The 288,358-nt window shown below is 37.3% G+C and overlaps 8 protein-coding genes across 17 annotated transcripts; 5 read left to right on the top strand and 3 right to left on the bottom strand.

The window, feature by feature from the left end:
• Positions 1-42: 42 nt before the first annotated feature.
• Positions 43-127,519, bottom strand: RASA3 (RAS p21 protein activator 3). 2 transcript variants are annotated; one of them, XM_087967225.1, is made up of 25 exons: positions 127,275-127,519; positions 91,682-91,747; positions 82,594-82,711; positions 76,733-76,836; positions 72,543-72,637; positions 58,661-58,737; positions 42,063-42,143; positions 41,281-41,353; positions 28,884-28,963; positions 26,824-26,928; positions 25,921-26,077; positions 24,197-24,345; positions 22,152-22,266; positions 21,145-21,219; positions 19,118-19,241; positions 17,185-17,291; positions 13,927-14,004; positions 12,635-12,712; positions 11,417-11,490; positions 10,317-10,423; positions 9,845-9,927; positions 9,208-9,416; positions 6,387-6,490; positions 4,234-4,417; positions 43-2,417 (listed from the first exon to the last, which is right to left on the bottom strand). In XM_087967225.1, the coding sequence occupies exons 3-25, from the start codon at positions 82,668-82,670 to the stop codon at positions 2,342-2,344; spliced, it is 2,412 nt and encodes an 803-aa protein (XP_087823351.1). In that variant the 5' UTR covers positions 82,671-82,711; positions 91,682-91,747; positions 127,275-127,519; the 3' UTR covers positions 43-2,341. The 2 variants fall into 2 exon arrangements, with proteins under 2 accessions (XP_087823351.1, XP_026522528.1); XM_026666743.2 differs by lacking the exon at positions 91,682-91,747 and having other exon boundaries at positions 127,275-127,488.
• Positions 127,520-137,029: 9,510 nt separating this feature from the next.
• On the top strand, positions 137,030-147,544 carry CFAP97D2 (CFAP97 domain containing 2). The gene is made up of 5 exons (XM_026666705.2): positions 137,030-137,325; positions 140,281-140,361; positions 141,091-141,209; positions 142,994-143,186; positions 146,021-147,544. The coding sequence occupies exons 1-5, from the start codon at positions 137,122-137,124 to the stop codon at positions 146,174-146,176; spliced, it is 753 nt and encodes a 250-aa protein (XP_026522490.2). The 5' UTR covers positions 137,030-137,121; the 3' UTR covers positions 146,177-147,544.
• A 13,473-nt stretch (positions 147,545-161,017) lies between these two features.
• Positions 161,018-180,845, top strand: CDC16 (cell division cycle 16). 2 transcript variants are annotated; one of them, XM_087967226.1, is made up of 19 exons: positions 161,154-161,277; positions 161,935-161,999; positions 162,522-162,576; positions 163,682-163,779; positions 164,467-164,505; positions 165,169-165,309; positions 165,716-165,875; positions 166,172-166,266; positions 168,031-168,164; positions 169,411-169,490; positions 171,245-171,294; positions 172,782-172,855; positions 173,028-173,153; positions 173,882-174,034; positions 175,230-175,293; positions 176,514-176,575; positions 178,934-179,069; positions 179,466-179,556; positions 180,105-180,845. In XM_087967226.1, the coding sequence occupies exons 6-19, from the start codon at positions 165,211-165,213 to the stop codon at positions 180,365-180,367; spliced, it is 1,587 nt and encodes a 528-aa protein (XP_087823352.1). In that variant the 5' UTR covers positions 161,154-161,277; positions 161,935-161,999; positions 162,522-162,576; positions 163,682-163,779; positions 164,467-164,505; positions 165,169-165,210; the 3' UTR covers positions 180,368-180,845. The 2 variants fall into 2 exon arrangements, with proteins under 2 accessions (XP_026522529.1, XP_087823352.1); XM_026666744.2 differs by lacking the exon at positions 161,935-161,999 and having other exon boundaries at positions 161,018-161,277.
• Positions 180,846-181,817: 972 nt separating this feature from the next.
• UPF3A (UPF3A regulator of nonsense mediated mRNA decay) lies at positions 181,818-198,686 on the top strand. 3 transcript variants are annotated; one of them, XM_087967224.1, is made up of 11 exons: positions 181,818-182,055; positions 184,688-184,794; positions 187,713-187,819; positions 188,862-188,960; positions 189,065-189,175; positions 191,821-191,876; positions 191,969-192,127; positions 193,356-193,513; positions 195,797-196,091; positions 197,410-197,523; positions 198,627-198,686. In XM_087967224.1, exons 1-11 carry the CDS (start codon positions 181,906-181,908, stop codon positions 198,684-198,686), a joined length of 1,416 nt encoding a protein of 471 aa, XP_087823350.1. In that variant the 5' UTR covers positions 181,818-181,905. The 3 variants fall into 3 exon arrangements, with proteins under 3 accessions (XP_087823350.1, XP_087823349.1, XP_026522491.2); XM_087967223.1 differs by lacking the exon at positions 198,627-198,686 and having other exon boundaries at positions 195,797-196,035; positions 197,410-197,760; XM_026666706.2 differs by lacking the exon at positions 198,627-198,686 and having other exon boundaries at positions 197,410-197,760.
• Positions 198,177-207,625, bottom strand: LOC113411572 (F-box only protein 36-like). The gene is made up of 4 exons (XM_026666707.2): positions 206,497-207,625; positions 206,001-206,109; positions 200,357-200,529; positions 198,177-200,076 (listed from the first exon to the last, which is right to left on the bottom strand). Exons 1-4 carry the CDS (start codon positions 206,590-206,592, stop codon positions 199,912-199,914), a joined length of 543 nt encoding a protein of 180 aa, XP_026522492.1. The 5' UTR covers positions 206,593-207,625; the 3' UTR covers positions 198,177-199,911.
• Positions 207,626-211,055: 3,430 nt separating this feature from the next.
• CHAMP1 (chromosome alignment maintaining phosphoprotein 1) lies at positions 211,056-219,395 on the top strand. Its single transcript, XM_026666745.2, has 2 exons — positions 211,056-211,218; positions 215,665-219,395. The coding sequence occupies exon 2, from the start codon at positions 215,691-215,693 to the stop codon at positions 218,772-218,774; it is 3,084 nt and encodes a 1,027-aa protein (XP_026522530.2). The 5' UTR covers positions 211,056-211,218; positions 215,665-215,690; the 3' UTR covers positions 218,775-219,395.
• Positions 219,396-244,038: 24,643 nt separating this feature from the next.
• On the bottom strand, positions 244,039-249,026 carry SOWAHC (sosondowah ankyrin repeat domain family member C). The gene is given in 2 exon segments (XM_026666747.2): positions 244,039-248,496; positions 248,498-249,026. Coding segments are annotated over 2 exon segments (1,707 nt in total). The 5' UTR covers positions 248,884-249,026; the 3' UTR covers positions 244,039-247,175.
• A 521-nt stretch (positions 249,027-249,547) lies between these two features.
• Positions 249,548-287,521, top strand: SEPTIN10 (septin 10). 6 transcript variants are annotated; one of them, XM_087967227.1, is made up of 11 exons: positions 249,548-249,587; positions 258,427-258,495; positions 261,601-261,712; positions 263,173-263,368; positions 265,077-265,263; positions 268,631-268,792; positions 270,739-270,835; positions 272,903-273,071; positions 281,874-282,006; positions 283,839-284,029; positions 286,212-287,521. In XM_087967227.1, exons 1-11 carry the CDS (start codon positions 249,558-249,560, stop codon positions 286,225-286,227), a joined length of 1,362 nt encoding a protein of 453 aa, XP_087823353.1. In that variant the 5' UTR covers positions 249,548-249,557; the 3' UTR covers positions 286,228-287,521. The 6 variants fall into 6 exon arrangements, with proteins under 6 accessions (XP_087823353.1, XP_087823355.1, XP_087823358.1 ...); XM_087967229.1 differs by having other exon boundaries at positions 249,548-249,690; XM_087967232.1 differs by lacking the exon at positions 286,212-287,521 and adding an exon at positions 284,209-284,387.
• The last annotated feature ends 837 nt before the right edge of the window (positions 287,522-288,358 follow it).

Here is a 288,358-nt window from a genome sequence, read left to right as displayed (position 1 = left end):
AAAGGTTTGCCAATATTGAGTTTGTAATGAATACACATACGCTTTTCAGAAATAAAACACTTTTTAATTGGCAAGTAGAACACACATTGCAGGTCATTAGTATTTTGTCAAAAGACTATTAAGTTACAAATACATTTCTTTTTTAAAAAACTGGCAGTTTCAAATGGCAGTTCAGAGCACATGGTGCCGGTTTCCCCTAGTACTTCTATTGGCAATTGATAGGACATAAATTTTCACCTTGTAGTTTCCTAATGTAGCCCAATGCGAACAACAAGACTCTTTAGAAATAGATGCTGCATACAAGATTGGTCATTCTCTTTTTTGTATGGATTTGACCATGTGGGGATGGTTTTGCAGACATCACTTTTCATATTAGAATCTAAAGAAGTTTTGCATCAAGTTGAATGTTCATTAATTGTGGTCCAAGAGTAGTCTCATTTGGCCTATAATTTACGTCGCATTACGTTGACTTTTGTCAAAGCCCAACATGCAGTGAATCAGACTCTTAGAAAAGCTATGACATAACCAATCAGCTATATTGGGTTGGATCCAGACAGTTAGGCATATCAAGGTTAACTGAAATATACAAGGGTTATGATGGTCATAACAAACGTTCTAGCTATCAGTGGGGCTTAAAAGTGCAACTAACTTGATCTGGGTCCAAACCATTTTATAATTTTATAGCGTACACACACACACACACACACACACACCAACCCCCCACAACAATATTTATTTGTATTCATGAGGTATGCTGCACATTCCATTTCATCTATTCAGGGGAATCTGTGGAGAAGCGATGTCAAAAGGTCAAGATTGTGATTGTGTGGTTGTCATTTTTTTTAATCTTATGCTCTGCACCTACTCATAACATATTAACAAAGTACAACTGTATGTTAATGTGATGAAAACAACCCAAACTAAACATATCTTTTATCCTTGAAGCTGTATTATCTGACAGCTCTTGAAATACTTGTTTAAATGCTTATACATAACAATCAGGTAGTGCGAGGAGAACAGGAATTTCGGCCTCATGCAACATTCAGTATAAAGCTTCCATAACTTTCTGTTAAGATCTCTTTACTGATATCTTGCTGCTAACACCTTATCTTGCAACTTTAAGGGAGCATAAAGAGTTAATATTACATTACAGCTCTGCCTTATCTGTTTCATATGGAATGTTGTTTTCCTACATCAATAATACTTCTGTGTAGGTTGTGCATACCATGTTGTAAAAAATCTTTGTTTCCATTTCTTGCTGAAATGTTTTAATATGTTTCAGTCAACCTCGCTAGAAAAGAAATAGCTTTTTGTATCAGAGTCTATAGCCATTCTTTGCTTTCAAATTCCCTGAGGAAGAACCTGGTGAGGTCACCTATAGTATAACTTATTAAGTCAACCTTTCACTGATTAATTTTATCTCTAATTTTATCTGTAAATGTCATCAAAAAAGAAGTGTGTGCTCACTTCACTCATTGAGAAATTGCTTATAGTTGATTTTATTTCTTACATGGAAATATTACAGATGTAAGAAATGTATTGCATTTGAAACGGCCCTTAAATAGTAGAAAATCATTAATTCTGATAATCAAACCATTGTTTTTGCAATTACTCTATGAGCATTCTTGTAGTATACATACTTAAGTTGTTTGAATATGTATTTATTCAGGTTTACAACATTTTACGTTTATAGGAAAAAAATAGAAATTGATTGCCTTAGTGCAAACAACTCTGTATCAAAAAATTACAGGGAGTACCGTTAAATGGTAGACTTTCTTTTTAGAAGCCAGTTCTCCTTAAACCAATAATATGTTGCTAATGCTAACAAAATACCCTGTTGTTCAGTCTTCTTAGGGTCAAGGCAAGCTCCAATGAGGGGAGATTACAACTATAACCAACTGGACTTTGCTTCATTAAAAAGCAAATGCTGCAAAGCTTTTCCTAATTGCTCTGTGGCATAATGCAAAATAGCCCCTAATCAGCCATCAAAAATTAGAAATCTGGAAAAAGTCTCTCAGCCATGTAAAAGGAGTGTGGAAGTTGTCAATATGAAGTCCACAGGCTTTGATCATTGAACTGATCGCTAGATTCCAAGAAACCAGAGCAACACTTTTAAAAATGCAGAACACATATGATGAAAACCACCTAGAAGGCAGAGTTCCGTCATCTGTTAACACCAGATGAATAAAGTGCATAGCAACAATTGTAATAGTTTTTGGAGAGAGAGAAAGCACTTAGCAAGCCTCAGCAAGCTTGACATTTGATATGTACATCTTGCTACAGGTGGCTTTTCTCTTTCTTCAGTCCTTCAGCTACACCATCTAATAACTTTCTTCAGACTTCAAATGGAATGAGCTGAGATTTCTGACTGTTGCCTTATGTAACTTTGGAAGCTCTTGTCACCAATGGGGTGTTCCCTAGAAAGTGAAAAAAAAAGAGGAAAAAGATGGAGATTAACATGTTTATTCTTAGTTTTCAGATTTAAAAAAAAATCGTCCACAAAAATTTATTGATTGAAAATTTTGGTATGAATGATATTATTGCGAGATAGACAAGCCTGTATAGTACATCATTTGATATGATGATTTTAAAAAAATTAAAAATGCATAATGGAAACCCATGAATATATATAGACATCTTTGTAAGCGACATAGATTGTACAGGTTGAAAACCCAGAGATTTAAGGAATAATCAAATTTGTCTGAATTAAGATTTGGCAAAATTAGGCTGTAAAGCAAGACACAGAATACGTGATTTGCCTGCCTAGGAGATGCCGTATTACATTAAAGAAATATGCTGATAGGAAGATTATGTTTCCTTTGTGATAGAAAATGACAATGGCTGTTCTTGTAGTGGATGAGTGAAACAAATAGCTTTGTGCTGAAACTACAATTTACCTTTCTTGGTTAATGTGGCAGAAGAAACAGGCCATTAATCCATCCAACTGAACATACTGTAAAATAAAACACCAGCTTCTTCTGGTATTTGGAAACCTTCTCCAGAAAATAGCCTGATATTTCACTGTTTGTCTAGTTTCCTCTGTAAACATCATAGAATATTGCAAGGGAAAAGGGGGATTGCTCAAGATTTTGTGATTTTTATTGCAGTATTGTTATGGATATTTTCTTTGACTGGGATGGTGGTGGTGAGGTGGCTATCACCATTTGAACTGCTGCTGGGCATACGAGTAATTTATAGCTTCTAACTTCCAAGGATTTCAGGTAAGAATCTTTTCCAGCCATGCCTGGAACTACCAAGGGAAGAGAATACCATGTTTCCTAGAAAATAAGACCTACCCCCAAAATAAGCCCTAGTTAAGAGCCTCCCCCCCCTCCATCCCACCGTCTGTTTTGCCCCTGGCCATGGCTGTGATGGGGCACGCGGCGGGTCCAGCAGGCCAGATCGCATGCATCCCTCCCAATGCCAGATTGCTTTATCTTTAGAAGGGGAAAGCCAGCATGGCCATGGCTGGAGAACTGGGGAAAGGCATGGGTGGCAAGGCAGGGGCCGGGGGTCAGGCTCCACCAGGCTCCACCAGGAGACAGAGGGAGGCAGACACTCAAAGGGCATCGGCCTGTGTGTCTCAGATCAGCTGTAGCGTACTGTGAACAGCATGGCTGATGCGGGGTGAGTGTGTGTGTGGGGGGTGTTACTCAATTGGTGACTTCATCAGTGTTAACTAGTTTATAATGAAATGTCTGCAAGAAAGCAACCAAGCTCAGAGAGCACCGAGGACTCCATGTACCTGGAACTTCAAACATTTTCCTGTAACGCATGGGCTATAGCCTTCCACAACGGATGTAAAATGCTTCTCTTTGTCCAAGACAAACTCGTTTTTGCATGCAATATTTTAGCAGCACAGATGCTTTAAGCACTGTTGTTCTGGAGATGTCCATGCAAAACTAGTGTACAATATAACTTCTTGCTCTCAATAAAATCATACCACTAATGGTTAATGGTTTGAAATTAGCCTGAAGTAAACTGCCATTCTATGAAATGAAAATCACTGGCAGATGGTATATGATGGTGGAGCAAAGTGACAGGCTCCATGACACTGCCATAAGGAACAGATGGTAGAAATATGCTACAAATATGAGCAAGTGCTTTATGACAACAAAGGGGACAAATCTATCCATTGCAGGCCATTAGCAAGCTGAAATTTAACCAACATTCCTTGTTTCAACAGGGAGCCAACTGGTGTTTCAATAGTGCTCGAGAGCATCCCACACTTACTGGCTTCCGTATTTTGTCTTGTTGAACTTATCCCTCTTGTACTGGGCATGTTCCTGTTCTAAAGTTTTAACATTTGTTATAATCTGTTTTAGTGTCTTATAGGTCTCTTGAGGATCATCAATGACAAAAGTTGAATATTCTTCTTGCTCTGGCCCATCATACACTGATTTGCTGCCACAAGCCTCTGTCAAAAGAGATTTCAAAAAAGATTTATAACTTGTGAGGCTAATAAGGAGTACATAGGATCAGGATTCAGCTGATGCTGTATTCTGGGAATGACAAGACAATCTTAAGAATAAAATTGAATAAGAGATAATACATCAGAGTAGTTTTGCCATGTAAAGAAATCCTGTAAGGTCAGCTTTTCATTTGAAAATTCAGTGGGAGTCAACTTTAGAAGCTTCCAAGCTGGGCACGGAGATAACAGTATTCATAAGGAGACTGCTAATGAGTTTTTATTGACAGTAATAAGTTACCTTCCATTACTGGTTTTAGCTAAAAATTTATTTTACAAGATATTTATGATATTGTTATAAGACATACACAATACATTATATATTTCTCTCCTTTTAAAGCTACCTAAGCTAATGGCCATTAATAGCAATATGAATTCCTGCAGCCTATATCAGCCTTCCTCAACCTCTTGTAGCTATTCTGGGAGTTCAAGTCCAACACATTTTGAGGCCATCACATAGGAGAAAACTGTTCTGCAGGTGGCTTAGATAGAAAGCTATGTGTTGCAAAAGCATCTATTAGTGTAAAATGTACAACATGCCTAAAAATCTAGAAAATTGTAGCATCCTATATGTATTTTTGCAAAGCTGAGTTATGGCTTACTCAGGGAAGGAAGGACTTTATCCCACTATTATACTAGACCAGGGCTGTCAAACTCCCAGCCCAAGGGGTCGGATGGGTCACGTGCTGTCCATGTTCACGCCCGGTTTAGCAAAGGAGGAAAAAGTCCCGATATGTCACATGACGCTGCCCTGACAACATGAGTTTGACAACCCTGTACTAGAGTTTCTGTTGTTCACCTTTACCCATACCTCCATTTGACCAAATTAAGATCTCATAAATGACATTTATACTCTCTTTACCAAATTATAGTCTCTTTACCAAATAAGGGATGTGAAGATTCCTTGTTTTAGAATAGAACTGCAAAATGAAAAGCAGAGAGGTTCCATTCTTGTGATAATGGTCCTGATCTGAAAGTCACCACTCTCAACAGCTGCTATCTGCACTGAGGGTAAAGCTTCCACCAATTGGAATGGGACAACTTGCCACAGCCAACTCACCATGGCTAATTCACCACAGGACAACTCACTGTGGATCAATTCAACAATTCAACAATTCAATTTAATTATTTTTAAAATTAAAAGTTTATTTAAATTTTTGTCATTCACATTTCGTTTCATCCCTCCTTTAATTATTCTGTTCCACCATTTCTTCAATATTAGTGTAATTCTTGTCCCACAGTGAGCTGGCATGGTGAGTAGTCCCACAATGAGTTGGCCATGGCAAGTTGGCTGCAGTGAGTTGTCATAGATCCTCCATCGATAATAGTAGAAGTTTTCTTCCCAGTACAAATGGTAGCCATTGTGAAAGGGATGTGTGCAGTAAGAGTGGGGGATCCTGGGCAATGCTTTAAAAATTCTCTCTTGAAGAACCCAATTAATAGCCCCACTCTCTCTGGAACTGTAATTTAAAAAAGGAAAACATTCAGGCAAAAGCTACTCAGGTGATTAACTTCCAATCTAATATTGCCATAAGGGAAAAAAATACAAGTCCCTAACACAAAGATCTAAAAGTGTCTTTTGAGGTGGCCCCAGGATCCAGTGCTTTCATTAAAATAATGTGGGGGGGAGGGGGAGGAAACCTTTGTGATATATATGTATGCAATGTCACAGTGCCTGTACAAAGCCAGTAGAGTTTGTGTTGCTTTGGTGCAAAACTATTTTCCTCATTTGCTCTCCTTGCCCTCCTTTCCCCATTTTGTAAAGAAAGTGACTCACTCAGAATGGGGGAATAAAGAGAAAGAGGGAAAATGCTCAAAAATGGAAGAAAAGTCTATTATTTTTCAAGAATTCCCTTAAAATTAGATTTTATATAAAATGAATTCTATAGACAAAAGAATAACTCATTTTCATACCCACCTTGCATTTTCTCCAGTTTGGTCATATACAGATTGAACAGGGAGTAGATGCGTTCTGTTTCTCTATCCCCATCGATGTCTAATTGTATATTTGCTGGTAGACCCCTACACAATCATTTAAATAGTGTCAAAAATTTTGAAACTCTGTATTTCATTTATGGGTTGAAATGGGTTTTGATGAAGAGAACAAGATTCCACAATCAAATCATTTTCATTACAGGTTGATACACATTTTTAATAAACTGATGTATGAGACACATTCTCAGGAACAAAATAATGAAAGGAGACATTCCAAACAACCATAATATTTGTATAAAGGAAGGAAAGCATTCTACTGCCTGGTGTATTTTAGCCAATCAGGCTGAGATTATTAAACGCATGAATAAAAAGCAAAAACTTTGCCTGGCAATGAAAACCAACATTAATTCTCTCTCCCCCCTCCCACTCTTCTCTCTCTCTCTCTCTTTCTCTCTCTCTCTCCATCCATCCATCATATCCATCCATCCATCATATCCATCCATCTATCATATCCATCCATCATATCCATCCATCCATATATTCATCCATCCATCCATCATATTCATCCATCCATCATATTCATCCATCCATCCATCCATCATATCCATCCATCTATCATCCATCCATCCATCCATCCATCCATCATATTCATCCATCCATCCGTCATATTCATCCATCCATCATATCCATCCATCCATCCATCATATCCATCCATCCATATATTCATCCATCCATCCATCCATCATATTCATCCATCCATACATCCATACATCATATCCATCCATCTATCATATCCATCCATCCATATATTCATCCATCCATCCATCTATCATATTCATCCATCCATCCATCTATTATATTCATCCATCCATCCATCATATCCATCATATCCATCCATCTATCATATCCATCCATCATATCCATCCATCCATATATTCATCCATCCATCCATCCATCCATCCATCCATCCATCCATCATATCCATCCATCCATCCATCATATCCATCCATCCATCCATCATATCCATCCATCCATCCATCATATCCATCCATCCATCAAATTTTGGAAACTGACCATCTCCCTCACAGAGGAATTCTGTGCAGTATACAAGTAAAAAAATATTAAAACATAAAAACCGCACGCGAAATTTACAATTTAAAAAGGGGAGAATGGATTAAAAACTAATATTAAAAGTTAATTACAGGTTAATTATATTTGCCCTAGTTCATCTTCCAGGAAAAAGGCATCCCAAAGCCAGAGTGCCCTAAAAGGAAGGACTTTTGTTTTCCAACCATGAGCACTGAGAACCCTTTCTTTCTTTCTTTCTTTCTTGCTGTCAGCTCCTCAAGGCAGGCCAGACTAGAAAAGCAAAGACATGCAGACTAATACTACTCTTATTATAAAGCTATTGTAACAGAATCTGAATGTGCTTCCCTCCTACCTCCCTTTATCATCCTGAGAGTTAAGAAGGGTTTTGTCTGTAACATCTTCTTGGTTCTGATTCTGGTCCACACCCAGATTTCTTTTATTTGACTGTTTTGTTGGTAGCGGTTCTTCTCTTGTTTTTCAAGGTTCTTCCTTACCTCCATTATCCTTGCAGATCTTAATACTTCAACCGGTTAAAACCGGGAAGGATGTTCTCTGACCATCAGACTCCTAACTCATTAAGGACCTTACATATTACTAAAATTTTGAAGTGTGTTATGTATCTGCCAATCTTGTTCCTTTTGGATCACTCTAACATGGGCAAGATGTTTCAGACAGAAACCTTGAAAGCTTTTCCAAATCTCATTCAGGAATGACTCCATATAAAATGCACTGCGCTAGCATGAAATAATCATAGCAATGAGTCATATGACCTGCCCATCCATGTCCAGGAAAAGAGCACTAATTATGGGATGACTTGAATCAACAAAAATATGCATCTGAATTAGCGCATACTAATAAAACTTGTTTTGCATTTGGATGATGCACAATTTTGTTGGGGATAGGATTGTTTTTATTTTATTTTTTCTTCTTTTCAAAGGCATCTCCTCTTATAAGGTAGAGCAGCGGCATCAAACTCAAGGCCCAGGGGCCAGATCCAGCCTGCAGGGTACTTAGATCTGGCCCACGGGGGCGCCCTGGAAACACCGAAGGACCAGCCTGCGGTGCTTCTGCCAGCAAAAACAGGCTCCTGAGCTCTGTTTTCAGCTGTCACAGCCTCCTGCAACCTTCTGCTGGAAATTCTGCAGCCCTCCCAAGCTCCGTTTTCACTGGCAGAGGGTTGCAGGAAGCCGTCCCAGTCGAAAACAGAACTTAGGAGCCCTTTTTTTGCTGGCAGAGCACTTGGGCCATCACAGGCACCCCTAACAGGAGTTACGTCGAGCTTGATGCAGCCCTCAATGAAATCAAGTTTGACACCCCTGCAATAGAGAAACTGGAATTCTTCTTTTAAAGATGGGGCCTGTTGCAAATGCTACATGCACTTTTGATAAGAACTGCAGTATACATAAAACATCCAAATCCCTTTCCTAGCTAGCTGAGGATATTAATAGTAAACAAAATGATCTAGCATAACCTACATGCTTAATAATTTCAGATATAATCCTAGTCTTGTAAGAATGCCTGTCCCATATTGAAAAAGTTACTAGGCTTCTAAAAGAAAAACCAGATAGAGAAGAAAAACTAGGTAGTGTTTAATGCATGTTGTCAGACCTGCCTGTTTATCCACAGCATCAGATCTCATTCTTTCATCATCCACAGGGATACGTCTTATCATCTAATACTTAAAGCAAAATTTAAAGCAGGAAGTGTTTCCTTACCCAGTGCAAGGAGTACAACCAGGAGCATTATCTGCTATAGATTTGCAGCACAGCCAGTGCCCATTAAGATATGCAGAAGGATGGTAGACAGTGAGACGTTTCTTGTTACACTGACTAACTTTGGTGAGGATATCAATCCAGTCCCTGGCCTCAACACAATTATTGGCCTGAATATACAGCACTCTTTCAGGCTGAATCACTTGGAACATCTTAAAGGGAGAGAGAGAAGAAAACAACCAATAATTAACAGGGAACAATGCTTAAAATGTAATGTTTTAGGGGGAAAAACTGTTAGGAATATGTGTTTTTATCATTGGATTGCTTAGTGGCTAACACTTGCTCAGACAATGGGCTCACATCCTGAATCCTTTGGCATGAATTGTACAGCAATTTGTAGACTATAAGGCATATTACAAGACTCTCTCTCTCTCTCTCTCCCTCCCTCTCTCTCCTCTCTCTCTCTCTGAGTTGAGCTGGTCTGAAAAAGAGTGACTGACCAAAGTCATTTATGACTAAGATTGGATTTGAACTCACTGTCTCCTGGTTTCTAGCATGGTGCCTTCACCAAACTGGCACCTCCAAGAAACAAGTGTATGGTAGGGGCTGTACTTAATAATTAAGAAGGAAACCTACTTACATTTTTCATTTTGAAGGATTCTTCCTCCAACTTTTCTACTGCCAGAATGTTTTCAATTGGAATGCTGCATAATGGATGGTCACCTATGGTGGATAATTGCAAGAAAAAACTTTCAAAACACCCTGTGTATATAAATATATGTCTATGTTCAGCAGTGGTGGGATTCAAACTTTTTTACTATTGGTTCTGTGGGCGTGGCTTGGTGGCTGTGGCAGGGGAAGGATACTGTAAAATCTCCAGTCAGGTGGTGTTTGCCGGTTCTCCAAACTACTCAAAATTTCCACTACCGGTTCTCCAGAACTGGTCAGAACTGCTGAATACCACCTCTGGGGTTCAGGTCAAAACTGTATTATCATTATATTCTGTACCACCTAAATTAATCACTATTTGAGATTTGGGAATTTTGATTAACTTTCTCCTGGAAAATAGTGTATTAATGTTTATATTAAAAGGAAAACGAAAACCTCAGTACCTTTGCTTTTCTGATAAGTAAATTCATGATTGCTGAGCCGAAACCATCTCTTCTTGAAGTTCTTCATGCCAAATTTTTTCCTGCCTTGTGCCCTTTTGATCATAAACCTATTGCAAAAAAGTCCACAGCAGTTTTACATAAATACATACTCAGCCTGGTCCGTGTCAGAAATTACACTCTTCTTATAAAGCAACCAGTCTTGGGAAATCTTTAAAGGCTGGGAAATTCTGCACTACAGAAAATCATGGTCAAACCACAATATAGCTGCATCCTCAAAAGAAACTACACATTTCAGTTAAGGAGGCACTACAGAGATAGCATCATGTTCATATTTCTTAAACTCAAATGTGCATTTTTCTGAATTGCACAGTCACCATCTAAACCCAGGAAAAGGCATGTGTTCTTTAAGGAGGCATCGACAAGTACAGCAAGTAGACCAGAGGCCTCCAAACTTGGCAACTTTAAGACTTGTGTTAAGGTACTTAATAAAAGAGCAAATATATTATATGACAGAAAGCTACAGCTCAGTATCTTATGTCTTTACTATCTTATCTTCATGAAATATTATTATTAACTTTCTACAGTTAATTAAGCATCTTTAACACCCCAGGCCAAGACCAAAATAAAAAATAAAAAAAAATCAGAGAGAACGAAAATACAGTTGCAGAAGTTCATTTTTTGTTAAAAAAGAAAAGTTAGAAAGTCAAATATTTCTGCTTTTTACAGAAAGTAGAAATAATTTTTAAAAGAAAGCAATAAAGTTTGAGATGGCAGGTACATGTCATGGATCTAAATTAAAATTAATTGCACTTAGAAGCATGTAACCTTTTTACCTTGTACCTAATTATATTTCATGTTTTTGGTATTTAGGAAATATTTCTGATGGGGGGAAAAGTTGGTGTTTTCAACAATAATCCAATCTTCTAAAATCATACAGTAATTATTTGCACTTCTTTTAATTCAATTTTTATTTCTTTTATTTCCGCACCTAAGCCTTTAACATATATTAGACAGCACAACACTTACATAGAACCCATTATGAACAGATGATGAAACATTTAATCTTACACATTTGGAAAAAACAACTGATGTAAGCTCACCCTTCTTTAAGTAGTATTGGTTGTTCTATAATTTTGTGATCTCTCCTTCCAGAGGATGAAATCAAATCTAAGAACTTGGAGAAAGAATGAATAGATATGAAATAAACTTTTAACATGGAAGTCATCCAATTCTTATTCCAACAATAAAAATTGTTGGAATAAGTAAGTTCAAGTTTTAAAACATTGATTTATTGGCCAATGAGAAACAGAAAAGAATTAATTAATTCCTCATGTATAAATAAAATATGTTAAATATCTTATGCTTAATCATATTATGAGTCATACATTATGTCTATTTCTTCTCCTTCTCCTGATTTTAATTTTGATATTTTATTGCAGTTGTGATTGATGCTGGTCTAATGCTTGCTTCCACATTGGAGGATACCTAAATCAGTCTATTTCAACCCTCAAATGTGGGAATCCAGCTATTATAAATTCCAGCCTACATAATAGTGTTTAATCTACATTGGTTTAGAATAAAAAAAACTGCAGTCCATCAGGTAATGAAGGGAAACAATTAAATTGAATGAAAGGCCCAAGCTTTTTGTCAATGAATGCAGACATTTCAATAAGAGTATTGTCAAATATATTGTTCACAAATGCCTTACTAATCCATATGGCAGATGGTTGATCAGCACAGGAATGACGTTAAGATTTAAAAAAATCTAGACAACCTTCCCATTCCAATATTCCCCAGAGGTACTGGGAGCATAATATTTAATATATTTCAATGTTGGATAAATGGTTGTTAATTCTGCATTTTATAGTCCCAGTAAATCTAGAAGTAACAGAAAATTGGTGCATAGTTTAAAGGTGTATTTTTTTTATAGCGAAGCTACTGAAAAATGAAAAAAACCTATCCTACCCTTCTTGAACTGAGAATGTTCAAAATGGTGACTCAATTATACTATTTCATATTGTTTATTGCAACTCTCAAGATATTTATTGAAGAAAACTTTAAATCAATATGCCAAAATCCAGTCAGTGGCCAAAAGATTTATTTCCAATATTTTCCCACCTTCTCCATTATTATTTTTACTTCTAATTAATTATTTAGAATATACATGCACGTAATTCAGTGTTCATAAAAAATTGTCATTCATAAATTCATGAAATCCATAAAACATTCAATTAAAAATGAATTAAATAATAAATAATAATTTATGGAACTGACTGGTATTCCCCCAAAGCACACAAAATATTGTTTTTAATACTTACATTTTTTACTGCATCTGCATATTTTTGCTCATTAAAGTAGTCATAAAATGTAGCCATATATGATTCCTTGAAACTGGCCTGAAATAAAATCACCATTTTGATCATGAAACTTGAGATCAAAATACAGGAAAAAAATCAGATTCATTAATTCATGGACAAATAATTTTCAATGGCAAAATAGGTTTAGAAAACTCTTCCTGATGGCCTAGGTTTTGACTCAAGGGTAGAAACAATTCAGGAGTATTAGTTCATAGGACATGTATCTCACAAACTTTAAGCTCTAAATGGATAATGTGAATAATCTCTCAGGGTTTTTTGCTGGTTTAGAGAAACTGCTGGATCACAATTCATATATTTCAAGACTATATTGTTTTTATGTCCTGCTTTTTCTTCCCTCCCCAAGCTGGCAAAAACATGGATTTATTCAGATTATACTACAAATAAAAAATGTTCCATATTAGCTTATTCTTATTACTATCTGTTCACAGTTGGCCTTTGTACATATCAGGTTTCTCCCAAGAACTTAGATGTCTTATTGTATCAGTGTAATATTAGGTGCAGACCCAAAACCTTTTGCAATTAATAGAGGGAAATTTTGTCAATACACCAATTTTTTTAGGTGCCATCCAAGGTTTTTTGCTATGTCACCCAGTATACTAATACCCTGGAACATTATGGCCAGTTTATGCCAGAATCTTTCAATTTTAATTTCAATTGTCAGATTTTGATATTTTGTGACCTTCTCTAATCCTTTGTCTTCTAATCTACCATCTCCTGGTACTGCCACATCAATTATTCACGCTTTCTTCTTTTCAACCACAGTTATATCTGGTGTATTATGAGCCAAGATTTTATCAGTCTGTTTTTGGAAATCTCACAATATTTTAACCTGCTAATTTATTACTTTTTTGTGTTCTATGTTCATTACAGGTACATGATCATTTTTACAGATGTTCCAGTTAACCATTTTGGCAACTGTATTATGTCATTGTTTATTAGCAGTTTGTGTGATATTTTTGCATGAACTGATCTACTTTGTATGATCTACTTTGCTTTTTGACACAATATGCACTTTCAATCATTTGATGAGTTTCAACGGATATTATTTTTTGCCCTTTTAAAAACATATATTTTGGTCAACTCAAAATGGTCAACATTTCTATTAGAAACATTTCTATTTTGTCTCATGCAGTGCTACTTTAGGGAAGGCCTTCATTACAGAAGTAAAAATATAATCACAATTCAGGATTCGGAAAAAAGTTTTGTAGTGGAAAAAAACATGAAATACTTACAGACTTAGATTTTGATAAACTGCCCAATGTTTGTATGGTTTTAGAGATCAGCGTCAAAGTTCTTGAAGTTTGTGGGTCCTTACAAAGGGAAAAAAAAACATCATATTATAATTTGTTGTGGGAAACCATAAAAGCTTCTGGTTTACATTTATTAAAATACATTTTCTTCCTCTGTAAATAAAGTTTAAGTGAGTAAGTGAAAATAAATTTTAAGGACTTTTGCATCAGGCAGTATTCTCCAGATACTCTGCTTAGTTTAGTGGTTAAGGACATTTTATTATTTTCCAGTTTGACCAATAAAATTTTATTTTTTGGGTATGCAGAAAAAAGTTGAAAGAACAGGATTCTCTTAGTGGCTGCCCCAAAATTCCTATTTAGTTTGCTTTGTAAGATCCAACATTGCAGAATTAAGTAAATATATTATTTATAGAACCAGGCTGAAAATAATTTTGTGTTGGAAAGAATTCAGCCTGGAGAAAAATGCTAATTGCTAATTTGAAAATAGAACTTTTTTTTTTACTAAGAATACAAAGGAATATGCACATTTATAACTGAATTATGTTTTTAACATTTTTTTCAGCAACAACTTGCTGCACATTAATAAGATATTTTTGAATTTTAAAACTAAATTGTTGCATATAAAGAAACAAAAATAATTCTTCACAGATGGAGATGAACAAGTTACCGTATATACTCGAGTATAAGTCGACCGGAATATAAGCCGAGGCACCTAATTTTACCACAAAAAACTGGGAAAACTTATTGACTCGAGTATAAGCCTAGGGTGGGAAATGCAGCAGCTACTGGTAAATTTCAAAAATAAAAATAGATACCAATAAAAACTTTCACTAGGACAGTTGAGAATAAGTTTGATGTTCACAATTTCCTCTTTGAAAGAGACCAGTAAATAGGGAACAAGAAGATGAAGAAAAAGAAGTGTGTTTTTTCACACTTTTCACACTGCAGTGAACAAAAATGGCATCATAGGAACAGGCTTATTCTCAGTCCAAAGGTTTGTTTCTGATTTCTTCCCTGATTTAAGGGAAATTTGGGAAATGATCTCACTATCATGAAAGGTTTAATTGATTCACTAACCCAAAAGAAGATGATGATGACAGTGGAGGCAGGAGTCACTCTCTCCCTTGCAAGAAAAAAGCAAGAGCCATTCTTATGATCTCTCTCTCTCTCTCTCCGGAATACAGTCAAGCCCTTTCCAGCACGCGCGATCCGCTGCCGCCGCTTTGCACCTTGCAAATGCAAAATCCCGGGGTTTTGCATTTGCAAGGTGCAAAGTAGCGGGGCGGATCGCGCGTGCTGGAAAGGGCTTGACTGTATTCCGGGGAGAGAGAGAGAGAGAGATCATAAGAATGGCTCTTGCTTTTTTCGCCAGCTCCGGGCACTGGGGGCTTGCAAGGGAGAGAGTGACTCCTGCCTCCCACTGTCATCATCATCATCTTCTTTTGGGTTAGTGAATCAATTAATTTGGGAAACGATCTCACTATCATGAAAGTCAGTGTTCTCTGCCCGTGAGGCGTTTGGAAGAAAATGCCCCGCAGCATATCCATGCGCGTGTAAGGGGAATCAGAAATCCCCGCGTTCAACGCCTAGCACAGCAGAAGAGAAAACGCAGCTGTGAGCAAATACTGGGAAAACCTGATTGATCAGAAGGAAGGAGGCAAAAGAGGGAGTGGTGGTGGTGGACGGAGGTCCCACTGGTATTTGTGAAACACTCGGTCGGCAGCGCTTAAAGTCAACGTCCTCACTCCCATCCACCCAACCCAAAGCCACGAAGTCCCCCAATCGCGCAGCCCAGAATCCCCTCAGGGGGCAGCGAAGACGCCCGGTGTTTCCCGAGACAAGAAGCTCTTGCAATGAAAGCGCTCTGGCTCTAGGCTCGCGGGCTCAGAAAACAACGCGAGCCGAGGTGGGTTCGGCTCCACTTGGCTTCATTTCCTCAGCCCCAGCTGCTTTCAGTCCGCTCGGGAGGGGGAGGAGGTGGAGGTGGAGGTGGCGGCTCGCGTTGTTTTCCGCGTTCTAGAGCCCGCGGGAGGAGGAGGAGGTGGAGCCTGAGAGCCTAGAGCTCAGAAAACAACGCGAGCCGCCACCACCACCACCTCCTCCTCCTCCCAAGCGGACTGAAAGCAGCTGGGGCTGAGGAAACGAAGCAGCGGAGCCGAAGGCACCTCGGCTCGCGTTGTTTTCTGAGCCCGTGAGCCTAGAGCCAGGGCGCTTTCATTGCACGGCAGAGCTTCTTGTCTCGGGAAACACCGGGCGTCGTTGCTGCCCCCTGAGGGGAGGGCGATTCTGGGCTGCACGATTGGAGGACTTCGTGGCTTTGGGTGGGAGCAAGGACGGACGGAGTCCGTGAAGTGGGGCTTGCCTGCCCTTGCTGGCTGCCTCTGCTTCCTTAGGGGCAGGGAAGGGGGCTCATCTGGACCAAGTGTGAGTCTCCCCCTCAGTTTCCCCTGAAGGATCTTCCGTCGCTTTTGCCTTCTCCCTACGTCTTCCCTCTGTTAAAATCCCACCCACACACACTTATTTTCGGGCGGATAGATTTCGTGTCTGAGCATTCTCACATGATGGTGAGTCTTTCCCCCCCCCTAAAAACAGTTAAAAAAAGAAAAAACAATATATCCTCATGCAAGAACTTTTCTGCTTCTGATTATCCCCATGCTTACAAGTTGCAAAGGAAACACGGAAGCAGGGAAGCGGCTGCCCAGCTCCGGAGCTCCACACCATTTTTTTTTTCAGAGGGGAATCTCACTCGAGTATAAGCCGAGGGGGGGTTTTCCAGCACAAAAAATGTGCTGAAAAACTCGGCTTATACTCGAGTATATACGGTAATTTTCCTCATGAGTCAGTTCTCCACCATTTATTTCATTCTTGATTTTTCCAAATTTTCGCCACTTACCTTTTTTATTTCTATTGCTGGAACAGTGCCTGCCCTTAAAAGTTGTCTATCTTATAGTAAACATTTCTTTTTCACATTTTAACACCCTTTAGGAATGGCCATTTATGATATTTGACATGAAGTTTAAACACTCATACTAATATCTTGTGTAAGATATTGTAAATATTTAAGTAGTGTCCATTTCAGCATTTGAATTATAAAAAAATGATACAAATTATAACTTGTTACTATCCAGAAAAAGTCTAAAATCCCCAAAATGAAAAAGAGCAACAGTAAATAAAACACAGGGCCTCAAAGGGGAGGACACAATGGGCTCATCATTGACCTCCTAAAGCTGAAGTACTTACTGGGTGATGCGGTGTAAGATGAAAAAGGTTTGGAGAAAGAATTGCAGGAGCAAAGAATCTCAGAAAAATAAAGCTGCTTACTGCTGTGTACCTCACATCTGGGTCATCTATAATTTTAAAACAGAATACAAATGATCATGTTGTGATTCTATTCTGAAAAATGGTTCAGACCAACCCAAAAAGGAGAGAGAGAGAGATGAAAACATCCCAATCAACCCAAAAATGTTAAGATGCACAATTGCGGGTAAAAAGACGGAGGACTATCTTCAACTTGCTATTCAAATTTCATTTTGTCAAAATAAGGGGAAAGGTCTGTGTATAAGAAATACTTTTGCCCATGGAAACAAAGAGTTGAGTATGCCAAGAGTAATCTAAAAATAAATTTAATACAGTGGAAATGGATAGTTAAGAATTTAGGTGGTAAAATAAGAAGTGTCAAGGTCAACAATATGCTTAATGACCATTATTTGAATATCTATTCTGACCACATCTGTGGAAGTAACTGCAATTCATAATCTTCCTCTGCAACCAAGGATATACAGCTATCATAAGTGAATGCATAATTTAATCTCCAAAATGAAGATATTTAACAGTCTGGATAAAAATAAGAATAATAACAAAATACAAAATATAAGGGAAAGAAGATAATCTTCCTTCCTCCTTCAACAGGAGCTTAAAGACATAAGGGATATATTTCAGTTTCAGTGTGATTATGAGATGATTTCTGAATTCCCCTTAATAATCTTGAAACAATTATAAAGCAATTATAGATGTATCTACTGACTTCCCACGATCATTCAGCTGAGATAATCTTTTCTCAGCTACATTTAGTTTAGAATTTACAATACTAGTATTTAGTATTTTAGGGCTTTTATATTATCTGAAGATTAGCCATCACTTCTTCCTCTTTCTGAATAGCTGCCAAATTGCCTAAGGGGAAGGCAATTGTTGTTAATGTTTATTTATTTGGGATATTGATTAGCATAATAAAACTATAAAATTTAATAAGCCTCCCATTTGAAGTGTTATCTTGACAACTATTGATCAAGCCTTCTTCTGTCATCAAAACATCCAGTAATAACATGGTTCAATACTAGCAATTAGTTAATGCCCAAACCTGTGGACAAATTTATTCCTCCTTGATTGGTTCCTAGTAAAACTCATTCCAGGGATATCTTTAATATTGTTTACTTACCTTATTTGTTCACTGACCTTTCTTTACTTCCCTAAGCACACAGTTATTAGGATGAAAATGAGAACACCAACAGTCACCTAACAATAGTGTCATATTTATTTGAAGTTCAATGTGCTCCCTGGATTTCTTTTTCCAGACCTTTTTTCACCTTTTCTCTTTTATGGAGTCCTGGTGGTGCAGTGGTTAGAATGCAGTATTGCAGGCCAATTCTGCGCACAGTCTGGAATTCTATCCTGATGGGACTCAAAAGTTCCCTCAGCCTTCCATCCTTCCAAGATTGCTAAAATGAGGACCCAGATTGTTGGGGGCAATATGCTGACATTGTGAACGGCCCAGAGTGTAAAACACTATGGAACGGTATATAAGTGCAAGAGGTATTGCTAATATTATGAATACTAATTCTAATATTAAATATGTAATAATATTGAGATTCTACTATATGATTATGAAAATTAATTTTGACCTTGATGGTACTGTTCTGCTAATTAATTTCTAAGCTTTCAAATATAATATAGACCACAAATCTCGTTAAATTTCTTACAAAATGTACTATCTAAATAAGGTTGTCCAAACACACTACTGTAGCTCACAAGCAAGATAGAGAAAAATACATGTATATATAAATGTACATATATATCAGAAACATATAGTAAAATGGATTTACAAGAATGTACAAATAGAAACTGTTCCAATTAAGTTAAATGGGAGAGGAAAAAAAGAGTTTTAGTTCTATATTACCTTGGAAACGTATAGCTGCTGATTCCCTCAATGAAAAAAAGATGTCACACATCACTGTAGGACATCTGACCCCAGATTTTGTAATAACTGTGAAAATTCGATCTACATACTGCCTAAGATTTTCCTAGAATGAAAATGAAGAACATAAAACATTAATTCCAAAATAATTTCAGACCTTTAAAACATTGAACATTTTAATTAAGTTTCATACTAATGGAACTTGTTTATTATAAGCAATGCCATTACATTAGTAATTACATTACATTAAACCATCTTATACTAATATAGGTAGTCCTCAATTAAGGAGCACTACTGAGCCCAAAATTTCTGTTAAGTGAGACATTTGTAAGGGAGTTGTGCCCCATTTTATGACCTTCTTTCCACAATTGTTAAGTGAGTCATTGTAGTTGATAAGTTAGTAACCCAGTTGTTAAATGAATCTAGATTTTCCATTTACTTTGCTCGCCAGAATGGTGCAAAAAGTGATCATATGACCCAGACAAAAGTCTGGGCCAAGAGCCAGTCTTTAAGGCCCTCTGAAACATCCATTAATTCAAATTACTTTCAAAAATTTATTTACAAATATTTTCAAAACCATATCCCAGGTATGATAGTAATGGTATTTGCCATACAATTTTTCTCTTTGCTCAAGTTATGTTACAATCCTCTAGTGTTCCTATATCTAACAAGAAATTTAATCAGATTATAATTTCTTAAATTTTTATTTTGAAATACTATATGATATTAATTATATTCATTCATCCATCCATATGACTCTAGGAGGTGCTCATAACTAAAATAATAAGCAATCAAAGCAATTAAAAACAAAATCATTGAAATACATTTAAAACGGTAACAAAACAGAACCATGAGAGTGTGCACTCCAAACTTCCAAAGAATATAATCATATTTCCATGAATTCTCCAAGCCAATGACAAAATCAGGTTTAATAGCCTTTCAGAAGGTCATATAAATTGTTTGTGAAGCATTATTTGGCTATGTTGTACTATTAGTTATTCTGTATTACACCTTCATACATTTTTATTTTTAAATCCAATTCTATGTCTTTACAATGTATCATGTGTCTTACTTATGGCACATAAAATATTCCCATTTAGCAGTGCTTCAACATAGATGAATGTATATCATCATCTTCTTTTAACGACTCCATAATCCCTTGCGGGGTGGAGTCTGGGCAATTGAATGGAGCTAGCAGAGTGTTTTAATGGCCGGATGCCCTTCCTGTCACAAATGGGGAGTTTTGTTCAGCAGATATATTCCCAGTGTGCCCAGAGAGAGAAATATCTGCCTCTACCTAGGATCGAACTCACAGCCTCCTGATTGTGAGCGAGAGCACCACCTCTAGACCACCGCACCACAGGTGGTATTCAGCAGGTTCTGACCAGTTCTGGAAAACCAGTAGCAGAAATTTTGAGTAGTTCGGAGAACTGGCAAATATCACCTCTGACGAGAGATATTATAGTATCCTTCCCCTGCTACGCCCACCAAGCCATGCCCACAGAACCGGTAGTAAAAAATTTGAATCCCACCACTGCACCGCACCACTCCAATATAGATGAATTTATATGAAGCTCCAAAGTAGATTATAGTACTGTCTTACAATATAAATATACAGCCACATGTATGGACGAATTTTGATATTTTGATTTGGTGTGAAAATATTAGATGCTCGCATTCTAGAAGCTGAACTAAATGGAGGCTTTGGTGGGATTCCATGCCAGAAAAAAATGTGTGCCTGACATAAAAAACTACTTTTTTCCTTTCTTTCCTTTTGTGTTGAAATCTGGTAATATATGAAACAATCTTTATGAAATATAATTTTCAACATCTGGATCAGTATCACCCTGTTGCAGAGAAGAGTAGGAAATTCAAATGGTAAATTACATTCATATTGAACACAATGGTCTAGTAGTCTCACCTAGTTTACACTTGGTAACACATTTCAAGGAGTAATCATTTTCATAGGTGAAAAACTGATTTTTTGCTCTATCACCTGAACTACCTACCCTATTATTTTCCAAATTTTCAGCATCTTTCAACTTTACAGGATCAATTTCACAAGGTTTATGGAGCTGGCAGATCTGTGAGAAATAAGAAAGAAAATACAGAATTGATATTAGTGTAGTGGATTACTTACCAATAGGATTTTACATGTCTCAATTTTCAGATGGAATTTGCCCTACTGCAGTTGTTTTATAGTAAAAATTAATCCAAAAACAATGTTCTTTCTTGGGTTCAATTTCTTATTTCCTTTTACTTTGGCAGTGACACTAACCATTTTTCCCCGAGTGAGAAGTTTATAAACCCATTGCAAATCTAATTTCCAATGCTGGCTAAAATGTAAATTCTAGTCTTAACTGTGTTTATTGACATTGCTAATGTGGTGCACATGATGATGAAGGAAAATAAAGAGACAAATATTCAGGCTTTAGAGAAAAAGAAATAAATGGTCTACAAAAAGAAATGCAGTTTTGAAACTTTCTCCAGTGCTTTGAAATAATATTTAGTTAGTTAGTTAATTATTCTATATATTTAAATTTATTAGCCACCTAATTCAAATGGACTCCAATGTTATCAATATCCTATCAAAAGAATATTTAAGGGGGGAAATCTCATTGTTTTGAATAAGACAAAATATGACTATGACATGGTGTTGCAAACTTTAATGTTTTTTAAAAATAGCATAGATTATTGGCTAGCCATGACATTACCAACTCAGGAAAACGCTGAATCAACTAAAGGAAATATGTGGTTTGCTTATTTCTGTCATTGGAAAAAAGACAACACAACTGCAATATGGAGATAACAAGTATTTCCATAAACTTAAGAAAAAAAACATTTGTTCTGGATCTAAAAATAGTTATTTACACCAATTGCTTCTTTTATATATAGATTGCATTACATTTTTGGAAACAAATGTTTACTTCTCTAACATACTGCTTATATGTTCTTGACTTGATACATTCAAACTCAACCATAAAAAGATATTGCACATTTTGCTAATAAAAGTTACCTCATCAATAATAGGCTTCAGTGTGACTTGAAGATAATGCTTCCCTGCTAGTTTCATGGTTTCATCAATGCACTTGGAGGTTAATGAGTTTCCTCTGAAAATGGTGTTTGGATCTCTGAAAGCAAACATTTTATTAATCATTTAGCCTTCTTATAATAAACTTGTAATAAAAGAATTGCAGGAGATATGGGTATATAAGGTGTATCTAGAAGCCCATTAAAAAGGACTAATCATAGTGTGAAAACAATAAAGGTTATCAGCCACAGACTGCTGCAAAGGAAGGAGGCCACTCCATAGAAAGTTTAATGTTTAAGGCATGTGAAAAACCTATCAGCAACAAACATTTCAGAGATTTCTGAAACATTCCATTTCTTCTCTACGCCATTTCTTCCTATCTTCCTGTACTAGTGGACTTGTTTGAACTAGTACCAGTGTGTGGTGTTCCAGATAAAATTGGAACCAAATCACATCTGGGGCATCACAAAACAGCCAACTGAAACAAACTCACTGCATCATTTCTGAAATAGCTGAATTGGCAAGGTCCTAAAAAATATGGAATGGTAGTTTGCACATGTCTCTAGCACTGATTTTTACAAGACCCATCAGAAAATCTTGTCATTCAAAACTCCTCTCCTTGCTGTCTTCTCTGGCATTAAAATCTGCAAGAGAGATCCTCTTGAAATGTCCCCATTGCTCAGTCTCCAGGTATGGAAGGTACCTTGCAATATGAGTTAAGGCCCTCAGTACGTCAGAAATCCATAAAGGAAAAGCTCCTTTGCCAGGTTTGTAATGCTTATATTATTTTAGTACAGGTAGGTAGCCGTCAACTTCAACCATTCATTCAGAGACTGTTACAATGGTACTGAAAAATTACAACCAGACCTCACACTTACAATCGCTGCAGCATTCCCACAGTCGCATGATCAGAATTTGAGGGCTTGGCAACCAGCATGTATTTAGAACAGTTGCAGTGTGCTGGGGGTCATGTGATTTGCAATCTTCCCCACTGGTTTCCAATAAGCAAAGTCATTGAGGGAAACTGGATTTGCTTAACAGCCACATGATTCATTTAATTGCAGTAATTCACTTAACAAACTTCACAAAAGTGTCATAAAATTCTGAACCCAATTATGGTAGCAAGTTGAGGATTATCTATATTCATTATGTTTCTAATCAGCTGTATCATGTTTTAAAATTAGCAATTGTAAGTGCTTATTTGAATAGAAAGGCAGGGCAAACATTAAATGAATAAATAAATAAACTAGAGCAACTGTTCTTCTGTTAAGCCTGGTCAGCAAAGCCCAGGCTTCTTCTAGAAAAGCAAGCAATTGAACACAATAATTATTTTAGTGCAATAGCTGTCTATAAGCTGATAAGTCTATAATTCACAACAATAAGAATGAATCTGTAGTGAAGTAAGTGTAGAAGATAAATGACCTATCCAGGCTTCAAATCTGGCTGCAGAACAAAGAAATGTGCAGTTCTGTAGCTTGTTCCAATCTTTCTCTACCAGATTTGCATTCTTTCCTTAATCCATGGATATTGTATTTGGTATCGGAATTTCTTCTTATAATAAACATGTGAGGCAAGTTACAAGGTATTTAATGAAATGGGATCTATCCTACTATTGTTCTGTGTGCTCTCTTAGCTAAGTTTTAGGAGAAAATAGTTCCCAGGATATCTTTGGACTACTACTCTCCTTGTAAAACTATTCTAGTGGTTGATAAAAATAGCATAAGGACTTTAGCTACGGAGCTTCAGGGCAAAATATTGACCTTGCTTCTTAAAAAAATCCTCCTGTTTAAACCATTCATCAGCCCAAATGTCCAGATGATGCAATTCTACTCCTGTCTTTATTGCCAGACTAACTTAAATCTGTTATTAAACACAATCACAACTTTTTGATGCTGAAAAGACTTGCTATGGAATCTTTATCAAAAATGAATGTGGAAAACCAAAGGCCCATTTGTCCTTATGCCTGCCCCTCCCCGCAAATCATTATTTGCTACTTGGTACCTCTTTTTACAAAGCACTATTGTACTCACTGAGTCCTTTTTATTTCTGCATTTGCAATTGCACTAATGAAAGGCACAATTTTGCCATAGTGAAGGAAGAGTCGAACCAGAGGTATGGCTGCCTCCTGTTTCTCTCGGCAGACTTCACCCAGTGTATGAGCAGTTGATGCTGAAACAGGCTAAACAGAGACAAGCAAAAAAAGTTCAAATGGAAGCATCCCTGAATTTTTTTTTTAAATGAACTGCCAAATTCTTAACAGCAGTGTCCATTTACATAGAAACCTATTTCACGATGTATTGAGGTCTAATTGAATGGGTATATATCTATCATATTTCGTTCATTGAATGTCAGCTTTTAGCTAAGTGGAATTACAAAAGAAAACTTGCATTTTGGGCACTACATTTCCTCCTTATTTTATCCCAGTTTGGGTTTGTGAGATGAAGACTTTGGCTTGGCTGACATGCTGTATTAAGCCATAATGCACAAATTAATGTTATGTGTAAATCAAACAACTATTGCTTTTTCAATAAACTGGTAAAATAAATGTTTACCAGACTCTTATATTTTTTGTCAAAGTTGCTACAATATGTCAATTGTGAGATTTACACTGCATTCTTCTGTGAGGAAAGGAAATTAATATTTTATGAAAGAAAGCTGAGAGCTAGAAGAGATTTTACAAAGGTTTAGAGGTCATGGGGAGAGGTCACTCAAAAGATTACAGGAGAAACCTGGCTCCTTAAGAAGAATACAAAGGAAGCATTGACACTTGACCTCCTGAAGAAATGACCAAATCACAAGTTCCGGAGAAACTATGCAGTGCATCTTCTCAAAGAATAGCAAGAATGCTAAGTAGACTAGAGAAAAGGCAACTTGAATGTTAGAATTAAAATCTAGTTTCTGATACAGAAATATAACTCTGCCCAGCAGGCCACATGTAGCTTGCATGCTATGCACGGCTGCACTAAGTCAATTTTTCTCAAAGTTTCTGCAATTGTCAGCCACTACATTAATGTTCATAAAAATATGGAGAACACCTTCTCCTAACGCTTTTTCTCAAATGTTATTTGTTTTTGACAAATAAGTTAATGACCATAGTTGTATTTAGATATGCTTTTCTATTTCCTCTTAATTTTTGAAAAGATATTTCAGCTAATTTTCCACAATTCAGTATTTATTTACCCCTTGAATTATTTTTGTGCCCATGCAATAATAACAAATCTTAACATGAATTTGATCAAAAATGTTTTTGGGTAAAAAAATTACTGCAGTGAAGTTCTCCATGCAGGACATCAGCAACCTACGGATGAGCCAATGGATCAGCTATTGGAGAAAGTTGGGAAGATTGTTTTCCCACAGTTTACAGGTGGAATACAGAATCGGGTGGAATACAGAAGGTGAAATACTAACAGGAAAGGGAAAATTGGAAGTTATCAAATGTTCCCTTCTAGGCCCTACTCAACGAACAATTGCAATGCAGAGATACAACCAATAGTTTCTCATTGCTAGTAAGTAGAGGAATCCAGAGATTAAAGTCGGCCCCCACTGAAGTCTTTTTTTCTTATCCCAATGTCTTGGCTTCCCACAGCCAAATTATTTTGGGGACACAGTCATCATAAACAGGAGTATTCCCTGGACATTTGCTCCAGGGCAGGCAGGAAATGCATGTCTCCTAATTTGTTAATTAGCAAGAGAGATTGAAGACACCAAACCATTTATTGTAAAATGATAAATATAAGAAGAATGGAAAAATTACCTCAACATCTGCAGATTTTAATAAGAGGTCTCTAAGAGGGTTGTAATGTTCTGGAAGAAAGACATGGTCTTCTGTATAAACCACATTTAACCGCAAAGAACCTAGGTCATCAGGTTTCAATGTTTTGTTGCCATTAACTCTGGGCTGCAGGAAATACCTAACAAAAGAAAGAAACATAAAACAGCTTCTAAAGCTATATATAGATTGCATTGCATATAGAAAGCCTTTCTTCCCAGTATTATGAAAGAGTCTATAAATCTTTCTTCATGTCTTTTTGTTTTTAAGTAGCTAAACACATTATGGTTGTGATAACATGTATTTCTACCTAAAACTGGATTGGGCAGGAAGGAGAAGAATTAAAATAAAACACTAGATAAGAAATCAATTAGCAAGAAGTAAAATTATTCTGAAACAACCTATAAAGAAATATACCGTATTTGCCGGCGTATAAGATGACTTTTTTGCCTCTTCACGGGATTCGTTTCCACGGTGCACAAAAGTGCCTCAAAAAAAAAAAAAGTGCAAAAGTGGAAGGCGTGAAGGAAGAGGGGCGAGTATATAACAAACTATATTTTGAGTGGAAATGTTGGGGGTCGCCTTATACTGGTCGCCTTTATACGCCGCATATACGATAAATAGCAATAGCCCTTATAGCACTTTATAAGTGCTTTACAGCCCTCTCTAAGCGGTTTACAGAATCAGCATATTGCCCCCAACAATTTGGGTCCTCATTTTACCCACCTTGGAAGGATGGAAGGCTGAGTCAACCTTGAGCCTGGTGAGATTCAATCTGCCAAATTGCAGGCAGCTGGCTGCAGCAGAAGTAGCCTGCAGTACTACACTCTAACCACTGTGCCACCAAGGATAAATAAAGGATAAAATAGTTTAATAAAATAAGAGTACCATGCTTCATAACAGCTAGACTGTCGAAGAAATTTGAGTGGCAGCCTCAACTCCCCCAGAAATTCATCTCCAAACTTCAAGTTGCTTGCATTCCAAAGATCAACTCTGTAACAGAGTAAAAGACAGAATGAGAGACAGAAGAACAAGCCCTTTCTCCTCCTCTTTAATACTTTCATTTCCATCCTCTCCAAAAATACAAATCAAAAGTCAACTAATTAACTAACCAACTTCAAGACAAAAGAGGATGTTTTTTTAAAGCCAAAGCTGAAGCAAACATAAGAGTACCTCTATGTTAACTGATAACTCATTTTGGGTTGACACAGTAAAAAGATTTGAAGCTGGTTTCTATCAACCAAGAAGATCATTAAAGAAATAATAATCTGATTTCAGCATGTGATAAACATACAGAAATGGATTCACCTAATCCATGTTCACAACACAATGTTTTTGCTGTATGTATTTGTTCCCATTACTTCCTGTTGTTTAAATCTAGAAGTTCAGGTTGTAAGATCATAATTCTTGTAGCAATGAGTTCATATTAAATTGATACGACACACTAGTGAGCTTTGAAAGGAGTGTCATCCTGTTTTCAAAGCATCCAAGTTTAGTATTGCTCAACTGATAATCTTGAAGCTGGTCTAATGTTACTTGCAGCAAGCCTATAGCAGGGTTAGGTTTAGAGTTAGGACCTTTTGAGCTACCACCATCTTTGCTGTAACAAAAATCTCACCAGTCCCATGCAAAAAGAAAATAAAGTGCCAGTGCTCTCTGTCCATATTTTTCTTGTTTGAATTTGTTTAGTTTGGGGAAAAAAACCTCAGAGATTCAAAGGAACTTTGATTTTAAAACACTGAAATCCTTCTGAAATTTCTTCTCAGCCTCTTGGGCATCACTTTTCTGTTGTATTTAAAAGTTTCTGTAAATTGCTACGGTGAAATTATACTGGCAGTAATCAGGCACCTTCCCCAATAGCTCTGATTGAGGTTAAATATTAAAAAGGGAATGGATTAAACGTGGTCAGTTCTAAATGCATGTGGGAAAAGGGAATAAATTACTGGCATCAGGAAATGAAGGTGATGTGCAAGAAGCAATCTTCAGAATTGCATGATTTGAAGAAAAATTCCAAAACTGAGATAATTTCAAATAAACTGGAATAGAGCCAGGAACAAACTCAACTTCCCTAACAGATAGTACTGTAAAAAAAGAGAGGGAACCAGTTTTAAAGTGGAACAAAATACTGGTGTAGAAATGCTCCAACTGTCCAAGGAGGAAAAGCAAAGGAAACAAATAGAAAGGCACTGCTACTTCCATTCATTGCTGATTTTATCAATAATGCAGGTCTCCAACCTTTGTGGCTTGGTGGACCTGCTGGGAAAGGAGAGAGGGGAACTGGGCCCAGGCATGATATTCCCCTCTGAAAAAAAAATCGGGCCGGCCAAAAGAGACCCCCCCCCGCCGCCAAGAAATCGCTGCCCAGCTCCCTTCGCACCGCCCGCCTGACCGCCGCCGCACCGCCCCGCCCGCCCGCCGCTCACACTGCGTTGCCTCGGGAAGGGAAAGGCAAAACCAGGAGCCGCTGCTGCCGTTGCAAAGCGCCGCCGGCTCTTCCTTTTGCCTTTCCCTTCCTGAGGCAACGCGGACTGGAGCCACGCAGAGCCGCGCCGGCGGTAGCAACTCCTGACTCGGCGCTCCGAGGGGAGGGGAAGGAGGAGAAGAAGGGGGGAAAGGGGGGGGCGATTCCCAAAAAAATCGGAATTCCGATTTTAATCGGAAGAATATCATGTCTGTGGGCCACACAAGTGGCGCGGGCTGGCGCATGCGCACATCCCTTGCATGAGTGGCAGGCCAGTGCACATGCATGCAGCTCAACTTGTGCAGGTGGTAGGCCAGTGTGCATATGTGCGAGTGTCTGCTGGCCTGCTGCTCGTGCAAGTTGAGCTGCGTGTATGTGCATTCTGGCCAGCCACTCATTCTGGCCAGCCACTCAATTCTGAATAGGCCACAGCCCAATAGTGGGCCACAGCCCAAGAGTTGGGGACTCCTGATATAAAGTATTTTACCTGATTTCCATCTTGTCAATTTCATCAGCGTCTTCAATTTCAAAGTGAGATTTCTTGCTATAGCTGCTTGGCCTAGTAATCTAGTAGAAATAAGATTTTTTTTTAAAAAAGGATATTAAGAAAAATCCACTGAACACTTTATATAAAGAATCTCAGTGCACATTATATTTGATTCAGTTTCATAAATTTAAGTGTATTAAACTCCATCTTCTTCAGATAATGCTTTTATAAGCATACATATATTATACTGTAAGTTATCTATAACAGTTTTAATAAAATTTATGCAAGTCACTGAAACAGCCTATATTTGTATGCCACTTGCTCATTTAAAATACTAAAAGGATCATTCCTACAAGCTGATTTGGCAAGTGAGTTTATTATACAGTAATTGGCATTATTCACTTACAAAAAGTGCATTATTTTTCAGATGTTTCAAATACTGCAGAAAAAAAAAATCTATTTCACTTAATGGAGAAAAACGAAGAGCCTATTTAGAAAATGAATCAAAAACAAATGTTAGTTATTGCAGAGCATTATGCAATATCCAGAAGATTAATTGCAATTTTCTTAGCTTTTATATGTCCATAATTCTAACATGTAATTGTATTTTACTCAGTTTGTGTGTGCAAAACATATTAATCACTCACACAATCATTCTGAGGCAAGAGTGACCAGAATTTACTTCTGATAAAGTAAACCAGAACACAGCAAGGTAAGATTTCTGTTCATGCCTGGTTGATCCATTCCATTTCTCTCTTGTTTGTAATAGGTAGTAAGCATTGCAGGCAGGTCTCAGCAGGATGATTTACAGAGGATATCTTAAATGGACTATTCCTTCCATCTCCAACCAATGGCTTGTTCAAAACTTGTTTTCTTAAGTCCAATGTGTGTGATATACCATTCTGTCTATCATACGACTATTATTTGAAGGCAGCAATTGTTATGATATGAGTATGGATGCCACCCATCCACACATTTATCAATTTTGCAGAATTCATTCATTCACCTTGACAAAACACCAAGGTAGGATTGATATACTGTAGCTCCATGCACATCTACTTGTATTACAAACTCTGCTCTTGTACATTAAAGCCTATACTCCAAATCCTTTTTTGTGTTAAATCAAGAATGACATATTTTCAAGTGGCCTGAGGTCAAAATTCAGAAGAACAATGGAAAGAGAAATGAGGAATCAAAGAAGTATGCAAGCAAAGCACCTAAGACATTTGAATGTAAAACAAATATTTCCTCTTATACCCTAGATAACATAATGACTGAGAATTAATTAAAAGCAATTCCCCATGCTTCCCGCCAGAAAAAAATTTATGATGCATGGCTACACAAAATCTGGACCTATAGGAGTATGATTCAGAGCATACATCAAATCAATTGATACTGTTTGTTAAAACAATGTGATCCTTTCATGTGATGTGACAAACAGTGGCCCTCATGGACTCGATCAATTACAAACACTTGAAGATTTTTCTTAGTTAAAAAACAGCAGGTAATCAATATCCAAACGAGAACAGGAGGAAACTAACAAAAATTAGTGATTAGAAAGAAATGCAGAAACAAAGTCTTCTAGTGAAGCCATTCCTCCAAATTTTAGTTTCATTTTTAAGGATAAAGCAAGCTTTCTTGGTTTTTCCCTCTTCCTCTCATATAGCTCTCTACAATTTTATAAGTTACAAAGGGAAAGAAGGAAAACAGTATTGGTATATATAGAACATTGTTTTCTACAACTAAGACTAAATGTTATTCTCCTTGACCTAGTGGCTAGGAGTTATATAACAAATAAATACACCCAGCATTCATACTGGCAATGCAAACATCAAGTGCATGGGGAAATTTTTGTGCAGAAAGCAAAAAAAAAAAAACTATCTATAAACAGATATTGTGGAGAACTGCTGCTTCACCTGCCAATGTCTTCTATATTCTAACATGATATGGGAATGTAGAACTTGCAAGAAAAGTATTTGCTGATAGTAGAGGAATGTCCTGGGACTGGATATTTCTCCATTTCCCAGAGCTCCCAGTAAAAACTTCTTTTTCTTTACTTTCTAGAAAGATTTGAAAAGACCCAGATCAGACCCTTTGGAATCCAAATAACTTGGCTTCATCTACTGCTAATTTATTATTATCCTCGCTATTCAGATAATAGGGCCATATATTATATTTCTATGTCCAAGGAAAAACCGCTATCGGTCTGCCAATGCTCCAGGCAAATTGTTGAGTTGAAGGCAGGAAAACCAACTGCCCTAAGCAACAACTGAAAGGCTTAGATAGAAGATGAAATGAAGGGAGGAAATAAAAAAGGGGGGGAAATTGTCAGACATTCTTCACCGCAAAATACCCTGAAGGCTCAGTTTCACAAGCTGTCTTTAAAAGGCCTGGCTTTATTGTTTTGGAGAAATAATGACAGGACTTTGGTCAGATGATGGGCCTTATGCTGATGCTTAATTAGGCCCCTGAGAAATCTGGCTCAGTCCTGCAGGGAGTCAAGGAGCAAAGGAGCTCCAGTTTGAGACTCATTCCTCCTTCTGCAATTCTTCTCCTGTATGGCAGATGGCAGTTTAAGAAGAAGAAAAAGAACTCGCATTATAATGACCACGACTTAGCTTAATCTGTAATTATGAGTCAGTTTGAACTCATCTTTTTACAGACAGATCTAAAATGTAATAACCTTTAGATGTGATTGCAGGAAGGCTAGAAACACTTTATTTATTTAGTACAGTTACAGACATGTGTCTGGGGATTGGGGCAAACACTTGATTTATTCGGTACAGTTATGGTAGTATAATACATAAATATAATAGCCTGCAGTGGAACAGAAGTACATAGTTTTTGAAACAAAATGGGGTAAACATGTCCCTGAGAGCTTTAAAATCTGAGGAAGGAGAAGCAAGTCCACCTCTGTATAAATTATTTAAATACTCATTTCCCCCTGAAAACTCGTGCTGAATAAATTTTACCAGACCAATCTGACCTTTCCCATCTGAATCCAGACATTATTTTTTCTTATTTATCCTTGCTGTAATATTTCAGTGCAAATAGTCCTTGACTTAAGGCTATTCTTTCAGTGACGGTTCAAAGTTATGACAGTGATAAGTGGTGTTACCACCCATGCCCAAAGTTACAGCTGTTACGATGCCTTCATGGTCATGTGATCAAAATTTGGGAGCTTGGCAGCCCACGCATACTAACAGCCGCAGGGATGTTGCAGCGACCGCAACCCACCTATCTCCTCCCATCTATGTTATTTTGACCCTGTATTCCTTGCCCCAGTTCGCCTTCACTGCCTTCTTGCTCCTTTTCCTGACAAGGTGTGTCTGTCCTGGTCGCTATATAGCAGTGATGGTTAACCCTTTTGGCGCACATGCACACAAAGCGGCGCGTGTGCGCACGAATGCATGTGTGTGTGCCCCAATCCCCAAAATGGAATGTGAGCGCCCCTGCGCATGCACTCCGCCCCCGTGCATGCATTCCCTGCACATGTGCCCCATGCATGTGCCCTCCCCCCACCCCGGGTTTGGCTTCCAGGTTGGTGCAAGAGGCTTTTCAGGCCCAAAATGGGGCACGGGGGACCTCGCAATCTCTGCAGTTTCTCCCCCTAGCGCTCCATAGCTTTCTCCTCCATTTCTGCCGCCTGTGCCTTCCCCAATCTCTGCAGTTTCTCCCTCCAGCATGTCGTAGCTTTCTCCTGCATTTCTGCCATGGAGAGGCAGCTGACGAGGGTGGAACCTGCGGAGATCGGGGAAGGCATGGGCAGCAGAAATGGAGGAGAAAGCTAGGGACCACTGGGGAAAGAAACTGCGGAGATCAGGGAAGGCACAGGCGGCAGAAATGCAGCAGAAAGCTATGGCACGCTGGGGGGAGAAACTGCGAAGGTTGGAGAAGGCGCCGCCTCCACGCATGTGCGGCAGAGACCCAAAGACCAGCTGGCCAGCAGGAGGCATGTGCGCATGTGCAGTAAAGTTGGACTGGCGATGACTGGCGTTCCTGCAGAGAGGGCTCTGACTGCCACCTATGGCATGTGTGCCATAGGTTCGCCATCACAGCTATATAGGGCTGGCTTTGTGCTGCGAAAAACAGGGGAAAGGGGCTGCTTTTAGCCTATTTCCCCCCTTTTTTGCAGCACAAACAGTGGTGGTATGCTACCAGTTCAGCCCAGTTCACCTGAACCAGAAGTAAAAATCACTACTGGTTACTGGTAGTAAAAAGAAGGCCTCCGATCAGCTGAGAGGAGGGGAAAAAAGCCTCCGACAATCAGCTGAGAGGATAAAAGACCGAAAAGTGCATGGGAGGGTGGGATGGCCGCTCCTAGCTTTTCATTTCTCCATCCTCTCAGCTGATTGGCTTGTTAGGTGCACGTGCTTTAGGTGCGCATGCACGCACACACGATCACCCACCAAACCGGTAGCAACTAAGATAGGATCACACTACTGAGCACAAAGCCAGCCCAGTAAGAACCAACCAAGAGTGTAGTGAAAAAAAAGGGGTGTTTTGGCACACACCATCCTCATTATGTTATTTTATGGGATTTTTTTTTCCTTTTTGCCATGCAAAGCCAGCTTCATATGGCCCAGAAGCCAGGCCTGGCACGCCTCATCATCAGCGGGAGCAAGAAGACAGTGGCAAAGATGAGCCGCAGTGGCAGTACACAGGGCAGCAGGGTGGAGAAGGCAACTGGGTCTGGGGAAGCTGGGGGGCTTGGCAAGCAGCCCCAGAGTCACACACTTGTTTGCCGTCCTGCAAGGCCGGGTACAGGGTGGTCAGAAGGGCAAAGATGGGGGGTGAGATAGTGGACAGGGTCCCTCCTGGCCCCTTATCTTGTTGAGACTCAGGGCCAGGAGGGACCAAGCTTGGAATGGCTTTGGATTTGGCTGGCTGTCGTTAATGACTGCTAAAATTCATTTAATGACAGCATGGAGACTGCCAGAATTGCAGTCATGTGATGGTCATAAAGAGAGAATGTGAATTCTCTCAGTCAGGTGAAATGTGGTCATAAAGAGAGACTCTCTTTATGACCACATTCTGGTCCTAAATTGAGGATTACCTGTACTTCAAGGACAGAAAAGCAAAAGGATAATAGAAAATAGTATTCAGACAGATTAAAAAGCAATCAAATATAACAGGTACATGTTAATATATTGCATATACCAACAGGTTTTAATGCTTCTGAATACTTGAAATTTATATATTCTTAATAATTCCTAACAATTTCCTATTTGCTAAATAAACAATACCATTTGGCTAAAGCCATGAAGGACAGTCTTTATGAAAAAATTAAGAACTGTAGATTATATTTATCCATTTGGTTTGCCTGTGGGTTTTTTTGTTTTTGTTTACATGCATGTTTTTATTTTGGAGATAAATTGAAAAATGTTTTGTTTTCTGAAAATCTCCACTTTGACTATATTCAGTACATGAAAGTTGGTTTTGATACCCAGAAATGTCACCTTCCTTCCTTCCTCCAGCCTTGAATATGCTTCAAGATGCTTTTCAAACACCCCAGAAGCAGCTGCATGTGTAAAGCATAGGAGGGGACCAATTTACCTTTACTGAAATTATCTATAAATCTTTCACCCAACCCAACAAAGACAACAAAACCGTTGAGGTTTCTTTATTTCTACTGAGGCTATGACACGGAATGAAAGTACTCCACCCAGCAATAACCACAATATAATCTCCTCCCATAAAAAATTCAGAAACTTCTTCCATAGTCAGGTAGCATTATTACAATATATTTTTAAAATATATTAGCAAACTGATTTAACTGCATTTTAAAACTGAGTCAGACAAAGAAAATTCAGTTCTGAACACAAAGCGAAATAAACAGACATCTGTGAGGAACATGCAGGTTCACACACAGTGCATGATAAACAATGGAATTAAAACACCAACACTAGAAACTTTAGTTATATATTTAATGTAAATGTATCTTGGAATAAGAGTAGTGACTCAGTGTGCATTACCATGTATGTTGCAATATTTTGTAAACTATCTCCACCACTTCTTATAGAATTAATTTCACTTTCCAATCTTATGAAGGATATGGAATACCATAAAATCAATTCAATTAGCACTTTAAAATTGATTATACCTTCTACATTTTGGTTACATTTTATCAGTTTGAGTCTTTGAAGTAGAAATATAATTACTGATATACCTTCAGATTGGGTGTCCCAGAGGACATAGGGGGCCTTAATAGATTTGATGTATATGTGCCAGAGGTGGCATTCAGCAGGTTCTGACCAGTTCTGGAGAACTGGTAGCGGAAATTTTGAGTAGTTTGGAGAACCAGCAAATACCACTTCTGACTGGCCCCACACCCATCTATTCTCTGCTTCCCAAGTCCCAGCTGATCAGCTGGGTCTTCTTTTGTTGCCCTGCACAGGAGAATGGAGCTGGAAAGCAGGTTAGTGGGGTGGGGAGGGAATGGGATTTTGCAGTATCCTTCCCCTGCCACATCCACAAAGCCACGCCCACAAAGCCACACCCATATAACTGGTAGTAAAAAAAAATTGAATCCCACCACTGTGCCACGCCCACCAAGCCACTCTCACCAAGCCACGCCCACAGAACCGGTAGTAAAAAAATTTGAATCCCACCACCGATATGTGCCCTTCAATGTTCACAATTCATACATGTGCATACAGTAGCTGATCAAAATGCAACTCAGACGATACCTATGCCTGCCACATCTTGTTCTCTGCAAGTCCCCTGTTACCCAACCATAGACATTTGTTTTCTCAGAGAGCTGCATGAAAATATACCATACAGCATCGGGATATTCCAAAATATATATTGACTTCTGTATTCCTCCATACAACACAAGTATTACACAGATTCATAGTATGCTGTGCAGGATGAAAACAAAACCCAAGGACTTCTGGCTTAACTACAGTTTTCACATCCTGGTATTTTCCAGATACATTTCAAGCATTTTCAAATCCCAGCCTTTTGCCATTCTGTACTCTATTAGTACTCTCTGCCAGTATTTTCATGACCTGTTCTACAAAATCTTCCTTTTTAATTGCTGTCCAGCATTTTCATGAAGTATTCCTGCGCAACTGCTTCCTATTTTTCTCATGTATGTGTTTCAATACAAGTAAGTATATCTTGCTTCTTCAAGAAGCGTAGATAACACTTTCTTAACACACACCTTAAAAAAACTAATTCTAACTTTACCAGGATAACTTTGCTCCTTTTGTCTCTTCTTAGCCATTTGGTGTTCCATAAGAAACTAAAAATATTGGTTTTATTTGTAGATTAATTTTATAGGGGAAGAGCCCAATGTCACTGTGGTGAAAAGTTTAATATGGTTCTTGGAAGGATATCTATTGTTCTTCCAGAAACTGGATAAAGTCATGTAAGGAGCATTTACTGCATTTTTTCTCTGTAACAGTAGACTCTTTTCAACAATATCAATAACAATAGCATTTAGACTGATATAACGCTTCACTGTGCTTTACAGCCCTCTTGAAGCGGTTTACAGAGTCAGCATATTGCCCCCAACAATCTGGGTCCTCATTTTACTGACCTCAGAAGGATGGAAGGGTGAGTCAACCTTGAGCTAGTGAGAATTGAACTGCTGAACTATAGTCAGCTGGCAGTCAGCAGAAGTAGCCTGCAGTACAGCATTCTAACCACTGCACCACCACAACTCATCAGCCATCTCATCAATGACTCCTTTTCCAGAAAGAGCATTTGCAAGATGGTTCCACTCTATGCAATGATGAAAGTGACTAGAATTGGCCTCGGGATATTTTAACTCGAAGTTTCTTCTGATCATAATTTACATCTCAATGGCAGAATCTGGAATTATTTCTAGCCACATCTCAAAAGTGGTAACAGAGAGAACAGAACAAACCAGACTCCTTGAGCTTCGTATTCTCACTATCAGGCACCCTTGAAGAAAACAGATGAAGGCAATAAAAAGTCTGGAGGAATCATTAGGAAAACTTGCAAGCTCCTGTGGAAACAACTAGGCCCCTTTGTAGTTTATCAATGTGCCCCAGGTGACTAAGTCATTAGAAATCATTTTGGGGTGATATATTAGAAAACAAGTATGGGGATCAGATTGTTTTACTTATATATTGTGTTTCTTTTCAGTTTGTACCATCAAACCTTTCATGCTCAAAATATTCTGCCGCATTCATACAGCAGGTTTCCTCTGTGATATTATCATTGCCATCTGCATCATCTCCAGCTGCTTCATTTGTTTCACCTTCTTTCAGTTCTCCTCACTGATACCCAACCACAATGATCCAGAGCCTGTTTCCTTTTTCACCCAGACCTCTTATTTTTGTCTCTCTCTCTTTTTTTTTTGCACCAAAAACAAATACGTTTTTAACCACCTTATGAAGGGCTTTTTTGCCTCTTTCCTTCTCTCCGAGAAAGCAAGTCAAAGGAAGCCATACCCTGAATTGCTTGTGTCAGGGATATTATTCACTGAAGCTTATGCAGCACCCCACACAAAGGTACCATAAAAGGGCCATAAGGCCAGATGCAGAGATGCTACATCTCTTGCTGTACATCTCAGCTCTTCTGCCTCTCCCTTCTATTATCTCCTGCCTCATTCAAGGAACCATCTCCACCCAAAACTGGACTTGTGCAACAGTTCTGACAACTGTCCTCACCCATGCTCAGATCTCCTCTACTTCAGGTCATTGCGTGACCTTCCAGATTTCCAAGCCTCCTATTCCCCACCAATTTACCAACCCCAATTTTCCAGATATATACAAAGTCAGGTGGAGTGGAGATCCTCGCTACTCAGCAGAGATGTACCCTGTTTCTCCAACAATACGGCCTCCCCCAATAGGAAGTCCCAGCATGTTTTATAGGCATGAAATAAAATTAAGCCCCTCCCCCCCAAATTAAGGCCTATATTAAAACATGCGAAATGGGGGGGAATGGTGGGGGGGCTTGCCGTTAGGAAGTACTTTTGTTGCACACCCGGATATGATGCTGCCTGTGTTGACCCCGATATGAAGTGCCCCAACAAAGCCGAGGTCAACATCCAAGCCGTCGCCGCCCGCCCAAAGATGCAAGGGGGGGCGGAATTAAGTCACTCCCAAAAAGACGGCCTAGCCATTTTTTCGGGGCTCAAAAAAAAAATAAGACCCGGCCTTATTATATGAGAAACACGGTAGTATAAGTTGTCCTGTATTCAGCCCGGGGCTCTGCCTCCAGATATAATTTCTTGAGTCCCTGGTTTGAGTATAAGTGATCTTATTTCTTCTAAAACCATTGTCCTCTCCCGATGTTCACAATAACAAAGCACTATTAAAATTAATGTATACATAAAATATATGCGTAAACCTTATTGCACTATGATCCCACAAAAAATCTGGACAATACCTGCATAAGCAAATGCAAGATTTTAGTCCAATGAGTAAGGTTCAGACAAGTTATGTTTGTGTGGTTCTATAAGGCTGAGAGGCATGTATCAGTATGCCCTTGAACTCTTTCCTCAAGGTTAAAAAAACTCTAAACTGGCCTTACTCAGAAGCTTTAATTTTGTTGTTGTTGTTGTTGTTGAAGGACTCATTCTCAAGGTCACACATTGTGGGCACAAGCAATTGTCAGCAAGAATAAGGCAAGTGATGAGTAAAACCTGAATCCAAGGTAGCATTCATTGTTTCTTTGGCATAAACCCTTTTCTCTCTCATTCTTTCATTTCCAACATATTTTTCCTCCTTTCTCTCTCAAAGAGCTGCCAGTTACAAAAAAGACTGACAGCTCTTAACAGAGAGTCAATCTTTTGTGGTATGGAAATCTTTGGAAATCAAACCAAAGCTTTAATCCCAGGTGGCCAACTATGATTTAAATTGTGTTTTCGATGGTCTAAGTAACTGTTTATCATTCAGTGAGGGGAATCTCATGCAGAAGTGGTTAGATAGAAATGCAATTAAACTCATGTTTCAGAATTGTGGCTGCATGAGATCTGGAAAAATCTCATTATAAAACATGTCACCTATAAGTCATACTCTGTTTAAAGTTTTTCAATTAAGTTTCATTTTCTACCATACTAAATTTAAAATTTTCACAAAGAAGAGTATTCAGGACACTAATTACACTAATTAATTACATTAAATAGTTAATTCTACAGTGAGTAGATACTTCTAGATTCCAAATCAGTAGAACTCCATTATTTGTTTGTTGTCTGGAGCAAGCAAAATATACAATTAGTTGTGTGATTCAATTTTCACAGTGAATACATCACTTTATCCATGAAATCACTGGATAATATTAAGTAGACAATCTATCTACAATATGGATATATTAGGGGCCTACACAGCAAGATAATGGTTAGGAAAGTTGAGATAAGTCATACATGGGAAATGTGTTAAAAGTACAGGTAGTTCTCAATTTATGACTGTAATGGAGCCTGCCCATTAGTCATAAACTGTGAGAGACATAAAATGGGTCATCATATGACCAACTCAATTTTACAAACTTTTTTGCAACAGTCATTAAGTGAATCACCATGGCTGTTACGTGAATCTGCAACCGTTAAGCAAACCTACTGATAATTATAGGGCATTTTTGCTGGAAACCAGAAGTAAATATCTGTTTTCAGCAAAAATATTGTAAGTTGTAGTTACGTCAGTGTGGGGCATTGCAAAGAGCTGAACTGGGTTGTAAGTACCCAAAGGGAGGCAGTCCACCAGCACTTTGAACCATCACTAAACAAGCAATTGTAAGTCATAGACTACCTTTACTTATTACCATGACCTAAAATTTAGGCCTTGTGCCTGCAATCCTACTGTAACTTGCATGTCAAACTGGAATTAATCACGTACACTATTTCCATGCATCCTATCATTTCCTAAATATATCCAATACTGGATAGGAACAGCTGAGCCCTTCAGAGGATCTGACGAGCTGTTGTAATTATTGGCATCCTATTCAATACTGCAGTAAAGTGGAGAAAGCAGCACAGTGTGAACTATCAGTGGACACACAGGCAAAGAAGATGACAAAGTACTGATACAGAACTTCATGTCATACACATCAAACTCTTTGCTTCACGACTGCACAGAATACAGCACCAACTGATGGTGCCACACAGAAAAAAGAAAAGCACTCAGAGCATTTTCTCCTTTTTTCCTCTAACAATCCGGGCAGGACTGTATCAAGGTGGAGGAGAAACAGTGTTTGCCTCAAACCTGGTAGCTGGCACTGATGTTTTGGAGAATGATGGCCTGTCAACATAGACAATAGTGATGTGGCTGAATCAGTGGTCTGCTCCAGTATGAAGAATCTCTATATTCAGCAATTTTACTTAGCTACTGCATGCTGGTCACTGTGAGGATGTCCTTGAGGAGCTAGTAAGTTATTTTAGTACGCAAAAATAATGAGATTAAAAAATCTAGAGCCGTGGTGGCGAACCTATGGCACGTGTGTCGGAAGTGGCATGCAGAGCCATTATTGCCGGCACACGAGCAGTCGCCCAGAAAAGGTTTATTGCGCATGTGTGCACATCCGACAGCTGATTGTCGGGTATCTGGCCTGCCTGTGCGGGGGCTTGCAGGAGAACTTGCACATGCGCAGAAGCGTGCAGTGTGTGTGTGGGGGGGTGCACGTGCATGCGCAAAAGCACACAGCGCAGGTCACACAGATTGCACGTGCATGCGCAGGAGGCATCGAAGGGGCCACACGGATTGCCTTCTGGGTGATGGCACACGAGAATGAGCAGGCAAGCATGTGCGCAATTATCGGTACGGGAGCCCCAAAAGGTTAGCCACCACTGATCTAGAGTGACCAGGAATCAGAAGTGAAATGAACTTCGGTTTGCATTTATCCCTATAGCAATCGCTATCAAGACAACAGAAAATAGTGGGGGAGGGGGAGGCACTTCTGAAGGATGCTAGGTTTTACCTCCGTTCATTTTTTGAAAAGTCCTGTTATACAACATCTTTGGCATTCTCAGTGGAAAGGAAGTTCTTTCTATCGAAGCAAAGAGACCTTTTGTGTGATAGCATGTTGGCAATCAACCAATGAACTCCAGTTTTGAATGGGTTGCCACTACTGTTTTTAAAGCTTTTTATATTTCCTCTGAGACAACCATCCCATTATTGATTTAAAAAAAAGATAGCAGAGGAGCCATAAAACTCCAGAGTCAAAAGGAATCACTTATCAGCACCAATTCAAAACTGGATGATTGGTTCAGAAGCTCCAAACGAGGAGTTCAGAATTTCCCTGCCGAAGAACAATCTTGCATTCGGCTGGAAAGTACATTTCTGCTCCACCAAATAGCTGGCTGGCTCCACGATACTTCAGGCTCTATCTTGAGCACTCTCTAAAATCCAGCAGCTGGCACAGCATGGAACTATGGCAATTGTCTACAGCAGAACATTCCCCCCCACCCCCCACTTTCCAAAATACTAACCTCAAAATAAAATACTTCATCAAACTGTGGGTTGTTTGTCTTCTTTTTAACTTTAGTCTTTTTGACTTCAGATCTGCAAGAAAAAAAAGGGCAAGGCAGAAATGTTACCCAAAATAGGGTAAGCTGAAAGGGTCAGGCCTGGTGTTAAAGTTACCTTAAAAGTATGTTTAACAGTGGATTTTTGGGTTATTTCATCTCCCTAAGCTTCTTGCAGGATGAGACAGGAAGCAGACTTTTAGCTTGTCCATATCTCTTAGTGCATTAAAAAAACAATTAATTGAAGACATAACATATGTACATTCTGCCCTTCCTGTAGAAGTTCAAAGAAATCCTATGAATTTCTGTTGCTGTGAGTAGGGTTGAATTTGCATCTATCTGGTTCTAGTCCAACACTTTCCAAGCTCACGTCAACAAAAAGAAAGCATTTTAATTATCTTGTGTTTAGTTTTTTGTCTCATTTTCTTAAAGCTATATAAAGTTTATAAAGAAGATACCCTATTCAATGTTCTTAAAAAGTGTTATAGGTCCTAATCAGTCCTTTGAACTATGCCCAGACCTTTGAACTTGCCCCAGATCATGGAATCAATGATCTGGGGCAACAGCAACAGTTTGATCAGTAGATGATACTGCAATAAAATCTGATTTTCCATAAAGCGAAGTAGGGATTTAATATTAACTCACAAATTCTTAAAGACGGTTTCAATTTTTATTTATTTCATAGGGGTCTTCACTTAATTTTAACCAGATTGGAAAAAAATGAATAAGCAATAAATGTTACTAACCTGTATGGTCCTGCTAGTGTAACTGTTGCGTAAGGATCACACTGGCCATTCACAATCGGGAGTCCTTGGCATTCTAGAACTCTAAACAAACAGACAACTATAGAATATCATCACAGGAAATGTAACAAAAAGTTGCTCTAATCACCCATTTTTTTGTTTTGCTTCAAAAATGCAGAATACCACAAATTGCCATGTAGATTGACCCGGATGTCTGCAGATCAAAAAAGGATCTCAAAATGGCAGTTTCAATGTGTTGATTGAAGCTCTGCCTTGTTTTATATAAGCTCCATGTTGACATATATTACAAACAAAAAGATAGTTGGAGGAATTTGATATGTCTAGTCTAGACTAGGGACGACATGATAGCAATGTTCTAATATTTAGTTTAATTTAGTTTAGTTTATTGTCATTGCATCTTGCACAACGAAATCAACACCATCTTCATTTGAGGGGCTGTTACAAAGAAGAGGGAGTCAACTTATGGTATTTTCCGAAGCACCAGCAGGGAAGACAAGAAACAAAGGATGGGAACTAAGTGACGAGAAACAACCTAGAACTCAGGAGAAACTTCCTGACAGTAAGAACAATTAATCTTTGGAACAGCTTGACTTCAGAAGCTGTGGATGCTGTAACACTGGAGGTTTTCAAGAAGAGACACTTATTCAATGGAATGGTATAGGATCTCCTGCTTGAATAGGGCTTGAATACTAGCTGCCCTCCAAGGTCCCTTCCAACTCTGTTATTCTGTAGTTGTGTAAGCACTGCCAAGACGGCCATTTTGACTATACCTAGCAGATGCCCAGAAGTGGTATTCAGCAGGTTTTGACCAGTTCTGGAGAACCAGTAGCAGAAATTTTGAGTAGTTCAAAGAACTGGCAAATACCACCTCTGACTGGCCCCGTCCCCATCTATTCGCTGCCTCCCGAGTCCAAGCTGATCGGCTGGATCTTCTTTTGTTGCCCTGCATAGGAGAATGGAGCTGGAAAGCAGGTTAGTGGGGTGCGGAGGGAATGGGGATTTTACTATATCTTTCCCCTGCCACACCCACCAAACCATGCTCACAGAACTGGTAATCCCACCACTGCAGATGCCCTGATTTTTCGCGGGGTTATCTAGTTGGATCACAAATGTAATAGAGGCAAAATAAAAATAAGATAAAATAAACTTTTATAACTGCACTTTTAAATAAAAAAAAATACAACGGGCTTAAGATCCTGTTCAAGATATATTGCAAACAAAAGACATTAGAGACTTTCTGCGCTGCAGTCTTCAGTCAAATGTCAGGAGAACAGAGAACCAAATTCAACATGCATCTGGATAGAAAGCCAAAAAGAATCACTCTGCACAGCCATACAATTATTCATTCATGTGGAAATCTATAAATGATCATGTAATTAATGTCAACTCTATGCCCCTTAAAAGGAGACAACAATCTATTGGTTTTGAGCTCAAGAAAGACAAGTTATGAGCTCATTCTTGCCTAACAATTATGAGGCCCTGGTATTTAATTAAGAAAAGGTTTGTTTCCCCCCCCTCTAATTTCTGTTTTCATTTTTACTAATCTCTGAAATGTAACTAACATGAAAATCTGATTAAATTCATTTCGTCATTTCTTCCTCTCATTAGAGGAACTTTAAAGCTGCAAATGGGATCTCATATTCTGCCAAAGGTTTAAAATACAATACATTCAGGCAACTATAATATGGATTTCTTTCTTAAATGTTTTACTTGTTCTGATGCACTTCCTGACTCACTGCATTCCAGGCTCACACTCTCTGAATAGAGTGGCATTTAAGAAAAACTATTAAGAGGAAGTAAGGGAGGGAGGAACAGAAGAGAGAGCGTGGGTATCATTCTGTCCTATTCATGGTGTGGAATTTTCTTTGCAACAGCACTCTGCTCCCATCTCACCTCCATGTGAAGCAGCAACACAGCTGTTGCATCCTTGCTGGTAGGGAAACAGAAGATGACTCATGTGCCTCATGGGCGCTACATCAAGGCAGAATGAAATCAATAGATTACAGGAATCCGAGGAATCAAATAATGGTCTCTCCAGAGACTATTTTGCCACTGTATAATAGGCTCTTCAGCACATCTCTAATGTTTCCTCACATTAGCAAAAAGAATTCCATCCAAGAAACCAATTCTGCTTCCTAATCAGACTCATTTACTATTAACCCCAAATCTGTTGCAGAACCATCAGGTTCTTATTTTATTTGCAAGTTTATTTGCAAATAAATAAGTAGAATTTGGTGGTCTTTCTTGACTAAACTCTGTTAAGTTACAACTACTATCTCCTAACCCGGATGCTGCCTAAGGTTGATGGCAGTTGAGATCATTCTCAAAGCCATGTTCTAATGTTCTATTTCTGTCCTTCATTCAGGAGGAAAGTATATTATTATCAATTTTACTGCCCTCACAGATTGCCTTTAATGTGGCGTGGTGATGTTGCTAAGCTCATACAATGTTGAGTAGTTTTAGATCAGCAATGGTGGACTTCCAGTCATTCTTCCAACCAGCGTTATAGATGAGTGAGAAAGCAAACACCAACCTCTCCACTGTATATATATCCGAGTGGAATTGGGAGTTGAAGCACTAATTTTTGGGAAGAAAGGGGATTGTTTGACAGGTACATCAACCTTCAATTTCTCTGACAATACTGCCAATTAAACTGCAAGTGTACTCCTGAACAAAATTTCCCCCAAGAAAATGAGGAAAATGTTTTTTTGTGAGGCAAAAAGTCTGCTTTTCAATTTCTCTCCCCCACCCTCTCTTGTGTTAGTATGTCTCGCATGCTTTCTCTTTTTTGTGATCTCCCAAATAGCAGGACTCCTGGGTGACAGAGCTATCAATCTCCTGGACTGCAATGTAAAAAGAAAAAGACTAGTTGTCCATTCTCTAGAAAAAGACTAGTTGTCCAGGGCCAACCGCACCAGCATATGGTCTCACAAGGGGTCTGAGGATCTCATCTCGGTACCTAATGGCAGTCAGGCTACCTCTGGCAAGCACATGGAGGGCTGTGCGGCCCCCTAAAGAAATGCCACCCCACACCATTATTGACCCACTGCCAAAACGGTCATGCTGGAGGATGTTGCAGGCAGCAGAACGTTCTCCACGGCATCTCCAGACCCTGTCACGTCTGTCACATGTGCTCAGTGTGAACCTGCTTTCATCTGTAAAGAGCACAGGGTGCCAGTGGCGAATTTGCCAATCTTGGTGTTCTCTGGCAAATGCCAAACGTCCTGCATGGTGTTGGGCTGTAAGCACAACCCCCACCTGTGGACGCCGAGCCCTTATACCACCCTCATGGAGTCTGTTTCTGACCGTTTGAGCAGCCACATGCACATTTGTGGCCCGCTGGAGGTTATTTTACAGGGCTCTGGCAGTGCTCCTCCTGTCCCTCCTTGCACAAAGGCGGAGGTAGTGGTCCTGATTCTGGGTTGTTGCCCTCCTACGGCTTCCTCCATGTTTCCTGAAGTATTGGCCTGTCTCCTGGTAGCGCCTCCATGCTCTGACAGTACGCTAACAGACACAGCAAACTTTCTTGCCACAGCTTGCATTGATGTGCCATCCTGGATGAGCTGCACTACCTGAGCCACTTATGTGGGTTGTAGACTCCGTCTCATGCTACCACTAGAGTGAAAGCACCGCCAGCATTCAAAAGTGACCAAACCATAAGCCAGAAAGCATAGGAACTCAGAAGTGGTCTGTGGTCACCACCTGCAGAACCACTCCTTTATTGGGGATGTCTTGCTAACTGCCTATGCTTTCCACCTGTTGTCTATTCCATTTGCACAACAGCATGTGAAATTCATTATCAGTCAGTGTTGCTACCTAAGTGGATAGTTTGATTTCACAGAAGTGTGATTGACTTGGAGTTACATTATGTTGTTTAAGTGTTCCCTTTATTTTTTTGAGCAGTGTAGATTGTAGGCAATTTGACAAATTTTCTGCTGGGAAAAGAACAAAATATAATTTCCAAACTAGAACAATAAAGGTTGGTTCTAAGCTGACACCATGAGGATATGTCCCTTGAAAACAGCTAGTCTTCATGCCAAGGGAAGCAAAATGTGAGAATAACAAACTGGAGGAAGCTGATTTAATGCCTGGCTTTGGCATTAGTCAACTGAGATCATGAAGGTAGTATTTGACTACTAGAAACTGAACAGCTGTAGGAAAAGGAAGTATTGCTTCACAAGAATTTTAGCTCTTGACAGAAATCACCATAGGCTGTCCCAAACAGATCCTACCTGGAGAGGGGAAGAAATCCATCATAAGTTCTGTAGTAATGCTTGTTTTATTCTCGTCTTTCCCACCTCCTCTGGAAGTACCAGTTTGGAAAACAATATTCTCAAATTTCTTGTGAATCAAGAAAGTCTAGTTCTCTCTCTCTCATCCAATTTCTCCAGCTCTCCTGACCAACTCAGCAATTAAACACAGGCATTCAGACTTTACATAGCTCAATTAATTTTCTAGGCTAGGACTTCCAAAAGTCTCATAGTCACAGTTTGGTTAGTTAAGAATCTTCATTGCCAACAAGCATGAAACTAAACAAAACAGGTAACTGTCCACTGCCAGTGTCAAGGTGCAAGTGGCTCTTATATCCACAATAGTTCAAACCCATAGCAATTTCTTTCTGCCCTTTCCAGAAATTATAGGTAGTGCTTGAGTTACGAATGTAATGGAGCCTGCCAATTACATTTGTAATCTGAGGATTCGTAGATGTGAATCACATAACTTGGACATGATCACTCCCTGCTTTTGTCCACGCATTTGCTAATCAAATGCATGGGTCGTTAAGTGCACATGAGATTTCTTAGGGCCATGGGGGCCTAGTGCAGGGACAAGACCACTGTGTCCAGCCACCAAAGGCCTCCACCCACCCAGAGATCCCATTCTCCTCTTTCCACCCATTTGGGTGTCAAGCTGCTTGGGCCTTTCCTCCCTACCTCATAATCAACTGCTAATTTATCTTTGGTACCACATTTGAGAGCCCTGCTCTTTCCAAGCTCACCTCTTATGCAGCCTTGGGTGCCAGAATCCTTATCCAACCAGATGGAGAAGCACTGAGCCAGTCTCTCCGCTTCTCTGCCAAGCATGGCCCTGCCCAGCCACTTGCAGGAGTGCTGGACCCACCCGGATTTCACAAATTGTGCCATTGAGGAGCTGGAGAACATAGAACACCACCACCTTCTCTGCTCACTTGCCAAAAGCATTCCTCCAAATTGTAAGAGGGGCTCCTAAACAATCCTACTCTTCAGCTTGGTCATGTTTCTCTGCCGCTGTGGAGCTGGAGAGCTTGGCACACCATCACCCAGATCCCTTTGCTGTCCAAAAGCATTCTTTTGCTAAATTGAAAGAGTGGCTCCTAAACAAACCTGCTTTCCAGCTCTGTTGTGTTTCTCCATCATCATGGAGCTGGAGAACTTGGCACTCCACCTCCCAGCTCCCCTCGCTTTGTAGCATTTGCACCTATTTGGACCTGAGTGGGAAGAAACCACCCAGAGGAAGCTGCCTGCCCCCATCTAGTTCTAGATTGGAAGGAATAAAGCTTGGCTGGCCCACTTCTGCCTCGCGTCTCCACAGCCTTGCTGAAAGATCTCCTGAACTGAGATTTTGCACAGGTGCAGAGCACAGCAATACCTTTGCAGCTTTACATAGCACAGGTTGGTGGAACTAGCTCACTCCTTGTTAGCATGACTCTGCTGGTCTGGAATCCCATTCCTGGCCTCCCCATTTAACCTGGAACCAGAGGCAGCCCGGGGAGGGGAGAAGCTGACCTAAAATGTCTGGATGAAGCTATTATTTGCGCTTCATTGCCTTGTGACTGTTAGGTAAGCAAATACCAGGTAATCCTGGTTCCCCTCCAAGCAAGAATGGAACAGGGAACACCTTCCTTTGCCTGACCACTACTCTTCACTATGCCACTTTAAAAATGGAGCTATCCCTCCTGACAATCAAGCAGGGGGTCCAGTTCCTGAAAAAAACCATTGTTATGCCTGGAAGCCTCATTGGATCATTGGAACAATTAATTGATTAATCCTACAGCATCAAATCAAAGTACTCATACCAGGCATTTTAATCAGGGACCGGAGCTTTTCTCTGGGAAACAGCGTTAGAGCCCATGACAAATTATATTAGCCCAAGCAGCTCTGTCCCGACTTTGGGATAGATTAAAAAGTTTTCCCACAAGATAAACCTTGGCTTTCTGAAAGTCTGCAGAAGCTAGCTCCTAAACAAACTTGCTTTCCAGCTCCATCACATTTTTCCCTGCAGCTTAAGACACTCTTCTTTTGCTGGAGGAATGGAAAAGCCATGTTGCAAATGGAAGAAACATGCAGAGAAACAAAAAAAAAAACATTTGTGGGACTAAATAAAAAGTTCAATCAGACTTTCCAACTTCTCACAAAAAAAAAAAAAAAAGGGTCTCGCAAATTTGGAAGATCTGATTGAACATTTTTTCAATCAGAGAAGAGGAGAGGCCAGCCTGGCACTTTTCCACTTGGCTGGGCAATGGCTCTGGCACCCAAGGCTGCGTATGAGGCGAGCATGGGCAGTTTGGGACTCTCAAGTGTGGCACCAAAATAGCATGTTGCAGTGTCTCTGTGGTTAGTTCGTAGGTGCAAACGATCACTGTAATGTTGCAGCATAGTAACTTTGGGACCAGGTCGTAAGCACTTTTGGTGGAGATGTCATAACTTTGAACATTTGCTAAGTGAATGTTCATAACTTGAGGACTACCTGTAATTGTCTTGTGCTAGGGATCTTGAAGATGAGTGGTAGTTGATTGTTTATATAAGTGAAAACTATGATCTGAGAATCACCGGATCTTAGCTTACAAGCCATAATTTATGCCTTTTTCTTCCAATTCAGGAAATAATAAACCTCTATTGTAGCTATTTGATTATCTGTAGCAATATTTGAAGGACATTTTCATTATGCTTGAAAAACATGAAGAAATTGTGTCCCTGAAATTTGCATTTGCTGGACAAGTGTTCCTTCACATATGCTTTGAGACAGATACAGGAATGCCTTTCAAATAATCACTGACAAGAAGCAATTCATCCCTAATGGCTTCACAGGAACCAATCTTGTGTTATAAATCATGAAGCGGTCTCTCAGAATGATGCTTTGAGTTTGTAAAACACCAGCTGGGATACTTAGTAGAGGAAGCAGAGGGGAAAAACCTGTCAGTTATAATGCTGTCTTAAGACAGAGAGTCAATTCATTAGCAGCTGAATTGTTTTATGAGTCGATTGTGAAAGTGCTCCAAGCTTTTCTTTTCTTTTCTTTAAAAAAAAAAGACCATTCAGAAAATCCTTCCATTCATATTTGTTACTATAAAAACCCAGATTCCATTTTCTCCAGAGAAAACATGACCAGAATTTTAATGAATGGTAATGTATAAAGAGATGTCAAAATACTGACTTTTATGCTTTTTAAAAAGCCACTGAAGATCCGGCATTTCTGTTTATATGTAAAATCTCACGTCATACTTAAAACTCTTTTTGCACAAGTTAATAATTCATGAACAAGAAAGTGATGTTTCCAAATATTAAGAATGAAAGGGCAAAAAAAGGCTACACAGCAGCTTTAGTCAACCAGCCTTGAAAACAAGGTAACTGTGTAAGTCTACAAAGTGAACGTGAGATATAAAATGTTAACAAATGAAAATACTAATTCCACAAGTTAGGTTAAAGATTTCTCATTAAATTAAAATAGTAACCTATTAAAATACAGGAAACAGAGGGAGATGTAAAACACTTGAATTTTTATTGTACAGTTAACAATAAAGAAATACAAAGGGGACAAAACAATGTTATAAGAAAATTAAACGATTTGACTTTAGTGTCATTTTATGAAAAACAATACATCTTCAACATCTGTATTTGTTTAGTTTTCAAGAATAGTAAGATTCATTTTAAAATGTATTTTATTCCAATTTCATTTTAATTGTATTTTATTCCAATTCCATTTTAAATTGTTTTTATCAGATTTTAGTAATAATTTGTGTTTGGAACTTTGCACTTTGATATGGTTCATGGGCTAATCAATAAAGTACGTAATCAATAAAGTAAAAATAGTAAGATATAAGAGCTCACTGAATATTAAAAAGAAGGAATTATTAGGGTCTACTTTCCTAATCCAATTAAGGCAACTATATAATTTTAAACATACAGTGATATTATAGATCAACCTTAGGGAAACTTACTAAATGTATGAAGAGGAAAGAGACAAGGAAAAGAGGAACACAATAGAGAAGCTATATGATCTGAGCTATATGATATTGCTAGATCTATGAAGGATAATAAGGCAATCTCCTAACAGAAATTATGTGAGGAATTTAAGGTAGCCAAATTCCAGAGAATGCACTCACTGAGCAAATGAACAGGGAAAGCAAACACCAGCACATAAACAATGGAGTTTCTAATAATTTTTCCTTCAAGTGAACTCAAGATATCTGGCTATTCTGGGAGCTTGAGAAGAGAATATGAAACACAATATTTCTGCTGTAAAATAAAAGAACAGGAGTTTGCAATTGAAATCTGCTATATTTGTAACAAGTTCCTATTTTAGAGCAATCTGGAAACTATAAGCTTGTAGAAAAGTCAAGGACTGGCATTTTGGTGGAAGTAATAATTATAAAATTTGCATCAAATTTGACAGCCAATACCTCGGGAAGGAAAAATAAAATGTATATATTAAAAAGTTAAGAGAAACTGGCTCAAAGATAATAAAATTTATCAAAGACAAGTGCAAAGTTCCTCACTTAAGAAACAAACTATAAACGTACACCTTTAGAATAGGAGATACCTGGATCATCAATAATACTTGTGAAGAATATTTATTGAATGGTTACTAGATATGCGAGTTAGCAATAGTTGTAAAAAAAGAAAAGTTTTGTTTTAGGCAACAGAATAGCTCTTTCCAAATCATGGGAAAGCTAAAAGAGGGCTTTGTCAGCAATTTTATATTACCAGAAAGATATCACATAGAAAGTTAAGTCTTGTTTTGCCTTGCTCAAGACTGCAAGACATGGAATAATGCAGGGGTCCCCAACCACCGGTCCACGGACCGGTCCCGGTCCGTGGAACAACTCCTACCGGTCCGCGGCTTGCTGGGTGCCGCCATCTTTTTTTCATGAAAAAGTGCTTCCGGTGAGCTTTTCCGGTAGAAAGCTCACCGGAAGCACATTTTCATCAAAAAGATGGCGGCGCCCCAGCTGATGCTGGTGAGGCATGGCGGCGCCCAGCTGATGCCGGTACCGGCCCGTGGCGTCAAAAAGGTTGGGGATCACTGGAATAATGGATTTAAATTACAGGAAGTGAAGGTCAAAAAGAATTCCCTAACATAAAAATAGTTTGGTAGTGGAATCAATTATCTGGAGGAGTGGCAGGTTCCCCTTTACTGAATGTATTCAAGTAGAAGCGAAACAGACCATCTGTCAGGGTTGCTTTAATCTGTAATTCAGTCCTGACAAAGACCTGGACTCAATGGCCTCTCTAATCCTGATTTCTCTATGCAAATCTGATAGCATTGCCACTATCTGTATGTAATGTATCTCTTTACTAGCATAATGGTATATTTGAGGAAAGACTAACCGTAATTTTTTATTTGACTGTTTATAAAATATAAAATGTACTTTTAAGTTCTCCGTCATAATTTAATGCGATACCTACTCATAGCAGAGAAAATAAATTTTGCCCCACACTGGAAGAAGGGTAGGATTCCAACAGCATCTGATTGGGAACTTAAACTTGGAGAATATACAGCAATGGTAAAATTAATAATATGTATTCACAACAGAAGTTTAATCAAATTTGAGCAAAAATGGTTCCCATATATACAGTACATCAGTTGGGGGCCCCAACTGTTTATAAATCTTGTAAATTAACAAAAGCACAAACAGGGAAAGGTAGAAACTGAGTAGCCTTTTTTTCTTTTTCTTTCATTTTACTTGTCTTTTAATTATTTTTCATTGTCAAATTTACAAATTCATCCTTTTTTGCAACATGAACAAATAATATTAAATAATAATATAGAAGAGACCTTAATACTAAATAATCAGCTTAAGATAGAATCCTATATTGTCATCACAAATATTTTGATATAATCTGCAGGGCTTTTTAATGTTATATTCAAATCTGAATAAACAAGCTAAATAATTTTATGCTCCTTAACATTGGCAAAATAAATTATAATTAATAATGATATAATAGTTCTATATTTTTATCTTTAATAGTCTTAAGTTATCCAAACATCAGAGTGTTAATTATCTTTAGCCAAAACTGTAAAAATACTCCTTTACTGAAATAATGTTATTTATTTTGTATATTTCTGAACAATAAAAATATAATAATTTTTAAAACTATGTGGAAACACCGCAGAAGGCTATGAAGACTTTTCAGCCATCAGTAAGATAGGCCTCAACATACAATCACAATTGAGTCCAAAATTTCTATGGCTAAGTGAGAAATTTTTTGAGTGAGTTTTGCCCAATTTTATGACTTTTCTTGCTACGTTTGTTAAGTGAATCACCTCAGTTGTTAAATTAGTAACAGGGTTGTTAAGTGAATCTGGTTTCCCCACTGACCTGGCTTGTCAGAAGGTTGCAAAACAACCCAACAATCCATGACTCTGGGACACTGCAAACTGTCATACATGTTATTCAGTTGTCAAGCATCAAAATGCAAATCACTTGACAATGGGGATGCTGCAATGGTCATACGTGTGAAAAATAGTCATATGTCATTTTTTTCGTTGTTTTTTTGCCGTTGTAACTTGGCTCACTAAATGAACTGTTGTAAGTTGAGGACAACCTGTAATTTCTAACTCCAAGGCAGCAATCGTTACTCTTCAATATTGCCTAATCTCAGTTAAGGGCTAGATGAGGACTAAGAAGCTGAAGTAAAATGTAGACAAAGCAGAGTGTTGTTGGTACGGTAAAAGCTAGAGCCTGGGACGAAATTTGTTCTAGGCAGAAGTGTGCTTGGCTGGAAAAATCGGGATTGCAATTTGGGAGTGTTCCTGGACCTTCAGCAGTCACTGCATTGCATTGTTGCAATGAGGAATGTGTTTGTGCAACCAGAGTACATGAATGAGTTACCTAGTTTGTTAATGAAACGTCTGCAAGAAAGCATCCAAGCTCAGAGAACACCTAAGACCCCACATTTCCCAAAAATGTATGTAGGTTTGTAAAGCTGAACAGGGATTTTAAAAAAAAAATAAAGTCGTAAGCACAGGACAAACATGAACATTACATGATAAGCGTACTAGTTTGGAGCCAGAGATAAGATATAAACAGAGAAGGGAAGCCTAGAGAGATAAAACTAGTACATCAGAATAAAGTGGAATCTTCTAAGTGAGGAAGTGAGGATTTAATAGACAAGCCAGTCACTCTTGCTCACCCCACCTCATCTCACAGGTTTGTTATTGAGGGGAAATAGAGGAGGAGGGAGTATTATCTGTGTTTACCACTTTACCACAGAAATAGTACAGTGGGATACAAATAAATAAAGAAAAAAACCCCACAACATTCATTATTCGCCTTTTCCACTGTATTGCCTTATACAACAGTGTTAATTTTGGAGTGCGTTCATTTTCTATTGCTTCCAGTTTGTTTCTTTGTCCTTCATAACGATTTCCATTTGGAAGCCATATTTCCTTTCCAATAAAATGTAGACAGACATACTTTATCTGGATTTTTAGATAAATCTTCAATCTCCACTAATGCGCTGTTTCATAATCACTGTTAAAGTGATAAATGCATGGGAACCTCCGGCACTGTTAGCTTGTTCAAGCAACAAGTTAATTATTTAGGCAAAAATGTATGATATTTTGAGGCAGAGAAAGGAAGAATATATAGACATACAAGATGAAACTCAGTATTTTGTTTCAACTCATTTCATTTTAATACTGAATAAAATATGTTTTGTCCCTGAAATTATTCAGTGCTAATGATCCATTTATGCTAAGGTTTTGTGAAAATTGCTTATATCCATCTCTACATAACACTGCATCCTAAAAAGGTAGCAGCAAATGCGCAAGAATTCAATTGCTTATAGCAGTTATATTTTGGGAGTGCAAGAAACTGCTTAATATGGATTGCTACCATTATTCTAACTTAATTCCATATTTTTTGTGGAAAAGGACACAGATTCTCCAGCAATTTCTCAGGGAATAGAACACATACCTAGGTTTTGGTAAGGCATAATTGAGCCACAAATGCATCTGTTAACTTGCCCAATACTTAATGTCATGAATAGATAGTCTAGCTTTTCTTTAACATAAAAATCTCTTTCCAATAATCCCATTTATACTATACCACAGGTGAATATTAAACTGTACATTTATCATTCCACTAACAGTCATTAGGAAGATGAATTTGTCCTCCAAATAATTTCTGATTTGCTTGATAGACTAAAGACATCCTAGGTAGATTTTTTTTTTAATTTGGCAAAGCAATAGTCTCCCCAAGCAGGCTAACTTTCAGTTATGCTTCAATTGCATTTTTTGTACTGAATTATGAATATATGCTGAATATTAAGAATATTAATAACTAATTAGGTTAACTGCATTGATTTTATTATAAATTCTAATTCTGTAAATGTTGTCTTATTTTTCCTACATCCCTAATTTCCTAAAAAAAAACACCTCCTTTTTATATGTAGAGATTTAACTTCATTGACTTAATATGGAATTTATTATTTATTAAACTTTCCCATATCCAAGACACCAAAGTTATTGTATTATTTATTTATTGTTTCTATTCTGTTGTGTTGTATTGACTCTCCATTATACAGCTATATGGTGAGTTTCAGGAATTTGTAAATTTCTGGGTGTTGGCTAGTGGATTCCAAACCATGTTCCTCTCTGTTTTTCCTAGGGCTGGGATGTAGGAGAATAACTTGATGTACAGGTTAGAAATTCATCTTACTGATACATATCCTTGGCCTTTTCTGAATGTACATGTGCAGAAAAACAGGATATCCTATTGCAGCATTGCTGAACTGCCATTATTTTGCAGAATAAAATTCTTAAGTTATTTTCTCTCTTTTCCTCATGAACTGCTGTACTTATAAAGACATTTCTAAGAAATATTTAATCTGATGAGATGAATGAATGGAGGAATGTTCACATGCATATGTAGACAAATCCATCACAAACCCATCTTTCAAGTATACATAGCACAAACCACAAACCCAACTTACAAGTACAAGTAAAGAACTACTGCACATCTACTATCAATTATCTAAGGAACATACATGTTGGACTTAAATGCATTAACATAATGTACTATAAGAATGGGAAGGAGAAACAGGAAAAGTGCAAGAAACAGTGGGAAACCCAAAGAACATTTAATTACTTCTGTATCACCATTATATCGATTATATCTCCTCGCCCCTAAAAAGATGTGTAAACCAATGCTTCAGTACTGAGACAATAGTTTTCTTCATAGGTTTGTTACTTCAGTGCAAATGATTACTATTTAGGGAGGATAGGAAATTTATTTATCACACCACTACCTTAATACTACTATGTTGGGCTTCAAAGATCAGGAATGATCATCTTCTATGGGAAGCAACTAGCTTCAGTCCAGGAGCCAGGATGGACAGGTTCCTATCACAATTGAGCTGGAAAAATTGACACACTTGTTGAATCCAGATAATGAGATGAGAATACAGAGGTATGTCTTTATGACTGAACTAGTACCAAAGCAGTGTGTGGAAATCTTAACCATGCTGGGGTTTGCATAACGATTAATGCTAGTTGGAGGAACCTGCTCCCACTGGAAAGGAAAATATGAATGCACGCAGCATTTCTTTACCTTGTACATTAAGTTAGGGGACTGAAAACATTACATCCATACTGGCCAACAACAATTTAGTCCAAATGCAAAACAGACCCGGAAAAGTACCATATAGAGATAGAGAAATAGATATATCAACAACTAGCGAGGCATTTGCTCCCCTCTCAAACTGATACATTTTTGGACAGAAAATGAAGCCATATTTGTTCTCAGCAGTGGTTGAGGCTTGTCTCAAAATATCTATGTTGATGAAAATAAAAGACTCTAGAAATCAACCATTGTGTGGCTATTCAACATGCTGCCTATGGTTTATTTTACATGTGTGCCCAGTTTAAGTAAAGTGTTACACTTTACACATTATACTTCTAGGCTTCCAAACTGCCCTACTGGGTTTGTTTCCCGGGCTTTTCTTTCTGTCTGTTATTTGAACTAAATTTTCACATCCATTCTAGATACTGAGCCACTTCATTCATAATAAAAAAAAAGTGCACAAATACAAAAATGGCAAAAGGAGGAGAAAAAGGAAGGGAGGGGGGCCTCAACAGCAACTGTGGTTTCTATTAGTTGGTATCTTTATAAAATGTCACTTGATCACTGTAACTTAGATTTCATGAATGTCAGGATTAAGTGACGTCTCCTGTACTTTTATGAAGAGAGGGAGAAAAGAGGCTCTTCCAGGCATCCAGTGGGTCTACCTGAAGAGGATTTTTCTTACTAGTCTTGATGAGATTAATTTGGAGATATAAGAATAAAACAAAGATATTGATAATAAAATTATACAATGGCACAGAATATAAAATATCTTACACAATATACTCCAATAAATACAACCTTGCCGATACCAGCCCTCCAGACTCCAAAGGCCATTTTTGGCATCTGATCCAACAATGAAGACAATTATTTTCACCTCAAGTTGGAGAACAGTAGATTGTACAAGGCAACTCTCAGATACAATTAACTTTTCCTTGGATTATCTTAAGTCAGAGCAACACTTAACAGAACACTTTGTAGTTCTTAAATCATAATGAGGGGAAACACTCCACTGCAATTCTGACCATACTTTAGAACAAACTGTGCCCTACCTCTTCTGAGCAGATGTTATAGCATGATTGAGAAATGTAATTCTTATCAGAATTACTACTGACATCACCAAAACTGCTACAATCTATGCCTTTTACTTAACAGAATAGTAACAGAAGGTTTAGCTCATGTAAGAAAAACTGCGAGTGTGGTTTATTTCCCCATCAGCATTTCCTGATTTTCCTAAGAGAGTCAAGTTATGAGTTTCCAGGAAAGATATTTATCTTCTGATGTTCCTGGGAAATTCAGAATGTTTATACAATGTAGATATCTCTAATAAAAATAACATTATCAGAGATCTCGTATAAGTTTAATTTCTAACCTATGCTTAAAAAATAGAAAAAAGAACATTCTTATTCCAAACTCATGTGCCCTTTTAAAAAAAACATCCCATCTTTTATTGACTGTACAGTTTGGTGTCTAGCATTCAAAAACATGAATAACATTAACAGCTTAAAAAAAAAAAATTCCAAACCCAGAAAAAAAGGAAAGATCATTCACAGATTTATCCTTGCTAAAATAAAAAAAGCTATTTGAATTAAAAGTTGTTAATTATTAGACTTGTTGATCACTTATTGGATAAACAATGCCTTTACCTAAACTAAGCAATGAGTTTGCTTTTTTGAACTTCCATTAAAGAATTACACCCATTTTGTCACTTAAGATAGTTGGTGATTACACTTCAAATCCATATTGTTCAAATTCAGTTTTCAGAATAAGGAAAGTGTTTTTTAAAAAGAGTATAGAGAAAGGAAACAAAAGTACTTTTATCCTCTCTTAGTTCTGCCTTCCTTCACTACCCAAATGGATTCCCCAACAGCCCTAAAAAAAGGCTGTGGTAAAAAATAATAATCTTCCTTTATATGTTTCCTAATGATGCAAAAATCTAAGTTGGTAACATATGACAATTATTATGCTATGCAATACCACTTTGCTGTTTCTACTATAGAATCAGGGGTGGGATTCTACCGGTTCAGCCTGGTTCTATAGAACCAGTAGCTCCGAAGAGCAGCTGACACTGAACCGATTCACTCCAAAGATCTTCTTTTCTTTGGTTGGGCCCACCTGCCCGCCCGGGCTCTAGGCTGTCCTTCATTCCCTGCTAAAGCAACCTCAGTCGCTTTGCGCGGCACAGTTGAGTGCCGTGCATCAGCAGGTTATTGCTTGCAGGAGAAGTTGATTTACAAGTACTGCGCACTCGTGCAGAGCACATGCTCATCGAACCGGTTGTTATGCCGGTAGGATCCCACCCCTGCAAAGAACAGATTATATGCTGGTTAACATGCCAATTAAAGGATGTAATTCTGCTGCAGTTTGTAAAATTTAGACTTCATCCACTGTTAAGTTTACTTTTTAAAAAATGTTACAAACGGAAAAGATACATCCCTATAATATACGTAACGTGATTTGCAAGGTTTATGTAGCCCTAAAGAGTGTCTGGGGTCCAAAAAAATTATTTCTGGCTACTCTTGGATATTTTCTACTCACTCCATCAGACTAATAGTTTTTGAACCATCCAAAAAGATGGTTTTTCATATTCATGAAAAAGCTTGTTGACAATCCTGCTTGAGCCTTGAAACTGTTTGTACTTTTGCCAAGCTATTTGAAAGGTGTGTTCCTGTTTATCTTTGATATATATTAGGATACATATTCACGGTTATTGAAACAACAGTGTTGGTAAATATTATCAAACATCAGGGATACTTACCGTGTAGCAAGTTTATGGCAAATCACACCAGTATCTGTTATGACTTCACTTAGCCTCATTTCTAGATGGACCTTTCCCTGAAATGTAGAATTGCAAAAAATAAGACTATACGTATACAAATATGATTGGTAAAAAAATACAAAAATATTGAGGTTATTGATGGATAACATGAAATCTTGTAATCAATCAGCCTATCAAATAAATAATGGAAGCAGGGAAATCAACAACAGATATAGTTTCAAGACAAATAATCATGCTATCTTAGTTCAATAGCTTAAATTAAAATGTGATTTTTATCTGCCTCTAAATTGCTGTAAATTAAATATAAGAATTAAATGCTGTAAATTAATTATAAATAATTAAACATATGCCTCTAAATTGCCTGTAAAAGATTAAGTATAAATGACACTTGTGTTGATGATCAGGAAAAATCCACCTTCCCTACTGAGCCAATTATTATCTCAAGCAAAAAATTAAAAATCCAGAAACAGAGCACAAAGAATAGATTTTTAAAAATTGGATTTTATATTTCCAAAAATGGAAAACAACTACAGGATATACATGCTTCTTCTTCCCAGCAAATTCCCACAGAGTCTCTTATGCAATGTAACATTATGTCTCTGCACAACCTAGACTAGAGCCTAATCTGCATGACTAAAAATTCTCCATCCAAGAACATTATCATCTACAGACAAATTGGGGAGTTTTATCTATTTTCTCTGATGAAAACTTCTTGGACATTTTCCCCAAGCATTAAGTACATAGTGTACATTGTGAGAGCAGTTCCTAAAGGTAGATTATCTCAGACAAATGGATAGCATATTTTCTCTGTTTTTCGGTCTGGAAAAAAGTCTATTTGGTTAACTATAAAAGAATTTATTTCACAACTTCCATCCCTATATGTGATGAAACAGTATCTCATATATGAGTTTACCGTTTATTTAGCAAAATCCTCTGTGAGACCTGACAGGAGTATACTGCAGCATGTAAATGTCAAGTACTAGAGAGAAACTATGAAACTAGCCATAGAAATTAATTTTCAAAAGCCTACTGACAGTCATCAGGCATGGGACATGATGGTACAGAATATTAAAAAGCACTTTTTTCAAAACACCTTCCTTTTCAAAACAAGAAAAGGGAAGTACTATTATTACTCAGATATAACAATTATAAATAGGGCTGCATTCAAGATTTTAAACAACTGGGCTAAACAGATTTCAGTTTTAGTAGATTTTAAATTCCCCCCTTTTTTTTTTTGTTAAAAAAGCCACAAGCAGCCACCAGCACCCTTGGCTGATCTTTAAAAAGCTAAACTGGGTCAAACATAATTAGGAGGTCGGTCAGAAATTAGTGTACTAGGAAATCCCAAGACACCTGAATTGAAAAACAAATATTTTGGAAGCAGAGAGTAATCAACAATTTGGAATGCAACATAGATACAACCATCTAGTCACTGGGACTCAAGTTTGAATCAAGTGTGACTTTACTTATTTTTTCAAAACAGGTAGTCTTTAAAAAAAAAATTAAAACTTCTCAAAATAATAAATACAGGCACAGACATATGTGAAAAGGGAGTGGGAGGTTTATTGGATTTTCTAATGGGATTATAGTCTTGTAAACTGCACGGAATCATTGTGAGTTGAGTCATATAAATGTTGTTAATAATAAAATAATATAAATAAGATATTGCTAATTAGAAAAAATATGTATTTCCCACCAAAATAACAACTAGATGCCAAGTCCCACATTTAGGAAACTCTGATGTCCATCATGCTGCAACCTCTCCATCTCCATCATCAATTGTTTTTTCAGTAACTTGGAAAGATGAAGAAATGCAGAACGTCAGGAATAAGAAAACTCTGTATTTGTTGGTTGTTATCTGTTAAGCATAAACTTTTCTCCTGCAGAGATGTCTGAAGGATTGACAAAAAAGTAAAGATACCATCTGCAATAGGACAATTGAACTTCCATCAAGTTTTTAGGTGCCCCACAGCTGCCATCTTGAGTTTGACAACCTCTTCTGGACATCCCTTGTATAAAAAGATGTAATTACAAGGAAGATGGAAGGATAAATGCAATGCTTTCTCATCTCTAGTCAGTCTCTATGGGGGTAAAAGGGCAACACTTTTCACCAGAGGCCTTTTTGTGAAGACTGTCTGCAGGTAGTCCTCATTTATGACCCTAATTGGGATCAGAATTTCCATCATTAAGCAAAGTGGTCTTTAGACAAGCATTTCATGATTGCACTGCTTAGAGATAGGCAGATGGATTAAGTTCAAGTTGTAGATATGGGTCGGCTGAAATTGTAGATGTGGGTGGCCTGCCAAGAGCCCAAATTTTGATCACATGATGATGGGAATGCTATAACTTTGAGGAACAACCTATACAACTATTCCCTTTCCTTCTTCCCTGTGTACACCTGCCATACAAGAATAATGCAAGAATAATATTTGGAGAGAGGATTAAAGTTTGACATAATTTCAATTGTGCTTCTCTCCACGTGGCGATGACAATTGCAAACAATTACTAAGGCATTTCAAGGGTTCAAAAACATCATTACACTTTTTAAAAGTAATCTGCGTTATAACCATCTGAGATGGACATTGTAGAGATAACCTCTTTCAAAAACATGCCATTTTCCCATGTGACCATTTCCAGAATGAAAGTAGAACAGGAAATGCAATTGGAGTCTTGCTTTTCATTGTGTACATCATTATTGCAGGGTGAAATACTTCAGAATTCCATTTTAATTCCAGAACATGTCACGTAAACTGGGTTTTGTGGTTTTCTGAGAATCAAGCTTCTAGAACAATTGTAATTTGTAATGCTCTGGAAGTGGCCAACCCTAAAACAGTCAAAGGTTCACCTTTAGTTAAAAATCATTTTCTTGAGGTGCTTCTGCAGTTTTGAGGGGTGCCATTGCCAAAATTGGCTCTATTTTATGGACTTTTATCAGCACATTAAGACAAGAAGGATAAATAGTAAACATCTGAACTTAGCTTCATAACAAACTTTGACTTGCCTCCAAATTATCAGATTTAGGTCTTTCTCTTTTTTAATTAGATTAGGGTTAATGTCTACATTCAACCTTCTATTTCAATGTTGGCAGTTAATTTTCCCAAAAGACCACATAAGAAGCTAGGACTGTTGTTGAAGGCCACATCAATAGCTCCAGGCTGCATTACACCCACTTGCCTGCAAGAAAGCACTTCATTGAGGCAGCAGTAGGTGGCCGAGCCTCGGTCCACTCATGCGAAAATCACCACCACTTCCTCTAGGCAAGAGACAAGTGCTGCACGGGTGCAGAGAAACACCTTCTTGCCAACTGAAGGAGCGCATGACAACTGTGCAGAACTGGACCTGACTCAGCTTCTTCTCCTGCCTCTTGTGGTGTGCTTATTTGCATTTGATTTCTAATTTCCAAGTGACCCCACACACGCTGGACAGGAACAGCCAAAGGGGCAGATGTGGCCCAGGAGCCCTAAAATGTACAAGTCTATTCTACATTCTCTGATCAGATATGTGGTACACCTGACTTGTGCAAACTCTGAAGGAAACAAAGTAACAGAATAACAGAGTTGGTAGAGACCTTGGAGGTCATCTAACCAAATCCCTTGCCCAAGCAGAAAGCCATATACCATTTCAGACAAATTGTTGTCCAATCTCTTCTTAAAAACCTCCAGTGTAGGCAGGTTGTTCCACTGATTAATTGTTCTAAGTGTTAGGAAATTTCTCCTTAGTGCTAAGATGGCTCTCTTCTTGATTAGCTTCTATCCATTGCCTCTTGTTCTGCCTTCAGGTGCTTTGGAGAATTGGTTGACCACCTCTTCTTTGTAGCAACCCCAGAGATATCTAACACTGCTATCATGTCATCCCTAGTCCTTCTTTTCATTAAAGTAGACATACCTAATTCCTGCAACCATTCTTTGTAGGTCCCCTAATAATCTTTATTGCTCTTCTCTGCGCTCTAAGAGTCTCAACATCTTTTTTATATTGTAGCGACCGAAGTCCATGGATCCTCTATGGATCAGGCACAGATTGTACATGGCCTACTAAGCAGCCTTGTACGGCCTGTTTTTTTTTTTTTAAAGTCAGTGAATTCACCATTACATTGGGTCACTTAGAAACAAGGACATAAACTCAAGACACAAACAATTAATGTTTATCATTCTTTTTTGTTTTTCTGATTTTATTGCAATTTATTTGATTATTGGGAACAGCCAGAGATGTTGAAAGTCAGGCAGCATCCAAGTAACGATGAATGATGATGAGGATGACACATTAAGCCAATGCTGCAAAAGCCGTCAATCAATAATTATTTCAAAATGGTTTATTAACTGAACTTACTTGTCCTTTGCAAAACAACATTATGGTTTTAGCAAACCAGTATATTCTGCCCCTAAATTTGACCTATCTGTTGATCTTTTGGAGCAATTTGCTGCCAACAAGGCAGCTGACAGTGGTGGTTAACTGGCTAGGCTTCTTTGAATTACTGTTAAAACCACTGTGTCAAATCTTGCTTAAGGCGATGTTTTATTGTAGCTTAGAGGCCTGAAACCAGACTAGTGAGTCATGACCATGACAATGTGAGGTTCTTGCAAGCACATGTTCTGTGCTGTCTGCAAAAAAAAAAAAAAAAAAAATCAAATGAACTGGAGGGAAAAAAAAGATTGAAAGTAAAAGGAACAACATTACGAGGTCAGATAAACTGTGCTGGAGGCCGGAAATTTTAGTTTTGATTTCATTGAGACAACACAGCAAGGGGAAATGAATGAGACGAGGGAAATTTAGTGATTACATGGTTAATTAAATGATCGCAAAGAGAATGTATTCCTTGGATTTTAAAAAAAGATGCCAACTTTTAACTTAACTTGCTTATCTACTTGCTAGTATATCCCACATTTTTTAAGGAGCTCAAGCAACATTCCCACCCCCGTAATACTGTGACACTTATACAGCTGAAAGAGTGTTGGCCTATGGTTACCCAGAAAGCTTCCATGGATCTCCCTTGTCTTGCTCCAATACCCTAATTTTGAACTAGAGTGTAATTGCTGCCATAAATCAGCAGCAAAAACATTCTCAAGATTTCTCATTCTGGAAGAATATAATAAGTCTGAATATACAAGGCAGTTTATTTCTGCAATACATTTCTTTTTCCTCCAAACTTTTAAGTTTGGTGCTTCTTTTATGGGGCAGGGGTGGGATTCAAATTTTTTAACAACCGGTTCTGTGGGTGTGGCTTAGTTGGTGGGAGTGGCTTGGTAGTCATGTTATTGGCTGGGCGTGGCCAACTCAATATCACTCACATTGAGGCATGCATCTCCTCGCCTGGCCTTTCATGACTGTGGGGATGCTGCAACAGTTGTAAGTGTGAAAAATGGTCATAAGTCACTTTTTTCAATGCCATTGTAACTTTGAATGGTCACTCCACATAAGCAATGTACCAGCAAAGGAGGGGGAAAAAACCCCAGAGACGTTCCTGAGACAGGATGTCTAGTCCTGCCAAGAATGTAATAAGGGCTAACGGAGAGGCAGTTTCTGTAAGCAACACCGGAATGTTTCCTTCCTGCCTTCCTTACAGGATTAGGCCAGTAATTTCTTCTAACAACTGGTTCTCCCAACTGCTTAGAATGTTAACAACCAGTTCTAGCGAACAGGTGCGAACTGGTAGAATCCCATCCCTGGGTGTATGTACACTTTGCATTGTGATGCTAATCTTGCTTCCCTGCCTTTAATTTTCTGATCTATTTATTAAAATAAGGCACCGATTAAATTAGTAACCTACCACTGACATACCTCACTGCCTCGCTCCTCTCTTGTAAATTTAAATAGATTTAATTTACTAGTCATTTATTCAATTTGCAATGCACAGTTTCATTCGAAGGCCATATAAGCAATTAAAGTGGGTGACTGGCTGCTTTATGCCCATCTCACACAGGAAAAATACTAATAAATGTGCACATTCGCACCCTAGAATGAATGTGAAGATTCCAATATTGATTTGCAAGGCAAACTATTCCAGTGCATTCAAATGAAGCTGCATGCGTTTGTGTTGTAAGTTCTGTCAAAATACATTTCTGGAACTTTACTGAACAACGAAAATATTTTCAGACTTCCTCACTCTCATCACATGATTGGCTACTAATATACATTTCTCCACGGTTGCTTGGATTGGATTGAATCCACTGTAAGTCCATAGGAATACGTTAACATACTGAACTTAATGTCTGAACTGGCAACCCAAACAGAGTAGGTTCAAAAACAGGAGCAGAGCATTCTAATTAATTTCAGTTAGTAGGTCTGAACACTGCAAAGGTTGAAGGGTTCCTGAGCACAACATGTTTATAATGTAACATTTCTTACAGTTGAACGGGCATGCAATAAAATTTTTATTTCTTTGGGAATAGAGAAAACAAGAGCTATTAAAAAAACCTATTGTTTATTAGAGGAAATGGTCACACCCTTTTGTTTCCTGGGTGGGGAGAGGCTTGCCTGGAAATAGTGTTTTTTCACTTTCACATGGTCTGTGTGGGTTACACTTCAGCAGCACCCTTTCTGAACTCTGTAAATGATTAATTCTGCTGCTTGCTACTCGATACATGCAAATGAGCTGAGCAAGCATTGTTAAAGCAGCTACTGAATTATAGCCACGCTATTTGTTAACCATTTATAGACTCCTAAATTAAACTTCTCAGCCTGTGATCTGAAACTCATCCCATGAAAATGGGCTATCTTATGCTCTACTCTTACCATAAAAATGAGAATATATATTATCCAATCAGAAATATAAAGCATAATCCAAACATGATAGCGCCCAGTTGATATCCAACTTCTAAAACTGCAGAGCATTTTGGGGGCATGGTTAATAGTTAAATAGTTAAAAAACCTAAAACCTAATCCAATAGTTAAAAAAAAATGGAAGTGGGTTCATTGGAAATTATAATTTTCTCCTTGATTACTGTGTTTCTATGAAAACATCAAGTTACCTTACAATTCTGACAATGGAAAGTAAATTATTTTAAGATTATTCATTCCTTGGAGAATATTCTTGAAATCAAATTAAATCCTAGGGTTTGAGAGTATGGGTTGTACCATTTGTATAAACAGATCTGATTCCAGAGGTGCCCAGATGATATAAAAGTGTATGCAGTGACTTCATAATCCTACTCCATGCAAGGTTACAGATTATTGTGGCCAGATTGTGACCAATTCCAAAAAAGACGTTTAAAAATTCTCTTCCAAACACCGAGAAGCATGTTCTCTTCCACATTTTAGTTCATGGATCTACACTAATTCTGGAATTAACCTCAACATTTAGGCCTGGAGACAAAAAGGATGAAGACTAGAAGGACAGACATATTTTGGAATCCACATATGTTGAGTCTCCAGGAACAGCTGATCAGGAGGGCAATGCCCCATATGTGCCTGCAACATCTCACCTAATAAAATGTGAGCACTGGAATTGTATACAATAACATTCAGTTTCACCCATTGTTTTTATCAGTGAAAAGTCTATTTTGTGCTCTACCCACATCCTCCCTGCCAGTAATTAAATATGCAGGTGGCTGTTATGAACTATCCACAGCAGGCAATTTCATTTTGTGGGAAAGAAGAAGCAGGGGTGTTAAACTCGATTTCATTGAGGGCCACATTAGGGTTGTGTTTGACCTTGGGGAGCCAGGGAGGCATGGCTGGGGGCAGGACGTGGCCAGCTCAACATCACACGTGTGATCAAATGCCACTTTTGCTACTAGCTGCCCTGGAAACAGCAAAGGACCAGCCTGCGGTGCCTCTGCCAGCAAAAACAGCCTGGTAGGGCTCCATTTTTGCTGGCAGAGGCACTACTGGCCGATCCTTCACTGTTTCCAGGGTGGCCCCACAGGCTAGATCCAAGCACCTTGTGGGCCGGATCCAGCTCGCGGGCCTTGACTTTGACACCCCTGACCTAAATCTTTCAAGATTCAAGTCTTTGGAATCTGCATTTTTCATTTTATCAATAAATCAATCTAGACTTCATCATATCATTAATTCATTTTTAAAAATTCTATTTATATATTATGACTTCAGTATTATACAGATAATGCATACTTAATATTTTATGAATCCAATATATATGATGAATATCCCATAGTAGAGGAAGAAGCATAGAGGTTTTCATATGGTTATATTCTACCCCAGGGCTGTCAAAATGGCAGCTCACGAGTCAGATGTGTTACGTGCAGGCCATGCCCACCTTGGCTTCGCAAAGGCAAAAAATGTCGTGATACATCACAATATGTCATGTAACGTGATTGAGTTTGACATCGTGCTCTAACCTGCTGAAAAACTTGGCATTTTCTTGAAATGTCTCCCATCTCTCAGGTCTTCCAATATCTGGTTAAGATTTGCATCAATTTAGAATGAGCTCTAAACTGAACTGAGAGTCCATGTTAATAAGAATGGCCATCAAAAGAATAGAACATTTGCAGACAAGTAATAATTTTACAATTGAGTGGAAGAATTCTCATTGTAAACTATTTAATATTAATCAAAATCTTTCTTATTCATCTCAGAAGTGCCAACAGTATAACACAAAAAGCATCCATTAAATCTAGTTCGACGGTGACCATATGGATACATCCATACAGTTTTCTTATCAACACTATGGAAATGATTGGTACTGCCCTCTTTCAAGATATTTTTCTTTATTTCCTACTCCAAAATATAGATCCAGGGATTCTAATGGTTTCCATCCAAATAATAACTAGGTCCATGCTTGATTTTTTTTTTAAGGTCAGTCAAGTAACTAAGCAATTTTTATCATTAATGAGTAAGAACAACCTCACTTTGAATAATTTAATGGTAGTCTCACCAATCCTATTCCCAGCTCTGAAATAGCTTCCTCAGTGACAGTAAATTGGGAGGTAATTTATCATGTTTTCAACACTAAAGACATTGTTATTCTTTCAGATCTTTTAATATTATAAAGCTAACTGTGACAGAATACAATGGAGACTTCAAATTCTTTTTAGCTATTTTAGACTACACTCTCTATAAATTATTGCAAATTGCACATTACTTTGTTTAAACCACTGCTTTTAGATAAAACATTTTAGAGATATTTTAAATGATTTAAAAGCTACCAATAGGGCAATCTATAACTTTTCAGACTAAATATACCTAAATGATAAATACATAGTTTATGTATTTATTAACATTTTTACATTGCACAGGGTCAAAATTGTCCTTTCAATTCACAACAGAGATAAAACCATAAAATACAAGAATATAACATAATGCAAAAACCACTTGAAGTAAATATTTATAATCAAGCTCCAAACATAAAGAGGCTGACTTTTACAAAGCAAAAATAGAGGAAGTGATAAACGGCATAAAAATACTCTAGCATTTATAATTAGCATTTAAAATCCATGTCCTAAATAAGTACTTTTTTTGGAAATGTGCTGCAAAAATAGGAGTCATGCTGTAAATAATCAGCAGTCTCCAAGAAAGCAAGTCCCTCATCTGCTTGTATATCAACAATATAGTGAGTATTGGCAACACATAAAGGCCATATAAATATTGACTCACTTCACAAGGCAAAGGAGGTTTCTCATGTCTCACAGGAAAAAAATACGATGAACATTGTGTTTGCTTTCAGCTCCTGCTGTTATATTAGCAAAGTACAAGTCCAATTTAACACATATTAATAGCTATTACCACATATGCTGCAAAAATAATAGCTGATGGGGCTATTGTGATGTATCAGAACATTCGCATTTTATAAAGCGATTTAAATAAAATTGTTCCAAGGATATTCTGATTTAAAATCTAACACTGCAATAGACAAAGAAGATGAGATAAAAATAGGAGGCTCGGAGAGAAAGGGAAAAACGCTTCCCCACCCCCCCCAACAAAAATCTGTTTTTCATTCATTCAAATTTATTTGATACTTAAACCTAAATATTTATTTTATTTATTTATTTATTTATTTGATTTGCCAATTGTTTACAAGATAATAAGTATAAATGTATACATAGTTGTGAATACATGAAATGGTTACATATAAGAAAAATAAAAGAATAAGAGAAACAATAGGACAGGGACGGTAGGCACGTTGGTGCGCTTATGCACGCCCCCTACATATATATATATTCTAAACATTATTCATTAATTGTCTATAAAAATTCAATGAATTTGGAATAAATCAAAATATATTTCAATGGTGAAAGTAATTCAGGAGTTTTAGAAGTTAATGCATCTAAATCATGGGTGTCCAAGCTTTTGGCTTTTGTGGGCTGTTACACTGAGTGAAGAGCAATTGCCTAGGCCAGTGATCCCCAACCTTTCTTATGCCGCGGCCCGGTATCCCCAACCTTTTTATGGCGCGGCCCGGTACCGGCATTAGCTGGGCACCGCCATCTTTTTGATGAAAAAGTGCTTCCGGTGAGCTTTTCCGGTAGAAAGCTCACCGGAAGCACTTTTCATCAAAAAGATGGCGGCACCGAAAAGCTCACCGAAGCGCTGCCGCCATTTTTGATGAAAAGTGCTTCCGGTGAGCTTTCTACCGGAAAAGCTCACCGGAAGCACTTTTTCATCAAAAAGATGGCGGCGCCCAGCAAACCAGCGGCCCGGTAGGACTTGTTCCACGGACCGGTACCGGTCTGCGGACCGGTGGTTGGGGACCCCTGCCTTAGGCCACATATTAAATATATAATATATTTAATATAAGGTAGTCCTAGACATAAATTTCATTTAGTGAGTATTTGAAATTATACAACGGCACTGAAAAAAACAACTTATGACCATTTTTCACACAACTTCTGCAGCATCCCCATGGTCACGTGATCAAAATTCAGATACATGGCAATGGATTGATATTCATGACAATTGCAGAGTCATGTAATCCATTCAACAATCATAATACTAAGATGACAACTGCAGTGATTCGCTTAACAACTGTAGCAACAAAGGTCATAAAATGGGGCAAAACTCACTTAACAAATGTCTCACTAAGCAACAGAAATTTTGGGCCAAATTGTGGTAGTACATCAAGGACTACCTGTCATATAATAATGTTCAAAATTTAGATCTTGTGGGGTCGGATTACTAGCTGTCCAGGGCCGCATGTCACAGGCTTGACATGCCTGATCTAAACCAAATTGTGAAATCAGAAATGAAATTTAAAAAATTCAGTTTCAGAAAATCCAAATTCCTCTTAAAATATGGCAAACAATTTGAAAAAAAAAACCCAATTATCAATAGTATCCTTACTAGCCATAAATGTAAAAAAAAAAGGTACCAGCAATTTTGAGACCTAGATTAACCTAAATTTTATATTATTCCATCACCTTATCATGTGGCTAAGATTCAACTTTTCGTATCCCAATCTCTTTCAAAAATACCTTGCAGCTGTTAATGCTGGAAATACAGTAGAAATTTCACCAAATAAGATTGGGAAGGTATGCAAAGCATGACTTCCACAATTATTTCAAGAGACTTAATTATAGCTCCACTCTATATCAAATGACCAGGAAGGAGAGAGACTTAGAATAGCAATTTTCTAAGAAAATTCTCCCTTTCATACAGATGCACTAGAGATTTTTTAAAAAACCTTGGCAGAACCCTTGACATGACCTAAGCCATTTTTAATTCAATCCTTCTTTAACAGAAGGATTTAACAGGATTAAACAGAAGGATTTAACTTTAACAGGTTCTCCTCCTAGATCAAATTCTGTTCGAGTTTAGAGAGTTACCATGCTGGTTGATAGAGAATCCTGAATCCATCTATATAATTTATCTCCACCATTCCATTAGCCTGAAAAGAATAAAGAAGACCAAGCCTCTTCCAAGATATTAAGGGTACGTAAAAGTTTGTTGGCTTGATCACTTGCATTTTAACATATAAAAGTCCTGGATACCTATATCAATATTGTAATTTTTTTAAAAAAAATTAATTTAAATCTTTTCCCAAGAACTCAAAATATCACAAGTTTAATTAAAAATAATAATTATCTATAAAGATGACAATTTTCTTGGGTAATTATTCTAGGATATTTCAAATATTAAAGTCCAATTTTAACACATTTCAATAAAACCTTCCACCCCAAGCCCACCCCTGGCCGCCCCCCCAAGCCCAAAAACGGGGGGGGCGCGGTGCGCCCGGGGGCGCCTGCTGGTGGGGCCTCGAGCCCGGCCCCTCCCCGCGCCCCTCCCGCGCCGTGGCGCTTGGCGGCCACGCCCGGTCAGCCCCCTCCCCGCACCGGGCCGGGGCCTTGGCCAGGCGCCCCGTCTTCCCTTTGCTTTTGAAGCTTGCCCCCGCCCGGGACGGGGGAGGCTACTTTCCGGCGCCCTCCGCCTCCCGACCTCCTCCCCCCCCACCCCCCCCCCCCCTCAATCCACCCAGCCGGGGGCGCGCAGCGCCCCGCACCCACCCCACGGGGGGGGAAAGAACGAGGCCGCCCCCCCCCCCCCCCCGGACGGGCGCCACCCGCGCCACTCCCCGCCCAGCCCGGCCCGCCCCGCGCGGCGCCCCCGCCCCCCCCCCCCCCCGCCAGGGCCGGGCCCCCAGGGCCGCAGGGCCGCGCCGCTGCCCGCTGCGCGGGGGGGCCGGGCCACGGCCCGCGCGCCACCCACCGAGGCGGGGGTATCCCCCAAAAGCCGCCCCCCTCCTTCCCCTGGTCCAGCCCTACATTAGAGTATGGAAGATGTATGTGAGCAACTAAGTAATTCACCAAACTGTTACATTAAATCAGAACATTTTTGTATACAACATAATCAATTAAACATAAAATATCATTAACATATAATAACTGTTCATCCACATAAAGCATTTTTTGGTCCAAATGTTCTTTGACTGCCTCTTTAGAAGGTCAAACAAACCCATATTAAATTAAAAAGACATCTTTGAATCATTTTGATGGATGAAGAATTATTTGTAGTAAGCTTGGAAAATGAATCAGAATTGCATATTTTTAACCCAGTTAGTTACTGCATCATATCAAAGGCATCCCTTAAGACCAGGATTAATTTTCCCAAGGGGCTACCTGAGAAACTGGGACTGTTGTGGAGGGCCGACCAATGTAACCTGAATTGATGTCCTCAAACTCTGTCACTTCTCTTCAGGCTGTTCCAGGCAAGCGGACAGCAGACACAAAAAGCGCTTTCTCTCCTCACCCTCCAGCAAGCCGCAGTGCACATGGTAACTGCACAGAGCTAGACCAACTCAGCTTCTCTTGCCCTCTGCCGCACGCTTATCTACATTTGATTTCTAATTTACAATTGACCTCATGCAGCCCAAAAAGGAATAGCCAAATAGATGGGTGTGGCTCAGGTTTCCTCAAAACTAGCATTGCTGTCCCCCCCCCCCCAAACTGATACCTAAAATATCTATTAGTAAACTAATAAGTAATTAATAAACTAATAATTCACAAACTGTAAGGGAGTGGTCTTATAGACTTTAGGTAAATAAATACATTTGAAGCTGAGCATCTACATGAATGTGTCTAAGTGATCATTAGGTGATCAATTGATAGCCTTATCAAGTAAACTCCCAACATTATTCTATATCACACAGAATATCAGTTATAGGCAGTAGCTCCTATTTAACAAAAGTGAAACAAATTATCTAATTTGAGATATTTCCTCTTTCCACTCGGAAGGAAATATAGTGGTTTCCACTGATACAAATGCCAAGTTAACATAGTCTGTTTATTACAAGACAGCAACTTTTTATAAAATTAACTTCTGGGATAAATGTACAAATGTGATCATCCAGGCACTGACTGAAACATCTTCCATGCAGTTACCCTATATATTTTCAAAAATAATGGGATCCAAGAACATTTCTTTTTTAACTGTTACAGCCACCATAATCATAAAGACTATGAAGAGACAATCTTACCTGCACTTCTGAATCAGCATCAACATGTTGCAGTTGAAACCAAGTGTCTCGATTATGATATTTCTGCAAATCTTCCTTCAATATTGCTACTTTTCCTGAAAATAGATCAAATTGAACACATCATGATGAATATAAATATTGTTATATAACAGCCTTCCTTATTTTGGGATATACAGTATTACAACTGCAATTCCCTTCATTCCAAGCAAAAGTCTATGTTGGCTGGAAATTTCAAGAATTAAAATTCCAACATACTCTCAAGGTTCCAAATTGGGGAACTTACAATATATATTTTAGGTAAAATAATCTGTAAAATGATTTTGTTTTAGATGCTTTAGATACTAACTGTTCAAGCAATGTTTAAAGAGCAATTATGAAATCAATGAAGTTTACTAATAATGTTATACATCAAGTTTTTCATCTTGAAGAAAAACTTATTAACATTAGCAGTTAGCTTTCTGAATCCAAATATTTATCTCTAACAAGGCTCTTCAGCTGGGATTAGAGACCACAACTTTTATCTAGAATAATTGCATCAAATTACACCTGAAAAACTTGCCATACAAAATGAAAGTTTCAAGCGTGTTGAAAATTATTTCAAACACTTGACCTAGTGTTACTTAATTATATAAAAATGAATTTCACTTTTTATAACTTTTCTACAGATTACTCATATGATCAGAAGACCCAAATCATCTAAAAATTTTTATCAGGACTTGAAAAAGGGTTTGTTTGACAAGTATGTCAGGAAAACATTGTTGCAGCTGCTTACAATGCTCTGGATTTTCTATCAGTCTGAAAGCTACTTCTGTCAATTAATAAACTCTCTGAAAACAGTATGGGAAGGGAAATTACAATAACAAAAGCAAACAGGAAGATTTGAGAGGCTGCCTTGTACAGCTTTCACACAACCTGATTATTAATACTATGACAAAAAGTAAATTGTAAATCCTAGCCAATAGCATATTTACCCTTGGGCAATATTCTTGCTATACATAGTAGCATCTTGTTGATAGAAGGACATAGCATCACTCTATGTAAACATTCTGCTTAAGAAATTCTCATGACTGAATTCTGAATTTATATTTGCTACATAAATGAAAGCTTTGGCTTCTCATCTGCCCTCCTAGTTTGTAAATTAGGCCAGAAATAATTGTGCATCTGTCACATGAAGGGCACCCGGATAAGACTCTTTTATTCTTTCAGATAAGGGCTAAACGATCAGATGATGTAGCATACTTCCTGTTTTTAACTGAAGGTCACAGAGGCTGAACTGTTCGTTGCATGGCTGCTAAGAATTCTGTTGTTAATCTATTCTCCCAGTTCCCAGCATTTGGCCTAAAGCATTTTCAAAGCCTCCTTTCAATGTGCCATAGTTAAATCAACCCCGTCTCCTAGAAGTTGGCTTCAACTCCTACATTCAGGGACAGGGTCACAGAGTTTATTGGCCACCATACAACATCCAAGATGTTTTTCATCTTCTCCATCTAGCCTACAATCTTGGTACTCTTTGGAAACTTCTCACCCAAATATCATCCAGGCTGAACCCCGTTTAGCTTCTGAGCACCAACCAGTTCAGACAGGCAATGTCTAAATAGTCAAGATTTCAGTCCTTCTCTAAACCCTTCCCAATGTTTCATGGGATTCCTCATCTTTCTAAGCAGGTGTAAATGAGTGAAACTGCCTCCCATTTCCTTGGCAAGAAAACAGCAAAGGTAGATATTGTGAAGGATTAGTCCCACAAGCAGAAGAAAATTGATTACCCACCTTCATTATTTATATACCACCTTTCCCAATCCAGTGAGCTGGATTATATCCAGCTATATTATCTTGAATATAGCTGATCAGAGAAGACTGATTTAAAACTTATGTACAAAATTTAGAATATGTAACGTATTATTATGGTTAGTTGCACACTCAGCCAGATGTTTCGACTAGATTTGGCATTTTTATCCATCTATCAAGTCCTTCCCAAAGGCCTGAGATGCGCAGATCTTGTTGTTTGATGGTATTAAAGGTATCACTGCAGGGTGTAAGTTGTTCCAAGTAAAGCTGCCTTTTGCAATTGACTGATGGGGAATTGGGAGGTGGCAGTTCTTGGTCTAACTTACTTTCTATGATAGTTATGTCTCTCCACTGAAAACAACTAATAGATTTTGATTTGGCTTAGTGTGAGCTATCTCTCCTATCTATATGTTCTTTGGATCCAAGTAAAGACCACCCCAAAGTACAAACGGACAGTTTTGGATCCAGATATACAAAAAGATAGCAGATATATTTATTTATTGCTATTGTGAATTCACATGTGCCTCTTTTGCTGCACTTGGATACTGTTATATTTTCCATGTTCTGCACAAAAGGGCATCTAATATAAATGGAGAACCTGCCTCTAATAGTTATAACACCGAGATACAATATGCCTTATCAAGATTGTTGTTCCAGGGGTTCAAACACTGAAGTTGGGTCTGTGGCATGTGTATGCCTAAGTTGCCCTCCATTTCATGCCTGCTATTTATTGAATCATTTGTCGGCAAATCCTGTCAATTAACTCAGTCTTGGTGAGATGAATTTGTTAAAACACAGAAAAAGGTCAAGAGATATTTAGATATATCAATGGACATAAGCAGCACTATAAAAGTTTGGGATTCCATTTATTATCATAAATCTTGACTTTGTTAAGTCACACAGAGTGGTGGTCTCAGGCTGGCAGACAATTTTCAATCCATCCATTTATCCTGGATGATAGTGCCTTATATGGAAGGAAAACAAATAGATATATGGGCAAAATGTTTCTCTTTTTGGATGTCACACATCCAGGAAATAGTAACAAGCACTATCTGGGATTGCCATGGTGACTGGCTTTACATTATGCAAGCCTGTTACATCAAAACAAAAATAGAGGAGAGGAAGTGGGCAGCTTAATGTCAATCAAGCAGCCCAGAACAGCTGTAGATCCTACAACAATTTCAACCCTTAATAAATATAAAGACAGAGAACACAGTCTTACATTTCACAGATAAAGAGAAAAACCCTTTGGAAAGTTTTTGTAAACAAAGTCCAGTAACACAACTTTGCAATACAAACATATAAAAATGAATGTGTGTGATAAAAATTATGACCCAGGAAGCAGCTTTTTGTTTCCTCTCCTTGTTTTTTTTTTCTTTTGGACACATACTGTTCTTTTCTTGTTATACTGTTTTGTTTGTGATGCACACTGCCCAGAATCTTATGGGATCTGGCAGTCTTATAAATTTGACAAATAAATACATTCTCCACTCAAGCGTTTCTTTGGTTTCTTTCTGAATCTCAGTATGTAAATATGTATATCCTGATGTTCCCATTTGTTATATTATCCCACACAACTAAACTTTTTAAGATTAAAAAGCACTTTGTTATTAAAACATCTACACTTAACCAGAGAAGAATAAAAGATAGCCAAATGTTATCTAACACAGGGTCCCAACCACCGGTCCACGGAAGAAATGAAAGTATAGTAGGACATCTGCAATAAAGTGACCTAATTTAACAGATTTAAATGATAATCAGAGTTGGAAGGGACCTTGTAGGTCATCTAGTCCAACCCCCATCAAAAAGATGGGGAGACCCTACACCAGTGATCCGGTGACCTTTTCCGGTAGAAAGCATCACCGGAAGCACGCTTTCATCAAAAGATCAGCGGCGCCATCTGATGCCGTGCACCGTGACTCACCGAAGCACTTAAAAAGGTTGGGGATCACTGATCTAACAGGTCTCTGGATTGTTTTCTAGATCCAGAAATGAAAGTATAGTGGCGACATCCTTTTGATGAAAGTGCTCCGTAACTTTCCAAAAGATCTAAATTATAATCAGAGCTTCCGTGAAGCGGCTACCGGAAGCAGGTCATCAAATGCGGTAAGCCAACGGCCCCCACCCAAGTGGGAGACCCTACACCATTTCTCACTTAGAAATACAACTTGTACAGATTTTTATTTTGAAGGAATTTATTGTTACTGTATATAGTTATTTAAGAACATAACCATAACTCAACCAGGATGAACAGTGTGTTGAAATGTTTATGCTACATTTAAAAGAAAACAATACATGATTTTTTTTATTCAGTGCTGCTGTTGACAGATGTGTGAACATACAGAGCTTCTCCAGCTAGAGAAAATAATTAAGATTGAAAATTGAACTAACATAGAAACACATACCAATGATTGAATCCCTGCGGAAAACATCTCTATCAAAAATGTAAAATGATAGATGTCGAAAACTCCGTGGAATTTCACAGTAAAAGTCTTCTCCATAAAAAGGGCTATGTAAAACAAAAACAAAACACTTTAGTACAATTGTTAGAAGCTGAAAATCATCTACTTCAACTTTTCCATTAAAGCTTTTACCTGGCACCTTCCATTTGCCTACTTCTGTCTCATCCATGCAACTTAACTTAACTTAACCCACTGCTTAAAGCTACCAAACTTATGTGGTTTCAAAACATAATATATCACATCTTCTAAACTGTTTTGGAAGTTGGATCTTTTCTTTATGTAGCTAGACTCTTGAAAATGGAAGTCCAAAACTGCCTTTTCAATGATGAATACAATTCAGCATACAACCTTATTTTTGCAGTGTTGCAAAACCTAATATAACATTATATTGCAGTATCATTTTATATATTCATAATTAAAGTATTATTCTGGACAACAGGTCTTGCATTTTTCTAGACAAAGAAAGAAAAAGCTTATATACAAATTAAGATAATTTAGCAATGCTCATATTTCAGACTAAGTATATATACTGACCAAGATACATCAAACTTCTTTTCCTTTCTTATGGAATACATTGCCATAAAATAATTATAAGTACCATTTTTATGCACACAGTCTTTTCAATATAATTGTTTAAAACTATCCCATTGTTCAATAAACAGTCTGAATGTCATTAAAAATAGGCAGTAGTGGGCAAGTTATATGCATTCCATGTACAAGCAATTGGGATGTTATTAGAAACATCTTAAAAATAATAGCTGCCTATTCCTTTATTTTTTTTCCACGCTCTCTTTTTTAATTCTCTAGTGAGGGTAGGACATGGCCTCCAGCTGCCAGGGTAATGCCTCTCCTACTTTCTTTGTATTTTGTCTTATTTCCTTTTCCATTCCTTCCATCACTGTGCTGCAAGCAACACCCTTTCTTCTATCCTGCTAAACACGTTAGGAGTCTGTCAATTAGTATGACAACCAGAGGCTCCACATTCAGAAGGCTGATATTTCTATTGCAACAGAATATTTATTCTGAGGTTACTTAAAGTGCACCTACAAATGGTATATTTCATCCCCTGATGATCATTTCAAGGTTGATATTTAAAATGAGCAAGAAAATATAGAATACAATGGAGAACACAGCTGGAGAATTATGATTAGAAATATCAGTTCTCAGTAGTAGGTTTAATGCTTGAACATATTCAGAATCCTGAACCAACTACAGTATTTCATTTGTATTTGCTGTCTGGTCTGACTAATTGGAACTACCGGTATGTCACTTATTTGGTGGATGTCTTTCCCCAACTAGGAATTAATGTTATTCAGCACAAGGCAAAAATAATAATAATTTTATAATTCAAAAGAGCTTTTGAATAATTTCTTCTCTTCCAGACTACTTAAAGTGCTATTCTCTCCTACAGAATGCAAGTTAATACTGTAGCAACTGTTGTGAGCCTAGACCTTTAATGGGCTTATCTGTAACTATGATTTTCCTAATTAGCAATGAAGCTCTAAATAAGGCAAAATGAATTTGAATCTATTTGTTCCATGTTGGAAGACAGCAAATCCAAAGGGAAAAAAACCATACACAATTGTTGGGAGTGCCTATTTTTAAAAAACAGTTTTATTTTTATAGAATTCTTGAAAGAGTACATATGGGAAGGTTGTGACATTTCCATCAGTACCAGAAGCACATGGGCAGCAAAGTCATGTTATCCAGTGGTTTCAGAACAACTTCTAGAAGCAGCACATCCTATTTCTACTTGTCTAAAGGATAATAATGCTAGAAGACTGCGGCCAAATGGACACTGGGAAGACTTTCAAGAACAATATATTCTTTGTAAGAGAAAGCTGACCCACAGTGCATCTTTCTGACTAAAACAAGTACCTCTTGAACTATCAAACTATTATAACATTATTTTTGAGCAGTACAGACCAGACTTTAAATATGAAAACAAACATCTACAGATGCAAACAGAAAATATTTAAAGCTAGTTTCAAAGAAAGAGAAATATTTAGATAAGGAATTGAATGAAAACATGCAAAAAATAAAACCAAAAGTTTAGAACCATACCCGGGCTTTGGAGCCTACTGAAAACTGAGCAAAGAGGGAATTGATCTGCTTTCTTTATGTAAGGAATTCAAAACAAGAAGTTTTACATAGAATAAATCCACCACCTTCACTTTTTCATGATAATAGAACCTATAGAAGAACCTTTGAATGTCTCAAATTACACATAGATGTGTGATAAATATAAGAAAATTCATGATTTGAGATTTACTACAAGTTTCAATGAATTCTTGAATACCTAATAAACATCTGTATTTAAAATTGGGTTAAAACTGATGACATATGTTTACATTTATTTATTTATTTACAGATATTTATTAAGTAAATATCTATAAATCAATTTCCCCAAATTCCTTCCTAACTTGAAAGTGTCAATTACTAGGCTCATTCACAAATGACTAAACTATGGCTGAGAAACAGTAAAATCAATGTATTTTAAGATCCAGGTTTATGGCCAATAGGATACATTAGTCCTCTGGACTCATTCTTAATTGCAAGATATTTCACGTGCATACTCTTACCCATATCCAAGGCTGTAATTCTTTTTAGTTTTTTCCTTATATTCTTTTACATTAAAATGAAGATTTGGGTAAGAGAAAGTAATAAACATATAGTTTTAACAATTGACATTCATATTTACATTTTTTCATAATTTAACCTTTTAGCTCTGCAAGATATTGATTTCATTATAATGTAAAACCTATAAGCAGTTAACTTCATATCCAACTCAATGAAATTCCTTTATTAGCTTGGAATGAAATTTGATAATTTTAATAATGCTTTGGAGGCTTTCTCCTCAATTATATTGTCTTACAACAGAGTCTCTCAAATAGCATTCGATAAATTTAAGAATTAAAAATACTGTTTCATTTGTCAAAATGAAAGAATTATGAATGCAGAATTACATTGCAATCTCTATAGTAACTAATAATAAGAGATCCCAAACTGAATGTTTCCCATGTGGCTTTTAAATGAATTTTTAAAAGAAAGTAATTAAAAATGCCACAGCAAATGTTATATTCCATGGCAGGAATTTACATCACAGAGTTAAAATAGAAAGAAACCAAATATACATATGAAAAGTATTACATGCAATGTACAAATAATTAGTAAAACATATGTAAAAGTTTAGGTTGCCTTAGTCAAATTGCATGTTTCAATGAATTCCAAAAAGAGTAGAAAGTGACACAGCTTCCATACGGTACAAGTTCAACACATTCTTTTTTTGCAAATGTAAATGCACTCTTGTTTTTTCTCTGCAATTTGTTTACAGATTCAAAATAAGAAATGTGACAGATGCAAATGTATTCTATTCCAAAATTCCTAATCTCTTGAGGCTTAGGAAATTCAGGCAGTACTTTGTAAGGCCTACTTTGATAGAAATAAATGTTTCTAAGCAGCTCCTGTATACCAACTTTAAAAACCTTTCTATTTAAGCTTTGGAATTCTCCCTCCCCACTACTCTTCTTTGCAGAAGTCTTCTAGTTCAGAAAGATTCTTAGGTCTACTTGCATGCAGAGCAATTTGGGGAGCCTTCCCCCATTGAAAGTTCTTTGTATGCATTTGATTCTACCAGGATTCCCAGCAAGTATAGTCAGTGGTTGGTCTCAGATAATGTACAGTAGAAGATAATAAAGATGTGATAACTACTTCTTTATGTATTATGCAATTAATTTAAAAATAACAATAACTCTGGAATAGTTCCATTCTTTTGTTCACATCAATTCTTTTTTGCAATTTTTTAAAAATCTGCCTGCCTGATATTGTGTCAACTGTGGTTCAGATGTAAAACCTGACAGAGAAAGGGAGGAACATAGTATGGACTAGTGGTCCATTCATGTGGAAATATATTCAAGAATTAAAACAAAACTTGTTCAAGCTGTTGCTGCTGCTACATTCAAATGCTTCTCTAAAGAGAAAGATGCTTGAGATGGGACTGCTGCCCAGTCAATACAATGCTGAAAGAACTTTGTTTTGTTGTATAGTTATTAGTGAACTGCTTCTATGCGTGGTGGTGGTGGTGATTTTTTTTCTTGTAGTGTACATAATCTGCCATACTTCTTCTAACTTTGCAAAGTGTGTGTCTGGCTTTTTCAACAACCCATGGGAGATGGAATATTCCCAGCCTCTGAACACATTCCATATGAATGTCATAATGATACTGTAAGAGAAAAAAACTTAAGCTAACATGATGCCAAAATGTTAGATGGAAGGTGTAGGGTATTATGCTTTATATGTATATAAAAAAATCCATCAATTCACTTTGATTCACAAGAATCCTTTAAAATTCATATTTTTAAACATCTATGTCAGAAAAGGATTAAAAAATAAAGAAAACGAATACATTCAGCCTTCAGTTAGGTACATTGTTTAAGATGATATGTCAACTGATGTGATTAAAACTTGCTTTCGTATTTTACGTTGTAATATTTCATCATGTATTGAATGTTCACTTTCACATCCTGTACTGAAGTACTTCTTTAAACTGCCCTGTTTTCCACCTCTATGCCTATCAGAACACAAAAGAACAAATTAAACATGCATCCCTAATAATGCTAATCATGGATGCTCTTTTCCCTGTTTTGTTCCCAATCAGTGTGCTTTTATAAACATTTGTAAAGTCTCACCAGATATTAGACCCTGAGACAAGGCAGCCTACGGTGCTTCAGTCCCCAATACCATAGAGCCCCCCTCCCATTTCAGGCATGACAGTTATGAATCTGCTTGTTAAAACTGAGTGCAAACCGATGTCTATGTGGATGATGAAGAAAAGGCAAAAAAAAAAAAAAGGATTTTTATAAACTAATTGGGCAGCAAACTGCAGACTTTAAAGATGCTGTTTGGCATGAAGTCCAATATTACTTGCAACCAGTTAAATAAAAAGTAAAGTAGAAACTTGTGCTGCCATTTGAACCTTTCATGTTCTTCTACAGTAAGACATGTGACAATTCTTTTAGAGTGGAAAACTGCATATTCATATAATTATTTCCTGAATATAATATACAGCAACGCAGGCAGATGTTACCAAATGTATATATTAAAGGTTCTGTCTTTCTGTCTAAAGCCTGCTTCCTAAAAGCAGGAAAGGGTCTTTTTCTGTATTCTGTTCACAAATCCCTACTCTCTTGAAGCTTAGGAAATCTGTAAAGGTGCAGCCCTTTCTGTTGGTATTAGACAATTTTAGAACATAATTATTGCTTGGCCATTTTCTATCCATACATTAATGGCCCTCTCCTGCCTCTATTTTCCTGGCAATATGCACCCTAATTTCAAGTATGGAAGAAGGCCGTTATACCTCCACAGACCCTAATCTCACCCCACAACCCTACAATCCCTTTGGACCCTCTTCCCCACAAGCAATCTTCAGCCACAGCAGAAGACTCTGGGCCAGTCACCTTCTATCTGCCTAGCCTACAACATAGAGATATAATTGTAGGGGAATTACTAGAACAAGGAATGGCATTTTGTATACTATCTTAAGCTCCGAGCAAAGGCAATGTACATACGTCAAATATATTAAAACAAGAACTAAGCATAACAGAGTAATTTTTGTTTTAATAGTTGAAGGAATAAAGTTGTTAGGGAACTGCTGATTTTATTGAGCATTGCTGTTTCTGCATTACGTCTGTGCTCTATTACATATTGCTTGATGACAGTTCTCACCTCACAAAACAGAGCATTGTGCCTAAATTAAATTAAGATACAAATGCTGAAATAATAATTTAAATTCAGTGAAATATTACCATAGTGATTTCTCCACTATTTTGGTCCTGAAAACTTCTTCCTGGTCCAAGTTTACTGTACAGTAACAATCCCGCATTTTGTTTGGCCCTGGATACGTAGGAAGATTCTTTGCTTCTCCTAAAGACAAAAAAGAAGACATTGAGTGATGATACAGGTGAGAGATATTCATCTCATAAACTGATATTTCAAATTACTATATTTTAACATGTGCAATATGCTTTGCTCAAGTAGGAGCATACATTTAAAAGGCCAAGTGCTTTTAAAACTAAGGTATCATCCTGCTGGCCACAGAGCGAACAAACTATTTGCTAACCATGTTTGATGGACATCATCACATGATGCTGCCTCTGTTTTATCCACAGTCCAGAGCCACCCTTAACTGTTCCAGTTGTCATGATTTCCTTCTCTCAATACAAAAATCCCCATGCAGACAATCTTGGGTGCCTCAAGGTGAACCATGTGAAAACAGCTATCAACTCAGCTCCAATTAGCCCATCAAAAGACACATGGAAGTGCCACCTTCCCATGCACTGCTGGGTCCTGTGTCTCTATAGCCGTTTCAGTTTGGCTGCAAATGAGACTGGACGTGGTCTTTTCCAAACTCCCAGAACCATCAGCCAGGAATTTGGTGGTGGTGGTAGATATAATATGTGTGAGGGTGAACACAGGGGTGGGATTCAGCCGGTTCGGACCGGTTCGGGTGAACCGAATGTTAAATTTACATCTGGTTTACTGAACCAGTAATTGAACTGACCGGCTAGCCTGCCCACCCTGCCCTGCCCCTCCCAGGAATCTCCACGTGGTCTGTTTTGGATGCAGGTAAGTGTAGGGTTCACACAGAGGTTCTGGGAGGGTGAAAAAGGGGCCTTCCAGAAGTCCAGAAATGGGCCTGTTTCCAGCTTCCAGAGGGCCTCCGGACCATGGGGAAGGCAGTTTTCATCCTCCCAGAGGCTCGATGGAAGCCTCCAGACCCTGGGGAAGGTGAAAAACGGCCCTCCTGGAAGTAGGCCATGCCCACCATGGCCAAACCCACCCAGCAAACTGACAGAGAACCAGTTGTTGGGATTTTTGAATCATACCCCTGGGTGTACATGGTTTGTACTAGGGAGAGGCTAAATTAGGAAAAGTATGTGAGTCACACATACTATACATGCAAAAGTGGGATGGGGATGGGAGACAGAGGGGGGAAATTGGCTAAATTGGTTTATAGTTTGTGCTTTGTATTTCAAATTAGCTCTTCCAATCACTTTGACTAACATTGGGAAGAGGGGTTGGTTCACATTCTATTTAGGACTTTTGTGGTTCTATGAAATGATTTTACAAATGCTGTAAAAATCAAAAAATTACAGATTACTGCAGATTTGTGATAGCATCATCTACTAAATCATTGAAACCCAAGAATAAATGGAACACTGGTCAAAAAAAATAATTGAGAGAATATCATCTTGAGTAATCTGCATAATGTTATACTTGATGCTAGTTTGAAACTGCAATAAGGAAGGTGACAAATTATGGAATGATCTACCATTTATATGAGTATAATCTAGAAAAATAGTACATCTGCCAAAAATGTGGTATTTGGACATAATATCGTAAGAAAAAATGTAATATAGGTTTCAAGTTTCTCAGAACTAAGCAAAACTATTCAGTGGACTCAAAAGTTCTTCCAATGCCATAGATTGAATCCCCAGAAAACAAAGGATTAATTTACACCTACATTCCCTTTATATCAAGAAAACAAAGATTTTGGATGAATATCATAAATAGAATACACATATCCAATATCTGAACTACTCTTGTCAATTATTTTAATAATCATTAATTTAAAGCTACCTTTTGGCAGAAATGACATAAAGACACAACTAACACGCTGGATGCAACTTTAATTTAATCAGCTTTCTCACACAACAGAAAAAGGTTGGCAGGCAAAGCGCAAATTATGAATAGGTCAGTTGACAATTGAGAGTTTCAGTTGTTAGATCACTGTGCAGATGGCTCTGCATGATAGGGTTTAAAAACATAGCAGAGATTTTGTTTACCTTTAATAGTGAGAGAGATGTGGCTATAACTGCACACATCTCTACACATTCATTTTGGATTTTTAGTATTTAGAAATAAAACAAGAGAAATAATCCAAAGGAAAGGAACGTTTAATCACCCTTCTTTAAAAACTGTAGCTTAGCTTTAACGTGCCAATTGATTATATTTTTTGGCATAGACCTATCTATTGGATTCCTCCTAACAGAAAACAGCTGGGGTTGAATATTATATTGAAAGGGATAAAATGCTATTATGATTTGAATTATGCGTTCAAGTACTTTAATTTGTCAGGCTTTTTTGATCATAGCCATTTTTGGATTTCAGTCTTTGCAGTCTTTGGGGATTATCTCATTTAAGACTGAGGCTATCCACAACAGCAGAATTTCAAAGTACACTGCTTCAAAAGATACTATTTCATACCTTGTTTCTGATCACCTTAACCATAATAATTTGCAAGCATGGATAGAAATTTATCTTCTGATCCTTTCTGATTACAGAAGAACTACCAAAGGCAGCATCCTGCCAAAAATCCATGAAATTCTCCTTCTTCCCTCCCATCCCCACCAATTTGACAATGGGGGAATGGTTTTTAATAAGTCTTGAAAACTTGAACAATATATGCCTCATAAATGTACAAAATGTTCCTTTTAATAGTCTTATCTAAGTAATTATCTCTATTGGAACACAAATTATACTGGTCATTCAAGCAATCTTTCTTCCACACTGTTTTATTTTAATCTGTCATCATCTTTGCCTTCAAAAAACTGACATAAGGCATAAAGGCCTACATTCTTCTTCTCTGTGCATTATAAAGTTGGGCCAAGAAACAGAATTCCAACTTCTTGTTTCCCTTATATGACATTTGGGGATTTGCACTCTCTTGCTCTCAACTGTAAAAGCTACAGAACTGCAATCTTCATTTTTACTTCAAATAGATGTTCTCGTTAGAAAATGGAACATCCTAATTAGATGTATGTCTGTAAAAGTCTTCCCAGTTCGTGTTCTCAGTTTATTTTCAGAAACATGCATGCTATTTTTACATAAATAAATAACACATTCTATTATCACGCATGATTCTGATTTCAGGTTTAAGTACTTTTACAGATAATCATTTTCTGTTATTTAAGCCTTTGTGCAATAGAATGAATAGCAACAATATTTTCTTCATATGTATCTGCCTAGATTTGATATGTCTCTCGTATTTTTTTACCATTTGATGGAAGCTGGGGAAAAAGATGACCGAGGCACAGAAGATTCAGAGACAACACACTTTAGCATGAATATAAATTCCCACTGAGTATCCAACAGATTTTAGCTGCAGAATGTTGCAGAAAGACTGGTCCACTGGCAGAGATGTCTACTCTTAAGTCTCTTGGGGCATTCCTGAAGAAAGCTCACTAGCTTTGTATTTATCACTGGCTTTGAAGTATTTACCACTGACAACAAGGAAGGAAGAGCATTTAGCTATCTACAAGGAACAAATGGTGGAGACCTTCAACCTATGCATTCCAGAACACTGTAATTCTCTTGACTTAGCAATTACATCTAACAGAAGCCGTTATTTTTCCTTCCACAAGTATCTTTAGAAGGGAAGCTTTTAAAAAAAAAAAGTGAATGTGGAAGGACTTTCTTACCTCCTCTCTTTCTGCCCTATTCAGTGTAAACTGGCAACATTAAGGAAGTCCTCAATTCTTCGTCTATGGCATCACTTACTTCAATAAGATTGTTATATTAATATTGGGTTTAACTATTTACTTTTATGCTTTTCTATTAGAACATAATAAAGAAAAAGGAGAAATGCAGTCCATCACTCTGTTCCCAGAGCAGTCAACCACTGGATACCCAAGCAGCGAATGAGCACAGCATCACTCTGCTATTTGTGCACAGCCACCAGTATTTGTGTCATATTATCCTAATATGGGGGGAATCTTACAGTAATTATTGTGACTAACAGTTGTTGATAGCATTATCCTTCATTTTTTTGAGTCCCATTGAAAGTCATCGAACTAGTTTGACATCACTTTATCTTATTATGGTAACAACCAGAGTAATCAATGTGCCATATGAAGAATCATTTCCTTTATCCATTCTGAATTTTCCACTGTTTTCAGGTTGCAGCATTATGAGTTGCAGAAAAAATGTTCCCATCCACTTTCTTAAGACTACGTGTGACTTTAGAAGGTTCTATATATGCCTATTTTTGAAGCCCCAAGTTCCAAATCTTACAAACTTTCACAACAGTAGAGTTGTTCCAACCTATTGATGGTTTGGAGTATTCTTCTCTGCCCCTTCTCTAACTTCATGATAACCTTTTATACATCCTTCACCATATCCAGCAGCTAGAAGGCCAGATCATTCTTATCAGAAAATTGAATTCATCATTTGTAGAGGCTTTCTTCTTTCTTTCTCTTCCCTTGTTTTTTCTCCTGCTTTTGTCAGTGATAGATTACAGATCTCTCTCCCATCCTTTTTTTCTTCTCTTTTAAACTCCCTTGGCATTCATCTGCAAAAATTACGCTGAGTGTTACAAGTTGCTCCACATTTATAAATGTTAACCTTTAAAGACAAAGGTATCAAATAACTTATTTCTGCTAGAAATCACAGAGATACTGTTTTTCTGTTATTTTGCTTAAATCATTTTAAGGCTTGTAGATCTTGGGATAGGGTATTCTGTTAAGTTAAATATACACTGCATTAAATCCTTTTGGAAGAAAGAAAAATCTATCTATCTACTTCCTCTACAATGAATCACTGGACATAATTTTTCTAACTGCTATTATATTCTACTAGTGTTCTCTTCCCCACTCTCCAAATGTAAAAAGCCTCACATACATAGCTTTTCCTTTAAAGAAATAGAATCCAAATCATAAATCATAGACACTCAGTTCACAGGTTTTACATCATCTTTCATGAAACCTGAAAATCACAACTTTTTCTAGATCTGATTCACACTCTAAATATAGTAACATGACAAAGTTGTTACAATACTGACTTTGTTTCCAATTTCATCCTAACCTCCTTTTATCTTCACTGTTTGTTTTGTACAGAGTAATATTTACTGTAATCGCAAAGACCATGCACCTTAAACTGTAAATAAGTTCAACCTTAACTGCTATTCATTAATTTTCAACTTTCCAACCATTATTTAGATTTTTATTGTATTGTTTAAATGTTAACATAGCAATATGCTTTTTAATATTTTTTGTTTTTCTTATGTCAATCTTATGTTTATTATGCCACAACTGTTTTTTTAATTTCTTCCTATGGGTCCGACTCCTCAATATGAATTTCCCTAGAGCTGCTTATGAATTATGTTGTTACCTTCTGCATTTGTCTATGCCTTTCCTAATCTAAAGCATGCATTTATTTACAGTTTTTATTACGGTGGATTGAGTCTTTATTTTTTCTTTCAATTTCTTTTTTTAGTACTTCAATCATTAAAAACATGAAAGGTTTTCTTTTAAAATGAAGTGCAATTATTAAGGAGTTAAAATTAATTTAGAAGCTTGATGGAATGCAAGTCAACTAATTTTTAAAAATGTCAATAAAACAAAGCAAAACAAAAACCTGAACCAAATTGTAGAGTTGAACTATTTCCCATTTGTAATCAGTTTTTAAAAATAATGTTAACTACCTTACTTAGATAAGAGGAACGAACCTTTCCTCTTACCTTATCACACATGATGTCCTCTCAAAAGCAAAGCTAGCAATTAATTAACAAAGCTAGCAATTAATTTTAGGAAAGAAATCAACAGAAGTCAGTCTAAAAAGATTTTTTGGAAAAAATGAATCTTGCACATTTCATGTTCAGCTGATTTTGTCATTTGATTTCGTGTTTCTGAATCCAACCATTCCAAATGGAATGAGACAACTAACTATCATCTAGTACAGGTAGTCCTCAACTTACCACCATTCATTTAGCAACTATCTGAAGTTACAACAGCATTGAAAAATGCTTATGACTACTCCTTGCACTCACAACCATCATCCCCATGGTCACGTGATTTGAGTGTTTGGCAACCAGCACGTGTTGGTTGCAGCATCCCAGGGTCATGTGATCACCATTGGCAACTTTCCCAGCCAGCTTCAAGCAAAGACAATGCGGGAACTGGATTCACATAATAACTGCATGATTCACTCCACAATTCCAGTGATTCACATAATAACTGTAGCAAAAAAGGTTCTCAAATTGTGTGAGACTCATTTAACAACCTACTTCCTTAGCAATATAATTTGTCATCATAAGTCAAGGACTACATGTATTATGTGTGTACTGCATCTGTTCTGACCAAGACTTCCCAAGACCGTAATTAAGCACATGCTTAGTTAATACAACTCTTGCTTTATTTCAATGCTGGGAATTATGTTCATTCCCAGCCTGTAATGAGTCCCGAACAGTCTCTCGAGATAAGCACCCACCTTTCTTTCCTTTGAATTGCTGCCAGCAACTAAAGTGCCAAATTAACTATAAAAAACCAACCGAAGTACAAAGTCCACACAGAGCTTCAAGAATTAATCCGAACAGAGTGAACGACTTTGCTTCCTACAAAGGTTTCTTTACCTTTGCCTGTCCTTTACCTTATGGGAGGGGCAATCACCACCAAGCCTTACTCCCAAGTCGCCCCTTTTGTCTCAGCTGCTCTTGCCTTCTAGCAGCTCTGCGCACATGCACACTAGGTACAGGCCCCGCTTGTTCCTCTGCCTCGCTGCTGCCAGACTCCGGAGGCTCCGGAGTCAGCACACCATTCCCAGATGGTCCTGGCCCCAGCTCTGTATCGGACGCAGGACCCTTGTCCGAGTCTTCTCCAGACTCCCTGACTGGTCCCGGTTCTTCCATACTGTCCGATTCCACTGCCGTCTGCACAGGCTTCCGGCGAACCACAATAGTATCTTAAATTTCTATTTTCCTTCAAAAATGTAACCCCAAATAGGTATTGCAACGCCAACAAAAACAGCTTTTCTTCTCTATTCTTAAATCTAGTCTAAGAGTCAATATGAGAATTCTGATTTTATGTGTTTATCAATTCAAATTTTACTTATCATCAGAAGCACAAAATAGCATACAGAACAGTAATATATTCATATATTATTGGAACATTAGTGCTCAATACCCTGTTTCTCCAACAATACGGCCTCCTCCAATAGGAAGTCCCAGCATGTTTTATAGGCATGAAATGAAATTAAGCCCCTCCCCCCAAATTAAGGCCTATATTAAAACATGCGAAATGGGGGGGAAATGGAGGGGGGGCTTGCTGTTAGAAAGTACTTTTGTTGCACACCCGGATATGGTGCTGCCTGCGTTGACCCTGATACAAAATGCCCCACCAACGCCGAGGTCAACATCCAAGCCATCGCCGCCCGCCTGCCCGAAGATGCAAGGGGGGGGGGGGAATTAAGTCACCCCTGAAAAGACGGCCTAGCCATTTTTTCGGGGCTCAAAAAAAAATAAGACCCGGCCTTATTATATGAGAAACACGGTATAAAATTGGGTATAGTACTGTAACACATCTCAGACATTCTTTAGAGCAATCTTTGCACTAAAGAATCAGTTTGCTATGCTAAAGAATAACTAAAAATATGGACGTAAGTCCACCAGACATGTAACTAATACTTCAACAGCTAAAGTTACTGAGAATTATCCACTAACATTTAAACATGTTTTGTTTAAAGAACTGATGGCCAAATGCAAAGCAGTATTTTAAATTATGAAAAACAATGCAAAATAACCTCTGAAATCTTGTAATTGTTTACTCAAAAAGTATACTTGACTAAATGGGATTTATTAACTTATTTTCAGCTATGCTAATTTATATTCAGCTTAAATAAGCTAACATTTCACTGTTCTGAAAGGAAGCTGTCAAAGAAGCAAAATGCAGGCTGCCAATTCTTTTCATTGTAGCAAGTTATCAGAAAAGGGATAGGCTGGTTTGTCAAAAGTCCAAATTGGTCATTGCAGACGGCCTCAAACGTAGGCTGTGGCTTACCATTGCTCCCCTCCGCATATAGACTTGTAGTTGATGTCACTTCTCCAAATCCACTGTTGTGTTCTTTCGCTTCCATATGAATACAGCCAGATGTCAAACTATCACTGTCCCTTTCAGGAATTATTGAGTCTTATTTATACTTTATCTTTTTAAAAACTTTGGAATAGGTTTGTCTGATCTGTGACTAAATGACTGACAATAATGATAGTAATTGTACAATCCAACACTATTTTGTTGCCTTTTGAGACTAAGGATTGAATTTTTTTTCTGTGATAATTTTAAGATACTCAAATTATAATCTGAGTTCAAGATTTTTTTTGTTCTATTTTCCCTGTTCGTGTCCTGAATTAAAGCACTGAAATAATGTACCTACAGTATCTAGCAAGTACAGTCCTCACTGAAGAAAGTTGTTTTGTTGTAAGGATAAAAAACATAACCCCCAAGAATCAAATGTGTTTTTATTATACTTTATTTCTTAGGGGTTGTCCATAGGATATAGTAAACGAAGCTTAACCTATTTCTTACATTCATCATGGCCATAATCTACTACTATTTTGATCATGTTCCTCTTATTTCGGCTTTTTAAAATTAAAGATGTTCCGAGAATCTTAAAAAAAATGCAGTTCTTAAGGCATTTAAAAAGCTGTAAGCAAGCTCATGTTAAGAAGTAAAGCGTATTAGTGGCAAAATACCAGGTTATTTAAAAGAGAATTCATCTTCTCCCATCTTCATCCAAAGACGCAAATGCCATTTCATACTGAAAAGTAAACTGGGATATTCAACAGTGTTCACTAATCAAGCTTCATTTGAGAGCCAGACAGGAATTTTTACAGGCTCTCTTTATTTACTTCTCTAGTAAGAGGTTGTATAGTCAAAGGCCTACTTTAATTACAGTGTTTCCTCAGATTACCAGCAGCCAATTGCTTTGTCAAACTACGGTATGTAATCAGGATAAAATCAGATTACGCTGACCCAGTAAAATATGTTATTTTAGGATAAAGAATAACAACAACAAAAAATAGGAAACATCCAAAAGTCTAAGTCATCATGTTTGATTTATGACCTGTCTTGGAGTTTGTGGAGAGCTCTCAGACATTTTATTCCTCTTCTTCTTGTTCAGAGATGGATGCTATGGAAGACAAAAATAATCACACAACAGCAATTTACCCTAATGTTCCTTAATCATCATAATCAAGCCCCTAGAACACACCCTGCTATCTTGCTTAACTTTAAGTCCTTTTTACAAGGTAAGCCGTCACACTAACAAACAATACTGGATTATATCTGTGCACATTTTTTTCAACATACCACTTAAATATAAAATCAGGTAAGGCAGGATACCAAAGGAGGTTTTTGTGGGAGACTGGATCAAGAAATTCTTTTGCCACAACCTTCTTTCAGAAAAAGCTTGCTAACAAGAGCAAATTACGGTATTTTTTTGGACTAAAAGATGCACTTTCCCCACCACTGCATAGTTTGTATTAAAACACAACGTTGCACATTCAAATTTTTTATTCTTACAAAGAAATTCTTCATATAGATATACACATGTGTGCATTGTACACAGGCTGAATAAGAATCACCAATATATATGTTAATTTGTATCAATAGGCAAACATACTTGATAAGAAAATGATAACAACACACTTTTTCAGGAGTAATTCTCTCTGATTAAAAAGAGAATTTCTTCCACATAAGCATGCATAAAATAAGAGATCCATTTTCTGTCAGGCACAAAACACCAAGACCACATGTTCCATTTAAACAGATGGATTGTTCATGCCTATGTACAGGAATATTTCCAACTAACGATTAGGCTACTAAAAGTAGATAGGGGTCAATGGAATTCACAATGAGTAGGACTTAGTACATTTATGGCTACATAGGGATTCTAGGCTGATCCCTCTTTTAAGCTCGCCCCCAAGCTCTGCCACTCCTTCGCCTACATTTTCCCCTCAATTTAAAAATATTAGAAATCAGTAATTAAAACTTGTGAACTGTAACATTTATAAAAAAAATATTTTATTAGAGTTTTAAAAGTTTATGTAGATATATAGTAAATATAAATACAAACTTTTTAAAAAGATTAAATTTGATATAAATATATATCATGTGGTTTGTTTCAGAAAAAATATGATCATGAAAAGAGACTGAAAAACATTATTCTCCAGTTCATTAAAAATGAGTAGTCTTTTTTGTTTTACGACAGTGGGCAGACAAAAATAAAGCACATACTGTAAATTAAGGACCAAACATTTGCTTTGTGATTTTTTTTGTACAAAATTTTAAAACAGTGACTAATTTGAACTTTTGAGAGGAAAAAAAATCACTGTATGAATCTAGATCTGAGAATCAAGTCAAAGCAAAACTGAGTCATTATCCAATACACTGAAGACAATAAAAGTCAGACTCTAGCTTATTTTGATTCACAAATGTTCTTCAAGAAGTTCTCCTTCAATGTCATAAAGTGAGGAAATAAATTTTGAGTTCTATGAATATAGGAATAGAGAATTTCAGTCCAGATGGTAGGTTAACTATCATTGATCTCATTATATCTTGTTAATTTTAATGAGGTAGCAAAAGAGATTGAAATGCATGAAACTGGATTAATTAACAAAAGATTAAAAAATCAATTTGAACTTGCATAAAATTTGAGGCCTAACGATTAAACCTTTTATCCAGGTCAGACACTGAGGTTTGTTTTCCCCCATCCAATCAATGCAGCTCTAACAATACATTATTCTAGCTTTGAAAAAGTACAAATACAAAACTATTGAGAAGCAAATGAGTAAACTAAGCCTCTTCAGATTTAAGTCGCTTGTCCCTTTTTTATTGATTCTTCTAATATTGTATTCTCCCTCCCCATGATCATCTTTACCATTTTTCCTTCTGAATAGAGGAAAAATCTTTGCAGTTACTGGGAATGAAATTTTTGGAAGATCTAGGTATTCTCTCCCAACCCCATCACATCTTGTGTGTGCACAAATGCTTTACCTGAACATGTGTGCAGGATTATCCACTCACTTTTACCAATCCCCATTCTAATGTAACTCAATATTGTTATTTCCCATATTACATATGAAAGAGAAAGCACTTAAGCCTAACTCATAAGATCAGATGCAAAAAATTCCCATTCAAGGCTTTCCATTTTCCAAGTTTGGTAACTTGGATAGCTGTGTAATAACATGATAATATTTAACTTTGTAGCCTAAAAGGCTGTTTTGCTGAACCAATCTAGGTTAGGTTAGGTTAGGTTAGGTTAAAGTTGTTACAAAGTGAGGTCAGTTCCATCTTTCCTTATTTTTCAGAAGTCCTTCAAGATTTAGCTTCAGCATCAGGCCTGTGGGGAATTTCAGCTGACTAGAGAACTCTTGAGGTAGATCCACTGTTAATCAAATCTCTTGTGTGTGTTTTTCAATTTTTTAAAACATGACTGTGTTTGGCATGCCTATTGTTTTAAACTTTTTTTGCTGAATGCCACTCAGAGTCACTTCTTGTAAGATGGGTAGCCCATATACATTTGATAAATAAAGTTGGAATATTGTCCTTGCCGGTTCATTTTAAGTGAAAGCTAAACAGTCACTTTTCTCCCTATTTTGCCCATCTATGACTCTGCATAAGGGCTAGTTGAATTTTGTCATTTTACTGGTTCTGTATTAGCCTTTCAAGATGGGCCAGATCAAGAAACAGAAAGACTAGAACTACACTTTATTGAAGTAGGCTGTAATAACAAAACCTTGCAAATCTGTCTGTGTTTTCCCTTCGCTCTCTTTTATACCCCAGGAAAGGGGGGGGGGGTTAGTCTGAATATGTTTCTAACACTCCTCCCCCACTTCCCTGGACTTAACACATGTTTCTTCTGCACCTGGTATTTCCTTAACGGCCACTGAATTCCTTCCCCAAGGTCATCTCCCTGACTCTCTACAAAATGTTATTTTAACTGATGTAATTTACCATTGCTTAATTATATTCATTGTTGTATTGCAAACAACTGCACTGCTTGCCAGGAACATGCAAAAATAAACTTGACCATAATAACCTCACAAATAAGTAGCTGACTCCAATAAACTAGCCTTTACATTGTCTTGGGTGATATTCTGATGAGGTGTTTTTAAGCTGTGGTTTTTATAATCGGTCTTGTGGCCATCTCAACAACATTTCAGGTAAATGTTTAAATATGAAGAAGTGGCTCTGTTGGCCAATCCATTCCTGCTTTGGGAAAAGTGCTTTGAAAAAGAAAAGAAACTGAAAGCATTTGAATCACACTTGAGATACCCACAAATATTTAAAACATACTGTTACAGCATTTTCCTAGTGGAAAGACAAAGTGGACACACACTTTGTATCAGGAAGGTGGTGGCTTCAGAGGGGGCAAGGGTACTAAGTTAGCTCTGGGCATTCAAATTACAATTCTGCTAAGATGCTTAGCAAATATAAAACCACACTCAACAATACAAGACAAATTGCAAACTGGAATAAAAAGTTTTTTAAAATGAATTATATGAAAATAATGTTACATAATTTGTTATCTTCCACCTTTAGCCTCTGAAGGACAGATGGTCTTTAACTCTAACAAGCAAGCAAGCAAAGTCAAGTTGCTGCCTTGAAGAACATTGTTATTTACATAATATAAGGCGGTACATAGCAAAAGGCATATTCTTGTCTTCCTTCTCTGCTCTGGGGCCATTCTTTTTTTATCCTATATATATAAATGTACATTAATCATGAGTACATAAAGTTGTTAATTACTTTATATACTAGTTAAGTCAATAAAATTATATGTATAACTTTTGTTAATATGGCCACTGTCAAGTAATACGTTATTTATTCTGCTTCTTTTTATTTTAATTGACAAATATAAATTTGTAGCCAGGAGTTGAAAAACAGATCAGCATGAAAAGCAGCTGTGTTTAAAAATAAGGTATGATTTAGACTTAATTGTATTCAGAGTATATCCTCTGAAACAAATTGGACTGAATTCCTACTGCTTTCAATAGATGTACTACATAACTACAGCTGGATCCAACCCATTATGCATAGCTTCTTCATGGTGTTTACAGCTATTTTAGTCAAAATATACAATGAAAGCAATGGGGTAGAGTTTGGCTTGCAAAATTAAAGCCAAGTGGGACACCACACAAGAAGTGGGCGAGGAGCTGTTACTTTCTTAGAAATATATCTGCAATAAGTGAAAGCTACTTGTTTAAAGTTCCAGAACACTAAACATCAAAAATATATTTTACCAACTTAAATACAAATTCATACTTTGGGATATAACTGTAACAAACACATGGTCTGCATAACAAGGAAAGCTGTAATTTAGTTTATTTTAAAAGGATTGCTAAATATAGACTACAGTAAGGCATAAACAGCTCTGTGTCACAAAGAAAAGATCAGCCATTAGCAAGCTAAGAATATGGTGGTTCTTATATTTTTTAAAAGGATCTGGAAAATTGAAGCCTAAACCTCATCATCCAATATCACTCAAACTCTCTTCTAGATGTGACAGCATGTGCCAAGGTACATCTATCAAATTACTTCTAATAAATACAATTTGTATTCAATTCAATATTGTACTGAATACCTATATTTTTCCAACTACATTACAGAGAGAGAGAGAGAGAGAGAGAGAGAGAGAGAGAGAATATTCCAATTAAACCACTTATGATGAAACCCTCATGGACTTTGTTTACTATTGTTACAGACTCATCCCCCAGAGAGGAAAGAAGGTACAATAACCAGAGCAAACTGAATGTAAGTGCTTTCCATCTCTTACAAAGCAACTCTAAATAATCCATCTTAAAAAGGGGCATCATGGTTTAGATAAATGACTTTCATAAACTAGACATATACTTGAACAGATTTAGAAGTGTTGAATTTCACTGTACCATTTTCACTTTACTGGGGAGAGAAGAGAGGGAGGGAGGGAGGGACAGAGAGATGACAAAGACTTGAAACAACATCAGATTCTATCATGTAGAATCATACTAGGGAAGAAGACTAAAATCTGGAGAGAGAGGATTACTAATAGGCAAACACTCCCATTATATTCTACCTGAAAACCAATGGACTACTACTTAATTTTTCCGCACTTTTTCATAACCACACCACCACCAAACAGCCAATTAACAAGATGTCATAAACACTAAATTAACACTGTAGGAAAATTTTGACTAGCCTGACTTCAGAAATCACGGCCAATATATTTATCTGTATTTGTTAATTCTGTGGATGGTTCCTTAAACTAGACCAGAAACTTACGTTTTGTATTATCTCATAAGGTTATATTTACATTTTTGAATTTGGTATAGTTTGCCGAGAGCATAATTCATCACTGAGAGTTGGAACGCTGTAAAAGTGTCACAAAACAGAGCCTACTCTTTTACAGTAGTCCTTGACCTATGTCCATAATTGAGCCCACAATTTCAGTCATAAGTCATGACAGTTTTAATTGGTTCACTATATGACTGTGCCAGTTTTATGTATGTGGCAAGGAACTGTAAATGTGGCTCAGTTGCTGAGTGCCCAAAATACAGCCACATAAGCTTGAGGGGGGCGGGTGTTAGCCATTGGAACTTGAAATCTGGTTTTAAGTCCTCTTTTCATGGGCTGTCATAACTTCAAACAGTTGCTAAGCAACCAGTCATAAGTCAAGGACTATTTGTACTTTGTCAGTTCATTCATTGATCAGGCTAATATTACTACTAGAAAGCAACCACTATCCAGCGTTTCTGCTTGAAGGCTTCTCAAGCCTTACTGGAGATGCCAGTTTGAACTTGATTCTTCTCTATACTAACCTCAGCTCTACCACCAATCTACTATAACTGCCCAATTTCAATATGGCTCTGTATTGTAGCTGGTGAAATTTTGAAAAAAAAAAAAACCAGGTAGAAAGTCTTCCTTGTAAGATAAGATTGCATTTCCTAGTCTATCTTAGCTTTCATCTTATGGTCTAATTCAGTGGTCGCCAACCGGTGGGCTGCGAGAAAATTTTGGTGGGCTGCAGAGAAATCTCACCCCTAGAGCACCCCCACAAAGCAATTAATCCAGGCTGCTTGGGAACACAAGGCTGTGCGGCCCACATGGCCCACGGGAACCCTCCCCGCCCACTCATTCCTTACCCGGTAAACTTGCCTGCTAAATTGCTATTTTTCCTTTTTCCAGCCATCATCTGTTCTGCTGTGCCGGGAGATTTAGATTAGCTAGGAAGCAGGAAATGGTTGGATTTCTTGCTTTCTAGCTAGTCTTTAGATCTTCAGCTCAGCACAGTCGAACCTCCCTTAGGACTGAAAGTTTGCTTGCAAGCAAATTACGGCAAGCAAATTTGAGAGACTGAGCTAGCCGATGGCAGATAGATCATTGAATGATTCTGTGAGCAACTCAATCTGCCTGCTTTGCCTGATTTTGGGTAAAAGTTGCTCTTTTTTTTATAAAAAATTCAATATTTACATGCATGGTGTGTTGTGAGTTAATTTTATGAGTTAGCTTGCAAGCAAATTTTATGTGACAGACTGAGCTAGCCAATGGCTGATAAATAGATCTCTGAATGAATCTTTTTATTTATTTATTTATTTTTGTCAATTGCTTACAAGATAAAAGGCATAAGTAAAAACATAGTTATGAATACATGGATACATATAAGAAAAAGAAACAATAGAACAGGGACGGTAGGCACGTTGTGCGCTTATGCACACCCCTTACAGACCTCTTAAGAAAGGGGTGAGGTCAATAGTAGACAGTCTAAGGTTAAAGTTTTTGGGGTTTGGGGAAGAAACCACAGAGTCAGGTAGAGTATTCCAGATATTGACCACTCTGTTGCTGAAGTCGTATTTCCTGCAATCTGTGATTGATTCAATCTGTGATTCAATCTGTGATTCTGTGAGCAACTCAATCTGCCTGCTTTACCTGATTTTGGGTAAAAGTTGCTCTGTTTTTATAAATATTCAATATTTATATAAATATTTATAATATTTACATACAAGCCATGCCCAGCCAGTCACATGACCACCAAGCCATGCCCACAAATTAGCCACATCCACAGAACCGGTTAGTAGTCCCTGGGATCTAAAATTATGAGTTTGGTGGTCCCTGAGATCCAAAAGGTTGGCGACCCCTGGTCTAATTAATCTTATTGGATAGATGGCTCAAATGGGTCAGATAATTATGGAAGATCAATGGCTGAAAGCAAATATGAAAGTATAAAAGTTGCAAAGAAGAATCAGATTAGCTAGCATTGTCACTTCTCCTGATGGATGAATACTTACCTACAACCCCAATAAAAAGCAAGGAAAAAAACAATTCCTGCATTTAGATCAATCCTTATTAAACACTGGTTTCCAGCAAATAATAATATATTCTGTCTTAATCCAACCTCATCTTACTGATAACAGAAAAGACAGAGGAGTTTTGACTAAGATGTTGCTGGTTAAATTACTTCAGATGCTACATTTTCTATTTAATTTTGATTCCTGTCTACTCTCAATTCATCAGCTAACTCCTCTTGAACTCATATAAAATCAGGCTTTTGAAAGATTGTAATTATAAGCTGTTTTATAAGAAGTGAGAATTCAATTATGGGGTGTGAAGGTAGAAAGTAATTAATTTTATTAGATTAAATACAGGTGTGTAAATATATAAAATAATACAAAAGAGAAATTCTAACATCTAGAAATTCAAAGAAAAATCATAGAAGATTGCCAGGATAATGTAAACAATTTATACCAATTAGATAATGTAAAACAATATATGCTGTTTGTAAGAGTATTTCCTCATTAGTCATTTTCTGAAGAAGAAGAAAAAGGAACTTCACTCCTTAAAAAGTTGAGGATTTGAGGAACTACAAAACCAGTTAGCCTGGTATCCTACTTCTAGGCAGCTCCAAGAACATCTCACTTATAGAAATGTGAATTGTAAAACAATGCACATGATTACAAGGTCCAGAAATCAATAATTCAATACTTCGTAAGTAAATGTATTTTATTTGTTTCTGTCCTCAGTAGATTTTTTCTTGTAAGTAGCACCTCTCTATCATTTCTTTATTCTTTGCTGTTTTGGTGATGATTGTTTCTACATCTGCTGAGTTTGATTAGCTGTATGCCTAAGGAAAAGTATAGGCAACTCCAGTGAGTATAGGACACACTGGAGAAGAGCCAAATGCTGGGAAAGATTAAGGGCAATGGAAGAAGGGGATGACAGAGAATGAGGAGGCTGGATGGAGTCACTGAAGCAGTTGGCATGAGCTTAAATGGACTCCAGAAAATGATAGAGGAAGGAAGGCCATGGGGTTGCAATGGGTCGGACATAACTTCGCAACTAACAACAACATAAATAACTTGACTTACAACCATTCTTTCAGTAATTGTTCGAAGTAACAGCACTGAAAAAAATGACTTAAAACCTGTCCTCACACTTACAGCCACTGCAGCAATCCCATGGTCACATAATAAAAAATCAAGCACTAGGCAACTACATGTTTTTATGATGGTTCCAGCATCCTTGGATCATGGGATCATCATATGTGACCTTCCCAGCTAGCTTTCAGTAGGCAAAGTCAATGGTGGAATCCCATTTTGTTTAATCACCATGTGATTCCCTTAACAATGGCAGTGTTTTGCTTACCCACCATTATGAAAAAAGATTGTAAAATTGGGCACAACTCACTTAACAGCCACTGTACTTAGCAACGGACATTCTGGTCCCGGCTATGATTGCAAGTCGAAGACTATCTGTAGCAAAAAGAAATTCCTTCTAGAATAGAGAGGTTGAAATAAGGCTGAAAACTAAGTAAAGGAAAGAAAGGAAGTGACACAAAAGTGTCTTATCCACAGAATAAAGAGAACTCTGTTTTACCTATCACATACTATAGTTTCAATGTTCTATTTCAGGGGTCCCCAACCGCCAGTCCCCGGACCGGTACCGGTCCGTGGATCATTTTGGACCGGGCCGCCTACTTTGCTTGGGCGGCATCATGTTTCGACGTGTTGGATCAAGTGCTGGTTTTGGCGCCGCCCCTCAGCCTTGACCAAAAACGTCAGCTCCACGCTGTGCGTGGCTGGAGAAAAAGGGGACGTTGAACAGGGTTGCCATCTGGCCGTTTTTCCGGCCAAATATGAGAAATCTGGCCATATTTCTATCTGTTTGGCTGTGAAAAAAATGATGTCTCCGGCCAAAGGGAAGTCTGCCCTCAGCAGCGCCAGTCGGCGGCCTGAGGGAGAAAGGAACACGGGGTGGGGAGAAAGCTCACCTCATTGGCTCCACCACAAAGCGCCTCTTTCCGCCTGGAGAAAGGGAGCGAGAGCGAAAGCGAGAGAGAGGCGTGTGAGCCGAAAGCTGGAGTGGGGTGGAATGAAGGGGCTCAGATCCCGATCCAGACCCCTCACGGGAGCCCCCGAAAGCAGCCCTGCGCTTGTCCGGGGTGCCGGAGGGGCGCCGGGGCCATGGCTCGGCGGCAGCGGCGGAGCTGTCAGCTGGGGGAGGACGAGGGCGCGCGACGAAAGGCGCCGGGCGGAGGCGAAGGCAGTCGCCACCCGAAACAACCGGGAGAGGAGAAGAGAAGAGAGCGAAAGAGACAAGAATCCCAAAACACAAAGGGCAGAATGTTGCTTTAGCCATGCTACACAGTGAATATCTACTAAAAGTTTGACTGGTTTAATATGGATTTATTCCCAGGTAATTGAAAGTCTTATTTCAGCTGGAAGAATTCTAGACAATCTCTGCTTGCCAAGGGGTTGCAGCGAAATGGGGCGAGAGAGATCCGGAAAGAAGTGGCCTCTCCAGGTATTTGGAATGAATCCCCGGAATTCCTTATATGCCTGAATTTCTGAACCTCAACAACTTTAAAATGTGTGGACTTGGACTCTCTGAATTCCCCACATTTATTGAGATTGTGGAAAGCTGAAGACCATATGGGAGATCAAACCCATCCTAAATGTAAAATCTGAATTGCGGATTATTACCTTACAAAACGCTTTTGGAGAAAACATATATTTTTGCCAAACATATATTTTTGTTTGATCAGGATCAACTGAATCATGATGACTTTATTGGAGTCTAGTCTTGCATTTATACACATTTTTAGTAATCCTCCAACATTGGTTAATTTTGGTGAGTTGATAGTGTAATAGTAAATAAAATAAAAATAAATAAAAATAAATAAAAATAAATAATAATAATAATAATAATAATAATAATAATAATAATAATAATAATAATAATAATAATAATAATAATAATAATAATAATAATAATAATAATAATAATAATAAACAACCCTAACCGGTCCTTGAAAAGGTGTTCCTGCGTGAAACTGGTCCCAAAAGGTTGGGGACCACTGTTCTATTTCACATTTAGCTTACTACTTCCAAATTTCCTTTCCAAAGATCATTTAAACTGGTCACTACAGAGTGTCACCCAAATAATTTTTTAGCCAAGTGTTGATTTCAGCCTGCAATTTCCCAACACAGTATCATATTTGCTCTTGACAATTTGCAGCTGAGTTCAGTTCAGACAAAGATCAGCAGGACTCTAGGCTGATTGCAGGCTGATAAATCAAGACTTTTGCTGCCTGCTTGCAACTAAAAAAGGGAGTGTAAAACACCTGGCAGGCCACCATACATAGTTGGTGTTCTATATTTGTCCTAAAGGGTTACAATTTGTTCACCAGCTCAACTCTCTTCCACTTCCATATTTATAACACTACTGTATTAAGAAAAAAAAGTTGTATTAATCTCCTGATAGGCTGATAATCTGCACTGACATGATGTTCTACATACCACACAGACCTGAACTGAAAGGGACCTACATTTTTAAATCTTAACTGTAAAAATTAAAAAAAAAAACCAAATTAAGAGAATGCCACCAACACCTGATTCTTAAACGTTTCAAATTTCTGACCTTCATTCTAGCTGCGAAATAGAATTGGATTTTGTGACTTGCCAGACAGATTGTGCAATAGACTCATGACCTCAAGTGAGCCTCATCAGGTTCCAGAGATACTAAGTTCTTCCATGGCTCCAGATCAAGAGCTAAACATGAATCACCACTTCCTCTATTTATGGCAGAAGAAACATTAACACAAGACAGGCAGTGGCATTTAGCACCTCTAAGTTTCATTTCCACATTACAGCACTCTCTCGATTTCTTGCTATGCACCATTCATTTTAGCAAATGATGAGATATGTTGCTTATGAAGTGAGCACATCACTTGTCAGGTTTTGCAGAGACTTTTGCCCAAAAAAACATTGTTCAAACACAGTGTCCCAAAAACAGGGAATTTAAGATAGCAAAATATTGTTATACTGGGAAACATGGGTTTTCTTGCAGGCCAGAAGCATGGGGCTGCATTTTAAGGTCCATTTTCAAAAAATATTTTATTAAAATTGCTTTTATTAAAAGTTATAAGCCTGTACAATATGGACATATACAGTATCTCACAGAAGTGAGTATACCCTCACATTTTGAAAATATTTAAATATATCTTTTCATGTGACAACACTGAAGAAATGACACTTGGCTACAATGTAAAGTAGTGAGTATACAGCTTGTATAACAGTGTAAATGTGCTGTCCCCTCAAAATAATGCAACACACAGCCATAAATGTCTAAACCCCTGGCAACAAAAGTGAGTACACCCCTAAGTAATAATGTCCAAATGGGGCCCAAGTAGCAGTTTTCCCTCCCTGGTGTCATGTTCTTAATGTTACAAGGTCTCAGGTGTGAAAGGGGAGCAGGTGTGTTAATTTTGGTGTCATCGCTCTCACTCTCTCATACTGGTCTCTGGAAGTTCAACATGGCACCTCATGGCAATGAACTCTCTGAGGATTTGAAAAAATGAATTGTTGCTCTACATAAAGATGGCCGAGGCTATAAGTAGATTGCCAAGACCCTGAAACTGAGCTGCAGCCCGGTGGCCAAGATCATACAGCGGTTTAACAGGACAGGTTCCATTCAGAACAGGCCTTGCCATGGTTGACCAAAGAAGTTGAGTGCCCATGCTCAGTGTCATATCCAGAGATTGGCTTTGGGAAATAAGACATATGAGTGCTGCCAGCATTGCTGCAGAGGTTGAAAGGGTGGTGGGTCAGCCCGTCAGGGCTGAGACCACACATTGCATGCTGCATCAAAGTAGTCTGCAGGGCTGTCGTCCCAGAAGGAAGCCTCTTCTAAAGATAATGCACAAGAAAGCCTGCAAATGGTTTGTTGCAGACAAGCAGACTAAGAATATGGATTTCTGGAACCATATCATGTGGTCTGATGAGACCAAGATAAACTTATTTGGTTCAGATAGTGTCAAGAGTGTGTGGCGGCAACCAGGTGAAGAGTACAAAAACAAGTGTGTCTTGCCTACAGTCAAGCATGGTGGTGGGAATGTCATGGTCTGGGGCTGCATGAATGCTGGTGGCACTGGGGAGCTACAGTTCATTGCGGAAACCATGAATGCCGACATATACTGTGACATACTGAAGCAGAGCATGATCCCCTCCCTTCAGAGACTGGGCCACAGGGCAGTATTCCAACATGATAACGACCCCAAACACACCTCCAAAACAACCACTGCCTTGCTAAAGAAGCTGAGGGTAAAGGTGATAGACTGGCCAAGCATGTCTCCAAACCCTATTGAGCATCTGTGGGGCATCCTGAAATGGAAGGTGGAGGTGCGCAAGGTCTCCAACATCCACTAGCTCTGTGACGTCGTCATGGAGGAGTGGAAGAGGATTCCTTTGAAGGTCTACTGAACTCTATGCCCAAGAGGGTTAAGGCAGTGCTGGAAAATAATGATGGCCACACAAAATATTGACACTTTGGGCCCAATTTGGACATTATCACTTAGGGGTGTAGTCACTTTTGTTGCCAGGAGTTTTGATATTAATGGCTGCGTTATTTTGAGGGAACAGCACATTTACACTGTCATACAAGCTGTACACTCACTACTTTACATTGTAGCCAAGTGTTATTTCTTCAGTGTTGTCACATGAAAAGATATACTTAAATATTTACAAAATGTGAGGGGGTATACTCACTTCTGTGAGATACTGTATATTTCTCATCTCATAAATATTACACTGCTATAAAATACATAAGCATTTTCAAGCCTACAGTTCTACATACTTATTAATGAATCAGCTCATTAAGCACAGCTAAACATATATTTAATAAACTTGGGTTGCCCTTGGGATTCCAAACATAATATCATGTGCCATTAACTTGTTAGATACTGGAATACTTGCTTGCCGTCTTCTCTGAATGTTTACATTGGTTGTTTTTTTTAAGGAAACTGACTTTTTGGAATGGAAAGCATCAGCCTCTAGTGACTTCTTCATTTTAAAAAATAATTCTAAACCCAAATGAGTACTTTTATTTTAGAAATAAAAAGATGAAAGGGGCAGTCCAATGGCTTGTTTAAAAAATATGCATGCATGCCCAGAAAAACAAAGCTGGGAATGAAGGAAGCGAATGAGTGAAAGGGGCACTGGTACATTATTAGCACCTTGTTAAGTCCACTAAACTCTAAATGTACCCATGGATCCCAACATGTGGAGGTATCTACTTTAGATCATAATTTGATATCCCTCTTCTACCATATGCATTCATAATATTCTCAGTTTAACTGGAAAGACATTCCCAAAATACTTACAGAAAGCAGCTTGCTGTTTGCAAGATCTTTACAGTTTATTTAACACAGTCATGCTAATAAAATTGCCTTTTAGATCCAACAATTGAAAATGCAGTGAGTATATGTTAGTGTTACTTGACTGCTGTTCTCACATCTTAATAACAGAATAATAAAGGGATCAAAGCAACAACTAAACATTTTAACGTGTTCTTTCTAAAAGGTTTAGACTTGCGACTGATGTAATAAATTTTCAGAGGGCACTTGATTGCACCACAGTTCCTATATTGTCACTGTAACATTATATATGTCAGAGTTTATATTTCATGAGAATGTAAATATTGTTCATTTTTATTTTTAAAAAATTATGTAAGTGGATTGTTCAGCGTTTGCACACTGTGCTTAAAAATGGCCTTTTCATGCAGTGCTGTAAAGACTGAGTTTCCTCTTTCCACCTAACTCCCCAATTTCTCTGAACGTTTGCCAGAGCCTCTAGTATCAGTTCACTTTGAACTGGATAACTAAAAGAAACACACTTATGAGGGACAGAAGTGCAGCAGAACACTCTTGGTTGTTCGCACAGATAAAACTATTTCTTCCTTAAGAAAATCAGTGGAAACTACAAGTAGCCTATAACAGCCTATGAAGTCAACTCCATTACACCCACCTACACTTGTTGAGAAAGGAAATGATGACCAACTAAAAGAATTTCATGGATTCAAAATGTACTCTAACACCAGCTCTGAAGCGCAAGCTGGAAATTTATTACAAAGGACACTGCTGTGCTATATTTATTTATTTATTATTTGTTTTATTTGTCAATCGCTTACAAGATAATAGGTGTAAGTATAAACATGAGTAAGAATACAGGAAATAGGTACAAATAAATGGGGACAATAGGACAGGGACAGGAGAGACGATGGTGCCCTTACGCACACCCCTTACAGACCTCTTAGGGGCGAGGTCAATAGTGGTTAGTTTGAGGTTAAAGGAGTGGGGGTTCGAGGATGTAACAACAGAGTCAGGTAGTACATTTCAAGCATTGACCACTCTGTTTCTGAAGTTGTACTTTCTGCAATCAAGTTTGGAGAGGTTAACATTGAGTTTTCTAGATTCATGTTAATCTGAGAATAGTTATTCAATACTCAGTTCTGGACAAACAAAACCTGACTATTTCAAGCAGCCACTACTTTTTTTCAGGCTTGCTCAGAAGCCTTAATAAAGAGAGGCTGCTTTAATTAACAGAGAGGGTTTCTGCTCATGTGAGGTCCAAACCATTTATTCAGTATCACTTGCAAAGTAATTGAGTCCTAACATGTTTAGGAGATCAAAGTCTGACATACAGAAAATGCAATAGCTACAGCAGAGGTATGCAATTCTGTAAGTTTCATAAGCAGGCAAACAAGGAATCCCTTAACTCTAAAGTAAACTATGCTGGATTGGTCTTGACAGATATAGATGGTAGGAATCTCTAGCAGGAAATTGTAGAAAACAAACTGACTTGATATTAATGAAATAAAAATGTAATTATACTAATGCACTAGTGAATGTGAAAAATGTAGGCATGTATGCTTCTAATTAGCCATGTAATTTATCTTCTCATCAGGGACTTACCAAGGATGTCCATTCAGCAATACCCTATTGATCAGAAAATACATAGATTTCTGCTCAAGATTCCTTTTGATGATCTACCCTGATTCAATTTCATTTTTGTAGTATTTTGTAAGTTAAATTTGTTAGCATTTTATATGACAGGTGCTTAAAATGCTGTTGATTTTAACTCAAAGTATTGATATTTTTATGTTAGCAGGTGGTGATACATATGGACTGTACGGTGGTTCAGTAGTTAAGAAGCTGGGTTTGCCAGCTGGAAAGTTGGCAGCCCAGGTTCGAGACCCGAGCTCTATGTGAGGGGTGAGCTCCTGTACTCACCCCAGCTCCTGCCAAACTAGCAGTTTGAAAGCATATAAATGCAAGTAGATAGATAGGTACCATTTCATTGGGAAGCTAACAGCGCTCCCTGACATCATGCTGGCCACATGACTGCAGAAATATCTTTGGACACTACTGACTCAATGGTGTTGAAATGGAGAGGAGCAATGCCCACCTATGGTTGGCAACGAGTAGTGGAGTAAAATCCACAGGGATTCCTTTACATTTATTATTGTGTGTGTGTGTGTGTGTGTGTGTGTGTGTGTGTGTGTGTGTGTAAAGGAATCCCTTTACATACATACATACATACATACATACATACATACATACAGAGAGACAACACCTAACATTGATTCTCACATGCAAAAGAACAAAAGTAAGCCTCTAACTTGCACATCTATTGCAATATATTATTAATACTTGTCCATCACAAAGATAATATTCTAGCATTATTAAATTAAGAGACATTTAATTAATTGCAGCTTCTTGTATTTTCCTCTAAAGGTTTTGTAATAAATATGCCAGCAGCTGACATTGTCAAATATAAGAAGGAAATATAAGAGAGAAAGTAGTTTTGAAAATCCAGTACTATTAATTTGGTGCTGAAGCTTTTTTCCTATGCACTTCCCCACACAGCTACATGCATTCTATTTACATAGTACTCTCGAGTTTTGAAAGCTCTCTTTCCAACAGGAATGTACACGCACAAAGCAGATATTTCAAGAACACACTTATATTATATTAAAAGCAAGTTATGAAATTAACTTGAAAATTTCAACATCAAGCAGCCTGGCTCCAGAGCAAACTGAATTAAACTTGAAGGCTTATGAGCCGCAAAGGTGGAGCAATAACAAGGGTACTTTCAATCAATTTACACCACAGAAACTACAATGGATTTTTGAGTAGTCATAACTTAAAATGACCAATTCCAGTGACTTGGGAATTGAACAGAATATAAACCAATGTAGCAAATCAATAAGTGTTCCAGCATGTTAATCAGAAGTGGATAATCTGGGCCTCTAGCAGTTCACACAATGTATGGACTTATTTTTTTTGCAGAGCTGGGAACTTTCTTCAACCACAATCACAGAAAACCTGCTGAAAGATTTCCTGCCTTTTTCAGATGGAAAGATAAGAAAGCTGAAACTTTAAGCCCTAGAACAGGGGTGTCCAACCTTGGCAACTTTAAGACTTGTGGACTTCAACTCCCAGAGTTCCTCAGCCAGCTGGCTGAGGAACTCTGGGAGTTGAAGTCCACAAGTCTTAAAGTTGCCAAGGTTGGACACCCCTGCCCGAGAACAACATTATTATAGTTAGAAAACAAAGAAAGAAAGATGATGTAAAATGTCAGAGGGGGGAGTATGTCTCACAAGGTTCCATCCACTTTCATCCTTCTTCTTCCTCTTCCAGTCCTTGCCCTCCAGAAGAGAAGGGTCTGTCCCTAGGCATTCTCCCCAGACTGCTCCCACTCCTCATGTAATCCATTAATGAGGTAATTTTTAAACAAAGTAGTCTTGTGATTAGATAAAGCCTCCAATTCATGACATGGTTCACAGGCTTTGGCTGTAATGTTGTATTCTTTGTGGTGATTCTCAAGCTGACCAGCTTAAGAGGATGGCCTACACTTTTTCAAAATTTTGCCTCAGGCATGGAAGGGATTTTTGAATATTAAAATCCTTGCAAATTGGTTTTCCCCATGCTTCCTATTCTTAGCAGGAGGCATTTGGGTTCTATGTACCACCACCAATATTTTATTCTTGCAGAATGTTGTTTTTAAATAAACATTTTAGCATTGAACTGTCTTGTTTCCTGCAATATAGAACATGATCCGTTCAAATCCACTGCTATGTCAAAAATGTTCAAGAAGCTTTTGGTACTTGGTTTCAGTAAAGTACTCTATGATGTATTTTGTGGACTAGGTTTGTAAGACAACTGAAATGGACATAAGGCTCATTTTTACAGAGAGTATCTGCAAACACCTATTGATCACGTGGGAAAAGTATTATTGGATATTGGCATTCCATTGGTCATAAATGCATGATTCAGAATTCATATACCTCTACCATCCGTCCTCCCATAATGTGTAGAAATAGTCCATCAACAATGGAATGACTATATATGTATATAGTATGGGGTTAGTGTTTTTATCCACTTTATTTTACAAAGTTGCAAGATTCCATCTTGGATATATAAATTAAACATTATATATAATTTCTGCCAGATTGAAAGACTTCGTTTTATTCGAAATAGGGGTTGCACGCATTCGTTTTATCATTTTAGGGACTCATGATACTATGATACTATGCCTTAATATAATGAATACAAGCCCCATTTAACTCAATGGAGTTGAGTTTACTTTATACATGGGGAGATTTGTGCTGATCTTCTAGTGCTAAATGGATCTTTCATTAAAAAATGAACCCATAAAGTAAGAATAAGAGAGAGGTACAATGTATTGAAGGCCAAGTATTTTCATCACTGTATGCCCAAAGCATCCCACTTTGGAATCTAATGCTTGCAACTACTGGCAAGAATGTCACAGCTATAGCTTTTCATACAGGCAATACATAATTCATAACGATGTTCCATTTTGGAAGATTATTCAAAGAGCAAAAAAAGATTAGGCAACAGAAATTAGCCAAAGGAATTACAAATAAAACAAAAAGAAACACAGCTAAAGCATGTTTACACTAACACATTTATTTATTACATGTATATATTGCTGCAAATCAACATATCTCAGCCGTTAATACAGTGTTGTATTATTAATTCTGTATTAATACAGTCAATACAGAAAAATAAAATAAATTCACCATAAAATCAAAATAATAAAACAGCATCTCCAGAACAAAACAATTAAAAACACAAAACAGAAATGGTCCAGTCTCATTGCAATGCTTTCCAAATCAGTTCTGTTTTTAGTATCTTCCTGAATGCAAGGAAGGAGGAGCCTGGTTCCCAGACGGAGGATGTTCCCCAAAAACATGACTGATACCAAAAAGCAACACCCCTCCTGCTCTTTGTTTCTGTGACCTTTCAAAAGTGAGGTAGTAGGAACAGTTTCTCTCTAAATGACCAAAAAGATCTGGTGGGAGCAAGCTTCCTTTTGGGAACCAGATGCCAAGCCCCATGCAAATCATCATTTCTTTCATTATGTCCATACCCCGGGCCATATATTGCCTTTTCTTTTAAAAATTCTTGCTTTTCTCTTTGAGGATCTCATCAACTTCATCCAACCAACATTTTACTAATTTTCCTCTTCCTCTTTATCCATCTTCATTTAATTATTTTGCAATTCAATCATTTTTCATTCTTTTCATGATCAAGTCCTCTCAACAAATTTTTGTACTGATCTCTCATTTTTGTATTCCATTCATCTACTCATTCTTGACCCTGTTTTCTTGTTTTACAACAAGTTCTTGAATAACTCATTGCCATTGCATTCAGTTCAATGTTACATTTCTTCTGATGTACATATATGAGTCGGTTTGGTGTAGTGATTAAGGCACCAGGCTAGAATGCAGGAGGCCATGAGTTCAAATCCCATCCTAAATCTCATCTTAGCCATGAAAGCCAGGCGGGTGACTGTGTCAGTCTCTCTCTCAGCCCCGCCCATTCCACAGAGTTGTTATTTATGGGAAAAATAGGAAAATGAATGTGTTGGATACGTTCGCTGCCTTATTTGTAAATATAATAAATAGAAAATAAAATACTCAGCTCACTTTTCAATTTAACAAATTGAGCAGGAGAATATTCATTTTTGTATCTTAAAATACCTCCATATACTGTATTTTCACCCTATTTAGTAAAACTGTACCATAAATAAATTAATCTACACGCTCTACATTACAACCCTTTAAGTGAAGCTTCTCGTCATTCATTCCATTCTCCCTATGAAATATAACAATTTTTCCCTACAAGGGAACAATAGATATTCCAATCATTAGGCACAGACATACAATTCACAAACACACATCACACACATTTGATTGCTGATTGTACCCTATGACTATCATTAAGTGTTGTACGTCATGATTCTTGATTCTTAACGAATGTATCTTTTCTTTTATGTATACTGAGAGTATTTACACCAAGACAAATTTCTTGTGTGTCCAATCACACTTGGCCAATCAAGTATTCTATTCTATCATATCAGTTGTATTGATACTTCATAAACATACAGCATCCTGACTTTAACATTTATTTATATTATCTAGGCTTACACTTTCATTATTTTTCAACATTTTCACAGCATTCGAGACTTCCTTTTCATCATTTTATTCTTGGAGACTAACATTTATAGCATTTATTTCAATTTCACTTTGGACATGTCACTATCACTGCCTTACAAATCTCTAAAATATACAGTATATTTCAGTACCTTTTTTCTTATTTCCAACTATCTATTCACCCACATAATAGAACAGTTTTTCTCAATGATCACATTCATTTATAATGTTGTGCAATTCTGTCATGTTACATACACTTGCATTTTTTAATGAATCAAAAGAGATATACTTGAAATAGAGGGCCAAGGACCGATTTATAAATGGCTTTGTTAATATGACATACCAAAAAGTATGAAGAATTCACTAAATATTTTGTCAGTTAATGCATCCTAATTTCGCTTTTTTCTAGCTTGCCTCTAATGAAGCAAGCAAGAAATGGCAGAGCTTCAACCTAAATTAATGAAAAGCAGCATCCTTTCCCAATGAACTACCTGGAACAATTCCCTGCCTACCCCTGAGATACTGTTTCCCTGAGATACTGAGATAGTTTCTAGTTAGCCTAACATGACTGGGAACAAGCTGTAGCTTTTGAGCAAAACTCTCCTTGTGTAACAGGAATTTAGCTTCTTCAGCTTGATCTCTAATATGCATGGCTCTCTTAATCTCAACTATTGTGTAATTGCTTGCATTCCTTTCCCAATTCTAATTTTGCACAAGTGTTTCACAAACCTCTTGGCACTATGCCTGTGTCTCGTTTACTCTTTCTTCCTAACTGAAAATCATGTTAATATGATTTCTCTTGAGTATAACGTTTTCATTACAAGAACCACCAGCGTGGCTTTCAGATTCCTCACATGCATCCCAACAATAGATACTCCAAAAACTAACCCCCTTCTTTCTTAATTAAATTTCTTTTCTACATTGGTCATTCCCGATCCAATAAAAGGATTACTTACTTTCAATTGCTGATGCAGCAGACACTTCTGGAATGAAAGAGATTGAAACTTTTCTAAAGGCCTTTCTCTATTGCTGAATTGAAATCTTCTACAACAGTCTTTTGAACTTGGTCACTGTGTGGTCTTCCAACAACCAGGAAGCTAGCTGGGAGTTGAAGTCCATACATCTTTAAAGTTGCCAAGTTTGAAAAGTACTGCTCTACAACCATCTGTGAATTTGCTAATTCCTATCCTACCTCTATTGCTTCTGATCCCCATCATGCAATCACGTGACTTTCCTCCAAAAAGTTCACAAAGCCTAACAAGTTACCCAATAAGGGTAAAAAAGTTTATTTTTACACCAGTACAGCGAAGGGTGATCTAAGCCTGACTCAGCCATGAGTTTCAGGCAAAATGAAGGCAGTAAGACAGAGAAGCAAAAAGAGGCTGCAAACATGTTTTTGTGCCATGGTGAGGTAAAAACAGGGAAAGGTCCTAAGGATCAATTGCAAATCTGTTAATCTGCAAAGGGACCTTAATGAAGGACGTCATTTGTTAGACATTCTTCCTCGCTTGATCTCTAGGCTATAAAAGTTCTTTATGTGGCCTACGATGCTACATGGGAATGACTTTGGGAGACAGGAGGAGGAGCTGCAGCATGATTCTGTTACTGTAACCTTACAATAAAAGTAGAATTAGTAATGGTTAGTGCTTCCTGTCTGTACTACCTCAGAGGGTCTTGCCAAGTCTCAAAATTATCTCTCCCTTCCCTTATTTTTAGTCTCCTGAAAACAAGGGAGAGTCCCTTCCTCCACCATCACCCCCTCTTTTGGATTCAGATTTTGTTCATCATACTTGTCTACACCTCTTTGGCTGCATGAACTCTTTCCTACAGATGCACACAGCATGCTGCCAGGCCTTAAGAAGCATTCACATTACAATGAGCACTGGGCCCTATCACCCAAATCATGCAAGTGATTAGCTACCAGCTTATTTTTGCCGAGAGAGCAAATCCCCAGTTATCACACAAATGCTTCCATCTAAAAAGTTGCTTGCAATGAATTTTTCCACTGAAATCAACGAGGTTGGACTAAATGACCTCTAATGCCTCCATGATCCTATTTCAGTGGGAGCATAGCCTCCAACTAAAGAAAAAAAAATTAAAAAGGAAAGATTTCCAAGTGGCAGTTTTCAGTGGCAGAAGGGAATTTTATTCTGACATACTTGGAGGGGGAGAGCAGACTAGATAAATACTTCCATAGACATCACTCCACCTCTGAAGTATTGGGAATAAATACATAAGCAAATTGTGTCATATGTTGCACACTACCACCAAGTAAGAGCTGCCATCATAAGCAATGGCTAAAAGCAACTCTGATTTGAATGTAAGCACATTGCATAGATTTGCAATAGCAGCAAAGGAGTTTTCTGGCAGTAGTCAGCCTCTGTCATAGCTGTGGCTGGGAAAACACAGTATCTTCATAATTCAAGGCCAATTCTGAACAAAAATAACCAATGGTAACCAGAAACGACAGTCATGTAAATGCATCTTCCAAGCCACAAAGCTAATTATAATTGGTAATACCAGTGTCCAGAGCAATCTTTCCCAGCCAGGTGTTCATAGGTTCTATTGAGACTGCAATAACCAGAATTTCCAGCAAGCAAATCCAAAATCCCACAAAATCTGACAGCTTGGGAAGGAAAGCACAGACAATACTAAACCTCACAGATCACCATTCTGTGGTCTCTTAGCAAGTTTTCTCTGTCGCTATGCCATAAATTAAACATACTGAAATGTATCCCCTTAGGAGCTTCTGATTAATTATAACAAAATATGTATTAAATTACCTACCTTTAAGAGCAGTTTAGAAACATCCAATGTGTCATATTGGTGGCATTCCTTCACAACTTGCTACTGAACGAAGGTTTCTGCCATGCCAACTTATCAAATACATTTTTCATACATCTAAGTTTGATTGTCACCGGAGATTTATTTGATTCAGGTCTCAAGTAAAAGATTTAGTTGCACATTCTATGAGAAAGTGTCAGCTTTGTAACAACTAATTTGGGATAAGTCCACTAGGTAAATTTAAAGGCCAGCAAACAATAATTATGCATTACAGACTTTACAGGTCACCTACCCCCACAAAACAAAATTATACTGCTGAGAAAACAAATTGAAAGTTAAGACATTTTGCAATACTATGCTAATTATACCTGTTTCTATGATTTCAAAAACTCTACATTGTCAGAGATGAGGAGAGAAGAAAAAAGAATGAGAAACGGGCTAGGTCTGTTTCTTGACAAAGTAGAATTCTATTATTTTGGGCAAAAATTTTTACTCAGGAGAAAGAACAGTTGAAAGTTCAGTTGAAAAGACCCTTTCACATCTAAGCAAATGCTTAACTCTTGTTGCAATGACACAAAATTTATGGTCTTTCCAACCACAGCCATCCTAAACAGACAGTTCCAACCAGAGATGCCTCCAAATTATATGTAAAGCAGCTCTTTCACTCTGCACTCTAGGAATGCCATCGACGTGCATTAAGTTAGAGCCCAAACTCCATAGCTATATTTATATATTCCAGCTACAATCAAAGCCCACAAATTATAGATGGGCTCACTTTGCAACAATTGTTTAACTATCAATTTATCCCTCAAGTCACTCCCTGATGATGTCCTTGGTTTTCTGACCTCCCTATTTTATCCTCTTAGAAAAAACTATGCGCTAAATTGGATTGGGTGAATTAAACACAGCTTTTTAAATTTCCACTCAAAAATCTTACAATTCCATTTGCTCACAGGTGGATGGGATTATTACTTCAGCTTAAGTGATACTTAAGGCATACCTTGAACTGGAAAAATAGGATAGAAAGAGTATTGACACTTTTAAATTTGGAGGAGAAAATTCTTGAGACTATCATGGATTGCCAAAAAAGAAAACAAACAAACCAATGCAAAGTTCTCACTTGAGATACAAAAGATCAGGCTCAAATCATTCTACTTTAGAAACATGTGAAGGCTCAGTTCTCTGGAGAGGTAGAAAGAAGTAAAGAGAAGAGGGTGGCAACAAGTTACAGTGGCAATGGGAATGCTCTTGGAAGAGCTGAAAGTTAGGGACAAGTCATCGTGGTTAGAAAGTCTATATCAGGGATTGGGGAACCATGGCCCTTTTATGACGTGTGGATTTCAACTCCCAGAATTCCTGAGCCACCCACCCACTTCGATCTATGTGGTCACTAAGAGTCAATACTGACTTGATGACACACGATCGAGGAGTACCTACAAAATCAGAAGGAAATATTATTACAGAAAAAAAAAAAAACCTCCTAGCTTTAGCATTATTTTTCAAGAATTCTTGTAGCAGAGAAGATAAGCAGCTGAAGTCTAGCATTTCATTCTGCAGCACTCCAGTCCTATAGAAGAAAGAAAACTGTGTGGTCGGAAATGGTATGGAGCATCCTGAGGGATTGAAAGGAGTGGGGAACCAGGATGGTGCTTTATCCATGTCCTCCCTTGTTGGTTTGTAGTCTGCGTTTTGTCTAGATGCATGCTTTGTGTGTCCAATCACACTTGGCCAATAAAGAATTCTATTCTATTCTATAAACATTCCTGTTTGGAGAGTAGGTTTCCTTCTCTGCCTTGGACTTTCAATTCCTGGCTTGGACATGTCACTTATCTCTGAGCTTCATTTGCTTACTTTTCTGGCCTACAGATTAAGAGGAACTATGGTTTCTCTCCTGTCTTGCACTTACTCCTGAGCAAATGAGTTCGCATTTGCCATGATAGTTATTTGTGAAAGTATGCAAACCCTTGCAATATTAATCTGAACAGACCTAGGTGACAATGTGCATCTTCTAAGTTGTCCTTCACGCTGCTCTCTTTCATGCTGCTTTTCTTATATACAAGCACCAGTTCAACAGGATTACACAACAGCATTGTTTCATGGCATAGAAAATTGAAGAAAAACCAAGTATTACTCCTAATCATCTCTGTATAGGAATACAGAGGATAATAACTAAGTACAACAATCTTATTTATTTAGGATATTGGGTAGGGTTTTTTTTTAAATACAATAATTGTACACAAATATGCATGTGTGTGTGTATGAATGCACACATACACACACACTCTCTCTCTTACATATGCACCAACAGTCCCTCTTCACATATAGACCATATTGTACATATTTGGGACAAAAATATAGGATGTAGGCATCCTCATTCCCTACCCTATACACATATCTTTCAGCAGTTGGAGAGAAGATCTTACTGGTGCAGGGGAAACAGTACAGCACCGGTCTCCTCAAAAACTATTTTACTATTAGTTTCACAAAGAGAACTATGGCAGTATAAATTGTGCACATATCACAGACGACGGGAGATTCTGTTCTTCACTGATACTCTTTCCACTACTACTAGAGGTTTGCAGTAGCTCTTGCCTCTCTCTATACTAGTGATGGCTAACCTTTTCCGGATCGCACACGCCTGAACCCCCAAAATGCAATGCGCCCCCCCACATATGCGCATCCCACCCTCCGCATGCACATACCCCCGCATGTGATCCGAAGGCCAGCTGGCCGGTGGGAGGCGCACACGCATGCACGTCAAAACTGAGCTGGGGCAACGGCTCACGTGCCATCAGAGAGGGTGTTGCATGCCACCTCTGACACACGTGCCATAGTTTCGCCATCACGGCTCTACACCAACCTGAACAGCTCTTCCATCTAAGGACTATGTCAGAAGTAGAGGAGAATTTAGGATGGATTAGCAAGCAGAAATGTAAAACAAACTGGAGAGGATATATACAGTAGATGAGCTGTCAGGCAGGGGGACTACCAACTGGTGGGATGCAGTGTGTTTTCTGGCTGCATAGATAGTTGAATGGTGTGGGCAGGAATTACATCAAGAAGGTTGACATGTAAAGCATAGGACCAAAGTACAAAGAACTATCTCACACTGTGGAAGAGCAGTTTTAGAAGTAGCCCAAATGCTGCAATCCTTGTTTCTGCCACATATTTTAGAACTAATATTTCTAAATATGGAGGCTCCTCAGTGAAAGCTATCTACTTGTAACCATTTTTAAAAATAGAAACACAAGTACACTCTTGATTTAACAAAGCCCTGTTTAACAGATTTGATATGCAACAAACACTGACAAGTCTGATTCATCACCATGGGTCAGTTAGACTACATTTGTTAAATTGTGTTATTTGCATAATTACATCATTCAGCAAATAAGGTAAATTGCCTGTTAATAACATTTTCAAAGGTAATGCCCATTAGTCTACCAAAAAGTACGAAGTAGTACTTGTATATTTATGTTTAATTCCAGGGTTACATTCATCATTCCCTAAAAACATATGTTTGGAGATCAAGCATTCAGATGAAATGGCCATTAAGAAATCACAATGTCCCCCTTTTCCAGCTTAGTACACTTTCAGCTTCTTGGAAACGCAGAAGTTAATTTCCCAAGACATCTCTAGGACACAAAGGTGCCCTATCTTGTACAGGAACCCACCTGCATCTAACACCCATTTGAGTAACAACATAATCACAACCAGGATGCCTTAATATATCTGTGAAAAATGTAATTTATAGTTCATAAAATAAAAACTGTAAAGATCTCTAGTGGTGCTTCTTAAACCTTTGAATAAGACATTGTTTTGAATGAAGAACATCAACACCAACAAAAATACATTGAAATAAACTTATTGAATCCTTCACATTTTAAACACTGGTTATAACCATTATTATATGGCATGCATATGAAGTGTAGCATGCAAAAATGCCATCAGGTTTGTCAAACAAAGTTCTAAACTCAGTGGAGCATTCATCCTATTTCAATATTTGATTTTGGCTGTAGCAAATACTGAAAAATCCACCTTCAGGAAGTAATGAAGGAATATTTATATATTCATGTATATTATGTTGTTGAGTAGAAGAATTCTTCCTGTGTTCCTCATAAGTAGTCATCTGATACATGGCATACATTGTGTCTTTACGGACTTTAGAATAAGCTACTCCTGGAATATCAGAACCACTTAATTATACAAGCTCCCAGTGTTGAATCAACTATTTGAATCAACCATAAAATCACAAGCACTGAGAAATGAGCAAAAATGTTTCTTTCAGCAGCAAATATTCAAAGGCAAACAGTGCCAACAAAAAGGTACCTTTTTAATCCAAAATACTTCTGAATAGTCCAGAATGCCCTTTGCTTTCAGCCGATTTTAAAATAGGCTTAATGCTTCTAAATAGAAATTAAGCAGATGGCAATGAATAAACCTGGTGTTATTCTACTAGAGATGCAGGGAGGGGAGGTGTCTGTGTATCTTCCAGTCCAGTATTACTTCTTGTGACTGCCAGGATTAGTCCCTGCAGTTCTCTTGGCAACATTTTGGAAGTGGTTTGTTCCTGCTTCCTTCTTTCTATAATTGAGAGAAAAACTGTTCCAAAGCCACGCAGCTCGCTTTGTGCCCAACGTGGGATTAGATCTCAATGGTCTCTCGGTTTCTTAGCTAGTGCCTTTACTAGTGCACCAAACTAGCTTTTATTCTACTATTTAAGCATATAATAGCAGCATCCTTTTTTTTTGTATTATTTTGTAATCTTCACTGAAGAATCAATTCCATATCCTTCCAAAATGATACAAAATAGTCTCCATTCTTCCTATAAAGTAGTATACTATTTTTAGCATATTGTTGTAGAAGACATGGGCTTTAGGGAGCTTCAGATATTACAAGGAAAGCTAGCGTTAATCTTCTGTTACATCTCCTGGTGCTAACAGCAAGAGGAAATTATGTAGCATGCACATTGCACAAGTTTTATATTATATATATATATTATATATATATATATATATATATATATATATATATATATATATATATATATATATATATAAACACTGGCAGATTCTATCAGCAAATTTTGTTTTAAAATGCTAGGATTCTGGCACACTCAGAGGCCTTGGAACTCCTAACTTTCCTCACAAAAATTAAAAAATATAGTATACTGACCTGGATACACATTTAAGGTGTAGCCTCAATGCATGGAAACAGTTCTTCCTTAAGCTATTTAATGATTGTAACAATCTGAGGGTAAATTAAAGGCAGCTGGTTCAATATTATAACAGAATAAAAGAGTTGGAAGCGACCTTGAAGGCCTTCTAGACCAACATTTATGTTCAAGCAGGAGAACCTATACCACTTCAGACAAATGGTTGTACAATCTCGTCTTAAAACCCCCAGTGACAGAGCACCTACAGTTTCTGAAGACCATTGATTAACTGCTCTAAATGTCAGGAAATTTCTTCTTATTTCTAGCTTGTCGGTAATATTTCAAAATGAAGTTGTGATTTCCGTATGGTGATGGTGGTGGCGGTGGTGGCGATGATGACGATGATATAAACTTGTATGCTGCCAGACATTCAATGACTGTGGATGGTACACAATAAAACAATAAAGAAGTTAGAATAAAATTGATAAGATAAAAGCTGCAATTTTCCCAAGTTACTATTATTTCTTTTGTTTATTTAATGTATTTATTTAAAACAAAGGTACAGTTTCAAAAGAGGCATTAGCAAATAGACAAAGGCAATTACTGAAGTTATACAATTGATAGATGATGTACCTACAAATTGCTGGAAGAATAGGGACATTAAGGGACATTAAGGGACATTAAGAAAAATGTCACAATTTGTAATATTCATACACAATCCAATTGTAAGGGAATATATATGAAGTCTTAGATATTATACAGCAACAGAATTAAATATGATAAATCATATTATATTGAATATGTTATATTGATATAATCTTTGTCACTTTCAAAACGATTTATGGTAAGTCACCTAAATCTCAACAATATGTCAGAGATTCTAGTACTGATTATTTAAAGAATAATTACCAATTTATAAAAGACCTTACTCTCCTATGCAAATACAAATCATACAAATATCTTTTAATCAATATCCAGATAAAATACATGTGCATGAATAAATATTGAGAAAATCAAAAGTCAACAATATCAAAATTATTCTTCAAAGAAGATTGATTTTAAGACAAATATAACATGTGTTGAGTACAACACATACAATGTGTTATGTGCCACCATCAAAAGCAACCATTTTATTTCTACTATATTACATATGTGGTGGTGCAGTGGTTAGGATGCAGTATTGCAGGCTAACTCTGCCCACAGCCAGGAATTTGATCCTGATCATCTCAAGATTGACTCAGCCTTCCATCCTCCCAAGGTTGGTAAATTGGGAAACCAGATTGTTGGGGGCAATATGTTAACTCTGTAAACTGCTCAGAGAGTGCTATAAACCACTATGGAGTGGTATATAAGTCTATATGCTATTGCTATTAGGAGTGGAGAGTCTGTGTATGTGCATTAGTACTCTGTTCAATGGAAAAGCATTTTATATATGCTTATTAGATGGTATCTGGGTTACCTTCTATGAGTCTTACAAACAAGAAGTGAGAAACCCGTTCTTCCAATTCTAAAATGTGTAAAGGTATGTGTAGGGAGAATAGCACCCAAAAGGCATATACATAAAGTTGTTAAAGTGTTAATTAAATTAAAAACTACTCAGGAATTTTACAGCATCCCTAGGACTAAGTAATGATTGTGCACGCTTTTAGTACATAAGGTCTTGATTTGAAATGCACAAAATGTGAGATGTTGGGTAATAAATGCATCAAATACATAATGTGACACATACAATCTTAAGCATTCTTAAGAGTACTGAATATTTAATATACTTAGATACCTTTATAAAAGCCTATCAGCTGCGTAATATACCAACACACTCCTGAGGACAAACCACACAGTGGACCTAAAATTGTCTGTTGGCAAATCATGATCAAAGTTTGTCTAAACTTGCATCAAAGTTTACATCCTATGGGAACTTTGAGGAACAATATATGTTGCCTTTTGTTCCTTCGAGAAAACTGAGAAACATAAAAGAAATATGGGCATTATGTTTTTCAATGTGCAACAATTCAAATAATGGGCTATAAAAATACTGCAGACCATGGAATTATGAAGATAACCTAATTATGTCAAATATGCCACACTATGGCTGGTGCAGGATAAATGATAAAAGAAGAAAGGAGGCAGTGAAAGAGTCAAAAAAGAGAGTGATGAATACCAAGTATTCATTTAGCCCAACTTACTAAGAACAACTATTCCTTTTTCAAGGGCACTCATGTTAGTTTTACACCCATCAATTAGTCCAAGGCCATTTCAGATGTTCCCTTTAAAAGGAATATATTTTCAAAAAAATGTCAGGCCAAATGAAAACTCATTTACAGATGCTTAGATTCCATCTGCCTCTTTTGTTTAGTACAGGCAACATATTGTCCTCAAGCCCCCCCCGCTTTGTTTTTTAATTTTTATCAAAGTTATCTTCAGTTTTATTGCCAAAATTCCCATCATCATACATTGGCCTCTGGGGTTTAAACATCAAAGTGTCTTTACAGTAAATCACCCCACATAATAAGAAAAACTAAAAAGCTGCATCCCCTATTAATTTCAGTGATATGGCTTGTCTAAAAAAGCAATAAAAATGCACACATACACACACCCCATCCCACTCCCAGGAAGGTCCCAGATTAACATTATGTGCAGATCAGATCAAGGCTACTTCAACAAACCAGAACTTTAAAAACCTAGGATTAGACTACATGTGACTGTTACACTCTATCATTTTTTAATAATCTGTTTCATTAACCAGAATTTATAGTGTAATATGCTGTAGAAATAAACACTGGCTTATTCACTTATGCACTATTTATTATGTAAACCACAGCTTAGCACAGGCTTATTATCCCCACAACAAAAGTTTAAGTGAGCTATTTCAACACTTGAGACCTTATCAGTTAGAAAGGGGAAAGATGCCCACTTCCCATGCCAACTATGATAAATGTTCCAATAAAGCCCCAAAACAGAATTAAGCCAACCTTCTCTTCCTACTTGATTTAATTGGGACAGAGAAAGAGGGAAATAATTATCTGTCAGTTACTGCATCATGTTTTCATGGTGCTTTTTCTACTGGTAATTCCTGCCCCCTTTTGCCCTTCTGCAGCTAGAAAATCTTCCCGTAATAATGCCCTACCATAGGGATGGGATACTGGTCCATCAATCATTTGTAAACTGACAGCGAAGGCAGACTAGAATTTATGAATGACTGCCAATGTAACTGCAAGCCCAAGTCCAGAGACAACACAGGGAGAACCAACTGATGTGCTTACAGTATGTGTTTATACCCAATGGACAGAATCTTGCCAAACTAAAGCCTTCTAACCTACTAGATATATATCTTGAGAGATTCTAAGGCAGGGGTCTTCAAACTTGACAGCTTTAAGACTTGTGGACTTCAACTCCCAGAATTCCTCCTCCAATTATGTTAGCTCAGGAATTCTGGGAGTTGAAGTCTTGTTCAAACTTGCCAAGGTTGTTCTCTAAGATGTAGCTACCCTGACCCTCTTCCCCCTCCAGTTGGGGACTGCACGGTCTCTGACCTTTTTCTGGGAAAGCTTTGTGTTGCCAAAAAGTCTTCCCCTTTGCTCCTTCAAGTGCACATTCCATCACATCAGCCAATTAATGATTATGAATGAATGATTGAAAATATAATATATATGATGTGATATAGAATACATGAACTATACTATACTACACCACACTACGCTATTATATTATACACAGACACATTTCTGAACTGATAATTTTTTTCAAAAACTCAATACTAAATTGAACTTTAAAAAAACCTTTTGTACATATTTTAATGTTAACACAGTATCTCTTAAATTCATTTACTTGCCAATTTTTAGAGAAAGAGATGCATAATTTCCATTTTAGGTCAACAGTGGAATAAGGGCAACATGGCAAAGGGAAGTTCCCATCCTTTTGTCTCAGCTGGAACTCCCTGAACACAAAATAAAAAGTCTGCCCTGAGAATTGCGGGAACCTCAGGAAAAACCCAGGATATGAGTCAGGAATGAGAAGGGGAAAACTGGAAATTGCCATTTACGTAGTACGAAGGAGTAACTGCTGAGTTAACTCGTTTATAGCGTATTTTTAAATAATAAAATTAAGACAGATTAAGCCTTTGTCTTTTTTTTTTTTCTATCTTGCTTCAGTCAAAAATAATTATAGTATATAAATGAAGCAAATTATGAAAGAGGTCTTTTTTTAAAAAGGAGCAAAGGAAAATGCATCTCAGAATAGAAAAAAATAGAGCAATCATACGAACCAGTCTTCTAGATTTTTTTTTAAAATCAGTCCTGGAATATAATGCACATTTTTCAAAAAGCTTCTTAATAAAGATCTTACTATTTAACAGCAAGCGTGGGTGGAAGGAAGCGTTTTTTGCCAGGATCATCACAAGGGTGAAAAGGATTACATTTCACTTATCCATGTGCTGTTGTCCTAACGAATATTATCTTCTCAGTGCTATTAATATTGGCATCCACTCCAGTTATGCATTTCAATCTGTCTAGTTTAGGCCCAAAGTGCTTTAAAACAGGAGAAGACAATCTTTTGATGCCTGGAGACCATATTTAATCATTGGGATGGGAAGGGAGAGCTAAGTTTTAAGAGTTAAGACTATTTTACATACAGATATCCTTTGGAACTCTTGTAAGTGGTTTGGATTTGTTTTAAAATTAAGTGGAGCCTATGTTAAGGTGTGCACTCCAGGGCTTGCCCTAGCTGCTTTCCATCACTAGAGAGCAAATAAGGTTTGGAGGCTAGTCAAAGTGAAATTTGGGGCTCTCCCTCCCCATTCTTCTTTTAAAATAAGAACTCCAGTGACAAATGAAGGAAGAGGGTTGGACATTCTGATGAGTAGCTAGAAGTGTAAGAAGACACATTATCTGTTTTGTATGCAGCTCTTTCTGTACTATTTGTCTATTAACTGCCCTAAGATTGCTGAAGCTGAGATAGGAAGACTCTAAACCAGGGGTGTCCAACCTTGGCAACTTTAAGACTTGTGGACTTCAACTCCCAGAATTCCTCAGCCAGCTTGGCTGAGGAATTCTGGGAGTTGAAGTCCACAAGTCTTAAAGTTGCCAAGGTTGGACACCCCTGCTCTAAACATTAAAGGAAAATGGCTACTGTTCAATTAATCTTCATTGGACTTGGCTTTCAAATTCTAGTAAGGCTGCATGCTTTTACTTCATTCATTTTCATTCATGTCCATTTGTACACTGCCAAATCAACTCCAGATTCACAGCGGTTTGCCATAAGGATCAACAATAAAAACATCCACAGTACGAGATCCAAATTTATTGTGAGGCTTGTGTTTTACTCCTCAGTAACGTTCTTTTGACACTTTGTTTAGCAGACCCATTCATAAAAAGTATTTTACACAATGAAATCTTCCTTTCTTTGAGGAATGTAAAAGCAAATCCTGAATTATTATACTGGATTATCCACATTCTGATGATATGCACTGAACATCCTAGCACATGCTTATATTCAATATATTTCAATTGAATTCTTATACTGTATCCCTTAAGCATTTCCTGAACAAAAATATAAAGGTTGTGGAAAGTATTTGAAATGGAGTGTGGTGGTAGATGCAAAGTATGTTAGCACCCTTCCTTAAATGCTAAAGCAACTGCATCAAGAAGGCTTGCACAATTACTATAAAGGCTGTGCCCCTTCTGGGCCTTTCTGTGTGCATACACAGCTGCTTTGCTTCCCTGGAAGTTCTGCTGGAAGGACTATGTGTTGCATGCAATATATCCATAGCACCATCAAACCAGCCACATGAATCCTTCAGAGGACACATTAGTTTAATGCCACTAATACAGGTGTTTGTTTCACTTATATTAGCACACTTTGTGAAATATCATTTTCAAATATTTTGCCCAGCCCTAGTAAAATAAATATCTTCTAACCGCAGGCGTTGTGGTTAGGTGAACCAAACAGATTTAGTCTGTTGTTGAGTATAGTATTTGCCCTCTAATGTACAGTCAGATCAATACCAGCAAATTTTTATCTATAACCATGACATCTGCTACTTACTTTTTAATGAAGTAGTCTAGAAGTGATTCACAACAGTCAAAATAATGATACATCCTTCAAACAAATTAAATTACTGTGTGTGACAGGCATGCAATTACATGGCGTGCTATGAAGAGTTAACAATAGACTGAAGGATTATCAATCTGGAATATGGGGAAAGTTGTTATACTAACACTGCTGATTTTAAATTCAATTTTTCAGAGTCTGTGTATACACTAAGCCAGTCTTAGGATCGTTTGTCTGAGTACATTCAAAACAATTCAATGATATTGATGGACGTTTTTCAGCAAATAACAGGCAGTAATTCAAAACCATCATTATCTAAAAGTATAGATTTTTTTAATCTTGCAAAATCATTTCGAAAAGTTTTAGAGGACTAGAGAAATTGGCAACAGCTTAAGCAAAAAGCATGTGTAGCATGGGATAAAAATGAGTGTTCTTGATATTACCCCATCATGTCCCAAAATATATGACACATAAGTCCATTATGTTAGCAATCAATTTAAAGAACAAAACACTTGAGGGCTCTTCTCAAAAGCATTAAAACAAAAGAATACCTGCTTTGCAAAATATCCTACTGTAGCTATATAAGTATTTACCGATTAATCAAATTTAGTTTGATTAAACTCAGTGTGATTTACAACTGGATTAGGCACACATAGGGCCAAGGTATAAAGTTCGAGCAGGTCTACATTTAAAAAAAGAAAGAAAGAAACCTCAAAAGAATAGCAATGGAAACAAAGAGGAACAAAAACTGGTATTTCATCATGAAAATACTGTGCCAACAGGAAATGGCAATGAGATTGGCAGACTCTGAAGAATTATGGGATGCAGGAATGCAAAAGGAACCCATAAACAGTGGTGTAGTTATAAGTTCATATTGGATACTAGACATACAGCCCCAGCAATCGAAAGAACAGGATAACCTGTCCCTTCTTTCCTTTATCAGATTCTCTTGGGAGAAAAATATGACAGAAGCAGAGTAGGTACACATGAGACATAACAAATGAAAGATAGTTGGTCCCCTGAACATCTTTCAAAATGTTGTGAATGAAATGGCATGATGATACAGTGAAAGACACCACACACACACACCACCGGTGGCAGAAAGCATGAAAGGGCTGCATTGAGGTGCCACGAAAAGAAAGCATTCACAGGTCAATAAGCCCCCCCAAAAAAGGGGGGTCATCAAGGAGTTGTGGAAATGATATTGCGTGGACCGCACATCAAGCTGTCAAAAATGAACCTCCGGACTCTTCGAGCAGAGCTTTGTCAAACTTGACCACCAGAAGCCGCAACTAACTACAGATTAATAATCAGCTAGAGATCTTAGCAGGAGAAACTCGTTTCGGAGCGCCTGGCTTCAGCCAAAGAGCCCAGGATTGGGAGCAGCAAGAGCTTGGGAGTCACTTCGCCCGGCAATCCCGGCAGGTTTCTGCTGGGCAAAAAGGGCGATTTTTTTCCCCCTTGCTCGCTGTTTCACTGGCAAGTCACCCCTCTCCTCCCGGATTTCTCTCCTGCTTCGCAGCATCCTCACTTCCCTTGGCCACCATCCTCCTCCTCCTCCTCCTCCTCCCGCAGCACGCCCTTCCCGCGCCGCCGTCCTTGGACCGAGGCTCAAAAGCAGCAAAGCCCGGGCGAAGCGACGCTTCGGGCCCGCCCCGCGCAGCCGAGGAAAGCGGCGGGTTCTTCACATTTCTCTCCCCTCTCCTCCCCCCCGCCAATTTCTCCGCCAAGTACTCCGGAGAAAAGGCAGCGGAGAGAGCGCGCGAGGCTAAGAAACCTTCCGCGGAGCTCCGCTTCTGCCTTCCCGGGGCTGGCAGAGCGTCCCCCGGGCGAACCTGGCAGGAAGGCTCGCCCCGCTCCCTTTGTTGCCCGTCCGCCGCCTCTCTTTTCCCCCCCGCACTGTTACCTATTTTGATCCGGACGCTCTGAAACACCCGGAGACCCTCTTCTTCCACCGCCATGCTTGCAGCCGCGACGGAGCCCGAGCCCGGCTTCTGCTGGGCTGGGAGCCTGGGGAAGGGGGAAGGGGGGGGGGAAGCAGAGCCGACGGGCAAGTGCAATGCGCCACGCGCCCCGAACTAGAGGGGGGAAAGACGCACGACCGCCCCCACTTCGCCCCCGCTGGGGAAGACGAGCGAGAACATCTCCAGCAACGGTCGGTTCCCCGCCCCCGCCCTCTTATTGGCTGACGGCAGGCCGGGTGGCGCTCCTCATTGGGCGAATCCGGGCGGCCCGCTCCCCCATTGGAGGAGAGGGGAAGAAACAGGGAGAGATTTGTCGCGCAAACCAAACAGCTGGAAGAGAAGCGCGGTTGAGGCGGCGAGGCCGACGGGGGCCGGCGAATTTGCGAACGGTGGACGCCCGAGGAAACGGCTTTGGCGGCAATGCCTTGACCGGCGGCCTGCCTTGCCATCTGGCGCGGCTGCAGCTTTCAAATCGCTGCCTCGTCTACGCCTCTCCTCTAATGTTGAGGGAGCATCCCGAATTAGAAGCGCGCTTTTATCCCGCGGGGTGGTGCGCGAATATCTTTCAGAGCCGCTTTGTTATTGTATTGCTTCAAGAAAAAAAAATAGACATATGCGTTAAGTGATGCAAGGAAACGATCTGCCCAGTCTTAAGAATTGTGCTCAAAACTTGACTCCTCTCCCACAAAAACCCACACTTGCCCTCTTCCTCCCTTTACAAGTTCCCGCTGAAAGCAGAATAGCCCAGCATCTCTGGGGTCCTCCTGGGTACCAGATATAAATGGGGAACCAAGCTGGTTGCCTTGTTTGAATATGACCTGGAACACCGGGAGCTGTTTTAACTGTTTAAATAGTTAAATACTACAGAGGGGCATAGTGGGCTGTGAGTGGTATGCTACAGATAACTTTTTCCTTTAAAAGGTTTGATTGATTGATTTTTAAATTATATTCGCAGTATGGCCTGTATGATGACCCTCTAGTCCAGAGGTGCCAAATTCACACCATCATAGTGTCATCATGTGACATATCACAACTTTTTTCCCCCTTCGCCAAACCGGGCCTGGGGATGGCCAGCATGCGAGACATCTGGCCGGTGGGACATGAATTTGATACCCCTGAACTAGAGCCCTTCTCTAGTCTTTGATTTGTTATATTGTCTTACACTCCACACTGTCATGATTTAACATCCAATCACATAATTTAGCATGATGCCTCAACCTTGCTTATTTTATGGTGTCCTCTGCTAAAAATCCTTGTACAAGGACTTACTGATAACCTAGAGCCTGGGTGTCAAACTCGTGGTGTCATGTTGCCATCACTTGATATTTTGCGATGTTTTTTTTCCCTTCGCAGAGCTGGGGTGGGTGTGGCCTGCGTGCGACACATCTGGCCAATGGGCCGCCAGTTTGACACCCCTGAACTAGAGTATGCTTACTCTAGCTTTATAAATTTCAGTATGATCTCACCATGAAAAATGCTATAATTAAAAACATCTACCTTAACTGAAGTTTTACATAACTCTTACAATGGCCACCAACATTTGTTACAATTAAGCAAAGACACAGGATTCATTGCATGAGTTATTTGCATAAAACATATTATGCATGCACTTATTCTGGTATCCATCCACCTCCGAAAAAATAAAATAACATTTTCTCAAAAAAAAAAAAAAAAGCCTTTGAAATGGTGTGTTGTGTTAAATTAGCATTAGCATTGGAAAATAAAGTGATGGAAATCTGATTTTTCTCTTCTTTTTCTGTACATTTTTCATTGTGGAAGTCTACCTAAGATTCAAGGTCATTTCCCTTTCTGGTAAAATAGAGCTTTTAAAATCATGTACCAATAGATAAAGCAGTTCAAGCAATCAGCAATTTAAAAACATGAATGATTCATATACCTGACATTGGCTGGCTCCTGCTAAGTGTATACTGGATGAAAATACAGGGTTGTTGTTACACAATGTCCTGGGAATTCTAACTCTTCCAGCTTCTCAATTCAAATAAGCCAGATTACCAAGCAAAATTGTTTGCCAGTGATTAAGCAAGAATTTGTAATAAAATTAATAACATACGCATCAGGTATCAGCTAGATTCTATCCTCTCTCCACAATTATAGGAGAGATCTTACCATCATCGTGGTGATATAGGTGGCAAACAAATTTAATTAATAAAATAAACTTTATATTGGGACTACCTCCAGGATATATTAGAAAATGACTGGTCCAAAGATGCTATTGTCTATGGATTGCCTATCCTGCTTAAAGTGGTGCATAACCAAAAAAAAAAAAAAGGATCTAGTGCCAGCAAATTTTAATTTAACTATATCATCAATCATTTTCTAAAATGCTATCCTGCTGGGGAAAATGATAGCTTTTTGTTTTACACTTGAGGTTATATTATGGTTTGTATAATCATTATTTATTGGATAAGCCACAATGTCTGCCTTCTCAAGAAGTAAACTTACAAATTATGGCTTATAAATCATGCATCTGTCAAACCCAAGGAGGTTAGTATAATGTGTGAATTTATCCAGGGTAAATATAGACAGAAAATGTTTAACATTTGTATTGCGGGGATATGGGGAGAGATTGTAATCTTGTTTGTTTATTAAAGCAAAGAAATGGGGGAAAATAACCAAATAACCTGGAGCTATAGCCACAAAATAAACTGTGGCACAATACAAGCTTAAAGCAGAAATTTTAAGATAGTCATAATCATTCAGCCAACATTTTTAAAGCAACCATTAATATACTTGCCTGGCCATTGTCCAGAATCTGGTAACAGAGCCTGAGACCACATTTTGCTAACCCAACAACTAATCGGTAACATCCCCAGAGATAGTATTAAAGAGGAACTCTAAAAATGAAGCAAAGCTTCCTGTAAAGCAGGAGGCAGTTTAATATAGGCCTGTGTTTCTATCTCATCTTCCTTCTATAGACCAGAGTGTGCTCCTGTTATTGGAATCATTTGAGATTTGTCCTCTAGGAGCACTGAAAATGTGCTCATCTGAAGGCTCTTCTACAATTATTTGATGTAACACTAGAGAATAGCTAATTTCCCTGGGTACACCCCAGTTTGTTTGCATCCCAATATCACCCACATGCTTCCTTAGTAAGAAATAAGAATTTGTTCTCACCCAGTCCGACAATCTAGGCATCTGCTCTAAGGTGCTGCAGTAATTGCCTTCTCCCACATCCATCTAGCTAATTAGTAATATCTTCCCAACAGCCAATATTGCTGTCTTCCTTGCATTCAAAGACACCAGAGTGAGGGTTCCGGAAACAACACATAAATCAGCTTACCTAACAGAATTTGACTGCATTTTAAGTAGAAGATTTTATACACTATCTGGTTGATTTATAACATTTTGCCTGCTGCTTCCATTCTCTAAGTTTTGTTGTTGCTTTTAGTGATTGTTAAGGTTTATTTAGCTTCCATGTAGATATATGACTGAAAAATGGACTACAAATACTACTTTTAAAATTAATATGGTGGAACATTTCAATACTAGTTTTAATGATAAGTCCTTTTACTGGGAAGTTGTGCAAACTGTACACTAAGTGACAATATCAGTTTTTGCGTCAAGATGTGATGTCCATAAAAAAAGATGTTGAGACTCTAGAAAAAGTACAGAGATGAGTAACCAGGATGATTAGGGGACTGGAGGCTAAAACATACAACGAACAGTTGCAGGAACTGGGCTTGGCTAGTCTAGTAAAGAGAAGGACCAGGAAAGATATGATAGTGGTCTTCCAATATTTGAAGGGCTGCCACAGGGAGGAAGGGGTCAAGCTATTTTCTAAAGCACCTGTAGGCCAGACAAGGAATAATGGATGGAAACTGAACAAGGAAAGATTTAACCTGGAAATAAGGAGAAACTTTCTGACAGTGAGAACAATCAACCAATGGAACAGCTTGCCCTCGGAAGTTGTGGGAGCGTCATCACTTGAGATTTTCAAGAAGAGATTGGACTGCCATTTGTCAGAAATGGTGTAAGGTCTCCCGCTTGGGTGGGGGGTTGGACTAGATGACCTACAAGGTCCCTTCCAACTCTGATTATCTGTAATCTGTCTACTAAAATCAAATGTAAAGATGTCTATTAAAATTATTCCATTATTCTGGATGAATCCGATTCAGAATATATTTCAAAAAGAAGTGATAAGCAATGGAGAGCCAGTATTGTCTAGTGGTTAATGCATCAGAGTAGAAACTAGGAGTTTGTGAGTACTAGTCCTGCCTTAGTCACAAAGCCAGCTTGGACCAATCACTCTTTTAGCCCACAATGTCAGGCTTGAGCCACAAGCCAGTTGGTAAATTTGTTACAGCCAATAGATCAACACTTGGTTGATCTGAAAGAAAGTGGACCTTCTATTTGTGGGAAAAGAAAAGAAAAAAAAAACAAAGCAAGAGCATTAGGACATGAGTTATATGAGGAGAGAAAAGCTATTTGTTCTAAGAAGGCATGATTGGGTATCATTTAAAAAAAGAAAGAAAAACATTTAAGAAAAACAAGAGATGAAATTTCTGTATGGACTCATTCAACAGATCAAGCACTGCCTAACATAAATTTACTTACTGGCCCATATTTAGGAGACAAGTAAGTAAGGGAGTTTGTTTATCTCTTCACCATTCTCTGTCTTAGAAACAATTAGATAATTAAGTCAAATAATTGAGATGGAACCCTAAAGGGATTGTTTCATTGTTATTTACAATCTAGAACTTCATGTGTTCAAATTATATGGGATTCTAAAGCCTAAATTAGACAACAATGAGAGTTCCATAAAGAACTGTTTTCTTCTGTGACTCATTCCTACCAGGCAGAAACCACTTCCTTTCAATGAACTACTGTACGCGAGAGGTTTCCCTTGAGAGGAAGTAAAGAGATTTTGTAATTACCTTAACATAATGGCAACAGCTAATAAAAACCAGTTCACACATGATTGAACTAGTCCACATTTCCAGGTATTAGACCTTTTTAACCAAACCACCAACATGTCCCAAAGGTGCTTTTTGCAAGAGGCAATTGGACTTTTTGGTTTTTCTTTGAAGACAGGAAAAAAAGAATGCAAATGACCATCTGTCTGTAAGGAGTAGAAATCCTTCCATTCTCCACAATCCAGTCAGAGCTGAAGAAGCTTCCTAGATGAGAAGCAAAACCAGAAAGTCCAGTTGCTTTTTGAAAAAAAGCACCTTTAGGACAACCATGGCCTGGATGACTGAGAATCTCCATAGACAACCAACCAACATAGAATGTAAGATTGCATGCAACTTTATTTCAATATAGATTGAAATAAAGCATGGGCAATTGGGCAATGATCGTTTTCTCTCACTATTGTTTCCAAGAGGATTCCCACATCCTCATATCACTTCAATCGACATTCTGTTACAGAAGCAATGCATTTCCTCCATCTGCTGGAAAACTGCAAATCTGTTTTTATTTGGAATATTCTTGTTTATGCCATTTTAGGAGATCTAAGTGAATGTGTATGATACAGAAAAGCAAACTAAAAAGGTGTACAACTTTTCCTGTATTTCCTGTTAGACTGTGTTCACATTATATGCTAAACTGTGGTTCACTTAACTCTTATTTGCTGATGCAACATACATATTATAAAACCATAAACTCAACAGTACTTGAGACTCCCTCTGCAGTCCAAAAACATCCCTAGAGTGAATGAAGCAATTTTAAAAATTAACTTCTGAATTTAGACCAACTTTTCCTATTCAAGTGGCAAAACGAATGCATTGAACCTTCCCCTCCTTAAATTTCCTCCAAAATAGACAACAGATCCCATCCAGTGTAGCACCATCAATGTTTAATTAATCACACAAGAATAATATTACAGCATAAAGTCAAGTCTACACTGACCTGTATTTCTTGAGCCAAACTGTGAAAAAATGGAAACTGTTTTGATCAGTCAGTGTTTATTAAACTCTCATTCCCCCCCATGAGGTACTTCTGAAAGCCCTACTCAGCCCTCAAGGTCATTTATCAAGCACCCTTCCAACTATTAGGGTGTCAGTCAAGACTGACCTGTGCACTGCTCCTATTTAGCTTCTTCATAAAGGCAATAATACCCAGACCATCTAGATTTTCACATAAGCATATACAGTTGTCAGAAAGCACATTGACAATTTGTTTTATACTAACAGTGAAGTAATTGTCTTGAAATTCCATATACACCTGTAAAGAGCATTGAAGCCTTTGCTCAATATTGTAAAGAAACTAATGTGTAAATAAAATACTATAAAATCAAGACCACTTTTTAGAGGTTTTGCTTTTGCTTTTTGGAGTATGAATATGAAGAAAACTCAGCAGTTCCCATGCTTCATATACCTGATGGCTATGTTCCAAGCAGAGGTGGTATTCAGCAGGTTCTGACCAGTTCTGGAGAACCGGTAGCGGAAATTTTGAGTAGTTCAGAGAACTGGCAAATAGCACCCCTGACTGCAGATTTTACAGTATCCTTCCCCTGCCATGCCCACCAAGCCACGCCCACAGAACTGGTAGTAAAAAAAAATTGAATCCCACCACTGGTTCCAAGCCTGTGACTTTAAAATGATCTGTGATTGCTAATATTAAGCCATGATTTGTTTAATAAATCAAGATTGGCCAGGTTCATCATATAAGCAAAGCACAAACAGAGGTACCATATTATGGACTGAGGTAATGTGCAAACCCACCCATAAAAAAAACCCCTCTTACACAATTACAATTACAAACATTTACAATCAGAAGTCAGAAAGTATGGTTCATATCCTGCTTACAGCTTGCCAACATGGGATTTCTGAAGGCTACCCAGAGGAGGTGAAGACAAAAACGTGAATCTTTTGTTCCTCTTCCCCACCCCAAGTTGAAAGATTAGGAGAGAAATTGAAAGTCAGTAAATTTATGAAAAATCCATTCTCTAGCAAAAATAGGGATGGTGCAACATATAAATATGTGCATTTCTGCATTACATGTAAATACAAAAATGGAGCAAACATGCAAGAAATTAATAGTTATTTTACATATCAGAACTTGAACATGAATGAAAGGGTAGCTCTGTTAAGAGAATACCACCAGGCTCAGAAACCAGCTCTGGCTCCTGAACTGCTGCTCACTTATATTCCCATTCCTTTGTTCAGGGAAGCTAATGGCTGCACATTACAGGTGCTAAGAATCCAAAGAGGGGAGATGAGGAGCGGTGGGAAGAGATAGTTGAGAGTAATAACTATCCTTTTGAAGATATACACTGTGAATCTGGTCTTTCAGTTGTGGAATGTTATTAGTTAGAATAGGAAAGCTTGAATGTAAGAAGCTGTTCTAAATATGCTGTAATGCACAGTATATATTTCTTGGCTATTCATCACAGCAAATTCAGCATTCATGTTCTGAGAAACAAGAGAGAAAGAGCAAGGAGTAAAAACAAAACATCAGCCTTAGCATTCTTGACGGGCATTTAATCTCTTCCTATAAAGCACTCTTATTCTGCCAGACAGATGCAGTAAATAAACTGAAGACACATGGCCAGGAATGCCATCCTGTGCTACAGGCCAGACCTAAAACAAAATAGATATATCCCCCCAGTGTGTGGGGAGAAGAGGAGGAGGAGGCAGAACTTTGCAAGTTAAGAAAATGATTGACCAGAGGCAAAACTGAAATGGAATCTGGTCCCAATCTAGAAACTTAGAATTTAATAATTAGGGTAATGATTGGAGTATCAAATTAGGCATGAAATAATAAAAATAACATCTACTTAACAGTAAAAATAATATCTATGACAACCTAGACTTCTGCTGTTTTACCAGTGAATCCATGCTAGTTCTATTAGCTGGGTTTTATATATTATTCATAGTTTAATGAGTAAATCTCAAAACAAAATTGGGGTCTACAGAACATATCCTGTTTTTAAACCAAATTGGCTTGTTATGTAAAGGTAAAGGTTCAGGTTCCCCTCACTCATATGTGCTAGACTCCAGGGGGTGGTGCTCATCTCCGTTTCAAAGCTGAAGAGCCACCACTATACGAAGACATATCCGTGGTCATATAGCTGGCATGACTAAACGCCAAAAACACATGGAACGCTGTTACCTTCCCACCAAAGGTGGTCCCTATTTTTCTATTTGCATTTTTATGTGCTTTTGAACATAAAAGATTGGAAGAAGCTGGAAAAGTAACGGGAGCTCAGCCCGTTACACGGCACTAGGGATTTGAGCCGCTGAACTGCTGACATTTTGATTGACAAGCTTAAGCATTTTAGCCACTGAGCCACTAGCATCCCCTGTGTTTGATATGTACAACATAGCTACTGTAAATTATATAATGACTTAATACAAAATGGGAACCCCGTTCTGTGTTTCTGCAGAGCTGACAAAATGGAAATCACTAATTCTCAGGCTAGAGAGAACTTTTCAATAAACATACTACACTGTTCATGCTCAAAGAAACCTCCAATTATTGATTAATTAAGAAAAGTGGGAGGAAAAAACTATGAGTTTATGTTCAGAGCAAAGATATATAGACACTCTGAAAACTTTGCTCTACACAGAACAACCATTGTGTTGTTGTTATGGCTTCTTTCTGACCTGCAATAAATATTTTAACCTACCTGAATCATGTCGAAGGACCTTCTCAGTAGTTGGATACTGAATAAATGGTTAAGGCTATGGAAAGTTATGATTTACCACAAGTCCTAGTGTGAAGTCTTGTGCTCTTAGCCTAAAATACCTCAAAGAGCTGCTGCAGATAAAGCAAGAGTAACAGAAAAATTATATACAACTTCTTGGAAAAGAGTATTCAATATACAATATTTTTAAAATATCAGATCCTTGCCTGTCCCAATATTGACAGATTTGTTTTTCAAAGATATGCACTTAGGTGAGTAGTTTTCCAGATATTATTATGGGAAGAAATACATATATGTTGTATTTCCAATGTTTCTTCTGAGTACTTAGTTTTCATAATTATTTGCAATAAGTCTGGATCAACACTCAACAGCTTCAAACTCTCTGGACCTTAATATAAATAAGACGTACTGTGATTTAAAGATAAATGTAAAGTAAAGACACACGTTTCTGGTTCTAACATCAATAGTTCCTGACACTGAGACCATTTTCATGCAGAACATGAGGAAATCTTATATAAATTGTTTTAGAAAATAAACTATACCTTTATAGAGCTATACCATTACATACATAGTTCACATTGCAATTGGTTTTTCTTCCGTTCAATTGTGTCCGATTCTCGATGACTGCCTAGACAAGTCCCTGCAGTTTTCTTGGCAAGGTTCATAAGTGGTTTGCCATTGCCTACTTCCTAGGGAAAAGAAACTGATCCAAGGTCATCTAGCTGGCTTTGTGCCTAAGGTGGAACTAGAAGTCAGTTCCACAGTTTCCAGACTGTCTTAACTACAACATCAACTTGGCTCTCACTTACGTTGCTATACAGTTAAGTTAATTTGCACAAATAAAGCTCTTAACTTCTTAGTCTTTATCATGAAATCAGATACAAATGCATATAATTGTCATCTGTTACTAAGAAGTTAAGAGCTTTATTTGTGCAAATTCATATTTGTCTACAATGTTATCAAATGTATTATTACCTGCTTTGCTCCTTTTCCTTAATTTTGGACTGCTAAATAAGATAACAGAAAAGTAATCATTCCACTGATCAACATAATCTAAGAGATTGTTTGGAATCTTTGTACTTAATTCTTAGCACTTTATTTATCACTTCCCCCAGTTAGTGTTTAAAAAGCTACTACCAGCTATTCAATTTTTGCTACAGTGATGCCATGACAACTCTCACATGACCTGCAAACACACCACTGTTGTTAGAGCTTTGCTCAAGAAGGTTCCAGCTGATGACTCACACTCCTTTAAGGACTCCAGATTTAGATATACTTTAGGTTGTTTTAAGATGCATCGTGCCTACCAGCCAATTCTGCCATGTGGCAGTAAATACCTTCAGCAGAAGTGGGACAAAGCTACTTATGAAGAGCATAAGCAAAAGGTAAGCATAACTTTTTGATAATTAAAGCCATATGCTCAAAGACAAACTTATTGGAAGGAATAACTTTGTGGTCTACCAAGAATAGAGTCTGTTAGCCACCTCTTCCCTTCCTGTTAATACCTAGGCACTGTATGCTGTTCTTCTCAACTTCACATTTTAAGCTAAATACAATTTTAGTACCAGAATTTAGGTAGAAAACACCTTCCAACTTTAGAATATTCAGGGTAATACTTTACCAAAAGTAAAAATGTAACATTTCCCAAAGTGTGGCTACTTATTGTATTAGTTTCTTGGACATAGTTATTAATTTCCATGATGAGTCAGCATAGTGATTATCAATGGCATTTATTAATGGTCCTTTCTCTGTCACAATACTCTTCAAGAAATACAGCATCATGTGTCCATATTGGGGAAAAATACATATGCCACATCACGTTTACTAATAAATTGTCTAAGGCAAAAATCACCAGTGCTGAAAAGATACAGAATTTTATTATAACTAAATTGATTTTACATTAGTAGTATTGTTATTACAATTAGTATAAACATATATATAGTGCTAATGTAATTCTATGTTTGTTTTAAAATTAAGATAATAGTAAATATATCCTTGATTTTCCATCCTTAAGATGAAAAACAATCCATTTCCAATCCAATATTGATTTCCTTTATTTTTGAAGTTTACAAGCACTAGTAATCATAGTGCTGAAGTAGAAGGATTGTAGAAAAGTTAACATTTGCAGAAATACTGTACAAATGAGCACATTCACTAATCAGTACTGGAGATCGATTACAGATAGTCCTCAACTTACAACCACAACTGAGCCCAAAATTTTATATTGACAAATATGACAAATTTGTTAAATATGACAAATTTGTTAAGTGAGTTTTGCCCCATTTTTATGACTTTTCTCACCATATTTGTTAAGTGAATCACTGCAGTTCTTCAATTAGTAACACAGTTGTTAATTAATCAAGCTTCCCCATCGACTTTACTTGTCAGAAATTCGCAAAAGGGGATCACACAACTCCGAGAAAAAATTGTTAAATGAATTTGCTCCACTTTACAATTTTTCTCGAGACATTTGTTAAGTGAATCACTGCCATTGTTAAGTTAGCAACATGGTCGTTACGTGAATCTGGTTTCCCCATTGACTTTGCTTGTCAGAAGGTCACAAAAGGAGACCACATGACTCTGGGATACGGCAACCATTGTACACGTGAGTCAGTTGTTAAGCATCTGAATGTAAATCATGTGACATGAGGATGCGGAAAAGGTCATAGGTGTGAAAAATGGTCCTAAGTCATTTTTTCAATGCCGTTGTTCCATTGAACGGTCAGTAAATGAACTGTTGTAAGTGGAGGACTACCTGTATTCCAGGTGCAACATTGGGGACCACAGGCTTAGAGAAAATTCATAATCAATGTGTTGATCTGTTACCTTCTGATAAATGTGCCGTTTCATGACACTACAGTATAATTCAGCTTGATTCTACAGTATTTAACTATTTATTTCTTAAGACTGATTACAGTTCTACTTTATTATTATTCTGTTCTTATTTAGACCTTAGGCCTTTTACAGTAAATGATAAATAGGCATCCTATAAATATACTGTTCTGGAATGTGTCTTGTAAGAACAAATGTAAAAAATAGCTCTATGTCCATAATGAGATACCAGTAGAGGACATAAAGGATCAAAGATGAATAAATAGGTGCTAGATAGAGGCATATAATAGAGAGTGACCATTCTAAATGGAAGAGACTGGGATATAGAGTGGGCCAGAAATGTGATGAATTATAAAGATGAAGATGATGCTGATGGAGAAATTTCATGTATCTGTATGTAACATACACCTCAGTTCAAACTCATTAAGTTGTAATCTTATGAGTAGAATCCTGGGATTAATAGCCACTAAATAAGTATGACTTACTTATAGAGTAAACCTATATAGAGCTGTGTTAGTCAGATGTCACAATTTTGAGACATTTTTCTGTAGGAAAATTTTCCAGAAATAATGAGTATACGTGTACAGGATTATGTTACTATGTTATGTTACTATATTATGCTCAAGGCCCTCGCAATGTTTCAATGCAAAGTACTCCTCACTTAACAACTGTTAATTGGAACTGGAATTTCTGTCCCTATGCAATCTGTTTTGTGACTGTATTGTTTGCCATCATCAAGCAAGGATTGCAGGTTGTTAAGTGAGGACCTTCTGATGACTTTCTGCCTGCCTCCAAAAATCACAATCAATAGGACAAAAAGGCAGCAAGTCACAAGACCTGGGTGACTTGCAAGCAAGCCATGGGCAGGTAAATGGCTGCAGTGGTGCAGTATGAGCATGGCCAGGTGGAAGCGACTACTGCCGGGTGTGGGAGATTGTGCCAGTGGCACAGCAGAAGCATGAATGGGAAGGGGGGCTATTATGTGGCAGTGCCAATGGCTGCAGCAGTACCACACAAGTGCAGCTAGTTGAGGGGTGGCTGCTGATAGGTGAAGACAGGGGGTGGGGCTACAGACAGATGCACACAATGGAATCCCAGAATCTTGCACTCCATAGTCAGGAGAAGAAGTTGCAGCAGGAACACCTTACAGGAGCAACTTGTGACTTTCCATGCCTCCTTCCCCATTGACTTTGCTTGTGGAAAGCTAGACGTGATGATGATGGGATAGTGCAACCTAGTTGATAAGTGCTTGGGTCATTATCACAAGACTACTGAGTGCTGGAATGGCCAGAAGTTTAACAACCCATCCTAAGCACCACTTATTCAGTGCTATTGTAACTCTGGTCACTAAATTAAGTGAGGGATATCTGTAATCCTGTCACCAGAGAAAAGCTGATAAATAATTATTGCTTACTAAGAGCCAATGGGTTCCACTTAAGTAAGAGCCTTATTGATTCATTATTTCAAGTGAAATTTAAACACCAAAAGAATGTTTTAACCTGCTGCAGATCCTGAGAGCCAAGCCTGTGGTAGACACATCTGCTCCTCCAACATATGGACATCTTCACTTGAAATTAAGAAAACTTAAGGTATGCTGCAATTTATACAAAAAACAGAGACAAGAGGGCTTAAAAGATCATGAGGTACACTATTATAATATAAATATTTATGAACTACAATCAAAATATTTTTTTATTCTGACTTTTTAAAATTTTTATATTTAAATGTCAGCCTTGCAATAGTTCAATCTGATAAGAAACACATCCAGGAGTACTAGCGCCATTTGATTTGTTTTTTTCTGTGAAATACACCAAGCAAAATATAGATATGTCATGCGTGAAAGAAATAGTATTGATATACATACTGAGTCAGAAAGGAACACAGGTAGTCCACAACTTACAACCACAATTGAGCCCCAAATTTATGTTGTTAAATGAGAAATTTGTTGTGAGTTTTGCCCCATTTTACAGCTTTTCTCATCATATTTGTTAAGTGAATCACTGCAGTTGTTAAGTTAGTAACATGGTTGTTACGTGAATCTGGTTTCCTCATTCACTGTGCTTGTCAGAAGTTCACAAAAGGGAATTATAAGACTCTGGGATATTGCAACCATCATAAATGTGAGTCAATTGCCAAGCATCTGAATGTAAATCACGTGATCATGGTGCTGCAATGGTCATAAGTGTGAAAAATGGCCATAAGTCACTTTTTTCAGTGCCATTGTATACGTAGCATTAATGGGGACGGGGTGGGGGGATGAAAATATTAATTGGATATAAACATGATCTATTAAACTATTCTTTTTTTAATGCCTGAAGCTTGATAAGGACCGTTTGTCTACAATAGAACGAGATAACCATTTGTTACTAAAGAAGATATCTTACATCATGAAGACTGAAGGAAGAGTAGATAATAAAAATGAATATATAACCAAAAGGTAAGATTTGGAGTAAAAATGATGAACAATTATGTAGCTGTAATAGTTGTAATATTATTCTACCTGGAGCAAACCTTACACTTTCCCAGATTTAACTTCCTAATTTCTGCTACATCAATTGTTATAATGGTGTGAGAATTGTGTTAGTGGATGTAACATTTAATGTAACATTTACTTGAGATGTAGAGGACTATTGGTTTGAAGCCCAGAAGCACCTTACAAGAATTAATATTTTATTTACCTAAGCTATAACTTGCATCATTTCATCATTTTTGCTGAAGAAGGGTTTCATCCCATCTTCCAAATAACTGACATAAATAAGTATTGCAGATGTTGAGAAACTGCCAGCCAGTCTGGTAGGAGGGGTCAAGATGGGAATTAGCCTTGAGTCCTTGTGCAGCTACAAGAAGCATAAGCCTGCTTCCCCTCTCCTCCCCCTGCCCGGATCCATGAAAGCTTATCTACTTATTCCTGTGGAAGGCAAAGAATCTTGGAGAGTCTTGTAATATAAGTAGACTTAAGCTATTCATGAGTGGCTTTGGTTGCTTGTGCTTCACAGCAGAAAACTTATTACTCCATTTATTTGGTGACAGGAAAAAAAAAAGAGAACTCCAGCTTTTATTGGTGGATCAATGGACTAATAAAAAAGCTCAGCAAAAAAAAAAAAAAACCCACAGGATAGTTCAGGGGAAAAAACCAAAAATATTTCTGCTAAGTTTCAAGCTGATAACTTTCTGTGTACTGTATTCTAACCCCTAAAGTACTGAGACTTGCTACTGCAAGTGTAACAATACTATAATTACAGATTAGGGATATTAGAGAGCTAAACAAAGGGAAAATCAAGAAATACATTTGTGCTGATCAAGAAAACATTCTACTGTTAAAGCTGGTTGCTATGGATTGTATAGGAATGCAATGGCTCAGCAGTTAAAGATTCTGAGCTTGTCACTGAAAAGCTGACAGCCCGGGTTTGAGACCTGAGCCTGCGTGACAGGATGAGCTCCTGTTACCTGCTCCAGTTCTCGTCCACTTAGCATTTCAAAAGCACGCAAATGCAAATCGATAAATAGGTATCACTTCAGTGGGAAGGCAACAGGGTTCCTTGTGCCTCAGTATATAGTCATGCTGGCCACATAACCATAGAAGTCTCTTCAAACAACGCTGGCTCCCACGATTAAGAAACGGGGATGAGCACCACCCCCTAGAGTCAGACACTAGTGGACAGAAGAAACCTTTACCTTAATGTACTGTACGCATGTATATGCATTTGATCTTGTAACTCTGCACACTTAAGTATTTGAAAAAGTAAAAATAGGTAGTAAAAATAAGAGCTATTTTGGTGATAACTACCAGCCTAATTAAGGGGACACTTTCATGCTATACACATAACTAGATCCATTAAAATTCATTATATTAGAACCTGGGAAGGTTCCTTCTGAGCAGCTTGTTCAATAGCCCAAGATAAAGATTTAATATTTAATATTGTGGGGATGCACCTTTCAGTCCTTGCCAATTTGCAGTATTTTAGATGTTTTACATTAGAACTTCCATCATCCACAGTCATAGTGGAAGATAAGCAGTAGCATGAGCTACAGCAATATGAGAGTAACAAAAGAGAGCCATGATTTCAGTTTTAAGTTCTTGACAATTAACTGAAGGGGCTTATTATAGAGCAGTAAGAACTTATTTTCATTTAGCATTTTGGAGATGGGACAGAATGCTTTTAACTTTTAATGCTTGAATGATTAATTTATTGCACAGAGCTCTTCCTCCCCCCCTTTTAGTTTAAACAGAGAAAAACAAGAGCGAGAATTGTTCAGAATAAACCAAGAAAATTGTGCCATTCTGGAAAGAATTGCAAAGTGTAAATCTCGGTACAGTATTCAGAAATGGAGTGAAGATTGGCGAAAGACTAAAAACTACATGAGCAGTATTACAAGATATCCTCCAAGCCTGCGTGAGTTGCAGATTCAAAAGGTAATTACTGCTGTTAATTATATACATACCACGCATTTCTGTTAGTCTGTATCTCTAGGTCTTCTGTTGCTAAGCTGTATCTCTTGCAGTTTTTAGGGCAGAACAAACTTGTGCTAATGAAAAGCTGGAAAATTCCATAGTTGTTCCAGTAAGCGTGGAAAACCGTGGGCTGTCAAAGCCAAAATAGAACTGAAGTATCCTATCTTATATATTATTTATTAAATTTCAATATCTGCTATTAACAACTTGAATAACATTTGCTAACCCGTGCTTAGTTCAGGTAGTTTAATGGATTGTAATGGCAACACACTTTGTTTATAAGAGATGGATTTAGAAGATGTTATGAAACATATATTAAATTATGAGTATGTGGGATATAGAAAGCTGCTAAGATGAAATAAAATTAATCTGTGACTCTACCGGTATTTTGGTTTAATTACTATTAAATATCAGTGTAATGGCATTGTGAAAAATTTAGCTAAGAGAATTCAATGTACAAGCATGCAACCAGAAATGGGTTTGGATTTGGAATGGATTTCTTGGGGAGGCCCTTAATCTCTGAATAATGGGATGTTTGGATCTGGGGGAAATCACCGATCATCTTTGTGCTGTGGGATCCAAGGAATACCTGGATTAATTTTTCCTGTCTGCAGCATTGATAGACCCACTGTGAAAGTGAATATTTCAACTACCTATTTTATTTTAATAAGAAAAAAAAATGTAACAGTTACCTAGCAGATGCTTACTTTCATATACACACACAGACACATACATATAATACATAGGCACAAATTTGTCTCATTTGTAGATTCTTATTTTTTAAGTTTGTATCTTCCTCCAAAGGTCAAGGCAACATGCATGTTCTTGATTCCGCCCCTTCAGATTAGAATCAGGCCTTCCTGGGGCCTCCCTTGCCCTTCAACTGGCAAATGGTTCTTCCACCTGCTTGATCTTTTGGGCTGCACATCTTCTCTGCCTTCTCCTTTCTACAATCTACAAAGGATCTTTTTATGTTTTCTCGTTAAATGCTGGCAAAGTGGAAACTTTGTGGGGAATGAAATGAAAATGAGACAGACATTCCTGCTAAAAGAGAAGATGGGGTGGATGATTTCTAAAGCAGGAATAAAAACACCATAGGAGAAAAGAAATAAAGCACCAAATGAGAAAAAAATAAAAGACATTTCAATTACATAGGACCAATGACCAAAGAAACCTTGTATTGGCCATATTTTGTATTGTATGCATATGAAAATAATTGTTGCTTCACAGTGTTTTGGTAATTCATAGGTAATGATTGATCCTTTTGAGCCTCTCATTAAGGAAACATTTCAAATCAGGTCAAACTGATGGGCATGATGTCAAGATTTGGAATGAACCCACTGACTGGTCACGTGAAGCTCCATACATAGAAATTTGCACACACATACGTTTCAATAAGCTTAAGAGTATGGGACCCAAGTTTTAGAATAGAAAACTATTTATTTATTTATTTTATTTATTTATTTGATTTGCCAATTGTTTACAAGATAATAAGTATAAGTGTATACATAGTTGTGAATACATGAAATGGGTACATATAAGAAAAATAAAAGAAGAATAAGAGAAACAATAGGACAGGGACGGTAGTTACGTTGGTGCGCTTATGCACGCCCCCTACAGACCTCTTAGGAAAGGGGTGAGGTCAATAGTAGACAGTCTAAGGTTAAAGTTTTTGGGGTTTGGGGAAGAAACTACAGAGTCGGGTAGAGTATTCCAGACATTGACCATTCTATTGCTGAAGTCGTATTTCCTGCAATCAAGTTTGGTGCGGTTAACTTTGAGTTTGTATCTATTGTGTGCTCTTGTGTTGTTATGGTTGAAGCTGAAGTATTCATTGACAGGTAGGACATTGCAATGTATGATTTTATATACCATGCTTAAATCAGACCGATCATTAATCCAAAATCTCAAAACATTTCTGAAGCACACATTCCTGAGTCAAGGAACTTTTGCAAGAAAGCAGAGACAATGTAAGTAATTTCCATACCTGTGAATACCAATACATTCAGTTGAATTGTAGTTCAACTAAAATAAATTAAAGAGCATTGGGACACTGTCTCAACAATCAGAAAGGCAACCAGAAAAGGACTAATCAATGTTTTTATATCAAATATTATTTGTCTTTTTTTCTTTCAAAATAACATACCACTAAAATTATCTAAAATAAAATACTACTAGCACTAAAATTATGCAATCTACTTGCTTTTCCCATCCCTCTAAGGTCAGATTTTATGTACCCAAGTAATTCCTAAAATCCTGGTCTGCTTTAAGATCAACAAAAGCAATTCTTAGATGTTGGAAGCATGGGAAGGCACTTTTTTTCAAAAGGATTTAAAGACTTTTATCTTCATGCAACAAATAGCTTGAAGGGAATAAATTTGAAGTTGCAATGCTTTCTCTGCTTTACATTAATCCAAAATCTCAAAACATTTCTGAAGCACACATTCCTGAGTCAAGGAACTTTTGCAAGAAAGCAGAGACAATGTAAGTAATTTCCATACCTGTGAATGCCAATACATTCAGTTGAATTGTAGTTCAACTAAAATAAATTAAAGAGCATTGGGACACTGTCTCAACAATCAGAAAGGCAACCAGAAAAGGACCAATATTGTCAAATCTTGCAGCTGTTATAGTTGTAATAGAATTTGTATTAAAATAATCAAGTCAATCGAATTAAAATAATCAAGTAGTTAACTTCTGTAAAATCTGCAAAAATAGTTGAAAATCCCATCTTTTTGTTTTAAGAAAATGAAGCTATTTTTAACTACAATCATTTATCATTTATAATCACACAGGGACAACATAAGAAAATGTATAAAAAAAGACTGAAAGATAACAAACTGAAAGTTGAACATCTGACAGATAAGCAAGAACAAGGAGTAGAACTAATCCACCAAGACAAAGAACTGAATGAGGATTGTCAAGGAGAAAATCCAATAGAAAAGGTTTAATTTCAATTCTTACATTGGCAGGTCAGACAATGGACATTACACGCTTGAATTCCTGATGTATGGCTATAATTACTGGGAAATTATTATAGTTATAAATATTAAATATGTCTCATAGCATAGGTGAATAATGTTCACACCAGTTATTAAGTATGAATGTATTAGCAAGCTATTAGGCTGGTCATCCTAAGATATTTTCATTAATGATAGTTAATTTAAAAGAGCACTACTTAAGGCTGAATATAATGTATGTGATAGCCAGAATCTTCTTTTCTAAAACAAATGTCACAGTATTAATGAAAATTACAACTGGATAAATGGATGGATAGATTGATGGATGGACAGACAAATATTTAAGGCCATGATAAAGTGTGTTAATAACAGAAATCTCTTATGTGAATTATACTCTCAGTATGCTAACATATTAATTAAGCAATAGCTCATTAATAAAACAATTTTGATGCTCTGTCATATTTTTTCACATATTCCAGTGGCTTTTCTTTAAAAGTACATTCTGAATTATACTGTCAGAGCTGTGGGATTCAGAAATGTGCTACTCACAATGCAATCCAATGCTTTACTTGTGTGAAATATGAATTTAAAAACTAAGCCCTTGGTGACTTCATAGATACAATACATCTATATAGTTTTCTTGATAACAATATAGAATTTTAACTTATAGACCAGGAATTCCCAGAGGTTTTCTTATTTAAATATTAATCTCACCTTTTCAATATCACCACTGCCATCTATCTGGGCTCAGAAGATTAAATACATATTGTATTGCAGCTAAACATACTGTATATGAAGTATTTATCCGGTTAATACAATGGATGCAGATTTAATTACAAATCAGAGAGTGATTTCAACTCTAAATAATTCTGAATCTGCCCCACAGAGTAATAGTAAAACCATCATGTTATAATATAAATATTTAAGCACTTGTGGTTTTTAGGATCTGCATCGACAATTAGCATTAACAGTGGATTCTTTTACCACATTCAAGTAGGTGTCAAAAATATACATCAATGTTATTGGTCCCATTCCTCTGAATACATTTCAGGAGTTTTAGCACATTCGTTGTCTAATTTGTGCAACATGCATAGTATACAATTGCAATAGTGTGTGTTCCTTTATTGCTCTTCTTCCTCTTTCCATTGTAAACATTTGGCAACATGAAATCTCATTACTTTTGTACGTAAATATATTTGATCATTGCCTAGGAAATGGAATCATATGCAGAAGCCTATTTATAATTCAACAAATAAAAGTGTTGATGTACCTTATATTAAGGAACAAAGAACAAGTAAATTACAAACACAGTTGGCAAATTGTAATCCTTCTTCCTGAATAAACATGCTTTGATCAGCAGTGTTGGGTACTTAAATGAGATTAAAGTGCATTGGATGGATCATGTGTCTTTTCCCTCACTTAAGGAAAACCACACACATGAATAGATTTGCAATGCTGACCGTAGGCTCCTGCTCTGAGAAGATCCAAAATATACAGAAGCAGAAATTCCAACAAAGGTTTTATGTCACACACACACACACAAAAATCAAAGTTGAAACATAATCCAGAAAGCTACATAAGTAAACTCTCCAGTACTCCAGTCATCATTAAAATAGACTTTCCATAATAAGCTAATAGTTTATTTTAAAAAAAGGAAATTTTACTTTCCAAACGCCTTCTGTGTGGGAGTAGATGGTTGCTTGCAGGGGTGGGATTCAAATTTTTTAAACAACCAGTTCTGTGGCCGTGGCTAGGTGGCCGTGGCCATTTGACTGGGTGGGCGTGGCTTCTTATTTTTTGCAGCAACCTCCCCCCCCCCCGTTTTTTTGGGCCTTCTGGGACTCAGGGAAGCCTCTGGGCGAGTGGCGTTTTTGCTCCCACAAGGCTTTCCTGGGGCCCAGGAAGGAAAAAAACGGAGCCTGGAGGAGCCGCACAGAACCCCGCTCCCACGCTCCATTTTGGGACCTTCTGGGCCTTAGGGAAGCCTCCTGGGGGGGGGATTTTTGCTCCCAGAAGGCTTCCCTGGGGCCCAGGAAGGCAAAAAAATGGAGCACGGTGTGTGTGTGCTACGCCCGCCTCCATTTCTTGCCTTCCTGGGCCTCAAGGAAGCCTCCTGGGTGAAGCAGTAAGACAGCTAGGGGAATCCCGGCACAGCTGATCGTTGGGAGGGGGAAAATACCTTAAGGAGTGACTGGGTGGGGAAGAACATAGTCAGCGATGTTGGGCATGCGCGTGATGTTGCGCATGCATGATAAGGACTGCCTGGGCAGGGAGGGGAGGGGTGGGCAGAGAGGGGCGGGGCCAGCCAGGGGCACGATTTGCCAGTTCTCTGAACAGCACAGAATCATAACAACCAGTTCTATAGAATTGGTCTGAACCAGTAGAATTCCACCCCTGGTTGTTTGTTTGCAGTCATAGATTTATCTTTAGATAAAAATTAGAATGGTGTACCTGAAATAAATTTAACATGGACAAATATCATTAAAGGCAAAGTTTATAAACTACCAAATTTCATTTTTGTCTGTGCATTGCTTAGACTCAATGCTTTCTCTTAGCAAATGGGATGGCACATTTTTTTTAAACCTTTTCCCAGAAATTTCATTAATTGAATTCTTTAATTAAAAAAACAACTTAAAATCTCTGATTAGGATCAGCCCAAGCATTTGCTAATATGGAGAGAAATTCATATGCACACCAGGCATGTTGTAAAAGACAACTCAGTAAACCATGTGCAACTGTCTATTTCTAAGCACACATATACATGCTCCTGGTAAGGGATATAATTAAAATTCCCTTCCATGACCATTGAGAGTAGGATAGAACATCTTTCTAGTGTGAAGGCCCTTCTACAAAGAGCAGGAAACCTACTACAAAAATATTTAAGAGATGGTATAAGATATACTGCCAAGTGGTGATGTACAGTTCAGATCTGGTTTTTGTAACTCTAAGTCAAGCACTTTCTCTCCTTACGGCTTTTTCTGCACTGAAGATGAATAAGGCGTGGATTAAGAGTCCATAGTACGCCAGGCCAGAGACTATGAACTGCTTGCTGGAGAAGGTGTGTTTATCAGAATGAGAGGGGCAGGGACTTACTCTTAAGTATTTGCTTCAATTTCCACTTCAAATGGCATTTCTGCACAACATCATTTGGGCTGTGTGAGGCATTAACCCATGCAAGGCCTTATAACACATAGATGAGCAACCTGAACTGGAATATTATTGATAACCAGAGAAGCTAGCTGCCAATACAGCAATTAAACTCTTTGATTTACAACCAGAACTGAGCCTCATATTTCCATTGCTAAGCAAGGTAGTTGTTAAGTGAGTTTTGCCCTATTTTACAACCTTTTTAAAAAATATTTTTTAAACTATTAAACGAATGGTTATAAACAGAAGACTACTTGTATTCATCACCCAAATCATCACATTATGGCTTAGCTGCATTTTTAAAACTACATTCAAGAGTTGATCCATGAAGAACACATTGTAGCAGTTTCAGTTTTGAGTTATCATCATATAAGTTACAAAAGCTACGTTTCTGCATAGAAACGCACCAGAGGTGGTATTCAGCAGGTTCTGACCAGATCTGGAGAACCGGTAGCGGAAATTTTGAGTATTATGGAGAACCGGCAAATACCACCCCTGACTGGAGATTTTACAGTATCCTTCGCCTGCCACACCCACCAAGCCACGCCCACAGAACCGGTAGTAAAAACATTTGAATCCCACCACTGAAACACACCTATGAAATTATTTCATTGATTTAAATAGCAGCCCATTTCAACTGTATAACTCTGGGTGTCTTACAACAATTTTAAAACTACAAAAAAAATCACAGTTAAACCATAGTTTAAAAATATATAAAACCAATATAATTAAATTAACAAAATCCAGCCAGGATCTAAAACCATATTCAGCATTACCACTGCACAATATACCTCTAGATCCCCATGTTCAGTGGCACAGCCAAGTTTTTAAAACCTTGAAGAAGGCAGGTAGAGTCTGGGCTAACCTGACCTCTGGAAGTATGATATTCCAGAGAGAGATGATCATCACAGGAAAGCAACAGATAACTCCACCAGTTCCAAATCATATTGCCATTGCTCTGACAGAAAAAAATAGACCTGGCATTAAATCATTGATGCTTGTTGGACCCTGGATGAACTGGAACAGGCCCATGCCTGTTATGGTAGTCATGAATTTCTGAACTGTCTCTTACCTAACTTCTATGGAAGTCAGATTGAAGTCTCCCAGAACCATACGCCTAAGAAACTCCAACACCAATTCGTTTATGGAGTCAAGGAGCACATGCAGGGAGGTTGCTACACAACAAGGCAACTACAATAGCAAGGGGGTGGGCTTCAAATAATTTAACAACCGGTTCTCTGCCTGGTTGCTGGGTGGGCGTGGCCATGGTGGGCATGGTTTACTTGGCCTCCTGCACCACCCTGGGAGCGAAAATGGGCCACAGGGACCCTGTTTTTTACCTTCCCCGGGCTCTGGAGGCTCTCTGAAGGCCAGAAATGGGTCCATTTCCAGCTTTCCAGAGCCACTGGGAGGCCAATTTTTCACCCTCCCAGAGCCTCCGCATGGGTCCTGCACCTACCTGCGATCCAAAATGGGTCATGTGGGGACTCCTGGGAGGGGTGGGGTGGGCGGGGCCAGCCAGTTGTCAGAACTACTGGTTTGCCGAACCAGATATAGAATTAACATCCGGTTCGGCCAAACTGGCGCAAACCGGCTGATGCCCACCCTGATCCCAACTGATCCCTGTTTCTGGCTTATTGAATATGCTACACAGCATGTTCAAATCATGAACCATAGTTTTGGTTCACATAAGACACTAATCCTAAACCAAACCATATTAAGAATTAACATGAAGTTTGAAACAACTTTTATAAATCAGGAATAGAGTGTCTTTGGTTTTCTTCTCCTATGGTCACCTCCATTTTCTAACTGTTCTTTCCTAAATTGTTGTTTAAGTAAAGAATTTCAAACTGACAGATCAGCAATATAACATCATTTATTAATGCTCGGTACCTAATATGTTACATTCATATATTTATTTTCTTCAGGCTAGAATATCAGAATTCACCAAAATCAATTAGGTAGCAATATAACTACTATCCTGAAATATGTAGGCAACAATTACACATGTAAATAAAGTGTTTAGTTCTTCATTCTCAAATATAGTTCCAAAGCATATGGTTCTATTACTAACTGACTTTTAGCCTTCAGCAAAATTTAAATAAATCAAATGCTTTATTTGTTTGTTTGTTTTTTTGTTAAAACAAATCATCAGGTTGCTTGCTAGTAAGTATTTTATCTCTCCATTACTTTGAGGTTACTTTGAGTGGAGTGGTGCGGACCTTGGCCTAGAGATGGAACTCTTGCCTCACAATCAGGAGGCTGGGAGTTCAATCCTAGGTAGCAGCAGATATTTCTCTCTCTGGGCATACTGAGAATATATCTGCTAATCAAAATTCCACATTGGTGACAGGAAAGGCATCTGGCCATTAAAACACTCCGCTAGTTCAATTCAATTGCCCAGACTCCACCCCACAAGGGATTATCGGGTCATTAAATGAAGATGATGATTAGGTTACTTTGAGCTTTTCTGGTGCAAAAAAATTGGAAGATAAATGTAAACATCAATAAGCCTAAACTACATGGAATGCTATTAGAATGATGGCTAATTGGTAAACATAAATGTTTAAATTGTCTTTTTGTAGTCTGTGGCAATAGTCCAATACTAGTCCTGTTGTATGCTCTATGTTCACCCAAAGCCCATATTCGGGGGAGGGTGCAGGGGTTCTTCGGACAGGTTCTATAGAACCGGTTGTTATGATTCTGCACAGTTTGGAGAACCAGCAAATTGTGTCCCTGGCTGGCCCGGCCCCTCTCTGCCCCCCCTTCCCTCCCAGTCAGTCCTTATCGCGCATGTGCAACATTGTGCGCATGCCCGACATCGCTGAATGCGTTCTTCCCCGCCCAGTCACTCCTTAAGGTATTTCTTTTTCTTTTTCCCTCTCAACAATCAGCTGTTCCTATGATAAGCTGTGCCAGGATTCCCCTCGCTTATTTACTGCTTTGCCCAGGAGGCTTCCCTGAGGCCCACAGCACCCCACTTTGCCCTGCTCCATTTTTTTCCTTCCTTTTTTTAAAAATATTTTTTTATTGGTTTTTAAAACAAACATAAACAAACAAAACATAAAAACATCAAATCATCTTCCATATATGTACATACAGCGTGCCGGCTGGTTTACAAATTGTTTTGTGCTTCCTTTCTTAGTCTACAATTATAATTACATTGTATATAATCTCGTATTTTCAATCAATATATTAAATACATTAATATCATTATTAATCAATCATTTGACTATACTTTTATTCATTCATGTTTTCCAAAATGATAATATTTTACTTAATTTGTTTTATGACAATTCAGATTATCATCCCAGATCTATCCTAGAATCATTTTGTAGATATAATAAGAAAAGAATACATCTTTATATATTTATTATTTTCTAAAAGTCTACATATTTCATTACTATATTTTGTTGTCTAACCATTGATAGAATAGATCCCAAATTTTATAAAATTGTTTATCATCTTGTTCTCTAATTTCAAATGTCAATCTACTCATTTCAGCACATTCTAATATTTTCTTAATGACTTCCTCCTGTGATGGTATTTTCTCATTTTTCCAGTTTTTAGCAAATACAATCCTAGCCGCTGTTAATACATTTACAATCAGGTATTTCTTTACTATATATTTCAGGTAAAATTCCCAATAAAAATATTTCTGGTTTCAAATCTATATGCTTTTTTGTCATTTTTTCCAACCACGTGTGGATTTTAGTCCAGTATTTTTTAGCATCCGCACAAGTCCACCACATATGGTAATATGAGCCAGGTATCTGATGACATTTCCAACATTTTTTGGATTTATTCTTGAACATTCTTGCTATTCTTGTCAGGGGAAAGTGCCACCTGTAAAACATCTTATACACATTTTCTTTATATGCTGTTGACATTGTCATTTTATAATTTTGAGACCACAATTTTTGCCATTTCTCTAGATCAATCACATATCCAAAATTCTTCCCCCAAGCAATCATAGTTTCTTTAATTTGTTCTTCTTCTAGTTTAATTTCTAATAAATATCCATACAATTTTTTAATCATCTTTTCATCAGTACCTGTCAAAATCTTATCTAAGTCAGTCAATTTATCATAGAAACCTTCTGTTTTAAAATCTTTATCATACCTTGAATGTATTTGCGCATATGAAAACCAATTCATCTTTATACCTTGTTCCTCTAGTTTTTGTATAGATTTAAGTTCACCCTTTTCATTCAATATTTCACCATATCTAACTGTTTGTTCCTTTTTGTATATTATAGGATAAGAAAATGCTTCAATAGTCGATAGCCAGACTGGAATTTTCAAATAACATTGTCTTTTAATCTTCTCCCAATTTAACCACAGAGACTCCCGTATATAATGTCTTCTAAAGTACCCCTGTGTTTTAGTTCCTTTATACCATAAAAAAGCATGCCACCCCAACAACAGGTCATGTCCTTCTAATATCAACAATCTAGTATTTCTTAATGCTATCCATTCCTTAACCCACATCAAATTTGTAGCTTGGTAATACAACTCCCAATGAGGCAAACCAAATCCTCCTCTTATTCTAGCATCTTGCAAAAGCTTTAACTTTATTCTCGCTTTCTTACCTTGCCATATATATTTCAACACAATTTTATTTAAATCTTCAAAGTAGTCTTTTCCAAGCCTAATTGGAATTGTTTGAAACAAATATAAAATTCTGGGTAATATATTCATCTTGATTGTTGATATTCTCCCTATTAATGACAGTTGTAAATTTTCCCATTTCGCCAAATCTAGTGCTATCTGCTGTTTAAGTTTGATATAATTATTCTCTTTTAGTGTACTACATCTTGCTGTCAAGTATATCCCAAAGTACTTGATCTTATTCGTGACCTGAATTTTCAATAGGTCTGCCAATTCTTCCTTTTGTCTTGATAGCATATTCTTTGTCAAGATCTTTGTCTTATCTTTATTTATTTTCAAACCAGCCACCTTTCCATATGTCTCTATCTTTTCTATCAATTTTGATGCTGTTTCTAGTGGGTCTTCTAAGATAAAAACCAGATCGTCTGCAAATGCTTGCAACTTAAATACTTCCTTTTTAATTTTCATCCCTTTTATATACTTTTCATCTCTAATATTTCTGTTTAGCACTTCCAAAGTTAACACAAACAACAAAGGTGATAGTGGGCACCCTTGTCTTGTTCCTTTTCTTATATCGATAGATTCTGTCAGTTCTCCCTCTATCATTACCTTTGCCGTCTGCTTATGATATGTAGCTTCTATTGCTTGAATAAATTTTCTAGCAAAGCCCATCTGTTCCAGCAGTAATAACATGAATCGCCAATTCACATTATCAAATGCCTTCTGTGCATCTAGAAATATCAAAGCCATTTGTTTTTCACGATGTGCCTCGTAGTATTCCAAAGTGTGCAAGGTTACTCTCATATTGTCTTTGATTTGTCTCTTTGACAGAAATCCATTTTGGCCAGGATGGATAAAATTATTTAAATATTTTTAAGTCTTTCTACCAATATTGAAGAAAAGATTTTATAATCTGCATTTAGTAGGGAGATAGGTCTATAATTCTTGATTTGTAATGGATCGGTCTCGTCTTTTGGAACAAGTGTGATATAAGCTTCTGACCATGATTAGGTATCCTCTTCTTTAACGTAACTTCATTCATAACTTCTAGCAGTGGAAAATTCAATGATTCTTGTAATGTTTTGTAAAATTCTGCTGGAAGTCCATCTGGGCCTGGTGCCTTTCCATTATTTTGTTTCTTAAGTGCTTCAGTTAACTCCATCATTGTTATATTGCTTTCTAACATTGTTTCAATCCCTTTAGGTATCTGGGGTAAATTAGCATTCTGTAAATACTGTTTAACTCTTTCCTCATCAATATTCTCTTGTGTGTATAGTTTCCCATAATAATCTCGAATAATTTCCTTCTTCTCTTTACTACCATAACAAACTTGGCCTTGGTCATCTATTAATTGCGGTATTTTCCTTGATTCTTTCTCCTTTCTCAATTTATATGCTAACCATCTACCTGGTTTATTTGCATCTTCAAAATAGTTCTGTTTGGCACCTCTAATTTTTTGTGCTTATTCTTCTTTTTCTATTAGACCCATTTTATGTTTGGTTATATCCATTTTTAACTTAATGTCCTTTCTCTGTGGCATTTTCTGTAGCTCTTTTTTGAGTCTTTTATACTCATCTTCTAATGCCTTAGAGTCTAATCTTTTCATGGTATTTCTTTTCCTTGTATAGTCTATTATCAAGCCTCTGGCATATGCCTTCATTGTATCCCATACATTCTGGATTGATGTATCTTCTTTTTTGTTTTCTTCAAAGAAAAAGGCCAATCTTTTCTCCATCCACTGTGTGAAGTCTTTTCCCTTTAAAATAGTATTATTTAATGTCCATCTAGATCTTCTTCTTTGTCCTTTCCATTTAATTGTCATTGGATTGTGATCTGTCCAAGTACTTGTTTCAATATTTATTTCTTGAATATTAGTTAACAATTCTGTTGACATCCATATCATATCTATTCTGGACCATGATAAGTGTCTATTTGAGTAGAAGGTGTATTGTTTAGTTTTAGCATTTCTTTCTCTCCATGTATCTTTTAATTTTATGTCATCTACCATTTTAAAAAAAGATGTAGGGAATGTCTTTCTATTTTGCTTTATTGTTTTCTGTGATATGTAGTCCAGTTTATTGTCTACAATTCCATTAAAATCTCCCATCATAACTATATTAACATAGTCCAGTTCAACTATTTTCATATGTAATTTTTTATAGAATTCTTCTTGTTTGTCGTTCGGGGCATAAATTGCAATCAGGAGTGTTTTCATATTATTGTCCATTATTTCCACCATTAATATTCTTCCGTCGTCATCAGTATAAATCAATTTCGCTGAGATGGTCTTTTTAATATATAAAACCACTCCTCTTTTCTTCCATTGTGTCAAGAAAGTGAATATTTTCCCTAATTTTGGCTGTATCAACAATTGTTCATATTGTTTTTTAATATGTACTTCTTGTAGGCAGATTATATCAAATTTTAATTTCTCTAATTTATGAAAGATTTTCCTTCTTTTAACGGCTGAGTTAAGTCCATTTATATTAATTGTAATCAATTTTTTCTCTTCCATGGTTATATTTTGTAATTAGGTTTAACAGCTCTCGTAGATCTTGGTTCACGTTGTTCTTTGGCTTCCTCCTTTCCACCTACTGCACCTTCTTCTTTTTCAGTCGTCATTTGGGAGTCCTCTTGGAATTCAATTAGTAAAATTTCTTCTTCTACCTCTTCCTCTCCTCTGAAAAATTCTGTGTAAAATGATTCAGCTTTCTCAATTGAGTCAATTCTATATCTCTGTTCTTGCCATGTAAACATTAAACCTTCTGGAATCAGCCATCTATAATTCACCTCCTTTTTAAGTAATAATTTGGTCAAGAATCGGTATTCCCTTCTCATCTCTCTCACTCTTCTGGGTACTTGTTTCAAGACCACAATCTCCTTATCTTTGTATTTCAATGTTTTCTCTCTTGCCACTTGTAATATTTGCGTTTTAATGGCTTTCTTTGTAAATCTGATGTGAACTTCTCTTGGTAAGCTATTTCTCATCGCATATCTTGTGAAGACTCGATAAACCTAATCTATTCCATCCATCATCCTCTTCAGTTATTTCCAAAGCTTCAGCCAATATTTCTATCATTATCTCAGCTAAATTTTGTCCTTTTTCTTCCTCTATGTTTTGAAATCTTAGATAAAATTCTGATCTGTCCATCTCCCATCTCAGCATACCACTTTTATCTTGTTCAACCACAGTTAATATGTTATCAATGTCTCCAATCTTCTTGTCTCTTTGTTTATCTTCTTCTTCAATTTTTTGGAGTCTCTCATCATACTTCATCATCATTTTTTGGATGTTCTCTACTTTTTCATTGGTTTTCCCTGTTCTTTGTTCAATGTTCTCTATTCTCTTTTCAATATTCTCTGATCTTGTTTGAATATTTTGAATTCCTTGCATAATCATCTGCAGGGTCACTTTTTCTTGTTCTTTTTCTTGTCTTAATATTGTCTGTATTGAACATTGTCCTCCAGATGGTGGAGAGGAAGAAGTGGAAGTTGAAGAACCAGGAGCTGTTAATTTCCTACTCATTTTGAGGAGTTCAAAATCTTCAGGTTCTTCTAGACCTTAATCCAGTTGTAAAATAACCAATTGCAGTTCCAAATAAAAATAGTAGGAAAAAAGTAGGAAAATAGTAAGAAAAGAGAAGCCAAATAGTAATAATAATAGAAAAAGAAGAAAAAAATGTCTTCAGGTTCTTGCATACCTTAATCCAATCGGTTGGTTAGATGACAGTAAAAATTCAAAAATGAAGGAAAAGACCATAAACACACCATGAACACACACAAAAGTTGTAAAATCCTAAAAAAGGCGAAAAAGTGAAGAAAAAGGCTAAAAAAGAAAGGAAAAATTCTTCAGGTTCTTCAACACCTTAATCCAATTAAGAGGTCTTAAATATAAAAGTATGCATAAAAATAAACCAAAAGAAAAAGAAAAAGAAAAAAAATATGGAAGGTAGATGGAAAGACAAAAATACCAGGAAGGGAAAGAAAAGAAAAAGGCTACTCCCTTAAAAAGAAAAGGAAGGGAAGCATTAATACTAAAGCTTTCCCTTTAAAATAAAAAGCAGACGTAGAAATGTAACTTCCAAATACAAGAAAAAAACAAAGACAAGTTCCAGAGAGCCAAAAATCCAAATAGCTATTGCAAAAAAAAAAGTAAACTGATGAGGAGGGGTAGCACAGCTCAAAAAGAATAAAAAGAGCACACTGCACTTTGTTTGATTATCCAAGGCTCTTGTTATAACTCTCTTCTCCAAAGACTTATCACCTTTTCTTTTCCTAAGCTTCAACACCAGACTCTAGCTGTTGATAGAAACCCAGAAGAGCACCTGTAATAATACTCTCCCATGCTCTTCCCTCTATCTTATCAAGCAGGCAATGTCCTTGAAACAAAGTCTCAGTTCTTTCTCAGCTTTGTCTGGTCAAAAGAAAAATAGAATATTTCCAAGCCTCTAGTTGGCAGTGTTACAAAGTTTCTTTAGCTTTCACTTTCCCCCTCCTTTTCCAAGCAAAATATAATAAGAATTAATTTAAAAAAAGAAAAATATATTTAAAGAATAACTAAAAGGGAGTCTCTGACTTAAAATATTATAAAATCAAAAAGGAGAGAAGAATATATATAAAAAAAACAAACCAGTCCAGTTTCAAAATATAAAATCATGTGTAGGAAATCCAGCAATGAGAAAAAAAAAAAATTACTTTGACATTCCTGTTTAAAATCACCGCTTAATCACTTCTGTCAAAACTTTTACAGATTCTTTCTTTCCCTTAGGGTGTCCTTTCAAGTCTTAAAATAAAGAAAAAGTTCTCACCAAAACGGCACACTCTCTCTTTCCGTTCTCTTTCATTTGGAGCTGTCCCAACTTCAGCAGCTTTAATGGCTGCCTCTTTGCCGCTGGCAAAAGAGCTTCTCCTGGATCTACCAAGGACTTTGCCATATCCCTGGGATCGACAGGATGCGCTCTTTACATTCACGGTCTCTTCAGGACGGTTTAGATCCACTTGGACCGTCCAAGAGCAAAGATATCCGCTGCGATCTCAGATCTCCAAGATCGCATGCCATATCGTCACGACGCCAGCCCCACGCTCAATCATTTTTTTCCTTCCTGAGCCCCAGGGAAGCCTTCTGGGAGCAAAAACGCCCACCAGGAGACTTCCCTGAGGCCCAGGAGGCCCCAAAATGGGGGCAGGTTTCCAAAAAAGAAAAAGAAGCCATGCCCACCCACTCACATGGCCACGCCCACAGAACCAGTTGTTACAAAATTTGAATCCCACCCCTGGGGGGGGGATGTTGTATCTTCAGCTAGTATAGATTTAGTTACAAACATATAAACTCTCTTCACCAACATGCACTTCAAAATATCTCATTCAGTTTTGAGGAGACAGAGTGAATTGTAGTGGAGAGAATGAGAAAATAAAGAAAGCAGGGGAAAAGGCATATATAGGAGGGTAGTGAAATCCATGAGGCTTTGGGAGACTAAACTGTGCTTGGGTTGGGGCAGAGGGGAAGTAGAACATACATATTAATCTACAGCCTCTGAGATGCATGTAGTTCTCCCAGCTAAAAATGTTACCCAGACATGATTTATGATTTCTTGCCATGTTATAGCACCATCATGTGGTTATGTGGCTCCTTTATGAAGGCTCACATTTTAGTACTACTCCTCTTATTAGAATTAATATAGAATTCCTCTATTACAGGGCTGTCCAACTTGCGGCCTGCAGGCCAGATTTATCACACCTGGCCACACCCATGCCTGGTATAGTGAAGGGGGAAAAGTCACAATATATCATGTGATGACGCCATGATGACACCAGTTTGATATCCCTGCTCTATTACATATATATTTTTAGGTTTGTTTTTTTTAATTCTAGCTATTTTAAGCCATGCTAATTGATCATATGTAAATTGTATCAACATTATATTTGCATGTACTGTACTTTTTCTTAAATCTATAAGAAAACTGGAAGGAAAAAACACTTCTCATCATTACTGAACATTGAACATGAAAGCACTACTTGATGGGAAATAGCATTTCAATTTCTGGTCATCCACAGCTAGAAATGACAATTCAATACCCAATAGATTAGATTATTGTTGTTTCAATTATTCAGTAATTTTGTGAATAAGAGACGTAGTGTATCAGTTAAGATTTTGGACTTGGTCTGGTGTGACCCAAATTCAAGTCCATCCTCAATTGCAGAAGTTTACCAAGTGGCTTTAGGCAGTCAAACTCAACCTTATAGGAATAAAACAGGGGAAGAGGTGCTGTGTCTTTCTATCTGAAAGCTGGGGTGTAAATTTAATATGTACTTAACTTGTGCTGTAATTGCTGAAATTCCTTTCTTGTTTGCTGATGGTTTACCTTTTTATTTAATTATTTATTTGATTTGTCAATCGCTTACAAGATAATAGATATAAGTATAAACATAAGTAAGAATACAGGAAATAGATACCAATAAATGGGGACAATATGACAGGGACGATAGGCACGATGGTGCAGTTGTGCATGCCCCCCCCTTTTTTTCTATATATTTTATTTATTTATTTTTACCTTCCTAGTGATGTCCACTTATTAAGAAGTAAGTTACACTGAATACAAACAGGAGTTATTTCTGTTTTTTGCATTACTCAATTACTTTTTCTATAAGAAAAAAAAACCCCAAATAGCATTAATGAATAAATCATTAACATATAAAAATAATAACTCTGGGACCCACCTATGTCGTTCAAATTAGGAATAAAAAGACTTCTGCCTCTTCTCTACAATTTCTTTCCCTTCTATAAATGATTAAATACGACAACAACTACTACTCTTAAAGAGTACCACATTCCTAAGTAAAGCCTAAGCGCACCAACGTGCTTACCGTCCCTGTCCTATTGTTTCTTTTATTTTTCTTATATGTGTCCATGTATTCATAACTATGTTTTTACTTATACCTATTATCTTGTAAGCAATTGGCAAACCAAATAAAACAAATAAAGTAAAAAAATAAATACTTCACCCTCTGTAGATCGGATATCCTCGGAACGCCAAGCGCAGAGGCCGCGTTTCCGGCGAACGGCACACAGGGTCGTACTGGGGAGGAACGTAATTGCTAACGGACTCGCGAAGCCATGGCGAGAGGAACGCGTTGAGGAGGGAGGCGGGGTGTTAAGTTTCGGAAGCGGCTCACTCGGGGTCAGGAAGACAGCGGCAGTTGCGAGGCGTCCAGTAGCGCCGTGGGGGGCTCCAGGGAACGGGGCAGCCTGGTCACCCGGTTCCTCCCGCGGGCGGGCACGGAAGGGGCATGAATCTGGAGCGCCTGAGGAAGCGGGTGCGGCAATACATCGACCAGGTGAGGGCTTCCGAAGCAGCATCCCTTTGCCTGCCGCCGCCTCCGCCTCTTGGGCGCCGGTCCACGCTTACGGCGTGGACGTGGTCTGGGAAGTGGGGCGAGTGGGACCGTTCCCGGGCGTGGGATGCGGGCCCCGCACGAGCTTTGGGGCTTAGGGCATCGCCAAAGCAAAGCGCCAGGGATCTGGGGGTGAGTTTTTGCCTTCCCCCGCTCTCTCTCTGACACTTGCCGCGTCCCAAAGCCGCTTCTTTGTCCCTGGTTAATTGGAAAGAGAAAGAAGAGCATCGATGGGCTGTTGAGGCAAGAGCTCCAGAAGGAATGAATGTGCTTTGAACTGCATAAAAATGCCATAGTTTCCCACTATCTGGCCTCGATTTTGATTGATTGATTGATTGATGCCTTCAGGTCAGTTTTTGAATCCTGGGCGGACGTGAAATGGTCTCTCCATCTGTTCTCCACTGGATTGGGTGGAAAAAAAAACATGCTTGCAAGTCTGAGGATCGCTATGCTGGTCTGTCTTTGTGGATCTAAAATACATTAAAGTATCATTATTTCAGGACAGGTTAATTGGAAAAAAATGTCTTATACATAGCTCTGTATACGGATTAACATGGTAAACAAAATACTAGAGAAGCTTATTTTCAAATTCCTTTGCAGGTAGTCCTCAACTTGCCACCAAAATTGAGCTCAAAATTTCCATTGCTGAGCAAGACGGTTGCTAAGTGAGTTTTGCCCCATTTTATGACCTTTCTTGCAGCAGTTGTTAAGTCTATTACTGCAGTTAAGTTACTAATTATAGTTATTAAGTGAATCTGGCTTCCTCCAGATTTGCCTGTCAGAAGGTTGCAAGACGTTGCACGTGACCCCAGAGCAATTGTCATAAACTGTTGCAATTGTCATAAATACAGGCCAGTTGCCAGCATCTGAATTTTGATCACATGGCCATGGGGATGTTGCAATGGTCATGTGAAAAATAGTCATAAATCACGTTTCAGTGCCATTTTTAATTTCTAACTGTCACTAAACAAATGCTTTTAGATTGAGGACTACCTGTATTTTCATGAAAATTACTTGATAATCTTTAGCCCTATCAAAATTTCTCAACCCAGGTTGCTGCAAAAATAAGATGCAAAAAGAGTGGTGAATTCTGTATAGAGCTCTTTGTTTAGAAGATATGAATACAATAAATATACATATATTTATTTTCTAGTAACAAATTTTAACTATTTATTTCCTAAAAACAGCAACAATATCAAAGTGCTCTATTTTGGGCAGATAAAGTAGCATCATTGTCTCATGGTAAGTTGCATATTTTATCTTATATGTGTATGTGTTTTTTAAAAAATACTTTGTACTTTCCTTTTAATTTTCCCTTACTATATACTATATTTTTGATGGGTTGGCTATTTTAACTGGGAAAATTAAGAATTAGTGAGCTATACAGATAGTCCTCACAAATAATTTGAAACTATGACAATATTAAAAAGTAATGTTATGGTCTATTCATAGCATCCCTCAGTCATGTGATCACCATTACAATCCATATATGTTGTCGTATTCCGGGCCTGTGGGGGTTTTTTTCCTTTATTTTTTTCTCTTGCAGAGTAGAGAAATTGGAGAGAAAAGAGATTGCAAGAAAATAAGCTGTTTACTCTTCTATGCATCAAAAGCAATGTGATTATATTTGCAGACTGGAGCACTAGGAGGTTTCAAGAGTGTAAGCTGTTGGTTCTTCTACACATTGAAAGCAATATGATTGTGCCGAAAAGGTCAGGCAAGGAGAGATTGCCTACAGAACTAGTTTGATTTTTTTTTAACCCCTCCCCCAAAGTGGAGAGATTGGAGAAAGAGAACTGTAAGCTATTTGTATAGTTTAGATGCAGCTCTCAGCCCTAGGCTGAGGCATCATTACATTGCTTTTGGTGTGTACAAGACAGTAAGCTGACCTTGAACAGTCCAAGGGAATGGTTAGGAGGCAAATTACAGTGTGAAATCTAGTCTTGTCTATTTCCAACTGGAAAGCTCAGTTGTGATCATGTGATTTCCCACTTAGGGAATACCTTACTTAGCTGTGCAATTGCTTATCACAAGTAGGGTTGTTAAGTGAGAACTACCTCATATAAAGTCAGTATAGTTGCTTTGTGAGGATGTCCTGGTTTTTGATACTCGGTTTATACTGAGTGGCTACTTTGCTTTCATATGGTTGCAGTGTTTATGCAGATGCATGTGAATTTCAATGCTAAGAATTTATAAATGAGCTCAATTTGTATGTGTTAGAAATGTTGTGAATAAAATAATCGGTGTGTATTGTATTGTGAATTAATAGTAACATGCAAATAATGTACAATTGATAAGCTATGTGTAACATTAATTTTTTTGACATGCCCGTATGATTATTTTTTAGAAGATCCACAAGACATTTATTGGTTGGCTCAATGTCTTTACCTTACATCACAGTATCACAGGGCAGCACATGCTCTTAGGTCAAGAAAATTAGATAAGGTAAGTGACCACAGACGTACTATAGTGCTTCATCTTTAAAAAAATTTACTTTATAGCATGTGTGAGAACCTTTTTTTCTTGGTTAGAATATATTTGCTAGGAGCAATGTGTTAAAAGCCTGATAGCAGTAGCAATAGCATTTAGACTTATATACCACTTTACAATCCTCTCTTAAGTGGTTTACAGAGTCAGCATATTGCCCCCAACAATCTGGGTCCTCATTTTACCCACCTTGGAAGGATGGAATGTTGAGTCAACCTTGAGCCTGGTGAGATTTGAACTGCCAAATTGTAGTCAGCCGGCAGTCAGCAGAAGTAAGCGGCAGTACTGCACTCTAATCATTGCGCCACCATGGAGCTGGAGATAAAAAATAGTTCAGCCACACCACCACTTACGCAAATGCTACCACTGTTAGTTTTTTTCCTCTCTTTCCCATGGACAGCTCTTTTCCACTGGGCTAGAATTTTGCATTTGGTAAAAAGCTTCTCATTTATAGAGTACATACAGGATTCCTTTGGTATTTTGCTTAAAGCCAGAAAATAGTCCTATAAGTGCAAAACAGGTAGTTCAGTTAAGTTATAGAAGAAATTATAAAATAGAATGAATGTAGAACTGGATAAAGCATCAAGTCCTCTTAATATGGTTCATCTTCAACTGATAACTAATTAGAATTTCTGTTTTGTTTAGTTACATGAAGCATGTCAATACCTTGCAGCTAGATGTCATGTAAGTATTTAGTGAGATACATCAAATTTCTACTAAATTGCCAGTAAGAATAAAAAAATTCACAAATCAAAATTTTAAAGGTTGATTTTGTCTTATCTTCTTATTTTAAATAAGCTACAGTTCAGGTGATACTTTAAGCATTATAATTTTCTTAATCTTTTTTCCTTTTGCAAGGATACAAAACTACAGTATTAACAACATTGAATAAACATAAATTCTTTATATGAACAATTTTGTTTATTTTGTTTATTTATTTATTACATTTGGTTGCCACCCGTCTTGCCACAAGGCAACTCAATTGTAACTATGTGAGATGGTGTAGAAGCATGAGAATAAATAGCTATCTTTGGTTTATTTCTGAAGAAATTAATTTTAGAGGAAAATAGAGAAATGGGGAATGGAATTAAAAAGCATGGATAAGATAATTAGAATTCAAAGAATGGAACAAGTGAATGGAAATTGAAGCATTGTACAGATTATGAAACTGAGAAGGTAAGACATAAATCTAATATAATGCAGGGTAGGTAGATATAGGAAGGTAGAGTCATCTTTAAACATAAAATTGTGATGTATATGATGTATGTGAATTGGTTAAGCAATACTTTATTTTCTACACACTGTTGCTTCAATCATAAATGTTCATACTTGAGTTTCTCTGTGTAGTATGCTGCAAAAGAATATCAGCAGGCTCTTGATATACTTGACATGGAAGAACCAATCAACAAAAGATTGTTTGAAAAATACTTGAAGGATGAAAGTGCAGTGAAAGACTGTTCTAGTGACTGGGAAATTTCACAAACATCAGTAAGTGTTGCTTGGGAGTAAGCTTTGGAGGGTAATTGTAAGATCTAACTTTAGCTAGATAAAAATAAAATAAAGTATTTTAGGAGTCTCCATTGTGTCTACATAGACCCATACTTTATTCATATCAACTTCAATCTGATGTCCTCTAAAAAGGCCTTTCCCAACAAAACTGGAGGGTCCTAAGAGGGGAAAAGCAATCTTACAGTAAAAGGATACAAGTGGGTATAATCTTTTTAACTTCCTAATTTAAATAGACAACAAACCAATTTATAGAGCTTTATATAAAAAAAATTGTTGAAAGGCACATATTATTTTAAAAAACGTATTTCTCAGATATAGTTTGAGCTCAGCTTCTAACTGAAAACCCGGATTTAGTCTTTGGATTCTAACCATTCTTTCTTATTAGATCAAGAGTTCAATTTGTCTTTTGAGAGGGAAGATCTATGATGCTCTTGATAACAGAACTCTAGCAACATTCAGTTACAAAGAGGCTTTGAAACTTGATGTTTACTGCTTTGAAGCATTTGACCTTTTAACTTCACACCATATGTTAACAGCAGAAGAAGGTTTGGATAATATTTTTTCTTCCCAAAATTTAAAAAAATCTTTAAACAGCATATTGTGTGTAGAGTCCATTGGTTAGCACATACAAACTAGCTTCACTAATCTTTTTACAAGATTTAGATTTTAGGACATTGCTGAGTACTAGGAGAAAGATTTGCCAATTGCTGCTTTTTTCTGTGTCCTTAAATAAATTGCTGAGATGCTAGTGAAATATAAAACTCTAATAAATGGAAAAAAAATAGGAACATTTGAATGTTATACAGTTTTTAAAACTTTATCTATTTCATTTTCCTTTCAGAAAAAGAACTACTTGAATCTCTACCTCTTAGAAAACAGTGTGTGGAAGAAGAACAAGTATTACTGCATTTTCTGTTTGAGAACAAGTTAAAAAAGGTATTTTTTAAAAATAAATATTACAGGTAATCCTTAACTCATGACTTGTTGTTTAATGACCTTTCAAAGTTACCAGGCCTTGGAAATAATGCTTTACGGCCCATAGCATGTGGGGGCTCAAATGGCGAAAGCTGACAAGAAAAATGAGGATTTACAATCTTTATTAATTTATTATATTTGTATCTAGCCACCATAGACTCTTAGTAGTTAACAAAGTATAAAGAAAGACAATTCAAAATATATGCAGTAAGCATAAAAAATAAATACTGATTCAGAATTATAACTCCTCAAAAATAAAAGTCTCATCCAGGGCTTGGCTCATCTTCTATTGCCAGTGGTTAGCATGTTTTAAGTAGAGGTGCCTGCTAGAGCAGTGATTCCCTAACCTTTCTGGCTTGGGGGCCCAGCAGGATGAGAGAGGGGATCGTTCTTTGTGAGTGGCAGGCAGGCACGCACAGACATGTGCAGCTCCATTTGTGTGAGTGGTGTGCGTGTGCAACCACCTCATGCAAGAATGGATTTTTGCGCATGAGCGCAAGCAGCCACCACTTGTGTGTAAGCACGAGTGGCCGCCATTCGCATGTAAGCACAAGTGACCGGCATTTGCATTAGGGGACCTTGCAAGTGCATGCGCTTACCTGCCACTTACACAGCCCAGTTCTGAACACACCGCAGCCTGGGGGTTGGGGACTCCTGTGCTAGAGCACTGGGGACTTCATCAGAAGCCTTCTAGAAACTATCCAGTTCCAGTGGATATCTGGGGCAGGCATCCAGAGGATTCTGTGCAAGTCACAGAGGTGGCTGTCATTACCATCTATTCTATAGGTATAATCAGAATGTGGAAAAAGGTGATCAAAATCCTTTCACATGCAGATCACATATCTCTGTAAAAATGAGGCACTTATATCAGATTACTTGAGACAAACTGATAGAGGCCTCACCAGATCCAGAAAATAAGACATGGACATGAAAGTCTCTCAGGGACATGAAGGTCCCCCAGAGGCATCCTACTGGGCAGTTGATACACCTCTAGATCTCTAGTGTATCCTTGTGGTTCAATTTCACACGTAGATGCTCGCATCCCAGATGGGCATCCCTGATCACAGACCACCAATGCCTCTCTCCCCTCCCCCCACCCAAATATAGCACTGAGGTTTCTGAAGGACCTGAAACTTGGAATAAATACGGCTTTCCTTTCTTCCTCTATTAAAAAGGACATTCTTAGCATCAGACTAAATTTTTTAAAAAGGATAGGAAAAGTATTCCCTTGGCCATAGCAAGGGTTTATTTAGACAGAGGCCAATATGGGTTGAAGTGCAAAAAAGTAAACAAAGCTGGGAATTCAAAGGCAGATTTAATTTCCTCTAATAGGTCGTCGTCCCCGTCCCCCCCCCCAGAACTATAGGTTTTAGGGTTTTTTTCTAGAATTATAATTCCTCGAAAATAAAAGCAGTCTTGAGCACAGCGGCTTAGAGAAACAAACATCTCAGTTTTTAGCAAACAATATGGTTGATTCTGGGTGGGCATGACTAAGGTCATCAGGCATTACTTGTGACAATGCCATTTGAGGGAGATACTAAATGATACCTTGAATATTTGAACTGTTGAAAAGATAAAAGGTGATGAGTAAGTCCATCTTAGTAAACATATCCGTTGGTTTTTGCAAATGTACTTTATCTTACTAAGCAAATATTTATAGAGGAAACAGGCTTTTTGAACTGAGGTGCTATTTGTTTCTCAACTGAAATTTCTTATGCCTTTCAGTACAATAAACCTAGTGAAACACTGATTCCTGAATCTGTAGATGGTCTTCAAGATAATCTCGATGTAGTAGTGTCTCTAGCAGAAAGGCATTATTATAACTGTGATTTTAAAATGTGCTACAAACTTACTTCTGTGTAAGTATTTGCATTTGTGATCTACTTGTGATCATTCTTACATATTTTAGCATCCTTGTGAAATAATTGTTTATCCTGTTTAAAATGGTTAAAAGCTTATCTATTTTAGCTTATAAATATAAAGCAATTAATTATATGCTTATATTCTTTGCTATGTTGGATTCAGTTAAGGATTTGTAATGCAGTACAGTAGGGGATTGTCATGCAAAGAATTAGAATAAGTGGAGATGTCCTTTTCTTAGCTTGTGGTCTTGGAAAGGAACTTCATCCATGGAGAGCTCTATGAGGATAAGGCCACTTTGGGGGATTTTGGCCTATGGCATTCTGGAATTGGAAAAGGAATATTGTCTTCTCTTTTAAGTAATAGCATTCATGAAATAGTTCTATAGGGGCACAGAATCATCTCTGTAATCCGTCTTTACTTTTTATTCTTTTGGGACAGTTGTTCTTAAACTGTTTGACCCACTTAACCCTTTTTCAGTCTTAAATACTACCATTATGCTAAAAAAGAAAAGCAGACTCTGTGTAAGCATCTTGGCAGCAGCAGTCCCAAACTGGAGCCTTAACTCACAAACAAGCAATTACTAATTGTTCCTTTATCAAGATATGTTGAAATCTCAGCCCTGTAAGGTAGACCAGATTAAGAAACCAATATCATATAGGCCAAGACTACTTTATTCTAATGGCCATACTAGCAGAATTTTGCATTTCCCCCTCCCTCACTTTTTCTCCATGTCAACTAAGGAGGGGTCTTTTCGAGGAGTTTAATGAAATTAGTTTCTTGGAATGCGCGGAAGTCCCACTCTCATGGTGATTGCCTTGGTGGTGGCTCTTCCTCCTGTCCTTCATGGCCATTCTCTATAGCCTCTACATAAATTTACCTCAGTTTAAGTACAACCGTTTTAGCAATCTATCCCTAAACTGGAATCCCAGTTCAAGAACTGTGGGTGTTCTAAGGATGATGCTCTTCCATTTCTCATTTATACTGCTGCAAATGAGCATACCAGTCACAGCTATTTTTCTTTAGATAAATGTCGGCCTGGCTTTACAAGGTTTCATAGCTATAGAAACTCTATTCCTGACTAAGGAATTAAGGGAATTTGAATGAAACTAATTATTTGGGTTTGTGTATTTTAAGAAACTGCAGTCCTTTAGGGGTTCCAATTTTAAGATCAATAACCATGTTTTGGTTGTACTTGAAATGACTTTCTAAAAAGTATAATATCTTATTTGGGCTTATTTGTAGAGTAATGGAAAAGGATCCGTTCCACGCCAGTTGTTTACCTGTGCATATTGGGACACTTGTGGAGCTGAACAAAGCAAATGGTGAGAAATTGTTTTATGTATGTTGAAAATGAGCGGATTACTTTTAAAGTTTCCAGGTATTTCCTTTATTTTTATTTTCCTAATGTTGCTTTTATTGTGACTCATGAACAGGAACTTTGTATCTAAAGATACAAATAATTTGTTATTGAGAATAATTGAGTGGGGGAAGAGGTTTTCTGAGGGGAAGGTGATGTAATTGAATGTAGCAGGAGGAAGGGGCTGCACTGCAGAGGAATAAGAGACAACTCAGTGCAGAGATTTTGTGTGAAAGAAAGAGACAGCACCTCCTTATTTGTTCTCAGAGTATATGGTAGAAGCAGATAGTGGAGGCCTGCCAGGTTTAATCTGGCAACATTCTGTTTATAGACGCAAAAACAATAAAGAACTCAGCTTTGAAAATACATCATCTGTTATTCTTAGTTTTGGAGCCTGACAGCTGGCAGACTGTAAGCATCTTGGCTTGACCCATGCCTGGAGCAAGGCTTGGGAGCTTAGCAACAATTACACATGCAAAGACTTTTGGAGAAAGACAGGGACTGTATGACACTTTACAATACTTTAATTGCTGAACCCCAAAAACATTTTATGTGGCTCAGCCAATCCTTAAGGATGTAATGAAGTTAAATCAGCTTCACTAGGACAACAGCCTCCAGTTAGTGTTCAGCTGATGACTACCAGCAACCAAAGTTATGATGGTATAAGGGGAACTTATATCTGGTCCTTGATGTTGCAACAGTTACAGCATTTCTGTGCTCATGTGATTGCAATTCAGATGCTTGGTAGCTGGCTTGCACTTAAAGATGTTCCGCCCAGCAGTCACATGATCACCCTTTGCAGACTTCTGGGTTCCCACAAGCAAAATCAATGGGAAACCAGCAGTATGCAAATTCCTCTGGTAAGTCAGTCCCATTTCTGCTCTTTTTTCTACTCAGGAGCCCCTGGGCAGTAAGGTGAGTGGGGCCTGGATGGGCAGGCAGTATGTGCTTCACCATCCACCCCTTCATTGTACTTCAGCCAATGGGCTGAGAGAGGCTCTGTTTCCTTTCTATATTTGATGGAATGGTTTCCATATTTAATGAATAATATTAACCCAAGAGTTTGCTTGTAAGATTTAATCTTTTTTTTCAAACATGGATAAATCATTGCACCATACTTTTGGATCTGCATTAAAAACTTAAAAAGATATTCCTTTTACAAGAAAAAATGATTTTGTGTTTTATAATTTATAATATGTAACTAAAATGAGTCAATATTACACTAATTTTACAGTATTTAATTCACCGTTTTCTAGGTAAGCATGTAGATTTCAGAGCAATCACCAAGACATTGTAACATTGATTCATTTGTATTGGGGGGAAAAACAAGATTTAAAAGTTGGTAGAGATGAGACTTGTTCAGACACTTGTTTCTAACAAAAATGTTGGCATCTTACAAAATGGAAATTGGAAGTCAATCCAGTAAATTTTTAAAAAGTTTACCTGTGCTACTTCTTAATTAATAAGCAGCTTACATATTATCCTGTTAATTAGTTAAAGTAACTGATGTCTGTATATTTTTGAAACTCAAAACGGAGATTTGGAAATTAGATTTCATAGTGTAACTTTCTACCACTTGTTCTGATCATTTTATTATTTTTAATCATGTAAAAATATTTTTAGTCTGGTTTCTTTTCAGTTTACATATGTTTTAAAATCATGATATAATTATCGTGTTTGATGTAAATGGTGCTGAACATATTCATTCTATTTTTCTAGAACTTTTCTATCTCTCTCATAAACTGGTGGATTTGTATCCAAATAATCCTGTAAGTTGTATATTCCTTATTTTTTAATAGTACTGCTATAAGTTAAACAAAAGACCAACATTATTATGTACATAGTGAAATACATGATATAATATGTCTAGGTGAGGATTTTAAAGCTGATTCATGCACAAACATTCAAGAAAGTGTCCAATATAAACACTTCAGTTCAGACAAAATTTATGTGAGAAGATTGAAATAAATCTAAATATTTGAATTTGATTAATTTGCCATGATCAGGGACAGCTGTTTTATAATTGTGGAAGTGTGCATTGGAATAATATTCTTTTTTGTAAAGTGGGAAGGCACACAGGCCTTGGACCCTTGCCATGTAAAGAATTTCTGAGGAAATGTAGACCTTGGCATTAGATTCTCTAGTGAGGTATTGGGGGATTTCCATTCTGGGGAATTAAACATTTGCATTCCATTGTCATATGAAAGTTTGTGGCTGCAGAAAGGTGAGGTTTTGATAGATTTTCATTAGTTAATCAGATGCTGCAGATTTTTTCCTAGAGGACATTGTTAATAAAAATGCAATATAATAATGCAGTGCTGAGAAGATCAGAAAAAGAAAAGTGAAAATTGTCCCCTTTATGTTTTGTTTTCTATTCAAGCATGTAAAAAAGCAATTATGTTTCCAAGGCCTCAGAAAAATTCTGAGGCAACACAAAATGGAATGGTAGCATAGCTAGGATTCTGGTAGGATATTCTTATTTAAACTAAAGTTACCAATATTACCATATTTAATATAGAATGCAGTCGAATGAAAGAGAAGGGGCTATGTTACTACCACGCTGTCTTAAAAGCACACAATACTTATAATGTTATTAGAATCCATTCTGCTTTCTGCATGCCAACTAAGAAAAGATTTTCTTGGCAACAAAATGCTGTGGATTCAGCACTAGAAAAATAAGGAATTGCCTCAAACAGGAGCAAATTTTCAAGAAAGTATACAGAAAAAAAATCACTAATATGTATTTATCAGAGCAAGGCTATTAAAACAGTTAAAAACATACAGTAATAACAATTTATTAAACGTATACCACCTGATGCTCAACAATTTTGGACAACTTATTACAAATAAATTACAATAACATATTAAAAGATTAAGAAAAACATGACAAGTGCAGCAGTGGTAGGATTCAATTTTGTTTACTACAGGTTCTGTGGGCGTGGCTTGGTGGGCATGGTAGGGGAAGGATATTGTAAAATGTCCAATCAGAGGTGGTATTTTCCGGTTCTCCAAACTACTCAAAATTTCCACTACCTGTTCTCCAGAACTGGTCAGAATCTGCTGAATACCACCTCTGAAATGCAGTGAAGGGAAGAGTACAGTATAAACATTTGCATATATGTCTTTTAAAGATACAGAACCACATGTGTCTCTGCGTTTATATACTGTAGTATTATTAGATTCATGAAATGTTACTTTTTCTAATTTATATTACTGTAATAATCTACTCTATGTTCAATTTAATTTTTGGTTTTAGGTCTCTTGGTTTGCTGTAGGATGCTACTATCTCATGGTTGGCCATAAAAATGAACATGCCAGAAGATACCTCAGGTAAGTTTTATTCTTGAGAATTTCAAGCGAAGAATTATGTTTGTCGTTTGTTTTAAAAGAATCTATGTTTTTAAGTATAGCATTTCTATTAAGAATTATTTACTAGATATTTATAATATTGCAAGTTTAATAAGCTGTTCTTTTGGAAAATTATTTTTTTCTTTTGTTTCAGTAAAGCCACTACACTAGAGAGAACATATGGGCCAGCATGGATAGCATATGGACACTCATTTGCAGTTGAAAGTGAGCACGATCAAGCCATGGCTGCGTATTTCACAGCAGCCCAGCTGATGAAGGGGTATATCAGAATTCCAATTCCCAGGGAATATGAATACAAGTTCTAATCTGGGTTGGTCACTGGGACCACAAATTTACTTTTCTGAGCTTTCAGACTCATGCTGGGGCACATCTTCAGGAAACTTCTCTCTATTGGAATATGTGCTATGGACTAATCTATGAGTCATATATATGTGGTACTTTCCTACTGGTTGATTAGCAGGTTGATGGCCGATAATTCGTTGTTGTTTCCTTGTGCTGCCAAGACCTTGCCTCCCAAGTACCTGATAAGCTGGTGGTAAATCAGCACTCCTGACAAGGGGCCCATTTTCCAGGCTTCAATCTTTTCCCTGGCTATTTTTGTACCTGCTCATCCAACAGTCTTAGTAGCTACAAAGTCAAATGTGTTGTCCTTGTTCATTGCAATGTGAGGCTACCAATGAGTTTGGGTCTTCTCGTCTGACCGCTCACTTGTATTCTTGCAGTCTGGTGGTTAGCTTCCTCCCCACCTGTCCTACATAATCACAGGGACAATCCATGCAGGGGATCCGGTAGATTACAATAGAAGTATCTCCTACCTCCAAGCAATCTATTCAATGCATGATTTGTCCTTGTAGTCCCTGGTGGTGTGTGATACTCACTTGCAGATCTTGGAAGATGCAAATTTATAGTATTTTGATAGTTTTGTGTTGCAGCTGAAAAGTAAATGCATTTTTCTCCCTTTTACCTTAAATATCTTTGTTTTTGCAGTTGCCATTTGCCAATGTTGTATATTGGACTAGAATATGGATTGACTAACAATTCAAAATTAGCCGAACGCTTTTTCAGCCAAGCTTTAAGTATTGCACCTGAGGATCCTTTTGTTATGCATGAAGTTGGAGTGGTAGCATTTCAGAATGGGGAGTAAGTATTTTTTTAAGGACAGTTTGTTCGCATGAAAGCATACTGCTGTATTACTGCATATTCTGCATACTAGATTAAATTACAGGGCTACAATAGCCGCATGTATTACTCCTATTATAATTATTAAACTTAATCATTGTTTTAACAACCCCAAAATCCCTTGCAGGGTGGAGTCTGGGCAACTGAACGGAGCTGAGTGTTTACTGGCCGGATGTCCTTCCTGCCACCAATGAGGAGTTTTGTTCAGCAGATATATTCTCAGTGTGCCCAGAGAGAGAAATACCTGCTTCTACCTAGGATTGAACTCACAGCCTCCTGATTATGAGGCCAGAACTCCACCTCTAGGCCACCGCACCACTCAATTATTAAACTTAATATAAGAAACATAATATGTGCTGACAGAGAGCAAGGACTTTTTTTTCTTTCTAGGACTATAACAATTATTTTTAAAACCTGAGAATTATTTATCTCAACTTTAAGTAGTCAATATATTCTTGTACTAAACCCCTCCCCAATAATTTTACAAATTGCTGACTTTAGAAAAAGCATGTAAATGTGTCGGCTTTTTAAAAAAGATATTTTAATGCTGCATTCTTAATTCATTTTTGCTCCAAAATGTTTAACATAATTAACATAATTAAAAACAAAAAAAGAAAAATCAAAGACATCTTTATTTCATATGCATTGAAGATATCACAGTGGATGGATTTTGTGCTTAAGACATCTTCATGTTTAATGTATCAATGGTTCATACACACTTGTTCTTTTGAGAAATAGAAACTGGTCTTTATCAGCCATAATCTTTTCAAATAAGAGAAACAAAGGAATAAGAACATCTATTAACATTTTGGATGAAGAGTAACCATATTGAAAAAGTTTGGTTTACTTTGTCGTATCCATATTTACAAATTATGTATTAATTTATCTGTTAAAGCAGTACTTACATGTATTTTTTATTCAAATGTGCCTGGAGGGATCTTACATTGACTTCAGCATCTTGGTCTCCTTTCACACTTATAATAAGAAAATAGCCTAATTAAGTCTGTGATTATTACATTTTCACCAGCACCTTGGAATATGAACAATGATAGAATGGATTAATACCTAATTATTTCTGATAAACGATTGAGGCATTGTATGATCTATCCACAAAATAAAATATCCTTTCATTTATTTATTTATTTTTTAATTTCAGCTGGAAAACTTCAGAAAAGTGGTTTCTTGATGCACTAGAAAAGATAAAAGCTATTGGAAGTGAGGTATTTATTTATATATATATTTCTTACTAATACTATTCACTACAAGTTGGTGCTGTTTTAAAATATAAGTGTAGAAGGTCTCTTGGCCCCCAGTATTCAGTTGATGAAGACTTCAGAATGCACATATATGGTCTTGTATTATTATGTCAGTCCATATAGGGCTTCGCAGGTGATAAGTCTATGAGTAACCAATGAAACTACCGAAGACCAGTATATTACCAAACTTATTTTTTCCTATTCTTAGCCATCTCTCTGTATTTAATATCAATTGCAGCTTCCAATTCATTTTCAAGGGTAGAGTATGTTGCATGAGATGACAATGGCATGAATCACATTCAAATGGGCTTTCTACACCAAAAATCTCTACAATTTTCATACCCATCAAGGCTGGGCAAAGGCCCTGGTCACTCCCTCAATCTGCTACTTAAACAGCAACCGTACATCCAGGAAGACCCCAAAATTAGGGGCTGGAATCCAGTCCAGAGCTGAACGAGGGAATCGTATCAAGAAAGATTCATCACCTACAATTATCCACTCCATTATCAGTATTAATCTGAGCTTGTTATGACTTATCTAGTTCTCATGGCATCTAGACACATATGCTAGAATCTCCACAACATGTCTGGCTTATTCAAAGGGTGGTGATGTACAACTGAGTATCAGCAACATACTGTTGATACCTTAACCAAAACCAACAAATGAATTCCTACAGCGGTTTTCCTCATCCATATTGCAATACAGGGCTGACATAGCTGCAGATCTCAATATTTGTACAAATGGGCACAATTGTGGTCAGTATAACGTTTATTGATTTGCTGTTTAAATTTTTATTAGCCAATATTGTCTTTGTCCAGATAATCATATGCTCAAAAGAACTGCCTAATGCTGCATAGTAAATCTCGCAATAAATCTAACCAGAACTTAAAATATAAGGAGTTTATTGCTATTCAATGGGAAAATATCCATCAAGAAACCCCAAATATTCTGGATCCTGTTATACATTACTGACAAAGAATTTACAGTGAATTCTTTATTCATTCATAATATAGTGTATAGTGTGTCATTTTAAAAGGGGTTAATGGCATTAAATCTAATTAATTCAAATATTTCCTTTTATGGACATGCACTCTCTCTGACATATAATAATATAAGTTATTTTATTTAAGTGGGGCCTTTCCCCACAGTGATATTTCTTTATATATGATGTTCTTTTGCTACAGGTGACTGTAGACAAATGGGAACCTTTACTGAATAACTTGGGCCATGTGTGCAGAAAACTAAAGTAAGTATGTGTATGTGGAGATTGAAAGGGGAGAAACTTTAACTAGTAGTTATTATTTTAAGTTTCTTTATTTACGTTATTCCCAGTTCTATTACTTATGAAAATCTGTATAAGTAGACTGGAAAAAACATCCCGGAAAGTGAAGGCAAATTATTCTTGTATTATAAGAGCTGGTGTGGTATAATGGTGTTGTTTTTTGTTGTTGTTTTGTTATTTTAATTATTTGTTTACTGTTGGATGAGATTAGGGAGATCTACCTACCTACCTACCTACCTACCTATCTTGTATATAAAAAGTCTATTCACTCCTGTTAAAATGCCAGTTTTTGAGATGTAAAACAATCACACCAAGATATATCAATTTGGAATTTTTTCCACCTTTAATCTTCTATATATATAAAAGCCAAGTACCATTCGCTCATCACGAAATCTACAAAACAGTAAAGCCTACAAACTTGAAATTTGGCACATATATTCCTCTTGGCTTCTAGATGTTTGCTAAGAAAGGATTTTTCAACATGACCATCAGATCATTAATATTTCTTATATTCAGTAATTAACATACTCTGATGCTAAGGAATTAGAAATTCCACTCCACCTCCCCACCGGAAAAGAACCCTGTTTCAGTTGCTTCACATTGAGTTCTGCTTCTGAACTCAAGGCGGCAGGAGAGATGTTAGCTCAAAAAAGGCCAGAAAAATTGTGTTTGGAGAGTTATTGATCCTCTCAACTTTGTCCTCAGTAAAATAATCCTGATCACATAGTATAATAGTGAAGCACGGGTATCCAGCTAATATAACATATAAGCTGTACAATACCATTGAAAAACAAAGTCAAATCTTTGGGGGTTGGGAAAAATAACAATAAAGAAACAATGAAATGGTTGCATAAGTGTGCCCACTCTTAAGCTAATACTTTGTTGAAGTACCTTTTGATTTTATGAGAGTATTCAGTCTTTTGAGGTAAGGGCCTATCATCATGGCACATCTTGTCTTGGGAATCTTTGCCATTCTTCCCTGCAAAAGAGCTCCAAATCTGATTGCAAGGGCATCTCCTGTGCACAGCCCTTTTCAGGTCACCCCATAAATTTTCAATTGGATTCAGGTCTGGGCTCTAGCTAGGCCATTCCAAAAATTCTGATCTTCTGGTAGAGGCATTTTTGTTGTTGTTGTTGATGATGATGATGATTTGGAGCCACATTTTGGGCCATTGTCATGTTGAAAAGTAAAATTTCTCTTCATCTTCAGCATTTTAGCAGAGACTTGAAGATTTGTTCCAAAACTGACTGTTATTTGGAATTGTTTATAATTCCCTCCACCTTGATTAAAGCCCCAGTTCCAGAGGAGGAAAAGCAGCCCCAAAGCATAATGTTGCCACCACGATGCTTCATTGTGGGTGTGGTGTACTTTTGGTGATACTCAGCGTTGTTTATGTTTCCAAAACATACCTTTTGGAATTATTGTCAAAAAATTCAGACCATAGCACATTTTCTCATATGCTTTTGTCAGATCTGATGTAGATTTTTACAAGATGAAGCTGGGCTTGGATATTTTTCTTTGTAAGAAAAAGCTTCTGTCTTGCCACCCTGCTTCAGACATGAAGAATATGGGAGATGGTTGTCACTATTTGCCAGAAATTCCTACAGCTTCTTTATAATGTTGTTGTAGGGCTCTTGGCAACTTCTTGTACCAGTTTTCTTCTTGTTTTTTCATCAGTTTTGGGCAGACATCCAGACATCCAGTACTTGGTAATGTCCCTGTTGTGCCATATTTTCTCTATTTGGTGATTGTCTTCACTGTGTTTCATGGTTTATCCAATGCCTTGGAAATTGTTTTATACCCTTCTCCTGGCTTATACCTTCCAACAATGAGATCCCGTTGATGCTTTCCAACCTCTTCGCAGACCATGCCTTTTGCTGTGAGGGCAACTGAGTAAATGTCAGAAAAATCCTACTAGAACAGCTAAACTTTATATGGGCTTGATCAGAGTCATTTTAATTGATTGCAAGAATCTACTGACTACTATTTAACATCAGTTTGAATATGATTGGTTCATTCTGAATATAGCAACATCCCTACCTATAAAAGGATGTGCATATTATCAAATTTATATGCTGTCTATCTCATTATCAAGTGACTTAGTAATATTTCTGTATCCCTCACCCATAAAAACTCACAGCCCATACAGCCCAACTTTTTATTGAGGGCGGAAAAAAATGTAGATGGAATGCCGTGTATTCTGCCTTAAGTTCCTGGAGGAATGCAGAATATATATCTGATGGAAATACTACAGGATCTTGCTAATTATATATGATATTGTATTTATTTGTCAAATGCATAATTTATCTTTATTTTAAAAGGAAATATGAAGAAGCTCTTGAATACCATCGTCAAGCTCTGGTCTTGATCCCTCAAAATGCCTCCACATATTCTGCAATTGGATACATACACAGTCTGATGGGAAACTTTGAAAGTGCAATTGATTATTTTCATACAGTATGTGTATATTTTATTCAATATATATTTATGTGTTGAAACAAAAATGTGCAGTAAAGAATCATACCTTCAAACCATAGGATATCAAAATGTTCAGGACTGTTGCCACTCCCTTACATGTTTCCCTTCCTCCATCAACATTATTTTAATATTTCATTTGTATTCAACACACTGCTTAGTTCACCTGAGTTGTTTGGTGGGAGAAATGAATTCTCACTGTAGAATATTTCTAAAAGACCCTGGTGTGTGGCAAATCGTGTGAATAATTCTTCCTAATATGCTGATATCTGTTATTGACACTATTTTGGCTACAAAGAACAATAATTTAAAGAATTTTAATCTGTTATAGATAGTTGAAAAGTTGGGTTTATTTGTTTGTTTATCCTTTTGAAACAGGCCCTTGGTCTTAGGAGGGATGATACATTTTCGGTTACTATGCTTGGACATTGCATAGAAATGTATATTGGAGATTCCGAAGCCTACATTGGTAAGTTATTTAGTACTATTCCTCATATTTTTTCATATCTTCCCACAGTCTGTGGTGGTTATCTCAAAGAAACATGTATGATACGTAGTTATTTGGCATAATGAATGGTTGACCAGGATTAATAATAATAATGATAAAATAAAGAGAAAATATATTTTAATATATATTATATTTATAATTGCTATGAAGAATATCATAAGCCCTTTTTTCTTGATCCTTTTTTCTTGATCCTTTTTTCTTTCCTATTTTTCTTTAACTTTTCTCATTTTTATGCACTTTTTGCTTTCTTTTATTTTTCCTTTCTTGCTGTCTAATTAGTGTTATTTTCTACCCTCTTGTTTGAAGTTTTAACAAACATTATACTTGCAAAAATATATTTTAATATGTACCAAGGTGAAATAAGGTTCCTTCACTACTGATAAACTATCAGTAGTTTAGTACAGTCTTCTCAAAGCCCATATGGAACAAAAAAATAATAATCAGACAGTGAAAAACACGTCAAGCAAGCCATAATTGTATAAAATATTAACCTAAGCAATTTCTTTTAGGGACTGCAATTAAGGATAAACTCAGGTGCTATGATTTTGATGTGCATACTATGAAGACATTGAAGAACATCATGTCCCCTGCATGGGGTGCATTGGAATTTGATATAGAAAGGCAAACTACAGAAGAAAGCAATATGGCATTAGAAGCACCTCATCAAAGAAAAACCACAGAAGAGCCTTCTCCATTAGATGAAACTTTTGAAATTGAAATGAATGAAAGTGACATGATGTTAGAAACATCCATGTCAGACCATAGTACATGACCTTAGAATATTGGTGCAGATTCATCACTGTGCAGAATCATTAAATAATTTGTCATTCATCCTTTTCTGAATTTGTTGTTTTATATAACTATGTATACCATGAGACCATCAGAGAACTGTCCAAGATGATGACAGTATTTTGTTTATATCAATTTTATTCAAAATAATGTATTTTTAACTTTCACTGCATCGTGGAACTGCTATTTAGACAGTGAATGTACAAACAAAAAATCAAATTGGATTACAATATATGTTTCTGTACCCATGAATTGCTGCTTTGCCTTTTTCCATCTTAATTATGTGTCAGAATGTCCTGAAAAAAATAGTTTTGATATTATATTTTATTCTTCATTTCATAATTAAATTTTTCATTTGATTTTTTTGATAATTGTTAAAAAATTATCAACGGAATTCATTTTTTTCACTGAATTGTAGGAAAATTGTTTTTACTGTGCTAGTAAATGTGTTGTCTGTCTAATATTTGTCACTTTCTTTGACGTTATGGTTTCTTCATTGTCTCCCTTACCCTGAAGAGATTAGTGGTTACATAATTCAGGTATATTGCAAGGATCTAAGCAATTACTAAAGTTCAAAGATGGAGAAGGGTTATAAGTACTGAGTATCAGTAACAGGACAGTTTGGCAAAATCATAGAAAAATTCAGAAGGTGGTTAAAATTTTAGAGAAGGGATAGAAGAGGAAGGAGTGTTCTTGGTTACCCCTTCATTTACACAGCAAGGTTCCTAGCAAGGCTTGTAAATATGAATCCCTTAATGACTGAGAAGTTATGGGTGGCAGTACGTATTCAATTATTCTATTGTTTCAGGGCCAATTCATATAAGTAAAGGTTCCACTGAAAGCTGTAATACAAATGCTAAGCCAGATCCAAACATTCTGAGTTCTGGCAACACAAAGAATTAAATTATAATTCTGAAATTTAATTTCAACTGTCGCACAACCATTATCCTGTTGTGTGCTGTATTTAATATCATTCATAAAAACAAGGGGGGAAAGCAAGGTCTGCACTCTGCAGATAGGCTGTTGCAAGAAAAAAAAAATGGGATGGGACAGGTGGGTTTGCATTACATTTATTTTGTGATTCTCTCCCAGACTCGTCCAACGTGCATACATCCCGAAAACTCAGGGAGGGAGGGAACCCCAAAGCACCATCAGCTCAGGTGTTTGCCTAATCCGTGGTACAAACGGAGAAGAGGCTATACCTAGAAATCGTGATCGTGCCATACATTATGAACACCTGATGGGTTATTATCGGGCCCTTAGAACAAATGGGGCCAGTTTCGCAGCTATGAAAGAGGACCCGGTGCAGCCCACCGGAGACGCCGGCTTTTCTGACTGACAGCCGGGCGCTGCGGGCCATCCCTTAGCAACCCCAACCCCGCTTGGCCGATTTCCCCCTAACTCTCGCGAGACCCTCTTGGGCACGGGGGGCTGCTCTCGCGATGTTTCCCGGCAAAAGGTTGGCCGTTGAAAGAAGAGCGAAAGGGAGCCCGGCTGAAGCTTTAACGCGGCGGAGTAGTCATGGAGGCTCCGTTCCAGCGAGAATCCCCGCGTCGTGTGTCTGAGACGCCCTCCCCGGGGCCGCCGCCGCCCCCGCCGCCCCCGCCTTCTAACCTGGGGCTGCCGCCGGGCAAGCAACAACGGGAGGAGAAAAGAGCGGCGCTGAGTAAAGTAAGAGGCCGGCGGGCAAAGGGAGGAGGGGCTGCCCTCCAGCACCAAGGACAGCGAGCTCGAGGAAGGAGCGGCGTCGGCGTCGTGGGGGGGGGGGGAGTGGGAGGAGCTACCCCACCTGGAGCGCTAAGGGGCCTTCGCGTGGGACAAAGCGGGGAAGGGGCGGTGAGGGCCCGGGATATGTGGAGGGGAGGGACGGAGCGATGTTGAAAGGCACAGTTGGGCTCCGGTTCTCTATCCTGGGTCCAGCCCGCTCCTGGCCAGGATACACGGTCTGCTTTATAAAGGGGAATATTTGTAGCTTGACATGAGGGGTCTTTGGTGCTCTCTGAGCCTTCTGGTTGTCTTCCAGACGTTTCATTAACTCAAACTCGGTGACATCATCAGTCCCACTGATAGTCCCAAAGGTGCTTTTTTCAAAAGGCAACTGGACTTTCTGATTTTTTTTTTCTTTGAAGACGTTTCGCTTGTCATCCAAGAAGCTTCTTCAGCTCTGGAGAGCTCAAGCTGGAGAGCTTAGAGAGCTGAAGAAGCTTCTTGGATGAGAAGCGAAACGTCTTCAAAGAAAACCCGGAAAGTCCTATTGCTTCTTGAAAAAAAGCACCTTTGGGACAACCATGACCTGGATGACTGACAATCTCCATAGACGTTTAGCACTGATAGTGTTACCTAGTTTGGGTAATTATTTGGTGCTATCTCCACTTCTCTTCTCCCTATATACCAATGACTGCATCTCAAACGATCCATCTGTTACAATAGTGAAGTTTGCTGATGACACATCAGTGATTGGTCTCATTCGAGACAATGATGAATCTGCATACAGACAGGAGGTTATACAACTTGCCTTGTGGTGTAACCGGAACAATGTGGAATTGAACATACTCAAAACCGCAGAAATGGTGGTAGGCTTTAGAAGAAACCCTCCTATACTACCACCTCTTACAATGCTAGACAACACAGTATCAACAGTAGAGACCTTCAAATTTCTAGATTCTACTATATCACATGACCTAAAATGGACAGCTAACATCAAAAACATCATCAAAAAAGCACAACAAAGAATGTTCTTTCTGTGCCAACTCAGAAAGCTCAAACTGCCCAAGGAGCTGCTGATACAGTTCTGCAGAGGAATTATTGAGTCTATCATCTGCACCTCTAACTGTCTGGTTTGGTTCTGCAACCCAAAAGGACAGACACAGACTTCAGAGGATAATTAGGGCTGCAGAAAAAACAATTACTACCCACCTGCCTTCAATTGAGGACCTGTATACTGCATGAGTCAAAAAGAGGGCTGTGAAAATATTTACAGACCCCTCACATCCCGGACATAAACTGTTTCAACTCCTTCCCTCAAAACGACGCTATAGAGCACTGTACACCAGAACAACTAGACACAAGAACAGTTTTTTCCCGAAAGCCATCACTCTGCTAAACAAATAATTCCCTCAACACTGTTCAACTATTTACAAAGTGTGCACTACTATTACTGTTAATCTTCTCACCACTCCTTCTCACCCATCCCCTCCCACTTGACTGTTTCCTAGTATGGTTTGATTGTTGATTGTACCCTATGACTATCATTAAGTGTTGTACGTTATGATTCTTGTTTCTTAACGAATGTACCTTTTCTTTATGTATACTGAGAGTATTTACACCAAGACAAATTCCTTGTGTGTCCAATCACACTTGGCCAAAAAAGTATTCTATTCTATTCTATTCTATTCTATTCTATTCTATTCTAATTACTTTATTGTCATTGCACCTCACATAACGAAATTAAATACCATCTTCAGTATACATTATGACTATGAACACAAACACACATCCTTCACATTCTGTACATTGAATTGAAAACCCCTGATATCCCATTAATATTGCACTATACAGTAGAATTCAGTATAGTTACTGCCCTGGGAGAGAAGCTGTTTTTCGGCCTATTTGTCCTTGTTATTATTATCCTGTACCCTCTGCCAGATGGTAATAGTTCAAAAAAAGGGTTCCCAGGATGAGATGGATCTTTGAGAATGTTTTGAACTTTCTTAAGGCAGCGGGAGCTATAAAGCTCTTCCAAAGAGGGGAGAGGGCAATCAATGATTTTCTGGGCAATGACATTAACCCTCTGGAGTGCTGTCCTATCTGTCATAATGAAACTGGAGTGCTGTCCTATCTGTCATAATGAAACGTCTGTAAGAAAACAAGCAAGCTCAGAGGGCACCACATCTGCTTTGTCTGCCTGGAGCAAATAGGATCCTTGTTTCAAATCCCCATGAGGACAGAAGCAAGCAGTGCAACCATGTCATCATGATCATCATCCTTGTTCTTTACATTATGTACCATCAGAATGCTAGGATGGAAAAACAGGTGGCCATCCGAGTGGGATTAATGCACCCACCCACTTCAGGACAGAATTGTCAGGAATGAGGGAGACTGAGAGACAACCCCAGGGCACAAATTTGTAGCTAAATAGCATGTGGACAGCATTGTGCTTCTCAAGAATATTAGGAATATTTCTAATGGGAAGTGTATTTTTTAAAAATGCAGATTAGCAACAGTAAGCTTGCTTTGAATGTACTGCAGGCACTGGCATGAGTAAAACTGTTGTATGCCCGGTTTTACCTGTATTGTTTTGCAGGTAGTTATTCGCCGGCTTCCTCCTAATTTTACTAAGGAGCAGCTAGAAGAACAACTCCATCCACTTCCAGCTCATGATTATTTTGAATTTTGTTCCTCTGATCCCAGGTGAGCATTTGTATAAACCAAGACAATTGTTTATTTCATGTTTGTTTGTTGCTATTAATATCAATAGGATGAATTTTAGTATAAAATGTTTCTAATACAAAGGATGTATAAAAGTACTCTATTGTTCATTAATGGCATATTTAATTATATTCATTCTGTACAGAATGCTGCTGTAATTATCATGGCACTAGAAGTCAAATAAATGAAATTGATTTGTGGGAGATTCACAGGGATCAGGAATCATGTAGGGTTTGGATGTGCTAGGAATATTCTCTCATGCATATTTGAGACATTAAAATTTACTTTTTCTAACTAAAAATAGTTTAAGAATGGACATTTGACCATCTAGCCAGATGGAGTGGATCTTCTGAGAGATTCATTCATTTATTATTTCACCTTTATTATAACCTTTATAATAACTCAAGTTGGCAAACATATCCTACACATCTTCCTTCACTTATTTTCCCCATAAACAACAACCCTGTGAGGTGAGGTGAGTTGGGCTGAGAGGGAGTGACTAGCCCAAGGTCATCTACCTGGCTTTCATGGCTAAGGTGGCACTACAACTCACAATCCCTTAATTTCTATGCTGTTTCTTTAGCCACCAGATCAAACTAATTCTTACATATAACTTCTTATGTAAAGAGGTGCAACTAAATAAAACTAAATCACATCATATATTACTACTGCCTTTCTAATGAGACTATCAGGCTGTTTATGGACATTTCAGAGATTGGAATGTAAATTTTTTAATCTGGATTGTTAATGGATGGATCATTGTTCTGTGATATGATGTTGTTTTCCTCAAAAAGCAATTGAAACATGGTTTAGATAAAACTTCAAAATATCAAATAGCACAGCTATTCTGCTTACAGAACTCTGGTTGTTTGATTCTGTCACCATGAGGACCATAGTGCAAAATAGATTGAATGTTGCCAATGTATAATTTTTTCCTATATTGCATATTAAAGTGTGCAAGATTGTGAAAGGTACCAAAAGGAAAGAGAAAAAGGGGGAAATACAGATTTTTTTTTATCCAGATACAAAATCTTAAGTTGCTTGTTTATTATGGCATTGTATAACATTATCGCTATCATATACCTGTGTTCACGGACTAGGGTGATATACTGCAGTAGGCCATAGTATGATTTCACTATTTTGGCATACAGTATTGTGGGTTTAGAGCAGGGGTGGGCAAACTACGGCCCGTGGGCCACATCCGGCCCGTTGGTCTGTCCAATCCGGCCCGCCCCTGAAAAAAAATCGCTGGCGTATTGCCCTGCGCTGCGTGGCCTCCAAAGCTGCAAAACAGTGCGGAGCGCTCTCGGGTCGGAAAGAAAAGAAGAACTTTGCAAAGGCCTCAGCTGGGAGTTCAAATCACCTTCGAGTGCGACCTCTCCGAAGGTGAGTCCCCCCGATCCCCCTTTTTCCTGGGCTTCCAGGCTTAAACTTTGCAAAGGCAAAGTTTGCAGGCGGGAGCGTCTTCCGGCCGAGGAGCGGGAAGGGTTCCGCCCATCGGGCGGGCGGGCTGCTTGGAGCAGGCTGCTTGCAGCCACCTAAAGCTAGGACGCTGCTGGTGCAGCCTTGCCCTGCCTTGGTGCCCGTTTCCCGGCTCGGCGGTCCTGCTCGGGCGGCACTTTAAAAGCCTGCTCCCAGCACCCGAGCAACTTCCCAGCAACTTGCGGCTTCCTTTTTCCTCACGGGCGCTCGCACCTGGCCCCGAGCCGCGCGGCGGGGAAACCCGAGCACCGCCGGGTCGCCTCCTCCAAGCAGCCCGCCCACCCGCCCACCGGGCGGAACCTTCCAGCTCCTCTGTGGGAAGACGCTCCCGCCTGCAAACTTTGCCTGTGCAAAGTTTAAGCCTGAAGCCCGGAAACCCGAGCAACTTCCCAGCAACTTTCGGCTTCCTTTTAACTTGCGGGCGCTCGTACCTGGCCCCGAGCTGCACGGCGGAGGGAAGCCCGGCGGGCAGGCGGGCTGCTTGGAGGAGGCGACCGGCGGTGCTCCGGCAGCAGCAACAGGCAGTTCCGTGCGGGCTCCGCTCAGGTGTCCGGCTGGGGCTGTCAGGAGTTGCTACTGCCGGCGCAGCTCGCGAGCTCAGTCAGCGTTGCCTTGGGAAGGAAAAGGCAAAACCAGGAGCCGCTGAGCCTGAGCCTCCGGTGCTGCTGCTGCCGTTGCAAAGCACGGCCGCGGCTCTTCCTTTTTGCCTTTCCTTCCCGAGGCAGCGGGACTGGAGCCACGTGAGCCGTGCTGGTGGTAGCAACTCCTGACTCAGGGGCCTCTGAGGGGAGGGGAAGGAGGAGAAGGGGGAAGGGTGGGGTGGGGGATTCCCAAAAATCTTGTGCTGACCCGGCCCGTCTGTCAAATTTTAAAAGTCAATGTGGCCCCGAGCCAAAAAGTTTGCCCACCCCTGGTTTAGAGCATAATTTATGATTTAATATGTTGTTCAAACTTAAGCAGTTGCAATCTATTAATAAACAAATGTTAAATCACACCATAGTATAAAATGTAACTAGGAAACTGGACTTCATTGGGAAAGAGTATCAAAAATAAGTTTTCGTTTTCATCACTTGCTCTGTTGCTCAGAATCTCTTCTATTTGAATGGAAGGCCTAACCTGATCTAACCTGCCTCCATTGTTTCCCAGGCCTTTTTTGCTCAATTTACTTGCAGCCAAAGTAGGAATGAAGTTATAGTGGCTTCCAAACCTTGAAGGTCTGTGAAAAATAGGTTGGTTGAATAATAGCACATTTGCATTGAGGTTAATGATTATTAAGAATTCATTAGTCATAGCATTTCTGATGGCCTGTCTTTTCATTAAATATATCAATATAATAGTTGCTTTCTTTGAGACATATATTTGTATAGTTTTCTTTTTAGAAGTTACATACGAGTAACTGAAATTCACTCTTGTTGCAGTCTTTATCCCCACCTCTACTCAAGAGCATATATTAATTTTAGAAATCCTGATGACATCCTTCTTTTTAGAGATCGCTTTGATGGCTATGTCTTCATTGATAATAAAGGTAACTCATAAATTACTCATAAAAGGATCCATAAAAATGTGTGGAACACAATAGAGCCCCAAATGTATGTTGTTAAGTGAGAAATTTGTTGAGAGTTTTGCCCCATTTTAAGACTTTTCTTGCCACATTTGTTATGTGCAATTGTTAAATTAGTAACATGGTTATCAAGTGAATCTGGCTTCCCCATTGACCTTTTTTATCAAAAGGTTGCAAAAAGGGATCACATGACCCTAAGATACTGCAACTGTTATGAATATGAATCAGTTGTCAAGCATCTGAATGTAAATTTGAATGATGATGGGGATATTGTAATGGTCATAAGTGTGAAAAATAACAGCACTTTTTTCAGTGCTGTTGTAAATCAAATGGTTACTAAATTAATTGTCGAAAGTCGAAGACTACCTGGATCCACAGTGCATCTCACTGATGACCATTCTCTGAATTCTCGAAAGCAAAATTCTATTTAAATGTGTTTGTTTTTTTGTTACATTATTTTCCAACACTTAAAGCTTTGGCTGTATGACTGAAAGTGAGCTCAAGCGAATAAAACACACACACACACACACACACATATTTTATTATATATATAATAAAAGTTAGTGCCTTTGTGGTAGACTGCTACAAAGATATTCATTGGCATCAAATGCTTTGTACTGTACTTTGAGGGGAGACTACTTGGACTACCAGAAGTGTAATCTAAATTCAACAATAGAAAAATCACTTCAGAAAAGGGTAACGACAAACCATTCCCATATGGTTGCTAAAAAAAAAAGGACCTTCCTGATGTGTCATTTGAGTAAAGCTTAACTTGAAAGAAACTTCTTTAGAGCAATATGAAGGAGATCCTGATTTGATCAGTTACTGTAGATCTGTTGGATTCATGGAAATTTGCTCTTGTGTACTGATTTCCTTTTCTGGTTTGATGCTATATGTAAAAAGCTTGGGTCAGATAAAATAGGATGAATAATTTTGATTCTCAAAAAAACTTCAGTTTTAAAATTAATTGTCCTTTATAATTCTGTTCCTTTGTGATTCTTTAAAGGTTTGGAATATCCTGCTGTTGTTGAATTTGCACCATTCCAAAAGATTTCTAAAAAGAAACTAAAGAAGAAAGATGCAAAATCTGGAAGCATAGAAGATGGTACACTTTTTTGTTGTTAGTAGAAACAGTTTCCCAACTTGCTTATTGTAATTTAAGATGAGCTTCTTTTGCAAGACTTTGCTTTCTATATTTTTCTTTCGCAGATCCAGAATATAGAAAATTTTTAGAAAGTTATTGCGCTGAAGAAGAAAAAATATGTGCCAACCCTGAAACACTTCTGGGAGAAATTGAAGCAAAAACAAGAGAACTCATTGGTTTGTTAAGCTAATTTTTTCCATTCCATTATTAAAAGTTTTTCTAATTAGGTGCTCATGTTTTACCTTGCTTATTGAACCTCTTAAGTCATATGAAAAATGATGATTATGGCAGTTTGTATTTGTTTTCTTTTGAATTAAAAAACTCGCACATGCTTTCTAAAGGACATTGCACTAAGTTCAGACAACGTATTGATGATTTTGGGGGATTATGCATAGAAATATTTTATGGCTAGTCTAGGAAATACATAAAATAGTATTTAAATCCTAAATGAATCTAATAGCAAGACACACACAAAAAAGTAAGAATACCCTTTGGACAATAATGTCCACATAACATTTAGAAATATATCTAAAAGGACACATAAAGAAAGAAAAATGTCTCCAAAATGAAATTTGACAATTCGTTAGATAGTGATTTATTTATATATTAATACCTTGCTGAGGCCACTAATGTTAGCATTTTATGACTTTTCATATTTGTAGGAAAAGCTAGCTAGATTATATGAAGGTTCCCAAACATTACTTACCATTACCCCTTAAAATGATAATTTAGTTTATCTGACATCCTTCCCCCATCCTTCCCCCATTCTTACAAAATGAATGATTTCATTTTGCCTAGGAGTGGACAAGAAATAAATATACCACTTTTAACAATTAAATTATAATCTATATATATCAAATAAAAACTTGTCAACCTTATAATACTTTTCATTACTACTATACAACAAAGCATTAACATATTTTTAAATGAAAAGGATGAGCTTGCTTCAATTTGCATAATTTCTCAAATCTGAGTTATATATATATATATATTTATAACCAGCCTCACTTCTTGTACCACTTTTATTTTTGTGGTAGTTATTTTTTATTGTGATTAGATCTCTTTATAGCATTTGCTGTAGAATAATCTGATTATTTTGTCAACTTGTCTGGACAGAATGGGGATCCAGCTTTGGTCGCACATGCTATGCAACTTTTGCACCTAAAGCTGGAAGCAAGTAAGATTATACTTTGCTTTTTTCTCTCCACATTGCTTTAACAAGCTAACAGTCCTTTCAGTTAGGCAGAGCATGTTCTGATCTAGAATCAGTAATCTAGCTATGGATGTGCAAGCCAAATGGATCCTCCATGCAAAACTGGAATCCAGTTTTAGATGAGCAAATTATGTGGGATTGTGTGTGCAAGCTATCATTGAAATCTCAGTAATGATTTTCTTCAAAGCTGGCTTCCTCCATACATTGAATGGAGGATATGAAGTACTTTTCACAAGGTATAGAACTGTCCCCCAATTATAGAGTATTAATTTTTCATTCCCCCAAACCAAAATGGCTGTAATTCCTTTTACCATCCTTGAGTCATCGGCTCTTTTAAAATTGTTCCCTACCCTCTTGTTGTTTACACTTCTGACCTGATATTTATCAAGTTGTCGGTACAGCCAACAAATGTTGATGGATGCATGTAGAGCACTCACTGTGGAGCCATTGGCCTTGAGCTAAGTCCTATTGAGAGTTTTGTCTATCACTATTTAGTAGTGAACTAAAATATGAAAATTCAATGCCATGTGTCGCTCTAACTTAACACTCACTTAAGGGAAAGACTGTGAATAGGATGTGGAGATGAGCAAACATTACCTGTTGGTGGCAGGGTAGAGGCAGGAAGCAAATTGGAGCCCCCAGTGTTTTAAATAAATGCCTGCCCAAACAAGGCAAAACCAGGTTCTGCATTGATTATATTTTGCATGGGCAGTCCAACCCTCCATACCATTTGCAACCTCTGTCAAATCTGCTTGTGACCCCAATCCACTTGGGTTATAATAAAAAACATTATTTGATTATTAATATTTTTTATGTTAAGATTTGAAGGTTTTTTTATGTTGAGGCTTTGAGTTTTTAGGAAAGAGTTATAAAATAATAGATTATTGTTTTAACCTGAAGTCTCTAAAAAGCAGTCATTTAGACACGAACATTGGTAGTATTAATAGCACTTATCTTTGTGATCTCTTATCTTTGAAATGGAACTTTGTCCTCACTTATATAAGATTATAATGAGCTGATATAGAAAGAATTTTCTCCATGGCTGCATTTGATCGTTATTATAAATCTACCAAAGAGTTCTTCCTTATTTTTCCCATTGAAGTAAAAAATAGTAGCATACACAAGTGAATTGTTTCTATATTGCACTCAGCAGTTAATTGTTATTAATGTTAATAAAAGCTATCAGTAGCTATGGCATACTGTAACAGAAATTTGAAGCATAATTTTGCACAAATGTGCCCTTCAATAATTTAAAAATAAATAAAAGGTATATGGTATAAAAATCTCATCCATCAGATCAAAGGTGAAATAAATGTTTTTTGTACTCTATTGAAAATAACAAGGAAAAGTATTCATTGTAAAAAAAATAAAACTTGTTATTAAGATTCTATATTGGTATTGCAACTGTGAGGCTTAATTTATTGCTTTTTAGACTCCTTAGCAATATGATAAATGGGAATATAGACAAATGTTTCTTTAATAGTCAATGGACCAAATAAAATATTACTAATTATATCTTATTAATTATCTTGTTAAAGTTTAAATGTTAACATATAAAACATGCTTATTTTAGGAATGGAACACTACATCACATTTTTTGTGTTTTAGCTAGAAGAACCACCCCACTTTTGGAATATATTAAAAACAGAAAATTAGAAAAACAGGTATGGTAGCATTTTGAACTACATTTTAAATATTGACTTCAGATTTTTGTAATAGTAATATAAATCAATGCTAACCTTTCCCAATATTTCAGAGAATTCGAGAAGAGAAAAGGGAAGAAAGGAGGAGAAGAGAATCAGAAAAAAAACGGCTAAGAGAAGATGAGAAACGGAAACGCCGAGAGGAAGAAAGACGCAAAAGAAAAGAAGTTGAGAAACAAAAGAAAATTGCTGAAAAAGAAATAAGGATTAAGGTAATGCAGAAAATGAAAATATATTTTTCAGTATGTTTTCAATGCTTTAATGTTACTAAGCTTTCAGTATATTTATTAATTCATGTTTGTGTGAAACATTTTTTAAAATGATACATTTATACAATATTTCCATCACAAAGAAAAATTTGATTTGTAAGTTTGTTGTGGAAGCCAGAAATAACATTTATCTTTAAAACCAGAGTTATTTCTCCCATATGCAAGATAATTGTGAAGGTAAACCATTTCCTTCACTGCACTGCCAGACGTAAAAATTACTCATAGGAAACTCAGCGCCTCTGATTCATTTGAAGGTCCTGTAGAGCATACTTGATTTATGTTATTTGTTATTATCTATGTCATTAATATATTGTTAACTTTCTACAAATCCTAATGGTGTGTTGAGAATTCAATAGGATCTGAATAGCAAGTATCACAGGGTTGGTTTTAGCTTGTAAGATGAGCTTATTTCAGTGTATTCTTACAACCTCTCTTATCCTTCCTCCTGTCTACTTCTCCTGGATGAGGATGAGGATGAGACATTGGAGTTTTATAGGAGAAGAGTCCGATTACTCAAGGCAGAGCTTCATTCTAAGATAAATTAATTTAAGAGAGGTCATGGAGAAAGTTTCCAACTTTGCTTTTCCTTCATCTCAAATGCTTCATTAGAGGCATTTCAGGTGACAGTGGTGTTAAAGTAGCAACTGAAACATTTCATTGACTTTTAAAAAGTCATTTACCCTAGCATTCAAGGTATTGTTAACACAAATAAAATGGATACTAGAGAACAAACTGTAGAGTATATATTAGATGAGTTTAGCAGTGAGATACAGATGAATCTTAATTTTTATCAATTTAAATCTATTGTTTCCAGAAATCCATGGAATTGACTGTCAAGGGATAAAATGAGGAACAATTGAATTAATAGTTACTTACATCTGGCCTACAGTAGAGCTGTTTTCCTTATAAGCATGGGGTACAGGAGACTATTTGGCAAATAATACTAAATAATGACAACATAACGAAGAACTAATTTCACTAAAAGCAATGGATAAAACTCAATTTTTTATGTGTTTATAAGATACACATGAAAAAGATCAGTAAAAACACTCAGATGGTATAAGAAAGTACCCTCAATGCTGTCCCCCACCCCTCATCTCAGTTATTGTTCACTGCCTTGGTACCTACTTGATAAATATAATAACTACATGTATATTAAAATATTCCTTAGCTTCTTAAGAAACCTGAAAAGGGAGATGAACAAACTACAGAAAAGCACAGAGAAAAAGAAAAAGGTGATATTGAAGACAACAAATGGGAGAAATCACCAGGACATGGGAGTTTAAAATCTAAGCCATTGGAAGTTCCTCTAAAGGAACTTAAGGAAAAGTGAGTATTTCTTTATTGGGTACTTTTGATCACTGCTTTGAGGTCTTGTTAATTTTTTTAATCCTGTGGAATTAAATTTTTAAAACTGTACAGCAATACATTAATTTAACTCCTACAGTAAATCATTTTGCTGGAGTTCTTGTATGATGAGTAGCATTGATGAAGCCGTCATATGCTAACTTTTATTTTCCTGGCCTAGATCATAGAAATGTAAAGCTACAATTCTCATTTCATGATTGCAGAATATTTGATAACTTATATGTCAGTTTGCAGACTGGTTACAATGAAAAAACATTATGGACATGGGGGGGAGGGGGGAGGGAGGGAAAGAGAGAGGGAAAGAGGGAGGGAGAGAGAGAGACTTGAAAGAGAGAGAGACTTTACACTTTAAAGCAGAAATATTTTTTTATTGATCCGTAAACTGTAGTGGGAATTTTTCAGCTAAAGCATGGGGTATAATTTTTTAAAATAAGCTTGGTTAACTGACTTCACAGTCATTGGCCTATTTCTGTAACACTTGTAGATATTAAAATTCACAATCTGCATTTAGTCTCTTGAAATTTTCTTTCTAGCACATTTCTTCTCTTTTTCAAATTTTTGCATAGGTATGAAGCAGAAGCTGTATTCCACTGTATTGAAGTACAGAAATATAGCATTCTTTCTATTTTGGCAATTTTGGGAAAGTGAGAAAGCAAAGTGTTGGGTTTTTTTTAGCAACTTTCCTGGAAATGAAAAGTACAGATAAGGCAGAGAATAAATATATGTATGATAAACAGTGGAGAAGGCTCTTTGTATTTGTGAGAAACCAAGCCTTGCCTATTGTTTACTCTTGCTATATCTTTTGTTAGAATATGGCTCCCATAGTTGTAACTATGTTACCCATAGTTGTATGCAGCTCTTGGTAGCAAAAAGTTCACCTCCTCCTTCTTTAACACATAGATGTGCAAGTGGATGTATAGAGTTTAGCGGCTGCATGTTCATTATTTCTGCCGCTTATTATGTCTGTTCTGTCTGTGCAAACCAGTCCTTAGCTCCTTTCTTTGAAAAACCTTCCAATCCTTTACAGCCACCTGGTGCATCTGGAATGTAAATTTTCTCCTATTTGTAACAAAACATGGCATTGTGAGAAGCTAACAGAAAGCATGGAGGAAATGACCAGTTTTATATACTATAATTAAGAATGTCATTTTATGTACATAGTTTAATTGGTGTTGAAAGAACTCGTTTTCACTGATATAGAATTACAGCTATTGAGGCATGTGTGGTTATTAGAATTCTGTAATGAAAATGCCAAATCTTAACCTCTTTCAAGCAAAAACACTCTTTAAGAAAAAGAAATAAATGTAGCAATCTATTATCTTTCATATCTCTATCTCAAAACTAACTAGCTCCTCCAGTTTAAAATATATTTGCACATTGTATTAGAAGAATATGATACCACTATATAGGTATATTTTATTTATTGATTTGCTTTTTAAAAAAATATATATATATATATATATAATTTACTTTTTTAAATTGCCAGTTATCTTTATATACTTTTCCTTACTATTTGAGTAAAGTGTCCCTTTCTCTGATAACTTATAGTGGAACATTATCGTAATTAGGTATACATGAAATTAGAGTGTAAGACTTTGGGTTCTTCAGAATCATCATTCAGCTTATTGATTCAAAAAGATGCTGACTATTTACTAAATGTTGGATGACTCTAGGAAAAATATTGCTTGATCATGGGAATTTTGGTGTATTATCCATTAGACTACCACCATTTCTTTTGATTTTTCTGACAGTTCCATAGCTTTTAATATCAGAGGATTAGAAAGAAAAATAAAAAAAGTATTACAAAAAAAGATTTAACCAAATGCTGAAATTCTGGAAGAAGCATTTACATTATACACCTTTATTTTTTTTATCATTTCCTTTTTTCAACTGAATGCAAAATACAAAATTAAATGTAGGTGAGCCTCCTTTTTATTATTATTTATTAAATTCATATGCTGCTCATCTTGGGGTCAAAGGGGGCTTTGAGCAGCCACGTAATAAAACATACGACTATAAAAATAATTATAAATATAAAAAGAATTTAAAATGACAAAAGATTACAACAAACTAAAAGTTAAAAATACAGGTTTGTTGTCCAAAGGTGATGATGATGCCTTCTCTGTTATTGCACCAGCCATCTCCAGCCAACAGCTTCTCCTTTTGTGGCATCGCTAATAATAATATAACCAAACTTACATTCACTTGATTAATTGTTCAAGTTTACTCACCTTTAAAACACAGATCACAAAATGACAGTGATAAAGAACAAAGAGATTCAGAAAGAAGATTTCGTGAAAAAGAACCTGAGAGACAAAGGTATCGGTTGGAAGATGGCCGAAAGCACAGAACTCACTATGAATTTGACAAATATGTGAGACGGAATGAAGATGAACCGAAGTGGGAGAAAGGGTACAACCAAGACCGAGGAAAGAAAGTGAACTACAACTACAGCTTCACTGTGGACACAGTAGACAAACTGGGTAAAGAGGACAAGTGTGATGACATGGCATCCAAAAAGGAGCGCATAAGAAATAAGGTTCTTTTATTCATTTAGGATAATCTTTCATTAGTAAAATTACATCAGGGGCACAGAGGATTTGCTTTTGACATCACAGCATGAAACTTTTAACAACTATGTTGAAATAATGTGGAAAAAAAATCCAAAACAGTTAAGATACCCTTGTCCCATTTAAAATAAAATTATTACAAAGCCTTTTTCTTATGAATTTTTTTCTTCCTAAAAGAAAAAAATATATTCACCTGCTTTGTACAACTGAGTGCCTGCTCTCTTAATGAGAACTTATCAGGACCTAATCCACTCCAAAAAATCCTGACCTTACATTCTCATCCGCTATTACTAAAAAGCCTATTAGCCACATTAGTAGTCTAATAATACGGGTGCTGATGAATAACAAAGAGCACAAAGCAATTTCATGTGAGTGCCAGGGCAAGTTATCCCTTAAAAAAAAAGGCAGAGATTTATTTTTCCAAAATGTTCCAAAAGAACACTTACTCCGTAAGAGCCTTATTGTTGATACTTCTGTTTTTAGAAGATTGGTATTTTCTGATATGGCACTTTATTCTTTGGCTGTATGCAGCTGCAGCAAAAAGAATGCCTTGTCCTGATGATGTAGCAGCAACGACAGTACTATCCATTGTGGATCACACAACCTTTGTCAGTTGCAACCTGATTATAATGAGTTAATTTATCAGGAATGTGAAGCTTTGCTTTAAACATGCTTTTTGAGAAGCATATCTAACTGATTCCGAGAAGTACATTCCCAACACAAGTAAGTGTCTTTTAAATTGTGGATTAATCTTACACCATTGGTTATAGGATTACATTGGAGTTCCATTATGAAGATTCTCCAGCACTCAACAAAAGGCTGCAAGATGATGCATTTTGGTAACACTCTAATATCACGATCTCCATGCTGATTAGCTTGGTAGGCCAATGTTAGATTAGCTTGCAAATATTACACTGTATGTGCCAGAAATTATTAAGTCTTTTTTGTTTGAATATTATTATATCCATATTTGTATGAATTTAACTAGCAATTGTTCTAATCAGCATGAGTGGGGACTCTAAAATTTTCCATGGGATAGTTTGGTGTTATTTGTCCTACCACATTTTTCTCAGGTTCTGTTTTCTCCAGAATCTTTTTAGTTTGCTTGAATACTTGCCTCTCAGTGAAAGGAAGAAGACACACACACAGAGAGAGTTCTTATTAAATATGAAGTAACAGCGGAAAAAGTTCTTTATATATTCATTCACTTAGGCTGCATTGAAATCCTCGGTGCAATTAAATAGTTTTCTCAGAGCTTTTATGTTCTTTATTTTTTTTTCTGCACAGGATCGCCCAGCCATGCAGCTGTATCAACCAGGAATTCGCATTCGAACACATATGGGACCTACAAGTAGGTTCTATGACTGTGCTGAAAAAACTTCTCAAGAAGTTTATGACAGAGGTTTTGAGGCAGACAACTCAGCTGGTGGTGGTTCTGAGAAGAGTGAAGATGTAGAATAAAATGGACATTCAGCTTTAAGATTTACTGCCCTACAGAGAACTGAATGTTTTTGGAACTTGGCCGGCATTGCCAAGAAAATTCTAGTAGGCAATTTCATTCCTTTTTAAAGTTTTCTGTAATGAGTCTGGTCCTCATGAAACATCACATAACGTAAATAAGAATGTGATTTATTTATTTTTTCAAAAAAAGGAAAGGACTTGTCAGCCTTGGAATCAAATTAAAGCTGGTTCTCTTCTTTCTCCACGTATGAGGACAGTATACTATCAGCATATGAGGAAAAATATGCTTTCAAAATTTCTATAGATACATATGTAGTTATTGTATGTATTTGTGCTAGGATTAATTTCATACACATCTCTATCTTCTAACACATTCAAATGTGCACATCTTTGCATAATGGAAATTGTTTTCCTACATACACAAAGGGTATTTTGATTTGAGATGTAGGGAAGTAATTTTGAGACAATATTGCTGAAAATTATGCTAGATTTTAGAATGTAGAGTTTGGAAGTTCTACTGATTCCAAACATATTTTAACTTGTTGTGTTTTGTGCAAAACTTTTTAGAAATTGCTACATCTGCTAAACAAAAGGAATATTTAAGATATTTATTTCCAGACATTTTCACTACAGCATATTTACTATCTTCTACAAATAACATTAATTATACATGTGCAGTCCCAAAGGTGCTTTTCAAATGTCTCCATAGACATTTTCACACTCCCAGGTTTTTATGTACATACAAAAAAAGTGTTGTACAAAATATAACTATATATCCGTGGGTGAGAAAAAGACAATTACAGTACCTTAGATTTGGTCCTGTCAGTAGTTTTGTCCCAATATGTAATTACAGCAACTGCAATTTTAATATGAATCATCAATAAGGTTATAATTAATGCAATGTTTGCATTATTGTTGTAGGACAGTGCTTAATCTGCTACATGGTTAAAGATACATTTACAGAAAGAGATTGATGAGGTTTCTGGTAGGTTGCAATGACATAATGACACAACATTCAGGGCTGCTTAAGGCTTGTTTCTTTCAGGACCTTCATCCCTGCCCTCCAAACTCATATATCCACCAAGAGAACAGCAACAACTTAAGCAAAATAACTTTCAGTGGGGAGTATGTGGACAAGCACTAGCTTCTGACCATTCTTTATAGGACTTTCTTTATAGGACCATTCTTTATAGGACCATTCTTTATAGGACAAAACAAAATTGTGACATATAGGCCTACCCTATCATACTTGGTCTCTTTTCAGTTTCATAAAATGCTGGGTAAGTGTCAATCTATTTTTAACTTTCTTAAACAGTATTTACCTTTCATTCTATTACCTGAAAAAAGGCTGACTCAAGTCTGAATATTTAATGCAACATAGGCCTTTCATTAAATTACATTTTAAAATCCTTTTGCCTTTTTCAATACAAGGATTTATTAGTTGTTTTTTGTATGTAAATATTTCATGAAATATATTTTTACATGGCATTGATGGAACTATTTGGGGTTATAAACAGATTATTCAGCAGAATGCACCGTACCTGCTAAAGGTTCCCTCTGTTCATTATGCTATTAGAATACATTGTGATATATCTTCTCATTTTTTGTGGAAAAAAATATGTCATAAGGGCAACTCATAAAATCAATAATGTTGATATGCTTTCTGTTTATAAGAAATGCAGGCCTTTTGTTAACTATTTTTTAACCTTGTGTTTTGATTTTTTTTATTACTGTATTATCAGCATTTTGTCTTAATGTAAATAAAAGACTTTTTGTTAATTTCAGTCATTGGAAGATTAAACTGAAATCTAATCATCTAAATATTGGCTTGTTTTGTTTTCTTAACTTCTGGTGCAGAAATACGTATGGAAAATAATTTATAGGATCAATGAACATATCCATTGGATGTTTATATAATTTCTTGTTTTCTGAAAAGCTGTTCTCTCTTCTAACTAGGGGAAGTGAACCATTTATGTTGAGTTGCCCTTTAGTGTATAATGTTTCTGTTTAAAGAATTGATCTTAAAAAAAAATTATAAGCTTTTGAAGAATCTTCCTCATTTAACTGGGAAAATCATTTCTCATTTAACTGGAAACTAAATACAATAGGTTATCATAATCTGGTACCCTTTAGATAGCATCAAACTGCATCTCCCAGAATTCCAAGCCAACACAGCCAAGGAATTGATGTATCTTGAGGAGTGTATAGAGTAGAAGAATGAAGAAGAAAGAGGCAGAAGCCACAGATGCTATGAAACATTTATGGTCCAGGAAAGTTATGCAGTCTGAATAGTAGTCTTCATTAAGAAGAAGATATAAATGCAACATTTTAGAAGAATGTGGTGTGCCTTCTCTGCATCTGTGTCAGATAGCCTTTTCTTTGATGAAAGTTCCTTTGCTTTTCATAAGCTAGAATTTTGGTTGACTGTAGATCAAGAGTAAAGTTATTTTGCAATTTTTTTATTTTTTCCCAAAATTCATCGGTGTTACACAGCTGAAAAATAAATATCCACAATGCTTATTATTAGTATATTTACACATATACTTATGAGTAAATCAAGTTACCATCTTAATCAAAATAGATGTTTATACCTCACCTCCATTGCATTAATTCTTAATTTTTTTATATATCTCAAAGCTAAGTATTTTCTCTTTACATGGTAGTATGTTAGTTGACTTATAACTTCTGTACCATACCATATAAATTATAGACTATATTATGACAATTATTTAAAACAGTAAATCTGTTTTCAAATAACAATGAAAATTGTTACCTGCTGAAACTTTTTGCAGGTTTTTGACAAATGTTCAATATCCTCCACATTAAGAAATGACATGATATAAATAATCAAATTTTCAGGCATTCGAACTAGGAAATCGTAGTGTCCTTGGCACAAGCTGAGAGTGTACTTCAGCATGCTTTCCCCAAAAATGCTTTGAACTTGCTCTGAAAGAAGTAAATAGAGGGGGGGGGGGTTTAGCATATGCGCTGCAACAATAATCCCTACTAAGGCTGTGTATTATGGTTATAGCAATATAATGCAGATTCATACTCCAATAATAAAGGTCATTGCAAAAACTGATCACCTCATAAATTGTGGAATGGTTGCTAGATAAGACTACAACTGTACTGCATTATTTGTTTCTTTCATACCTCAGCCTTCTTAATTAAATATCTACAACTGAGAAGAAATAATTTGGAAAAAGAAGCTACCCAGAATGAAGAGAAAAAAAACTCTGAAGAGACTAGGGTATAATACTTGATTTAAGACTGCTTTTAGAGAGTTAGATAGTAGAGCTGAATTTTATCAGTTTTATTTGATGTCTCAGTTGTGTCCTTTACAATTAACATGAAGAAATCTTGGGTGTCTCTTCAAACAGAAAGCAACTTAAATCATGTTGTAATTACATAATATCCAATAGAATTATAATTTTAAATGGAAGGAAAAAAGTTGAAGACCTGGCATATTATGTTTACAACTACAATTGTTTGTAAGAATTTTATTGTTACATAAAGTGTTAATTGTTTATATTCAAATGATCTTCTGAGTAGATGAGATAGTCTACCTTTTCTATGTCTTATCTGTGTTTTACTATACTTGGTAAAAAGTGGTATGAAAGATGACGCTTAGGTTCACCCTTTACTATAAATACTCTAATAAATTTATGACTTATCATGGCAAAGAAATCTAAAGTATATTTAGCGTACCTTTTGATAGGAAAGTTTGATTCCAAACACTAGAAAAGCCATTAATAAGCTAGAAAAGTATCTCCTGGAAACTACAAAACTCAAGCCATTTATATGCAGTGGTGGGTGAACTTTGCTTTTCAACAGCATTTGTAGTCAAGGTCTTATATTAATAACACCTTAAGATGAACTGCTAGATCAGGCTCATGAAGTTTTCTGTTGCCAGAGTGGCTATTCAAATTTTGGGGAGACTATAAAGGCATAATACTGGAGATACAATACGGATATACTGTAGATAGCAGCTACTGAAAGCCTTATTTTATATTAATTGTCTAATCCCATTTTAAAGCCACCCATATTGGTAGCCTTTACTACAATTAAAAAAAAATCATAGTAGAGGTAGTCCTGGACGTATGACCACAACTGAGCTCAAAATTTCAATTGCTAAATGAGACAGTTGCTAAATGAATTTTGCCCCATTTATGACCTTTCTTGCCACACTTATTAAATGAATCACTGCAGTTAAATTAGTAATACAGTTGTTAAGTGCATCTGGCTTCACTTTTCAGAAGTTCACAAAAGATTATCATATGACCCTGGGACACTGCAACCATCAGGAATATGAGTCAGATGCCAAGCATCTGAATTTTGATCATATGACCATGAGGATGCCTGCAGTAGTCGTTAAGTGAGAAAAATTGCCATCAGTTACTTTTTTCAGTGCTGTTGTAACTTTATTGAGCGCTGGTGGCGCAACAGTTAAAAGTGCAGTATTGCAGGCAAAACCATAACTTGCAGTTCAATTTTGATGGGGTCACGGTTGACTCACCCTTCCATCCTTCTGAGGTCAGTAAAATGAGGACCCAGATTGTTGAGGACAATACATAAATAATGCTTACATTGTAAAACACCCAGAAAGTGCTATAAAGCACTACGGGGTGGTATATAAGCTTAAATGCTATTGCTATTGAACAGTGACTAAATAAATTGTTACAAGTTGAGGACTACTTGTATTAGAAGAAAACTTCTAGTCCAATGGCTTGCCCAATATAGAAATCCTATTCTGGATAAATGTCTGTCCAGCCTTTTTGTCAATCTGATGCAATTTCCAAAGGTTAATTAGCCACCATATAGAAAACTTATTTGTCTTGAATCTCCTGCTATTCCATTCTTTGGAATAACTTATATCCTAGTATGTTGAGAGAATATTCATAGTACAGATGTGCAAAACATATCCTTTAAGGAACAGAACATTTTATTGAGCTCTAAAATGTTCCATTCTTCTTGAGGATGTTGCTGTACTCACATCCTCTTGTCACACTAACTAAGTAGCATTCCCAGGCTTCTAAAGAAGTTGCCATAGTTTATGTATACTTAGGTGTATTGGGAAATCGACTCTCACAAATTAATGACCTCTTGCATTAAAGTCCAGAGGAAACTTGAATGTGTATTAATCCCTTTGAAATAATATACACTGCTCAAAAAATAAAGGGAACACTTAAACAACACAATGTAACTCCAAGTCAATCACACTTCTGTGAAATCAAACTGTCCACTTAGGTAGCAACACTGATTGACAATCAATTTCACATGCTGTTGTGCAAATGGAATAGACAACAGGTGGAAAGCATAGGCAGTTAGCAAGACATCCCCAATAAAGGAGTGGTTCTGCAGGTGGTGACCACAGACCACTTCTCAGTTCCTATGCTTTCTGGCTGATGGTTTGGTCACTTTTGAATGCTGGTGGTGCTTTCACTCTAGTGGTAGCATGAGACGGAGTCTACAACCCACACAAGTGGCTCAGGTAGTGCAGCTCATCCAGGATGGCACATCAATGCGAGCTGTGGCAAGAAGGTTTGCTGTGTCTGTCAGCGTAGTGTCCAGAGCGTGGAGGCGCTACCAGGAGACAGGCCAGTACATCAGGAGACGTGGAGGAGGCCATAGGAGGGCAACAACCCAGCATCAGGACCACTACCTCCGCCTTTGTGCAAGGAGGGACAGGAGGAGCACTGCCAGAGCCCTGCAAAATGAGCTCCAGTGGGCCACAAATGTGCATGTGGCTGCTCAAACAGTCAGAAACAGACTCCATGAGGGTGATATGAGGGCCCAACATCCACAAGTGGGGGTTGTGTTTACAGCCCAACACTGTGCAGGACAACCATTTCATGTATTCACAACTATGTATACATTTATACTTATTATCTTGTAAACAATTGGCAAATCAAATAAATAAATAAATAAATAAATAAATAAATAAATTTGGCATTTGCCAGAGAACACCAAGATTGCCAAATTCGCCACTGGCGCCCTGTGCTCCTCACAGATGAAAGCAGGTTCACACTGAGCACATGTGACAGACGTGACAGGGTCTGGAGATGCCGTGGAGAACGTTCTGCTGCCTGCAACATCCTCCAGCATGACCGGTTTGGCAGTGGGTCAGTAATGGTGTGGGGTGGCATTTCTTTAGGGGGCTGCACAGCCCTCCATGTGCTCGCCAGAGGTAGCCTGACTGCCATTAGGTACCGAGATGAGATCCTCAGTCCCCTTGTGAGACCATATGCTGGTGCGGTTGGCCCTGGGTTCCTCCTAATGCACGACAATGCTAGACCTCATGTGGCTGGAGTGTGTCAGCAGTTCCTGCAAGACGAAGAAGGCATTGATGCTATGGACTGGCCCACCAATTCCCCAGACCTGAATCCAATTGAGCACATCTGGGACATCATGTCTCGCTCCATCCACTAACGCCACGTTGCACCACAGACTGTCCAGGAGTTGGGGGATGCTTTAGTCCAGGTGTTGGAGGAGATCCCTCAGGAGACCATCCTCCATCTCATCAGGAGCATGCCCAGGCGTTGTAGGGAGGTCATACAGGCACGTGGAGACCACACACGCTATTGAGCCACATTTTGACTTGTTTTAAGGACATTACATCAAAGTTGGATCAGCCTGTAGTGTTTTTTTCCACTTTAATTTTGAGTGTAACTCCAAATCCAGACCTCCATGGGTTACTAAATTTGATTTCCATTGATAATTTTTGTGTGATTTTGTTGTCAGCACATTCAACTATGTAATGAACAAAGTATTTAATAAGAATATTTCATTCATTCAGATCTAGGATGTCTTATTTTTGTGTTCCCTTTATTTTTTTGAGCAGTGTATATCTCCTGAAATAGTATGGGATAAATTTATGTAATAACATACTATGGAAAAGACATGTTTCCCCATGATTTCTCTATGGTTTATAATCAGTGGTCATCAGTGTACAAGTAACTGCTTCACCCCATTTGGCAGTTTTGCTATCTATCAGATGGTTTAATACAATGATTTGCTTGCAGAACACAAGTTGTTGTTGGAAATTATGTTCCTGTAAATCTGTCAGAACAAAAGCTATTTTTTATTCAAATATTATTTAGATATATAAATACCAAATCCAAATTTCTTAGTACCAAAACCACCCAAGATATATTAACATATACATAAAGAAAGCATATTAGCACTACACAAAAATCAAAGTGCCATGATCGTAATGAAAGAGAATGCTAACTCTAGATTGCCTGGGTACTTCATATGAAAGTTTTTTTTTCTTGTCCTTGGATAATTATGACTAAAGCATTTCTTGTACATAAGTGATATAGACATACATACAGGACTACTTTGCACTCTTGAGAGTTTTTAAAGTTTCAAATATAAATGAATTTGTCCTGAAGTATAGTTATAATATTTATCATGAAAGATTCAGGACTTTGCTTCCGTATATGTACTTAAGATATTTGGAATGATGAACAGTTTTCTCTATAGTAACCATCCCCATGCAGGAGTGGCACCAGTCATTAAGTACATAAGCAGAACAAACAGCTGATTCTATACAAGGAATGAATAAGTTCCCCAGAAACAAATAAATTAAAAGAAATTAAACAAACTCCATGGATAGAATCTACTAACTGCTTGGCATTGCACTTCATTAGTGTCAAGTAGTTCTCTGAAAGAAACAGGTAAAAACATCCCATCTATACACTACTAAAACTCCTTTAACTGGGCAAAACAGTGCATTGTAGGGCAACAATTTTTGAAGGTAGGTAGCTCAAATAGGCTAACTTACAAAATGTCTCCAAAATCCAGGATCTGTGACACCCAAGGGAATGAAATTTGGGAGACTTGTGGCTGCTTTAATGTTGCTGGGCCATTGCTGTTTCTTACATTACTAAACTAAAACACATGAGGCCCAGATTTGCAAATTACATAAAACAGCTTCAAAAGAAATGAGGGTGTTAGAAGAAGTGATAAGAATAAGAGATAAGTAGAAATAGTATGCAAAAAATAGATCTTCATCAGTTCAGATGCTATACTTTATAGAAAAGGTGAGTTATGCTGGTAAATGCCATTCACATTTATGTGTACTTTCACAGGTAAAATTTCTTTGAGTGATTTATATGGAACATGTGGGAAGTTTAACTTTGCCTCCTTTCAGCAATCCTAGTGCAACAAAGATCAAATCTCTGTGCTGCAAACAATAACATTAACAAACAATAAGAAAGAACCACTCTGGTCTTTAGAGTGTCAGACTAGAACCAAGAAACTGTAGTTCTAATTTCGTTTTAGGAATGAAGTTCTGCCGAGCTGGCTTTGAGTTTTAAAAGTGGAACCTTGAGTGTATGCAGTATGACCGTGTGTGCACGTGTGTGTAGAGAAATAAGGAGAGGTACACAATTATTTTCCCGCTTAATACTTGCTATGTAATTGTTCATCCAACAGAAAATCTCTGTGCGTCTTCTTCAATTCCTTTGGAAAAATCTTTTCTTGATTAGGTCGGTAAGTAATTTGCCATGATCTCCAGATAACCTACAGCATTGAGAATTTTAAAAAGAGTTCAGTAAGGTATTATCACTTTCCCATTTTGTCAAAAATCTAAACATAAAGCAAGAAATTGAGAATATCATTTGCAACCATTTGTGTAGGAAAAGAGTAGTATGACACACGAATGCTGTCATTTGTTTTTCACTCCATGACTACAACCACACCACCAGATTTATATATATAGACATAACTGGGCATATCTGTCAGAATGGCTGTTTGGAACTGCTATCTGTTTTATCTAAGATTTTGGTCTCTTAACTGACTTAGCAGATGCTTGACTATACAGAAGAACAAAAAGTGCAGCTTTCTCATATCTGCACTTTTTTCAATAAAGGTTCTCATTTCAGAATAATGAGATCTATGCCATTTTACCTCAGTTTTTGTGATGGTGAAGTAATGGAAGTCTTTCTGGGGAGCAGGAGCCTGAATCTGAATTTCACAAAGTTTCTCCTGCAGTAGTGAAGACATTCTGTGTCCCAAAGTTGCTTCTATACCTTCTGTAGAGCTTGAACTCAGCCTATTTATATGCTCAAGAAATAAATGGCTGGCTTGTGTTTACATTACTGAGACCAGTTTCTTTACCTAAGGAAGGCTCTGGTAAATAATGTCTTCAATCACCAGTTGAGCAATAGTAAAAACAAAAAAGAAAAGCTATGAATCTGATTAATGTTTGAATTTGGAGGGGGGGATTTAAATAAGACTATAAAATACAGTAATCCTTTCTCTTTCTTTTTCTTCTGTCTTCGAGTCAATCTTGATTCCTGGTGATCTGGACTTGTCAGTTTTCTTGGTATGCGGATTGCCATTGCCTGCTTTCTCGGCTGAAAAACAGTTTTGCTCCAAGTTAGCCAATTCTAGGGAAAATGTATGTATTTATCACATTTGTAGGCCAATCACTCAAAGTGACTGGGTATGTACCAATTCAAAATATAAGCCAGACAACAATCAAAATGGAAAGGGCCAAACAGAAGATAGCAAATACTGTAGCAAAAAATAAATAAATAAATTGAACCCCACCATGTCTTAGCCCAATAGCCAGTTCTTCAAAATTTTAAGGATCCATTTCATTGGACAAAAATGTACCAAATGTATGCTGAACACAGGTAAAGCAAGCAAGCAGAAAGAAATCAGGGAAAGTTTAAAACCAATCCCCTTCCCCCTACCCAAAACCACTTTCCTCTTCACTGGCCTCTTCCAGTGACAAAATGGGTAGCTTTAGTGGATATAACAGTCACAAGCTATTAAAACACTTTAGATGAGCAACTGTAGCTATTCCTAGAAGCTGTTGTTGACTGTCATTCCAAAATGGCATCAGAGTAATCCCAGGGAATTATTGTGCATATTAATAATGTCAAGAAGCATGTTTTAATTTGGCACTTTTAAAAATTGTATTTATTTGCTTTCTAATTTCATTTTCCATTATTAGCCATTTTAAGGACATTTTTGGCAGGAAAGATTGAATACAAAATTACTAATAACAATAATGGTTCTTTCCTCACCAGATATCATATACAGGTAGTCTTTGACTTATGACCACAATTGAGCCTGCAATTCTGGTCATGAGTTATGATGGTCATAAAGTAGATCACCATGTGACTGCACCCAATTTTATGAGATTTTTGTGGTGGTCGTTAAGCAAACTGCATTCATTAAGCAAACATTGTTATTTTCCAGAAACCAGAAACAAAAAGATAATGTGAGCACAAGTTGCTGCAAACAGTCATAAATGCAATTATGGGACCATGGGTGGGGTCTGGATGTCAAAACTTTAAACCTGGGTGGTAGGTAGTTTTGGGGAGGGGACTCGGTTTAAGCAACCAGTCATATGTTGAGGACTACCTGTATTCATACTTTTTCATCACAGCAGCCAGTTCTTACATAGATGCAGAAAATGAAATGATTAGTTAAGATCAGGTCTCAGAAGGAGGCAATGACAAACCATTTAAAGTTGAAATGGCAACTTTGCAGACCAAATTAGCATTTGCTAAACAAACTTACCTGGAGAAGTTGCTATTGAGTTCATGGGCTCCTTCTTCCAATTAAACTTGTGGCATAGTTAAATGCATGTAGTTGATGGATGCTATTGAAATCAATGAAAGTTTGAAATATTTAATCTTGGCTCAATGTCTTCTATGTTGCTGTAGTTAGGATTAGAAATATTTTCTAGAATGGTTTTGGATAAGCATCAGGGAAATCCACCTTCAGCTCCATCCCCAGCCATGGGAACTCACTGAGAGTGTGGGCTAGTCACTCTCAACCCAGCCATCCTCCCAGGGAGGTGTTTCAGAAAAAAAAATGGACAAGGAAAGCCTTTGAATATTATCTCGAACTCCAGAAAGAAAGGCAATAGAAAAATATTTTTTTTCTTCCATTCAATCATGTCTGATTCTTGGAGACTGCTGAGACAAGGCTTTTGGCAAAGTTTTTCAGAAGTGGGAGGAGAGAAAGTGATCAGTATAAGGTCATCTGACTGGTTTTATGTTCCAGGCAGGACTAGAACTCATGGTCTTCCAGTTACACTAATTTTTTCTCTTATATGGCATAATCACTTATGGGTTTTAATTAGAGAGCCTAGTCTAGTGATTAAAGCACCTGGCTAGAAAGCAAAGGCCCATAAGATCAAATCCTGCCTTGGCCATGAAAGGCATCTGGGTGACGTTGGGCCAGTCACACTCTCTCAGCCCAACTCACCTCAGAGTTGTTGTTGGGAAAATAGGAGAAAAGTGTGTTGGATAAGTTTGCAGCTTTGAGTTACTTTGTAAAAATAATAAAGGTGATATATAAATAAATAAATAAATAATAGCATATTTTTAAAAGGAACTTAGATAATTCTCAGGTGCAGACATATATGTGATTTACACATTTTGAATATTGTTTTGTTTATACTGACATACTTTTCTTTTAATGCTTTCTCTAAGTTAAAGAGAGAGAAAATCTCTCAGTAGGTTTATCTAATTTCTCAGACCAATCTATACAGTACTTCAGTTGTAATAGTTTACTATTGATTGTAAAGTTGTCAACCACTAGAGGTCAGCAGACAATGCTTTAGTCCACAAAGAAACCTGGATAACCCTCTTTACCTAAAGGAAAAGTAAAAATCAAATGAACCATAGTAATTGTGGCCATATCAGTTTTACAAGCCTTGGAAAATACAACTGGTTTTAAAAAATAATAATTAATGTGTAGGCTTTTACTTTAAGTGAACTTTTACAACTTGCAAAGGGGCTTTACATTTTGAGGCCTCAAGTTTCTTTCAAACACTAGGTAATACTGGACAATTTCATTCAAAACACACCGAGATGTGTTTTCAGAACATGAACTTTTTCTTTATTCCAGATTTGAAATGGAGTTTCTATGTAACAATTAGTCCATATTCAGAATTCTGGGATTATCTTTTAATTTCTCTTGAGTTTTATTTTATTTCTCCCCTGAATTTTTTCCTTACAATTCAGTCCTACATAGATTGGCTTCATACATTGTGCCAATCCATTGACTAAGGTTTAACCACCACCCCCCCTCAATTTGCTGGTCAAGGGTGATGAGCTTCTGGACTAATTAGGCATGGAACTCATTGCCATTGGATTGATGCTCACACCGTGAAAGTCAGCCTTGATACAGGTAATCTTCCATTTATGACCATTCATTGAGTGATCACTCAAAGTTATGACAGAGCTAAAAGTGACTTATGACCAGTCCTCATAATTATGAGCATCGCAGCACCCATGCCCACATGATCAAAATTTGGGTTCTTGGCAACCTGCACATTTAAATGGTTGCAGCCTCCTTCAGTCATGTGATTACCAATTGCAACTTTTAAAGTAGGTTTCTGACAAGCAAAGTCAATAGAAGAAGCCAGATTTACTTAATAACTAGAGCAAAAATGTTAATATAATCAGGCATGGTCACTTGAAGACTCACTTGATTCATCCAACCACTTGACAATTATGATTGTAAATCAGGGGCCACCTGTATACAATTTCCTGTATTTGCACAATATGCTAATTCATTTGCTAGAAGTCACAATTTTGGATTCATTTACCAAAATATGAACAAATTTTTCTAGAGCATGAGCCACACTTGCACTATGAATAGATTGCACTTGTGAAACCGCATGAGATTGCAGTTGAATAGGTAAGAGATGGAACAAAATCCTTAGCTTTGATTTTAAAATACTGTATATTTGAAATTAAATAGTCAATATTTTTTTCCATTTTTGTCAGTTTTTTTTAATGGCAGGTTCTAGAGGCACACTGGTGGTAAGTCAAAGTCAAATCTTTATTGTGTAAAATTGTTTTGTGTGAAGTTACCAAAGCATAGTGACATTTGAAACACTAAAATTTATTGTGGTATACACTTCAATGGGCTTTTAAGCATTAATTAGCACCTCATTCATACATATACAATTTGAGAATAGAGAGCCAATTAAACAGTGAATTCACCCGTTCAATGAAATGTTAAGTGTCTTGCCTTGGTGCATGGCAAGCCTTTTTTAAAATACTTGGATTCAAATGTATCCAGCTCATGAGGAGTTTCATCAATAATTATCCTCGAGAAAAGCTTATGTATTTTCTCTAAGCTTTTTAAAAGCTTTTAAGCCGATGGCCATTACTATGACGGCATTCGCATGAGGTGCTCAGTACGATTCCTAAACACCTCATGAACCCAATACTCAGGGTACCCAGAATACACTGACCCGCGAGCATAACCCACGGGCTGAACGGGCACGCTTCGAGACTCCGACACTGCCTCCCGTTCACCCGCCCACCCAAAAGTGCGCGAGCCGCGTCGCCCTGAGGGGGGCGCCGTCCTCTTTTGCCTAGCGCCTGCGCCAAGCTTAACGGCGGAGGAGGGGCTAGTTCCAAGCCGCCCTTGGGGGGGGGAAATCAAGTGGGCGCCGCTAGCCAATCAACAAGCGGTTCTTCGGTCGCGTCAGCCCTCTTTTTCTTTGTCCCATCCACCGCGGTCGCCCCCCGTTCCCCGCCCCCAACTCCCATCTCTGTAGTTTCTGTCGCCATTATCGAGGGGCTGTTCGGTCAGAGCGTCTTTTTTCTCTCTCTCTCTCTCCCCTCCTCCGCAAACTGTCGTTTTCTCCTGGTAGGTATATTTCCCTTCGCTTGCCTGGCAACGGGAGGGAGGGTCGGTTAATCTTCTGAGGGAAAGGGAATCGGGAAGGGCGCCTCTGCGAGGCTCGGGCTCAGTGTGGCTCTGAGTCTGCCTCCCCCCACCCCGTCCCGCCCTGCTCCGGTTTTCGCGTTCCCACCACGCCAAGTTTGTCCCTTTCGCTTTTCCGTCGCAACTGCCCAGATTCAGGCGTTTTTTTTCCCTCACGTTTTCTCTATGAGAGTCGCAGGAGCGCTGCCCGCCCCCAAAAAAAAAAAAAAACCCCAGGGTCTTATCGGATCCCTGCCAGAATTTAGTCTGAGCTTAAATTTAACCTGACGGCGCAATTGATAGGCTTCCGACAGTGGAGCTGAGGGGGTGGGGGGAAAGAATGGGGTGTCAGATGACAGCATGTTTTCTTGCATCCAGCGAGGAGAGACGTTTTCCGGGTTTGGGGGCTCGCCAGCTGCGCCAGACTAGAGCTCCCCTCGTTCTTCTTGGTGAGCCATGTTCAAGACCGACGTGGAAGCCTCTAGTCTGGCGTATCTGGAGGGGTCAAGGATGCAGGCAGCGTTTAAACCAGAGGTCTCCAAACTTGGCCACTTTAAAACTTGTGGACTTCAACTATGCTGGCTGGAGAATTCTGGGAGTTGAAGTCCACAAGTCTTAAAGTGGCCAAGTTTGGGGGGCTCTGGTTTAAACTATCATGCATATATATGTTATATATAATTATATGTTAAATTACTCTTATGCGAAGTTACAAATCATTTAGGATTCGTTGCCATTACATAGGGGAGGGAAAAACCTTCAAACCTGTGTCCATCAGCTATTTTTAACCACGCTTATCCATTGTTTAAAAAGAAATGTTACTTTCTGCCGAATTGCATATAAACACAGGTTTAAATTTCGTTGACATGAGTACTTTGCTTTTAAACATAGTGTAAACTTGCAGAAATGATGAAAGAAGCCAAAATCTAAGGTCAAATATCCAAACGATAGCACTTTTGATGAACTTCAGCTTTGTTTTGGCAGAACTGAACCTGGAATGCTTTATTTATTTTGGATTTGGATGAAGGAAATTTCAGGCGAGTGACCAGGTCACATCTATTCTTCTTCCACCTCATCAGTTTTCCATTTGCCATATCCCACCTAGCCCCCATCATTCCAATACTTTCTTTCCCTTTCTCTCCCAGGTTGCCATCAGTGTCAGCATGGCATATCCAACTCATCCAGCTCTGATCTTCCCATGACTTTTCCATGATCTTCCCATGATTTTTCCTCCCTTCCCTCATGCTTTGCCCATGTTCTAGCACAGCATATCCCACTAGGCTGCCAATCCCTGACTTTCCAAGCACTTACTTTCTACTCCCTCTTTTAGGCACCGGTATCCTTGTTCCCATCTCTACATTTGTTCAAATTAAAATAAACCCATGTTATTCCCTGCATGGATCCAGCCTCAAATATGTATATTTCAGTAGGGCTTGGACTATTCAAAACTGACTGTTCTGCCCTTGGAACAATTTGTACACAATATTTTGCACATCCCTAAAAACCAGAAAATCACTAATTCTAATCCTGTCTTAAGTGCAAAGCCAAGTGGGTAACTTTTTTCTCTTAGCCCTAAGAAGAAAGCATGGACAAACCACTTCTAAAAAAAGAAAAATGTAGGGAGTTTGATTCCAAGATGTGCACACATGTGCACAAAAATTACAACTTTATTTCTTTATAGTTGAATTTTGAAAACTTGATTAAAAGGTTCCTTAAATTATTCTTAGTGACTACAGGGATATGATTATTTTTCTTTTGTATAGTATCAAGGTTTGCCTTTGCTATCTGTTAAAGATGTTTTCATGATTTCCTAGTCTAGTTTATAGGCAAATTTCCTGGCAGTCTCCCAATGAAGCACTAACTAGGTATGATGTACAGCAAGGGTCTTCAAACCTGACAAGTTTAAGACTTGTGGACTTCAACTCCCAGAATTCGTGAGCTAACATGACTGGAGGAGGAATTCTGGGAGTTGAAGTCCACAAGTCTTAAAGCTGTCAAGTTTGAAGACCACTGATGTACAGTACCTAAGGGTTTTTTTTTAGATCAAGGTTGTCTAGATATTACCATTTGGAGATTTCAAAGCTTTTATTGCTTATGTGAAAAGTTTCTACTCTGTATAATTTGCTTTCATTTACTGCAGTGTTGCTGTTCAGATGCAGTGTTCTGTTTTGAAATGTCTATCTAAGCAGACAAAAAATGATATAGTTTAGCATCATACAGCAAATATTTAAAATATTTTAAAGTAAAATATTGCACACCTTTCTACTACCGTATTCATAGCATTTTGCCTCTCCCCAAAAACCCCTTAGGAAAAATAGATTTATCCCACTGTTTCAAAAAAAATTAATTATATTTTAAAAGCTAACCATAAGGCCTATGTGGTTAAAATATTGTCTTTACAGCTCATTTACAGCTCATAATCTGAGACAGTTTATCTGGTTTTCGAGAGGACTCTGAAATTGGAGCTGCAGATCAATTGACCAATCTGCAAGGAAGGAGAAATGTTTGAGGCACTGAACCTTGCCATTTCTAAACCTGTTGAGCCAATGTGTGAGAATTAATTTGATGGCACCAAAATAGCATAGATTTATTGGAAACATGTTCAGATATCAGGTATTTGAGTTGTCTACCACTACCAGCAATTCCTATCCAATTGTCCTTTGCGCATAATTCAGCCTCACATACTTAGATAATTTATATGCTGTTTCTCCAGATAGCTGCATTATTTTATTGCTTATGATAACATTCAAGATACTACAATTAAGCATTTTAAAATTTTAAGTCATAACAAAAAAGTAAACTAAAGGATAATTTCCAAAGACAGTCTGATTTAAAAAAAACTTTAAAAAGTTTAGATAGGCAGGTTTTTTTATTAAGATAGTCCTCAATTTATGACCATAGTTGAACTTGGCAATTATGGTATTAAGTCATTATGGTCATAAAATGGGTCATCACATGACTCCAAACCACCTTTTTGACTTTTTGGTGGTGGTGGTGGTGGTTAAGCAAATGTTGCAGTCATTAAGCAAAACTATATAGGCTATTTTTTGCTGGAAAGTATAAGTAAACACTAGTTTTCCACAAAACTTGTAAATAGCAGTCACTGAAAGTGGTCATTACAGTTCTATGTAAACCAAACTGTTAAATGCTTTAATATCTAAATGGTTGAACTGTGTAAAAAAAAACAGTATTTCTTTTGTAAAGCAGAACATAAAGAATTCAAAAGCTCTTGACCATTTTTTATTTCTTTTGAATCTGAAGCAAGGCAAAGATCATTTGGTTAACATGAATTGTTTATTAAATGCTGAAATAAGACAATTTATCAGTTAAGCAATGATTGTCCAGATCAGATATAGTGTCTGGTCTATATAGTGTATAGTGTTCATATAAAGTATCAAGTTCCACTTAACTTGAGTGTACATTAATAATGTGAAGTATACATTACTTATTTTCTGAAGAAGGTAAGTATACATTGTATAATATATATTGTATAATAAAATAATGCATTGTATATAATTGCAGAAAATATTGTATATTTTCTTTATACATTGTATAATTTAGGTATTTTGGATTGTTTTTAACATAGCATCAGTAGACTTCTATTTGTGCAACACTCTGTGTTTCCCTTCCATCTCCATTATGCCTCCTGAATCTGCTGTGTTGTGTTATTAGTACTATAGTATCCATTCTAATAGAGTTGGATAAGTTTGAAGTAATATACACATTAAAATAATCTTTTAGCTATAATTGCCAATTTTGAAATAAAGTGTCAACAAAATATGTTACACTATTTTAAATAGAATATAATACTTTCAAATATATTTGATATTGAGCACAAGTTGTAAACAAAATGAATAGTTATATGTTCCTCCATCTGGGATTTGTTTATGGAACATTCAATCAGGCTGCGTATATGACCCCCTCCAAAAATAGTATCAAGTGCATCAACAGCCAAATTGAGAACTATAAACCAAGTCTAATTCACAACCCATGTATTTAAATAAATGAATAAAGAGCAATATATTAATAATAGCTTCTTTTTCTTTCAGATACTAGAACTAGCTGGGTGTTCTTTATACAATGTTTGCTTTTTAGCCTTTGTAACAAAATGAGCCATGTGGAGCTGGTAAAAATAGCTTAAATTCATAAGTATGTTGATGCTTCTGTAAGACAGATTTATATTAAAACTTTTAATAAAGAATGAAGGATTGACAATATTAACATGTTCCTCTCTAGTTGGGTTGTGGAAGTATAACATTTAATTTTTTTTCTTTGTGTGACCTGCGTTCAAAAATCGATTATATTTTAACAATAATTGAGTAAACATTTAAGAGTCAAATTGTATTTTAACAATTTACGAACTAATTTTTTTCAAAAAACCTTTTATTTCAGGTATAGTGCAGTTTGCAGTTTGGAACATGTGTAGTGTTATGCAAGCTGACAGTAGAAAAATGGACATGTTGAAGATTTTGCATAAAACAACAGAACGCTTAGAATGCGATCACTGTAATTTCAGAGGCTCTGACTATGAAAACATACAAATTCATATGGGTACTATTCACCCTGAGTTCTGTGATGAAATGGATACTGCAGGATTGGGGAAACTTATATTTTACCAGAAAAGTGCAAAGTTATTCCACTGCCACAAATGCTTTTTTACCAGCAAAATGTACTGTAATGTCTATTATCATATCACGGCACAACATTCATTGTCAGACAAACAGAAGGAAAACCAGAAAGGGGTGTTGGAAACTGAATCCCTCAAAAAGCCTGTCTTTGTGGAACCTCAAAAGCCTTCTCTGTCTCCTGAAACACAAAAATGTACTGTGTCTCCCGATTCTCAAAAGCCTGCTCCCCCTGAACTGCTAAAGTCTGATATGGGGCTACATTCCAAGATACAGAAGCCTACTTCAGCAACAACCATAGAACATCAGAAGTTTGTTTCAGTTGCATGTTTGGAGGCACAAAAACCTGCTCCTGTTGTACCAGAACTTTCAAATCCAGTTCCACTTGTGTCCTCAGAAACACTGAAACCCCCTCTTTCTGTCACTCCAGAACCACTGAAGCCTGCTTCAGTAGAGACTGCAGAGATACCAAAATCTCTCCCTGCTTTGTTATTAGAGCAACAGAAACCTGTGACACCCACATACAGTGAAACACAAAAATCCCTCCCTGTTGTAGAATCGGAAAAACCCGCTTCCTTTATATCTTCCGAACCACAGAAACCCATCCCAACTGTATCGCCAGAGGCCCAAAAGTCTGCTCAGCCTTCATCTCCACCTGTGGTCATGTTTGAAACACAGAAATTTGCTCCAGCTGTATCTCCAGAGCCCCGCAGGCACTCTCCAACTGTGTCTCCAGAGCCCCGCAGGCACTCACCTGCTGTATCACCAGAGCCCCGCAGGCACTCACCTGCTGTATCACCAGAACCCCGCAGGCACTCACCTGCAGTGTCTCCAGAGCTTAAGAAACCTATTGCTGGTCTATCCACAGAATCTCGTAGGCATATTTCTCAAATCAGAAGGCCTGCTTCAGCACTTTCACCTGAACCACGTAAACCTGACCCTCCACTGTCTCCAGATCCCTGGAGGCCTGTTCCAGAAACCTGGCGATCTGCTGGTAGTATTTCACATGAGCAGCAGAAATCTATCACTATTTCACCTTGGTCCCCAAAACCACCTACATCAATGTCACTTGAGCCCAGAAAACCACCTTCAGAACCCCGAAGGCCTGGAAATATGATGTCCTCAGAATCTCAGAAGTTTATGCCGGATACTTGGAAATCTACCTCCATGCCCGAATCTCCAAAATCTAGTCTTGCTTCCTCAGAACCATGGAAACCCATTTCTTCTGTTTATCCTGAAGGTTGGAAACCTGTTTTGTCTCCTGACACTTGGAGGCCATCACCATCTGTAGCACCACCTGCTCCTCCTCCCATGCCTGCGGAGCTGAGGAAACCTGCCCCCTCTATGTCATCTGATATTTGGAAACAGCCCTTCTTTTCTGAGCAACGTAAGCCTGCTCCTCCTGTATCTCCTGATCCTTGGAAATTTTCTCCTGAGTCCAGAAAATCTCCTTTCTTTCCAGAGACTCAAAAGCCGACCACTTTTGTTTCTTCTGAATTGCAGAAACGTGCTTTGTTTTCTGAATCCCGAAAAAGGGCCCTATTTCCTGAATCCAAAAAATCTGTACCTCCTGTTTCCACAGACACACAGAAACGTTCGTTCTTCCATGAAGCTCACATACCTTTTCCTGAAACCCCAAAACAGGTTGTATTTTCAGAATCTCATAGACCAACTCCTGTCTCCCCAGATGCCCCAAAGCATTCCTTCTTCCCAGATTCTCAGAAACATGCTGTTCTTTCTGAAATCCAGGAGCATACTCCCTTCTCAGACTCTCAGAAGTCACCTAGTCTCTCACATGAATTGCTGAAGTCTCCTGCGGTTTCTCCTGAAATCCAGAAACATAGTACCTTTGCTGAACTGCAGAAACCATCTCCCGACTCCTTCGAGAAACAAAGTTTCTTTGCAGAACCTCCCAAACTTTCACTTTCACCTGAGTTCCAGAAATCAATTTCTTCAGATCAGAAGCCAGTACAGAATACAGATACCCACAAACCAGTTGAAGCAACAGGCATGGAAGTTCACAAAACTATCAACGATTTCAGTCAGCCTGCTGTACCTGTTTTTTCAGATTTGCAGACTGATAATGAATCCAGTAATAAAGATGGCTTCACTGAGCATCCAGAAGAAGAAAATCCATTCAGTAGTTTGTTAATTCCAAAGGAAGAGCCCATACAACCGAAGGAACCTACAAAAGAAATATATACCTGTCCAAAGAAGAAAGCCAAGAAAGAAAATCCGGAAATTTCTAATCCAGAGTTAAATAGTAGTGAAAGTGGAAATACCGAGATGGAAACATCAGACATAAAGGAACAGGAATCCAACAGTGATCAGGAACAATTTGATACAGAGTCTCCTGACCAAAATAAAGAAACTAAAATTGATGTTACTCCTACTCAGCCTCAGTGTGTATTGCAGTTTACAGAAGAGAAGGAAGCTTTCATCTCAGAAGAAGAGATAGCAAAATATATGAAGCGTGGCAAAGGGAAATACTATTGTAAAATCTGTTGCTGCCGGGCTATGAAAAAGGGAGCTGTTTTGCACCATTTGGTTAATAAACATAATGTGCATAGCCCATACAAATGTGATGTGTGTGGAAAGGCATTTCTTTTGGAATCTCACCTTAAGAATCATGTTGCTGCTCATAGTCAGAGTTTGCTTAAATGTCCACGTTGCAATTTTGAGTCAAATTTTCCTAGAGGGTTTAAGAAACATCTAACCCATTGCCAAAGCCGCCATAGTGAAGAAGTCAATAAAAAACAGTTTGATATTGCTTCTGAGCCACCTAATCAGAGCCGGCAGAGTGAGGAAGCTGGTAAGGGGCCAGAGGAGAATGCTGAACCATCAAAAGAATTCCTTAATGAACTGCAAACTGAATAAAATTGGTTTTGAAAATTCAGAAATCTCCAAATACATTGGATTGGCAATGTAGACACTGTTGTTTGTGTATAAAACTATGTCAGTATACAGTAAACTTGATGCATCGTTAAATGCATTTAAGCCACTAATTAATTAAACAGTTTTGTGTTTGGTTAACTGTGTTGCAATGTAACCTTTATAATTACTTTACCAAAATAGCACTACTGCCAAATTAATAAGCTTGTTCTGGATTGCACAGAATGTCACTTTTAAAACAGAAAGGAATAAAAATGAAAAATATACAGCTGGAAAAGTGAAATTCTAGCAATTTATTCAACCAAATCTAATTTTGTATTTTGAAAAGCCTGAAACAATAGGAGCAGCACCAAATGAGGTCACATTAAACCTTGCATGAAGTAATCTTGTTTGCCTGCATTTATATGTTATGATTTTTAATATGTACTTGAGTTCCCATTTGAGTGAATTGCTTGCTTAGGTTATTGAAATAATTAAAAAAATTCTCACTGTATTTGAAACACAATATGTGTGAAATAACTACAGTACTGTCATATATTGGAACATGTATTGTCTTGATTTTAAGGAATGTTTCCTATTAATAAAAATAATTTTGTGTATTTGGAATTATTCAGTTGTATGTGTAGCTGATGTTCCATCAACGTATTTCCAGCATTGTTTACAGTAAGGGCTTGATTCAAATTCAGATTCTATACCACACCCAGTTATATTACAGATGATCTTAATTTTCTAAATAAGTATACAATTTTAATGTACAGTACTTGGTGTCAGATGCAGCAGCAAGATACAATTCAAGTACTGTATATATTGTCCTATATGTTTTGTACAGAGCTGCTGGCTTCAATATGTTTGGAGGAGGGGGATTTGGAGTTTCTGGGCTGATGTACTGCTCTTGGATACATTGAGTTAAATCCAAACATAAATCCAAACATACCTTTTTACTAATAGAGGCAGTCGTAATTAATTTTTACATTATAGCTTTATAGACAAAAAATAAAACCAAAGATACTGTGCTAGTGCAAACGTATGAAAGTTCATTATGGCATAAGATAAACTCATAAGAATTTGCAAAATCGTGCTAGTGAGCAGCCTTTCATTAATTAGAGTATTTGTCACTTCAAATCCATGATGTTTTTTTTTATAGAAAGATAATGACATTCTGTATATGTTGACACAATCAAAGTATACAGCTAGAAGGTTAAAGCCTAAAGATATTAGAGCTGTACTTGTACCTAGAAATACTTAGGGTAACAGCATTACTAGGCTTTGAGCAACAATTGGATTTTTAAAAAATAATGCAGAAGTAATCTTAGCTTTCATAGCATTACCATATTTGTTCCCATGCTTTTTGCCTAGAACTTATGAATATTTTAAAGTTAAAAATCATTTCAGAAATCCGTGTCACGTCTCACTGAATTAAGATATGAAAGAAATTGGATTTAGGATATACATAATGAGAATAAATATGTACCAATTCTCAATGTAACAAGGCTTTTTAAAAAGCTATATTGATTGGCTTTTTAAAAAATTTCTGAAGGAGTTTGGCTTTTGATATTTCACCCCGCCGAGAACCACTACATCAGTTAGAATGGACAGCATAAAAAATTAATAAATTACAAATATAAAAAGTGATAATTTACTTGTAATGCTACAAATATCTTTAATTTATTCTGCTAGATATCCATGTTATATAGTTTCTGGCTTGCATCACACAGCTAATTAGTACAAAATAGAAAAATACTTAAAATGCCTAAATTTTAAAATATTTAAAAATACCTAGATGACACATTGACTAAAGTGATTTGTTTGGTTTTGATTTAGTGCGTTGTGAACTTTACCCCTGCAATTTGTAAACCACACGCAGTATATTAGCAGTTGTATGGAACTGATATGCTTTGACTCTTCCAATAACAATTATCATTTCTGTTTTGTATATAACAGTTGGCTGGATCCACAGTGTACTATTTTATATAAATAGTGTACAAATCACTATAGCTGGGTTAATATAATAAACAAGCCCAAACTAACTATGCTATGGCTTATTACCAATAAAACCAATTAATCATGACTTATTGCAATGAGTGAAATGTAACTACCAGAAAATAGAGCAAGGCAGCTACACAAAACAATGGCAGCACTGTGGTTATTTGATTGTTTTCTCAAGAACAAAAGGTTTTCCCTGTAATGTTTGCTGCTGTTGTAGTAATTCTGTAGTAACCATTTAGGAATACAGTGAGACATTCAGATATTTGAATCTTAACACGCATGCTAAAAACTTATTTAAAATATTAAGAATATTCAACCAGAGGGCATGACCAAGTATCTTTTTTCAACATACAAGACCAATCCTTTTTTAAATATTGGCTGAGGAGTCCAATGTCATCCCAAATTAGTTTCATCTTAAGATAATAAATGTTTTTAAAAGTCTGAGGCCATTGACTTAGGCGAATCTGATATCCTACGTATTCCAAATTTCATGTACATTATTAACATAAGAGCCTTCATTTGTTAAATTGTTAATTTAGCTTCTAAAAACATTTAACAATCAGGAATTTCTGTGACCACCAACAGAACATAAGTTGTGGGAAATTAACAAATATGTTGAATGTATTGCCATTCTATAACTTTAAACATATTCTTTTTGTAACTTTTCAAAAGTCTTTAAAATATGGTTTAAAGTAAGCTGATCTATTCAGGTAAAATTATTTCAATCCAGATTTTTTTTTTAAAAAAATGCCCTCTTGCCCTCCATTTTAAATGATTTGAGAGTCAGTTTCTTATCAGAAAAATCTCAAACTTCAGAACTTTAATTTCTCAAAAACTCCAACTGAAACTATATCAGGATTTCAAAGTTCCAAATCTCCAGAAAACTACAGCAATTATTTTCTCAGTTCAAAAAGGGCCTAACCATTTCATAAAAACTATCAATAGTTTGTTATCTTGTTAGTTTGTCTAAATATCTAAATTCAATTTACGTAAGACTGAAAAAATATACCAACTGTGAAGCTATATTTGTTTTCACATTTATTCTCCATCAGCCCATGAATATTTTCAGTCATCAGTTAATAGGCTTTATATGTGCTACAGTAGTTTAAAATGTATTACCAATTATTTTAGAAAATCTAAACAATTAGAATTTTTTATATTTATATACACGGTGCATAGGCACCAAGCATATATATTTTTTATACTGGAAATGCTGGAATCTGCTGGAATCTACAAAACCTTAACAGAAGTCTTTGGCATCTAACATACTGCTATAAAATTACCTTGGTTGAACAAATAAGATTTTTAGTGGTACAATTCTCTTATTTGGCATTTAAATAGTTTTATCTGTGAACAGAATCCAAAAGACTTATCAGAATGTCAAATTTTGTTGCAAAGGAATGCCAGAACACTGAAGAATGTTCACCAGTGGCCACTTCTGTTTGTAGAAGTATTCTCTTAAGCACTCAGCGATCCTTTTTTCTAAACAAGATTGGCTTCAATTTTATGGAACAGTAAGTGCCTTTAAACATGAATATAAATGGAATGTTTTAATATTTAGCTAGTGAGCAAGCTATGTAACTTTACTTTCAGCCCATATGTTGTTTGCAATGAAGCATTAATAATTCAGATGTAATGTTTCTTCCTATAACTGCCTGTATATAACACTACTACTCATTTTTTACTATGAGTATAAAGATGTGGCTTTAGGAAAAGATTGGAGTTACCTGAGTTGCCAAACAGGAGTGGGTGGCCTTAGTCTCTTGTATATCTCCTATTTTTATCGGTAGATAAAACCTGGCTTTCAGGACATTGTGGGGAAAGCAAAATGCTTCTTGATCCCAAATTACTCAAAAGCACCGATTGGCACCTGTGCAGACTTTTTTTTAATGAAAAAGTCTGCTACATTTCTGATAGCTATACAATAAAAATTCTCTGCCCACTACAGGTAGTTCTCGACTTACGATCACAGGTGAGACCAGAATATCTTTTGTTAAGCAAGATGGTTGATCAGTGAGTTGCACCCAATTTTGTGGCCTTTTTGCCATGGTTGTTAAGTGAATCACTGCAGTTGTTAAGTGCATCCTGCGGTCTTTAAACAAATCCCACCTTCACCATTAACTTTGCCAGGAGCTGACTGCAAAGGTTGTTAATGGCTGCATACCCGGGAGACAACAACCATTGTAAATACATGCTGGATCAGGTGGGATTCAACCAGTGTTACTACCGGTTCGGTGACTATATTTTGCATGCGTGTGTAAAACCACCATAGACTGCCGCCTGGACAGCTGAAAAGCATTTGAATTGGCATTTGAAAAGCCTCTGTTTCCTTGCTTTTTCAACCTCACCTGGGCCGCACAAAGCAGCTGAGGTTGGAAAAGCAGGAAAAGCAGGAAAAGGACAGGTAAGAGCCCAGGCGGGCGGGTGGGCCAAACAGCAGCAGACACAGAACTGGTTTGGTGTCTGCTGTTCTTCAGAGTTACCGGCTCTATAGAACCAGGCAGAACCAGTAGCATACCACCCCTGTGCTGGATGCCAAGCAAATGCTGTGGTAACATTGAATGGGCATTAAATGAATGGCTCTAATCAAGAACTACCTGTAATGTACCTCAGAAGGTATATTGATAACCATATATAAAAGATTGTTTTAGTTCTTTCATAGCTGTAGAATTATTTTAAGCCTGCTCACATATTAAAATCTAAACATTTAAAATAAAAAGATACAAGTTAATAGTAAAAACATCAACACTTGCTGAAAATTGGCAAGAAGATTGTAATCTTTTAATAGCCACAGCCAATCTCAATTAAATTAAAAGCTATTCTAAGCAACCAATTTTAAGAATCTAATTTAGAACAATCATAGACGTAGGCGTATTTCTAACAGATTTTCATATTACTGGGATCAACAAAGAAAAGGTCATATCTCTTGCTCTTGACAGTAGGACATAAGGCAATTTTTTTCAAGACTAGTAGATCATATAGTACATTCTGCAAATGAACCTGTTTCAGATATTATGTGTCTACAAATTGTAATATCTTTCATAGAACTGCATCACTGGGAGAAAGAGTTGATGATTCCCCTCTGCTATAAATTTCTTTCTTTCCATAAGCATGTACCGTATTTGCCGGCGTATAAGACGACTGGGCATATAAGACGACCCCCAACATTTCCACTCAAAATATAGAGTTTGTTATATACTCGCCGTATAAGACTACCCCCTCTTCCACACACCTTCCACTTTTGCACTTTTTTTTTTTTGACGCACTTTTCTGCTTTGGACAATTTTGAAATGAGCTAATCCAATTTTGAACCAAGAATATGCAAATAGCTATGGAGTTTAGAAATGAGTTTTAAAAATATTTTTCATTGCTTACCATTAAGCGTAAAATATGTTGTAAATAAAATGAGAACACAGGAAACGTTCTCTTCTCAATACAGCTGATCTCTCTCTCTCTCTCTCTCTCTCTCTCTCTCTCTCTCTCTCTCTCTCTCTTTCTCACACACACACACACACACACACACACACACACACACACACACAAAAACCCGGACACTGAAAAGGCTGCCAAGGAACATTATATTCAATGCCTTCTCTTTAATCAAGAAACAAGGAATTCCTTAGAATCTTTTTTTTTCCCCAAGTGGCCCTCTTTAAAAAAAAAAAATGGAGGTAACACTTTCATTCAAAAAGTCTTCCAGTATCTGGAGTCGCTCAGACATATTGAAGTGAGGCAGGAGAGTAAGTGAAATTTGAAATGATCCAGCTACCGTTTTCTTCCCTCCCGCCCGAAGGCCATTATCTCCACGTCAAAACGAACGAGGGGAGGCAAAGAAGCCAAACACGCTAAAAAGGATCTCTTTATTTTCCTACACAAGGTCACACCTACTTTTCCGCATTCAAAGGACAACCTCTCCTCACCACCACCACACACACACACACACCCCAATACCCGCAAACAATGTTCTGGGCATTAATCACCATTGCTACATTAACCTGGTAAATTTATACCCTGCCTCCCCAGTGTTGCTTTGACGGCAGGATTTCACACAGCGGGCGCTCGCTCGCTCTCTTCTCCGCTCTCCCACCGTTCGCACATGTTGGAAGCACAGTAAAACCTGATAACCCACCGGGGCTCCCCATCCTTAACCTACAGCCGCCCGCATGCAAAACCTGCGTACAAAAAGAAAAAAAGAAAAAGAAAAGTACGCCGCACGTGAGGATCTTCGAATCCTCTCCTCCCCACACCGCTAAGGAAGGAAGAGGGGAAAGGTTGCGCAGCGCGTGGCGAGTGACACCCGCCACACACACACACACACACACACACACACACACACCGCTCCCCCAGCCTCCTCCCGGCTGCAACTCAAGCTCGAAGTGGGAGTCGGAGTCCTCCCGGCGTATAAGACGACACCCCCACTTGGAGGCATGTTTTCAGGCAAAAAAGTCGTCTTATACGCTGGCAAATACGGTATATATTATGGCATATTCTTATGCCATAAGTGTGTATATTATGGAAAACTTGCAGACATTTAACAATATCTGGCTCCCTACGTAGGAACTGGGACTAATCAGTTTAAGGAAAGAAAGGCAAATTAAAAAGATATTTCATTCCATGCCCAGATACTTTTTTACTAATTTATCCCAAAAAATTTACCTCAAATATTTTACTGAAATTCTTTCTACCTTCTCACTTGAATTCTCAGACTGCTTTTACAAAGATAGAGTCCCTTTCTTCTTGCATTATCACAAAACATTATTCCACAGTTTCATTTGCACCTAGTGTTTAAAAGCATGCCCTATGAGAGAATCATACCTAAAGGACTGGTAGCAACTTATGAAGACCGTAATACAGCTATAATTATACTATGCTTTCTGGCTAGTTTATAGCTTATTGTAGCTGTTATTTTTTATTATTTCAATTTTAAAAAAAACAATAGCACTTAGACTTATATACCACTCAGGGATGGGCTGCTGGGGGTTCGCAGGGGTTCGGGAGAGCCCCTAGCTAAGATTCTGTGCAGTTTGGAGAACCCCCAAATCCCAATCCTGGCTGGCCCCGCCCACCCTGCCCCTCCCTGCCCCTCCCTGGAGTCCCCACGCAGCCTGTTTTGGATGCAGGTAAGTGCAGGGTGCGCACGGAGGCTCAGGGAGGGTGAAAAATGGGCCTCCCAGAAATTTGGGAAGGCTGGAAATGGGCCCGTTTCCAGCTTCCAGAGAGCCTCTGGAGCCCAGGAGGCCATTTTTGCCCTCCCAGAGGCTCAAGGAAAGCCTCTGGAGCCCGGGGAGGGCAAGAACACCCACCACCACCATGGTGCAGGAGGCCGACAAGGCCAAGCCCACCATGGCCACAACCAGGCAGAGAACCTTTTGCTAAACTTTTTGAAGCCCACCCCTGATACCACTTCATAGAGCTTTGCAGCCCTCTCTAAGTGGTTTACAGAGTCAGCATATTGCCCCCAACAATCTCTGTCCTCATTTTACTGACCTTGGAAGAATGGGAGGCTGAGTCAACCTTGAGCCAGTCAGGATTGAACTCCTGGCACTGAGCTGAATCAGCCTGCAATACCGCATTCTAATCATTGCACTACCATAGCTCCTTAGTGGTAAGACCATTGTTCCTGCCACATAAGTTCTCCCCACCTAGGTACACCCCAATATCTTACCAAAATCTTTGCCTCAGGATCCATCCATGTAGTTGATAAGAGTCCACACTGAGTTGATGTCACATAATGAAATAATATTACATTTTTTTCCTCTGGTTTACTTTCTGGTCTTTTCTTGGTAATAGCATATTAATAGTTTCCTCTGAAATAGCTGTAGAATAACTAAATGTTTTGCAGCTTGTAGCCTGCAAGATATTTACAATGTGATTTCCATTCTGAATCAATTACTGGAATCTAACTTTCCTGTTGGATGGATGTCAGGAGCAGCGTGTCCCATATTTTTGCTGAATTATTTTCTTCAGTACTTAAAATGATGTTCCATGGTTAATTTGTTTTTTCCTTTTTCTTCTTCTCTGTATTCTTTCTATTTAATCATACAGCATGTTGTATCAAAATGCTTGGCTTTGATGCTGTTTTGTTATTTGGTCTGTGGAGAAAGACCATCTTTTGTGGTTGTTGGTTGTTGTTTTTTTGTTAATTTGGCCATGTAATAAAGTTGAATCAATTAATTGCAGTCCTCTAACATTTTATCCCTTGACAGCAAAATTGGGGGGGGGGGGGGAGATCCCAACAACACACAAAAATGGCATTGACTGACATTTTTGTGATTTACTGATTAGTTGCCCTAATACATTGTTTCCTCTTCTTCCTCCATCACCTTAATATATATTTTTTGCAATATTTATTTATTTATAATTTTTATTGGCTGCCCATCTGACTCTGGGCGGCTTGTAGTTATAAAAATATATATCTACATTAAAATATTTTAATCTCCGAACTGTGCAAAATCTCAGCTAGAGGATCTCCCGAACCCCTGTGAACCCCCAACAGCCCATCCCTGGGCTTCAAGAAAAATGACAAATTGGCAAAAATGACCTTCTTCTGTCAGTGGAATCCCTCCAATGAATAGGAGGAACCGTATTTGCAATAAGTCCAAGTTCAGATTCACCCTATATTTTTATTTTTAGTTTTTTGTGTGTTTTAAAGTTATTTTTAACCTGTGAATTACCCCAGGAACTTTATTTTGATGGATAAACCAGAAACAAACAAAATGAAACAAATCAACGAAACAAATAAATAAAAATAGTAGCAAAATGGACTGGAAGGGGAATATAAGGCCTTATTCAAAATGTTGATGCACAGATTTATAATGTAGGTGTCACGTAGGTCTTTTCTCAGCGTCAGTGATGTGACAATTCCTTGTGTTGAAATGCTGGCTTGGAAGTTGCAATGAAAGAGGCAAAAGGATTTCAAAAGACGGATTGTATTTGATTCAGTGCAGGCTTTCTTCCATGGCAACTGAGCTAAGAATAATCAGTAATCTGTAAACAGGGCAGCTCTAATTTCTGGGCCGTAGAGCAGAGAATTCAGATTATTAACTGGCTCCAGATCAAAATGGAAATATTCAAGTTATTGAAAAAATGTAAAGGATGTTTAAGAGTAAACACCGAACTTTCAGGCAGATACAATTTAGAAACTGGTGCAAAGGCAATTAATTTGATTAGCAAGTCTTCACATTACTTTAGATTATTTTTCAGATTTATATCATATCTTTATGTATTGCTTTTTTCTTTTAGTTTGCTACAAATAAAAATAAAATGTGTATTATGTATATAAACACACATACACAAACCCTTTCTAATCTAGCAGAGCTGGGAGTGGCTAACAAAGTTAGCTGATTAGAATACTATGAATTCTTACCTAAAATGTATTTCAATTTTTATGTGTTTATAGACTGCCTGACTCCATCATGAAGCTGCAGGTATACAATTTGTACCAATTTAAATACAGAACCAACCATCAGGGAAAATAATACTAATGTAAAAGCAAAGATCCCACAGATGTGTATCACCCCTGCTAGCCTGAAATCTGATGGAGCAGCGAGAGTTGTAAGAGCTTGTGTATAGGTAAAAGTTGTGAATAGGTAGAGACCCTCTGAATCTCTGGGGGTGCATCATTCCAGAAGGCAGTAATGTGACAGAGAAGGCCTGCTGATGGGTCCCACAGGGGAACTTTAATTCTTTTATATTATTGCTGCTGTTGTTAATTCACCCTGATTCAAGATAAACAGCCCTCCTGGATGATGGCTGCCAGCTGCTTTTGCTCCAGATCAGAGTTGCAGTCTTAGAGATCTAAGCCATGAGAATGTCGTGTGTGTAGTGATGTTGCAACATAAATTATGCAATTTATGAAGTCACCGTTCCATGGACTCCCTTGATTAGTAAATTGCCTGTTGCAAGAGGATGGCATTGAAAAAAGTTTTGCCTTTTTATGATGAGCAAAGAGATAGAATATAAAATAACAAATCAAATGAATACAAGTAAATGGGCACTCTGCTTTTATTGGCATTTAGTGGACCATTATGAAGGATTATTATATTGCTTTTAATGAAAATAGATTTTCATAGATTTTAGTCCTATATGGACTCAGTTTTTATCCTGTCCTGACTACTTTTTAGAGAGTCCTCAAAAAATCATATCTTAGAGCCTGAATAAAGTTATACTCATTCCAGCATATTTAAAGGATCAAGTTATTGACTTCATTCCAATGTAAACAAGCTAAAATTATGTTTGCAGGAAAACAGGAATGAGGAGCAAAACAAGTAGTCTATTGTGTAAAGTAAACCAGTCCAGATGACCCCTTGTATGTACTGTATAGATCACTTTGGGCTAGATTATAACAATTATATTAGTTCATAAATTCCTGATAACTTTTTAGAGACAGAAAAATCTCATCTCTGCACTGTCCCTATAATATAGACCGGGGGTCATCAACATGTGGCTCCAGAGCCGCATGTGGCTCTTTGGGCCACTCCTGCAGCTCCCTGTTGGATGATCCCACTGCTGGCTGGCCCCCCCTTGTCCTCCCCTCGCAGTCACTCCTCACCTGAGAAGGTGGCGAATGAAGACTCGTTCTATATTCCAGAGCAGGAGCAAAGCACCCCTCTACTTGCCTGTTCTTTCGGCCCTTGGTGCTGCGTGCACCTTGGCCGCTAGGGGAGACATGCAACTTTCTTCCCTGAGACACTGGCTGGGCTGGCTACAGCTGATGCTCTGCATCAAAATGGGCTCCAGGAGGAGGTGGGGATGCCATATACCCCATTGTGAAGCATGCTAAATTTAAGTGTGCTGTGCAAGGCGCAGCAAGAGCAGCAAGCATGCCATGGAGGCAGTGAGAGCAGCGGCGTTAGCTGCAGCTGGCCCAGCCAATATCTCAGGGCAGAGAGAAAGACGCACATCTCCCCATATTCCTCTTGCAGCCTCCATGGCCTGCTCGCTGCTCTTGCAGCGCCTCATGCAGCACACTTAAATTTAGTGCACTTCACAGTGGAGTTGGCATCCCCTCTTCCTCTTGGACCTCATTAGGACATGCCAGTCAGTGTCTCAGGCAGAGAGAAAGTCATGCATCTCCCCAGTGCGTGCAGCACCAAGAAAGGTCGGAAGAAGAGGCAAATAGAGCGGCGCTTCGCTCTCGCTTTGGAATACGGAGTGAGTCTCCATCCGCCACCATCACCCCTTCTCAGAGCAGGCGAGGAGTGAGTGGGAGGAGAGGGCGAGGGGCAGGGCCAGCCAGTGGTGGGTTCAGTCGACAGGGAGCCATAGCAGGGGGACGAAAGAGCTTCCTTTATGTGGGAACCTGAAATGACTCCTGATTTAAATCATATGGTAAAAAGCACCCAAAGAAGAAGAAAGACCAACATCATCAGCAAAAAGCAAAAAAACTCAACCCTTGTCTGTTTTTGGAAATGGTTTAAGAGGGAACACACACACAAATGAGAGGAGGGGGGAAATGAGAGAGGGGGGAAGAAATGAAAGGAAGAGGGAGAAAGAGAGAGAGAGTGACAGAGAAAGAGAGAAAAGGAGAGAGAGAAAGAGAGAGAGAGAGAGAGAGAGAGAAAGAGACAGAAAGAGAGAGACAGATGTCTGTTTCCCAGAGAAAAGAAAATACCTGGAGCCATAAAACCTGGGTAGTGTGGCTGGGGGAGTCATGTGACTGGGTGAGAATGAGTGATGAACTGGCCACGCCCACCCAGGTTTTGTGGCTCCTGGTGTTTTCTGTGGGAAACGGGTCCAAATGGCTCTTTGAGTGTTTAAGGTTGCAGACCCGTGGTATTGACCTTGGTACAGTAGGGTGTTTCAAATCAGAAACCATTGACAATACATCAGTGGGGATCTCTTACAGAAGAATAAGCCAAAGAGGCAGACTTTGTAGTAGCCCAAGGAACTACCTAAAATGGGTCTTTAGATTAATTAAGTATTTAGTACAAATTCTTTGTGGGCCTTCAAAAGATGTCAGATTAAGAAAATGTTAAAAAGACAGCAGTTAAACCAAGTAGGGTTTAAAGGCTGAATTAATATTTGAACCTGTAACTGAGTGATATGAAATTATAACTAAAATATATTTTCTATTTTGAGAAAGATAACATTAAGCAGCACTTAATATTAAATCCCACTCACGTCACCAGTAGAATCTTTGAGTTGTCTATGAACTTTTCTATTTATGCATTTGGCCAATATATGGAGACAGCACCAAACTGAATGAGCAAATTCATCAATTAGAAATGCAATCTCTAGACGAGCAAGAACATTATTAACTATTATTGCACACTTCTTGCACTAAATAGGACAATCGTCAAGAAAGTACATAAATTCAAGATAATAATTTCAGTTCATAAATGTAACAACCAACTATGTTGGACATCTCTTGAGCGCTTTCCATAATTCTGTATAATACCATTCAACTGTTTTTATTCAGCTTCTTAAGAAGCAATCTGTAAAAGCAATCTGTAAATACACTTACCTAAGCTGCGTGGAATTTTTGACCTTATGTAAGGTTGAGTGGCAGAGTGAACCACCCCTTTGAACAATGCTAAGATTACAAAAAAAAAGCCTTTGGAAATAGGTACACAGAAAACTCATTGTATGACAGACCCTCTAATGAGAATTGGCTTCATTAACTGGTAGAGAGCTTTCAGTTTCAGATGGGAGGGAGGTCCCAGACCTGCTACGTATACCAGCTTGAACATGGGACATTTGGCATGCAGAATAAATCTTCTGTCTTCTTCTAGGTTGTATTTTTCCAATTTATCAGGTTTATTAATAGGGAATTATTCAACAAAAATAGCAGTTGAATTGTACTATGCACTTTCGTGCACCTGAGCAATAACACAACTTTACAACACATTATAATACCTGAATCAAAACAAGTCTCCTGTTTCAGTGAACTCGAATCCCTGAGCTTTCAATGAAGAAATATTAGCCAAGAATTAACAATGGACTATTTGTGGGAACCTTTTTTATTTCCCTCCACATAAATCATTACAGTATGCTTTCTTTGACTTGGGTTTATTGAGTTATACAAGGTTGGTTTTGTATACAAGGTTTTTTTTTTCTTAACAAGAGTCATAACAGGTGAAGTAACAAACAGAAGAACCTGGAAAACTGCTGCAGAAAAACTAAGGATACTTTCCCTTGCTTGTGAAAGTAAGAAATGCAAACATTGCAAACGTGCAAATATTGCAAACATCCCTGCCACAAGAACGAAAATTCAAAATCTATGCCTTTTTCATTGAAACAGGAGGTTGATGCAACCCAGAGTAATTGGGGAATTCTAAATTTTGTGTATAAGGGAATAAGTTGCTAAATTGAATAGAATTCAATCCATAGGAATTAATTCAATTTAAGAAATACATTAAAGATCAAAGAGAGTGAACTCATTTGCTCTTGCTTTTTAAAAATGCCATTCTTCACTTTATTTATAAATGAAGATAAATATTAATACTGTGTGTCATTTTATTTATTTGCTGGCATGGCAGCTGGTTATTATGTGTTTCATTTTCAATATATTCTCTCAGAATGGAATTTCTACCATGACAGCTTCCATCTGCTATGCAAAAACAAGCAGAGCCTTGCTTTCTTGGGTAGGGCTTCATGTTAGGCTGCAGGCAGGAAAATTGGGGCCAACTCTGGAAAAAAAAATCACATGAGTTTTTCTCTGTACAAATATAAAAACCAAGGGATGTTGTTTTCAAATATAATTCTCTTTACATTTTATAAAGAATTGAGGTTAATATATTTTTCATTTTACTCTGTAGCAAGACTTAGATGCCAATACAGTGTGGTAGAATGCTCACTAGCTTGTTTTATAAATTATTATCCTTACAAATTCAAATGTAGTTCTAAGTACAGTGACTTTGAATAAATTACCTAGAGTGCCCTGACATAATTTATATATGTATTTCATCTATTTATATAGTCATCAATCTTATATTTGCAACTCTTGGTAGGGCACAGCATGAGATTAAAGTCAAAAATCAGAATACAATAAAACGTTTTACTGATCAAAGTCCAAGAGTTATGATTTAATTGTTCCTCAATCATTGTAAAAGTACAGTTGGCAGTGGTTGAATGCCTGCATTCATTCACTGAAAAAATTACATTTTAGCAATTATGGAAAAGAGGTTCCTTAGTATTATAGCTACAACTGTTTATATATGCAAACTATTATTTATGCTGCATCTTTCAAGTTATTTTACTAGTAACAAAGAGATTAAATCAAACATTTGTCTTCAGACATGTTAGATCAACAATCTTCTCAATTCCCAATATACTATCTTCTGAGAAACAGGCTGGAAAAGACCAGAACAACTGAAAATCAGCAATATAGGAATCCAAATACTTTTAGGAAACTGTATTTCAGAGAGCCGAGCAATGACTCAGCAAAGCGAAATTAAGCTGAACAAATTTTCCTGAAAACTTGCTGTCTCCTCCTACAATTCCCTGCCTAAGCATTACAGGAAAGTGACATTGGATATGTTCTGGTTACCCTGAGAGTTAATGTCCTACCAGGCAATTCAGTATAACTTTGTAAACCAGCATATCTCAACCTGACATCTTTGGCACCGTAAGTACCAAAAATTCTGATCTGTTAACCAGAAATTGTCAGGATTGTAGTTCCAGCATATCAGAAGAAACCAGATTGGGCAAGGCTTAATGAAGATGAAAGATACCTCCACTGTTTCCATTCCCCAACCTATCAAAAGTAGTTTACTAATAACCTTTCCTAGAACAAGGAACAAAGAATCACCATGCTGAGGAAGCCAAATTCCGTCATTTCAATTCCATGAAAAAGAGAAGTAAAATATATTACTTGATCTCATCCATTAACCCCCACTCTATCCACAATCCTACACTTCGTGTTGTGCATATTTACCTGAGTATATGCAAACAAAACCAAGCAGTTCCTATATAGTGGAATAGCAGCTGCAAAGCCTTCAAGACATATTTTCTCTTGAAGGACCTATTGAAACCAGGGAGGCAAGGCCAGGCATTCTAGAAAACAGGGAAATGGATTATCTGCAGAGGCCCAGAGTGTTTCAATATTAAGTACCAAACTTTGGAAGGACACCTGTTCCTAAATATAGTATTAAACTACTTACTAGATTCTGCAGTGCTCAGTTCCATTCCCTCTTTCTAAATGGCATTTTTGACATCACACTTCAAGCCAATGAAACTATGATTCATTGCACTCTTTTGAGTTTCCCCTTCATTTCCACCCCCAAAGAGTTTCCCAAACTGCTAGGTATGTCTTCCTTGGGCAGGTACAGGTAGGGCCAGGGAAGAAGGGAAAGAACCTTACATTTTTACAATTAATCCATCTTTTCAAAGATTCATTGTATTATTTCTATTGTTCATTAGTGTTCATTCTGGTGTTTTTAAAGGAGGTGTTCTATATTAAAAGTATACTAAAGGATATGCAATGGCAAGAGTATTGGACTTGTCCTAAGCAGTAGGATAGCAAGTATGATACTCATTGCGCTCCACTAATGAGCTTGTTGCTATTACATTGCACTTCGATAATATTCACATACACAATATATTTAAGTATAATGAAATAGGGATCAAATAAAAAATGATCAAAGATACAAAGAGGAATATTTTTTTTTCATCATACAGGGTGCAGTGAAAGAACCTTCCACTCAGAGATGAATAATACACAAACTGGAAGAATACACAGCCTTTACAAAGCAGTGCAAGCTGCAAAAAGGGACTTTTCTTGCCCTTTAATCCAGGGTCCACCTTGGCACTTTAAGATTTGGACTTAACTCCCATTCCTGCCAGCAAAGCGGCTGAGATTGGGAGCCCTGAACCCTTCATTATGAACTAGTTCAGCTTCTGAAATTGCTTCATTGTTTGCACAGTTGAGAGTGATAAAAAAAAGCCATAAATTTTACTATGTAGCCTATATTTGCTTTAAATTATTGCAATACAAGGTGACAATACCCTGAAAACATCACTGCTGCATTAAATGAAGTTCTACATAAGATTGTAGCACATATATGTATAAAATATGTACTTCCAACTGTACACATGAGAAAAGTGCATTTTCGGCCCTTTCATGGGTAAACTCAAATATTTCGTTCATTTTTGAGTTTTAAGAGTGTCTTCCAAGTGGTGCTTGACCAGCTATTCCCTTCAAAGGTACATGAGCTTCAGGAATGCATTTCTAAAGCTAATTTATAATTTAGGCTGTCTCCTTAGATCAGTTATCTTTTCTTTGAAAAAGATTGTCTATAGTTTTAGCTTATCATTAAGCCCTAAGGCAAAACCCAGCAACCTTTCAGGGAACAGAATGTGTACTTTCCTTTTTTTATATAGTCCTTGTCCTCCAAGAAGCAGAAAAAGCAGAATTGAAACAAATACATGAAACCTAAGATCCCAATTCACTTCATTAATTGCTTGTGTCTTGGAAGAACAACAAGAGGAAGAAAAAAAAAAAGACCAGTAGTCATTGCCACGTTAATTTGTTGCTCCAATCTTTATTGCCTTTGATGAAGATGATCTCTGGCTTTGTCAGCCTTTCTTTACTGTATCAAAGGATACTGAGTATTTCAATCTAGATCTGGGCAACCCAGGGCCCATCAGTCTTGATACAAGCATGATTCACCAATCCCAGCCAAGCAAAAAGTTTATTAGATTATGGTGGATTATCATACATGGCTAATGGGATGCATTTGCCTCTGGGGATCACAACTTAATTCCTTCTGGCTTGATATAAACAGGATTTTTCCTGAATCAGGAGATGATGATGACAATTATATTGTTATGAGTGATTTAATTGATATACTGCTCTTCATTAGAAATTATCCAGAAGGCTGCAAATACATAACATCCTAAATTACAAGCCAGCTACCTTTAAAAGCAATAATAAAAGCCCAAGCATTCAGTATCAATGGCATTAAAATCCATCAAAGATATTCAGTGATTTCCTAATTCCTAAAATGAAAGATAGGAGTATGCTTTGGTTTGCCAAGCAGTCACATATGCTAACAAGGTTACAAATCCTTTCTCTCTTCTAGAAATAACATTCAGTACTAGTCAGTTTTCTTGGGACTGGAGATTTTAAAAACAAAATAGGATTCTTAAAAATCAACTCTAGCTCTACTTATCAGATCAACAGCTAATATCTACCATACTGTGTGAAACACTATGAGTCTGCATTAAAGATGGATTGTTTTCCTCAATAAATCAATATATAAAGTTTTTAAGATGTGTTTAATTGGGTTCTACTTATCTAGTTTTATGATTCAGGTGGCCAAAAATATTAAAAATCCAAAAGGGTTCACAAACTTTTGAGAACTACAGTAGAGACAACCCTGAAATGAATATAGCAGAGACAAATTTCTCACATCTATCTGAATGAAGCAGATAGTAGCCTAGCTTTTTAGATAAAACATAGGAAGAGCCCATGAATACAGTGGGTAAACATTGGGTTCTTAGCAGTTCTTTCTATCTTCAGCACCCATTTGTTAGCCCAGAAAATATGCTTGCTTGGGAAATAAAACAGAGAGAAAAGCAGAACTGATACAAAGAGAATCAGTTGAATTATTTTATTTTTATTTTTTATTTAATTTGATTTTCAATCGCTTACAAGATAATAGGTATAAGAATAAACATAGTTATTATGAAATTTTATTTATTTATTTATTTATTTTATTTAATTTGATTTGCCAATTGTTTACAAGAAGTATGTGTATACATAATTGTGAATACATGAAATGGGTACATATAAGAAAAATAAAGAAGAATAAGAGAAACAATAGGACAAGGCACGTTGGTGCGCTTATGCCGCCCTAATGGGTACATATAAGAAAAATGTAGGACAACCTATAAGTTGGGTTGTCCTATATATTTAGCTAATTGTTTTTAAAAGGTGAGGTGGTGGTGAGACCACATTAATGATTTTACAGAAAGAATGTACCTCTAAATATATTAACACATAGAATAAAAGGGCGTTGCTTGCTAAAGGATTAGCATTGAGCTCTTCGGAGCCTTGTTCTCTTGTTGCCAAAACACACCCCACTCCTTTCTATGCCCATAACCATCAAAATGTTTTCTTTATACAGATATATTCATATGTTCCTGAAAGTAGATAAGAATGACTGAATTTAATAAAGTTCTCTTTGTTTATAGTTTGTAGTGAGTCCTTCCTATAATGATTTCATACAATGGCACTTTCAGATACAAATTAGAACAAGCTATAGGAAGAAAGCATGTTTTTCAAACACTACTCTACAAGGGAATAACAAAAAAATCCCAATATTTTCTGAATTTTTCGTACAGTCAGAAGTTTGTTGTTTTCTTACTTTCAAATGTAGGAAGCCAAGTTTGCTTTTGAAAGACACATGTTCTAATGAGGTACAGATTTTTTCTGCTTTGAAAGTTCCCTATCAATGCAGTTTCCAAATTGATATAGGAATAGATCAGGAGTGTCAAACTTGCGTCATCACGGCAGTGTCATGTGACATATTGAGACTTACCCCCCTTCATTAAACTTGGCATGGCCATGGCCAGCAGGTGACACATCTGGCCCACGGGCTGTGAGTTTAACAGCCCTGAGATAGACCCTGCTGCTGTATTCTTTCATTTTAACTACACAATATTTTGAAACAGCAGTAATGACCTCACAATGGGAGAGAAAGGTATTCTAAGTGCATATTTAACCGCATGCATTTATCTTTGCAAGAGAGATGTTTTAATTATACTGGAAATTTGGAAAGACATGTGAATCACACAAATTGTCTAATTTGTCTTTCTTAACAAACAATCTATTCTGTTCTTTACTAAAGGCATGACAAGTAGAAACTGAGGAAAGTAGAAACTGAGGACATGAAAGATTTAATGTAAGATTTTTCTCTCTTTGTAAATATAAAAATAACAAGGTTATTCTAATATATTATTTAAATTACATATTCAAAATCACTATGTCATTTTAATATTTCCCCATGTATAAACTCTTCATATTCCAAGAATGATATTTCATATTTTGTGCATGTTTTGTTTTTTTAGAAAAAAAATCTGGTGTTAAATACAAGGAGCAGGATTTTATAAGTATTGAGCTTTCTTATGTGACAAATAGAATCACCTTTAATATACTGTATAAGTTAAATAATTTATCCCTGAAAAATTATCATGAGAATTTATTTAGCAAACATCTTTTCCATGGTTCAAATCATGTAATTCCTCTTTAGAAACTTTAACAAATGTTAAAAAAGTAATCGCAACCAGTTAATATACTGCAGTAAGTCTAGGAGTTGCAATGCAAAACATCCGCAACAACAAAAGGCTGTTTTTGGATACCCAATGAGCTTCATAATCTTTACTATGGTAATAAGCAAATGCATGTGTACTACTCTCAAATTTCTGCTGATCCTACAAAAACAAAGTGAAATGCTTAATTAATTAGTTACTATTATAAATCAGGAGTCAGTAGCTCCTTTCCTGACTAATACATTTTATTAAAAGGAGTATGTTTTCATAAGCTGAAGCTGACTTCCTAAGAAGCAAAGAATGGCATATAGTATATGATACTTTAGTATCTATGCAATCTCTGTTATATGCAAATATAAGGAAACACAATTTACAAGGCAGTGTGACCTGATGTAACAATCCGGTTATTGTGCATGTGTGGGAAAGCAGATATTGTGGGTGTGGTGTTTATTGGCAGAGGTGAGCATTAAGTGATAATCAGACTTTCTTGCCTAATTTAAAAGCTGTTGGGAGTAAATTAGAAGCCCTCGGGATGGTTTCTAGACACAGCAGCTTACTGTCCTTTTCAAGAGGGCTTTTTCCATGCTGACAATCATATTTTGAGTTTTCATAATTGGTATTGATGCTTGTGTGCATATGTTAACAACAGTTGAGCTGAACAAACATCGTAATCCTGGATAATGAACCTCACTTTTTCTAATTACTGAAATCTGATTGTTCAATGCTTCTATGTTTTAGGTGTTTTAAGTGTGGCTCCTTAAAATATTGGACTTGATAACTCTATTTTTAAAATAAAAGTTGATGTATAGCTATTTGATGTCATTTCCTAAGGCAAAACAAGGAGAGAATTATTTTAATTACAGGTACACACTTACTGAACCATTTATGTATGGAAGTGTGTGGCGAATTTGCAAAACCTATGAGTCACCTAGGAAACATTCATATAAATATCTCAAAGAATCTGAGAACCTCACCCTGGCCAGTCCCTCAGGTATGCATCACAAGAGTATCTGAGTTTTTATTTTCTATCATAAAAAATGGAGGGACAGCTGCATTTATCAACTTGAGCTCCTAGAGCAGGTAAATCATCCATCTTATCCCCCTTAATAGTCTGGGAATGATTGCAGGCATGCTAATTTTTTTATACCAACCTTCTTGAATATTGTCTATGATTCAGAGATGGACCACAATTACCAGTAATCAGCATCTCTGTTAAAAGAGATGCATGCATTTTTTTCAGATTTGAGATTGTCAAAAGTGTGAAGAGCAAAGAATTTTGAAAGGCAAATCTAACTGAGAACGAAATGTGTATTTTGTTCTGTCCTAGCGATATAAAGCAATCTATAGTCCTAGCATTGCAATCAACCAATGAAATGGCAAATATACTTCTAAGGGTAGTATTCTTTCTATGATGTAGTTGTGGTAAGCTCTTTAATTGCCATCTGCTTTTTTTAAAGAAATATTATGTCCTCAAGGAACAAGTTCTATGACCTTCTCTAAACAAACATATTATGTACTCTATATTATGGCAGCAACATGCAGATGACATTAGCAGAAGTAGTGATCAGGGGCTGGGATAACAACTGAGTGGAAGGATACATACCCTGTTAAAATGCCAGGTTTTGGAGATATGAAAAAAAGCAGACCCAGATAAATCACTTCAGAATTATTTCCACCTTTAATGCAACATATAAGCTATACAATTCAATTGAAAAACAGGCTTAAATCTTTTAGGAGGAAAATTGCACAAAAAACTTACAATAACATGGTTGCATAAGTGTTCACATCCTTAAACTAGTACTTTGTTAAAACACCTTTGGATTTTATAATAGCTTTCAGTCTTTTAGGATAGCAGCACATCCTGCCTTCAGAATCTTTGCCTAGTCTTCCTTGCAAAAATCCTCCAAATGTGTCAGATTGCAAAGATATCTCCTGTGCACAGCCCTTTGGAATTATGGCCAAAAAGCTCAACCTTGGTCTCATCATTTTCCCACATGCTTTTGTCAGACTTGATGTAGTCTTTTGCAAAATGTAGTCAAACTTGGATGTTTTTCTTTGTAAGGAAAGGCTTCAGTCTTGCCACCCTTCCCTACAGCCCAGACATGTGAAGAGTACAGGAGATTGTTGTCACCTGTAATACCCAACCACTATTTGCCAAAAATTTCTAGGGCTCCTTTAATGTTGCTGTAGGCCTCCTGGCAGCCTCTCAGACCAGTTTTCTTCTTGGTTTTTTTCATCAATTTTGGAGGAATATCCAGTTCTTGGCAATGTCACTGTTGTGCCATACAAGTAATCCTGGACTTAGGACCACAATTGAACCTGGAATTTCTGTGGTTGAGACATTTAAGTGAATTTTGCCCCATTTTATGACCTTTCTTGCCACAGTTAAGTGAATCACTGTGGTTGTTAAATTAGTGACACAGTTGTTAAGTGAATCTGTCTTCCCTATTGACTTTTGCTTGTCAGGTCTCAAAAGGTGATCACATGACCTTGGGACACAGCAACCGTCATAAGTATGAACTATTTGCCAACCATCCGAATTTTGATCACATGGTCATGGGGATGCTAGAAAGGCGATAAGCGTGAAAAATGGTTGCAAGTCACTTTTTTCAATGCCATTGTAACTTTGAACAGTCACTAAATAAACTGTTGTAAGTCAAGAACTGCCTGACATTTTCTCCACTTGTTGTTGACTGTCTTCACTGAGATCCATGATATCACCAATGCCTTGGAAATTTTTTGTATCCATTTTGTACCCTTCTCCTGACTAGTATCTTCCCACAATGAGACCCCTTTGATGCATTATAAGCTCTTTGCAGACCAGGCCTTTTGCTTTAAGAGGCAACTGAATAAATAGCAGGAAAACCTACTAGAACAGCTGGACTTTATATGGACTTGAACAATCATTTTAACTGATGGAACATCAGTTAAACATACTGTATGTACTGACTTCCATTTGCCATCAGTTTGAATGTGATTGGTTAATTCTGAACACAGATACATCCCTGCTTATGAGAGGGTGTGTGTATGCTTATGCAACCAAGTCATTGTGTGTTTTTTATTATTTTCTTCCCTAAAATATTTGTTTTTCAATTGAAGTCTAGACTTTTTATATTCACTGTAGATGAAAGAATGTGCCATACTCTGGCCATCTATGGACTCAGCTATTGAATCATTATGATTACAGTAATTTCACCAGATGCTTGACGTGCTATATGGGATAACACTTGATATCAGCATTATGTCTGCAGCTGTACATATGAATGTTGCACGTATCAATTATGTATGATTGATGGTACCCCTTTGGAGGCTAACCAAAAATGTGACCAATGCCACTTTGGTACTGTACTCAAGTACAGTCTGAATCTCGACTGAAGTGGTTCCAGACAATTTCATCCAGGGTTCTGTTGAAGTTGTAGCCTGACTACCTTCTACCTTTTGACATTTCCTTAAAAAAAAGTTGGTTGAAAACTGGACAAAAATTATCCAGTATTTTCAGATAAGACCTTGATATTAAGTTTAGTAGTCATTACAGGATAAAAATAGATTTTGGAGAATAGGGTTTGAGAAATAAGGAGTACAAAAAGAAATATCAAAATGACAGGTGTGCATTCAGGAAAACTCATAGAGATTGGAACATTGGGCAAAATTGCAAGATTAGAGAGAAAAACTGCCCATGCTTGTGATAAATTCAGATTAATTTTGACCCCTTTATGTTTGAGTTCTAATATTTCCAGAAACAGATTATATTCAAACATGGCTTCAGCGGGTAATTTATAGGTTTACATTGATGGGCACATTTAACACTCTCCCTTGGAACTGGAATTCTCCTTCTTTGTTCTTCTTAGACTGATAAGAAAACATCAACTTTATTATTCTAATCACTTGTGCCAGAAGGCGACAGTTGTTGATATCATCAGTTTATTTTTAAAAACAGGTTTGACTGAAGTAAAACTAGTGTTACAGGACAGGATAATGAGATACAATGTTGCAGAGACTGAATTAACTTGGAGTCTGTTTTGGAGTTGAGTTAAAACAATTCTGGATGCCTTGGCAGAAAAAGAGGATAATTGGATCTGCATTCCGAAGTTTTTCTAACTCTGATAATATGAGCTTGGTAATTGGATGTAGGAGAGGTTCGTGAATAATGCATGAACGAAGTTGAAGTATAATATAAAAGACATGCTGCAAGAAATGAGCAGTTCTAACATGCAACAACTTTGTGATTGATGTCCTGTTAGCATTCTGCTCTGGTTTATGGGGAAAAGGGGAACTCTTCAGAATTAAATGGACCCATTTGCACATGGGATAGTGAATTGTGTGTTAATCTGGGTATATTTTGATGAAATAATAGTTCTGTAAAGTAGCTCAATTTAAAATTTTCACTTTACATCAGTAAGTCTGTAGTATTGTTCTTAACAAGTAAAAACTGCAGCTCAATTACTGTTAAAACAACATGGATTTCAGTCTTGAAAGTATTTTGTAATGTAGTTTTTAGTTTTCAAAGTGCTCCATATGGTTTGTTTTGAAACAATCCTGTAAAATTTGCCACTATTTTGATACTGTAGATAAAATAGCAAATGTTAAGAAAGAAAAACTTGTGTAAGGTCACCTCATTAAGGAAAAAGGTCACAACGAACTAATGATTTTCTGGTGTCATTTGTTTAATCGAGATTTACTGCTTAAAAACAATTGACTCGATTCACATCTGTTAGCCTCAAAACTGAATCACAGTTTGCTTTCACTGTTATGGGTAAACACATGTTCTGACTCATTCTTTGGTTTGTATCACCAGTTCTTTATGAAGGAAGAATTTAATTTTGCCTGAAATTTGTTCTTAAAGAACTGTCAACCAATTAATAAATGTAGATTTAAGAAATGTTAACTTTAGCACTTTGGGAACTCTCATTTTTGGTTTAGTGCAAACTTCTCATAAAAAACTGATAAAATGTCAGGCATTGTTATTCTTACAATATACAATATGTATTAACATTAGAGCAGCAACACTAGGCTCACCTCCCATTCAGAAGGTTTAGAGTTCAATCCTAAACAGTGACTAGGATCGAACTTCTCTCAAGGCACAGGGAAAATATCTGCCGCAAACTCCGTGTAGGCATCAGGAAGGGCATCTGGCCAGTAAACACTCAGTTCCATTCAGTCACCCTGACTCTACCCTGAATTAAGGGATTACAGGGTTGCAAAAAGAAAAAAAATGTATGATGTTATTCCTGGATATTCAATGCAATAGTGATAGATGATAAGCAAATGTGTGAAGTTTTGTTATTTGAAGAATTTTAAATCAAATCTTCCAACATAGTGCAATAACAATCCCTTTTGGTTTTGGAATATTAAAATAATATACATGCTCTGGATGGGATATGTTCCATATCCAAAGATAGGAAACAAAGATAGGTTTATAGACCCAATGTCAAGATCCAGGCAGCTTCCATAGTAAACTATGCTAATGTCAGTTGGTATGAGTTATGTCTTTTCCTGGGCAGATAGTTTTGATTATTATGACACAAGTACCGTATAGTTAATTTCAAATTTGTAAAGTAAGACGGGTGGAATTTCCACTGAAATTAGTTCAACAAAGCCAATATTAAATGAGTACAAATTCCAAAATGAAAAGTACAATGACAATTAAGAGTTAGCTTTACTCAAGCATTCTTCACTCAAGCATTCATTCAGACATGTTTTATAATCACTTTTACAAGACACTCTTGCAAAATTCTACTCTGTTCAAGGATAAGGTAGCAAAAAAACCCCAACTTATTCCCATGTAGAGTTGCTAGGATTAAGCAACCTCAATAGGGGCAAAGCACTGATTTTGTATTTCCTCAGAAAGAAAGGCTCAAGATTCCCGCTTTCATTCTGTGTAAGTCAATGTTGGTGTGTCAGTTATGTCACAACAATTAAAACAAAACATTTCTATTAGTGGGAAGTAGACTTACATGTTTGGGCTTGATAAATATGAACTGTGGTTTGAACAAAAAACTGCTAGTGTTCTCCATGTTATGCAATATATATATATTAAGTCAAACTGAAATTTGTATTATCAAAATTTATTTTTCATATACTTCTACAATTTGCAGACCTTAATTTCTCATGTACATCTACCTGTAGTTGTGAAAATGCAACCTATACACAAGACACTGGTTTTTAGTATTTAGAATCAAAGTATTACACCTCCTGTAAGTTTTCAAAATTTTACATTGTGCTCCAATGTCAAATAATATTTACAAATTCTTGCATTTCTATTACTAGTTTGTGACACAGGAAATAGTGCCTAAAATTTCTGAAATTGCTGCAGTGATAACAAGTTTCAGTTGTTTGAGGAATACATTCAAAATATTTTTTGATTCTCAGATGGATTGTGTAGGCCTAAATTTCAGATGAACGTTTAAATACACATCTACAAAAATACAACCTCAGCTATAAATATGAGAGAACAATTTAAATATGTTACAGAGTAAACACTTTAGAAAGGATGGAGGGAGTAGAGTATCCTGGTCTTTGAAATATCATACAATGAAGCTGAAATTATTTCATATTCTTCTAGTAAGATTTGTAATAATATTGGACTTCAGACACTATTCTGTACCACAGAATTTTTAACTTTTACATAATCTTTGCTAAAGTTATAAAACCTTTAGTGCTATAATGCAGAATGACACTTTGGAATATTTATTTTGCTACAAGTAGTATGTTGGTAAGACACCAGTGGCCTTCAATCTACTGAAATAAGAAAAATCCTCAATAAACTATTTTCTTCATAGTTTGCAATGGTTAACAAAGGCACATGTAATTATAGCTTATAAACTAAAATTGAAAACACGTTTGCATTTGTTTTACTTGTGTGCATAAAAAAGTACCAAAGTAGTATAACAGTTGTACAGTAAGCAGTTCTTTGCAATTTAGTTTTTTTTCAGCAGTTTTTAGACCCTGTTATATATCTCAATAAGGATATCATTATAACTTTTGTCAAACTTCTCTCATATTTCTGACAAGAGTATAAAAAACATTAATAATTTTTTCCACTTTCTAGGTAGAAATTATGCTTTATACATTAGTTGGGTATAGATAGCTGCCTACAGTGCTGAAAAAATTAAAACAATTAAAGTTGAATTACCAATACATGATCATTAGATGACAATTAACATCCAAAAAGATAGTTGTAATGACAGAAGGGACATATATACTTTTATTTTTAATATCATTTTTTAATTTATGGTAATTGTGATATTACTGTAATATCTTTAAAAAAAACAGTGGTATAACTATTGTTTTAGAATTGCAATCTGCCTTTAAATCAGTATAAAACTATCATTTCCAAAATATTCAAAAACTAATTTGGAAACATGCGTTAGCTAGTTCTGAGTTTATTTGGCAGTATTGAATTGTTAGTTACATAAGCAGCATCTGAGGACCAGCCCAGATATTCTTTGAAGAAAAAGTGCTAGTACACAGTTAATAAAAATCACTACATTTGGAACAAATATTTTTAAAAATATTACTAACTTTCCAGACACTATTACTACTAAGGTAAAAAATGAGTTTACTTTTCACACTGTAAAGAATTCTGTGCTTTTTAAAAATCACAGGTTTGTTCACTTTTTAAAAAAATGAATTGTAAAGCAAAATGTAAGTAATGAGTCTCTAACATTGTGTAACATGCATCAGCAAATGAATCACGTGTTTTTTGATTTCTGTACCTTATATATCAGATTAGATAAGCATTCAATAAATCATTTACATTTCACTTCCAGTTATATAAATATGGATTCTTGTGGAGCTGCTCGAATTTATCTGTAGAAATATTTATGTGCATATTTATAAGCTAAGCACTATATTTATTGGCATTAAACTACACTAGACAGTCTTCCATTGTCTCCCTATCTCTGAATCAGCACTGTTCCAGAATGCTAAGAGATCTACTTAAGGTTTTAAGATTTTTCTTAAATTCTAAATTCCTATTTCATATTGAGCAAATTAATGGCTAAACACTAGAGCTAATAGTCAAGACAGCTTATCCAAATGACTATATTGTTTATAGAAATGACCACATAAAATGAAAGTTGTGCTACATGTTCATTACCATTGCTCTACTGTAACCATTCAAGTGGAATGTTTAAATTATTTTTCAAATTAAATAGTTTTCAGGCATAGGACAAAAGTTGATCAATGTTGTCTCACAACAAAACCAAGTTAACTTTATCTGTTAGTACCACATTCCCAAAGGCATTGCACTCAGTAAATAAACATAGTCAAAGGTCAGAGCTCAAAAGTACCATTAGAAAACTTTACAAATTAGGTTCAATGGGTATTCTATAAGTCAATGGCACAATTCCTGTCAAGTTTAGATTCTGGGTAATTAATACAGCCCATACCAGTTGTCACATAACATTTTATGTGGATTTCCCAATATATGCTTCTTAATTCATGTCTATTCCGGCAAAAAAGCATGGCAGCACAGGTTACCTTGCCATGCTAATATGCATGAGAGGTGACAGAGAACACTTGGAAAGGACAGTAAGAATGGTTAACTGTCCCCAAGTGCCATTTCTTCCTGCACATATACTCCCTAAGCAGTTCCCTAACCTGGTTCAATTGGAATCTGACTAGGGTATCCTGGAAATTGCCTTGCATGGCAATCAGCAAGACAATCACACTTGCCTGTTCACCAACTGCAAATCCTGAATGCCTTCTACTGCAAATGCGTAGAAAATATTTCATTTGGCTTTAAAAAAAATAAGTTATGTTGAATACTTCCGACAAAAATAAAAATCGTGAAGTTAATGTGTTATCTTCTCCCCAACATAGATTTCTGTGTCATGAATTTTAACAAGTACATGGACTGGTTTTCTATCTTGCAAACCTCTGTCATATGAGTTTAATTAGATGGAGCCCACACATTTACTGTTTCAATAGATATTGTCTACACTGGAGAAACAGATCTTACTACATAGCCAATATAAAACTTGATCACTGCTTTTAAAAAAAACCAAGTTTATTTTTTTTAAAGTTTTAAGCTTTGGTTCCAATAACCACTGAATTATGAAGCTCTAAAACCTAAAGGCTTCCAAACCAAAACACTTAATTCTATTTAAGCCTGCTTAGAAACTAAAGGTACCGCCTTAAGGGTTGGGTTTAAAACCAATCGTAACAAGGGACACGTCTGTCCTATTAACCAAATATGTTGGATTTAGGTCTGAGCTTGAAAGAGGCTTTCAGGGACTTTTCCTCCTCCTCCCCCTCCTCCTCGGCATCCCCCTTGAAAGAAGGGGTCGTATGGATGATTTGCGTATGGAACCGGATTTTGTTGAGGCGGGGTTTTATCCTACCACTGCCGGATATTTTCCTACTGAGCTCTTTGCTCTTGTTGGGTGCAGCAGCCCCGTCTGCCGATTCCCTTTCATCCCCATGATGATGGTGGTGGTGGTGGTGGGAAAGCTTGTAAGTAATGAGGTTAGAGGGGAGCACCCTGGAAAGCCTCCAGCGGCTGCTGCCGTTCGATGCCCCGCTGTCGACCTCATCCTGCAGAGCCCCGACGAGGCTGCGTACCTCTTCGGCGGTGCCCCGGCTCAGGTAGTGCGAGGCCTTGTGGCCGCTGTAATCCCGAATATCCACGTCGGCGTCGTAGGCGCCCACCAGCAGCTTCACCACTTCCAAGTGGCCGTGCATGGCGGCCAGGTGCAGCGCGGTGTAGCCGCCGCTGGTGCGCGCGTTAATGTTGATGGGCAGGCATTGCCGGTGGGCGAAATTGACCAGCCTTGCCAGCACTTCGGGATGGCCCAGCTTGGCCGCCCAGTGCAGGCACGTGAAGCCCGTGATGAAGTCGCGCTTGGGCAACAGCGCCGGCTCGCAGCTCAGTAAACTCTCCAGGCTTTCCCAGCGCCCGTCCGAAGCGCACAGCATCCACGCGTGCTCCAGCGGATCCAAGGCCCCCGAGCCCTCGCCGCTGCCACTCTCGTCCTCGGCCGACGAAGACGCCAGGGAGGCGCTGTCCGAATCCCCGCCGCCGCGGCTCCCTCCGCGGTGCAGGCCCCCGCCGCGCTTCTGCTGAGGGGAACTGCCCAGCATCCGCTCCCGGAAGATCTTGTGCCCACACCTGGGTGTGTTGGCGCCGGTAGAGGCTCCGCCCGCCGAGGCGCCCGCAGCCGGGCTCGTGGAGGGCGGCGAGTCTTCTTCGAGCTGGGCCTCAACGGCGTCCCCGCCGGGCTTCTCCTCAGGCTCAGCATCGCCCGAGGGCGTCGCCACCGCCTCCAGGGGCCGCGGGCTGCTCTGCTCTGCCTCCCGGCCGCCGCCGCCGCCGCCTCCTCCTTCTCCTGGGCTCTCTGGGCTCGCCAGAGGTGCCTGGGTGATTCGGGACGGAAGCGCCTCCGGCGGTGCTTCCGAGACGGCAGCGGCGTCGCCCTCCTCGGACGGCAGCTCTCCAGAAGCTGCAGAGGGATCCCCTCTCGCCGCCTTCTCTCCCTTCAGCGGTTCGGCGCCGGCTTCCTCTTCCAGGGCCTCCCTCTCCTCCATCCCGGCTGTCCCCTTCGCCGCCAGGAGCACCAGGGGGGCGCGGCGTGTCCTCGGGATGCCCGACAGTCCCGGAGCCGTTCTCGGCCGGAGGGGCCGCCGCCGCTTCGGATTTCCGACCGCCGGCGCTGCCGCGGTATTTCTTGCGCAGCTGCACATACTTGGTCCCCGAGCCGGGCTCCTGCCGCACCGTGGCCACGGCGTTGACCAGCTCCTTAAAGTGGTCGCGGGCCCGGGCGCGCCTCTCGGGGTCCGGCGAAGCGAGGAAGCCACGGAAATGGTCCAACAGGTCGGCGTTGCGAGCCCGGCCTCCGCGCTCTGCCAAAAACCGGAGCACCGTGTCCCGGTCCAGCTCCCCCGGCGCGGCCATAGGCGCCCACAGACCGTTGGCGGCGGCGGCGCCCGCGCCCCTCCTGTCGATCCCGACCGCTAGCCTTCAGCGCGGGATCCCCTCCCGACTCCTTCGCTTGGCCCGCCATGGCATCGTCGCTGCCACGAGACGCCCGACAGCATCGCCCGAGTCCGGCTTCTCCCTCTCCGCCCTCCCTCGGTTGCCGGACTCTATCAAGCGCGCGTCCCCTCCTTGTTCATGTGACGTCCGCGAGGGAAACAGGGAGGCGCCTTATTTGCCCGCTTTCAAACTGCCCTCCCCTCCCTTTGAATGAATCTCGGCGCTGAGGAGGCTCTAAAGAAGCTCGCCGCTGAGAAGGGAGGGTCGGGGCGCCCGTCCGAAACCACGCCCTCGCCATGCTCCTCCCATATTAAGAGAGTAGGTTTCCCACTCCTACCCGTAGGAGGCAGTGCCGCTCGTACCCCTTCCTCCCTGCCCCCCCCCCACCCACCCAACGTTCGTTTGCGGTTTGGGCAGCATCTTCTGCCGTCGGGACGGGATTGGCTGGGCCTTGGTCCCGCCCTCCTTTCCGCGCGGCCTCTCATCACCACCAGTTACATTCCAGCTGTTGGGATTGGAGTTGGAAGTTCGAGACGGGCTCCCACCCTCCCTCGCCATTGTCTTTGGCGCGCGGTGACCCCTCCCCTCATGTCATGGCTTCTTCCGATGTGGCTCGGCAGCTGGTAAGTCCGGAGCGCGCCCTGAGGTGTGGGCAGAGGGAGAGCCGGCCTGGACTGGGCGACAACGGTCCCGCTCGGGCTTGGCGGCCACACGCCTGCTTTGTGGGTAGGAAATCCCATTGGATTCCCGGGCTTCCTTTTGGTAAAGGGAAAGTTGCAATCCACGAGAGCCGTTTCGCCCCCTTGATTTCGATGGGCACAGGATCCGGCCTAAATGATCCAAAAAGGGCAGCTCTCTGGGACCCAGATTGCTTTCATTCATCCCATTACAAACACTTCCAGCTTCCCCCATCACTTATAGCTTTGTGTAAATCCGAAAGCACCAGCCTCTTGCCATGACTGCAGACAAACAAAAATAGGAAAGTTTGCTGCCCCCCAACCAGTGAGTGCTTGCCTAGAGAATTTTTTTTAACATTATAGACATTGTTATTAGTTAGAATTTTACTTCTTCTGGGAATTTGAGGTATTGTACCTTGTAAAGTAGGCTGACCTGAGGAATAGTGACTGGCACAGAGTGACTTCCTTAATTTTCCATGTCTGAGTATGGAGTTGAATTTGACTTCCCCTCATTCTAATCCAGCGTCTCTAATCTGAGATATCAGGAGGTTTACTTTCAAATATAGACAAAGTTCTCAATTGGTGATGGCTAGCTGTGCCCTGGTGAAACTAAGTAGGATTTGGGTTGGTTAGGACTTGGATGGGAGATTTTCTGAACTATAGTATAGAAAAGAATTCTGGAAGAAGCAGTAACAAATCACTGCCATGATCTATCTATCTATCTATCTATCTATCTATCTATCTATCTATCTATCTATCTATCTATCTATCTATCTATCTATCTATCTATCTATCTATCTACCTACCTACCTACCTACCTACCTACCTACCTACCTACCTACCTACCTATGCTTTTCTAAAGAACATACATGCATGTCAGCATTGCTGCAGCATTTCTCAAATGACTCAGGTAAGACATTAAAGGCTGCTAACAGGTTTATTGTGATACCAGTTTATTGGATTAAACCTGATGTACTTCACAAGGTCTTTGCCCTGTTAAATACTTCAAAGGTTCCTTCTATATTTTTACCTCATTATTTCCACCCAGTATATACCACTGCTACAAATTCCTAGGCACCCCATCTGTTATTAATGCTTCACCTTATTTTTCCTTATTTTCCTTTCCCACTTGAGAAACTGCCTGAATATTCATTTTCTAACTTTTGTATAAAACTTTTGCTTTTTTTTTTTAAAAAAAGTATCACTTCCAACTTGAAAATTTCTATATATAAACTCTACATATAGGAAATTAAGAGTTAGGAAAGAAAAGTATAGAAGTTGTCTCCCTCACACATTAAGTCTTTTGAGTGTTGGAAAATTACCGCTTTGTGTATAACAGGATTAGGCCATGCTTTTGCACATCTTCAGTCTAAAGTATTGCAACCACAGTATAAAAAACATCCCTCCAATAGTTGCTTGGCAGTTCAGTGAGTGTGCAAATGGTTAACTTTTACACACACATTTAATTTAAAATTAAATCCACATATTAACCAACCAAATTGTTGCTGCTGCCCAGTGATAATATGCTTGGAAAACAGTTTCATTGAATGCAATAAAATTTATTTTTGAGTCAATTTGAACAGCACTGCATTGCTGGTAGCTTTATGCTACTAATGTAATTCAGTTATATGTATCTATATGAATATAAACTTATGCTGTAAAGGCAATTCAGATAGGTGTATGGGTGTGTGTATATATATATCTATATGTATATACACATACATATGCACATTTATACAATTTAATTACCTCTGTAGCATAAACCAGTTTATGTTCACAATATATTAATTTGTCAGGTTGCTCTCATTAAATACAGCCTTTGAATTATTTTCTGTGCCTTTCTAAGCTTTTATTATGTCAAGATTTTCCTCCACACCCAGCACTATTTTATAATCAAATATCCTTTATGCTGGTAAGTCAGCATTCTACACTTACACTAAAGTAACACCCATATTTTCATAATCTCTCTTTTTAAATCTATTTAGCTCAAATCTTTTTTCCCCATAAAGGCTGCATTTCCTGGTTATGTTAACATCTAGGGATTATAATTTTCTCAGCTGTTGTTTATATTTAACTTTTTGTATTGTATTTATAATTTGATTTTAATTGATTTTATGATGATTATTTGCTGCCCAGTGTCACTTGTTTGAGATGGTTGGCCATATACATAAATTATTTAAAATAACTGTTCAAATAATGTTTTAAATATTTAAAAAACTTTCCTGAATTTGAAAAATGAATTGCATACTAATGAGCTAAAAACTTATCCATAGGCTGCTGCTATTGTGGAATAATGAGGAAAAAAACAGCAGTGTTTTAAATAATTGTATATTTTACTGTAATATTCAGCTGCTGTTCTGGTTAGATCCTATTTGTGTGTGTGTGTATATATACACATACACACACACATTTCTTATCCTATTTATAAGAGGAGTATAAGGTAGCTTGCACATTTAAAAATACATTAAAAGCTGTGGCAATTTTCTACCCAATTATGACAGATCCTATTTGTATGTGTGTGTTGAAAACCCTTGTTTCTTACCCTATTTATAAGAGGAGTGTAAGGTAGCTTGCACGTTTAAAAATATATTAAAAGCTGTGGCAATTTTCCACCCAATTATGAGCAGTCCTAAAACTGCAATATGAAAGCAATAGGCAAATATCATTAACAACTTATAGGGAAATATTAGAAATATTTACAAGTAATTTTTTACTATCTTTCACTGTGAAACCCCCCACCCCCCCAAAGTTATCATTTATTAGTATTATACCAAAATTTTAAGTTGTTTGTGTTTGGAGGAGCGTTAAGAGATTTTCTAAAATTTATACACTGATTTCCTTTGCATAGATTTGAATCGGATTCATTTGCTATCCCATTCTCATATGACATAATTAGATTGAAAAGAATAATAGTCAGTGATATACCATCTATGATCTATAGAGTTTTATTTTTCTAAGTTTGACTCCAAACTAAACTTTGGCAATATACAGTAGTTGTGAGTGTACTTGTTTCATAAGAAATGAGTATATTTTGACTACTGTATCTCCAGATGATAAAGCATTAGCCTTGATTATTGTTTTCCACTGTGTATGCCTAATTTTTGAAGTGCATGTGATAAAGAATGCATTCTGTAAAGATAGTGGTTCCTTCAGGTAAGGATATGTAAAGATTCTACAGAAAAAAGTAATTAAAAAGATGACTACTATTTAAATTCATAGTACCAATATAAATGATTTATAGCAAAGTTATTTAAATGTTCAAGCCCTTCAAAAGATTTCCATATCACAGACACTTGAGTCACTTAACTTCCTGATTAAAACTTGCATCTACAAGTATGTTCTTTGGCAAAGATTCAGGGACACACAGAAATAATTGGCTTGGTATTTCTGATACACTGTTTGCAGGAGTGTAGGAGAGAATTTACATCCTGTTTAAAAATGCATACTCAATTCTATTTTCATTCTAGAGATTTACTCCTGCTAAATGTACTTTTTTGAAGCTAAGATTTTGCTTTCTATTTTTTAAAAGTTAGAAAGGTAGTTTGTCAAATGGCCAATTGCATTGTTCTGTAAGAGGTAAAACAAAATTGCTGCTTCCACTAAGTTTTTATTATGTTAACTTTTATTTTTATCAATCATTTTAATAAAAAAATAGGGAATTTCAAGCATCATGAACAAAGTTAAAAATGCAATATTCCATACTGTATACTATATAATTTTAAAATTACAAATCACTGTTAAGCTCCAAGTAATACCAAGAATATGAACAACAATGATCTGCCTAGTGCAAATTAATCTCAGCACTGATATTAGGAATTGTAATTTCCACCTAAGTAATTTCTGTTAAGAAAACCCCACATTTCAGATGTGGTTCTGCCCCCTAAATTTAGGTATAATATAAAAATGGTTTTCCAGCTGAATTGATTTCTTTAAATTCCTTTGAAACATAAGCTGTTTTTAACATTGATCGTATTTCCAGAGTTTAATAAGCCATTCTTCAGCAAAGAGAAATGTCCCTATTCCTCAATAGGAAGTGTAAAGCAATAGTCCCCCAATCTTTCAAGCTCAGGGGACCTGTGGAGGCGGCAGTGAGGGTGGGGGTAGCGGATGGTTTTATGTGCGTGTATGCACTGCTTTCACAAATGCAGTATCACACACATTTACACACACATACACAGTCGCCCACCACTTCCGTGGACCGGTTCCAAACACTAGAGTATCCTGGCAGCAGATAGCATGTACAAAGCTAATCAAGTACAGTAGCTAAAATGGATGCTCAGTGATGGTGAAGGGTAAGTTACGGATTGGAAGACAGTGAATAGTGAAAGTGAAGAAGTGATGGACTACTTGTTAGAAAGAGTCTGCTACTAGTTTCCCCCATTGTTTGTAGGATAATGGAGTACTACAGTGATTGTTGTCATTATCTTCTACTTATACAGGTAGTCCTCAACTTGTGACCACAATTGAACCCCAAATTTCTTTTGCTAAGTGAGATAGATGTTACGTGAATTTTGTCCTATTTTACAACCTTTTCTGCCACAGTTGTTAAGTGAATCACTGTGGTTGTAACACAGTTGTTAAAGTGGATCTGCCTTCCCCAATGACTTCTCAGGTAATAAAAGGTGATCACACTGCAACTATCATACATATGATTCATTTGTCAAGCATCTGAGTTTTGATCACCTGACCATGGGCATGCTTGCAGTGTGGTAAGTATGAAAAATAGTTGTGAGTCACTAAGTGAACTGTTGTAAGTCAAGGACAACCTGTATATTGGGTGGCAATGTAAGATCAGATAACATTTTTAAAAAAGAGTTGGAAGGGAAATTCAGCTTTTAAAAGCTTCAACCTCTTTAAATCACTTTCCATAAAAATTGAGCTTTACAACATTTTTACAAAATTCAGAAAAATATTCTAAACTGGTTGTTATATTTTTACACTTTTTACAGAATGAACTGACCTGCAAGCTAGGGTAACAGTTTCTAACAGTAAAGCATCTTATATACGAATTTTCTTTAAGTACAACATTCAGTGTACATTTCTTTTTGTGTATTAATGAGTGTATCTAAAGTTTGTCTCTCTAATTGTTCAGTCATTTACTTGTAGAGATTCAGAGCTATAGTTCATGATTTATTACGGTAGTAAATTAGGCCTAGCAAATGCTTATTAGAAAAAAACAAAAACTGATCAGTGTGTTGATTCAATTAAAAAAAACACATTCTCTTTTCTAGTATTTTAGTAAAAAAGTTTGCAGTCTACATTCAGTAAAGAAATAGCTTGATGATTAGAGAGATCAGAGAAATGAAGCTTCTTTCCATGATGGAAGAGTTCTTTGTGTTGAGTCTCATCAATTACGTAATGGTTTGACCAAAATTTCTTGAAAAGTTTTATAGTATATTATAGATATGTGATCAGAATCACTCTTTCATTAGGCAAAGAAAACAGAATAAAAATAAAACAAGAAAAGGAAAGACATAAAAATGCACTACAAGTAATTGTGAGATCATCAATAGGTGGCCAAAGTCTACCTATTTTTACAGGTAATATAGCAGAATTTAGCTACCTACTGATTTGATAGTAACAGCTGTCCATAAAACAGACCCAAAGTTTTGTCAGATAGAGAGGGTGCAGTATAACAGGTCCAGAGGGGCACAATCTTGGCTATTGTGGAACTTTCCTATATTGCCCCTCCAGCACAGCTGTGGAAAGGGCATTACAGTTTGCTAGGGTTAGTGCCCTCTGAAATTTGGAGACAAGTTATATGCTCTAACTATCAAGTCCTAAATTCTTAGTTTCAGCTTTCAAAAATTCGTCAGTTTCACCTTTGTAATGGGTTTATTAAGAATCATCTTTTCTTGATCTGCAAGGGAGGCAAAATTTAAAATTTAAAATTTAACCACCACATCTTTCACTTAACAACTGCAGTGATTCCTTTAACAACCAGAGCAAAAAGTTCATAAAATGAGGCACAACTCACTTAATTGCCTCACTTAGCAAAGGAAATTTTGAACTCGATTGTCGTAAGTTGAGGACTACTCAACTTACTTGTATTAATTTGTATTACTTGTATTAATATTACTACATTAAAAGTATATATTAAACATATTAAAATTGTATTATTAAAATTTGTATTACTTGTATTAATTTGTATACTAAAAGTCCAAACATATTATGCACTCTTTATTACAAAGGTGAAAAGCTAGAGTAGACTTTCTTTATGTCAGAGCTCCCTCTTGTGGTTATAAAAATATAAATTCCTTAGAAAATAGAAAAATAAAAAAGATTGACCTTATAAAATGCAGATAAAAGAGAGCTGATTGCAGGACAGTAAACCCCAGTAAGGCAAATAAGACAATAATCAAAATAAATTATTTCCACATTGGAAAATTCCTTACTGTATGATTACATCAAATAGGCAGGATTTTTTTTTATTGATCTGAGTTCTCTGGATTTGTCACACAAAGGAAAAAAACCATAATGTGCTGTCATCTGAAATCCATTCTGCAACTTTTAAAGTATCTTGACACCTAGAATCTTAATACCCAGTATTTAGGTATTAATATTACCTTATGAAATCATGGCTTCCTATTGCAGTGGTTGTTGACTGTTTTTTCTTTGGTGGTTAAGCATACAGAATAACGTCTAATGATTTGTTTGGATTCGTAATCTTTCTGATCAAGCATTAGGTAGATCACAGTCTCATTGCTAACCTTAGTCAGGAAAATGCAATTAGGAGGTTTAAGAGGAATGTGAAAGAACTCATCTGAGCACTCGGTTTCAGATTTGTAAAGAAGAGAAAGAGTGTGCCATCTGTGTTTGACTTTGACAATGCCTATTGCCAGCGGAAAACATCTAACAGAGGAACTTCGGGGTGGGGTGGGGAATCGCCTATTGTTCCCTAGATCAAGAGTAGGAGTGGTATGATTTTTCCCATTGTTGAATTATCACTGGTGGGATTCTTTGCTTTAGAACAGGGGTTACCAACCTGGGATGCTGGGGGTGCGAGATGATATTCTAGGGGGTGCGAGAAAAGTCCAGGTAAATAATAGGATATTGGCTATATGTTGGCATTTTTATTTATTATTTATTTCAGGGGGTGCGAGGTTCGAGTGAAATTTATTTAGGGGTGCGGGGCGAAAAAAAGGTTTGGGAACCACTGCTTTAGAACATGCTGGCTTAGAGCTGCAAGGAGTTGTATTTTAGCAACAGGTCCCAAGCCTCCACTTTTATAACAGTTCAAAACCTGCTGCTTCTTCTTTTTCTTTTGGTACATACATTGTGTTATGTGCAAATGGTTTTTCTTCTTGTTCTTTATTGTGTAGTGATGGATTTAAGTCCTGGAACTTACATCACTAAATTAGCTGAGTCTTAAGGTGAATGCATAGCTAAAGTAAAATTCCAGTCACCTCTGTTTAAATCATGGTCTTTGCCTTTGAAGAAAATGTCAGTGGCATTAATTATTTTGTTATGTTATCATATCATAAAATATACAAGTAATTTATGTTGCAACTATTGAAACATAGGATTAGGGTATTAGAAATATAAAGCTAATAAAAGAGTCAAATGTTGATGCTACATAGAAAAATATTATAGTATATTTCTGTAGAACAGTCAATGAACTCGTCTTCATGATGAATATAGAAAGGATTGTGGAATAATCTTAGCATGTCTATCCAGAAGTGAAGCTAGTTTGTTTATTCCCAGGGAAGTTGATATAAAGATGCTTATATCAGGGGGATTGGTAGGAACACTGAAACTTGAAGGTAGTTTCAAAAATCATTACTATGAGGGACATGTCTACTCACATACCAATGAGGTTGTTCCCTAAACTATTATTTCTAGTCCAGCTTACCTTTGTTGTTGTTGCTTTAGGACAAGTGGGCACATTTTCAAATATGGTGCTGAACTATAGCCACTTACCAGTTTTATTTAATAACAGTGGTTAAGTAGCCTCAGATGCATTCATGAAAACAGACACTAGAGGCTGGTGCTTTGCCTTGAAGCATATTACCTTCCTGTTTAAGTGTAATTTTATTTATTTTTTTATAATTAGATAAGCAATAGATAAGATCTATTAAAGGGAAATGTCTGCCTGCAGCCTGAGTTGCCGTATAGGAATAGCACTTAGACTTAAATATTGCTTCACAGTCCTTTATAATACTCTCTGAGTTATTTACAATATCAGCATATTGCCCCAACAATCTGGGTCCTCATTTTACCAACCTCAGAAAGATGGAAGTTGAGTCAACCTTGAACTGGTCAGAATCGAACTCCTGGAGTAAGTAGTGAATTAGCCTGCAGTACTGTGTTCTAACCAATGGGCCATCGCGGCTTTATATTACAATGTTTTCTACAATGCTGCTTAATTAATCAGTGTATTTAATTTAAATACTTGTAATTAACCAAAAAGTTATCCCCTTTAAATGTATTTATGTCAGCCCTTTGATGTTGGCCAGATCAAGAAACCAACTAATCACTGAAGTGATTAGAACTACACCTTATTAACATTGGCTATAATAACAGTATTTTGAGCAAGTATGATTTTGTTGATCTCTCCTCTCTCTCATATTCCTGTGTATCATGGAGGAGCTTGCCTGTCTATTTTCCAAATACTAACTTGGTAGATGCTGACCCAGGACTTAAGGAATATTTAAGTCCTAATTTTTTATGTAATGGTTTTCCCCATCTCCCTATTCTCTATAGTTTTGCAATTATGAACAGAATTATTTCTCTTTCAAATTTCTTTAATTTGACTGTCACAAAATTATTTTATTTACTGTTTCAGTACTATCAACCTGATATTGGAATGAGAGGACCCTTTACTTCACCAACAGATAATCATGATGCAGGAAAAGTGAGTTATTCTATTCCTGTGATGGCGAACCTATGGCACAGGTGCCACAGGTGGCACACAGAGCCATTTGTGCAGGCATACGAGCCCCAGCCAAACTTACCTCACTGCGCATGCACACACTTCCCAGCTGGTTTTAGGCCTGTTTCGGCCTTTCAGAGGGTCAAGGGAAGCTTCTGCAGTCTTTGGAAGCCAAAAAACAGGCCCGTTTCATCACTTCCTGTATTTCCGGAAATACTGGAAGTGATGAAACGGGCCAATTTTTTTGGCCTCCAAAGGCTGCAGAGGTTTCCCTCGAACCTCTGCGAGGCCGAAAAAGGCCTCAAACGGGCCGAAAATTAGCTGGGAGGCGAGCACATGAGCAGTGCAGGTAAAGGGGTGGCAGGGGGATCGTGCGCGAATGCGCAGGGGGTGGGGGGACGTGTGCATTGCCTTCTGGGTGCTGCATGTGAGTGTGCCCATATAAGCACTTGCAATTTTCACAACAGGAGCCCCAAAAGTTAGCCACCACTGTTCTGTTCTGTTCCGATCTGTTCCATTCCATTTATCTGTATCTCACTTTTATTATTTTTACAAATAACTCAAGATGGAGGACATATCCAACACATCTTCCTCCCATTTTCCCTACAACAATGACCTTGTGAGGTGGGTTGGGCTAAAAGAGAGTGCCTGGCCCAAGGACACCCAGCTGGCTTTCATGGCTAAGGCGGGACTAGAATTCCTTCCCTTCCTGTCCAGTCCCATCCTGTCCCAAGCAGCTTAAATGTCTGCAAATTTATCATAGCGTTATATAAGTTCCTCCCCTCCTCCCCACCTTACCATCTGCATTATCATTGCATTCTTTGCATTCTTTGGATATTTGTAGAGCATCTTGAAAAATTACTTGTTTATTCAAGCTCCAAAGAAGACATTTCTCTAAGTGGGAGTGGTGGCTATTCAGAGAAGATAACAGTTGATAAATCTCTGCTCTCTCACCAGAGCAGTTCCAGTTTCTATGACTGTGTTTCATAGGACTGCACTTCTCAAAGTGTGCCAGGTTATGCTGTACTCTGATGTGGCTGACAGATACTAGCATGGCATTATTAATAGATGTTTGGGTGTAGAAATATACTTCCTTTGAGAGAGCACTGCTATCATCAGTTCTCTCTTACTTGGGCATTTGTCTGCTGCCCTAAAGTAAGCTTGCTACTTAATCTGTAGTGAGATGCACAGAAACCTCCACAAAGGGGTAGGAAGCTTACTTGTAACGATAATTCCTAGAACACATATGTGCATTCACACAGCCTCATTCTCTTTCCCCTTTCATGTGCTTTCTTTACTAAGTATCCTATTAATAATGACTGTCAGTCCTTTAGAGTGAAAGAAGGAGAGGGAGCATTACCTTAGGCATCCATGGTAAAATGGAGTTCTTGCTCCAAATTTCCTCAGTTGTGGAATATTCCCAATAAGGCTTTTGCACAGGTGCAGTATCTATATGTATTAATACACTGTTTACCACTTGAAGATACACAGTTGCAGAAAAATAAACCTGTTCTCAAGGGATATACATGCCTTGGATTTATTAGGTAAGAAGACATTGGTTATAGGAAGCTTCATGAAGACATTTCATTCTTTTAAATATTAAAGATCAAAATAAATCATAATATTTGTGATATTATTGAGTAGCTTTGGCTCTGCTAAGGAGTGATCAGAAACCTGTTCAAGAGTATATTTCAGAATTTGGATTTAAGCTGTCAAGGATATCTTCTTATGACATTAATATTGCAAGCTGCTCAGTCTCCAGAACTGGAGCAACATAAAAGTTGTATGAATAAATAAAAATGTTTCAGAACCAAGAGTTTCTCAACAGTGCTGATCATGAGAAACAAAACATGAGAAATCTCCGAAGTTGTCTATATCTATAAATTTTACAGGGAATGAAATGGCTCAATAACTGCTGATCGATCACTAGGCATTAGAGAAGCTGCAAACAGAATTCAGAGACAAGGCTTCTTGGCTTTGAAAAGTCCAGCAGAAGAGTTTTGAGAAATTTCAGAAATTCTCAGTATATACACACGAGTAAGAGATAGAAAGTGTGACTTTTTTTTTTTTAGCTTATCCTCAGGTTCAAGGAAAATTGAAGTAGTACTAGATTTTATCCCTTTTCTGTTTATCCAAAACTTTCTGTATAGTGTCAGAATACTTTGGATATCTGGGGTCTGTGGTAATCAGAATTAATTGTCAATCAATGTTGGGGACCCTTGTAAACAAACCTTTAATAGCTAGACATTATCATAGGTTTGTATGGATGTAAGCGTACAATAAATGTGGTGCTTATGTTGGGAAAAAAACGAGCCAGACAGTTTTTCAGATGCACGTTTTGTTGAATCTTTTTTAATTTCATGATGTGTATATACATATGTTGTGGTAAATATAAAATTAAGGATGCTTATGTTGTGGTCATATATTCTTGCTTAGAATCAGCACTGCATTCCATAGGGAACATCTGCAGGGCAACCCAATTTTTTTTTGGGGGATTTCTTTTTTTTAATTTGCTGTTCCTTGCAACCTGCATTGAAGCTCTTGCAAATAAAAGGCCAGGTGATTTAGTAATAGAAACATCAACAAGGATGCACAATATTACAAGAAGGAAGGAATAGTAAACAGAAGGGAGCAGAAACTTCTAAAGGGAATAATAAGTGGTTTAAGCAAAATAGATAGAATTAATGAAAGGGTTGAGGAGGAGGAGGAGAAATGACATAAAAAGAGGAGGGAATAGAATGATGGGAATCTAAACATGCATCTCCTTTGGTGTTAAACTTATTGGTATATAATAGTACCAGTATTTATTCAAGAACTGGAAACGATTACTCTTTAGTAAACATCTTGGAAGTATTGTAATAAAGAATAACTTGTAGGGGTTGTGCAGCAGGTTAATAACATTCATGTAGGCTTTTAAATTCTATTTGCAGAGTAACTGCCCTCAGTGATTTTTATTTGGTTGAAAACATTAAACCAAATGTTTTAATATGTAGAATATTATCATGTTTAGATTTGTCAATATTTACTAGTGTCATGGACGCTATATTACAGTCTTATACCCTAATATTTTTTACTGTTTCACTTCAGAAGAATTGTCGATCCTTATTCTTGTCCGGCCATGTTGGTTTTGATAGTTTACCAGATCAATTGGTTAACAAATCTATCCATCAGGGATTTTGCTTCAACATTCTCAGTATTGGTAAGTAATTTAATTTTCAAAAGTGTAAATTAATTTAAACAGGTCCTGTCGAAAAGTCTGAAACAATGAAAATAACAAAGATTAATGTTGACCTCCAGATACTGGTTCAAAGGTGACATAACTAAGTTTATTTACCTTTTTACAGTAAATTCCTTAATTTGCTTAATTAAATATATTTCATTCCTTAAGTACTTTATATTCCTTAACTGTTTTCACTCTTTAAGCTTCACAAACATTATAAAATTTATTGATAGCTTAGTGCATCTTTATAGTTAGCAGTAATTCCGCATTGGTTTATTTTGATAGTAAAAAATAGCTTTTGCATTTATTTAATGAAAATGCTATTCCATTTCTAAACATTTTCCTAACTATTTTCAGGAAATACTTATCAGGGTTAAAAGAACTTAGTGAATAATTTGCAAATAAAACCTTTAATAATTATTATTCCTTTTTAAATTCAGAACCTCATCTGAAGCAGAAAGGCTATAAGTCTAATTAAGATAAAAAGTATGCTATTACAAGATAAACAGTATAGTTTAGTAATAGATAATTTAAACAGTCCTCAACTTATGACTGTTTAAGTTTGAAGTTAATCACTTGGAAAAAGTGACTTATGACTTGCACTTGCACTTATGACCGATGTATCACTGCCATGGTCACACAATTGCAATCTGTGCACAACGTATTTACAACTCTTTGCAGCAACTTGCAGTCACGTAACCATGATTTGCATCTTTTTTGCCGGTTTCTGACAAAAATTGAATTTGCTTAGCAACCACCATTAACATTTTGTAAAATTAGGTTCAACCTGACTTATGACCACAGTGACATAAAGTGAAAATTCTTGTGTCAATTATCATCATAAGTCAAGGACTACCTGTACATATGACTGATTAAAAAGTGATATTTCACCCCATATCAATCATTACAAGCTTATTGTTTGGTTCAGTTATTGTGTCTCAGCTTATTGCATTTTAGAGGATTGATATTAGAGTAACCAAGAATAGAAAGCCATGTATGCTAGTAACTTATGAAGACAGTGTCTGAAGACAGTGTCTGAATTTGGATTTTTTTTAAAATGATAGCATCCTCTGAAAACTCAGCACTTTGGTTTCAGTTTCTTGGATACAGTTTCCATAGAGCAAAAGAAAAATCTGAAATTAAATCAGTGATAGGGAAAGACAGAAGGAAATAAAGACTTAAATAAAGAAGCAACAGTTCTTGCAAGTTGCAGAGTGAAGCTAATGGGCACCTGATGTCTTTTTGAGAAATGCTTTTGCATATTGTATAAAACTTACAAAAGGAAAGGTATTTCTAATGGTATCCATAGTGAAGTTACAACAAAACTCACTGCATTACTTTTAAATGGTAGAAATTAAGTTTTTATTTTTGTGTTTCATTGACATTTATGCAAGTGCATTTGTGATATAACTGTACTTTTTAAATCTCTTTAATTTTAGGAGAAACAGGAATTGGAAAATCAACTTTGATTGATACCTTATTCAATACCTCTTTTGACGATCATGTGTCAACACACTTTCAGCCAAATGTGAGGCTTAAAGCTCAGACTTATGAGCTTCAGGAAAGCAATGTCCGATTGAAGCTGACAATTGTAAATACAGTTGGATTTGGGGACCAGATAAACAAAGATGATAGGTCAGTATCTCAAATGATACTCAAATTCAAATGAGCTGCCTGCTGCTACTGATCTAGATTCTTGGCATTTATTTTATGTAATAGAACAACTATTGAACAACCTATAGAACAACCATGGCTATCAATAAAGCATCACATATAATAAAGCCACTAGTAATCATTTCCAAATGGTTGCCTATAGTTGGCAACTACATTCCTTACATCAGTGATCCCCAACCTTTTTTACGCCGCGGCCCGGTACCAGCATCATCTGGGCACCGCCATCTTTTTGATGAAAAGTGCTTCCGGTGACCTCACCGGAAGCACTTTTCATCAAAGATGCGCTAGCGCTTCGGTGAGCTTTTCCGGTAGAAAGCCATTTCTACCCGGAAAAGCTCACCGAAGCGCTGGCGCCGCCATCTTTTTGATGAAAAAGTGCTTCCGGTGAGCTTTCTACCCGGAAAAGCTCACTGGAAGCGCTGGTGCCGCCATCTTTTTGATGAAAACGTGCTTCCGGTGAGCTTTCTACCGGAAAAGCTCACCGGAAGCACTTTTTCATCAAAAAAAGATGGCACCAGCAAGCCAGCGGCCCGGTAGGACTTGTTCCGTGGACCGGTACCGGTCCGCGGACCGGTGGTTGGGGACCCCTGCCTTACATGTTGAATGGAAGATGTTTTGTTTTCCTCATTACTTTATCAACAGAGTATTAGTATCAACATTTGATGAATGACAACTTCATTTTTTCATTGAGCAGCTGTAAGCAGCTCTAGGTTTTCATCTGTTGTAAAATAATGCCAGAGAAAAATAAGATGATCTAAACCTGCAAATGAATGATTGTTTGGATTCTGGTGTTATGATCATTCTTTGGACTAGGCGTGTGCACACACACAAATACACACACTTACCTACAAACTTTCTACTCATAGAACTGTTTGTCAGTCCACATTGAAACTTTGCCAGTCCATGCCTTGAAATATTTCTCCCACAATATTTAATTGAGCTCTTCAATTATTGTGTTTTCCAATTTTTTCTCTCTCTTTGTCCTTTACAACCGACAACCAATAAAAACTGGTGTTAAGTATGTTCTCCTCCTTCCTAGGTTTCTTAATACTAAGTAATAGTGTTTGGATTAGTATTCTTGTGTCCTACCCTTCCATTGTAAACTGAGTGGAATAAGTTATGCAGTTTGCATAATGAACAATAATAGGAAGAAGTAACATCCATAAGATTAAATTTGACTCTGCTATAGGACTTCACAGTTCAGTTTGTTCTAAATTAAATAAAAAAATTGTTGTCATCTATGTGGTTTTTTTTCTAGCATACATTGGGAATGGCTCTTGTTTTGATTTTATAACACAATGGGATGAATTTTGCTGGAATATTCAATGAATCAGAAAAAAAAGACTGCTGTTTTAGATATTGATTTGTTGCAGTAGTTAGAAAGTATTTTCTGCCCTTGGACAGAATTAAATTATATTCGCATGCATTTTTTTTCTTCCATTCAATCATGTCTGAGTCTCAGAGACTGTTTTACAAGATCTTGAACTCTACAGATTGTTTCAAACAGACAATTGATATAGCTTACAATATTCTGAGTTGCTAATATGCAGTAAAGTTTTATAGAAATAGAATAGAATTGTTAAAATTATTGTTATACTCTCCAGTTTGTGCAGGCATATTGGAAAGGAATTTAACTCCTTGTTCTAAAACTGATTCTTTTTCTCTCTAGTTATCAGCCAATTGTGGATTATATTGATGCACAATTTGAGGCCTACCTCCAGGAAGAGCTGAAAATTAAGCGTTCCTTATATAATTATCATGATACTCGCATCCATGTGTGCCTGTATTTCATTTCACCCACAGGGCATTCCCTTAAAACTCTTGATTTATTAACAATGAAAAATCTTGACAGTAAGGTAAGATTTTAAAATCAGTTTGGGGGGAGGGGAATCAAAATATCTGATCTTTTAAAATAATGTACAGGTAGTCCTTGATTTACAGTTATAGTTGGGACCAGAACTCCCATTGTTATTTAAGTGAATCATGCCCAATTTTACAACCTTTTTTGTCATGGCTGTTAAGTATATCTCCATGTTCATTAAATGAATTTGGCTTCCTTCATTGATTTTGATTGTTGGAAGCCCCTTGGGATGGTTGTAAATGGTGATCAAGTGACCTCAGGATGCTGCAACCATGATAAATACCAAGCACCTGAATTTTGATACGTGACCATGACACCACATAGAATCAGTGGTAACTTTGAACAGTAGTAAAACAACTGATGGTAAGTTGAGGACTATTGTAATAGTGTAAGGTATGAACAACTAGAGTCACACAAGTGTTCAATTAGCTGTTTTATTGCTCAAGTCCATGTACAAGAATCTTCTCAGACTAAGAATTTGTACCTGAGTAAAATTAATGTTCAGTGGCACAGTGGTCAGATTTCTCCATCATGTGCCCACAAAGGGATTCCAGTCTAATTCCCCATTTAACTCCTCCGCCTGGATTAGCCAGTCTCTCTCCAACATAGATATTCAAAGTAATATTTTAAAATGTAATATGTTTTTATTGTTGTAGCATCAAAGGAGATTTTAGTAAAAATAAATGTTATCTCAGTTTGATGAATTGGTCAGTGTAACTGAGTAAGAGCACTCAATTATTTGGGGAAAAAATCAAGAATAAAATTACTTCGTTATGGAATAAGAAAAGGATGATACAAGGTATTGGTGTTTGTGGCAAAATCTAGTCAAAAGTCTGTATGTTCTCAGTGGTGTAAGTTAACTTGCTAAATAAATTTGCAACCTAAGATTGCTATTAGGAAATATAGGGTGATATTTTCTCCTGTTTGGGAAAATAATTTTAAAAATATCAATTTATTTTTGTGGATTTATTTGGTCTGTAGTATCCATTAGAACACATAAGTTAATTAATACTAATGTCATGGCAGCTAGTCAACATCAATTTCTGTTTAGATATTGATATATTTGTGTAGGGATATTCTCTGTTTGCACTAAAACACATCTAAACTTCAAGCAAAAAAATAAAAATTAACTATGTTTTGACTTAAGGTAAGAGTTGCTTCTAAAAGTAACAATGTGCAGACCTGAATGGGTTTCGATATACTGCAAAGTTGAATTGTAGTGAAAAACAAAAGCAAGCTTTAATCAGGCTGGGCAGAGAGGGGAAAATGTATAAAAAATAAACGGGAAGCATTGCTATCAAGTAGCTACATTATCATAATTAGGGGCATGTGCTGAAATTATATTCTAATTAATTGTCTATAATTGTAATTAGGACTCTTCTAAAGTAATGATAATGATCGAAGGAAGATATGATCATGGTCTATATAAATCTGGAAGTTAGTCATGTTTAAGAGGGAGTGGGTCTATTTTGTTTTGAAAGTGAGGCTAAGATTGAAATTGAAAGAAAAGACATTCAAGCTGAATATTAAAAGGAATTTTTTAACAGTAAAAAAAAATGGTCTGCCTAATACAGTAGTAAATTCTCCGCTTTAAGTTGGATCTCAACAGCTATCAAGGATGGGTTGGAGTAGATGACCATGAAGTCCCTTCCAATTAGAGCCTAGTTTCCTATGAAATGAATACTCGCCTGTATTCAAGTCTATATTGATTTGATATAGATCTAAATATTACTTTGGACTAGGCTTTCTATGTGCTTTCAGCAGCGAAATAATTTTTGTGCTGCCATTCTATTAAGTAAAATGTTCCATGCTATTTAAAGCAATTGCTCATTATCATTTTAAGGCTAACTATCATTAATAGAAGTACACCTCAGAGAGAATGAAAAAAAAGGAGTTATATAGATATTTAAACCCTAATTTGTACTGCTTCAGTAATTTTTTATGGTTGCTGTTTATTATCATAAGTAGCTGAACTGAATAAGCAGGTTAACTAAAACTCTAGGGTAGTCATCTGAACAAAGTGAACTCCTTATTAAATAACTGCTACTCATCACGTTAATCTGTCTGGATTCATCTCTTGTCTGTTGAATATGGACTAAGGCTAATGAAGATGTCACGAGAATAGATAGCTAGACACCATATCTGAAAGACAGTTGTGAATGAGTTGATAGAGAAATTATGTATTTGACATAGGTCTCTTCACCTTTCAAACATACTTTTTAAAATTATTATTTTTATCAGTGTAATGCAAAAATAATTTAATTTTAAGGCATTTGTTTATGTTTTGAAGATATTGTTCAAGTTTGAAACCAAAAACTGTTTAGGAACCTGATTTTCTGCTAGTCTAAATTGGCTGTAGAATGCTCATTGTTAATGATCTATGGAGTGATAAAATGGGGTAGAATGGGATCTGGATTTAGCACTTTTAGGCTTGGATTATTTCCTCCATCTACCTTCTCATTTCTAGGTGTTTTTTTAAATATTTCCATCCATTCCTTGCACTGATGTAGTTCTCCTTGCAATTCTTACCAAACATAATGAAATTAAAGAAACTCTTATAGCAGAGACAAGTTATCATAAAAGACTGTTAATTAGCTGGAAAGTCAGGTTTTAAAAAGACGAGGACAGATCTGATTTTTAACTTGTAGCTGAGTCTGGAGAAAACATCTACAAGCCTTGATACAGTAACTACAAAAGGATCATTTTACCACAAAGCAGCAATACTCATTTCTTTAACAAAATGGCAAGAAGACATGAAAGCCACCTTTCTGCATTTATCATACACGTATCAAAGTGGGATTGCCAGTATTCCTTCAGATGCTCTAAAATATTGTCTGTTCACAGATATTCAAGCTTGCTTAGCATTTAATTGAAGAAATCAAAAGAAACTTAAGAAATCTAATGCAGATTGTTGGGGCACACGTAAATACTTTTTTAAAAAAACGTGTTTCATATGAAATCAGTCCCAAAATAATGTTATCTTTCTCTTTGAATATGTAGGAAATACAAATTCATTCTGATAACAGTAACTTTTTCTTTCTTTAAAGGAAAAGTTCTTAATTATTTCTAATGAAACTGATACTTCATATTTATTAAAGAACCTTTATCTACTCATATTAAAATATTCTGCAATATACCTGATCAGTTTAATGGTGAATCAAAGGCTAAATGGACTATACAGATGGGTGAAATTTGTTCAGGTTATTATAGCTTTACCTCGTATCTCTAAAAAGACAGTATATTGTGCAGTATAAAAACAATTTACCTGTTCAGTGATAGTAACTGGTATCTCAAAAGTTCAAATAATGTTCCAGGATTTTGATATCTTTGCATATTTCATAGCAATCTGATTTCTTTAATAGGTGAACATTATTCCAGTTATAGCCAAAGCAGACACAATTTCCAAATCTGAACTGCAGAAATTTAAGATCAAAATCATGAGTGAGCTGGTCAGTAACGGAGTTCAAATATACCAGTTTCCAACAGATGATGAAAGCATTGCTAAAATTAATGCTACCATGAATGTAAGTATATTTCCAAAGATACTGTATTTAAACTAGACACTCATTGTCTGCAATTAACTGGTTTCTTTTTTTTAATGAAGGATAGCATTTTAATGGGAACTGCTGCTGCCGTGTTTCTTCCAGAATTCTGGATTTTCATTTCTGGACTGTTCATCAATTACATTTTACATTTTAGCAGAAAGCATTCCATCATAAGTGTGTTTTTCTTTGTAGAACACAATCTTCATATGTGAAATCTGAATTGAATTTGCATTAGTGGCACTTAGAGTATGTATTTAAAATTTTGCTAGAAGCCATCTTTACATTCCAGATTTCAGTTCCTTTGAGTGCTGATGCTAAAGAGAGTTTTTGAGTGGCTACCTTAACCATGAGGCTGAAATTAGTATGGATATTTTCTTCTTTATGTTGTATTGCAGGTGTTTAATTTTTTTGTTCTAAACCACCATGCCTCTGTCTAGTGGCTAAGGCACCAGACTAGATATCAGGAGACTGTAAGTTATAGTCCTGCTTTAGGGATGAAAGCCAACAACCAGTGACTTTGGGAAGTCAGTCTATCTCAGCTTATGATGGCAGGCTCTGGCATTATCTGACAAGCCAATCGCTCAATTCCTGTTGCAACCAATGGATCAACAAAGAGATCCTGCACTTGCAGTATGGCTGGACGGATGGATGTGAATGGATGGATAGATAGTTAGATAGAATGAGAAAAAGAGAGATTTGTTGTTAAACACTTTAGGGCTAGGTCTTTTCAATCTTTCTGCTGAGGATAGCTCCTTTTTATTTTTATAAATATCTAAAATCTGTTCTATGAAAGTGTGAGAAATTAAGTGTATATTTTACTGATGTAATAAATTTATTAAATATTAATTTATGTCTTCTGATGTCTGCATTCCCTATTGGATGTGTCATATTCTAGTATGAGGCCTTAATGCAATACAAAACCTAATATAGCACTTAACCCCTGCCCTTCCTTCCGCCAAAGTTGTCTCCTTTTACAATAGTGACAGTGTGAAAGTTCTACCACCTTACATCAAAAATTATTTGACAAGGGACTGTCATCTATATGGGAGGCAGTTCCTTTTTGAGAAAAAAATTACCAGTTTTAGAAGCACAATGACTCTTGACCAGTTCAAAATTTGGGCAAAGATTTGGCAGAATAGCTTCATTTTTGAAAGGGTGATGCTAACATAGGAAGTCTACCCTATTACAGCTATACTTTTTCCAGGCAACTGGTTTTCAGACATATTCTTCTCAGTTATCAGAAGTCAGTTGACATCCTGGAACAGTTATATTAGTGTTTCTGGAGTTGCTGCTTGAATAACCCAGATCGTTCCATTAGTGTCTCGACAGTTCATAATTTTTCAACTCATTGGTTGACAGCTTCAGTTATTTATATCTGCTAAAGTTGAAATGAGATTTGTGAAAAAAAATGTCCTGTCCAAGTTTCAGCCTGAGAAGGTGAGAAACTGGTTTCTCAGTATATTTAGATCCCTAGAAATAGCCTAAACAGAACTATTGCCCTCTAGGAATAGGAATTTTAGGATCTTCCCTTTTCGACTGGAGATTTTAATAAATCTAAATAATTTATAAAATTAGATCCTTGCTTCGGCAGCCAGAGGATCAGATGTACAGCTGAGGATCAGCCTATGTGTTCCCTAAAAATTTCCCAAGTTCATAAACCAGGTTTCATGTCCCACTCTTCTGAAAGCTAAAAGAGTTCCCAGGTAAATTTAGCCCCTCCCCTGCCCCTGACCTGAGGTTGCGGCTGATGTCAAACTTGAAACTCAAATGGCCAAGTTTCCAGGAGGGAACCGCTCCCATTCAGGTTTTGGTTACTGCATGCAATAGCAGCCATTATAAAATATGCGTACAAATTAGTTAACATGCCAAGGTTTTGTTTTATTCTCGTTTCATCTGTGCCATTTACTGTATTATCTGTTTCTCAGGGACACTTGCCATTTGCTGTAGTGGGGAGTACAGAAGAGCTAAAGATTGGTAACAAAGTTGTAAAGGCTCGCCAGTATCCTTGGGGCATTGTGCAAGGTAAACAAGAGTTTAGACTCTTCTTCACCCAGAATTAAATTTTTGGTTAAAGGTCTGCTTCCACTATTTTTTTTTAATAGATTCCAGAATAGAGTCAACATTTTTTCATATTCATATACAATACTATAAGCCAACTTGTAAATAAAATCCTGGCCATAATTCTAAGCATACCATTTCGAGAATGATAAGTAGTTATTTTGTAAGTAGATGTGTGAATTGTAGAATTGCCATTTGCTTTATTTATTTATTTTTAAAAATCTTAAGATATCAAAGCTCACTTATCCCAGAGTTTTCCAAAACTGGTTTCATACATGTTGACATTTTTTATTATCTTTAATTATTTATTTCTTCAGAAGATTATATATAGTTCATTTTATGCTTCTTCACATTTTATCCTCTTATATAGCAAGATAGATAAAGGGAATGAAGGTTGAACATCACATAGTGACTGAGTGGGAAATCTAAACCTGGATCTAATACAAACGATCAGGTTTTAGAAGTACCAAGATGAACTCTATGGATAACAACTTCTGCCTCACTGATATGTCTTTTCAATCTACAACACATTAATTTACGAGTTAGTAAATTACTTTTGGTAGTTAGACCTTTTTAAAAATCACCATGAAAGAATGCTACTTATTTAGAGCTGTGGTGGCTCAGTGGTTAGAATGCAATATTGCAGGCTAATTTTGCTGACTGCCAATTACCAGCAGTTTGATTCTTACCGGCTGAAGGTTGATTCAGCTTTCCATCCTTCCGAGGTCAGTAAAATGAGGATCCAGATTGTTGGGGGCAATATATTGACTCTGTAAACCACTTAGGACTGTAAAGCACTGTGAAGTGGTATAGAAATCTAAGTGATATTACTATTGCTATTTAAGATCTATATTAAAAATTATAGAAAGCCTTCACTTTAGTCTTGACTTTAGACGACAACATGGACAAGTCCCTGCAGTTTTTCCTGGCAGAATTTTCCAAAGTAGCTTCCATTGCTGCCTTTTTGCGAGGGCTGAGAAAAAGGCCTTGGTGCAGTCCCCAAGCTCACTTCCATGCATAGTCAGAGGCACAGTTTCCTCTACTTCTGTCCAACACCTTTAACCACGCTACCAAATGGGCTGTCTACTTGCAGATCTGAACTACTTATTTTTGACATCCATTTAAACATGTGTTAGACAGAAGCTGATACACTATATATCACTTTTAATATTTATATTTAAATATTAATGACATTATCAGCCAAAGAAATAAGTATCAGTATTATTTTTGCCTTAAGGTTTTGCATAATATTAAAAAGGATGTAACATTTGCAAGACCTGCTTATTTACATAGCTTTTAAGAAAGTTGGAAGCAGCGCTGGATGCCACCTGCACTGAAATAATTTTTTCATCCTTTTCCCCATTTCCATTCCACCTAAAATTTTCCCTCTAAGGATTAAAACATCCTTGAAATATCTGGCATAGGAGAGAGGAAAAAAATTAGGGAACAATTGAGTGAAGAATGCTTGTAGATCTTCTGTTTACTCAGATTGCCATCATTAGCTTTTTTTCTTTCCAGTTGTGATGTTTATTCAGTTCAGTTCAAAGTTTATTTTGGTCAAAAACCAGTATAGACCAAGACAGTTAAAAAAGTGTTTAAAAGTGAAAGAGGAAGGGCACATATAAATGACACACTAAAAGGATAGTACTGAATATTGTTTATCACTATTGTTGCCAGTATAAACTTTGTAAAACTAAGAAATAGAATGTTATTTATTTAAAATTATCTTAGTTTATCTAAAACTGACTCCTAAAGCTAAACTTCTAATACAAAATAGGTTTTACACACAGAGAGAGGAGGGGAGATTTATATTCAGGATTGTTCAAAGATTAGCCCTAGTTATACCATATTAAGGAATGGGGATTACTCTGCTTAGTTCGCAAAATAAGAGCTAAGCAGGGAGGCAGTCCCTTTGACATGTATGATGCTTATTTGCATAAACAGCTTTTTAGAAAGCTGTTCTTCTGCTATATGTACTTGTTTTGAATATATTCTAAAAAAGTGCTACTTGTACTATGTTTCCTTCCTTAGTGGAGAATGAGAACCACTGTGATTTCGTGAAACTTCGGGAAATGTTGATTTGTACAAACATGGAAGATCTCAGGGAACAGACTCATATGCGTCACTATGAATTGTATCGACGATGCAAACTGGAAGAAATGGGTTTCCGAGACACTGGTCCAGAAAACAAACCTGTTAGGTAAGTACATTAAAAAATAATTCCATATTTCAGTGATATAAGAATGTATTCACTCTCTTTATTCTTAACAACTCCTTATTTGTAACAGCAGGGGAGGACAGGGACTTTTCAAATTGTTAAATTGCCAATAGAAAGGAAGCATTTAAAATAATAACTGAAATCTGAAACTCTTTGCCGAACAAAAATTCGAGATATCTGGCAGCACCGTTTGCAACAGAGCAAATATTAGGAAGCATTTGTTTGGGAGGAGTACTTGTTGGTCCCTTGATGGATTTAAACAAGCAAAGCTACAATCATTCTGAAGGGTAACCCCATTTGGACTGTAAGAATAGTTAGTGCTGTGACTCACTTGGAACTGAGTATTGTTGCTTAATGTGGTTCTATGAGAGTACTGGCTTCCTCTAAACCGGAGGCGATACTTTAGGATCAGTGATATCTTCTAGTCAAAAATGGCTTGTGAAAATGGGTCAATCGTATTCTTCTTTTAGGGAGGACATAACTAAAACATTTCATAATTTTGAGGGGATATTCATTTTTGTGATACGTCATGTATGCATTCTTCCTTTTTGCATATATTTTTTAAGGATTTTGATTACACTAGTGAAAACAAATATAAGCTAAAAGAAAGAAAAAAAGAATATCAAGAAAGAATAAAAAGTGCAACAAAAAAGAAAAAGAGAGAAAGGAATATGATAAAGATTCTGGGATCCCATGACCATAATAACTCTGACCGGTCAAAACAGGACCAGTCATTGAAAAAGGACAACCTACATTCTCTGTTTTTTTGTACTAATACCTAAAACAGAAGCTATTCTGCTGATAGCCTTCAGAATCTGAACAAGTTGAAGCAGTCACTGAATAAACTGGAAATCTTTGGTATTAATTTTAACTGTCTGGAATTGTCCCATTACTGGTGCCTATGGGTATCTCTGATAAATCAAGATAGACCTTTTCAAGATATTGTAGTGCTAAAATAAAATCTCAATTATTGTTGGGCAACCCAGCAGAAAGTAATTTCTTAATTAGATATTTCATGGATTATTATTAAACTATCAGACCGATAAAATTACCAACACTTTGCTGAGGGTCAGAATCCAGCCGCTAAACTCCAAATACCTGCTCATTGCCTCTGCCATTGGTTTTCTTGTTGCTGCTCACTTCACAATGATCGTGGCAACCAGTTTCCTCCAATGGTCCTGTTGTGGTTAGCCGGCAGCAGGTGCGGACGGCTGAGGAGAGCGAGGACTCAGATGAAGGGCCAGGACCATTAGGGAGTAGACTGCTGCCTTCAGAGATTGTGGGGGCTGGCAGCAGCGATGAGGTTCCCGAGGAGCCTGTGCCAAGTGCGCGTGTGCGCAGGGCTGCTTGTAGGAAAGAGCAGCTGCAGCAGCACAGGCGACTCGGGAATAAGGCTGCAAGGTAATGGCCCCTCCTTCAAGAAGATAAAAGCCAGCTGTGAATCAGACGTTCTTTGTAGGAAGCAAAAACGTTTTGAAACTCCAGCCTCGTGGACATCGCAGTATCTTAAGTTGATATTTGAAGGCTCTTGTGTTGTAAAATATTTCTTATCTGTTATTCTTGGCAGCCTCATATAGTTTTGGCGAGGCTAGTGCTTATCAAACTTAATTAGTTTGCAGCAGCCTTTTAACCGGGGATTCGTAAGAATCATTAAAAGGTTTCTGTTCCCTTTTGGTTCGTGTTTGTTTTATTGGAAAAGGGTTTGGGTCAGAACAGGTCCCTGGTAAGGCATGCTGATAGAGCAGTTCACCCCTAGCCATCATTTCCAGGCTTGAGGCTCTCTTTGCAGTAACTCACAGTGGTAGTAGGACATTTATTTATCATGTGCTATAATTAAGTGCAGCTAGTCCTTGACTTACAACAATTCATTGACTTTCAACATTACCATTTACCATTCAAAGTTAACAACGGTATTGAAAAGAATGATTCATGACCATTTTTTACACTTAAGACCATTGCAGCATCCTCATGGTCATGTGATCAAAATTCAGCTGCTTGGCAACTGACTCATATTTCTGATGGTTGCAGGGTCCCAGGGTCACATGAACCCCTTTTTGTGACTTTCTGATGAGCAAAGTCAATGGGGAAGAGTCACTTAACAACTGTGTTACTACTTAAACAACTGCAGTGATTCCTTTAACAACTGTGGCAAGTAAGGTCATAACATGGAACCAAATTCACTTAACAACTGTCTTGCTTAGCAATACAAATTTTGGGCTCAATTGGGGTTGTAGGTCAAGGACTTCCTGTACAGGTAGAAGATAAAGACAGCAATTACTGTAGCACTCTATTATCCTACAAATAATTGGGGAAACTAGTAGCAAACTCTATCAGGAAGTCCATGCCTTTTTTTTACTTTGCGCTGTTGGTTGTCTTCACCATTAGCGATCATCCATTTTAGCTACTCAATCATCACCGATTTACCATTATTTTAATTTTTCTAATTTCTTCAAGCTATGTTCAGTTCCAATTTATGCATTCATTTCCCCTTTCCAACTCACTTAACAAGCAACTATTCCCTAAAATAAAAATTAACACGAACCTTATATGGATATTCATTGCATGTTTGTTGATTTAGAGAAGGTGTATGATCAACTATGCAACGTTTGCATAAACAGGCAATTAAAGTTTGTTGAATATGATAAGAATAACATATGACAGGAGTAAGAATAAATGTGTGAGAATAAATGGAATTCTTACTCAGATAGTTCAGCATTGAGCAGGGCGTAAGAAATTGATATATGACTTCCCTTTGGTTGTTTAATGCTTTTATGGATCAATGTAAGTGACAATAGAGGTGCTGAATGTGAATGTATATGCACTTTTGTATGCAGATAATGCTGCGTTTGTTGCCTGAGAATATGAATTATTTGCAAGGAAACATAGAAAGATGATATGACACAGTGAGGAAGGGTGGTCTGAAAATTAATTCTTCAAAACACTAAAGTAGTTGTGTTTGACAGGGGAAATGGAGTGAGTGATTGCAAATTATACTTGAATAGTGAGCAAATAGACATATTAGTTGGTAGAATGTTTTCTAAAAATGAGAAGAAGGATAGAGTAATTCTTAGCTGTGCAGATGCTACTAGGTACTATGGGGATCTTTACTAAGTTAATTTAAATAAATTTAAGCACAAGTTAGGTATAGTAACATTTCCTTGACCTTTATCTCTTTCCTGTTGTTATTATTTGTTGCTTAGTGTTTCCTACCCTTTCTAGGCTTATGTGTGAAAAAAAGGGGAATGGTGTGATGGGCTTGTATGTCATATATAGAACAGAAGTTCTGTAAAGGTGTTGGCAAAAACAATCAAAATCAGCCCTACAGACTGCATTTCTGTAATGTGTAATAACCACACATATTTAATGCATGAAAGTTGCATGACGCCTTCAGTTTCCATGGAAGGACAAATATAGGTATTACTTTACAAGTTCCATTAATACCACAGGTGTACTCAAAAGTAGCTTACACTCCCCCCCTACCCCAAATAGCTCTCAAAGTAAAGAGGGATTACTTGCTGAAGCATTTCTAGTTAGGGAAGGCTTTGTGGATTTTTTTACAGCCTCTTAATAACTGACTGGCAGGGAGACAGTTTAGAATCCAGCAGTTAGCAGCATTCTGAGTTGCTGCCCTTAGGGGTGCATTTGGATAGTTTTTCCTGGTTTTTTTTTCTCTCTCTGTCTCCCCAGCCCATGTAAAAAAAAAATTTTTTTTTGCATCTTCTTTCACTATACCAAATTAGTTCAGGTTCTCTTCACTGGTAAAAGAATTACCTTGCTGATGGGAAGTAGAGGTCCAAGCCCCTTTATAGAATTTCTTTCCAAGGAACACCTGTAGTGCTATAGCTGTGAAGCTTCTTTTGCATTCGCTTTGCAAAATACGTTAACTATATGTTAAGTATCAGTGTGATGAGCACTATGCAATATATTGGCTACACATTGGGGGTTGAATTTGCCAACAATTTCTTAGTTTGATTTCAGTGTAAGGTAGTGTCCAGCCTGAAATGTACATATCCAACTTCAGTACTTAATGGAGAGTAAGTGCTTACTCAGAGGGCAATCTGTGGACAAAATAAGGCATTCGTTCCTGCTGATAAAGGAGCAAAATGTTATCTAAGGTTCCAGATTTGAAACTCAAGTTCTTATGGCAAGAGTTTTACCCTCCCTCTTCCTGACACGAAAAGATTCTGAATGTTTCTTATAACAGTCCTCTTTAGTTCAGCCCTCTCCAATTTTATTTAGAAGACCCTACAATCTCTACAAACACATGTACCGGGTTTTTTTTTCCTCCCAGGATAATAAATAATCCATGAAATATTTCAAAGTGCCACAAAGCTCTTTGATTTTGCCTAGCAGGTTAAAATAGCTACAACTATACTGGTTGGGTCTTTATTAATACATTTTGTTGTTTAGTGTTAAACAGAAACTTAAATATTATAAAAGGGAGTTATATTTTTGTAGGCAAAATGAATTCATTTAACTTTTGGAAAAATGCTACCGCTTTTATGGCACCAAATGCTCAATATTCTTTTGTAAAAATATGGTAAATTAGATTACAGCCTCACACCCACTCCCTTGAAACAAATTTCTTTAAACTCAATAGGGTTTACTTTTGAATAAGCTTGTATAGAGTTTGAAGAGGTTATTCGGACAGTAACATGCCTTGATGAACCTGTATACCTTTGTTTTTAGGGTGCCAGATAGCAGGAAGACCAGTTATAGAGAAAGGTATATTGTTTTGTAGTATAGAATGATTAAAACATAGTTTTAGATACATTGCTGTTTAATACACTGATGTTTTAAATATATTTCTGTTCTTTCTAATTTTATAGAAAGTGATAGCATGATTTTACACAAACTGATAATGCCTTAATAGCAATATTGATTCTAAGCCTTTGATTCGAATGAATTAACTTATATCCAACAAACTCAGAACCCTTTAAATATAACACAGAAACCGTAATGTAATAATAGACCAACATGTTCCCAGTTCAAAAGACTCAGTAATAACTGAGGAGAAACAAATAGCTTTCTTCTGTCCAAGAATCGAGAAAGCTACTTGTTTTTGGAGCACCAAGACCTATATTAGATGGACAAATAGAGTGAGTTAATACAAGAAAATTTCCTGTGTTCTTAAATACCCATTTTTTTCTATCTTCTTGATATTCAGTAAAGATTTCCAAGATGCTTGCTGCCATAAGATTTAAACTCCTGTACTACAATTCTGACCATTAACTGAAATAAAGCATGGATGGTGAGGATGAAACACTAGCAATGGAGAAGTGGACAGTTAGATTATTCTAACTCTGAAAAAGAATTGTTTTAACATAGATTTTAGGAAGGTTATACCTATGTTCTACTGTCCCACAATCGATGTGATCATTTATTTATTGGATATAATTGAAAAGAAGCTATCCACCCTGGTTATACGGATGCATATTCTCACACTACAACTAACAAGACTTTTTTTCAGCAGTGGTATTACTTTGGTTTTATTTGCCTGCATTTTTAGTCACATTTGCTACTTTTAACTCAGCAAACTTTCTCTAGAAGTTTAAACAGGCTTCCCCAAAAAAAAAAATTAAACATGCCAGAGCATAACATTAATCCAGCCACTCTGTAACCTCTAACCAAGCTCCCTATGAAGAAGGTCAAATTGTTTTTGACATTCTTTCATGAAGGCCAGAAAAAAATGAGTGAAGGTCTACTATCAGCTTGGCTAATTTATATAACCTTTCATGCAAGATGTATGGATAATGAAAAAGTGAGATACGATTCTATAACCCAGCATACAAGGAGGGAAGGGAAAAAAGTTGTCAGATATAGTCACTAGGCTTTCAGTAAAGAATGTTGCCCAGTGAAGTAAAAAAAAAATGAAGTAAACTCTGCTCATATCTCAACTGAATTAGTCATGCTGTAAATGAAACCGATGAAATTTAATGATCAAAACAGCACCGTAGCTCTTTAATAGATCCCAAGAACAGAAAGTTAGCAAAAACCCCGGATGTTGCTGTTATACATTAGAGAAAATTCTAATTTTTTAAACATATAAATATCTAAAGATCATCTAATACAGGGTATCAAACTTGCGGTCTGCGGGCCAGATGTGTCACAGCCTGGTCAACCCCATCCCCCATTTTAGCGAAGGGGAAAAATGTTGTGATATGTTACATGTGACGACAGCATGTCATCACGAGTTTGACACCCCTGATCTAATAGGTGACTACTTCAGCCGACTAATCTCATTTATTTAGTAAAATTATGGCATATAATAGTGAGATGGGAACCACTTTTCAAACAGTTTATTTTTGCTTGCCTACTTTGCAACAGAATCTTTACTGGGACATGACTTGGTGCAAAGAGCATCTAAGAGGCCATAATAATGGCAATGTATCAGAAAGGAAGCATGTTTTTAACAGTCATTCAGGAAATTTAGACGTTTTTAAAATTAAGAAGAGATTCTTAATAAGCAAATAAAGAAGAGAAGAATAAGCCAGACAATAAGAAGAAATGGATACACAAAGAAATCTTTTTAGAGTTTTTACATGAAACTATAATTTTAGTAAATACATTAGTCAGCTAATGTAGTTAGATATGTTGGATGATCTTTAGATGTTTATATTTTAAATAGAATTTCCTGTAATGTACACCATATACTACTACATATTACTGCATCAAGTAAACTTTGTTGCTAAAAGTAATCTTTTAAACCTCTTTTGGAATTTCAAATCCTTTTTAAAGCTTTCGCTAAATTAACCTCACTAATTTCATTTCACTCCATAGACCATATGTCCAAGCCAAATGCATTTAGGATCAAGGCTTAATGATGCACACTAAGCACATACAAATCATGCAATTAATTCTTATTCATATTGTTGCTGCCTATCTCTTTCTAACAGATTTCTTATTGCATCCTGCTTGTACAAGACAATTTTTTATTGTGGAAATATATTCTGTCACACAGTAGTGGGATCCTACCTTATTCGCTACCGGTTCGGCGGGGGATCATGTGTGCGTGTGTGCGCGCACCCCTAACAAGCCAATCAGCTGAGAGAATGAAGAAACGAAAAGCTAGGAATGACCCTCCCCCCCATGCACTTTTCGGATTTTTTTCCCTCTTATCGGAGGCTTGTTTTCCTCTTCTCAGTTCATCAGAAGCTTTTTTCCTACTCTCAGATGATCAGAGGCTTTCCTGTAGCATACCACCACTGCTGTCACATGTATTTCACATACAACAAATATAGTGTCGCATTTGTATGTGGATATATCTGTACCCTAAGGGATGTGGTGGCTCAGTGGCTAAGATGCTGAGCTGGTCGATCAGAAGGTTGGCAGTTCAGCGGTTCGAATCCCTAGCGCTGCGTAACAGAGTGAGCTCCCGTTACTTGTCCCAGTTTCTGCCAACCTAGCAGTTCGAAAGCACGTAAAAAATGCAAGTAGAAAAATAGGGACCACTTGGGTGGGAAGGTAATAGCACTCCGTGAACCTTTGGCATTTAGTCATGCAGGCCACATGATCATGGAGACATCTTTGGACAGCGCTGGCTCTTTGGTTTAGAAATGGAGATGACACCGCCCCCTAGAGCCAGAAACAACTAGCACTCATGCGCAGGGGAACCTTTACCTTATATCTCTACCCTATTATTTTCTATTTCAAAATGCAACTGAGGCAATAGATTATTGAATATGTAACTAAAATATGCCTTGTTAATATTAATGATCAAATATGTATAGGGTAATTTCTTTTTTGAGTCATCCTGTTTCTTGGCTATTATACTAAAAGAATTTGCCCTTGCTTTCCTCCAGGATTTTAAAAAAATATTCACTAGTCTAGGATATAGCTGTGATATTTTGTGGTGGTGGTGTCCTATCCATGTAGTAAACAGGTTCGACACTGCTTAATTTGTTGAGAACAACCAAAGTCAGTTAGATGTTCCCTGTTGAGCCTTATGTCATATATGTATGCCTACTGCTAATCAAAAATATCATTTGACCCGTAGAACCAGATAATTAGATTCTGTGTTACAATTTTATTCTTGTAACAATATTTTTACAAGAGAATATATATGATAAAAACAGTACCTTGAATTGTTCCTGGGAAGTAAGTGAAATAGTTTTGCAGCTGAAGATGAATATTCCCAATGATTATCTCATTATATTTGCAGAATTCATGTAGTCTACTTCTCCCTGATAGTCTTTGTTCCTGCCTCTAACGATCACCTTCAGACACTCAGGAAGAAAAGCCAATATATAATCAATCAAAATAAGCATGTTTTATGCAAAAATGAAACTAAATTATCCACAATTATGCATTTTAATTTTTTATTTTGGAAAAGTGGAATGTCCTTCCTGTAAGCAATTCTGTGTTTGTTTCCAATCTGTCTGATTGCTAAAATCTCTGTTCTTTAGTTGCTTTTGTTACTGATGCTTTTCCTCTGAAAGGCCAATATAGAATCAAAATATGAAGGAAAAAAGTTACATTTCAAAGTTATGTTTCTAAATTCTAAGGAAATTCTGAATTTTAGATAGAATTTGAAATTTGGAAAATGCTATGGATTCCTACAACTAGAATATTCTGAGCATGGAGCCTTATTTTTAATGTAAAATAAGTATCAGCCCAAGGCATTTATTCCACATTTTTGGGATCTCCAAGAGAGCATTTACTTTCTGCAAGAAGGAATCTTTTCAGAGGTACTCTGGTATTTTTTGTTGAACACAATTCTGAAAACTTTAAACATTGTTGCCTGTCACTAAATGAGGAATGCTATTTACATTTTATGGCTCTCAGTCTACAGGAGACATATGAAGCTAAAAGACATGAATTTATTGGAGAATTAGAACAGAAACAAGAAGAAATGAGACAAATGTTTGTGCAAAGAGTCAAAGAGAAAGAAGCACTGCTAAAAGAAGCAGAGCGAGAAGTAAGTATATTTTTACTCTACTCAGGTGAGCTTGGAACAGATTTAATCAGGTTCTCAAATTTTGGGGTAACTTGTCCTAAAACAATGATTTCTAAATGAAACTATCAGATCATGTTTTGGCAGTGATGCCACTGTATCTGGACAACTTGGATGCTGATTTGTACTTACAGAATGGGGACATGACCTGGCCGAGATCCAACTGTGCACATGGGAGCTAGACATGCACACCCACAGCTGGATCACTATCGGAATTCTTCCCTGCTGAGATTGTTCTAGAACAGGGGCTGTGCTTAATCTCATCTTCTCCTTATCCAATGGCAAGCCTTCCTCTTGGGGGTGGGCAGGACCTCTAGACATCTTGACTGGTACTGTAGGAGTTGTTGCTGTGACTACAAAAGCTGTTAAATAAAGAGCTTCAGGAAACTCAAACCCACTTGGACAAGCAGCTCAAAGAAGGCGACCCTTTCCTAAGCAAATAGCAGATCTGTTCACGACATTCTCTCCTCTTCCACCCCATCCCAAGAATTCCTTAAGTAGATAGATAACAATTTCATTTGCCTACAAAAAAAATGGATCATTCCAGTTCAGCAAGAGATACTAGATGTGATTCACTGAAGTCCCATTTGGTGAATTACACATGGCGATTGACCACTGAGCTTTCATAGGCAATGGGAAAAAATCTACTTAAATGTTTCTGAGTCTAGATTAATAAATTCCTACCTCAAATTGTAGCGATCAGATTCAGTGGCAGCATTCTGTACTGTTTGACTAGGAATCTCAGTGGTTAGGGACATCAGCCTTACTAATCTTTGTTAACCCCTTGGTCTCTCAATGCCATATATTTTAAAGTTTCTGATCCTTCTAGAGATTACTGTTCCTTTTAATGAATTAAGAGGAAGTATATTTAGCCCATTTATAATTCTAAACAATATTACTATCCAGACGGTTTAAATGAAACAAAGGTCTTAAAATTTTGGCTTCACAATTCTTGACTTGGGATAAGAAAAATATATATATATATATGGATAAATGTGTGCCAAATAGAATAGTTGTCCCAGCCTTAATCATTCCCCGTCTCCCTGGATAATACTAACTGGTAGACGTTTCTCTTGTCTCTCTCTCTTCTTACCCTCATAAATTTCCTCTCCAGGATCTAATAAAGGGTTTTACCCTGTTTGGTTAAAAAAAAAACCAATCAATTTTGTCACAGTTCTGTAGTTCTTGCAGGGCAAGGAACATGTTCAGTTAACATTAGTTGGAGACTGGAGGCATCTAAGAAATGTGCAATGATTGCTGCACATGGAATTACTTTTCTGAATATGTAGAACACATTATTTTATCTCTCTGTGACCTGGTTTTCTTGCTGCTTGGCAAAGGAGAACAAAATGCAATGCTACTATATATTTGATAGAAATTCCTCTTCAGTTTTTTACACATTAAAAAGAGACATTTGATGTCCCCAAAAGTTGATCTAGTAGTGCAGGGGTGTCCAACCTTGGCAACTTTAAGAGTTGTGGACTTCAACTCCCAGACTTGTGGACTTCAACTCTGGGAGTTGAAGTCCACAACTCTTAAAGTTGCCAAGGTTGGACACCCCTGTAGTAGTGTATAGTTGCTCAATTTGGTTGTAATTCGTTAAACAGAAGTCAGTTTTTGTGTTCTGAACCGTAAGCTAATCAAAGCAGCATCCATATTTAAGAGTATTTTAAATCACACAAGTGAAACAATTATTTTAAAAATCTGCTTCTATTTTACAATGTGATTATTGAGCATAGACTTAAGATGAGGCTAAGCTCTTCTGGTAAAAACAATGCTTTTACGATTTATTTCAGCTTCAAATGAAGTTTGAACATTTGAAACGACTACATCAGGAAGAGAGAATGAAAGTGGAAGAAAAAAGAAAGCTTCTGGAAGATGAAATCATTGCATTCAACAAGAGGAAAGCTGCCTCAGACATATTGCAAGGGAGGCCTCTGCCTCCTACACCTACAGCTGGTTTTAAAAAAGATAAAGATCGGAAAAAGTAAGCAGCCCATTTTGAAAGATTGTGGGAGGGGTAAACTATTAGGGAACAAGGTCTTAAGCAATATTAATCACTCAGAGATTCCAATGGTGAAAACGATGATTTTAAATTTTTATAGAAAAAAAGTTTTGATTAGGCACCCTGATGAAAATACTTGTTTTTCTTTTTTCTCCCTTAAGGGATCCAGGTTTTCGACTTGAGCTCCTATGCTTTGATGTCAGAGATCAGGAAGTTGTGAACATAGATGACGAGAGAACAAAAGAGAAGTTAGAAAGGGACAGATATCATCACAGGGAATCCCAGCAATAGTCTTTGGCTGTAATCTACAAAAGTTTCAGTGGTTAGGGCCTGATAGTAAGTCATAGAAACAGAACCATATGTTGAATATTTTTAATACTTAGAGGAAGCTGTTTATCCAGTCCTAAACTTATTGGTACAATTGACATTAGATGTTATAGTTTCCTTACTACGATTCAAAATATTAGTGGGATTTTTTTAAAATCCTAAAGGTTTATTGTGAAATGCAATGCAACAACTGTGGTAGTATTCAAAATCTCAACTGCACATGGAACAATATTCATTGTTTTTAGTCCTACAATTCTGCCTTAAACTTGAGAGGCAGAACAATCCAGAATAAAACTGCAGGAAATGAGAAAAACCAAGACATCCAGGACAGAAAAGTAAAGATACCTTTAAAAAAAAAATTCTTTCCTTGCAGTCCAGTTTATTTTTCATTATAGTTTTTTTGGACTTTTTAAGAGTAGTATCTTAACAGGAAAATGTTTTCCAATGCTCGTCCTTAGATGACATGGAGGGGAAATCAAATTAGGTCCTTTCTGAGACTACGGGTAGTTCTCAACCTCCGTTCATTAAGTGACCATTTGAAGTTACAACAGCACTAAAAATGTGACTTTTGACTGTTTTTTATTCCTAACAACCTTTGCAGCATCTCTACAATTACATGATCAGAATTTGGGCACTTGGCCATGGCATGTATTTATAACAGTTGCACTGTTCCAGGGTCATGTAATTACCATGTGGTCTAACTTTCCCAACTGGCTTCTAACAAACGAAGTCAATGGAGAAGCCAGATTCGCTTAACACAGGGGTAGAGAAACTTGGCTCTTTTATCACTTATGGACTTCAACTCCCAGAATTCCTGAGTGAGCCATAAAAGGTTCCCCATCCCGGGCCTACTGGTTTTTCAGTTGTGGGGGAAATCAATTTTTGACTTGAATGGGACTGTTTAATATACAAATGTAGCACATACACATTTGTATATTACATTTGTATATGTCCCATTCAAGTCAAAAATTGATTTCCCCCACAACTGAAAAACCAGTAGGCCAGGGATGGGGAACCTTTTATGGCTCACTCAGGAATTCTGGGAGTTGAAGTCCATAAGTGATAAAAGAGCCACATTTCCCTACCCCTGGTTTAACAACTTCAGTGAGTCACTTAACAACTGTGGCAAAAAGGTTATAAAATGGGGCAAAACTCACTTAACAACTGTCTTATTTAAAAATGTACATTTTGGGCTCAGTTGTGATCGTAAGTCAAGGACTACCTGTATTACTTCTCTGGGCAATTAAACAGGTCATTCTGTCAAAAGAGATCAGATTAATTAACATGACTTGGTCATCCTGGTTCCTTCTAAATGTTCACAAACTGACTTTTTAATAATCAGCTGCAGGTGTTTGCTTTGTATTGATATCAAGTTGATTGTTTTCTCCTCATTTTTGAAGATGAAAACAACTTTCCCTTCATTTCTATCTTCCCTTCTTCTTCTCTGTCCCCTTTTCCCGTCTGTCTTTCATGATTCAAAGATCACCGAAGGGGCTCTAAGATGATATCCACAAACTCCTTCAGAACTGTTGTATGTCATGGTTCTGCTCCTGGGGACCTCAATTTTGATACCCATAGTTTTATAACTATTTCTTTTCTTACCTTGGATTGCCAATCCCTCCCTTAGTTAACTGTTCCGGTTAGGTCTGTGGAAACATGGTTCCTACAACGGGGAAAAATAGAAATAAAATAGGAATTTAGAAGCTCTGCTCTATTTCCACCTTACTATGTTCAGGCTATGGACCACCTCTTCCTGTTTGCTTTTATTCCTGATCAGATAGCTTTAAGATACATTTTTTTAGCATTGTCAAACTGACTAATCTTTCTTTTCTTTCAGCCCTGGTTTTATGTGAATTGGAGAAGAAATAGTTCACAAATCTGAGAGGAAGAAAGATGGATTGATACCTCCTTTCTTTTTCTTAATGTGTGTTCATTGGAAAACTGACTGCTGCAACTTCATTAAAATATATAATCAGTTCTGCATCCTGTACTATAGGTTGCTGTCAAATTAAGAATTCACTCAAATGGACTTATTTTTTTCAGCAGCTTGCACTTAAACTATGTATTTTTGCCAATAGAAATGTACACCAGCCTTCTGTATCAAAGACCACTGTGCTATGAACTAAGGCTCTTGTGCTTTGGATCTGAAGGCAAACGACAGCTTCAGAGTGCATTGGGACATAAATCTAGCACAGGTCTGCAACTTGCTTTCCTGCCACTGCTCAGTGAGGGAGGAGAACAGCTGCTAGTTGCAAGGAGAGCTTTAAGGAAGAGCAGGGAAGTGCCACCTTCATGCAATGCAGGCTCAGAAGCTCCTTTTGCCTTAGAATCTAAAGCACACCAAAGCCCTGATATAAACACCTTTCATTTAAATTACGAATACTGTAGTATAAGAGTATTCACTGACTACACATTGTGATTGTTTTAAAGAACTTGTGCCTTTTTGATCTCTTAGCTATATAACCTTTACAGTGCCTTTTATTGACCTGTATAAAATATGTAAAGCAATATATTTTAAAATGTGCACTTTGTAATTTTGTAATGATGACAAGATTTAGCGTTAAAGTGGATCATGGTTGCCTTTACCATTGCAGTATTCATACAAGCACAGGCATTACTTGAAAATCGATACTGAAAATTGACTTGGTTGCAAGGGTGTCTTCTTTTTAAGCCACCTTCTCTCATCTATGGCTAAATTATACAATATGAAGGCTGGGAACGGTCATTTTAAAAAATAGATCTGATTTTAATAAAAATCCTGACAACTTCATATTCATTTAAACATCTCTTAAGTGTTCCTTGACATGAAGCCTTCCATCAATTTTAATTCTTGTAATTTAACATTAAGTGGTAGAAGAAGAAGGAAATGAAAGTCAAACTGTATTTTTTTTTCCCTGAAGTGAGCTTGAATAGGGTTGAATCCCATGCTTGCTTACTTGGACAAAAGTTCTGTTCTTTAAAGAAGCAATAACTTAAATTTTGAAGTTATCCATTACTTAGGCAACCAGTAGTTCTGGTGCTTCCTGTTTACTAATAAATATAGCAGTTGCTTATGTAATCCTCATAGATTTCTGCTAATTATTTTTAAAAACTCTGACATGTAGCTTGGCAAATAAAGTTATTTGGTTAAACAATTAGTAAGTATTCCATAATGCAATAGTGCTTGGATTTATTGTACAATAGAACTGTTCTATCCAGCCTCACTGCTTTGCAAACTACCAGTCAGATACTGGAGCCATCAATTGTACTTTAGCACTACAAAGATGAGAGAAATGTATTCATAGGCACTGGAGAAAATATCAGTTGGATGGCAAAATTGTCAAAACCTATCTAAAATCTTGTTTGGGTAGATTATTCCCTAAGAAGTAAGATGAGTACTAATACTAGTTTCCTGGATTTCCCCCTCAACTATGCATTATCTTATAGAATTTTCTTTTGAAAGCAATTATGAATTGTGGAGGGCTCATTTGCTCATGCTTTTCAATAACATACTAACAAATCTTTAGCTCTACACATACTCTTTGGTATAAATCCTACATATGAACTCTATTGCATCTTTATTGGCTTGGTTCCCATAGAATGCTAAGCCTATGCAATGACCTCCATTTTGCTCTAATTGTGACCAACGACTAAGGGTCTCAAGTGAAGATTCACCACATGAACATTGCAATAAGCAGGTTCTCTCAGTACATATTGGGGAAGTTGCTAACCTTTCCATCAGTTTTATAGAATTAGTGCACTCAGAGCATCCACACAAGCATTTTGACACTGGTGCTCATATAAGCTAGCTATAATGAAATGATTGGTACACTTATTGGGACTGAAACAAGAATAATTCCAAAGATTTGTAATGATTCCCCTTATAAAGTAGTTATTTATAAAAGTATAACAGATTAATAAACTTTCAAATTCCACTGAGTATATTTAGATAAAAAATTGGGGGGGTTGCCATTATTTAGAATAAAGCTGGCTTTTGATGCAGGA

This window comes from Notechis scutatus, chromosome 5 (assembly GCF_049901735.1).
Source record: "Notechis scutatus isolate UNSWTSFEM ecotype Mainland chromosome 5, rNotScu1.2, whole genome shotgun sequence".
Taxonomy (NCBI): Eukaryota; Metazoa; Chordata; class Lepidosauria; order Squamata; family Elapidae; genus Notechis; species Notechis scutatus.
This window is presented reverse-complemented; position numbering and strand designations above follow the sequence as displayed.

Bases quoted from the DNA above. Each gene is read 5' to 3' on its own strand.
- RASA3 (XM_026666743.2), bottom strand. From the start codon at position 127,329: ATGGCGGTGGAAGAAGAGGGTCTCCGGGTGTTTCAGAGCGTCCGGATC. The intron at 42,144-58,660 runs GTAAGTATCCCT...CTGTTTGTTTAG, and splicing joins TGCCATAAACTTGCTACACG to AGTTCTAGAATGCCAAGGAC. The intron at 26,078-26,823 runs GTACTCTTATTT...TTCTTTTGTTAG, and splicing joins TCTAGCTGTTATGAAGCATG to GTATTTCCTGCAGCCCAGAG.
- CFAP97D2 (XM_026666705.2), top strand. From the start codon at position 137,122: ATGACCTGCAAACACACCACTGTTGTTAGAGCTTTGCTCAAGAAGGTT. The intron at 140,362-141,090 runs GTATGCTGCAAT...TAATGCCTGAAG, and splicing joins TGAAATTAAGAAAACTTAAG to CTTGATAAGGACCGTTTGTC. The intron at 141,210-142,993 runs GTAAGATTTGGA...CCCCCCTTTTAG, and splicing joins AATGAATATATAACCAAAAG to TTTAAACAGAGAAAAACAAG.
- CDC16 (XM_026666744.2), top strand. From the start codon at position 161,230: ATGAATCTGGAGCGCCTGAGGAAGCGGGTGCGGCAATACATCGACCAG. The intron at 164,506-165,168 runs GTAAGTATTTAG...TTCTCTGTGTAG, and splicing joins ACCTTGCAGCTAGATGTCAT to TATGCTGCAAAAGAATATCA. The intron at 175,294-176,513 runs GTATTTATTTAT...CTTTTGCTACAG, and splicing joins TAAAAGCTATTGGAAGTGAG to GTGACTGTAGACAAATGGGA.
- UPF3A (XM_087967224.1), top strand. From the start codon at position 181,906: ATGGAGGCTCCGTTCCAGCGAGAATCCCCGCGTCGTGTGTCTGAGACG. The intron at 182,056-184,687 runs GTAAGAGGCCGG...ATTGTTTTGCAG, and splicing joins AAAGAGCGGCGCTGAGTAAA to GTAGTTATTCGCCGGCTTCC. The intron at 197,524-198,626 runs GGTTTTGAGGCA...CTTGTTTCTTTC, and splicing joins CTCAAGAAGTTTATGACAGA to AGGACCTTCATCCCTGCCCT.
- LOC113411572 (XM_026666707.2), bottom strand. From the start codon at position 206,592: ATGTCTTCACTACTGCAGGAGAAACTTTGTGAAATTCAGATTCAGGCT. The intron at 200,530-206,000 runs GCAAGTATTAAG...TACTTCTTTCAG, and splicing joins GTTGGATGAACAATTACATA to AGCAAGTTCAAAGCATTTTT. The intron at 200,077-200,356 runs GTAACAATTTTC...TTTATTTTTCAG, and splicing joins CCTGCAAAAAGTTTCAGCAG to CTGTGTAACACCGATGAATT.
- CHAMP1 (XM_026666745.2), top strand. From the start codon at position 215,691: ATGTGTAGTGTTATGCAAGCTGACAGTAGAAAAATGGACATGTTGAAG.
- SEPTIN10 (XM_087967232.1), top strand. From the start codon at position 249,558: ATGGCTTCTTCCGATGTGGCTCGGCAGCTG. The intron at 249,588-258,426 runs GTAAGTCCGGAG...TTACTGTTTCAG, and splicing joins CCGATGTGGCTCGGCAGCTG to TACTATCAACCTGATATTGG. The intron at 263,369-265,076 runs GTCAGTATCTCA...TTTTCTCTCTAG, and splicing joins CAGATAAACAAAGATGATAG to TTATCAGCCAATTGTGGATT.